Source organism: Columba livia, chromosome 1 (assembly GCF_036013475.1).
Source record: "Columba livia isolate bColLiv1 breed racing homer chromosome 1, bColLiv1.pat.W.v2, whole genome shotgun sequence".
In the NCBI taxonomy this organism is placed as follows: domain Eukaryota; kingdom Metazoa; phylum Chordata; class Aves; order Columbiformes; family Columbidae; genus Columba; species Columba livia.
This window is the reverse complement of record NC_088602.1, coordinates 44,966,207-45,187,902: the sequence shown is the minus strand read 5'-3', so window position 1 is coordinate 45,187,902 and position 221,696 is coordinate 44,966,207. Positions and strand designations below refer to the sequence as shown.

The following is a 221,696-nucleotide window of genomic DNA, read 5'->3' as shown; positions in this document are numbered from 1 at the left end:
TTACATGGCCCACAAAGGAAGATACACAATTTTTTTTTTAAGGACTACTGAGAAAAGATAACGTAAAATTTGTACTGCACACAAATTAGCTTCTACTAAGATGTACAAGAAATTAGTGTTACTGGCAGTAGGTGCAGGAAGGAAAGCCCAGTAACTGGCTGAAATAAGTTCCATAAGAGATGTTTGACATTTATTAAAGTTACAAATGCATAGAAATGATGTAGTTATCTCAAATCGTACCACTGTGAGGAACCATCTATGCTATAGAGCCAGTGATGAATGAAATTATAACCAAAACTATAATTTTGAATGTTTTTCATACTCCTTTTTTCCTGCTTCAAGCCAGATCAGCCACGAGGCCAAATACAAATGACAAATCTGCATATAACTTGAGCAGGAAGCCTGAGCATCAGAAAACAACCCTCTCATCTCACTATGTAACACTCATGACTACAAAGGCTAAAGACAAGTCTAAATAAAGCATGTGGGTGCTGCTGGTGCTGGCTGACATCAGTTTGTGTTAGCTGTCATTACTAAACATTTTTTTCTGCAGCATTCCCCAGAGTTTTAAGGTCTGCCATTTCACTTCATATAAAAACACAATGCTTGTCCCCAAGTAGGAGAAAGTAAGTATGAATACTGTAATGGTTTACATTTATTTGAGAATAAAATTCTATCACATATGTTTCAAAAGAAGTCACGTTTAAGTTTCCAAGTTCTCACTTATTTCTGGTTGTTTTATTTCACTTAATGGAAAATCAGATCACCTTTCTTATCAATCAAGTGTTTAATGTTTTAGATCAAATAATTTGAGTAATTAAGTTCTCGATTTAGTAAGCTCCATGGACCACAGCAGCTTTCAAGTCAAAGTTTTTTGCTACTTAAAAATAGTTCCAACATGCAAATTTCTTTCTCAAAGTGAATTTTAAATCAACTGTCACAGATATCTATGCAAGCCTGAACAACCAAAATAGTTTAATATTCCTTTGTGCTAACAAGGTAAGTCAGCTAGACTCCTAGATCAGAAAAAGATTACATACACCGGGACATGACTGCTAATTGTTGGTGTCAAAAGTAGCAAACATAATATTGTTCTACTTAGCAAAAATAAACCCTTTCAATGTGTGTGCTCCTGGGGATAAGTCAAGCAACAGTTTACGTCATATTCTTTTCATAGGGAGTTCTACAAACATTTGATACAACAACATTTTGTACCAAGGCAGGCTTGTTCCCTTAAGGAAAGATCATTTTTACATTCCAATTGTGGGCTGTTAAGTGTATTTATTGTCTAGGACTTACATTTCAGTGACACACATCTTTCTCCTTCTTTCCTTAACAGAATCATGCAGCCATAATTGAAAGGGCATTGTACTGGTTATTAAATTCTTACGGTTTCTTAACAAAATGCTTGTAATAACATGGGGAAACTTGCACCAATATACTTAAAAGAGCTTGAACAATCCTGAGTGCTTAATAGTACACCAGCTCCACTCAGCTAAAATTAATATAGGTGCTGAGCATGCATCATCTCTCCACTCCTACACGCACCATTTTCCGCAAGATGCTGGGTATGGCCGGCCCAGGCTGCAGGAGCTGACGAGGGATTTCCTGGCAGCCACGGGTGCTGCGTGCCCGTGGCCAAACCGCGCTCCCCACAAAGGTGGCGAGGCTCTGGCAGGAATGCACGAGTTTGGAAATAAAGAGTTATTTTCCCACGGAGCCTGAGCTAACAAGAACATATTGTACCGATCAGGCAATGCCTGCGTGGGCATCACAGAGCCGAAAGCACCGTTGTGGCTCTACAGGGCTCACCAGGCCCTGCTCAGGACCTTGCTGGACTGTTTAAGTCAGCCAAGAGTTTGTACCTCACTCCAAGTATCCAAGTGACACAGGTTCTGTCAATGCCAAAGATATTCCATCATCTTTTAGATCGCTTTGCTTCCTGTGCTCTTCAAGATGGTCCTAGACTCATAGAATGTCCTGAGCTGAAAGGGACCCACAGGGATCATTTAGTACAGCTCCTGGTTGCCAATGCTCATGCCAAAGCAGGGTCTTCCAAGCCCTGGAAGGCCGTTACACTGTACACATCAGGCCAGACACAATTTCTGCAGTTCGATCTTCCAAAATTTTGATCTAGCAAGGGAGCATGCAGTGAGCAGATACAGTTCAGTATAAAAACTGGTGCATCACTACTCCTTTGTCATCTCTAACTTTGGAGAACATTTCCAAAAGCAATGTTCACTAAAATATGCCATCTTATAGATTAATAAACTGGAAATTAACACTGAAAGTAAAACAAAATAGAAAACAGAAACAAAAAAACCTTGCCCTGCAGGACAACTGCTTTAAAGACTACATAAAAAAATAAATGCTGAGCAAAACTATACTCTTGGCAAAATAGTAAGAATTCTCATAAATAAGTTCTTACTTAAGATTCAAGATGTATTCTTCCAGTGTGAGCATGAAAAATCCCACCCCAACTCTGCTATTCTAACCTTGATTTCCTTCGACATGAATTCACTCAGTTCTAATAATTAAAGCTCCAGTTTTGATGTGATTTTGCAATAAATTGCACAAAAGCAGAGCCCCTCCATCTATTACCTAAAACCATGGAAATCCTCTGAAAACTGAAGAGCGTATATGGCGTGAATACTTCGCTAAAGCAGACAACCGATGCAGCTAGTTTAACAGCTTCGAATTGCACTTCCTTTTCTTCTCCTTCCTCATCCCTACCTTAAAAGCACCTTATCTGTATTAACCATGGTTGACTTTCTTAACTGTAATCCCCCAAGTTACCATTAGCATAAAGTATTCCAATTAAATTGTAACAACTTTTATGTGTTTTCTTCTGATATGAGCAGGAAGACAAGTGCAGCTGCTTTTTTTTTTTTCATTTAAAAGCAAGTTTCAGGGCTTTACTAAAGCGCATGGCAACATAAACCAAGTCTTAATGATACAACGTTTTATTGAAGCGAAAAAGTGTCCAAAAATAGAGGCTCATTAGTGGTGGTGTTCCCCCCTCACTTTTCCAACCAGCTCACTTATAGAAAACAGACTCTTGTTGTTAGTGGACTCTCTAGGTGACATGTTTTAGACAGATGCGCTGACTTTTTCTTTAGAGTGCAAAAGATGTTCTGAAGTGATAAGAAAGAATCCCAGGCCTCTTTATTTTCTGGAAAGGAGGAAAACACTGCCAGATTGCTTCTGGCGTAACCCCGTTCGTTTTTCCTGCAATGACAATTGATAGAGAATGAAAGCACCCTCTGGGACATGGAGGGTTCAGTTTCCTTTGGCAGCAGTCTTGACAGGAAGCAAACCTGAATTATTTCACTTCAAAGCAACAAAGCAGGAATATTTTTTCTGGAATGTCAAAAACATGCACATTAACCAAAACCAACCTTCACAAGAATCCTAAAGTATAAGATTGCATAACTAAAATAAACAAACTAAACCCCCAACAACAGCAACACACAAAAAACCCAAAACAAACAAACTAAGCCAACAAAAAATCCCCCACCCAAACAAAAAGAATCCCACAAACAAAAAAACCCCAAACAACCCCAAAAAGAAAACAAAACAAAACCCCCAACAAGTTGTTACTAATTCAAGTGTAGAAATTTGTCAACAATACCTTAAGATCCAGTGGATGGGATGGGAGTGAGGTACAGGAGAAGGGTACCTCATGGCATTCTGTAATGCCACCTGACAAACTTAAAACAGACATTCCTAAAGGGGGGAAAAAAGTATATGACCATCGTGGCTATCTTAAAATCTACAGTCTGTTTCCGTTCTTGTTACACAAAACTTCATTACAACAATCATTACTTTTCTATTATTTATTTCAGTTAGGTGAGATACTTCACATTCATGTATTCACCTGTGTGTGCCTTCCGCAGTCCCACTATTTGAACTAGAAGTAATTACTAGTGTGGCTTTTCTGAAGCAAAAATTCATGTTGTTTCTTCCACACATACAAATAGCAAACACTGGCTTAACTAAAGCTTTTTGACAATTTAGTAACATTATTAGCCTTGAGGAAAAAAAAAAAAATTACTCAAAATGTAATTATTAAGATAATTTTTAAATGTTAGTGCTCACCAACAGGAAGAAGAAACAGTCCTTTTTCTCCCTTTTTTCTTCCATATATTTATTTATAAATAATGCAGTGGAAAAAAAAGTGCCTTTGTCTTTTAAGTCACCTGCAAAAGTTCTTATAATAGTCTTGTATCATTATAACGAAAAGATGGAGATTGCCTCATATTTCAGGTTTTTACCCATTAACATACCACATACTCCAAAATGTTATCTGTGAACGATACAAATGATAATCCTGCCCTGAACTAGCTCATCATTATTATTATGAAATATCACAGACAGTAATTCCCAAAACTTTTAAGGGGGTGGAAGGGGAAACACCCACCACATAGATATCTTGCACAAAATGCATGCATTTCTATAAATACCCAAAATTGCTTTAGGAACAACCAGCAAAATATAGCAAGGAGAAATGCAAAGTTTATTCCATGTATGCTACAATTAATCAACATGTTAGGGAAGTATCAAAATTTGTACTATTAACATATGGCAACGGTTTTATTGTTACAATACATTGCAATAGATTAGCACCACTGGAAAAGGCTTTTAAGCTGCAGACAGTGCAATTGCATTAAATCTTAATTCTTCTGGGTCACGTTCCATGAATTTCTTGCAAACTTGTATTGCGTCCTAGGGAAAAAAAAAAAGTAAAAAACAAAACCAAAAAAACATTATAAATCATACTTATTATAAAACCCCCACAACTGATATATGAACATATGCTTTATACAAATTATGCTCAATTTTTTTTTTCCATAAAGGATTACTAAATAGTGTGACAAATCTACATAAACTATTATATTTCTGATGTGAATTGCCACTATTCAAGATTATTTACAGTGGTCATACAGGCAGCATAAGAGAACAAAAGTTTTAGGCAGAACCTTAGCAACAGTGATTTTTGTGACTGAATATTACTTTGTGCAACAGATGTGTTGCTTGTCTGACTATCAAAATTCATCTCTGAAGTTTGCCTTTCCTAGTACTGCTGTATTCAGAAATGTTTCCTTTGTCTCAAGATGAATCTAAGCTGTGCGGGCTAAGTAAAAGACTATAAGTAATTCCTCCATCTAGCTTTAGGGTGCAATCTGGAGAACACATGTTATCAGTAAAACTGAAAAAAGACATATGAAAGAAGGAAAGCTTTATCCAATTTCTCTCCCTGCCCAAACAAGCACAAACTGTGGGCAAACTTTACAGGCATTAGTCTATGTTACTAAACTATAAAAGACTGTTTGTTTCTTAGTTTCTCTGGTTTCTTCCTTTTGTGAAGCTAATCCAGTCTGGACATCACAAAAGTCAGATCTTTGCATTGCCTTCTCTCAGCTTCAACTTCACATCGTTCTGTGGGGATGACAGTTTGTCCTCCCAATTCACTGTATTCCTTTCCCAGTTCATTTCTCAACTAAACATCTCCTGACACAAAGAAACACCCAAAAGAAGCCACGAAACTGGAGAAGAAGGATTATTACCAAGTGTCAGAAAGCAAATCAACTTCTGTCTAGCATGGCACCTATCAAACTGTAACTAAACCAAAGGAAAGAAAATGAAAAAATATCCCAAGTTTTCAATCTGATGACTTCATTTCACATACAGTTTGAAAAGAGTATGGGTATATGAAAACATCAGCAGAGAAGAAAAGTCAGTGTGATCTTCTGTTACAGTCAATCCTTCCGACATTCCTTGTTATCACGGTATTATACTCTCATCCAGAGTCACAACATGAGCATCCTGAAATACCCATTGTAAACCTGAGTAAACCTAACTTTGTCTCACCATCCCAATTGCTTTACTCTTTGTCCAACCACATATATACAGCGAGACTTTTGCATAAATATTTTTATAAGTATTTTTAAATAAATTTTGTGGAAATATAGCAAGAATTTTCTATAACACCATTTAAGAAGGTTTTCTATTCCTACCTCTAAAAAAGAGTCGTCACTAGTTTCCCCATGGTTTATTGGAAATGGCTTGCGCCCATCTGTTGAAACACAAAGCAGGATTAAACAACAGATTTATAAAATTAGAAAAGCTTCATTTTTCCAGTTAAAGCTCTTTGAACAGATTTTTTGCTCTGCCCTTACAAAAATGCTACCTCATTTTTCATAAAATAATCCCACATGCAGTTAGCTGTTCCCTGGTCTCTCCTCCACTGCTGAATGGTTCAACAGGTGTCACTATGTATAGTCTGTTACATTTAAAAAAATTCAATCAAAATAACAAAATAATTTTTAATATTTCATTTGAAAACCTTAAGGCTAGAAGTTGTGATTGTTTTAGTGCCAGCATAGTACTTCAGTTTTTCAAGTAGAGGAGAACAATTTCAACTACACTTAATGGATTTATCCAGATAGACAGCTGTACATCTGTGGTCTTTCCCAGCTGTGATCAGGGAGTCCACGACAGAAGATACCAAACCCACCAGTTCGAAGAGTCTGGCATAACTGAAATTACTTGAATTTAAAATAAATATGCAAACAAACCAAATAACTTTAAAAGTATGAAGTACCTTCACAGCATTTCAAAATGGTTACTATAGTTAATTCTTTTCTTCTCCCATTTGCAATATAATAGTGCTATAGCTCTCAGCTTTTAAAATAATTTTATTCATACAAATATGTTTCAGGTTACTTGTGAAGAGCTCACAGTATGAGAACATATGTCAGGATATCCTAAGTATTTGCTAGACCAAATTCTCTTTTGGCTCTGTCCTCCCTTTTGAAGAGTTTCTGCTCCCCAAAGATTTCATCAAAGTTTACAATACTTCCAAACTACATTTTCCATAACTAAAAATAGATTTTATGTTAAAAAAACTTTTGGATTTGCATGAACAAGAGGGTGCTCATTATTTTAACAACCATGATTGATGATACAACAATGCAAAATCCTCAGAACATGCCAGGGAAACAGAACTAAATGCTCTGTACTGTTGCAAGCTAAGTTTGATTTGATTTTTATTTTTTTTAAACATACGTCTTGGCAGAACAGCATTTTAATTTCATGTGCCTATAAATAACATGTTTTCTATGGCAAAAAAGTGCTTAACATCCATGTGCTTCCTTAGCATTTTCTGCCTGCCAAAACCCACATGCTGGTCACAGTGACTGAAGTCAGTGGATTAATTGAAAAACCTTCTCCAATTTTTCTACTTTGAAGTATTCTTTTTTTTTTTTTTTCCTTATTCTGCTGGTACAGAGAGAAGTTATTTTAAGAACAAAGGAAATAGTGGTACTAGCATTCCACTATCCAGTTGAGCTATGTGCCTCTTTTTAGGGTTTTTTTTGGTGTGTGTAGCTTTGTTTGTTTGTTTGTTTGTTTTCTACATTTAAGCAAAAAATTCAAGAGGGTTTTCTCTTGCATCATTCTTATAGAGAATAGCTAAACAGGGTAATCATAGTCTGTAGTGTGCTTTTTAAAGAGAGCAAATTAATGCACAATGAAAAGGTAACATGGAAATCGTAGCACACAACTGGAAGACTGAGCCATCCATCAAGCCTTCAAATTTAGAGTCATAAAATATTTATATTGCATCCTACAGTAGTTGCCTCACTATTTGATCTAGTTCACTGACAGACATACAGCATCAAAAAATACAGAACTGTGTGCCTGTTGTTCGTGACTTATCACTGATAATATCCCTTAGATCACCTAAACGTAAGCACTTCTTATATACCACTTATGCCCCGGGTTATAATTAGCTGTCATCTGTTAAGGGCACTGAGTAATTACATGTTGATTTTCAAAAGATGAAAATGTTCTCACCATAAAATAGTGCAAAAATGATGTTTGGAAAGACCAGTGACCTGCAGCTTTTAAATCCTGATCTACTTGCTAGTTTTCTGAAGGGCCTGCAGCAAGATCTAGTTGCTCAGCAACATGTTTAAGATCGAAGCCATTAGAGAATGTCTGAGCAGATCTTGGTGCTACACAATCTGAAGAGGGGAAAAAATAGCTGTAATTCAGAAAATAGAGACTACTGTTTTACAGTTAACTGTCTAGTGACCGGAAAAATGTAGAAGAAAAAATAACCAGCCTATAACAAATCAGTTGCCAAGTATTACTATCTGACTAACATTCTGTCTACAGCATTTTGGTTTAAAATGTATCATACTATTTAATAATATATCTAACACTTCTAAAGTGGCATAAAATTCATATATTAATTCCACAAGCAGGGACATAAAACAGTACTTTCCTCTCTGAAGCTTTGAGGGTTTATCAGTTCTTTCTTGTTTCCTGTCCTTGTAAATAATGGAGTGAGTTTAGACACAGCCTATTGTTCAGCACCATTTTATCTTAATAGGAGAGAGTAGAAGGAAGGACAAGCCCCCCAAAAAAGGGAAGAAAGCTGCAAGTGTTTGACAGAACCCCAGACCTTACGATGCAGTTGAAAAGAACCTAAGCCTTACATTAAATCAAGGAATCTCTCTCAAACTTTGATAGCTAACAACATTACTACTTGTATTTGTTTCAAACAAATTAAGAGAACAGATAAAAAGTGTTCTTACCCAATTCATAGAGATGACCACCTACGTTAACTAATGCAATAAAGTGAAGATCTACTTTTTCATCTATACTTGGTGCCTGCAAGACAAAACGAAACGAAATTGTGTTCACCAAAACCCTTATCACAGTATGGTTAACGAGAACATACCATCATAATACGCAAATACACCTGGCTGAGAGAAATCTCAAATGAGAAGCACATTGTGGATCTATACAGAATGGCAGAAGTCACACTGCAGAACGTTTTGGAATATAAAGAAGCTTTTTGCAAATGCATGGGTCAGTAACAATCCTTTCAGTAAAGTATCTGGAAGTATTTCCAGTTATAGGTCTACATAAAAGCTTTATTTTTCATTACTGAATTAGAAGTAGTATCAGCTCAAATATACTAACATTAAAAACAAATATTTATATAAATAGCAACTCCTCCACTAATCCACCCCCCCATAACTAAATGACGCAGGGCTGAACGCTGAACCTGTACATTTTAAAACTGAAAATATTCACCTGGTCAAAATAATTTTTCCTCCTAATCCACGTATAGTACAGTTAACCTGTTCCCTCCTCCCAGGCAGTTGAAAGAAACATACTCCCAAGGTACAATTCACACATCTTAGGTGGGGAGGAAGGAAAACAGTCAGACGTGTCTAGAGCTGTTTGTCTCAGAAACTTCTGAAATTCCAAAGTGGTATCATAGGCATCATCGCTACATACCAAGAAAAGACTCAAGTGCAGTGACAGCTTCAGGTGACATGACATAAAAAATGGTTGCAGTTGGTAAAGATGCCAAATCCCACATTAGTGTCTAATTCCTGTGAAGACATATGACTTCATGGCTGTTTACTGATCAATTAAACCAATCATATGGGAAATCCAGGCTCAAGGAATTTCAGGGTTAGGGGAAAGACTACTGACAGCTTAAAAGCTTTCATCTGAACATACACCACCTGGGCTTAAACTGATTTTAACTAGAAGAGCTCGAAGTATCATTATTTCAGATTACTTTGAGATGTTCAGGATTCAGTTTTGATCAAATTTAGAACAAAATACAGTTGTGCCTTTGACCATCTTGAGGGTTGTGTTCTTTGCCAGCTCCTAATAAACACCTTTTCTATAGAGGGACACTTGGCACACTTGGAATGCTGAGCCTATATGCAGCTAGAAGACAGATATAAAAGCCATTAAAAAAAAAAAAAAAAAAAAGATTAACTTTTCATAGAGCTTACTTAAAGACAGTGCTGCTCCTATAGAATCCTTCTGAGTTTTCATAAATGCCTAATCTACGTAACCTGCTTCCATAAAGTGCTATTGTCATAACCCGGGAGAAATATTTTTCCATTTTTAATTCCCCAGCCTCATAGAAAGAAAGTGCCATGCCATTATTACATTTTCTACCACATGTTATAACTTAGACAGTCCCCTTCCTTTGTGATTTCTTTTCATCTAACGCAGATACTAGTAGATTTAGTACCAAGTAGATCCATTTCATTTCTTGAAAAATTAGCATCTCAATCATTTTTGACAGACAATTATTTGTGTAATCATAAACACAGAGAAACAATAAGGTCTGAATAGTCAAGATGACGTAAAACTTTATATTATAAAAATCTGTTGCTTATGACTTAGGCAAACAAGTAACTGGATTAAACTTTCCCAGTGTGATGAATCTGATTCAAAATCCCCCCACCCTTCCTTAGGGACAAAAGCGACATCCACGGCATATGTGCACAAGTACATGCACATAGACGTGCACACAAAAAGAAGCTTTATCAGGCCAATTTCTGCTTCACTGGGAAGCTCTAACGCTTGAACCAGAAGATTTAAGATTTCAAAGGAATGGAAAGAAGAAGGAATGTCAGCTTCAGGGAGATGTCTTCTGTGGTCTCCTTGAAAAGCTACAGCTTTGGCCAAGTTTTCAGCTTCTAATAGAACAGTCTGTGTGAATGTTTAAAAGAACAAGAGAAGAGCTTTGAGAAGTCTGCCCGCACGTTCATCACTAGGTAGTATTTCTAGAACAATTAGAGGATTTTCTCTTGATTACTCTTCTTCTCAAAGACCAGAGTAACGTGAACATCAGTCAAGTGTTGGGATGATCTATTCCTTTAGTTTTTTTTCCACTTAGAATCCCACTCAACATGCAAAAGGAGACAGCAGATTTGAACAACCGCATTTACAAACCACAAGGAAGGAGAAAGACACAGAAGTCTAAATAAGATGACTGTCTAATCAGGATTTTGAACTAACCTATGGGATTCAAGACACATTTTTCAAGTCTTCTGAAGAACTGTAGAACTCAGTGAATAAAATTTCTATTTCTTTCACATCCGTGAAAGACAGAAAGAGGACAAATAGCAGCATCTTGGACAGCTTACAGAAGCTTATCTTATGGTTTCAACCTTAGTGTAAGAAACAAGTTTCACTTGTATGGGTTAGTGGACATCACTTTTCCAATTTATCTCTTCAAAGGAAAAAAAAAAAGCCTGGAAAATCATGACAGTAGACTTGAAACTGGTTTAAAGAGGAAAAAATGCAAAGTTCGGTGTTCAAAGTGATGGCTCTAAGAACATCTTCTCGGCTATTATTTGTTTTCAAGGTACTGATATAATACTCAATTATAATAACATAGCATATCTTCATGATACCAATATCTTCATGAACACCCAGTCTCATACACTAAAGTGATAGCCAAGGTTGTCATGCCCTCCCATTTTGGATGCCACATTAAAAGCACCTAAATGACCAAGTCCCAATTTTTCAGTGGATTTGACTGCCTTCGCTGCTAAGGTGGACATTCAAATGAAGTAATAAACAACTGATGACTGCTGTCAGAAGTCAATTTTAATTGATCTGTACCAGGTCAATACCCATTAGTTCATATTCTCAAAAAAGTACTTCTACATTTCTTCCTCTGTTCTTCAGTAGCAGATTACCAATCAGTAATTTTTAAAATGGCATTTCCAGAAGATTTTACTATTAAAATGATAACTTTTCCTAGTCCCTTTTTTTGTACTGAGTAATTCCTTGATTTTACCCCTCACCACACTGTGTGCTGCCCTCTCCTCACCAACTGCAACAGTCTTCTTACTTGTTGTTGCACTAACCTTCAGAAGCTCAATGGTACACCTCTATGTCACTGTTTGCCCGATCATATCAGCTGATAAAGTATATTTCATTACCTACACAGTTTATCTTGCTAATGCACTCAGATCATGATCCCGGTCTAAAAGTCAGTGTTCAGTTTTCACGCATTTGAAATCCTTTCATCTTCAAATGTTGCTAACTTAGAACAAAACTATTCATCAAATTTGATGTGCAACTGGTTTCTTTTCCCCAAAACTGCATTTCTAGGACAAACACACAATTAGGGAAAAAGAAAAAAAACAAAACAAACCCGTCTTGCTCTCATAGACATACTGAACAAGTCCTCACCACATCCTGCTTAAATTTTATTTATGAAAGACCACATTATAAAACCAGGTTCAATGACATATTTCAGGCAACTTCTTCCAATTAAATATTTTATTTTTATTATTTCCTTACATCTGCTCTTAAAAGGAGCGAAACAAGAAGTCTCACAAACCATTTCAGTAGAATGCTTTGCGTTACAGGTAGTGACTGGGAAACAAAAAACCACCACTTGTGTTAAGTCAAGAAATTGGCATCAAGAGTCTGACAGGTTCTGGAAGGCGTGAAGACTGATAAGTAAAATACAATTTTGCAGAACCTTGATGAATAAAAGGTTTCAGATACATCCAATTGAAAGATCATGACAAAAGTAACTGAAGTCTAAGAGGAAAAAAAAAATCCTAGGGGTTTAACTAGACATTTTCACTCACGAGAAGTTACAAGAAGCCAAAGAAATACAGATTCAAAAATGAAGTTTACATAACAGAATATTAGGTATGGTTTGGATTCAATAAAGTTTGAAATAAAGGGGAAAAAGTGATGCAATTGCTATTGGGTAGACTAGGTGCCTGTAATTTCCATTTTGAAGCATGGAACATGCTTGGGCAAACATACTATGTAGGCCTGTGAAAGGCATTTGAATCCTGGTTATAATACTGCAATTAAAACAAAGACCACTGGAATGATGATCACAAGTTTCAGCAAGATTATTTCTGGCTCATTTTCACAGAACAGTGACATTTCTATTCATGCTTAATACACTGCAGTGAGTTTACAGTATTTGAAATGCTCTAGAGTTTCACAGCTGAACATACACAGCTTAATTTAGATCAAGGTATCCCTTGTCCAGAATAATGAAAAAGAATTTCTATAAGCAAGGTGCTGAGGGACTGTACTGTGTGTGGATCCAAGAATGGACAAGAAGTTCCTTTGCTAAGCATTCCCTTATGTATTCTTTTACTGTGCTGTCAAGGCAGACAAGCTGTTTCAATCTTATTAACTCTGTGTCCTTGACTATAGCTAAAATATATAGATGTCAGGTGAGGTACAATTCCCAGCTGCAGGACAGTAGCATCTGAATTTGAATGGGAGAATGTCAAGCAAGAAGGTAAAATACAGAGATTGGCTCTATCAAGGACCAGAGCACCTGGATATGGAATGTTTATACAAACATAAATCTACCTTTAGATCCATAAGCAAGAGGGATTATACAGCAGTATGCTACTCTAAATAGATATCGTGTGTTTTAAAGAACAGGAATTCTAGTCTGACACAGAAGGTAAACGGGAAGAGAAAAAAAAAAATAGAGCATGTTTTCCAAATTGAGAAGCGTAGGAAAGAAAAAAGAATTAGGACATTAGCTTGATATATACAAGGCAGCAAAATGATCCTAAGGCAAGCAGAGACACTAAACTAAAAGAACAGCTGGAAGAATGAGATCATGACAAGGACTGATAAAGAGTCAACATTAGTAAGGAAGCATGTTGTTACCTATAGCTTAAAAAATTGCCACATCTACCGCAATTGATCAGGTTTGCAGAGAACATTTCAGGACAGTATTTTCAATTTATTTTTTTTCTATTATGTGTTATTAACTTATTTGGAGACCTACTCTAAAAAGTCAATGAAAGTTTCAAAGTAGGAAAAGTGGTTTTATTTAAGGAGCATAAATACAGTCTCAGATCATTAAGACTTTTGCTCTTAATTTTGAAACAATCTGTTTTCTATCTGTCCATGTTTAAGTGGTAGAAATGTACTTAGAACTACAAGAAAGTTCAACTGTATTTTAAGCACAATATGCAGGATGTTTCCTCCCCTTAAATTTAAGTGCACAGATTTCTTAATAAAAGCAATAATTGAACATTTTCCTACAATGCTGAGACCAATTCACTGCTTTGTATATTTACCAGAATGATCAGAGCTATACTAGTAATACTTGTTGATGGGCATTGACAGGACAAAACTTGAAGGACAAGGTAGTATTTATTATCAAGCCAACTGAGAGAGGTTGAATCCCCAAAATGCTGCCTTTTTTTGCACAGTAAACTACATATACTTTGTGTGTACTTGAATCTTCTTAGAAAGGTACGTTATACAAAAGTGTAAAGGTAATGAAGATATTTTAGTTACCAATAAATATCAGACTATATTGTATTCAGTGATAAATCTTTGCATATAAGACTTCAAATTTTGACCTGTCAGATGGAGACAGGATCTTGGGGTAGTTAAGGAGTAGTATTTTTAAACTATTTTTAGTGGCAAGCTTCTATTTTGCCAGATACAGCTATACTGAAGACCACTTAGTTTTTGAATGAATTTTTTGAACATTTTCAAAGCAAATGCTTACTGCTAATGATGGAGGAGGAGGGTTTTTTTAGAAATTTTCTGAAGAAAATAAAACTCTCAACTTGCCAACAGTGGTTTTCTAGTTAAACCACAGCAGATCATGCTGTAACATCCATCCCTGGATAAGTCATGGCTTAGTTAGTGTTAAAGCAAACTCACGGTCAATTAATGTTTTTATTCTAGGCAGGCACACTCGAGCTCAAGTCTTCTTCAAAAAGTCTTTTGTCAACAACAAGCTTATATAGCTCAAATTCATAAAAGATCCCAGTTTCGAATTACAGAAATATGATGAAGAATTTTTCAGCTTTTGCTGAACCAACAAAAAAGCCCCCAGGTAAAATGTCAGAGATTTGCTAGTGGCATGAATATTAAATGAAGGGAGAAAGCGTAAGTCGGGAAGAACTTAACTCTGTGCTAAACTCCATGCCTCCTCAAATCCCAAGGTGTTTAACTAGTTCCAAATGATAGCATCAAGAATGTTCCATAGTTCTGAAGATTACAAGGGAAATAAATACTTAATAATTGCAATCATTATTCACATAAAGAAGTCTGTGGAAAGCTCTCATCTTGAGATACTCATCAGGGTAAAAATATAAAAGCTATCAAGAAATGGAAGCATTTGGAGACTAACTTTTAATAGCAATAAAATATCAAGGAGGATTTGCACATCTGGAAAGACAGATCTGTAAGAAAAAGGAAATTATTTGGACCACTGTCAGAACAGTTATTTCACGTCAGTAAAAAACTCACATACCTCAAAAAAGAATTTCCAGTAACACGGGTGAAATGTGGTCATTACCAAAAAATGAGAAAATCAAAATCACTGTCCCTATTTTGCATTAAGACCACTGATTCCAAGCATATCAAGATCTTTTTGTGTGTACTAAAAGTGCGATCACTTCTTAAAAGCAGGATGAAATACCACTAAAACCACACATTCACTTTAGTGTTTCTGATGGTGATCACAGGACAGTTTAGAAATACTGGCTATTCTGTGCATGTAATTTTTTTTCTACATTTTCAAGATTTATTTGTGCCCTGTAGGTGAAGAAAGAAAAAAAAAAAAAGTATATTTGATGACGAGCTTAATCATAGAATCATAGAATGCTAGGGATTGGAAGGGACCTCGAAAGATCATCTAGTCCAATCCCCCTGCTGGAACAGGAACACCTAGATGAGGCTACAAGCTTCTCTTATTAGCATGCCTTCACCTTCAAGTAGAATGTATGTCTACAAACTGCATAAAGAAACAGATGTCAAGTGAGAAAGTAAGCCAGCTCCTTGGGATTACAGGAAACATTTCATCTTTACTGAAATACTCAGGGACCATTAAGTAAGACTTAGAATGAAAGGAAAGGAGACTAGGTTTTGGATATGAGAACATAAACCAGGTCTCAAACACAGAAGAAATAATATAATTTAACAAAGAACTAGAAGCTCCTTGTTTTAGCACATCCAAATGAAAGATCATGAAGATGAGCTGAAAAGAAGAGGTTGGATGTGGAGCCTATGGCAAAAAAAAAAAAAAAGCTACTTCATGAAGGGCAAGCTTCATCTATGCTTTGAAAATGATTTGGCACGTGTATTGAATCAAAAATACCTGGACAGCAAAGCATGGAGTGATGTAATTTTGCTGTCCGATATGGGGGAAAGAAAAACAAATAAAAGGAAGGAAGAAAGAAATCCTAAGAATGGTTGAGAAAAGACCCCAACAAAAAATGATGCCTTGAAGATTAAAGTTTTACATGGCAGAAGGCCAGTTGTGTCAGAGTAAGAAAAGACTGAAGATGGACTACACTTACAACAGAATGAAGCCCAACAGATGGAAGGCGTATCAAGGGCCGCCAACGACGAAGACGGATTGACGGACTGGTAGCCTTTGCAGGACCTACATGATTACGTTTGGCCCAGGAGAGGGATGCAGAGTGACACAATGGTGAAGCCTTCGTTCTGCTGTGGCTAACCTGAGGCTGCGATGAGGATGGTGGTGAAGACAGCGAGGACGATGACGACTACATAAACATTAAAAAAGAACATACTTAGCCCACTTAAACTTGAAGTAACATACCTAAAATGGCAACTGCAAAGGCAGCCTCTATTTATTACACTGTCCTTTAACTGATCATATCACACAGATAACAGTCAGGAACACATTTAAATTGAATGAAAAGACAAAAGAACAATGAAAATAAGCAAAGGCATGGTCCAAATCAGAAGTTCATCACCAGATAAGCTAGAGGTTATTCACACCCAGTGAATTTCATCAAACGAACACAAGTTAACTGGCTCATTCAAGAGACAGACTGTTAGAAAGTGAGGAGGGAGGGGACTTTAGTATCTTCTCACAGAAGGAATAGGACAGAGAGTGATCAGTTTTGTCTACAGCTACAAAAACTGTAAGCAACAGTTCTCTGGTAATTTGGGAAAACTAGGTTGTGTTACTCTGGGATTTAAAAATGAATCAAGTAACTACTGTAACAGAACCCAGAGTTTCTTTACTCTTCCATGTTGAACATAAAAGGAAAGCAAAGAAAAAGGGAAGCTTACCGTGGTGAGGTATGCAACTTCCTAAGTTTTTCACCTATTCTTCTAAAATAGCAGGCCAGTGGCAGTATTGCCATTAACACTCAGGATCCCTTTAGTATCCGTGGAAGCAGTAGGACTATGTTAAACCATTCAAATTGTTACTATTAGAAGAAAGACCACAGAAGTATTAAAAATGACTCTCAGCTGCAACTGACAAAGTTACAGTAAATATATTAAGACCAGGAAGGACCATTGTGATGATTTAGTTCTGATCTTCTGTCCCACACAGGCCACAGGACCAATCAAGTTCAATTGTTGTTTGAATCAGAACATACTCACAAAATCAAAGCAAACATTCAAGCTTAAGAATTTTTTTACTACTGAAATACATCCGAACAAATCAAAATTTCAGTCAATCCTGTCTATAGCTACAGAGACAGTAAGTAACATATTCAGACGGTTTACTAAACACATTAGTGCTACTGAAAAGGCAGCCTTTCTAAGTCCTGCTTAATTATGATATGAACATGAACTATGGATTACATTAGTTCATCTGGGCACAATGTCAAACCAGGGGCTCATGTTCAGCTTATCATCCACCATGGCTTTCTCCTCTCAACACATATAAAAATCGCCAACCTCATTTTCAGTCTTTCAAAGAACCTCTCACCTTCTGTCAGGAAATAAACTTTATCTTTTGTGATAATTACACAGCTTTTATTTGGCCTCAGAAAAATGCTCCTTTAATTTGAAGCTAACCTAAAGGGCAACTTAGATTGCCCTGTGTTGGTGTCCTGTGCTTTACTATCTCTTGATCTTTTTACACTGCCTGTAGGTTTTGGAATGTATTTTTATGCCGTCTTCCATGTCACTGATAGAAGTTGATTAACAATGGAGGTCTTAGAGCCAACCCTTGCAGAGCCCCATTAGCAAATGCTCATGGATGAGACCCAGCTCATCTGCACTGAGACCTGCCGGCTGCTTGTGAACCCAAAGTTATGCAAGCAGAATAGAAACTGCAGTTCCTTAAGGTATGTCCCACGTTATGCAACCAGTGGAAGGATTCTAGTAGACTTCAAAAACTGAGCATTAGGTAACTTCTCTGAACTAATTATTTTCACTCCTTTTAATCAATGCATAAATGCCAGTTAAAAACATGTACTTTCTTTGTATTATTTTTGAAGAAATTAATCTTCTTTCCTGTTCATTTTTTTTTCCTTTTTCCTATCAAGAGTGAGACAATGAATTGGTTCTTTCTGCTCCCATATTGCTGAACTTAAAGAAAAAAGACAGGGATAAGAATTATTCATGAAGAGCAAGCATCAAGTACAGTATGAACTGCAGAGCTCAGAGATAAGCATGGAATGTTATCAAATCTCATAACCTGTCCAGAGAATAGAGTTTTCCACAGATTTTTGTCTTTCAATTAGCTTCTGGTTTTCAAGCATTCTGATTCACCCCTATATCTCAGCAGCTCCATATAAAAGAGGACAAAACCAGAAAACCTCTAGCTCAAAAATGTAACTATATGAAGATGGAGGAACTTAGCAATTACAATACTTCTGTGAGTCAGAGAAGCTTACAAGAATTTAATGGCTATTATACTTTATCTATACTACTGATCTTTTTTTTTTTTTTTTTTTTCCAATTTATCACCTTAAGAACTGGTTTAAAAATCAGACATTTTACATTTAGATAACGTATCAGATGGCTTTCAACACAACTTATTCTCAGCTTGCCTAAGAAAACTCCAAAAGGTGACTGATAAAACATTGCTCCAGGAAGTCTTCATAGTCCACAGACCTCCCTATGGAGGGAGGAACCCGTAACATTAGAACTTGCTGTGGGGCAGAAATTCAAGAGCTTTGCTGACTAGAGAGTTCCTGATAAAAGGCAAGACACACTACATTATGTTTTACAATTTTGTAAGCTGCTGCTATCAAAACAGACAAGCTTGTTAGTCTTCCTGGAATCTGTAACACAGTAATTGTTTACTTAGAAGTAGTTAAAAAAATGGAACTGAAGAACTTGTTGAGAGTAGGAATTTACTCTGGCTTTGATGCATTCCATTGACTGGAAGCTGTTAAACTGTCTAATTTTGCTCTGAAAAAACACCCCATCTTTTAGCACTCCGACTGTAATTACTATGAAACCATTAAAAAGACTTTGAACAGTACCAAATTTAAGATTTGTTTAACAGTACATGGATGACCAGAATACATCTTCTTAAAAAGCCTTTTCTACTTTTGTTACCATATTTACCAAAATTCTTCACTTTTACCTTTATTAATTATTGCACTTATTTATTTGTTTTCTGGCTAATATTGCTAAAAAAAGAGAGAATATATTAAAAATGTCTCTTGCCTGAATGAGACCAGAAAAGACTTTAATTTCCCAAACCTGAATTTATAACCTAGAATGCAGTTTAAGGCAACTAATATTTTAAATTAAAAGATAACTGTATGTCAATATTACTATTAAATTAATGTTAAATACACATCTCCAAATAAAGGATACGAAGTTGTACGTTTCACATGTAATTAAAAATGTGTAAGACAAATTGTAACTTGAGAGATTCTATTCAACCAAGTCTTACTAACAGCTAGAAACTGCAGAGCAGAGAGAATTAGACTAACTTCACAAGATGAAAAGATCACAGGAGCGTATTTCTGTGCTGAAAACTGTAGCAGGTCAAATATCTGAAGTGGTAAAACAAAAGCCCTGAAATATAATTGAATGTTATTGCCATATAAACCAGTAAGCACATTAAGTTTAAGGTTTGTAATGCAAAAAATACATTATAAACAAGTTAAAAGCTTCATGGAACAGGTCCAAAAAACGTTCAGGCAATTATCATCTGCCCAAATCCAAAAGTCATTTCTATATATAGCTGTTATTAAAACCTAGAGCCATTTAAATCTAAGATCAAAGGAAACACCTATAAAGTTGGTCAGGGACCAAGAGCTCTGCTTTTGCACATACCTAAAACCGCAGAAGTTTGATAGCGCTGAGTAGCTCATGACTTGGCTCACACCCAAATCTGTCAGGTTCTAGAAACAGGGATCTGTCTGCTCCTCTTGTTTGGGGAACCCAATCCCCCAAAGTATCTCAGTCCACATCCAATACCGGACAGGACAAATCAGCATCTGGTACTGCATGACCATTTATTTCTAAGAAGAAGTTCAAGTCCATGCCACCTTCCTCTAGAGCAGGGGTGTCAAACTTGTTTTCAGAGGGGGCACATCAGCCTCACAGTTGCCTTCAAAGGGCTGAATGTAATTTTAGGACTGTATAAATGCAGGAGTAGTTTGACACCCCTGCTCCAGAGGCTTCCCTGTCTATAAGGTGACAAACTACATTGGGACTTCTTTCCTCCATTTTAAGGTTGTGGTCAACTGTGTAAAAAGAAACATTAGTTGCACTGGGACAAAGATCAGAAACAGGAGGAGATACAATACTTTTAGTCCCGGTCTTCATTCCATATGCACAGCCCTGGGATCAGAGACCCTGCCACAGGTTGTACATCTGCTCAGCTGAGTCAGTCCATGAGCGTGCAATAACTCATCCCAACAAACTAAGTGTTTGCAGCATCACTAAAAACAGTTCTTGTACAGTAAACCCTGTAGCAGACATGGGGGAAGGTCAAAGTGACAATAATAAATACAACTTTTCCAGCCAAATGGGCAATATAAGATTTATAGCTTTAAGATTATATTCAGAGAAGATGTAGTTAATATCTATCATTTTTCCCCACCATCTTTTGAGGCTTTTTTTGGTTTGCTTCAGTAATTGCTCATTATTGAATCAAACTCAATGTTTTAAAGGGTCTGTATTACAGTTCAAAGTGTAATAGCATTTCTCTTTCTTAGAAGTCACTATCCTTAGTGGCTTTTTTTACATGCAAGTTAAATCTATGCATCACACTGAAAAGATTCTCTTCCTCCTCCTTCCGTCACAAGTGTTTTAAATTTTGTAACAGCATTTCAAGCCTGTTTTGGTGGCGGTGGTGAAATCTAGAGAGACATTAAGTTTCTTCAAGTTTTTAAAGAAGATAAGCAGCCAGACAGAGAAAAGGAGCCTAGCATAGGAAGTATTCCAGAGGCAGAAGCTGCTTCATGAGCTTGTCTTCAACAATACACCACAGAGTTCACATGAACGAGAGACATTATGAACATCTCAACAGCACGAACAGCCTTGTTCCTAACTACAACTTTTTTACATGCAATAAAAGCCTGCACAACATGCAAATTCTTACAAAGATAAGGTTCATAAACTCCGCTGTTCATAGACCTGCCTTTTTTTTTTTTTTTTTTTTTTACAGCATTACAATTATCAGCGTTAATATTAATTGAAACCAAGGCTACAGCTTTTAAAATGCATTAGGCTACATCTGCTAGCTGATCAACTTGTGCACCAATAAGTTTAATTATTTTTTCTGCAGATGGTGAAAATAAAAACTTTACAGTATTCTCCATGTCAATTCAATCCATGATTAAGGATGAACACTATCCAAATAGTATTACTTTGCTAGACATATGTGTAAAGAAGTAGCTTAAAGGTGAGAAAAATGCTGAGATGAGAGCACCCAAAAAAAACCTTTCCAAAATTAGTGATATTTCATCTCTCTCAGAAGACCTAATTTTAAGTTCTATGGCCTATGTTAGGCAAAAGTCAAGCTAGATTATCACAATGGTGACTTCTGTGATCAAAAAGTAGTGGAATTTAAAAAAATTTCCAAAGGTTAGGGAGCTCTGCAAAACCTAATTTAACTAGATTTTTCAAATAGTTTTTCCTCTACGAGTTTTTTCTTCTTAAAATAAATTTAACATCATTGTTGCACACCCAATTACAATATTTTTAGCATGCTTCCTTGAGCAAAGTCAGTTGATGCAAATTCAACTCTCTGAGTAGTATTAGCCCACTTTTTAGCATCAGCTGCATTAGTAAAATGTTAGCAGTCTTAAGGATTGTCATTCTTATTTTTTTTCCCTCCAAAGTAGTGGTTGGATTAAGAAAAAAAAAGACGGCCAAATCAGTTTCTCTTCTGCCTGAGGGAAAGCAGGTGAGTGTGAACTCAACCATCATCTGCCAGGATCAGCCTGCTTAAAATGCCAGTGAGCAAAGCCATGGCAAGAGCCTGCTGCTTACTGTCTCTTAAAATATATAGTGCAAGAACATGGATTGGAGAGATGCAAAAAACCTACAGCATTTGGTTAGTAGAGATGTTGGATGCAAAACTCGACAAACATTTTGTTATTTCCACTTGTTATTTATTTCTTATATACTTGTTATTTAAATTCATTGGCTGCTTTATGGGTGCGAATATCCTCTATAGTTCTCTTTCATCCTAAGAATCAGAGTTCCTTCATACAGATTTTATGTTTAAGCATAAGACCCAGAAAAACAATTCAGACCCATACTGTGTTAATACCTTATTAGTTATTTGCTCAGTAGCATGTAGAAATCAGACTGATGCATGTCTCTGAAATACTGACACATAAAATAACAGGACAATGCAATAAGTCAAAGACTAACCAAGTATAATTTGCAAAACATTTCACATGATTCTAGTAAGCTGATTTTTACACTTTTTGCTGCATAGGCTATAAAAGAGAAAAGGCTATAGCTAACATTTTTAGGCAACATCATTGCCTTTAAAGGAGAAATTACACGCTTATTCTGTAACGCTAAGCTAAAAAAAAATAATCGTAGAAAGAGTTATATAACTGATTTTAAATTCTCCTGGGATGCAACTATTTCTTTACAAGACTATAGATTATTAAGAAGAAACACTGAGGAATATGGGCTATTTAAGAAAAAGAAACCACCGTATGTTCTTGGCAGGAGCAAAAGGGAAGCTCCTTTATGTTTCTTCTCTAACAATAAATTGTAATGCCCCAGGGAGCCAGAGATCTTTGGAAGTTCAAGTTTTACAACAGTTGAGAACAGAGTGCATTGACTTTACTTAGTTCTTGCCAATGTTAACGACTGTTACTGTGATCAAAGTCTAACTTAGCACATTCCAAGCAAGATTATAGTTCTCAAGGCACACTAAACAAGTGCACAGACTACAGTTTGCAGTTATGGTTTGAGTTAAGGAAGAAATCAAGCTGTGGTAGCTTTTTTAGTGGCTGCCAACTTCATGTTAAAAATATTCCTGATCATACTTGTGAACAAAAAGTACATCTAAGTATACATACTGATGTGCACAAGTATTTCAGGTCTTTTGTGAACATCTGAGACCAGTTCTTACTTGTGACTTTTATACTGATAGTATCAAACACCGACTTTGAGATTCAAAGGCTAAGTTTTCCACCATCAGTATTCTTGATAGGGGTCTAATGAGGTGCAAGAATGTTGTTTTCATTTGAAGTGGCAGTTCAGATGCAGCACCTCAGTCTGCTCAGTTCTGAGCCTCATTTAACCCAACACACAGTTCTAGCAACCAAAGCTGACAGTTGGTAGATAAATGGATAAAGTGTACTAAAAAACCCTCAAAACCAAACCAAACAAATACCCACCTCCCCCCACACACAAACAGAATGAGCTACAGAACACAAGACAGTGTTTTCTGTGCTCCCAGAAATAGTCGATATATTTTATATTCCAGTTCTGGATTCTGCTCTCTTCCATAGTAATTAGTAACTGAAACACTGTTGGTTAAGCTTCATTTAAGGAAGAGGAAAGAAAAAAAACAGGAATTTGAGAGCTCCTAATTTTCTGCTATGAATTTAGGCTATGAGCAAAATCTTATCCTTTAACACAGGTATTTCAAGTAGCCATTTGATTTTCATTTATTTGCTTGATTCAAGCATTATTTTGAGCTATGCTCTAATAACATTTGAAGCAAACTTCCCAAAGACCACAAATCACATTCCGCTAAGCAGTAACGCATAAAGCATGCTAAAACTCCCCTGTCCAAAAAAATTCTGACCACAAACACAAAAGTGGTTCCATATGCTGCCAAGTAAGGCGAGACATAATAAAAAGTTCACTCTATCATTTGAACTTTATAACAAAAAGTATTATGGAAAGCTATGTGTCAGCAGTTAGTGATACTTTGATATTGCACAAGCAGCCTGCCCGTTCCTTAGCACCACAACTGTTGGAGTATTTGCGGTCCACAGCAGCAAAAGCTGATATAAGCCTAGTCAGTTAAGCCTTCTCTCTTCCCAGCAGCGTGCTTCTAACATCTCTGTGCCACCAATAGCTCCTACAAGGCCATAGGATGAGCTCTTTCAGGAGGCTGACGGAAGACAGAAGATATTGTAGGTAATCTGACAATCCAGAATGATTTCAGCCACAGACGCACACAGCACAGCTGGCTACAACCTCAGATACTATAACCAGAATGGTATTTGAACAAGAGTTAGGCATGTCAAAGCCTTTAGAAATGCAGAAATTGAATACAGATTATTCTCTAGATCTAATTCCTTGACTAAAGGTCAATTAATCTTTTCAGAAGTACTTCATATGGTTATAGTTTGCCATTTTTCTTACTGTAGAATTGAGCTGCAATGAAGCATAGTTGCAAAGTTGTGGAAAGGGATGCCAGTAATATGAGAGCAGAACAAAAATATCTCGCTAGTCACATAATTATATTCTCATATTTAAAAGGTAATTTATTTCAAGAATCAGAAAGGATAATATTTTGTACCTGGTATAACTTCCCTCAAGCTATCATGGCATATCATTGTTTAACCGAGTTAAACAATCTCTACTGGTTTATTTTTATAACAAGTATGCTTTTGCATTTTCCTCCTTTCCCACTCTCTCAGAAAACTATACAGTAACCTTTTAATACGAATGCAAAGGAGTAAGTAGGATACAAAATAGATTTCTTCTCCAGCTCCAAATTTGAAAGGGCTATCTGCTCTGCCAAAGACTTTAGACCTGGAAGTCTCTCTCATGTAATGACAAGTTTTATTGTTTTCAAAAAACTCTACCCTCAGATTTTCTGATCTGTTATTTGAAAATAGTTACTATGATTGTTTTGAAAGAAAACAACCCAAGATAGCAACACAACAAAGTTAGCTAAGAACCTAACTGCGATCATTGCTATTAATTGCTACTTTTCCTCTCTCAGATTTTGCCATAACTTATTCATTAATGACTGTAGATTAGACAGCTAATGCAAATGCTCTAGCAGCCACAAACTGAACCATACTGTCTTTAACATTTTTGAAGGGCTTTTTTGTTGTTGTTTTTGGTTGGGGGGAGTTGTTTTGTTGTTTATTTTACAAGACAGGACCAAAAACATCAAGACGTGTGGTAGTAGAGGGTTTCAGCAGGCAGCACAGGAAGAAACAAAATGAAAAAAAGACTTCAAACATTGCTCAATATGAAGCAACAATAAAAGGAAGAAGCAGGTTATATTCGCCACATTTTCAGACATCCCAGATGTTATAAACAAAAGTATATGCTCAGCAGAAGACTCATGAAAGAATAAAGAGGATCTTGAGTAGCTGGTAACTATCCTAGTTTCAGCAATAGCTGCTGAATTTCAGGAGCTATCACACAGCAAGAAGAGCAAGCTGGATCCATGAAACTGTAAAGACCTAGATCCCTTTTTTGGCAGCGCTGGATATGAAATACCTGTCACTTGAGAAAGTGCAAGCTTCAGCAGCATAAAGTTTAACAGAAAGACTGTTAAAGTTTCACATTAATTACCCTCATTATGGTACTGGAACATGGGACCAGAATCAAACCATCCTTGAAACCCCTGAAACCAACACCATGTTTCTCCTGTGGAATTATTCCCAGATCTTACTGTTTGCTACTAAAGTAATTTTAAACATTTTTCACACATAGAAGTACCCACAGGACCGCATTATCCATTTATTTGCTTTGCTGTAACAAAAAAGAGAGCCACGGAGCCACAGAATCCAGGAGTCTTAACACAGAACTTGAGTTAAACCTGGTCCAAAGCCTGACATGAGGGATAAACCTGAATTTACAGTCTTTTAAATTTGCAAACCTGAAATAAATTAGCAAAATGAAAACTGCTTAACCAATCTTAAAATTTAATCTATTTGAAAGAACAAAAAAAAACTTCTTATTTTTAAGATGTTTAAGTTGTTTAATAAAAATTCAGTAAACTTAATTAAAAACTTCACATATTTTAATACCAAAAACCTCCCAAAACACTCAGTTCTAATCCAGTCTATAGATGGCCTGTAAAAGTTTAAAATGCAATACTAAAAGTTATTTAATAAGAAATTCCAGAAGCAAACTGATCACTGTAACTCTTCTCCAGCAATCACTAACTGGAATGTAGAATCTAGCAGTCCACTAACATTAAAGTTATGCACGTAATATCTTGTCAAATAATTTTTTTCAAATAGAACTCTTCTTCAAAACATAAGAAATTATAAAAAAGTGATCTGATTACCCATTATCCTAAACCAGAAAAAAGTCCTCCCCACCAAACAAGATGAATAGAAGGAACACAGCATTTTTTTACTCCATTATTTCTGGGGGCAGAACCAAAGCCCAACAGAGTCACAGGAAGGCAAACGTGTTTCTTTCCAGTGCTCTGCAAGGAAGTATAAATTCTCAGGAAAGTAATCATAACAAGAATGGTTATAAAGGAGGAATGGGATTCTCTTCTCTTTTGCTTCAATGATGCTAGAAATTATCAACTTACTCTACAGGATAAGTCAACATCCTTGCATGACCTGCACCTGCCAACTTCAGAACCTTCAAGGGCATGCTGTTCATCAGTCCCTTCACCACTACATGAAGATATATAGCACCATTTAAATGTACCACTGGAAGGAAAACTACTATGAGATTAACTCACTCCAACCCTCAGTTACACTTCCCAGCATATTCATATTTCACATTTTGTTTTGTTTAAAAAGAATTGTACATTAAACTAAAGCAGTTCCTCCTGTACAGATGAAAGGGGAGCTGCCCATTTAACTACACTACAGAAGGACAGAATCTTCAGGCAATCAGACGTCCCAGTAAGATAATTTGTTTGTGTATTCCTTCCTTGGTTGATGGATCAGAACTACTCTGAAAAATGGTCCTAGGACATGTATTCAACCATTTCACTATTTCAACTTCAGAAACAGAGAGGCAGGAAAAAGTTTACCAGTCTTCGGAATATCCATATTGAATTACTTCCAGAGTCAGTTACGCAATATGAAATAGTAAATATTTGGCAAGGAAAGTACCTATTCAATATTTGTGTTTAGACAGGGTTGCTAAGACAATCTTGTATTTTTTTATTATGAAAACGGTGTTAATCTTTCCACACAATTATTAACTTTTTTATTGCAGTTATCTTGATCAGGAAACAAATTAATTTGTGGAAGTTCAAGAAGTTAATCACCCCTTATTAGGAGATTCCATCAGCACTTAGATGCTTCCTGAATCTTTAGAGACTCTCAGGATCTACATAGCCCTTGCATTTTCTTTCCCAGTCATTCCATAATTTCTGCCAGAAGAATGCATATACAAACCAATCCCTGGATGAATATCACAGTGCATCAAAACAACTAAAGAAGTTTTTCGCTTTCACAAGGACCTTAGGAAAAGATTGAGTCTTCAGCAGCTTGCAGGAATAATCTCCATAGTCTCTCTCTCTTACTGAGCTTGCCAAGAGTACCTACAAAAGGACTCATTTGTAAAGAAAAGTGACCAGACTTTTTGGAGTCTCTCACTTAGAGAAGGAAGAGAACTATGAATCTGTTCTGATGTTTCTTCTTGAAATATAGAACATTGATTAATTTAAAGAAAGAGATAAGAAGAAAGAGTGGTGGGTATTTTTAAAAGAAAACATCACAAATGAAGTTGAGTATCTATAATAGAAATGGTTAAAACAATTCTCTTAATTTTCATTTCCAGATGGTGGGGCAAGAAGGAGCAGAAGGGACTGCTTTGCTTTCTCCTGCACTGTTTAGAAGACACTGCATAAGCCATAAGAAGAAAGAAAACCTCAACTACTGTTCTACTGAATTAGTATTTGTATACAAATAGAACATACACAACGGCAAACCAAGTATTCTAATACTATTTTTCCTGAAGTAAAATTTTTCAGACTCTCTTAAAATGTTTGTTCCACTTGTATGATCACTATGGATCTTAAGTCTCAGCTACAGATTCTAATCACGAAAACCTCAATTTCAATTAAAAATACTATCACTTTATGTTTTATTCTTAAGTGAAGCTTGAGAAGATCATCCATGAAAACAAAAAACAAACCACAAAAAAAGTCTAAACAAGGTTCAAGTTGGTTTCTCCCCTCAACAATTCCACTTGCTTCTGTGCCCTGATTTTCAAGTAATGACACAATACTGTGAACCAAACAATAATCTCAATTTCACTATAAACCTTTAATATGTGATTGTTTTAGTTTCAGTTATATTCAATTCAAAGTAGCTATTAAAGATTTTTTTAAAAATTAATACCTCAGTCTGACCTTCATGGGCACTGGATTCATGAGTGACACGAATAGCCTAAAATTAAAACATATTTCAATCAGACTTTAAATGAGAGACTTCATTTTATCAAATGCCATAGATGTAACTATTTTTGTTCAGTGTCTGTAATAAATAAAAAGTTAATAAACAAATAATCTCCACATCCAAGGATCTCGGGAAACCAATATGTCAGTTTCATAACTTTCAGTTCAAATCAAATACATAACAGTTTGCAATGGCACTTTTACACACAGAAAACACCATGGGCAAGTGTTTTTGTTATGTATTGCTTCTTGAGCAGACAAAATACTTTAGGTAGAAGCTCTGATCATACATCTCGTGGCCAACATTTGTACAGAAAATGTCGTTGAACATTTACTGTTTCTGTTTACTGTTACCCTCAGCCATATGTTAACACCCTTGTTCCTGAAGGCTTCACAGTAAGTTTAAATTAACTCAGACTTGGAAACCATCAAGATTGTAACTTTGAGAATCATCATTACCATCATCCTCTCTACCACTAGTCAGACATTTATTCCCCATCCTTTCAAACAGCACTAAGATCTGGCAAACCACACTATCAGCTAGCTCATCTAATTGTTTGGGGTAGTGAAAGAGGGGGATTTTATTTCAGCCAGTTCAGCTCTTTGTGTGCCCTGAAGTGCCAGAGCCAAAAAGAGATGACTAGAAGGCACAAATGAAAGGAGGCAGCAGAAGGACCATCCTTTCAGCAATAGCCCCAGATCAGCTTAAATTCATCATTAAACTCAATCCTGAGCTCACCAAAAAGATTATGGACACATTTCTCAGCCATTTCAAAGTAATTTTATACTAAGCCAGCGAATTAATATGGATGAGGAACATGGATAAAATCTATTCTGCTGACTGAGCTATGGGCAGGCAGGAATACTTTAAACTACCAAAGCCATTTTTTTTTGTAGCAACTGTCTGATCACAAGCTCACGTGTAAAATCAAATTCTTTAAGCGCTTCACTGGATCAAGTCCTAAGGACAGTACCTGCTCATGCAAATAATTTTTACATCATTTTAAATAAAAGTAAGAACATATGATACTAACTTCGTAAGTTTCTAGATATTTGGCCCTCTCTTCAGGAGTCATAGATAATGAATCTTCTAGGAACTTTTTCAGTGAAGAATTAGTTTCTTAAAGAAATAAAAAAAAGACACAATTAGAGTCACACTTCCACTCCAGCATCATTAAAAGCTTACAAGATGCTTCTATCCAACTAATGATTTAAAATATATAATTACATTGTGTATTTAAGACACTGAAGGCTGACTGCAAGAAGAATTTCCACCTGATACAGTTCACAATGTTTTGAGTGCTTTAGTTTATGGATTAGTATGAAATACTGTTTTTATAATTATAGTAGAAATGCTCTTTGAATAGGGATCATCCTTTAACCAATGGTTATATCCAGAGAAAACAGTACAGAACCTAATCGTTCCCTCCATGCCTCCCCACAGTTACGGAAAAAAATGCAAAAGCCAACAAAAAACCCAACCAGCCAACCTTACCAAAGTTCATTTTATCTCTGTTGTTCGCAATAGCATGAATTAGCCCAATTGTTCCACAAGCATTGTTAATGGTCTGCTTCATGAAATATACTGATGATTTAACATCTTGTCCCTTTGCTTTTATTCTCTCTTCTTCTTCTGTTCTGAAGGTTTCATACTAGAAGAAAAGATAAAGACATTTCACAAACAGTACAAATAGACACTGGTTACATTATCCAAGCAAAAATAATTTTAAAAAGCAACAGCTATCTAAAAAAAACAAACTCAACTTCTAATTTGAAACAAATGTGATCCAACGAGTATATGTAAACCTATAATTTCTTAAACCAACGTCTTTACACTAGCCAAAAAACAGTCACACTTAAAACATAATTTTGAAATATGGGCTATCTAACATCATTTCAAAAATGTTCAAAATATTTCCTTGATCCAGGTACCTGTCACTGTCTCTCTTCAACACAAAGTTTTTGAGCACAGAGATCTCAAAGCTCTATCAAGCAAACTGTAATACTTTATATGTTTAATCAGCAAGAAGTTGCCTTAACGAGTTCCATTTTTACTTTTTATTTTTTCAGGAATGTAAAATAAGATTCATATAATGCTCACAGACTCAAAACAGGCCCTTCAAAAGCCATATTCAGAAAATGAACATTTATTTTCCATAGCAACAGAAAAAATTTAGTTTGACTGAACAATCTAAAGTACTTGTTTTGTAAAGATCATCACTGATCCAAATCTAGTATACTGTGCAACAGTGTGTAAGTTTTTTGGGGGATGTGGTTTTTGTTTTGTTCTTTGTCTAGAGCCCACAATGCAGACTAAGAAAGTCACTGACCTTTAAATTGGACGATAACCCTGAGATTATCTGTATACAAACAAGAGTAATTTTCCCTAAATGCAAGTTCAAGCCAGTTGATATATAGGAAAAATGGACAGAAGAACAAAGACAGTGTAGAAAAGTGTTTACAAAGGGAACAAAATTAAGAGGCACACTTTCATAAACACACAGCTAAGAAATATAAATAAATAATTATATAGAAGCAGAATATAACAGGCCATATTGAAAGGGAGACTGTGGAGGAGAAATGTACTCCAGAAATACAAAATAATGCTCAAGAGTCTTGTGGAGCTCACACTAATCAACACAAATCTTCATAACCCTGGGACTTCACATAGAAGAGTCAGCCTTCACACACTGAGGCAGCTGATAGAAACACATGTGTCCCTTATGTTACTGAAGGATTAACATACTGGAGAAAATCTCAAATATTTGGCTGGTGGTCAAATTTGATTGACTGACGCAACAGAGCATATGCTGCTTCTCTGGTTCTGTTTGTCATCTGCTTCTTCAGGATGAAATTGGATACAGCTTCTGGAAAAAGAGAAAGGTTGTTCTTTCCCATGAAATGATGCTCCCATCGAATGATCCAAGGAAGGAAGTTTGCACAGGCAGGGAGGCAGAAGTGACAGTCTCAGGAGCTCAGACCTGCAGCTCAGGCAGCCAGACAGAAACCACAGCACACAGAAAACTATGCCTTAAAGGTGATAGAGAGGAAATTTCTTGAAGGGAAGTGAGGACTGTTAAGAGCTTCCTTAAATTCAGGCCGAAAACAAGCCTGAAAAGGACTGCCTGTACAACTGTGTTGGAGAAACTGATAATACAAAGGTTTACAGGACCTAATGAGTAAGAAAACTGACCTAGTCACTCTTCTATTTAAAAGAGGTTTTATTATAAAAGTTAAGCCTTAACAGCTAACTGCTTTGTCCTTATAAACCACATATTCTTTTTGAGAGACACATTAAAAGGAAGTAGTTTGGGCAGATTCACCTCAAACTTTTTGGCTGACCTTACCACAATCACATAAGATCTTTATAAATTGAAAGGTCAATATCAATCACATATTTCAACCTACATAACACTGAGAGCATATATGTAAGACAGATGTCTTCTCTATGTAGACGCATAGGACACAAAATAGGCAGACTTGAGAATTTAGTAAAATTAAGTATTTCAAAGTCTAACAGAGAAAGAAGGTGGTGGGGGTGTATGGAATTCTCTTTCATCTTACAAATAGGTCCCATCTGTACAAGAAGCAAAAGCTGTTTTGGTGCTGATGACTGAACCAAAAGTAGATTGAAGTTTGATCAGTGCAACAGTATGAAAACACAACAATTAGTTGCATTTGGTGTAGTCCTACATCCTACCTCTTATTTTGCTTATGCTATTGTAGCTTTCTGCTACAAGTAGCAGAACTGAGCCATTTTGCAGTGCATATTTTTTAAAAAGTCTTAAATTGTCTGTAATAGAAAAATGTGAGGTGTATTTCTCTATGCTTCTACATTGGCTTTTCCCACTCCAACTTGAAAAGAAATTGGAACTATACATGTAACCTTATCAAAAGAAGATCCTGAAGGAAGCGTTTTGTTGTTGTTTTTAATTAAGAAGTCTCTTGAATAAGGTTTGAGTCTTATCTTGATTCTGACAGCAAAGTACAAGACTCAAACTGTTCATTCTTATTTCATTTACAACAAAAGTGATTAGCTGTCTATTAAAAAAACATTTACCTTTTCTGTTATTGGAAATAGAAGTAGCACTGCACAGACAGGTCTTGGCACCATGCTTAGCAGTTCTGGCTCCATACCATAAACATCTACAAATTGCCAGTCAGGATGTATACCTAACTGTTTGAGAAACTGGAAAAGAAAAAAAAAATAGAATAGTATTAAATGAGTATGCTCATATACATATCTTTTCAGAAGCATAACAGAGTATTTACAATGTTAAATACATTACAACAACCCTTACTTTCTAATAGTTAAGACAAATAAAGGCAAATAAATGAGATTCAAATTTTAATAAATAAGGCTGGATAAATCTTAGCACTAAGAAAGACACACAAAATCCCCATGGTTTATTTTTTTAAATAGCTTTATGAAAGGGAAGCGAAAACACTCCTAGCACTATTTTCTAAAGCATTAAAGGATTTCAGTAATTTTAAAAGTGATTTGTCACAATATAAAAGAGTACTGAATATTCACTTTAACTAGAAATCATGGGTCAGATCACACATGAATAAACTTATGCTACTATTTGACTTCATGAGTACTTCAGAATACCTGACACCAGTGCTCATGTTGAAGCTGCTGCGTTTCAGCAACTAAAAAAAAAGTGATCTTTGATGGATGGCCTTTTGAGCAAAGAAACACAAGACATATTTTAGTAGCTGTACCTTTTAACATGTTCTTTTAAATGAAAAATCCTTTCAAACTATGATGGAGTAACACATTTTGGAGTAGACAAAGATAAAGTGCCAGACAATAATCACAAATCTTCAAGTAATTCTCAGTTGCTTCTTCAGAACTTCTGAAAAGCATTTAAGCCAAAGGCTTTCTGATCATTTTCCTACACTACCGCTATACGTCACATTACAAAAAAGTGATTTTTTTTTTTTTACATAGTATTAAGCCACTTAATAAGGAAAGAGAGACTGTAGCACCTACTAAGCTTTGATAACCTTTGTCTACAACTGGGTCCTCACTTTTTTATCAGATATTCATCTTTTACTCAGATAAGTTATGTACCATAGCAGTTGCAGCATTAGTACCTATTTATGACCTAAACCAATTTGAAATATCTGTATTATCAGAGTCTGAAAGAACCTAACTGAACTCAGAAACTATTGTTATTATATACACACTGATTATTCGTAATTATAGGAAAAGGCTAATTGTACACTGCGGCAAACGTAAATCCTATTTTGAAACAATACTTCTACGTGTAAAATAAACTCATTTTGGAGAAGAACTTAAAGATGTGGGAACCCTGTGTATTTTTCAGAAAGTTAACATTTTACAACTTACTATATTTCTGCTGGAAAAAAACATATTCTATAGGAAAATCTTATCCAGTCACGGGGTGCTCTCAACTTTAAAACAAGGTAAATATGCTGATAAAAACAGTTGTAAATTTAAATGCCTGAAAAAAACATGCAGCAAGTAACATTCCTCCACTCTCTATAATGAAAAAAACAACTCCTAAAGCATTTATTTAGTCAGTTCTCAACAAAAGTCATCTCTGCAGTTCCCAATAGTGTTCCCAAAAGCGATACTGCAGAAGAGCAGAGTAATTTCCCCATTATCTTTCCTAGAGGGGAAAGACTGCTTTAAAAGCTTTGTCATACTTCCTGCCCAACCCTATTTGAAGAAATCTATTTATTGATACATTTGCAGTAAAGATGTTTAAGAATCACATTAAGATGATAAGCCTAAATTAAAAGCATAGATGACCCTTCCATAATCCACCTAGTGAGCACATTTACATATACACACAATAATTAAGACTTACGTCATGTTTTAGTAGATTCATACCTACATAGATATAACTGTAAGAAATACCCAAAATGAATATTTTATTAAAACAAAGCATGAGAACATGCAATGAAAAACAAGCGTCTTCATCTAAGGTGAGATCCCTTCAAATAGCACTTTCAACGTGTATTGGGCAAGAGGCAAGGTGGTGGGTGGTCTTTCAGGAAACAACCAAGAGGCTGACTCTCAATATTTAGAGATAAAAATGAGACAGTTTCTACAAAGGCTGAATGTATAGAAAACAGGTATTTGTAAAGCATAAGGAATATTTTTGCCAGTAGCACTTAGGAATATACTCTACAAGGGGGCAAAGCAACAGAAAATGTACAAACCCTTAAAACCCTTAAGTTTTATCAAGGGAATGAAGCTGCAGTTTACAGCCAGTGTTTTGAGGGGAAAAACAAACAAAATAAGAACACCCCACCCCCCCCCAAATCCCAACCAATCAAAAAACCCACAAACACCCCCCCCAAAAAAAAACAAAACCAAAACCAAACAAACCAAAAACTAACAAACAAAGAAAAACTTCACGAAACGCCAACCTGCACTTTACCATTTTAAATGCATTATTCTCTTTCCATTTTACACTGCAAGACTCGACATCAAAACCAATGGTGGGTAAATGCCATTTAAGTTTGAAAAAAGTTTAAAGAGTATCTTGGAAAAATTAATATGGCTTTCTGTGTATCTACAGTAATAACCTATACAGTTCAAAGAGCTAGTTCAGTATTTTGTCCCCTTCTGCACAGGTTTGTGGGACTGGGCACAAGTCATAACTAAGGCTTTGCAGAACCTTCCCTTTTGACTAGATTAAAAACCAAGATAGTTTTCAAGTGCTATAAGAAAATTCACTCAGAAAGTTGCTTATGTAATACACCAATGTCTTTTGGTTCTGTATCAACTTTAAGCCTTGCCAAGATTGGGAAGAAGGCCAAATTATTTTGTTCTAATGAAAATGGGGAAAAGGGAAAGTGTTAAGTATTTACTAGCTGATGAAACAGAAGACAGTATCTTTTGAACTCCTATTCTAATCCTCTAGGTTGTGAAGATTACTACTTTGTGAATAACAAAAAAAAAACAACTTCTGAAGGGGAAGGGAGTGCACGTACTGGCGCATTAAAATATTATTTGTACTTCTACGTACTTTTTTTATTAAACCAATGACTAATCTTTCTACCATTTTTACTGCTGTTATTCAGAATTGTGGGAAAGGTAATACAACTGAAAAAATACCATTTATTGTTTTGCAAGGTTACATGAAAGAAGGATACAAAAACCCAACAAAACAAAACCACTTACCTAGAAAAAGGCCCCACAACTAGAAGAGGCAATGCCAGAAGGATCACATTAAGCTACTGGACAAATAAGTGATGTAGGTTCTCCTGTCCTGTTCTACACCACTGAGTAAAAAAAAAAAAAACACCAAACAAACCAACCAAATAAAAACAACAACAACAACAACAAAAAAAAAAACCCACTCACACACACCAAAAAAAACCACAACAAAAACACCTCCCCGCCATGCCACAAACCCCAAATCAACAAAATGCTCCCTGTACCAAATAATAGCTACTCAAACTCCTGAATGAAATATTCAACATTACTAAAACTCCACAGATACGGAATGTCTTATTAGGTTATTGCACTGCCTAGAAACTTCACAATCTAAGAAATTATAAGTTTTAGTATACAATGAGAGTGATGACTAGAAGTGATGGTCAGCACTACAGAGAACAGCAAAAGCAAAAAGCACAGGCTTAGTATGACAGGCAGTGATTTTAACACACAAGCAGCTTAAAAAAAAAATTTGTGGAATCATAAAAAAAATAATAATTATTAAGAAAAAACCCAAAATAGGTGAATATGATATCTCTATGTATCAAGAGGGTTTCATTCATGCCTGGAAAAAAAAAATATAGAGGTATCCTTCTGAAAATTTAGTAAGTAGATGAAAAAAATTGGCAGCATAAGCCCCTGTGTAAGAGAGACTGACAGATGGGTAACAGATAAACAATAGATGGCAGGATGAGAAGAACCTTTAAACCAAATATTTGGAGCTTATTTTTAATGTGGGGACATGTAAAGAAAAAAAGGAGTTCAATCAATTACACAGTCATATAAGTAATATTCTGTAACTGTGTTCTGAATGAATAAAGGCAAGGCAAGACTGTACTCAGCAAGGTCAGGGAGAAGAAATCTTGTAGGAATAAAAACAAATTGCTAGAAACTAGGGAAAGCTCTTTAGAGGGACAAAAATCCATATTAGATGTGACACAGGCAGGTCAGAAAAGAGATCTTACAAGCAACAGTTTCAATTTTGTCAGGTTACCTGAATATCTTAGTAAGAACTAAATTAAACTTGTTCTTTTCCTCCCTCAGTCTTTTTCTAGCTCTTTCCTAGGTCAGACAAAGATGCTGGTACAAAAAATAAATCAGGCACCAAGATGTGAAGCAACCCCGTCCCCACTGACACAAGCATTCCTGTTTAGGGCAGCAGGCAGGTCTGACAGTGGCATTCAAAGGGAGGGACCTCTGATGCTTCACATTCCAATTATTCCACAATTACCCCAGCAATTTTTTTACAGACAGATACCTACTGGATGGAGCAGTTAGGGTACTTTACACCGTATCTGAGGGCTTACTCACTTTCAGCTGTTTACTTATAGCTTATTGATACTACATACTCAGGTTAACATCAAATAGTAGCTCTATATTACTCTAGACCTGCACAAGAGAGTATTAGATATTATTTTTTAGTCATTGCTTGTCACATTGCTGACTATTCTTAATTTATATGTCTTCAAGTATTTACCTTGGGGAAAAAAAAAAAGATACCTGGCTATTTTAAAAAAAATAAAAGATACCTGGCTATATTACAGAAGTCTAACAGGGCTCAGGAAAAACAACAGCAGCAACAAAAACCACCCCACATGCCTGTATCCAGTTTAATCAGCTTTTTCAGAACTTCATTTTTACTGATTGATGGCATATTTTCAGTTGTCTCTTTTCTTGTTGTATTAAAACGCCTTCCTGAAAAACACTTTGAGGTTTTACACTACTCTAGGTAAACATTAAACAAGAAGTCACTTTTGAAATTACTTTCCCCCACACACCCTATCTGTGCATCTCATGAATTTCTCCTTTTTTCCCCAGTACTCCAGAAGGCCCTTCTCACTTGATTATTACCATTTTCAACTAGATAAGGCAGCATGCAGAGAAGATGGAGACAGCCTCATCTCAGACATGCACAGTAGAATGATGAGAAACAATGGACATAGCTTGGGATACTGAAAATTTGAACCTGATAAGGAAAGCTTTAAAAATAAAATTAAAAACATAATGATCATGGTCAAACATCAGTACAGGCTGCCAGAGAAGCTGTAGAGTCTCCATCCTCTGAGGAATTCAGAACTTGACAAGTCCCTGAGCAACCTGTTTTGAACAGAATATATGGCTGGACTACAGAATTCCAGAGGTGCCTTCCAGCCTACCTGATTCTATGCTAAATCATCACAAACTGTGAATTTGTATGTCTAAATGTTAGTTAATAGCAAAAACATTACGATAAGTACATTAAGGCGTATTAGCTATGAGATTTTCACTGTTGGTACCACTACTTTAACCTACTGTTAGGCACTGAAAGAAGCACAGAGCAGTTACCTTTAATACATGATTCTGTTCTGAGGCTCACTGACTACCTTCAAGGTTCACAAAACTTATTTAATTAAAAAAAGTTCATCCTTATTTATTTTTAAAGAGGCTCAAAAGTAGAATGGAAACTCAGTGGACAAAGGCAACCTAGCAACATCTTGACCCAGGCAACTTGACTTGAGCAGTTTAAAACAGTACTTCTGCCAACACAGTTACACAGCCAGTAGGAAGATTTGATTTTGGGGGCTGATGGAGATGTGGATAGGGTAAGAAAAGGGTGCAATTTATTCTAACAGAAAACTTCCAAAGTAGTTAATTCACGATCTAATTATAGTCTGAAATAGCCACGCTCTTTTCCACTTTGTCACTTGCATGTAAAAGCTGCAAATACTGAAACAAAATGGACTTTAAAATTTAGGTGCCATTAAAGCTGCACAGTATGTGCAAGTATTTCAAGAATGCCACATTCTAACTACTAAGGCATTATACTCAAGATTCTGAGTTTTCCACATTTTGCTGTGGTACTTATATACAAGTTGGAACCATGAAAACATAAAACAGGCAAAATACACAAACATTTGGAGACACTCAGATGCAAAAGTCAAAGAGCTTTTGTAGCAGGAACCAACTGTTGTAATCCTCTTTTAAATGCAAATGCAAACTAAGACACCAACAGAATCTCCATTTTATTGTACTTCTGCTCAGTGGATTAAAGCATCGCTGTATCACAACAAAACCATAGTTAAGACTTTCTTCTGGAAAAACAAAGCATGACTATGGCTTTAGGGAACTGGAAGGACTATGTCTAAATAAACTAAGACAATTGATATTTTATCACTTTTTCATTAAAGCATAGGAAATTTTTGACACTTCGTTAAATTTGAGCTAATATCTTTCCCTAGGAAGTAGTAAGACCCTGCATAAAATATGTCTGATAGAATTATCACCAAGAAAAAAAAAACAAACACATAAACTGCAAGTATTTTTCTATAAATCCAAAAATAGATGGCTGTATTCAGCCCATTAAGCACACAGTTCTTAAACTGATCTATATTACAAAAATAAATGCATAATATTTTGCTTTCAGTTCTTCATACATCATTTCTAGAGGCGTATTACAAAAAACTGTTTGTTTCAAAATTGAAATTGCTTTATAGAAATAAAGGAACCACCCAAGCAATAGTTTATTATTTGAATAATATAAAGATATATTTCTTAATTCTTTCACTATGACATTTACACAATTAAAATGAAGGGATCATTTTTCAGTATGTTTTAGGGAAAGCGTCTTTCAGACCATTCATCAAAATGACTGACATAACAAGACAGTAGCAGCTGTAGAAACTTTAGTTCTATACAGCCAGTCAAATGGCATACCAGAAGTAAACACATGGTTATAACTCTTATGAGGTACATTATTCTTCTTTACCAACTGGTCCTCACAGTAGCCATGATATAGTCTTGCTCAAACAAGAGATGCTCCATTATAATAATTTACTTGGGAAATTCAAGACTTATTACATGACTTACAGAATATTTTCTCTATGAGAACAATCAGCCATTGGAATAATATCCCCAGGGAAGTGCTGGATTACACAACATTGGACACTTTCAAGATTCAGCTGGACAGGGTTTTGGGACATCTTGTCTAGACTGTGCTTTTGCCAAGAAAGGTCAGACCAGATGATCCTTGAGGTCCTTTCCAACCTGGTATTCTAAGATTCTCCTGATGTTCACAATGAGAAGAGGTATATGGTTTTACCATATCCATCAAGCAGTTTCAAAACTTAACACTCAGCTTGCTCAGGTACTGCTGTACATATCGAACCAGGACATCACACAGGCAGCAACGCAAAGCACACAGAAAGCTGAATAAACCACCTGACCCGGGCTTCCTCTGAAACCACCCCAGAGAGCAAGAGCTTTTGAATTCTCTGAACAGAGCTCCGAGGTGCAGCTACAGAGCAACTGGTTCAAAATGGGACACCACATTATGTTGGCAAAAATACTTACAGACCTGTTTCTATGATACAAACTATTATTCATAATGGACGCAAGTCAGATCAATCCACTCTTCCAAATTAGATGTTCTACATGTTATTTTTCCAGTGTCCTAAACCAATTGGATTCTACCAATTCTGCTGGTTCTTTAAGCCACAGGGAGGTGAGGAACAGCATCTTCAGTGCAACAAGATAACCTATGGCATGAACCACTATCACTTGTTTTCTACTCTGTAGCACCTCATTCCCATAAGCGTGTTCCAGACAGTAAGGGGTTCCTTGTTACAATTTTTGTTTTGTTTTGTTTTCCATCCATATGTTAAACTAGAAGAAGCCATTAAACAAGCGATCTCACAATGGACATCTACAATCCCTTAATATTTCTCCTTCTGCTTACACTTTGCTATACTGTGCCACAGTCTCAATACTTCCCCTTCGCTGGCTCTGTGGAAGGCTTTATGGGATATTCCCTCTACAGAAAGACACAAACTTGGTCCTCATCTCTCAGTTTCTGAGGCTACACTCATAATAGGCTGGTTTCCAAGCATGCACACTGTATCTGCTATTTCTACTTTGCTTACAACAGAAGAGTTAAAATTCCACTCCCTCACCTGAAAAAAAAAAGTCACTTCAGCTAAGCATTTTCAGAAGGATACCTCTGTTTCTTCACTTCTGATACACTTTTCAACACAGTAGCTCATCTACGAGTACTATCACCCAACACACTTTCAGGAATCTTGGGCCCTGCCTTTTCAACGCCTTTGATCAGTAGGGCCTTCTTTTGGGAAAGTTTGTGTGACAGTGTTACAGAGTTTACTATCTGTATAAGATCTTTACATTTTGTAAAGTTTGTTTCATCAAGATACTTACTTAATCTCTGTATTTGTCCAACACCCTTAAGAAATGTGTTCCATAACCGGAGAAAGACTGACTATATCCAGTTTCTGCCATTTGTTCTATGTTTCGTGATCTTTATTGTCCCTGTGACTTTAAAGCCACAGCTGTCAAGGGTGTCTGTGGACTAAAATTATTTTTTTTTATGTAGCTGACTCTCAATACCTTAATGGCTTAAAAAAACCAAAAACAACAACAAAAAAAGGTAGGATCAAAGGCCTGAAAATAATGCTGGAAGGTAACTAAGAACCAGCAAGTAAGCCCTATGTTGCAACAACAGCCCAAGCCACAGCCAACTCCCAATAGTTTAACTCTGAACTACCAGAAAGCGGCACTTGAGCTTCACAATTAGATGCAGTCAATTACTCTATGCTTATCTGGATATAACGAAGGTATGAGCTGACATAGTAACTTATCTAGGAAGTAAGGACATTTCTTACAACATGTGAGATGAAGAAGGTAAGAGAGCTCACGGGGAATCAATAAAGATACCCATCAATACTACTCTGCTGTTTATCTATTGCTAGGGAATCAGTCATGAGTGGCAAGCCAGACTGAAGCAACATGATGAACAACAAACAGCTTGTGTCTGATCTTTTCTCTCCAAAAATATGCATGCTGCCTGACTTGTTTTTTGGCTTTGGTGGTAGAAGAAATTGAAAACCAGATATACAGCCAAATATCTTCTGGTAAGCAGTGGGCAGATAAACTCCATTTTCTTGCTTTCTCTCTCATATTAGCGTGAAAGGTCTCATACGAGATTCAGGAAAAAGAGTCACGTCAAGCCCCTCAGCTAAAGGTCAAAGAAACCATTCCCTGTCATCACTGTACACAAAAGTGGAGCTTTGTAAATGCTGAATCATCAACTCTTTCTGTATCAGAGGTGGACTAACAATTCATTCTATCAGACTGTAAAAGTGGAGGAGAAAACAAAAAGAGTATTGTGACAATTCAACTAGCACTGTATGGTACATTTAACTATGCTGTCTCTTAAAAAGATCACTACAGATATGTGGTTGTGGTATTCCGAGAGAGTCACTGCCACTGAAAATCTTTAAAGCTAAGAAAGAATGTTCCTGTTTCTGAACCTTTAAATAATTCTAACACATAGGCACAAAGAGAGATCCTATATATACTAAGTATTTAGAAATTCCTCAACTTTTATTATAACATAAATGCTTTCATGCAGAGAAAAACTTCCAAGTTATTTTGCTAGGATTTCACATACCCCATAACTAAGAAATACCCGTTCTTCTCCATTATTGTCAGAATTTCTACCACAAAGACTGAAAGAGTCTCAAATTTGCAACTTACATTTCAAAACGCCAGAGCACACAGTATGGTAAGAACGTATTAAAACCAAATGAACTTTAGCAAATTTCCTTTTTAGTTACTATTAGAAAAGGGAATAAAATTATTGGCACAATAATCAAAATTGGCTAAGCATTTGTTAAACTGTAACAACAGTTCTGACTACAAACTAATATTTAAGAATTCATACTGGAATTTGAGATTTTTTAGAGTTCACTACTGCATCTAGCAATAACATTAATAACCGAAGTAGTATGTTCCAAGGATAGGCTAACACTCAAGTAAAACAAATAAAATACAATTTAAAAAATAGAAAAAAAAACAACAACAACAAAAAAAAAACAAAACAAAAAAAAACACAACAAAGCACAGACAAGAAACATATGGGTAGATGTCTGTGTAAAGAGATACACGTATTAAACTACTACTAGAGTCATACATTACAGCTCTTAGAGGCTCAACCATTCTTTTTTGTAACGCTAAGGAATTCTATAATATGTTACAAAGGACAGCATCAGAGTACCACAAAAAAGTCTGTCCTTGCAATTAACTCAAGAATTTTTCAAAATGTGTGTGCAACTTCATTTGAATCTCAAATCACTATTATTGTTGTTCAAAATGGGATATGAATAACTGGTGACTAACCACTCTGTCACATAGTTTACCAGTGTGCTAGTGAGATTAAAAGAACAATGACTAATGATGCAAGGTTTATTCATATTTGACATGGACTTTTTTTTTTTTTTTTAAGAATATACACCTCTCAGTCTAGATAATAACAACCACTGCTCACTTAAGACTGGCAAAATGTAGTGAATCAGGAAGTCTAACTAGTCTGGCTTTTTCTGTACAGAAATTTTAACAAGAAAATACTTGCAGAATAAAAGCTCCTATTATTCATGATCATCCACAATTGATAGATATCATCCATCATCAATGCAAAGCCAATGGGCAAGAGAGAGAGGTTTTGAACACACTTAGAATTGTTCATTTAACGTTCTTTTAGGGTTTTCTCCATATAATATAACCATGCAGAGATATAAGATAATTAATATATTTTGAAAAAGTCACTAGCTGTTCCTCCTCAATTTCTATTTTACAGCTGACACAACTTTACTTGTATCATGATAAACTCATCTCAACATCTGTAAAATGAGAAGAAGTCACAGAATTCGAAATTCAACTAGCCATTTATTCTCATTTATTTTCTTCCAAACTGGAATTCAGTCTCTGAATTTCAAAATTTTAAAAAATATCTAAAATAAGGAAATTATAGGAGACATTTGAGAAAAGCTCCCAGGAAATGTCAATTTTAACTCAAGACTAGGATTAAAAACTTCTCAAATTGCTCCACAGCTGCAACACTGTAAGAATCATAAAATTATTTGTCCTAGGAAACTGGAAAGGCAAGTACCAAATGACCCAGCATCAAACAACCCTTCACTCTCCTGCAGACTCAGTATATTGCAACAATACAGTCTTCACACACAGGAATTCCTAATTTCCAAAATATTTCAACAATATAGTTTTAATCATGTCATCTTACTGCTGGAAATTTCAGAGTCTTTTGGCTTAAATACCATCCTTAACATTAACAGGCCTGCTGGGATCAGCATCTGACCTCCAATGCTTGCTAAAGATACTCAAAATTACCACTGAGAATATGTGCAGGCTTAGAGTATGTGTGATTTCCTTTCTATTAATTTATCTATCACTTACATTGTTTTGTGGACTAGAATAAGCTTCCTTTCTCTAGTGTGGATTCTACTACACTAACGAAAAAGGCAACAACAAATCATGCACATGTTATCATTAATAAGCAGCAAGGTGCAAATATGGTAAGATAACACTAATTCTTATGGTCAGCCAAAGAAGAAGAAGACTGTGGCACAGTGATGTAAGCAGATCCATATAAGTGCAGAAAGCCATCATGTACAGGTCCAGGACTGGCACACATTATATATGAAAATATAAATGATCAAAAATATAAATTTTGATCACTAACTAATGAATTAAAACCCACCTTGAAACACAAAAGTTTACACTACATTAACAGCCAGACCACATCCATTTTCTTTTCCTTTACTGTTTTTTCTTTCATGCCGTGTCTTTACATGACACTATGTACTCAGAGGTTTCAGGAGACTCCAGTAAGGCCCAATATTAGCAGGCTCAGCGCAGACACCCGTGGGGGAGGAAGGAGTTACTCTCGTTGAAGAGGCAGGAGCCTTTACTACATGAAAATGAAATTAAATGGGCCTAGAGCTGCAGAGAGACTAAAGTTTACCTCAAATAAAAGCTGCTCACCTGATTCGTAACCTGAAAAGCAAACAGAAAACAGAGGGGAGTTAGGACTCTAGTCAAACCCGCAGGCTAAGAGCTCCCCCGCTCCCTGCCCCCACCAGCCATCCCTCAGCCCGCGATGCTGAACCCGGAGCGGCCCCGAGCCCTCTCCCCTCCGCCATCCTCCCTCCCTCCCTCCCCGAGCCGGGCACTCACGTCGGGGTTGGCCTCCAGAGGCAGCCAGCGATGGGGCTCCATGGCGGTGTTGGTGGGGTAGCTGCCGAAACAGGCGCTGGGCTGAACCTCACAGCACTGACAGCGCCTCACGCCGCCTCGCCTCAGACCTGACCCGGGACCGCACCACCGAGCCGCGAGGGGGAACATGGGGGAAAAAAGAACCCAACCCTCCCTCGCCCCCACGCACCGTCTCCCCGGCTCGGGAGCAGCAGGCCGAGGCGGCGCAGAAAGCGATAAACGCCTTCCCCTTGAGTGCTCCCGGGCGACGGCAGCCCCATGATTTCCCGCTTCTCACCCTCTTGACTCCCGCGGGCAATGGACTCTCCCGGCGGGGTAAGCGGCCGTGCCTCGGCCGCCCCGCCCCGCGCGTGCTCCCAACCGCCGGGGCTCCTAACCACCAGGGGGCGCCCGGGAGCCCGCTGCCGCCCGCCCCGGCGGGAACCGGGGGTGGGCGGGAAGCAGGAGCTAAGCGCTTGGGCAACCTCTGGAACAGTCTCCAGTAGCTCAACCGAGTCACAGCCGGTCACCGGCGGTGAAAACACACCCATGGAAAGGGGGGACAGGCGAGACAGGACATAGGGATTGGGGCGGAACCGTAAAGCAGCGCTGGGAGCGAGGTCCGCATAAGCCCAGAGGCAGACACGAGTAGTAAGAGCCCCGTGTGACCTGCCGACAATTATGGTAAGATGCATTAAAACCAATTGAAAATGGCATTTCTGCCCTAACGCTGGGAGTCTTCTCATGACTTCGCATCTCAGGAGCATAAACATGCTACTTCTTGGCCTTCTGGCTAAGATCAAGCAGAGTGTAATATATACATATCATGGTGTAATATATATTTTATATATATACATACCTGATTTAGCATTATGCCTTCTTTCAAGTTAATTAAAATCAGCTAAAAATGAAGGAAGGTGGCAATAAAGGCAGGCTGTTGGGGATACCACACAGTTGGAGGCCCAGGCACTGCAGAAACCCAATTCACAGTATAATTTCCCCTGAAGAGCTTTTTGAAGGACTTGGTGTAGTTCTTTAGAGAGTGTTGATGCAAATTTCACCCCATTCTGTAAATGTTAAATTTATGGAGTAAATTACCTACTGATGGTTTTATTTTCCTTTACCCCCTGTAATCACTTCTCAGGACTACGGTGATGCTACATGCCTGTGCCTGAAGCTTCTGCATTAACCTATCAACAATGCTGTAGCGTTCTGGGCTACGAAGATGGTTGGGGATCTGGAGCATTGTGTACACATACGCAGGCATGTCGCACAAGAGCCAGAGGCCACGAATGCATTGCAAAGAGCAAGTTTTATTTTAGTTACCTCTCTACTGGGGGATCTCCGAAGCCACACCTGAGCTCCCAGGCAGAGGTGACACAAGTGGGGACACAGGTGCTGGTCAGTTCAGCCCTGCTGGAAGATCCCTGGGCCTGCTGAGCTCGCCTGTATTTCAAGGCTTCAGGCAGGCGCAGCCTCCCGCTCTTTCTCACAACAAAGCAGGAATCTCAGACATAGTGATAAGGTGCCTAGGGTTTCTCACAGGCCTATGTTATCTAACACAGAGGTTCTACTCATCAAGCACACAAGGCCAGTAAAACAATTAGTGTGATGTGTGTGCTTTTTCTACAGACAGGTGCAAGTCACTTGAGCGTATTTACATTTAACTAACCTCCTCGCCAAATCTTCCACTATATCCCCATACAAGCATCTTATGAGGAGAGACTGAGAGAGCTGGGTCTGTTCAGCCTGGAGAAGAGAAGGCTGAGAGATCTCATCAATGCTTATAAATATCTCAAGGGTGGGTGTCAAGAGGTTGGGACCAGACTCTTTTCAGTGGTGTCCCATGACAGGATGAGGGGCAACGGGCACAGACTGAAGCACAGGAGGTTCCATCTGAACATGAGGAGAAACTACTTTGAGGGTTCCAGAGCACTGGAACAGGCTGCCCAGATAGTCTGTGGAGTCTCCTTCTCTGGAGACATTCAAAACCTGCCTGGACACATTCCTGTGTGATCTACTCTGGGTGACCCTGCTTTAGCAGGTGGGTTGGACTAGATGATCTCCAGAGGTCCCTTCCAACCACAACCACTCTGTGATTCTATATCTCTTCAGCAATTCAGTCTAATTGTAGCTCATGAGATTTCTCTGTTTTAGTTTCTATACCAAGTGCCTCCCCATATTAAGTTCCCAGTCCTCATCTAGCTAAAAGATGGGCCTGTACTGTCAGATCTGTGCATTGACCTTCCTCTGCCCCGAAAAGCTTCATAGAGCAGACTTGCAGAAGACAGAATTGTCTGAAGATACCTTTAACTATGTGGATGGGCAGACAAGCTGAAATCATTACATAGTACACCACATTCTGTTCCAAATTCAAAGAAATAAACACATGTTTACATGTTGATGAAAATAGCCGCCAAATATCTCCAAATTTCAGCAAATGATTCTGTAATTACGAAACCACCAGGACATTCAACTTCGCATCTATCTCCACATCTTGGACAAAGCATGGAAAGTAACATAACAAATATTAGTCATGTTGCTGGAGGCACTACTAAGAGACTTGATGAAATTGTAATAGAAAATAATATCTAAAGTTGTCTAGATAACAAATTACATCACAGAGTTACCTAAAATAAGAACAAAGAGATTATTAAGTCAAGTCCTTGATACAAGAGACAGATATTACCATTACGTATATTGCAAGTGTTTTGGTAATCATGAGGTCATAAAAATACATACTACTCAAAAACATTTGCACACTTAATTACATACTTTTAAAGGGAGAAGCCAAGATCAGACAGACCATAAATGTATAAAGCTCATAAACACACACCATGTTCCATAATAATTAGCCTTTTCCTGAAATGTATTCTAAATCCTGTCATCAACATTTATCAAAAATACATAATTTAAAAGTAGCCAGCACTACTGCCTGATAAGTTATGTTTACTACTCTGTCACGGTCTTACACTAGATCTACTGAGATTGTAACACTGCAATACAAAAAAAAAAAAAAAAAAAGAAAAAAAAAGAAAAAAGCTAAAAGCAAATTTAAAATTGATCACTAGAAAAATCCAAGAATATTTGCTATTTTTAAAAGGTGAAGGATCAATGCTGGTTTAGGGCTCCAGCCACACCCCAAACTTAATTCAGTTAGGTTCAGTATGAAACACTTACCAAAGCTTATTCTAGAAGGGGCTTTTTTTTTTTTTTTAAAAAAAGGCTATTTTCCCATAAAACTGAAAGCATAGTTTATCTATACAAATCATATACGAACCACACAATTTAGTTGCAGGTGTACAGGCCAATTCCACAACCCACCTCTACAGAGTACGGTCACTCCATGTATCTGTACTAAGTTCAATATACCGTATGTGCTGCAGGCTCACAGAAGAGCACAAGACTTATGTACCCAAAACTGTAACAAAGAACACCAGGAAAACCCTGATGCCAATTAACAACAAACCCAACTGAGTAAACAACTTGTTGTGCAAACTGGGTGTGACCTAAACTGCCATTTCCAACAGCCTCCCCCCACGATTCTCACACCAGTGCCATTTCCCAAGCCACTGCTGGCACAAGCACCAGCACAGGGGCCTGCAGGGGCAGGGACGGGTAGGCCCTGAGACACTGTCTGCAAGTGATGCTTTCCACACGCTGCCTGCAGACCCAACAAGGAGCTTAAAACATGGCCCTGGTTTTACTTGAATCTATTTAGGAAGCGATTTACTTCAAGAATCATAGGATTACAGAATATTGGGAACTGGAAGGGACATCCGAAGACCATCTAGTCCAATTCCCCCACCGGAGCAGGAATACCTAGGTGAGGTTACACAGGAAGGTGTCCAGGCATGTTTGAATGTCTCCAGAGAAGGAGACTCCACAACCTCCCTGGGCAGCCTGTTCCAGTGCTCTGCCACCCTCGCTGAGAAGACATTTCTTCTCAAATTTAAATGGAACCTCTTGTGTTCCAGTTTGAACCCATTGCCCCTTGTCCTATCATTGGTTATCACTGAGAAGAGCCTGACTCCGTCCCTGTGACGCTCACCCTTTACATATTTGTAAACATGAAGGAGGCCACCCCTTAGTCTTCTCTAAGCTAAACAGACCCAGCCCCCTCAGCCTTTCCTCATACGGGAGATGCTCCACTCCCTTAGTCATCTTTGTGTCTCTGTGTTGGACTCTCTCCAGCAGTTCCGTGTCCTTCTTGAAATGAGGGCCCAGAACAAAACAAACCCTCCCACAACAGAGAGGGACTCACACCCAACTGGCCTCGAAGCGCCATAAACGAGTCAGAGGACACAGACCCGCGGGCGAGGAAGCTCCGCCCTCCCTGGGAAGAAGAGCGCATGCTCCCTGCCAAGCAGCCAATAAGAACGAGGCCGCTCGCCCTGCCTCGGTCTAGTATCGCCCGAAGCCAATAAGAGCGGGGAGCGTTGTGTGGCGGAAGTTGGGCCTCGGCGGGAGCGTGGCGCTATGGCCGCCACACCTGGGATGGTGCGGGCGTTGGAGGCGCTGGGTGAGGGGGTAGCGAGGGGATCTCGGGGTGGGGGGACGGGGACGGGGACGCTGAGGGACCCACCCGGGCCCGCAGGGTGGGAGGCGAGGGCTGCCTGTTCCGAAGGGCTCAGCCGGCGGGCCGCCCTGCGGAGCCACCTCGTCCCGGGCGAGCTGTTCGGGGTGGGCCCTGGCGAAGGCTTGTGGTGGGTTAGTGGGGCCTTCCCGGGTGTCCGCGGGTCGCCTGAGGGATTCGCCGCTGGGCGGCGGCCTGGCTGGAGCCGTGTAGCCGTAGGGAGAGCAGCGGTGCTGTGGTGCTGGTACCGGAGGGCAGGCGCGGTTGCCCGGTACGCGGAGGGACGCGGTGCGGATGCTGCTCCGCCGGGTCGGGGGGTTATTTAGGGGTGTCAAACTGTGCAGCTGCATAGAGTCAGTCAGGGGCTCTGAGGGGCCTTATGGAGTCGCGCCTCTTAGACTTTACTTGGGATGCTGAGCAGGTTATGTTACTGCTATTCATGACATTCTTTTAAAGAAAGCTTTGCTTTTAAGGTAAACGCATGTGTGATGACTTAGGAATTCTTCAGAGAGAGACTAGATTTATTACTGTAACACCTTAAGGATTTGCTTCTGCTCACTGTTGCTTGTGTTTTTTATTTCAGATGTTGGTATTGTAGCAGATAAGATTAATTTAATACCTCAAGACTTTTTTGCAGAACTGGTAAGTAGGGCAATAAATGGGCTGTGGGAGAGCTTTTGGCACTCTGTGATTCCAGAAAAGCTTTATATTTGGCCTTTTCCGTTTTTTGTCTTTTGCAAAAGGAATCTTATGTATGTGGTAGCTTAGATTTGCATGGCTCAGAAAATGGACCAGTCCTGCTAAGAGTAATGGGGTTGCTTTAAAATTTATGTTTTTATCACAGGAGACTTTAAAAAATGTATTTTTGCCTTTCATCTAAAGGAGATATGAAGCTAGCTTGTCTAGAAAACATTCAACTTGTTTACCGTAGTGTGCACTTGAACAGGATGACTGTTCAGTTAGTGTGAAAGTGGTGTGTTAAGTGCAAATAGCTAGTGAGGTAGTAACTGAAAGTCATGACTGAGTTTGCTTTTCTGGATTTGATATAGCTTTAAAACTAGTCATTTCAATGACTTTATTCTGCACTTAAAGCAACCTCCTGTTGTCTATTTTTGCATTAACCAGTTTCTTTTTTCTTTTGTAGTCTCCCAAGTGTTCAAACTAGCTTTGTCTTGTATATTAAAATATGTATGAAGAACGTTTTCGAACTTACTTTCAAACTTCTTTACAGTGTGAACAAATAATTCAACATCTGAACCATAAGATCCCAGGTGTAAATACAGCTGAACTGTGTCAGGTATGTTTGGATAGTAGTACTTAAAAGCAATGATATTAGCTGTATATGCTCTAAATAATAGATTACTCAAGGCAATTTTTGTCTGTGCATACAGGTACAAACCACTTTTTTTATTAATGCATGGTTTATTATTATTTGTAATTGTTTGAGCATTCTGTTTCCAGAGAATTCAAACATCTGGGGTTGAGATTAATGTTGGTGACCTGGCAAAAATAGCTACCATTATTTCCCTTCTTTTTAGGTAAGCACAAAATAATTTACTTTGCCTCGTGTTTGTGTTTTGGTGTTTTGTGGTGTTTTTTTTTCCCCTCCATCCCTACTTAATAGTGGTATTAAGAAATGACATTGCAGTGGGTATAAACTAAACTGATTTGGGAAAAGGGCAAAAGTTAGTAACTTTCAATATACAAAAAACTTCTGGATTTAGTTTACATTCTTAAAAAATGTGGTTGTTTAATATAGGCTCACTTTTTGTAATTAAAAAAGCTAAAGTAATTGTTCTAAGAATCCTGTCTGCAAGCTTTAGAACTCACTGGCAAAATAGAAGAGGAAGTTAAGCTCTGTAGTGAAACCAAGTCAGCTAGGCCTCTGCCTGGAAAAAGGATGTTCTAAAAACTTCGTGTTTCTTACAGATTAGAAACCTGTCTTTGTGTCTGTTTGAAGGGCACATAGTTTCATAATGTTGAACTCTGCTGTGACAAAGATAGAGTTTTCAGGTAGTATTTTTAGCTGGTTTGCTGTAAGATTTCCTCTCTTCAGAAAGATACAATTTTCAAGATCTTGCTTTTCCTTTTAATATCTAGTATCTAAAGGTTTTGTAATGTTAATATGACTAAGGAAAATTTACCAGTGGAAATTTAACGTACTGCTTTTTCCTCTATAAAATACGAAGCTTTAAATTATATTAGACCATGCTACTTGGAGGACCAACTCTTTTTCTTTAAGAGGAGTAGACCTGCATGAACAAACCTAGGGTGGGAATTATTTACCTGTTTTGTAGAGGAAATCAAGTGGCAATTTTTCTCCACACTTGCTGCCTTTTCAGTTGGTTTATTGCATCATTTGACTCATCTTAATACCAATTATGCCATTACCTAGAGGTCCTTACTTGCCTTTTGGTGATACTGAAACTACCTCTCCTAAATGTTTAATTAAACTGCTTTGTGTAATAATATTGTTTAACTGCTTTATGCACACACCTTTCACTGAATTATGCCTTTTTCCAGTTGCAACAGCACTTCGAGGCTGCAATTATTTTGTTTTAATGTTGCGTGTTGTGCAAGTGCAGCAAAGCTTGGTCTCTGCATACTAAGATGCATGAAAAGTCATGTTGTTTTTTGCATGTGGATACAGATTAGTAAAATATTCTGGAAAAAAAAATCACAGGCTACCTTATTATTGTAAATTACATAGACACATAAAGCAGAAATTTAAAAATGCCTGTTTGGGGTGAAGTGAAAAATTTTATTCAATTGTGGAGAATTAAACTGATGTGGTGTTCTTTGGATATACCTATAGCACAGCAGCCAGAAACAACCTCTCTACGGAAGAACTTGTCACCACCTTGGGCAATGCAGTCAGCGCGCTGCCAAAACATGCGGTGCAAGTTATTCGTCACGTATGGAATGAGCAGGGTAAATCCATTAGTGTGTCAGAAGATGCAAGAAATATGGCCACAGTGGGGCAGGTAACTAAATGACAAAGTGCAGCTGAGCTATTACTTTTTCAGAGATGTCAGTGCTTTGTTATGTAAGTTGTATTGTCTAGCACATGGTGGTATCTTGACTGCTGAAAGCTTCCCTATATCAGTGTTGTTAAATGTCTACCCAGACAAAGCATATACAGTATAAGCTGTCTAAATGCTGAACAGCTTTCTGATGTTATTGTTTGGATGTTAATGTTGCGTGTCTAACTCTTTAAAATCAGTGGTTCATAGTGGTATTAGGGGAGGTGAGTGGCAGATAATTGTGTTAGCTGTTTTTGTAAATACGTTTTTAAATGTAATTTGAATTGTTCTTTAGAGTTGATAACACTAGCACTTGATTGTTTTATTTGTTGTTTCCCTAGGTTTAACTTTTTTAAAGATACTTTCTGTCAATTTTCAGCATTCCTGGTTTTTCCTTTTTGAAAAAATATCACTGAGTTTGTGTGTTAAGATTTTTTTCTTAACAACAGTTTGAGTGCAGAATTAGGAAAAACAAATCTTTGTCTGAGGCTTGATAGTAAGTGTCTAAAGGCTCTCTTTGCTTCTTTGTTCAACAGTTCTAAAATGGTTAAAAATAACTTACCTGCCTGAAATGTATTTGTGATGTACTTCGATTTATCTAAAATACAGTTAGGAAATGCCTTTTTCCCCCCATTATTACTATTATAAAATTCTTTGTCACTCTCTGAGGCTTTTCTCATGTTTCCACTTGATTTAGAAACTTAAAAAAAAAAAAAAACTAATCAAAAAACAAACAAAACCCTAAACAACAAAAAACCAATTCATGAATCGTCTACAAGCCACGTGAGCTCTGTGGTTCAAGCTTCAGTTAGTAGAACTGTAAATAGACTGTACTTGACTATTGACAGTACTTGAATAATGAAAACAGATTAAGTGAAGTAACTTATTAAATTGCTTATTTTTTCACTATTAGAATGAAGGGCAGATGACTTTTGTATTCACAATATCTGAACATGTACGTTTCCCATTTGATTACGAGCTCTAGATGTCCTATATTGTCTGTAAAACATGCACCCAATGAAACAGCTGTGGTAGGCTAGATCTCTTTAACACTGTTTCCAATTACATTCTTCTTTGCAGTTTGTAGATATTAAATGGAAACTGGGAGTTGCGATGAGCTCTGACACCTGCAGGTCTCTGAAGTATCCTTATGTCACAGTGACGCTAAAAGTGGCAGACCCTTCAGGACAAATAACAGACAGATCTTTTGAAATGACAATCCCACAGTTCAAGGTCTGTAATCAGTGTTACTTGATTCAGTCTCTTAAAAACAAAGGGACATTGTTGTGAAGGACCAACCGTATACCTCAAGGCATATGTTTGTGTTGCTTATTTACCAATACAGTCATTCAAAGATGAAGCATTAAACAATTACTTAAAGCACTGAAGATAAATACTTAATTTTGTAGCATTTAGTTCTACATCACTTATCTGAAAATGCTAATTTAGTTGTAATTGATACATCCTCATATAAATAAGCCAACAACTGAAGACATAAAGACTTTTGGGTCTTTCTTGTTAGTTATTACTCTTACCTTGTTAAAAATTGATGAAATATTAAAAATCTGTGGAACTGTTCCCCAGCCTCAAAATCTAAAACTTGGGTTAGGCTTAACATTTGTCTAATGATTGGGAATGGAGGTTGGTCTGCTTTGTCACCACTGGCTCTTAATTGCTATTCCTTCATCTGTAAACTTATGTAAGTTGGTTTAATTTTGCATAAATGTGGCACTTCTGTTGTCATTCCTGCTTAAAGGGCCAATATGTCACTCAGAATATTGCACAAGGTTACAAATGAAGTCCTGGCAGGACTTTGAGAAGGATGTTCTGAATGCTAAGGTGTTGTGAAGAATAGGATTCATTTTGGTTGAAACCTATTTTTATAATTTGCTGTTCAGCTACTATAAGAAATGGATGCTAAACTTGAGAAGCCTGGATTATTTCAAATGGGAATAGAGACATTTGCATGAGAAGGTTTTTTGGTGTTTTATTTGTTGTGGTGTGAGAGCTACTTTGTGTTTTTCTTTCATAGCATCTTCTATTAATAGGCAAACCAATACAAATAAAGCATCGCTTGTTTAGATTTAATAGCGAATGTGTCCAAATGCCAATCCACCCACAAAAAGAAAAGGAGAAACTTTCAGTTCAAGCTGCAAATTGTAACTGGAGGAAAGAGGGAATGTGAGAGGCGTGGATTGTGATTTTTGTGCTGTTAATACTTTGAACTGCAGTTTGAGCTTTTCTTTAAGCAACTGAAATTTATCTTAACTCTTGCTTTTTAGAACTTCTTCAGACAGTTCAAGGAAATGGCAGCTGTTCTTGAAACAGTTTGAAGAGAACTTTTTATTTACACTGAAATTTTGGACAGACTTAGGTCAAGTAAACTTTCCGTTCTGCACAGGGAATAAAGTGCCATTTTTCAGCAAGGTATGTATCCTTGTCTTTGACAGGTATTTGTCAGCATCATCCTTGCATTGCTGTGAAGATTTCTTTGCTTTCTGAATGCTTGAAGCCAACTCTGCAGTGTTTGGAAAATGAGTCCAGCTTTGTTCATTCTGATAGAGAAAAAAATCATGATGTGTACAGAGAAGCATCACTGTAGACTTTCTAATATTAATGAGTAAGAAACTACATGTTTAACTCTGGAGTGCAGAAAGATACCTGGAAATCTTCACTGAGAAGATACTGAGAGAAATATAAATCCCATGTTAACACTTTTGTCTGTAAAACTGAGGTGTGCATTGACTCAAGGGCAATATTAAGGAGTATATGAAGTTACACATAAGAAGCATAGCATTATTCTTGAAGAACAGCAATGTCAAGTAGTTGTAGGTATTTGCAGACCTCGCTTCCAGTCTTCTTTTAATAACTGGAGAATGTACTTGCCCAAACAGCTTCTTTATTTCAAATACTTATTTCTCTCCACCTAGGCTTATGAAAACTGAGTTAATGCATTAAGCTTTTCTGCAGATCCAAAATTTCTTCTTTGAAATAAAGCCCAGAAACTAATTTAAAATGAAGGGAAAAAGGTGAATTTAATTCAAAACCATTTAATATATTTTTGCCTTTGCATTTAATCCAACTCTTAATATGTGGCAGTCTGCTTTCTAATTAAATTGGAATATTGATGTAGCTGCCTCACTCCAAGCCCTGAACTAGAAAAGTCAAGAGGAAACTTGAAAATTCAAGCTGGAGTGTTAGCCAAGCACATCAAAAAAGGGACCACACTAAAAGTCAGCAAGATTTTTTTTTTTGCTTTTTGTATGGTGTTGCAGGAATCCACTAGACTGTTGCATATGCTTAGTCTCAGGCAATATCCTAACCAGCAGAAATTTTACTTTGATTCTGAAGAATGGGGGCACTGCCAAAGGGGGAGTGATAAATCCAGTGTGCTTGCATGCCTTCTATTTTTTTAGTATCTTGAGTTTTCCATAAACAAAATACAAATTGCAAATACAGTGGGATGTCATAAATACAATACTGTTGCATTTCAAGATGTGCTGGTGATGAAATAGAGCAAGTAAATCTGGAGAGAGAGAATTCAAACTGCTAAGCAGACTGAAGTTTATGCTGCAACTTTACGACTTCAGAATGGTAGAGGCAAGAACCAGTTTTGCTGGGACAGATCTTCAAGTGATTTCAGGCTCCCTGAAGTGAGAACATCTACCTTTTTAACCCACTTAATTTTTTATTAACTTCCGTAGAAGGTAGCAGAAAGTCATGGGTACAGGTTATGCTGTATGCATTAAAATAAACTGCAGCACATCATGCATGCTGCATACTGCAACCCTTTTAATAGAGATATACATCCCACTATTTGGGCATTATGCATGGTGCATAAAAATAGTACTTTGGAGTTGCTTAGAAGCCCAAGTAAAACAGTGTTGGCTTTAACAAGAAATAGTAAAAGTTTTGGGCTGTGGCCATTGAGCTGGATGATACTTCATTTGCGCTGCTGAAGTACAAGGTGTTTGTGGGCGGAGAGAGCAGATTGCTCCTGTCTGGGACCCTCAGTGGAATGTCACAAAACAGTCTTGGGAACAGGCTTCCTTTGCCTTTTCCCTGTTGTCTGCAAGGGCGTAGGGCTGAACACAGTGCAAAATATCCTCTCTCTGTGTAGAAAAGTGATGTGTGAGCAGCTGATTTTTTTTTTTAATTTGCAGAAGCTGGAGTGTAAGGCTCCTATAACTGGAAAAAATTGTCATGCTTTGGCCTAGCGAGTGAATTGGTTTACATCAATGCAACAGCTACAGGAAAATAATACTTTTGTTTTTAAGTAAAGCTGGAGCCTTACAAATACTTCCTGTTTGTTCTAGTGCACTTAAGTTCTTCATATCTGGAAATATTTGTGCCTTCATTGGAACTGAATAGAAAAGCAGATTTAATTAATCATGTCTTAACTTCTAGAAACAATCAATTTAGTAGATGCTGGAAGGTAATGAGTAAACTTTCAATTACTATTTTTGCTTAGTCCATCACCAAGAGGAGAAAGTTGGCACCCTTTGAAAAGTCTAACATGTTGTCAAGTCAAAAATTTTAGAAATATTAATGAATATTTTTTTACATCTCTCAGAACTCCAGCATGTTGTAACTCTGGCTGGAAGATGCCTGGACACGTGTGCTATACTAGTTTACTGTCTGAGAATTTTCAGAGGTGTTTATGGACATCTAGGAGATGTGATTAAAAGTTGGCTATGTACTCAAATTTCTGAGATGTGTCCTGATCACTATCAGTAAGAATTCCTATACTGAGTAATGGAAGAATTAAGTACTTTATTAGAAAAAAAAAACACCAAACTAATAGTTTGTAGGGTAGCACTATTAACATGTTTAAACAAGCTGTTGAATTTTGTCTATATGTGCAGAAACCAGATCACTTAAAGAGAATCAGGAGTCATTGTGTGTTCCTATGTCTTCTTGATTGATAAGAAATTGTATAACTATTTTTTAAGTCCACCACAGTCATTAAACATATAGGTAACAAAGATAAAAAGATGTCTGTGTTTTATTTTAAGCCTACTGCATCAAGGTCTGTCTTGTAAATAACTATAACTAGTAAACTTCAGGAGTAGACTCTGACTAAACTTCTTCCCTTATTAAATTAGGATGAAGTTCAGGCACATGTGGTCTGTCTCTGTGGTGGGGTACCAAGGAGATGAGGGATAACTGCAGGCTGCAAGGAATATTTGTATGAATTACTTACCACTAGACAAAACATTTTATTGAACCAGGAAGAGACAGAGGACATATGAGATTAATGAGATTTTGCAGGAAATTGCATTCAAGTGGTTTTCTTTCCTTAACTGTATTTAGGAGAGAAGTAAACAATTTTCAACATTTGCCTGGAACAGAGCAAGAGGAAGGAAGAGGGGTGTGAAAAAATGGTCTTGCAAGGTAAACAAACCCAAAGGAAGGAATAAAGAAGGAATCTCCTGGCAATGACTGTCTGTCATCACATGACATTTTTTTTTTTGCGTGTTTCAAACACACCAGACCATTTGCATAAAGCTGTTTTGTAGAAAAATGGGGAAAGGCCCACAGAATGGCTGTAGTCCTATCTGCGCACTAGTTTTTTATATACTTAGCTTCTGCACACTTTAGCCTAGTCATTGCCAAAGTAAGAGCATGTCTCCATTCCTACTTCCACAAAATTATACTGTATTTTAACCATGTTTTAAAGGTATGTCACTTCGTTTTTTCATGTGAACCTGTCCCTCTTTATTTTTTACTTTCCTGTTTCAAGCCTTTGCACTATGTTTGGACACCTTAAGATACATTAGCTTGGACCAACTAAATACAAAGGTACATTGATAAACTGGGGGAGTGGAAGAATGTTGTTTCTTCCTGTTTGCCCTGTTCCCTCTGGTGTTTGAATGTTTTATTACCCTCTTAACTGTGGGACTAATGAGAGGGTAATTTCCACTCCTTTGCAGAGGCATGCAGGGTTCTTCTGTTTAGCCCTTGCGGGTACTAGAATAACACACACAAGTTCCTGAGTCATTTAATCTATCTGCAGCAAAAAATGCCCCATCTTTGAAGAACTTCTGCAATGGGGCAGAGACTTAAAATTCTGCAGTCTCCATCCTATCCACTACCTTGTAGTTGATCACGGTAGCAGTTGTTTCCCAGATGAATTTTTAGTTAAATGTTATACACCCATTGGTTGGGCTGCTAGCTTACTGGGCTCTTGCTCAGTTCCCAAGTTTGAATTATGTATAGAATAGTCATACATGTATAGTACATGAAATAATGAGTGCCTTGACCTGGGTTGGGCTTGCACACTGTGCTGCCACTGTCCTCCCTTTCTGAGGCTGGGTCACTTCATGAACAGCTGGATTTGCTTGTCACTGTGCCATTTTGGCCAAATATTTGTTTCTACTGTACAGCACTGTCCATAAATACCCATCCAGTTCCGCTCTTGGTGCTTCAGTGTGAGAAAAAATGTGTGTTAGAGGGATGATCCTCAGCATTCTTTACACTCAGTCTGGACTCATTTGAAAGACTTCCTGACTCTCATTTCCAAGGCTTTTCTGAGAGGAAGGTGGAGGAAGGACCTACCATTTGAACTGAGTTACTGGGATATGTCTATGATTACTTATGATTCTGTGTCATTGAAAAAGGAAGCTGAGATTGCTGATCTTCTCCGTGGAAGCTAATTTTAGCATTTTTGGATTTCCTCTTCCCTGTACTACATTTTCTTCCTATGGCTAATTACAGTCTAGCTGCCCCAACCTGAGAGCTGTTTCTGTTCCATGTCTGTAGGTGCCACAGTTTCCAAATACTCTGTTAGTGTTCACATTACAAATATTTATATTTGTAAATAAAATTTGTAAAAAAAAAATTTGTGAATTTGTAAATATTTATATTTTTAAATTGGAGATTTTACTGTCAGATTTGTTCTTCTCATGCTGAGCTTTGGAACAGTAAGCTTTAATATGCATATTAAAACAGAAGGAAAATTCTATTTTTTCATACAATAAGCTTCTGTGCTAAATAGTATTTTAAGAGGAATTTGTCATAGCACCGGTCACCAGGTGGCACTGCTACACACAGGAATCCTTACAATGCATGTCTGACAATGGGATAAGGACTTCATCTTCTCCCTTGTGTAGCTTATATCTGGAACTGTGCATCTTCATGTCTCCATAACTTCCATCCTACTTACTACACTGTAGAGAAATGCTCTAACTTGTGTTAATTATTAAAAAGATGAGTGTAAAGATTTCAAGTGATGTAAACAAGACTTAGTATTTTAATAACAGACCATATACCATACATTGTTTTAAGCTACTGCAAATATACAGTAAGTTAATTATACTAACAGTAGTTAATTACACTAAGCATTATGACTTGTTCTTTAAATAGTATCACGTTACACTTCTGTTGGGGCCTATTCTCATTTTACATTTTTTTTTCCCCATTTATACATCTCTCATATTTTTCTAGATCTGTATCTTGTTCATAGAATAAGTAATTTGCATGTCTGTCTGAGGTTTTCCTGCAGTTTAACCACTCTAAAATCCTTCTTCCTATTTTATGCAGCCTTGTTTTCAGGATCTTTATGCCCCACTTAGGGATATACTTTTCTGCCACTGAAAGTGGCCCTGTTGCTTCATTTCCCTGTGAATTACCTCTGAATCCCAAAAATAATGTTTTGGTGTTCTTGGTACTACGGAGGCTGCAAAGAATTTTTCTTTTGCCTAGTATGTCATCACTAGTGTGTCTTAAACAGGTTACAGGTATTTTTAAAAAATAAACAAGACCAAAACCAAACTCATCTGAGAGCTTGGCCAAATTAAAGCAAGACCAGCTTCCTTCCTGCTGATGTTTCTGAACCAGCAAGTACTGGATGCTGCAGCCAGGCATGAAGCTTGAGAGGGGTGTTAAAGTTTATATTTAAAATGAGTAGAGGAACATAAGCGCGTGTCTCACATGAATCACAGGTGTGATGTGCAATGCTGCTTCTCACAGTTGGGAATGTGGGAAGATGAGAGATGCTTGGCAGTTGACAGAGTCAAGGCAACAGATGTCGATTTACCTTGGAGAGAGTCAAGGACGATGAGAAAGAGGATTAAGGGGTTCCCATCTGTTCTTTTTTTGGCAGCTACACTGGCACCGTTCTTGGGCTTGTGTTGGGGCTACAAGTGCTCTGTTCTTGGTAAGCTGCACCTTCTCTTACCCAACATACAGTAAAGGTGTGAACTTAGAATAACATTTTTAATAGTGAGACACTGTTGAAGTCTCAATGATATTTGTGTTTTTCCTCTTGGAACAGATATTTGTGACCTTTGAAGTCAAAGTACTCTTGCTTTCCAAAGCATCTATATTCTGTATTATTAGCAGTTCTGTAGTAGAGTGCAGAAATATTAACCTTTCTAATCTGTTGTTCATCCTTTGTAATAATGTATTTGTGGACTAATATCAAGATATCCCTTTCAGCTTTGGCAAGGACAAGAAATCCTGTCTTAGTTTCCATTGCCAGGGTGTTGGAGGGGGACCGGGATCCCTTCCAAATCACAAAATGAGATAGATGTAGTGGGTACTGTCAGGGAGAGAAGTGGACTCCAGCAGCTGCAGTGCTCTCTTCTTCTATTTTTTCTCTTCTTTGTATGTTACTGTAGTGGTTGGGGACTAGTAGGGAAGTAAATGGCTCCTTCATATAAAAGCAGAAATAATTGGGAATGTGGAAGTTCTTGTTCTAGAAGTTGCTCTGTCTCCTGTGATAACAACCTTTGCAACCGGCCTGAGCTGCTAGCAGCCACCAAACTCCATATTATCTCAACAGGGATTTTTAGTAAGCTGATCTTATATCCCTTAAAATTATTGCACACGTTCTTACCTAGAAAGATGCTCTGATCACACATAAGCACACCAGGCTCAAGATTAAAACTTAAATTTTAAACAAAAAAGTGTTTTTCACCAGATTCAAAGTGTGCTGTGCTAGAAAGTCTGATGGGGGACAACTGTTACATTAAAGAATAACAAAATAAGTATCTGCTCTACAATCAAATGCTTCTTTGAAGAGAAACATAATAATTCAATGCCTTGCCTCTCTTAATCAGTCCTACATTAAATTGAATAACGATATACTGAACACAGACACAAAATGTGGTGGGTCGCCTTAGGTTCTAGAGATGTTTATGAAATTTCTATCTAAGGATTATTCTCTTATGAACTTTGCTCATTCCAGTTCCCTTAAATCTGTTTTTGAGTGGTTCTTATTGGCAGAACAAATTATAATCTGTCATTACTATGAGAAAAGATTAGTGCTATTTGAGAAGAAAAAAAAAAACAAACCAGCAAACCACCCAACCCTGCCAGATTAATTTAGTCATTTTTACTGTGTACAAAGTGTCTCTTGCTATTGAAATATCTCTGACCTTTGTCATTGCATTTTAAACTCTATACAGGCTCCAGCATATACAATTTTCATTATCTGTAGTGATGTTATTACACACCTAATAGAGGAAGCACCAGAATTTCTCTAGCAGCTGAAGTTTAAAGCTTTGATAATAAGCACAGTCTACTGGACTTACTTTCCAAAACTTCCAATTATATTTCCGAAACTTAATTAATTAGAGTCTTCAACTATGACTGGGTAAATTAATAAAATGTTTTCTAAAGTAAAAATGTCTATATCTGAGACCTTACTAAAAGGTGAGCTTGAGAGCAAGATGAAATTTGACTAATGCAAATACGGTAGTGAACCTTGAAACCCCAGAGAGTTAAGTGACAGCATTCTTAGAAAAGCAATAGGATTAAAAGCAATTCCAGCTATGGGGCGTATTATTGACATAAAGTACTCCAGTCCGGGGTGATTGAAATTACACATAAATTATGGGATTGTAAAGGCAAGTCTACAGCTCCTCTAATAACTTAATATTTTTTTCTGCAATTAAAATTGTGGCTAGAAAGCTTAAGGGGATGGATGATTACTAGCAATTAACAGTCTGATCATGTGAGATGCTGAGATCTCTCTGCTCCTGAAGAAATTACTGTGAACTGTGGTTGCTTACCATTTTGCAGGTTTAAATCCTTTAAGACTGAAGATGAACTGATGATCTGGATGTGATACATGAAATGGCTGCTGTGGTGCCATGTTCAGGAACAGTATATGCTATCAAGGTATCATCTTAATGAACAAAATGTATTTCCTTTAATAAACAGAGGGAAAATATACTTACCCATTTTGTTTGGAAAAATAATCTTTATGTGTGGTACTTTATTGACAAGCACATTAAATCCAAAATGTTCAGAGGCATTTACGTACATTTAGCTGACCGTATCCATGTTTTGTCACTTCAGTAACATACTTTGAGAGATTTTGTATCTAATGTCTATTTAGTCAACAGCAATCAATGGCAGGTTATCAACAATTCAAAAAGTGTGACTGTGTGTGTGCTTGGTTTTATTTGACCAACTGAACATGTATGTGCAGCACATGATATGGCAGTTATTGAGCATAGTACTTTAGATCTTACAATATAGATTTTACTTTGAATTTTGCAATTTCTTCCAAGAAGCCTGACCAATAATAATAAGGGACATTTTTTAAATTGTGGACTCTCATCAGAGGCTTTGTCTGTCACATCTCTGCATGGCTGCTACATTTCCACTTCTTTCCATTTGGGATGACCTGGATAAAAACTGCTCATTCATCAAGAACAGACACGAATTTCCAAGGCTCTGTGGATAAGGGCTATGGAAAGTCGCTTTCTTTTCTATTCCACAATTTCTGATTGTCGTTAACTGAGCTATAAGGATTACATGGTTTAGGGTAATTCCTAACTATATTGTACAAAGAATTACAGGATGATGCTTTTGTTACCACTACAGTTTTAAACACTGGGGAGAATTTACATGAGCAATATGCCAGAGGTCATGAGCGAAGGAATACTGTGCTCAATATGAGAGTAATCAGAAAGTTGTAACTTAAAAGGTGCATGAAATCTTAAAACTGAAATGAGAAGAAGGGACCAACTTCAAGAAGAAAAGTTATGCAACTAAAGGACTGAGTTTCTAATGAAACCCTATTAATGAGATGGGAGGATAAAAAGTAGTAGGCAAATTAAAGGATAAGAAAGAAATGATGAAGCAAATGGATAAATGTAGTGGACAGCTAAATGGGATTATTATGAATAATCGATTCAGAGAGACATAAAAAGCTGAAGCAAGAAGAAAGCATGAAAACTTTGGATTAACATCTGAGAATTTGATTATGAAGGTAGTTAAAATATTAGTGGTAGAGTTTATGTAAATTAATCTTAAGAGGGATTTGTATAAAGAATTCAATAATAACAATAAATTAAGTCAAAATAACCACATCTCATATCATATTAAGGAAATTATCCAAAAGGAGAAACCACACATAACTGGTGCAATGGTGACAACTGAAGAGTTTCAGATTTGTCTTCCACACTTTGTTCCTCGGAGTTCTACCTGGTAAAACAATTTATCAAAACTGAAGTGCATCCTTAGCAGCTGAGAACCCAGCTCTGTAGCATCTTCAAGAGAAGGCTGCTTGTTTTGTTTGAGCAACATGAGACCATCAATAGCTCTGTGATTGCATAAGAGGATTTAAGCCTCTTTTTGCCTGTTTTATTTTGTTTGTTTTTTCCTAATGTACTGATGATTGTCTTCACATTTCTTGATTATTAAGTGTTTGTATTGCCACAGCATCTAAAAACCTCGGTGGCTGTCTGCAACCTGGTTTTGGTGGGTTATATACCGAAAGAATACAAAGGGATCTAATAGTCTCGGAGACAGTGTTTGCAGCCAACTGCAGCAATTCAGTATGGAGGAGTTTCCCCCTTAGGCTGCTTTGTTAGAGCCATTTCATTATTTAACCCATCTAAAATCATTGCAACAGACATATGAGGGGGTTTCTCCGGTGTTTCAGTGCAAGCCCAGTGCTCGGTTCACTTCCCTAGTAGTTCAAATCGCTCTTTGCGCTCAAGTGACTGAATTGTAGCTTCACGCTCCGGATGAATCACCTAACGAACCGTTCCCCAAAGGAGCCAGCAGCCTTGCTACCCCCATTGCCCCCCAGCAGCTATCCCCGCTTCCTTTGTGCCAGCAGCCGTGTCTGTGTGAGCCCTGTCACTTAAATTAGAGGCGGCTCAGGGAACTGGACTGGCAGAAAACGAGCAGTTCATTGCAGCATTAAATCAGTGCTGCCAGGAAGCGAACGGGTCTTCTTCCAGGTGCGTTGTCACAGGAGCCTGCCGGCTCCCAAACTGTCATCCTGCAGCGCTGGAGCACAAAATCTCCAATTACATTCGCAGCTAAAGGCTTAACGCTAACTGTGCAGACTGAGCAACAAGAAATTTTTTAGGTTTGTGATGCAGAAAATTTGGCCGTTATCATTTAACTACCTCCCTTGTAAAATGTAATGTACAACACCACATTTCAGATATTAATGTGTGCAAACGGTCAGCTTGGGAAAGCAATTCCATTCTGGCTTTAACTTGTACAGTTTTAGCAAATGTTAAAGCTGGTGTCCAGCCTAAGTAAGACTTTTGCATTAGCTGCCCTGTTCTAAGAAAAGCTCATTTTAGCATGTGCTATATTTGAGATCTTTCCAAGTTAGAATGTTAAAACCAAAAATTACAACTGATAATCACAATGAATTCAACCAGATTATTAAACTGGGCAAAAGAAGAGTAAAATACTTTGCTCAGGAAACGAGCAGAGTTGCTTGTAAAGCTATTAAAAATACCGCTAACACGACAGTTTTTGTGTCGCTTCTGATTGTCGTGGGTTGTGTCCTGCTGTGCTGCGTGACTCCTCTCTGCCCAAATAATCTAGCACGCAGCCTCAAATTACACGGAGCAGCTCTTCAGCTCAAGCTACAGATTTGTTATTTCTAGAGAGGGTTAAACCGGTTGCCATAATAGCATGTTACTGGGAATTATCGCTGCTGTTGCCACGGATGTAAACACAAGGGCAGTCACTAACATTGACAATTACAGAAGGGATACGGATGCTGTGAGTGGAAAAGCTTTCTTCAGCTACTTTCTCAGGTAGAGGGGACTACTAACTAACATTTACAGTAGGTGGCGGATTTTTTTTGGACCAAATAGATGTTATCGCGATAGCGAGAGGGAAAAAAAAAAAAACAACACAAACCACTCAAAAGCTCCAGCAGGAAAAAGAAACCTAGAAAAAACTATTTCAAAATCAGTCTTAATTAAACTCTGACTCGGCAGGGAGACACTGGTGTGACACAGCCGTGGCAGCACCTCAGCGTGTTTGTGACAAGGCTCGTTTTCCCTGCGTGGGGGAGAACCGGCGGAGGGAGCGGAGCCCCGGGCGGGGGATGTCCCGGCGAGGCTTCTCGCCAAAAACAAAACCAACTTTGAAAAAGCTTGAGAGCTTTTAAACGGGGCGGGGGGCGTCCCTCTATCTCCCTTCCTCCACCGTTCGGTGACCTTACTCCCCTTGCGGACGTCGTCCTCCTCCTCCCTCCGCGGCCGGTCGCGTTGCGGGGCCGCAGGGAGAGGCCAGCACCGCCCAAGAACAGCGGCGGCAGCAGCACACGGCGGAACAGCCCGCGGCGCGCAGGCCACGTTGTATTTTTGTTTGGAGCCCGGGGCGGCGCCGTCCCGCCCCTCGGCCGCGGGTGGCCGAGCCGCGGAGCCCGCTCGGGGCGTAGCTTCTCCGCTCCTCCCCGGGGCGTTGAGGAGGAGGAGGAGAAGAAGGAGAGTGACTCTGCCGTCCTTCCCTCCCCGCGGGCTGACCCCGCACGGGTAGGCAGGGAGGCGGCGCGGCTCCGCAGACGCACCCGGCGGGATGCGCGCTTAACAGCGGCTCCGGCCGAACGCAGGCCCCGCCGGCTGCACCTGGCGCCGGGGGCAAGCGGGCGCGGACCGCCGCGCCCTCCGCCGGGGGACCCGCCATGGAGAAGCGAGGAGAGGGCGGGCCGCTCTCCCACCCCCTGGAGCCGGAGCCCGAGCCGGAGCCGCAGCCGGCGCCAGCCGGGGAGAAGCGTTTCAGGCTGTGGTATGTGGGCTCGTCGTGCCTGGACCGGCGGACCACGCTGCCTATGTTGCCCTGGCTGGTGGCAGAGATCCGCCGCCGCGGGCAACGGCAGGAGCCCGGCGGCGCCCTGGGCAGCGGCGTGCCGGCCAGGGAGGTGCTGCTGCTGCTGGGCACCCCCACGCTGCGCTGTGTGCCCGCCGGCCCCGCCAGCCCCGGCCCCGCCGCCGGCCCCGGCCGCCCCGCCAGCCCCGCGCCCGCCGTCTTCATCTTCGAGCACAAGGCGCAGCACATCGCCCGCTTCATCCACAACAGCCACGACCTCACCTACTTCGCCTACCTGATCAAGGCGCAGCCCGACAACCCCGACTCCCCCATGGCCTGCCACGTCTTCCGGGCCACCGACCCCAACCAGGCGAGTGGCGGCGTGGGCAGAGGGAGGGGGCGCTGCCCGAGGTTTCCCCCCGGCTTTGCTTCCTTCTCCCCTCGCCCGAACGGGACCCCAGGCGCTGCCCTGCGCGATCGCAGAGGGGGTCGGTGTGTTTGGACGGGGCAGGGCAGCGCTTGCGAGGCGCTGCGAGACCGTAACTCCCGCAACACACCCACCCGTGGACAGAGAGGGGGGAGCGTCCCCGGGGTCGGCAGTGCCCGCTGGGCTCTCCCCGGGGCAGCCGTCCCGGGGCTGCACCTGTGCTGAACCGCGCCGAGCTGCTCGGGCAGCTGCAGCGCCCTCGGGGGCCGCAGAAAGCGGGGCGGTGGGCACAATCCCCCGTAGCCGTGGGGTGCTGTGCCACCCCCTGTCCCGAGCGCATGGTGCATCCACCTGCCAGCCTGGGGGTACCAGCCTCTGCGAAGGATGAGCTGGGAGATGGAGCCCATTTCTTCCTCCTCGGTCTCCCTTCCATAGGGAGGACTGGCATCCTGCAGTGCCTCAAGGGCGAGTGCACAGTTTGCTCTGTGAACAAAATGCGGGATTTGTACTAAGCCGTCTATACGGTGGTGTAGGTGTTGGGAAGAAATTGAGTACCGAGGGTTGTGTTTTCACACAGAACCCCGCTGGTGTGGAAACCATCGTTTGTGACCAGCGGGCCCTGTTTTGCTCGTGAGTCACGCTAAGGACACCTGGCCATGCTCAGGCACACTCGGTACTGCTGCAAACAACCAAGGTTTGGGTGGAGACATTGTTGATAAAGTGCCAACTGGAAAAAAAAAGACCCAACAGTAGGACCGTCTTTTCCTGACTCTCTAACAGGCTTTGGCTTGTGTATCAAATGTGCAGCAGACTTCTTTGTCCTCCCTGTTTAGAGTACGTGAGCGATGGTGGTTTGATGAGTAGGTTTGATTGCTGATTTTGCATGGTGACAGCAAGAAAAAGGCGTTTCGATAGCAGTCCTTTGGCTCAGTATGTTAAGACATGTTCCCCTCAGTTCACAGGTATATGGAGGAAAAATGCATGCAATTAGAAATGCTGAATTTTACTGAAACCAGTTAGCTGACTTACTAGATCTACTGAACAGTTGCTTTGGTATCTTTATTAAAAAAAAAGTGAATAGGGTAAAAAGTATTAAGAAAATGACTGAAAAGTTCTCAGTATATTAATTTTTATTGGAGCCAACATACTGCCATAGATTATGACATGTGAGGGATTTAGATTGCATACGTAGCTGTGGCTTGAGCCATCATCAAAGACAGCACAGGCAGTATCCCAAGTGGAGGTAACTACGTTTGACTTGCTGGCAACCGCTGCCGCTCTTGCGCTTTGCCAGGAGAGAGCACGCAGGAAGAGCGTGAAGTGCAGGGGATCGTGCCTGGCAAGGGAGGAGCCAAAATGTGCTTTTAGGAGCCTGACTGTATGGACTGAAGGCATCCAAGGTTCCTGCTGTTCGCAGGAGATGCTGAATCAGATTGATTTATGGGGTAGGCCTGCCTTGGTACCATGAGTTTGTAAGACAACCTCATGCTGCAGGATAACAGATTCTTATTACTCTTCTGAACATGCAAAATACTATGAACGTTTCTATTTGGGAGACTATTTCTGACTAAACTTTTTATCCGTACGTCTTCCCTTCTTTCCTTGTGAAGGAAAATGTGCTTATGCGCGTGGAATTAAATCAAATTGACGCTATAGGTAAAATCTTCCTATTGAAGGAAGTTATTAGTGAGAACAAGTTTCCTTTTATAAGCTCCAATCTTTTTCTGACAAGATTGTCTGAATTTTAGCTGTCAAGATTTTGGGTTTTTTTGATGTTCTTATCATTACTGAGTAAGCCCCTTGCCTGAGGGTTACTCAGCGCATGATTTCCAGACCAAGAACTATAGTAGGGGTAATAGACGCACAGGCAGCGATGTGAATCACAATTATCTTACTAACAAGCAGGTTTTTTTAAGGCATCAAAAGGAAAAGAACGTGGAATTATTTTCCCCCCTCCTGAGTTTTGTTACCAATCATTGAGGCTTGGTTGGCTAAGTCTGTGCAGGTCTCTAGCTGTTGTTCTATGCTTAAGGGTAGTCCTGAGTAGATGAAATCAGGCTGCAGGTTGCTAGCTCTGGAAATCTTCTTTCGAAGCTCTTAATTGTTTGTTATAAAGTAGATGCACGCTTTCAACATCTTTAAGTATGTACTTCTGTTTCATGTTGGTTATGTGAACTTTGTGGTGCGCGTTAGCTTAGAAAGTATTTTGCACGGCTGTTATTTTAAGGCGACCTCATTTTCCATCTTGGGCCTTTGTCACTTCCAGCCAACGTAAGCTGGCACCGATACTGAGAGGAGTGATCTTGTCCTCTTCAAACCTCGACCCCTCGTTCCTTCCTCTCAGCTTTGTCCTCGTGGCAGCACAACTTGTTTGTGCAGCCGCATGGCGAACAGGATCAGGGAGTTGACGGACATTAAACTTGGCTTTTCCCCCACCTTCGCTGGGTTACTTCCAAGCCGCTTCCCTCTCTTGCTTTACTGTACAACCCTAATGCCATTTACGGCAAGAGGAACAAAATAGCAATGAGTGACCAGAAAGAAGGGGGGAATAGCCTTTTCAGCAGCTATACTGTCTTCAGGCTAGCTGGAGATAATCATAAAGCCAAAGCAGTTGGTAGTACCAAAGTCTGGGTAGTTCTAAGTTCAGCAGTAGCTCTGGAACGAAGAAACAGTGCAGGAGGTGTCGTGTGGTCTTTGAGTTAGAAGGCAGCTAGCCGTAATTTTTAATGGTAAATTATCAAAGCGAGAAGATAATATTGACTTCCAAGAGATTAATGCTGGCACAGTAATTCATAAAACAGTGTAGTTGGCAATGAACATTTTGGCTTTGAGCCCATCGTTTTGCCCAGCAGTGGTATTGTGCGGGGTCTAGGCTGCATGTGCGTTCCCTGTGACCACGAAAGGGGCTGCTGTTCGCAGGAGAAAAAGCAATACTTTTTGCTATTCCCTGCAAATTTCTTTAGCAGACGACCAATAAAAAGCCAATACGATACGTGCTCTGATAACATCAGGTGGGAAGATAACATTTTTTTAATGTTATTTGCCATGACCAAAGGAAAATGAGAGAGTGTGAGGTGGTATGAAATATCTTTACATTTTATTTGAAAGCCAAGAAGTGGTAGGGAAAGCTGAAAAGCAGGAGCCAGTGGGTCGACTCCTGTTCTGGAGCAGTACTTTGGCACAGTGTCAAACCCACAGCTCAGCTGTCGGTGTGGGGGTGGATATTAAAATGCTTTTATTGGCGGGGGGGAGTCTCTTTCTTTTTGCCCTTTATTTACAAGGAGAGAGAAAAATTCTGGAGCTGCCTGACTGGTGAGTATGGGAGCAGAAGATTTTTGCTTTTTCCCTCAGTAATATTGCTGTCTTTGCCACTCCTCATAACTTCTCAAAGCAGCAGCCAGCTGAAGTGGATGAGGGTAGTTATCTGGTTTAGTGCTGGCTAGTAGCTTCTGAATAGCAGCCAGAGATCTGTTAGTTTTGTATTGTCGTCACTTGAGAATTGTCTAGGATGCGTGGAGTCTGCCTGTAGACATCAAATGATAGCATTGTCTCATTTTATATTTGGCAGATTTTCTTCACAACCCCAGGAAGAGATTATTTTTTTGAAACCAAAAGTTAGCGTTTATAAATATATCAGGCATGCCCTTCTCCCAGCCACCAAGAAAAGCCCTTTTGATTAGTGTTTTCAAGCTCTACTTCAATAGATTTTTACCACAAAATACTGATTTTATTCTATAAACTAGATTTTAGTTGTGTGAAACGAATCAATGCTGTTTGACAACTGCCTTGATTTCCCTGTTCTCTAGGGGAGAAGCTTATGGTCTGATCTCTTTCTGCTCTTTTTAATTACTATCCTGATCTAGACTGTTCATTTTCTTCTTGAAACATGAATAAGCCTGGGGTTTTTTATATCCTATATCTGGTTATACTATAATTTATTCTTATTACTGAAGAGAGTTGCCTCCTCCACTTAAACAAGAACTTACTTGATGCATTTAATGTTTCTTGTAGAAACCTTATAAGCAGTGGTCCAAATAAATTGTTATGGGGTTTCAAAACTAATCCAAGCCGGCTGTGAAAAAAATGTCATGCGAGACCTCGGTAGGGTTGAGCTTTTTGTGTAAAATCTGTAGCTGTGATATTCTGCTGTAACCATGTCTTAGGGGCACTAGGCTGTCTCAAGGCAAAGCAGAAATAATGGAGCATTTTGCTGACAAAGTGAAGCTGTGATAAGAGGTAGACAGCGAGAGAGAAGAGCCAGAGGCAGCCTGCCTGTAACCCAGATCCCTGCTCTGTCATGTTTGTCTATTCCAAGTGTGTTAATAGTCTGTATTTAATGTATTTCAGTAAAGCAAGGCTGCAAGACAGTTTATTCTGAAAAACAAGGCATCAATACAAACTCTTTCATTTCAGCTATTCAAAGGAGGCTTTTATGCTGTGATAATATCACATTCTGTAAAGCTTCTTATTGAAGAATGTAAGTTAGAAACATTTGAAAAAGAAAGTTCGTAGTTCGTGACCTTTACATTCATATTTCTTTTGTGTTTTGATTTTTATGTGACATAGGAGCACAGTCTGAATGGTAGCAAATTCTTGGAATATTAAGTACATAGGTACAGCCTTGTTGCACTTCATATTAAAATGTTGCACAGGTTGAGTCATTTGATAAGCTGTGTTTTGAAAATGTATAACAGGCTGGATAAAAAAAGATGGGCTCTGGGTTTTGAAGGATTCTGCAAGAAATAGGAGAGATGCAGAGTTTTGTTGCTAAATTGATTCAAGTGCACTTTGAATGCAGAGGACAGAGGTAACACTTTACTATAAGTAAGAAAGCTCATTCCCTTTTTATCAAGAAAACAAGTCCTAGAGAGACCAAAAAAAAATTTCTCCAACTTTGTGTGGGTCAGAATTTCATTCATGAGGTGGCAAACTGAAAAGAAATGACTCAATACAACGCATGGATGCTAAAAGCTTGCAATGAATGCAGAATTGTTTGGTGAGCGGCCTCATTGTCGCCAGTCCACATGGGCTGCACAGCCTTGGATGAAAACTCTTGCGCTCTTTAATTTCTTTTTTTTTCTGTTTAAACAGTGTCTGACTTAAGACTTGAGAAGTGGAACTGAAAGTTGGGAGCTTAATGTTTCATTTTTGTTTTACTTAATGATAGATTTTGCACTTTTTTTTCCTGAAAATGAGAGTGCTCATCACTTTAGGCTCGTTGAACTCTTTTTGAGTTCCAGTTTTGAAGATCTTCTCCATGATAATTTTCTGCCACATCACAAACAGAAGAAATAATAAAACCATTTAAATGCTTAACTGTTTCTGAATGCTGATAGGTAGCCTTTTTATCCCTCATTAATGTTTAGGAGAAGAAAGAGAGAATTGTTTTAAATACTATCATATCTGCTTTGTTTGTAGAAAGAATTAATTCTGTTTTCCTTCTGCAGTTCCTGAGAACCACCCCGTTATTTGGAGAGTAGAAGCAATCTTATGGAGGATTGTATTTTCAGAAAGGCAAAATAAAATATAGAATGATAAAGATATGAAATGATGTAAAGCTCACTGAGAGTGGCTGTAAGTGAGTGATTAGATAATAAGGTTATTTTATTTAAAGAAAGGAGCTTGGAGCATCTCTGTGTACCAGATCAAGGCTCCTCTTCTGGTTATCTGTTTGTATGTTTTTCTGTCCTGTTTTTCAAATGTAGAGGCAGTTCCTCTTAAAAAATTGTTAAAAGGAAAATTGACTTCCGAAAGGACTGACTAGCTCATGTATGTCTTGGCAACAGGGAGGGTCTGATTTTTAGGGACGGTAAAAATCTCAGACCAAAATGCTTGAAGCTAGTGCTTATGAAAGTGAATGCTAAAAAATATTCAATTTCTAGACAGTCACTGCGCAATAGTAGTGTGATTTGCTCCTAACCCACCTTGACTCTTTGCTAGAGTTTGGTGTAGCATTTGATGTGCACATCTCTTCCATCTGTCTTCCCCATTTGCCTGGAACTCCCTGAGCCTCTTGAGTTTTTCTTAGGTAAAGTAGTGAATACAGTCATGAATTTTGGGTGTTGATCATGGAGATTGCTGTCTAAGCTATAGGTCATGCATTATTTTCAGCAGTGTTGGCATGGTCCCCTCTTGGCGGCAGCTGTCCTCTGCCACTTGATTTTGTTTCCTTTGTGGTTTCATATCGTATTTGAAGTTCAGATATAAGAAAAAAAAAATATTTTATTTCCGTGTAGCTTTTATCATTTGTCCCGTATGTGAATTTTGGTATCATCTGCCTTCACATTCTGCACTGTTCTGAGACACCTTTAGAGACCACAAGGAGATGACTGGGTAGAAAGACCAGACCTACTGGAAGTCTTGTGTAGATCATTAAATAATGTGGTGTTTGAGTGCAGCTGGAAAGCAGACTTAAGGCTGCCAAGTGACTTAATTCATAAACAGGATTTGTACTTTTCTGTTCTGTATAGACTGTAATATTTGTCACCTTATGTTCTGACACAAATAGGTACATCAAGACCACATGCAATAACGTGGTTTCCATAATAAATTGGGGCATTAGTAATGGACGGTAGCGTATGATCGTGTCATGAACAACTAAATCTGCCCTGAAGATATCTTCAGAGTGCAAAAAAGCAATACAGAATGTCAGAGAGGGACAGAAAGCATGAAGTGTGGAAGTAATTGCCCCAGGGATAGATGAAGTACGTGATCTCCCGTTCATATGATCTGTTTTGGGTACCAGAGAACATGCCTCAGTTTTGGATATGCAAGTTTTTATCCGCAAACATGGTGTTGGTTGGTTGGTTTGTTTTTCCCTCCCCTCTTTCCAGGTGTATTAACAAGGTGAGGTGGGCAAACAAACAAATTTGGTTGTCCTGTAGAGGTGGTGATTGAGTCTTTTCGGCATTGGTCAGAGGTAAGCCTGTTTGTGCCATAGGGGATTAGTTCTAGTAGAATATTTAGGACTGCAGGGAAAAGGACATGAAAAACCAAACAAGCAAACAAAACCACGCGCATTCACCCCAAAGGGCTTGTTTTAGCCCATATTAGAGTCTTAACTTTTATGTCTTTGTAAGAGTTAGCTATATGTCTTGAAAAATCCAATTACTCTTCATTTGAACACAGTTGTGCTTCACCAGCGCAAAACCTGCCATCGTCTGAAGCTGCTCCCTCTGGCCTCTGCCTCTCTCTCCACAGCAGCCATAGGCCTTGAAATGAACAGCATGGTGTCCCGCTGGTCAAAGCAAAGCCTGCTTAAAGCCATCCCGCTTCTAAATGAAATTGGCTGCTTAGTCCTCCCTCTCCCTGCTGCAGGGAATTAGCATTTCCAATGAGAAGTTAATTACTCGACCCTCTCCTGGAGGGGATGGTGCTGCTGGGATTTCTGCTGCTCCCCGAGGAGACCCTCTCTGGGTAAAAAAAGGGAAAACCGTGGCAGCAGTGGGGCCTCTAGGTATCATTTTACCTTCCTGAGGTGAAACTTTGTGTGTCGGCTTCAGCTGCAGCGCTTAAACGTGGCTGTTCTGTCCTTCTATGTAGTTTTAGTTATTGGCGTCAACAGAACAAATACCTACAACGTATTCTTCGAAGGATGTTGTACCATGAAGACTGTTCAGACGAGGAACATGGCAAATAGTAAGTACATGTATCATGTGTCTTAAATTTTGTTGTTCAATTCAGAGCCTCTGAAAGTTGTCACACGCTAGTAAGAAGTTATCTAGATGTATTACAATTCCCTTCAGTTCGGATCATTTGTAAGACAGGCAAAATATTTCAGTTGAACCACTGCAAAAAAAGAAAAATTATTATTATTTTTTTTAAAGGGCTCTGCTTGGTGCTTTGGAGGAATTGTATCTACTAAATCACGGTTCCTGACTTTACAAGTTACTTGTAATAGTGAGTTGGCTTCATCTCCACTCAAATCTGATTGCTTTCTCATGGAATCCCTAATTTCCTTGTTTATTGTTTTATCTCTTCAAAATTAGATAAGCTTTTACAAATTAACTTTTCTGGAAATTTAGAAGGGCAATATGGTAAGATTGTTCTTGTTCTGCATCTCTGGAACTGCTGAAGATAGGAAGGGTTCTACAGTATTGGCCACGTGGCACTTTTCTGAAGGATTAAATAAATTTAAAATGCAAGCATGAGAGACTTCCTTGTTCAAAGCCTGTGTGAAAGACTTGCAGAAGACAGTAGATAAGATAAACCAAATACTATAGAAGTGTGGCTTTTTCCCAGCTTCACCATCCCTGGCTCTGTGGTTTTCTCCCTCTCACTACAGCTGACTTTTAAAGTATATTTCAGTTGTGAAGTTCATTTTTGCATGTTGATACACCTCACAAAGCAGCTTTCTTTGTTAAAATGACTGGGCTTATATTTTATTTCACTTCTCTTCTTGGCGAGGATGTGTAGATCTGCACAGTGCTGTTTAGAGATCCTTGATGCATTGAAAAACATGTTGTGGGAAGTCAGAATATTATCCTCTGGGGCATAGCAATGACTGCCTTCCAGACTGTTCACAATTTTACTTTTCCTAGCAAGATGAATAAATATTTGTTTTTTAGGATGCTGATGTTAAATATATTTCATGTACTCTGTGATGCCAAGATGGGTTTCCTGTTATGTTCATTTAAAAAAAAAAAAAGAGCAATGTCCCAGGAACTTTGGGAGCAGTCAGTGGTCTGTGGGTTCTTGAGTATTTCTGAACTAGATTAAATATTCAGTAACAGAGCAGTGAAAGACTATCACATGCAATGCTACCTCATTGAAACATATTTTTATATGCCTTCTCATAGTTTGTTCCTTGCTTTGGCTTGATTATTCCTAACAGCTTGATCTCGAGTTACTGTAGGATTTCTAAATAAAAATAGAAGTAGGGTAGTACATGTTTAACAGAGCCGTCTTTGCCAGAGAGGAACCAGTTCCTTTCTTTAGGACCGCTCAGCTGGAAGGGTAGAAGGAAAGCAACACATAAACTCCAGCTAAACCCTGCACTGAAAGCTGTTGTATGACCTTCAGGTTGATGTCCATGGGCGGACTGTAGTACATGTACAAAGCTCTGTGATTCCTGCTTGTCCCGGGTCTGTTGTCGCCTGCACAATTATGACTCCGGTAGTCTAAGATGGAAAAAAATAGTTATCATTTCTGCTAGCGTGCAGATTAGAAGGAGAAGGGATTGTGAGTACGACCTGCTGCCGTGCTTGGCGACGGAGATAAATACCAGACCGCCCTCAGTGCCATGGTACTTCTGTGGCAATCTAAGCAGTTTAGGATACAAATTGCAAAACAGTGTACTGTAACTATACTTAAAAACCCCAAAACAACGAAAAAAAACCCTCACCAAACAACACCAAACAAAAACAAACCAAACCCCATAATTTAATATGCTGAATTGTTGCTTATAGGTGCAAATCCCATAGCATCTGACAGGAGAGCTTTCTGTGGAAAATACTGCTTTTCCTGGAACGTTTGGTGTAGGCTTGTATACAAGAGAAAGATTTTAAATAAGTATCTATTTTGTAGAAAAAACTTCCGGCCTGACTTTGTGGTCATACTCAATGAGAGTCCCTTAATTTTCTGTGCAGCAGGACTGCAAGCTTGAACGGTGCAAAACAGCTTGCAGAGAGGAACCACTCTTTTTTTGTAAACCAACCGCATTATAAATAGAGGCAAGATGTTGGCTACTCTTCAGCAGCACTTTTTTGGGCAAACCTTGCCAAAAGAGAAAATAGAGTGGGCCTTTCAGTAGGAGCAGCACATCACACTTTTGTCTGAATTATTTATGAAGAAACACACCCAGATTATGCACGGCATATGTGTGCACGTATTCAGATTTAGCCCTGAGGAAATTCGCTGACCTAAACAGGGGAGCAGAGTGGGAGCAAGGCAATATGATTAGAGCCAGCTCAGAAGGAGTGGGTTTACATCCTGGCACTGTGCCTCGGATTCCCAGTCTGCTTAGTGCTAGGACTAAAAATAATATCTGCAGTTTAGTGGGGTGGCATGAAGTTTACAAAATAAATAAGTTTCCTCCATAGTGATCTTTTGTCTGCAAAAGCAGCACAGAAGAGGGCAATGTAAAAAAAATAGAGCACACCAATTGATCTGTATCAATGCTTTTTGGTTTTGTCTTTTTTTTTTTTTTAATCAATTTATTTTTTTTTCTTTGCTCAATGTGCAGGTTGTCCTTAAAATATACAGCATCACAGTTGGGAGTGTGAGAAATGTGGAGACTAGCCCAGACTGCTAGATTTATAAGCTTGGTGTTTCTGAATGTAACCAAGTATTATGTTTCTGTATGTTCACCCACTGTTCTGCACTTCATCTGTTTCACTTAAGATCATACACTTGCTAGTTGTTGTGTGGTAATCTGAAAGGGAACTTTCTCTGCTTAGTGAAAATTATAGGTTAAAACTTCAGCAATCCTTTTTAACAATGCCATCATTAGTAAGCTGAACAGAAGCTTAGCCTTTTTATATCTTTCCTAAGCCTAAATTTTTCAGATTTGACAGGCTATTTGATATTCTTCTGCTCAGAGTTTTCACATGACCACTATAAAATAGCTAGATTTTTAGAAGATGATTAATACTTGATTTCTGCAGCACGAGAGTGCATGATTCAGCTGAATTATGTTACTTCTGCTTAGTTTCAGCCTTAGGCAAGCCAGGGATGTATATGTATAGGTTTCTGTGTATTATCTATCATGTGATGCATCATTATCATATAAACTGGAATATCATAACTTTCCTATGATACTAAACTTGCAGTTTCATTCTGATGCTTTTCTTCAACATGGCAGTGCTAATTCATTGTTATCCAATATCACAGGCCAGGTTGGCAATTTTTTAGCTATTTAGTCCTGCTGTTAGGCTTTGCCATTGTACTATTACATTTTATACACATAATATACCACCACCTGAAAAACTCCTGCTGAGTTCCACTGGTTTTGATGCTCATTTTGCAGATCTTGAAATTCTTGCTGTAGCTCTGTGGGAGACTCAGAATGCTCTGCGGAGTCCCATGTATTGTTGCTCTCTTGTAGAAACACAGCACTCCGCTCATGTGTGCCTACACAGCCACGTACGTAATTGTTAACACCTAATAAGATAAAAACACGCTGGTAAAATTCTCAACTCTGCTGTATATTTTAGCCTTTATATAATGATTTGAAGCATGCTTGCATCTGTATTGTGCTTTTGTGGGTGGGATTACTGATTTCAGGTAATATCAGGTATGGTGTAAGGTTTAAACTTGGACATTGAGTACCTGGAGAGTGTGCAGAGGAGGGTGATGAAGCTGGTGAGGGGTCTGGAGCACAAGTGTGATGAGGAGCAGCTGAGGGAACTGGGGCTGTTTAGTCTGGAGAAAAGGAGGCTGAGGGGAGACCTTATTGCTGTCTGCAATTACCTGAAAGGAGGTTGGTGTTGGTCTCTTCTCCCAGGTAACAAGCAATAGGACAAGAGGAAATGGTCTCAAGTTATACCAGGGGAGGTTTAGATTGGATATTAGGAAAAATTTATTCATGGAGAGGGTGGTCAGACATTGAACAGGCTGCCCAGGGCAGTGGTGGAGTCACCATCCCTGGAGGTGTTTAAAAGACATGTAGACAGGTTCTTAGAGACGTGGTTTAGTGGCAGTGTTGGGTTAATGGTTGGACTTGATGATCTTGAGGGTCTTTTCCAACCAAAATGATTATATGATTTGATGATCACCTGAGTTTCTTTTCAGAAAGTACAAACTTTATTTCCGTGTGATATTCTGTCCATCAGTTATAAAGTATTTAAGTCTGTTACCTGTGTGACATACAGAAAATACTTCCTTTCAGCCCTGTACTGGGCCAGTTTGCTGGGAATGAAGAGTGGCTTCATGGTGTCCCGTTACAGAGGTCAGTTAATTCTCTTGAGCACACTGCACCACGTGGGCTCCCCAGCCGCGTTACAGGGAGCAGCATCCATAAATTGTAATGGATCACTGCTTCTGGGAGGGCTGTTGTTATGCACCCACATGAACCCTGCATGAAACTATGCAGCGTCCACTTCGTGCTTTCATCCAGGGCTTAATTGCTTTGGGTTGGTTTCAGGGGACTATTCAGTCAACAACTGAAGGCTCTGTCAAGAGAGCCCTGCTCTTAAATAGGAACCCAGTTACGCAAGTCTGCCTGCCCAGATTGCACAGTATGTTCCTATAGGATCACCAGCTGCTGGAAAGTCGTACTGCTTTACTGGTCTGTGGCACGTGTAGGTTTTTATACTGCTTGAAGTATCATCCTTCCATCAAATACAGCAGTCTCTCGGTATTACTACATCATAAAAATAATAGTCTAGAAGTTTTCAATTTCTACTTCTACTGTTCCTATTAAAATGTCAAAGTATCTTTCAGCTCAGTTGAGTAAGCAGGTGGATAAGGATCTGGCAGGTTTCTAATTCAGATTCAGTACGTGGTGCTACTGTCATTTGGAGCCCTACAGAGACATAAGAAAACATAACAATTTTTGTTGGCACGTAGATTTGCTGGCCTTGTTGTACACGCTGGGAGCGTTCATCCAGAGGAACACATTTCTTCAAGGTTGTTTTCTCTAGTTGATGCCTGTGAGTGACCATGATGAAGTCAGGGTTAGAATGGGGAGCCTGGTACAGAAATCAGAGCTGCCCACAGAACAGTAAAGAACACAGAAAACTGCGACGTCCCTTACTGCTTGTCAACAGATGCATTAGTTTTCAAATTTGCAGGCTTTTCCAGTCTTTCTACCATATGTGTATACAGGCCTACTGATTATTATTTTCTCATGTCATGTCTCTTGCTCTTCTGTTTTTTGCTGGAGTTTTGTGTACTGCATGCAGTATGGTTGACCAAAAAAAGTCATGGTTCTGACCATGGTGGGGGAAACAAAGAAAGAATCATCCCTTTCCCCCTACTGTTTCCCACAAGCCTGCTGGCCCCAAATTAAAACTTGGAAGAAAAAAAGCCATTCATTGTTTCAATTGCATGTTGCCAGGAGTTCAGCTTTTCAGAGATAGCTATCAGAATTATAAAAATTTTAACTTTATTCCTTTTCATATCGCTAGTAGCAAGTTTCATGTTTTAGAAATATCACCAAGACTAGTTTCTATGTTTTGGGCTTCTTTTGCCATTAACTTTTCTCTTTTTTTTCTTTCTATTTTCTTCCTCTTTTCTATCTCTTTTTTTCCTTTTTTTTTTCCCCCTTTTTTTAATGTATGTTCTGGTATGGCTGTTTATTGAGTAAAAACTTGAACAGAAAATTTTACATAAAAATAAGCATGCGTGACAATCGCTCCAGTTTTTAATAGAGCTTTTCTATTGTTTTCACTCGCTCAAAGTTCCTTTGCATTTAAAGTTTGCTTTCACCTTCACGTCCTTTTTTTTTAAAACACGTGGCTTGGCACATGTTTATTTTTAAGTCAAGACTGCATGTGGCCAATGAGAAGTGAAAGTTAGCTCACTTGGCGATCAAAGGGATCGCGTCATGTTTCAGAAAGAAGATAGGAGTAATTAAACAAAACCCCTAACAAACAAAAAACCCAGCCTCTGTTATGGAGGGAAATGATGCTGTGCTGTATGGGTAAAGGCTGTAATATTAGCAAAGTAGCTCCCAGAGCGTGACATGAACAGCTGAGTCACTTAGAGCCCGTACCGAGACAAATTGCTGCTGAAGGATGCTTGTTATTGCATGGCAGCTGCTACAGCTGGTAGATTGCCTGGTTAAGAGCAAAGTAAACCTGAGCCCGGTAAGGACTGCTCTGGAAAAGTACACTCCAGATAAGTGTACTTTAATCTCTGGAACACTTAATTGTTTAAGCAGCATTTTCTAGTGCCTGAATTTTTCAGATGTGCAAACATGCTCATGACATTGACATAATCACCGATTTCTAGTTTTTTCTTCTGCATGAATCCACTAGAATAGTAGCAGAGGGCACTTTCTTTTTCACTGTTAATACAGTTATAGTTCATATATCAAATTATAAAGTTAATATCTGTCCTTGAAAAATGCTTTGGCTATAACTTCTCTGCATCTTAATGCAGTGCAAGGCTGCTGTTGTAAGTCGCTGTGCTGATCTTGTATGTATCTAATGAGGTTTGGATGTCTTTAATATGAGCCTCAGAGTATGCTCTCCGTGCAACTACGTAAAATTAATCCTTTCAAAAATTTATATTCAGTTTGTGGTCATTGAAGACTACCTCTGTTGGAAGATTGTTTTGACAGATTAGTTCTTAATAATGATTTTTTTTTTAAAGCATGTTTAATTCCTTATGACAGGTATCCTGGTAACTATCAAGGAAATATTTTCGTATATAAGATTCTGTTTGAAATTTGATTTGAAGATGATGTCTACCTTCCTTAATAGTGCCTTTGCTTCCCAGCTGGCAAATGCTTTTTTTTGAGCAAGCAGGCTCAAAACTGAGCAGCAAGAATAACTCGCAGGTCCTTGCCCCGGTGCCCTGTGGCAAGGGGCAGAAGGTGAAGATTTTAACAAGCCCTTAGTTCTTTCACTGGGCTTAAAGAAGCTGGCAAGTTCATGGGGACTTGAACTGGTATATCATGGAATTTCAAAGTGCTGTTTCTGAGACAGTATGTCAGTGTAGGTTAAAATTAAGGGGAAAAGAGGGAGCTATTCTCCTTCTCCATCAGGGAATTGTGACCCTTCCATGGGAGTGCTTGCGGTCTGCTGGAGGAACAATTAGTGGCAGCTTGGAGGCAAGGGATGCTTCTGGTGTCTGTGATAATCGGGCTCCTGAGTAATTAACAAGTGACTCTGACAAATATATTCCTTCCACTTCTTGAATAGTGTTATTTCTCATACCAGGCATGGTTAGTTGCTAGTTTGCTTACAGATGTGTCATTACAACTTTACAGGCTAAATAACTATCTAAATACCTTCTTGGGTGTCGTAACCCCCCATTAGTCATGTAACCTCTTGTCTCTTTTCCTTTTGGTGCAGGTTTTCCTCCTGGCTCTATATTTTTTTTTAATCCATCTTGGATCAGGAGGGTTCAGTGTCATGGTTACTAATTTATTTTTCTGCTTTACTGAAACTTGCATAGTTTGAATATAGTAACATGAAGGAAAAAAACCTCACACCAGTAGTAATTTATTCAACTAAATTACTTCTAGGCCCTCACAGATGCAAGCACCACCAAGAGCCAGACCTTTGTCCTTGTCTCTTAACCAGGGAACTCAGAGCACTATGTTAGGTCTTCATCACCCATTTCATCCGGTGGCTTCTTTCTGTCAACTTGGATTGTTTCAGTGTCTAGCAGCAGTGTATATGACAGAGCATACTTCTTGCTCCAGCCCACGAATATAAACAGATGGCACCAGCTAAGGAAAGAGATTAACTACATTTAAAAAATCACGTATTTGGAAGGGTGCTGTTGCGTGAAAACGTGTTTGAATTCCTCAAGCATGGCAGTTTCATTCATAAAAGTATCGCTTCTCTGTGCCGCTGTGGGGTTTTTTGCAGGTTGGAAATAAACTTATCTAATTAGACTAGATAGAATCTTTTAGAGATGAGTAAATTTAAAAGAAAGTCCTGATTGTGTGTGGTGTTTTGACTTTATGTGCGGAATACTTATTAAGACTATAAAAAAGATTGGATATTTTCAAGACTAGATTGAGTCACTAGCAATGCTTAATAGTCCGGATTAATAAAAATGCCTCTTTTCAGTCTTTGGGGATCTCTAACGCTTGCGTAATTCTCCAGCTTCTCTGTGAAGGATGATTTTATCTCTGTAGAATTTTCCTGCGACTTCTAATATTATTGTATTTTTCTCAAGCATAGGTGACTTTCAGTTTGGTCTTTCAAATTCTGGATATATCTAATGTTTATATATGAGAATTGCCTCTTTTGCTGTGCACTCCAAGAATTCCCCAGTGCAATGATACAAAGCAGAAACATCCATGCCTCGCAATAAAAATTCACAAGAGCATCTAGTCCTTGTGAAATAATTGGGACGTGACCAAATGAAACTGAGTTTTTCTAGCTGGTTCTGCAGTTTCATGTAGAGGAATCTGCAAATATGGTACTGATGGCTGCTGTGAACAACATGAGTCCTGTTTGAACAAATATCAACCTCCTGTTTGTGGGACTGATCCTCTAAAAAGTCCGACTCTATATATTACATAAATAAGTTCCTTTGTTATGAGCCTTGCCTTCTAGATCACTTGTTTCTCAGCAGGGATTGTATATGTAATTTCTAATAAAGTACTTCAGGTTATTTCCCGGCTTGCAAACAACTGTTCTCTATGACCTTGCAGTCACGCTGCCTCGTCGTGAGCCGCAATTCCTGGTTGAGCTCGGGACACAATTCCGCAGCGTTATGGCTGGGCTGGCACAAAGGCACCAGTTATTGCACGGAACTACGTTATTCTACTAATATCTGTTTGCTTAAATGTTTAGAAGTGCTGATTCTTTCCAAGCTAATTTCTAAAGGCGCAGGTCTTCCAAGTGTTCTTGGACAAGTAAAGCTGGCTTCAGGGAGCTGGCTCACCTGTGTGAATTTTCCAGAAATAGGCTGTAGGCCCAAAAATCTGACTGGGTGGGTTAATCTGAAGAGCATCTTAGTTACGTCTTGTTTCTGCATGAAAGTTTTTTTTTTGTAAATTTTGATTTTTACCAAGACCTTTTCAAATGTTCTTTTACTTATTTGCTGGCTGGTTTGCAATGTGCTTTGATAAGGATATATCTCAGATGTCACCTGTCCTCTTCCAGCAGACATACTTCACTTTGCTGTGAATTATCAACCTTAAATAATTACAAAATATTATGAAAATAAGCTGTTAACTTGATTTGCCACAAACTCTAGAACTTGCTATTGGATCTCTCTTCCAAATACTTTTTTTGTTTGTTTGTTTTTAGTAAGTTGCCATTTTAATGTGACAAACTCATACTTTGGGATCTGTTGGAAAAAGTAGTTTTTTAGAGGTATACCATAGACATTAATGATGAGGGTATTGCTCTTTCACAAAATCCCTTTCTTGATTGCATGAGCCCCCGTAGATGGCAGAATGCTCAAAAAGTCTGTAGAAAGTAACCTGGCAACAGTTTCTTGTATACTCATTATTTTTACCATGTCACAAATATTTTGTCTTACACCTTGATGTCATTGTTAACTGCTTCAAAGGGTTTCCTGAGCTACTTGTTACTATAAGATCTGAATATTTTTTAAAAGCATTATTAAATTTATTTTTACATTTGTGAGAGAAGGGAAGTGTCTTAATTTGGAAGGGGGAAAAAAAAAAAAAGAGTATTTTTAAAATATCTATTACATCAATGCTCAATTTAGGGTGTTTAGGAGCTGTCTTGACAACACAGTTGATATATCCGGATATTATACTGGCTTCTGTTCCAGCTGTAACTTCCCAGCCTTCCAGCTCATTGGACACCAGGGCCTTAAATCAGTCACTCAGCCACTGAGAGGTGCACAAAGTGTCGGACACTTTAGAGATGCTTAAAACACTTTGCTTAGCACCATGGGAGACCACAGTGGTAGAAAAAGAGTACACAAATGATCTCCTTCCCTGAAGTTTATCTTCTGTGACTGCAAAGTCATCCTCCTTTCCCGATTTCTGTTCCTCAGGCCACATACAACATATTTTCTTCTAAATGGAACAAGTGGACTGTCTTCCACTGAAGTTCTGGTTTGTTCTCAGATTGTGTCCTTTTTTTTGATATGAATGAGCCAGGGATCTTGTAAATTAAAAAAAAAAAAAAAAATAATCAGTCTTCAACCACAGAAATTTTCAAGAATCTCACTATATCCACTGCAGGTCTTCCAGTTTTGAGCTAACTGGATAACTTATGGCAATAGACGAGACATCCTCCAGTGGTAATGGAAAAAAAAGCCCAAACAAACAAATGTTAATTTTTTCCAGACATTTACTGAGAGAAAGCATTTTGAATGCTGGACTGAGAATTATAGTGGGTACTAAATTCTACATCCTGATTCCAGCTCATCTTTGCAATTCTTTTGCCATTGTAACTCCTTCCCAGTTTGCAGGTTGTTGCTGCCTCTATGCTTGTTTGCACTCAGTGACTCTGACTTCTTGGGTCTTTTTCTGATCTCTGTGGTTTTGTCACTGTTTTTGTATTGACAGTCCCTGGTGTGACACAGGTCCCCATCAATCTCTCTTGCTTCCTTTTGCTTTGTTGCTTCTGTCACGTGTTTGACCACAGCCTCTGTTACTCTCTCAGCTCCCTCTGCAGTTCTCTTTCTTCTCTTAATCCTTCCTGGTCCCTGTTTTTACTTCTTACCGTTCCCTAGCTTGTTATCCAAAGTCAGTATTTCCTTCCTGCTCCTGAATTTGTGCATTTGGGCATATTGCAAATCCACTGTGAGCTGTTTTTGCAGGCAGAAATTGACAAAGGTTGGATGAAAGTACTTTCAGGATCTGATTAGCATCTGGGGCATGTGACCACTTTATATGTACAATTATTAGTGAATACCTGTTAGCCAACATTTTGCAGAGATTTATAATTTGGATAGATTTTGGTAGAGACAAGAATCTCAGAATATACACAGAGACCAAATCGAAGAGTTTGCGTGTCCAAATACCTTGGAAGAGTTTCTTGCAGTGATTGATTATTTATTTATAAGCAGGCGCTAAAACCCAAAGAAAAGTATAATATAATAGTTCAGTAACTGAACTGTTTTGAAGGTGTTAGTCCAGAAAGCTTGGCAAATTTGTGATCAGAGCCTTGTAGTGTGAGCTATTGGTTCAGCAGAGCCTCCTTTCATTCCAGGAGACGTAAGCGGTCTTTATTTTAAAAGTGGGGAAAAAAGCAATCTAAAGTGATACTCTTCCATGGAGGAATGGGCATTATTTTAAATTGCCAAATGTATCATGAGGATTTTTCATATCGATTTTCTGGGATGTATGGGAGTGTCTCTTTAAGACATTTTCAGCTCAGAAGTGATGAGAATTTTACCAAAAATGTGAGGGGGGAAAAGGGAATTAAGCTGAATATGTTATGAGTTAATCCAGGCACAGACATGGGTGTGTGGAAATGAGCGATTAGGTATGTTAAAAACATGTTCAGATTTAACATAGTGAATGTTTCCTTTTCTGTGCTGGAGGTTATAATAGAACAGACAGCGTTTTAAAAGAGATTAGGAGAAATTAAATCCCTGTTAATTCCTGTTATTCCTTTGAACTTTAGACAAAGATTTCCATTTTGGTGTTAGTAATCATTAGTAAAGGGCCACATTTTCCCTGTCTGGTGCTTGCAGGTCTATATTACAGAATGATAAATCAGTATTTGAAATCCTGCTGATCGGTAAAATCAATGGAAAGCTCAACTTCCTCACAGAAGAACATCCATCCTACAGATGCAGGTTATATAGGGTCAGAATTTTGGCTCATTCTAAAAGGTGAATGCTAAATGTGAGGCAGATCTCCAGAGAGAGTTGAAGAGACGAGAAGATGGGTGACTTGCCTTTTGGGCATCTCATTGCAGCCCAGGTTTCTCGTGCTGATTCTCTGAGAGAGAAGTACAGTAGCAGTTTAATCCAAGCCAAGATAAGGTATATTTTCTCAGATGTGGGGAAGAGGGATGTCCTCAAACTCCCTTGACTTTTGCTAGATATGGGGTGATTATTTCCTGTGTGTGAAAACAAGAAAGCTGGGAAAATCTCCCACTTGTTTGTTTGTGTGTTTCCTTTTTCCACTTAAAAGACTGAAATTCACAGATGCCTTTTGTATTTTGAAAATACAATACATAGAAATTGCTCAGCATTTTTCAGGCCACACCTAGAATACTGTGTTCAGTTTTGGTCCCTGCTGTACAAAAACATGTGGACAGGCTGGAGAGGGTCCAGAGAAGGGCCACAAAGGTGATCAAAGGGCTGAGAAGCTGCTGTATGAGGAAAGGCTGAGAGAATTGGGCTTGTTCAGCCTTGAGAAAAGAAGGCTCAGGGGAGACCTCCTCACTGTGTTCCAGTATTTAAAGGGTGGCTACAAAGAAGATGGAGACTCCCTTTTTACAAGGAGTCACATGGGAAAGAGGAGGGGTAATGGGTACAAGTTGTTCCTGGGGAGATTCCAATTGGACACAAGAGGGAAATTGTTCATGATGAGAACAATCAGCCATTGAAATAATCTCCCCAGGCAAGTGGTGGATTCCCCAACATTGGACACATTTAAGATTCAGCTGGACAGGGTGCTGGGCCATCTTGTCTAGACTGTGCTTTTGCCAAGAAAGGTTGGACCAGATGATCCTTGTGGTCTCTTCCAGCCTGGTGTTCTGTGATTCTTAAATGTAGTGGAGGGGAGGGCGTTTTCCTTTTGAACTCACCAGGGCATCAGACCTTCATTGGCCTAGCAACCGCACATTTGGTGGGTACCTGGTTTTGCTACATGAGTGTTAGTGCCTGACCTCCCAAGCATTCAGCATTCTGCAAGCAGCACAGTTCTACTGCTGCTGAAATTCATATGTTCAGAAGTGTTGTTTCCATCCATGTTTTTAAGAGAACTTTGTGCACCAGAGCACTGTTGTTTCACTCCAGGTGGGCTGACAGGCCAGCCAGAGGAACTAAGAGAGGAACCCTAGTCTTTGGGGGTAGGAGAAGCTCTAAAAGGGAGACTTCTTATTTGAGATGGTCTTCAGGAAGGATAGAAGATCGTGATGAGGTTAGCTGATTCTTTGCTCACTGTCTCCTATTCTTATTTCTGAAAAAAGGCCAGGAGACAGAGCATCTTCCTGGCACAGCAGTGTTAGGTCATCCCTTGTACCTTAAGAGTAGACAGTAAAGACAGAATACTTGGACTATATATTTTATACAGTCTGGAGAGCTGGTGAGACCCATATGTGAGGTCCAGTACTGAGCCAGCTTCTGAAATAAGAGAGCCCTGAAGAGATGCTTTTTAGGTCAGGATAAAACTAGGAGGTAATTGCATGGCTTAACCATAAGCATCTCAAGCCAGGAGCACAGTGTAAGTTTCCCTGATGTTATGGAAAAGGTAGATGAAAATCCAGTCTATTTCCATAATATTTCAAAACAGCAAAACTGGTAAATTAGAGACGCTAGGAAATACTAGAGCAGTATGCAGTTCAGTAGAAGTAATTTCATTTTAAAGAGAAAGACCTTCCAATAGCATTGAAAGTAATTTCACAGCTGAAATTAATTCAGTCATGCCTCTGTAGTAAAGAGAGCATTGCCCTTTCTATTGCCATCCGTGAAAACTGCTCTTAGCTGCATTTGAATTTGAGATGTGATGGTTAGACTGATCTGTGCATAGTTGAAAGCAGCTGATCTCAGTTTGGAGAAGATATTTCCTAATAAATCTGTTTATCAAGCAGTTTCAGAAGGAAAATTATTACTCATGTACTGAATTTAAATACAAAGGCCAGCTTTTTAAAGCCTTACTCTTACTAATCATTCTAAATATACAGCAGCTACTTTTTAGAATATGTTAACATGTATTAAGGGCAGATACGATTTGCTTTGAGAGGAAAAGTCTGTCAGCTCGTAAAATATCTCAATTTGTCTAATACTAAACATAAAATTTCCTGACAGAAAGATGTTGAATATTTTGAAACAATTTTTAATAATTTCTTCAGGTTTCCAGCGATCATAACACCCAGATTACCTGTGAAGACAGGGGTAATCTGTCTGCAGATACTTCAGTTTCTCTTTGAAGTTTCCAGCTATATTTATCAGTAATGGCTGCTTGGTCTCTCTTCATTCTCATCATAGAGCAGACAAACTGTTTTTAATCACTATCAGGTATTTCTGAATTCGAAACAACCAGTTTCAAGAGTCTGAATTTGAGGCAGAAGTAAGTTTGGCACCCCATGTCTATTCAATATTACAAATTTGTTTAATAGGTTTAAAATAAACAGATTTTGTTTTTAAATATGAGCTAAGATGCAAAGATCATAATTCTTTACCTACTGTGGGCTGAGGCAAATGGACGTAACACAGAGATCTGTTAAAATACATAACAGTTTAACTGGACAGTATTGTGGACCATACACTTTATTTTAGAATTAGACTTTACAGAAACAGCTGATTTTACTTGATGTCTGTTGTTAACACAGCTTTTATTTCAAGTGGAATTTACCATGTGCTTTTATAGGTCCAGCTGATTTGCACTTGAAAATCTAACCCAAGTAGAATTAAGCATTAAAAATTCAGAAATAAGCTGAAATGTAACTTGCTGAAAGAGAGAGAGCATCATGGAGTCTGACTTCTTTTTCACATAATGCTGGTCACTATATAGAAAACAAGCAAACAAACAACAACACAAACAAAACCAAACAACAACAACAAAGAACACCAACAGTAAACACCATACTTGATGGAAGATGGTCTTTCAGACTTCCTAACTTTTGAAACAGGTTGGAATTGTGCTGTGGAGCATGTCCCTTCATGTCAAGATGGCACAGCAGATTCAGTCGTGCATCCAGCCAGCATCCAAGACACCATATCCTCACCCTTTCAGCAAGAATCTTGCCATTTACTGGGAATGAAAATAGTAATGAGTCTAATTTCTGCAGTTTTATATACATATATATGCTCACCCCAACTACAGTATACGATGGAGACATTTCATTAATTAAGACTCTTTCACAATGTGGGGTTTTTTTGGTGTTCTTTTTGTTGGTCTGTTTTTTGTTGTTGTTTTTAAATACTGTTAATGCGCTGATGAGGTTCAGAAACCTTTGGAACAGACTATGGCATGGGAGCAGTTGAGTGTTCAATAGTTACTTGCCAGCACATCGTTTGAATTAGGATTGCAAAAGGAAGGAAATTTCCATGGGAGATTGCCTCATGTACCCAGCAGAATAATAGTCTATTTTAGTTACTCAGTGCAAGTTTTACAGACCTTTAATTTAAGTTGAGAAAAAAATGCTCTACTTTGCACAAATAGGCTGCACAAATTGCCCTGGTTTAGTTTTAAAATCCAAGGTGGGTGCCAGATTTGTCTTTACAAGGAGAAATCCATAGGGACCGTTTCTTGATGTTGGAAAGTAAACTAGGTTCTTAGTTGGTACTCGTAATATGGGAGACTGGGAAATGTTTGTTAGCTTGTGACTCTGCTTTACTCTGTCCATGGCACAAGGTCTGAGTTCACACCACCTCCTACCTTCTTTTTTTTTTTTGTTAGATATAAAGCCCTCAGAGCAGGAGGTGAGCTATGGTGCACCCTAGAAGACACCTCAGTCTGAAGACCAAGTCCACCTAATTTTTCTAAGAGCATTGTGGAACAAACCCACCTTGTGGAGTTAACACTGCCATGTCAGAGCTGTTTGCATGCTATGGAAAAGGGTCGGAATCTGCCTTTGGAAACTAGGCATACCAAAATAAATCCCTTTTCCTCACAAAGTGGAATTGCTTTCTTATCAGAAGATGTTTTTTTCTTCTGCTTTCTACCCGTTTTTGAAAGCAGATGTTTGGCAAACAAACCATTTCCAGACTCCCAGGTGGGAAGACCCAAGCTGCATACCAGATCTGTTGGTTAGCTGGAGCTGATGTTGGTCCCCCAAGCACTGGTCCTGTCTTCTGAGCACTGAGTCGGGATATGAGAATTCCTGACATGCATTTCCTTAGCCCATCACTCATATGTTAGATTTTTTTTGTTTGTTTTTTTTTTTTTTTTTTTTTTTTGTTTTTTTTAAAGTTACATATATTCTCAATTTATAGTGGTTCAGGGTTGACCACGTAGCACCTTCTGGTTTAGGGTTCCTAATATGAATACAGTACTTTAAGCCTTTATTTGAAACATCAAAATACTTCGATAGAACATAAGATGCAGGCACCATGGGCAAGTATTGTGTTATGCAAGCGCTACTTCTACTGTATTAAAGATTAACACCTATGTAGAAAGTTAATCAGGAATAAACATCCTGTGCTGATAAGGTAAAAATCACTCTCCATTTAACAACCATCCCTACTTTTTAAGGGTTCCCAAATTCTATCTAAAGCTTGGATTTTTTTAGCTGGACATTGGTCCATGGAGTAGTCACTCTCTCTCTCTTTCTCTGTCTCTCTCTCTATATATATATTTAAGAATTTAGTTGTTTGCAGTGACTGACCTTTTTTTTCCTTTGAGTTTTCATCTTCATTATTAAATAAAAAAGGTAAATCTATTCCTTCACTGTTCCGTCGTTGCACTTTGGGTTTTACGTGCAGGTAAATTCAGGCTGGTGAAAGTATTGGTTAATCTCGAAAATATGAAATTAATTGAACTTGCAAGTATTATTAAAGGAAGAAGAAGCATAAATTTGCCTCAGTTCTGTTTGATAAAAAACAGTGACTGATGCTTTTAGTTTTGAAGTCAATGCTTCAAAGTATGAGCTGTGCAGTCCTGTTTTTTTTAGTGTACCTAGCACACTTTAGGTTAAACATTTATTTTAAGTTAAAGCATGGGTTTAGATGATGATTTTCAGTACAGACACAGTTACCTTACTATAATAGTAAATGTAGTACTAAAGGCCTATAATAAAAATAAAATAATAAACGCAACATAAAGTAACATATACAGAATGGTTTGTTCTACCAGTAACATGTCAAAAAAAGAGGACACTGCTGCTTGGACTGTGAAAATTTTAAGAACATTTTTCAAAAATTAAAACTGGTTAAATGGGGAAAGATTGGACTGAGAAAAAAATAGCATATGCCTAGGGGTGAATTGAGACATTAGGGAGAAAATAACTCGAAATCTTAACGAAGCACTGAATGTAAAGGACATTCTTCAACATCTGTAACGTGTATAGGCTGAGAAAGTCATTATTCATTTTGGAATATTAATTTGCGTTTTGTGCTTCCCGTGGATTGGCTTCCCAGTCTAAGTTTACATTTGACATAAAATACCATAAAAGCACATAAACCAATAAGGAAATGATGAGAAGTAAGAATGCCAGTGATGCATTCTGAAGGGTTTTCTCTAAACACAACTTGAAAGCACAATCATAAGATTTCCAAATAGTTTTAAGTATTTTTGGAAGTGTCGAAACTCAGAGATTCCACACGGTTTGTAACTAAAATAAAAAGATCATATGTAATTGAGGAAAGCACGGTGCCAGATGACTGGAGTCCGCTGAACCTTTCCTTGGCTGCCTCTCGCAGTACCAAAGCCCTGGGTATGATTATTCCTGGAGTTTGCTCAAGCTCTCACCATCTTTGCTTTATGATTAGCTATTACAAGTTCTTTCACAGTCAAAATAAGCTGCTGACTCTCAAAAGTGGAATAGGAGATTGTGATTTGTGCTTCTGAGGTTTCTGGGAAGAGATTAAGTACTCCTTAGCATCCATTAGAGAGTCTTTAGCACTGGGCCAGGACGGTAAGACTTGCTTTCTCTCTCGTGCAGCCTCCCTTAAACACCAGAAAATTCTGATTGACTGTGTGATTTTTTTTTTTCATCCTCCTGGACACACAATCCAGGCACTTCCAGGGCCACCTTTTCCCTCTCACCATTTAGATATAGAAGAACACAACAAGAACTAGTTAGTGGAAGCAAATGTGGGTAGTAGGTACTTGGAACCAGTGGCTGTGGGGTCATTTTCCTTGTCCCATACAAGCTGGAGAAGATAAAACCACAGTGACCATGTGTTATGTTTCTTACTACCCCTACCTATATTTGAATCTTTTCCTGTCACAAGCCTTATGCTGCTTCTCCAAAGGAGAAGCGTGAAGTGTTGGTAAGGATATTATGAGAAAAATGCCTTTGGAGAGGCCCTGTGTCTTCACCTGGGGAAGGTGGATGCAAATGTAGCATCCTCAGACTTCTTCTTTTCAGGCTCTCTTCCAGTGCAAAGACAAGTCTGCAAAGCTGTCCTGTTGTTTTCAAGTTCCTAGTATTTCTAGCAGTCATCAGGCCAGAGTGTTTGATTGTGTATAATTTAAGCTGTCGTATTTCAATTGAAGGGGAAGGATGTCAGTTATTTAAGGCTTCCTCCAAAGGTTTTCAGAAATTATACACGCTTTAGCAATGGTGTTAATTACACCAATAAAACATTTGCTTCTCAGTAAAAGCTATTTCGGATATATTTCTTGGACTATTTCTCTCAGTTGCTTAACTGTCAGTTTCCTTGTTTAAGAGCTGTCAGAAAGGTTCCCAGAGTGGTTGAAGATATCAGATCCACTAGATACATTGGAAGGTGACTTGAAATTTTTAAAACCAAAATCTTGTAAAATGGAGATAAACGGTGAAGATATTTCTGCTATGGGCATTCAGTTGAAGTTATTTATACTTCATCTGCTTGTATATTTAATTATGTTGCAATTTAAGTTCTAGTTGGAATACAGCTACAAGATGACATATGATGCTTTTAAGCCATAACATTGTGCTGTTCTTTCCTGGAAAAAAAATTAGTATATTGGATAAATTATGCCATAGTTGACAGGGAGGATTAATTTTGACAGTAAGCTTTAAAGCAATGGGATTGGAAAAAAATTTAGCACATGTACATTTTTGCTGAATAACCTGGATTTGCAGATTACTGCATCTGTGATGCATTGCAAATTAAGACTACTTGAAGGCTTCTCCACCTTCTGTGCCTACAACCATGTTCTTAGTCTCCATAATATGAAAAGCTTTTCTCCTACTGGATTAGAAAATGCCAAAAGAGTAACTCTCAGCTTTGTTAACCAGTTGGTTTTGTAATGCAGTTCAATAGCTATAACTGAGCAACAGCAAACTCAAAAGCATGTGGTTTCCTAGTTACGATTAAAAAAAAAAAAAAGGCAAGAAAACATTTATTTGAGAAAGGGAGAAAATGGTAAGTTTTTATGATGTCTGTTTTAATGCTTTTATTTAAGAATAAACTTTAACGTTTCTTGAGGGGAGGCTGAGCTGTAGGGAGAAGCAGCACAAGCTGCAGAAGAGCTGAGCGGATGGCACCTGGAGCTGCCAGAAACACTGGGGGAACAGCCAAAGGAGGTAAAGCAGTTCAAGGGCTCTTCACATCGAGTTTTGGTTGTCCAGTGATAGATTTGCTGTGGCTCTCCACAAGAAAGCTACAGACTGAGAGAAATCACGACCTCTATATACAAAGGATGCAGACATTCTCTAGCCATATGCTTTTAGGGCGGTTTATAGTTTGCTGTATTTTACTACATTATTTCGCATGTTCTTGTATTTCTGTAGGGTGTGTACCATGCATATTTTTTTTAAAGCTTCTAAATGGTTAAGCACCTTCCATCCAAAGTTATATTTCTGAGTGGGACATCATCTTAATAGGTCTTTAGTGTTTTCTTTGTGTTACAATGTCAGCAGTGCTTTATCTCACCCTAAATAGAAAAGATCATATCAGACAGGTCTTGAATAGCAGGTGCAAAAGCAAAATAATCCAACAGCGTTGCTTAAATTAACTAGGGGCTTAAGCTCACAGTTGCTGAATATTTGAAAAGGCTGATTAGCATTTTCATTAGATGATGGAAACATTGGCATACGTTTTTTTCCTTGGGACACAGTGACTGAGAGAATTAACACCTTAATCAGCCGCCACGTTCCTCGTGCATGATCAAAGCCCCTGTGTGTTTTGCCATTAAGCAGGTGTGTTCATGTGTTTCTAATTGAGTTGTCCATGCAGAGCAGGTGGCCCATAGACCTCTTGTGCTTCCCAGTTCAGCGAGTTCAGCTGCATTCAGCCTGCAGGCTCTGCCCTCAGTTACCCTTCTGGAACTCCAGCAGCTATAGGAAAACATAGTGCAATTGAAGGCAGAAGTTTATTGTTACATTTTATTTGTCAACAAAAAGTACCCCCCAACCCCCAACCAACCAACCAACAAACACACACAACCCAAAACTAAACACCAAAACAAACACCCCACACAATACAGCTTTATTTTTAAATTCTAGGCTGAATTAGCAGAACTACCAGTGGAACCAAACCAAATGGTTGGATCAAAAAAGGCAGGTTGTCATTGAAGTTCTGGAAAGTAAACTCTCTCTGTCGTTTTTACACAGGTTTTATTTGGATTATCAGCGTGTTTTATTTCCTTCTTCCCTTCCTCATTTTAAGGAAAATCAGCTAAGACTTGGGGTATACAGTCTGGCAGTACAGACACCTACTCATGTAAAGATGGAAGTGTGTCCAGATCCTAAATGCAGTTGATGCAGTGGCTAAAAAGCAGCAAAATCCTTGCCAAGTAAATATCTGTAAGCTGAAATGACATAGTTGATCATTAAAAGCCCAGAGCATATTTGGAATAGCTTTTAAAGACACTGGTCAAAACAAAACATCTCATGATGGGTGAGGCATGTGTTTATAAAGGCTCAGTAAAACAGTATATAGGACAAACACCAATAATTGTAGGGTAAGGGCCTAAAATGCAAAATGTTTTGCCGTTGGATACCTTTTGATATGATGAAGCAATCAAACACAATTTTTCCTGCCTAAATGCAGCAGAGACAAATTTGGTCTAATCAAATTAGAAACAAACATTTTAAGCAATCACAGTATTTTTAATCATGTGTCCAAATCTAGACATTTGCTTTTTAGAAAATGACAAAATGAAAGTCACCTTTGCTGAACAATATTTTAAGGTAATGACATCTGAACTATCTCTCATCTGAGCTGTCTCATCAGTTGTTTGACTTTCTGTCACATCAGTACAGAAAATAATTCTTTCAGTGTAAATTTCCTTTCCCTCAACTCTCCCAGTTATTCATCCTCAATTTAAAGTCTTCCTTCGTGAATCTCTAGATAACAAAATATTGATCATCCTCAGTTAGAATTAGCCTAAGAAAAAATACGTCTGTTTTTTATAGGATTGGGAGGTTTTTTAATGTTGTAATCCATAAATTTATAATAGTTGTAAAATTTCAGAAGTTGACAATAGTTCGGGGGTTTTCTTTATGGAAACAGGTCTTGTTGAATCCATACCTATTAATTAAAAGTATACTACCTGTGTTTGAAAATTAGTCATCTTTTCCAAGCCTTAAGTGTTTCTCCAGGTCTGCTATACTTAAACCAGGATCTAGAGTGTCTATTCTACAGCAGCACAGATCAGTGGTCACAAAGTTGAGAAATAAAGAATGGGACAAGAGCCTATGAATGCAAGATTGTGTACTGCGTAGTGGGAAATCTTTAAGCACCCATCTGAGAGTATACAAGAGTCAGATTTTGTGGAGTAGAGAGAAATTAAGTTTCCCTGACAAGTATGGCACAATAATTTTTGCTGGTAATAAGATAGAAATATTCTCGCTTGATAGGCAGATTTTTAGAAAGCATTGGGATTTGGTCACTGTCATTCATGAGTTTTGCAGCATCTTAGCTACAAGCGTTGAACAGGGTGGTAGGAATAGCAGCATTTTTTAAACAAATAAACACTAGGAGTACATTTAGCAGGAAGTTCTTCAGACCGCTTCAAATATAAGTAAACTCATATTGTACTTTTTAGAAGCACTTAGAAGCTCAAAAGAATAATTAAGCAAAGGAGAACTTAGTAATACACATATACGGCATATAATATTCAAAGAATATAGGACCTGTTAAGCAAACTTCTAACCCTGGAAGAAAATTAATGTCTGTTAGCATCACGGAACAACCAAGGCACAATAATTCTTACATCTTTACTGTACTAGCAAGACGCAATTGGAAATGATGGTATAGAATAAGTCAGGAAGATCCATGAGATTATAGCATAAATATCACTATTTAGAAACATGCAAAGTGTTATTTAGATTTAAACTCTTATTCTCAAACTAGAAAGTGGTAGTATATCTAATTTCATAACAACTTAAACCAGATTCTGATTATTATGTAACTTTATTTCTACGTCAGTTTAGGAATGTAACAGCGCATTGTATATCAATAAATTTTAAGACAAACTTCAGGAGCATCTCTTTCTGGCTTGTTTAAGAGGAAACTAGTGAAATAACTTCAAGTACTACCTTAAGTAAACATCACCTGTAGTAAATATAAGCCTTTGAAAGCAGTATCAGGTGTTTTCTATGTAAAATCTAGGTCCCACCTCCTTAGTGCTCAGCTGCCTGCATTCTTGAGGAGAAACAGGATATGTAACGTGAGTGGACTTCGAGGAAAAGGAACTCATCTGTGTTAATTTTTTATGTGTTTCAGTGGAAATTTATGGTGCTCTTCGGTATGTTAATATACACATAAGAACAGGTTTTGTAAAAGTAAGTTTTTTGTATTTTTTTTTTCCTTTATGTTATAGTTAAGTATTGGTTTTATAAAACTGTGAAAGATAACAAAGGGATTTAAAGAAACAACTTGGCTTTAGTAGCTGGTTTAATCATGTAAGTGTTCTACTTTAAGGATTCTCATAGTCTATTAGAATGTTTCCGAGGCTGACTTGAATGATGTCTGGTTTCATTCACTCACTCTGCTATCCCAAAAAAAGTTGTTATCATTGGTAATGTGTCAGTGTTGTACGTCTTTCTTACTCCTTCTATCTGTGTAGTGTTTTCTTTTATACAAACTGGGTTTTTTTACCTTGTGAATAAGTAGCTCACTCTTGGATTTGTTAATTACAAAGGCTCTTGTGTGGAATAAATCCATAAGTATTAGTGCTTTTGTGCTTAGGGCTTATATGTAAATTGTTAGTGCTGTGGTGAGGGACTGAAGCTACAAAAAGTGCCTGCCCTAAAGCCATGGACATAATCTGTCTGCTGCATTGGAACTGCTGTTTTCCTATGTAAAATCTGCACTCCAGTTGTACATTTATTATTCCTTTTTTTTTTTTTTTTTCTCTGCACTTGCCTTTGTCTACTTATGTTGTTATGAGACTTTGGTGTTGCCTTGATAGTAAAACTTCAGGGTAATGATGGTAGGATGGACTCCTCAGATCAGTTTGCTGTGTGGGTTGTCCTTACGACATATTCTGGAACAGTCCCTTTGGAGAGCAATTCTAAAATACTTTCTCTTTCAATAGGAAACTCCAGCAAGAATAGCTATGTTTTTGGTGCATCCATCATTTTTGGTTGGATTTTGTGCTGGATAAAAGCTTGGATGGAAGTGAGGAAAAAACAAAGGAGGAGTGCAAAAGTCATAGCGTATATACCTTCATTTATCTACAAGTTGCTTAAATACAGAGGTGCTTGTACATAGTGTTATATTTCTATATCAGGTGGAGCTGAAACGTCAGTACTGCGGAACTAGTGCTCCAGAGGTCTATGAACATGGGGGAGATAAAGGAGAATCACTTGGGGCAGTAGGGCCTGTTCCCCAAATATTTCGGCCTAAGGTGGAGTCTCATTTTGCTGTTCTCTTAGTCATGGGAGAAGACAAAAGCTGAAGCTAGGAAAGAAAATTCTACTGTAGTGCAGAGATATCAGCTTTAGGGCACCAAGTTAATGCATCAGGCTGTTTGTTACCTCCTTCCTTCCACAGAGCAGCTACCTGGTACCTTTGGTTATTAGAGCTGGGATTTGAAATTGAGGCATCTGTGGGAGGTGATGGTGAAAAATCCTGTGATTGTGCGTTGCGTTTCACAAAACACTACCTTTTTGAAATGACACCTCCATCAGTGATACAGGGTGCATCTGTTCACCAAAACAGCATTTCGGTGTTCAGGTAGGAGCAGGGCTTAAATCTGTTACAAACAGACTCCCATTAAGCTCGGTATGTTATGGTGAAGGCCTGTCATTCTCTGAGAACCAGACTGCGGAAACAGAAAGTGTTAAACATATTGATATCGAGAAGCATATGAAGGCACGACTAGTTCTAACATCCTTGAAGTATAATGACATCGTGAACAGCATGTGCCTGGCTGGATGTTGTAATGTTTTGTGTAAAGTGCAGTTTTGAGTGGCAGATCTAATCTAATTACCGTGAAGCTGATAGCATTAGCAGTTGCAGTCTCTCTTGCACAGCTGAAGAGTCAGCGCTGTGCTGCCGTGGGAGCTGTGCAAGCTTAAATAAAGGCACAATATTGCCCTTGAAGAGCTTCCTGCTTGAATTCATATACATCCTGCTGAAGGCATCTGCTCTGGGAAGTGGTTCTTGACACTACCAGTGAACAGATGGGACTTGTGTGTTCGTGCTTGCCCAGATAGCTCCCTCCAGAGGGTACGAGCTGTGTCCACGCTGCCCAGTGTCTGCTTAGGGTTATCTGGGTCTCTCGTGGAGCGGTCACAAGGCCTCGGAGGACATCTGAAGATAGGTAGGTGCTTTGTGTGGTTCAGACTGCTTCACACATGAGGTTGGAGTTGGCAGCCACAGCGGTGACACGATGTCATGGTGTTGAAGTAATCTTACGTCCTGGGTGTAGGTTGAAGGGAGAGCAGGGGTGTGATTGTGTGTGGAGAGCAGTACATGAGTTAATATTGAAGGTCCAAGGGGAGAAAAGGTTAAATTTGATGCAATCTCACTGGCTTTCCCTTGTTGTAAGGCTGCCCTGCAACAGTTAATCCTTGGTTTAATGCTTCATGTTTGAGCAAACCAACTGGGTAAGATAATGAGAGCCAACAGGGGGCTTGGGAGCGAGTTTGGAGGCACAGCGTGGGTGAGCAGGGATGAGACTTCGGACTGGAGGTGAAGGCAAGCAGTAGGCTGTAAGGTGTGAGCACTTTCAGGGGATTTTGTTTTGATGGCCTTAAAAGCACCAGTGAAAATACTTGGCCATCTACTTATCCACAGTGAACAAGAGAAAGCTGCGAAATGACTCGATATGAAGAAGTAAACTGCTGAGGACATGTTTTTAAATGATGTATTTTTTTAAAGGAAAGTAGGTGTGAGGAGACTTTTTTGACTGACTGCTGCATTTCTCTTGAGGAACTTGAAGGCAGTTGTAGCTACTCAGACTGGTAATATGGATAGTAAATGAAAGAGCTCCTCACAGCAAAGTTTCTGGGTGTGTGGGGGCAGCTTCAGGTGAAGTTAGCTGTTGGGAAGCTGGTCACATCTAACAGCAATCATGTCTGCTTACCTATGTAAATAAAGTAGCCTTACTGATGAAGAGGCAGTTTCTCCCTTGATGAAGAGGGAGCTCCTGCAGAGAACACATGGGTAATGATGGACCATCTTCCTCAGTCTGATGAATGAGGGAGTTTCAGCATCTGTTTTTATGGCTCATTTCCATTCTATTTACGCATGAAGTAGGACATTAAAAATTGCTCATTTTATTGACGCAAAAATACAACATTTCTGAATCACTGTGTATGTTTAGCAGAACACATCTTTAGGAATAGCCAATTCGTTTTACTTAAAGAGAATTAATGTATCAATTTATTAAGTTACAAGTTATTTCCAGTATTACAGAGGAGTATGACAAAAGTTGTGCTGTAAATTACTTGGATTATTCTTTGTGTCAAATAAGGAGTTTGCCAATGCCTCTCTTAATTCATGATTGAACGCTTATATGATGGTTGGATTTCCCTGCCTTTCTATGGAATTAATGAGAAAAACTTAGACTCTGAATTTCAGAGCCAGAACTATTTCCCTAATAGTATCAGGAATTGTTTCCAGAATAGAGTTGTCAAATTGCCTGCTAATTACAAGTATCATGATGGAAAAACCATGGTAATCTTTTCTGCCAGGATCTTTCAAATTTCACATTGCAGTTTAATATTGCTAATGAAATCACTTCTGTGCCAGACTAAAAAGTCTCAAACTGTAGAATCACAACCTTTCTTTAGGTATGATTATGGGATTTGGTTGCTGACAGTGCTGATGCTCTCCTATTCTGTACAGTTGCTGAGTAGGTTTTTTTTCAACTTGATCTCTGACTTGAAAAAAAGGTCATTGTCCAACAGTAGCAATAGGCATGTGCTGTGGTCCTGTCAGGTACTTGTCTCCTGGGTTCTCTCATGCATGTTTCTCATAGCCACAAGAAGGAGTCTGTACATCACTGATTGTGAAATTACCGTAAATGCAAAATACTGATCTGAGATATTTAGAACTAAATTGTTCTGTAGTAGATGTAGCACCTATTTGGTACTTCAGATGGTTTTAAGGGATTTTCTACTGTCTTGTCTTAATACTATAACTCCTTTGGTTTATCAAAGCATGTAGGCGTGAAGCTCAATGTGTTGCAGGAATAACAAGGTCAAGTACTGAACCCAAACTGTGTCTTAAGAATCCATTGTACAAATACTGATGTAAACTACACTTGGTTATGAGCTACAGGCATGGATTGAGAAAATGTAGTAATAATGGGAATTGGGGAAAAATCAGATAAGCCATGCGTTATTTCTAACAACATTTAAATTTACCTTTGTCGTCTTTTCTTTGTTGTAGTTACAAATTGCATGTCTTGCCCTGCTACTGCTCCTCCACTTGATTGCACCAAACAGCAAAGGTGGTTTGTTCCATTTAGGTGGTTAAGAGTGCACATAATGTTTGCACAAGCACAAACTTCCTGGACATTTGCTTCTGCTATTCATAATCTGGTACACCCCAAGTACAGCCACCAGCTTCCTAAGGAGTGCGGACTTTAAGCCTGAACTGTATCTGTTTCATTGACCACATTGATGAGCTCCATTCTTCCAGCAATTTCCTTTTGAAGAAATGTAAACAGAAGCATTTCATTCACAAGGCCGGGTTTAAGAGATCCAGCAGTGGAACTCATGATAAGGTCTTGCACTGCATACACTAGAACAATGCTAGAGGAGATAAGGGGGATGGAAGGGTTGTTATTGCAGGAAGACTTGAAATAGTCTTGGGGGGGGGGGGGGGGCGGAATCAGCATCAATGTGTTTAAAGGATGATCTTTGCATTCTCCTATGTTATTTCTACAGTCTTGAAGCTATAAAACTTGACCAAGAGCCAAGTCTTATTCCCTCCTTTTTATCCTGTATCAGTTAACTTTGTTTTTCTGTTGACTTGTGACGATTGTATTTCTAGTAACACAGGAGAGGGCTTTTTAAAAAAATTTCTCTATTCCTTTGCAGTTTTCAGAGTGCCGTAAGCAGTGTGCATATGAAATGGATGCCAAACTTCCACACATTGCCCTTTTTTAAACTTTAGCATTACAAAGCACTGAAATGGTGTGTAGTCATGTACAAATAGATGCTTAAGATCTCAGTTGGCTGCTGTAACGTATTTTACAGAAGGGTAAAAACTGAAAGGTTTTATCCCCCAATTATGCTGTTACAAAAAAGTTATAAAACCCTATTTGAAACACATTCTGCGCTTGTGCACTTTGTGCTCTATCCACTTCTGAGAAGCCGCATGTATTTAGTATTTCACTCCTCAAGTGCTTGCATTTATCATTAATGCAATAAACAGCTGCATAGCTATATGCCACTTATCTAGAAAAATCTTAGTTCTTTCCTGACTTCTCCCTTCTCCCACTTTGCTCCTGAGCATCCTCCTAAAGCAGATCCTCTGTCCTCTCCTGCTGCAACATGCTCGTGCCACCGCTCCTGTAAAGTGTGTCCTGTGCACCCCATCCACCCGTGTCGAGCTGGACGTGCGAGGCTCTGGGCTCACAAGACACTTCCACGTCTTGAAAGAGGCGCCTGAAGCCGCAGCTCGCAGGGGTGAGCTGAGGCTGGGTATGTGCTTGTGGAGCTGCTTTCAAGAAGGGAAGCTTTGAAGTGCTTCAAAGAACCCAGTGGTATGTGTACCTTTTGATAAAAAAGGATGTTCAGTACAAATAGGAGAATATACTGAAATATTAAGATAAGCAAATTTTGTGGTTGTGAACAATGATTCCTAGGGGAGAGCTGATGGTGACCAAAGTGTACCTAAGCAAAACCGTACTTTCACCCAGTTCAGAATAGCTGAATAAACAAACAACCTTGATTAAAAAGAAAGTGGACCGAAGCATGGTAGTCGCTGTCGGTGTTACTGCCCTGTGCTACAACAGACAAGTTATGTGTGAAGCTAAGGTCTTCACACTACTGGATTTATTCTAAACATCAGACCAAATGTGTCTGGGTTTAGTTTTATTCATTTTGCTGCCAGTACCTAACAAATAATGGGACCAGCTCTATCTTTTTTAATGTGGATAATCTTCCTAAAAATGTTTTTACTTATGTTAAGTGCTGTTTGGTTTGGTTTTTTTTTTTCCTCTGGAAAAATGAGGTTAGGGTTTTGGCAGAAGGGAGCTGTCTGTAACATAACAGAACTTCGTTCATCTCATGCCAAACACCAGCACTTGATAACAATAATCTTCAACTCACATACTGCTCTCGGGTACATTTATCATTCCCATTGTTTCATAACACAGCAGGGAAAAACAGTCTTTAACAATTACTAGCAGAGAAAATCTGCACACAGTGGGAGCTGAACCAGCTCATGCAGTTGTGTAACAAAACCCCAAAATGTTGGCAGCACTCTGGGCCTGGAAGGGGATTTTTGTTGGTTTCAGGCTGGTGCACATCATTCTTTTCACTCTGTGTGGTATTGTATTACACCACACGTGCAAAATGTAATCCTTAAAGGATGTGTTTTTTCTCCTCCTTGTCCCAAAAGGAGAAACGTGTGGGAAACATATGACTGGTAAATTGTCACAGTATGAATTTGAAGTTCCCTGTTGAATGACAGGCAGTATAAACCTAGGTGATATATTTGTACTGCGTAGTTGGGTCAGGCTTTTCTAGTGTTCAGTGGTGCTGCTCGCTGCTTTGGAGCATGTGTATGTTTTAGGGGAAAAGAAGATACAGGCTATTTCCCTTACATTTCTTCCTGGTAAGAATGACTAAAGCACAGAATATTTTCTTCCCTCCCGTACCCCCCTCCCAATTGTTTTAACAAAAAAACAAGCTTTGAAACAGCACCATTGCTTCCTAAGACAAATAGTTTTAATTAAACTTCAGATGAAGATCCTTTGGACTTCAAAGGATGAAGAAGATAATTTGAGAAACTAAGATATTTCTGAGCAGAGATCAGAATTATGTCTCCCCTGCTCCTAGTTAGAGCAACCTCTCTACATTTGGGAAGGTAAATTGAAGCTTTTTAGGCTTAGGTACATTGTTGTTGTCTTGATGCTGGATGAAAGATGATGAGACTTTTCTGTCTTTAGGAAGATATGAAAGTGCACTTCCCTTATTTACCCCTTGGGGAGTGCTCTGTTTTCTACGGAGGAGACGTGCTGGGTGGCAACAGCCCTGTTGCTGGCCACAGGTGTGTCTGGGATCCTCAGACCTAGTAGTCAGTTGCTTCAGTGTAGCTTTTGAGTACAATCCCACTAAACCCATGCTCTATTCCCTTAGACTGCGCCACTGGTGTAGAAAACCTTCAGAGCAGCCCTGAGACTGTCAAAGGTGCAGGTCAGAGGATGAGGTGCGTTCCAGCTCTTGTTCAGACCTGTCTGCTTTGCAGCAAAGGCGCAGGGAACGCAGCTCAAGTGCTGGCAGGTAAATAGTAGCTTTGTCGTGGCTGTGCTTTACTCGGAGTAGTAACACAGCACCTTTCTCCCACCCTCAGCTCGGATGAAGGATGTCAGCCCAGCCAGCCATGGGAGATGCCACACGGTATTTAAGCACATTGTGGAGCTTTGCTTGGGTGGATCGATGCAGTTGTTTATCAGCTGCAAAGGTGGTAGTTCCCTGATAACTGTGCAGTAAAGAGCATGCTCTGATTTCTGAGTGGTCACCGAGACACTTAAAAATTTCAAGTTGCCCTTCCTTTTTGAGTCTTGTTGTCCTTCCTATTGAGTCTCTTTGGTAATACAGTTTGAACCAAAGGGGCAGAAGTCAGGATTAGAGTGGGATTTCTTTGTTAGGAATTGATACATAGTAAGACTCCTCACTCAGTAGATGCAGAATCTTTCTAATGTGATCTCTTTGAGTGTCTCAAGCATTTATCTCAGGTTAGTCATTTATTCCAGAAATTATGTCCTTTCCTCTAGTGTTTGCATGCTTTGTTTCAGATAGATTAGATATATGTGTGGGTCATTTCAGAGGATTGTAAAAGTATCCACTCAATGGTGATATATTGCTCTGACTTTATTGTTCCAAATACGAGGATTTAGGTAAGTTATTAGCCTGAGCCTTATGCCTGTGGATTAAATGCTCTACTCAGAAGAATAAACTTGCCTGGTCCATCTGAAAACACTTTTTTTTACCAGGTGCATTCAGCTAGTTTGCATTTTGTAATGGCAACAACTGCTTCAAATACCTTTATCAGCATGTCTACCTTGTGCACAAGACCACTTCTGTTTACATTGATGCTTTTGGAGAGACTGCCAGACTCAATCACGGATGCAGCAATAATATTTTATGATATTGCAAGATAGTTGTTTCCCTGACTTATTACCATTTTCAAGAACAAAGTCCAGGACGGGAATTGTGTGCTGCCAGGTAGTGTCTGCCTACATATCAGAAGCAGCAGTACCGTTCTTCTAGCAGAGCTGTAGTTTGGGCAAAAATCATGCCATCTTTTGGAATATTTAATGGCATGATAGTTGGCACTTGTGACAAAAATATACAGGGATATTCTTTTGTAGGAGGTGTAGTTGACAGGGTATATTCTTAGTCTGGTTTATTGATACTTGTAAGTAGGAGTTGTAAAGAGCAACATCTGCCCACTTAGTGTCAGAATGGGCTCTTGGTAAAGAACAGATTTTACTACTGCTTGTGCAGCTTTCCCCAAAGAACTGGGAAAATGCTGGCTGCTGCTCTCCTGCCTTCTGTTGCTGGGAACAAAATATCTTAGTAATTTTTCCAGGCTTCCTAAAAGTGTCTTTTGACTCCTGCCATAATATTTAATGAAAGGCTGTCATGTGAGAGGTCTAAATTTGTATAAGATGTAACTCCAACAGCAGTCTTCATATTAAAAGCTAAGATTAGTTCTTCACTGTTATCCAACAGTTTGTCCTTTGCAACTGAGCTGTCTCCATAGCTATAGGAATTTCTTGGGTAATATCTTTTAGTTCATTGATGGGGGCAGGAAAGAAAAAAGTGGAGGTGGGGGGGAACCGTTGAAGTGAGTACAGGTGGTGTTACACTTCATTAAATACTTCGATAATGGCAGTTATGGGCAAAGAACTGATATAGCATAGCTTGGTTTTATGAGACTTCAGCAATACCTTGTTTCTCAGATGATGGAACTGGAAGGTGTTCAGCCAGCAATCAGATTCTTTCCCAAAGGTTATTTCATTGTCATCATTTGCAGGTGACCCTCTCTGATCTCATTTGAATTATTTCTCCCCCACACACTTAATTTTTCTCTTGTCAGAAGTCAAATTGCCAAAAGTCTTCTCTCCTGCAACTCACAAAAATCGAGTCCTTTGTACAATTTGAACCTAGATACAAATTATTAAAAAAAATTTTTCTTTTCTCCTCCCAGCTTATATAAAAACCCCCAACTTTCCTGCTCAAGTAGTTCAGATGGAATCAGTTGAGAGTTTACAAACAATTGGTAAGGATTTATCTTTCATAGAACTCTTGTGTCTCAGTATTTGAGTCTCTTTTCAGATCTGACACCCTTTTCTAAAATAAGTAAAAAAAAAAAAAAACAAAAACAAAAAAAAAAACACAGAAGTGCTGAAATAATAAGGATTTTTTTTTTTTTTTTTTGCTAAGTCTTCTTCAAGCAGGGGTATGAAATTGAAGAAATTTAGTTTTGGGTGCAAAACCAGCTTGTTTGTATGCATAACTTCGTCATCACTATTAATTGATTTGAAAAGTTGACTCTACAGATTCATAGGGTGGTAGAAGAAGGCTAAATGTGGATTTACTTGTACAACTGATGAGTGTGTAGACAGATTTATTTTTTTTTCCTCCAACTTGCAAGCTAATTACTTGTGTAGTAGACTGTACAGTTTTCTGAAGGTTCATACTCTTTCACAGAAAAGTGTCAATGCAAGGCACAGTTTTGGGGAAGCTGGTCTGCTAGTGAGGATCTGCCGTGAAGAACCTTTGTCAGACTCCTTAAATTTATTTTTTTTCTTAATCAGTATTGTTGCCCAAAGTTAACCAGGATCACCTTTTGCACAAAGCGGAGCCTGTAGCCCAGGCTCATTTTACAATATGTTTAGTTGCTTTCTCTGAGCAAGGGTCATCAAGAAAACATTGATTAATGTCTAAAACTTGAGCAATATATATATATTTTTTTTTGAAGCTAGAAACTCCCTGCTATAAGGGAAGGTCTGGCAGGGCTTTCTGCAGCTCCCAGAGCTGTCAAAGTGTGATAAATTGTTCAGTAAATGCACGTGAGCTGATCCTGTAGGTATTCGCTGGAGCTTTGTGGTGGGACTCCCAAGCTTGCTAGACACGATTCAGCTCAAGCCTCCATAGGATTTATCCTGACGACCATAAACTCTTTCCAGGGATCCAGAGCTGGTAGCAGGGAGACTGCTCCCTCTGAAATCAATGCCTCTCTTCAGGCTTACACATTAACAAGGAGACCAGCTCTAAGTGGCCAAGTGAGGGTGTGGTGGAGGTGGTATGGCAAAAAACTACTGTGCTTACTGCTGTGTATTAGTAGATACGTGACCTTCTTTGCATTAGAGTGCACATTACCAGAGGCTGAAGGGGAAGCCTTTGAAATGCAGCTGTCAGGTCATGCTGAATGCTGTAGGAAATGTCCTGGTGTTTATCTTTTGACCAGTGGTACTACTTGTTATCCAATAAGCAGCTCAGGTGGCAGTTGCTCATTTAGCCGTCACAGAGAGTTAAAGAACCTTTGGGCTAACAGTGCAGTATAAGAGGAAGATGTGGGATGTGAAGGCTTTTTTTCGAGAATAGTGTGGCCAGCAGGACAAGGGAAGTGATTGTGCCACTGTACTCAGTGCTGGTGAGGCCCCACCTTGAATCCTGTGTTCAGTTTTGGGTCCCTCATCATAAGGACATTAAGGTACTATAGAGAGTGCAGAGGAGGCGACGAAGCTGGTGAGGGGCCTGGAGCACAAGTGTGATGAGGAGCAGCTGGGGGAGCTGGGGCTGTTCAGCCTGGAGAAAAGGAGGCTGAGGGGAAACCTTATCACTGTCTACAACTACCTGAAATGAGGTTGTAGCATGCAGGGTGTTGGTCTCTTCTCTCAAGTAGTAAGTGATAGGACAAGAGGAAATGGCTTCAAGTTGTACCAGGAGAGGCTTAGATTGGATATTAGGAAAAAATTATGAATGGAAAGAGTTGTGAGGCATTGGAACAGGCTGCCTAGGGAAGTGGTGGAGTCACCATCCCTGGAGATGTTGAAAAGGCATTTAGACAAGGTTCTTGGGAACATGGTTTAATGCTAGGGTTAGGTTAGGTTATGGTTGGACTCAATGATCCCAAGGGTCTCTTCCAACTCAAATGATTTGTGATTCTATTATTTTTATATATATATATTTTTTTTTAATGCAGACTATTGTCTTCCTTGAAGAAGGAGGTTAAATTCAACCCAAAATTGAAGAACATAAGTTCTCATAATTGCCCCCACTGCCTTAACTGATTTTTTTCAAATGGTATAACTGAGGAGTTGATGAAGGTTTTGCTTTAGGAGGAATAAGTTTCTTAAAAGTAGGAATTAATTTGACTTGCGTAAGGCAGTAAGAGAAAAGTAATAGGAAATAACTAGGAAGAGAATGGTAAGTAAATAAGCAAGTCAAAAAATGCTTTAATCTGTTCACTGTCCTTTGAAATAACAGATTGGGTTCAGTGAACTTGGTTCTGATGCTGCGCTCGTTAAAAATGAGTCATTCCAATGACTGCAGTGGAAGACGGGTTTTTTGAATCTTACTGTTAGATATTTAAATGAGTTGGAAAGTGGAAGGCAACAGAGGAAGATAAGCTATGTTTACTTGTCTTCAAAGAGACTCTGCCTAGTTTGGGATACTTAGGTAGTAAACTTTGACTTGGTATACAGAGACATAAAAAAAATTGAGCTCTGTGCTAGTGGATTCTCACTCTGTTGCTGTTTCATCGTCTTGAGTTTATTCCCCCATAGGCACCTAAACCTGTGCTTAACAGAGATGTTCAAGTTGCTGCTGTAGTTGGTAATGGTCTGGTAAATTCAGTCTGTGGAGTCTGGAGTGCCAGTGCAGACAGATGGAAAGCTCTCAGTGATCTGTGGTTTTGCTGTCTGCAGTAGGAATTCCAGTTCTTCAAAGGCAGGGGAAACAGAAAGCTTTTTGGAGATCAGACAGGACAGGATAGGATGGGATTCAGCTACAAGTTAAAGTTCAGTCTCCCACATCAGATGGTTACTGTGTCTCAGTCATTTGTAGTCATAAAATTCTTCTCCATCTTTTATTCACCACCCACTAAATTATTTATCTAGTCTGTTTACTCATAATAAATATCCTTATCTAAAGCATGAGGAAGTTGTGTTTTGATTGACAGGCACAGAAATATTATGTGCATTACTTGCCCCAGCTCATTTTGTGAAAAATAATCAGCATGAGACCCAGATCTAGTTCATAAGTATTACAGAGCTGTCTAGGATTTGGAGGTCCCTGACTAGCCAAACACCAGTACTTCCACATCAGTGTCTTATGTGCTGTTTTGGAGCCCATCTTTCCATTGAAAATAAGTAGTAAAGCTGACTTCTGGCATAATTTTTTAGTCTTTACCTTGCTTCTTGCTTAAGTGGCATTGTCTTACAGGATAGTAAAATCCTTGCTGTCATTGCCGAGGTTTAAGAATTATTTTTGTGCATGGGGGTTGCATAACACTCCTTGAATTCAACCACTTAATTATTCCAGTCCTTGAAGACACACAATAGATATTCCAGCTTGGTAGTATAACAGCCTTGAAAATTCTCTGTGGAAGGATGTGAGGGATAGTACGTGGAAAATGTCAAGTCTTTGTGTCTGGAAGCTGTGGACAAGCTAAAGGAGATGTGTTAGGCTCACTGCTATCCTGCTGGGGATGCGGCTCCGTCTTGTTGGTGTTGCAGAGTTCAGCTGTGAAGCCTCTGATTTGTCTGCAGGGGCAGTATCTAAGCTAGGGAAATGATACCCAATGATTTCAATATTCTTAAATCACAGAATCACAGATGGTGTTGAATGACATCCTGCAAAGTGTAAATATGAACAGGTCAGGATTAAACACACTAAATTGATATAGCATTGGTGATAATGAATAATGTAGTCTGTGTGATTTTTGTCAGCTGTTTGAATTATTTGGGTTCATGCTCTAGAGAACTGTAATTGTAACCAATGAAATACTGCAATGTGTGTGTGCCTAAGAGGGAACAGGACAGAGGTATTGATCTTTGCTGTGCCTGAAGTGACTAACACTGTGTTAGTGTCTGTGTACAACTGTAATATGGCTTCTCATTCAGTAATAGGAAAAGTCCAGATTGCTACAGAACAAACACTCCTGCCATTTCTTGGGTTATAGACTTTCTCATTTTGATCCACTTCCTTCTGCTTTAAAGAGATAAGACAGTTGTATTCTAATCTGCTACATAGCTTGGAAGATTCTGCTGAGCCTTCAGCATTTCCTGGAAAATGAACATGAAATCGTCTGGTGAGACGAAGGAGAAATAAGAGGGAAGGGAAAATACACAAATGCACAGTAAGAATTTTTTTTTCATAAGAAGCAATTTATCAAGTTTGGTTGTTTTGTTGTTTGGTTTTTGGGTTTTGTTTTGCTTTTTGTTTTTTGAGTCTTTTAATTTTCCAGCTTACCCTGTGTTCTCAGCCAGTTGCTGGGCAAGGAAGAGTGTGTTACGCCAGCTGTGGCTGGTGTTTGCTGTGCACACACTTGTGTGTGTGTTGGCCGGCTGAGCCAAGGCTGAGCGGGACAGATGCCTTTGGTACGTGCTCGACAGTTCTCCTCTGTGTGGGCGTCTCTGCTTTATGCTCACTTTCTCTTCTACCCGCTCACCCTTCCCCACTCTTCAGGTGGTCAGATTTTGGTGAAGACATGGGTCCTAGATGCTTATGAAGACAAGAAGAAACTGATGATGCAATTTCAGAAGCCTTTTTTTTTAGCCAGGAAATGAGGCTTACAAGATACCTGTGGACAGTGCCTGATGTTTCACTTAGGACCTGTGATTATTCTTTCCAGTCTCATGGCCTGCCCTTGCGACTTGTCCATTGTGAGGAGCCTGCCAGCATGCAATGATCCCTTGGGCAGATGGGGCACCTCCAAATTAGCTGTGGAGATTCCAGTAAGGTCTTTGTTTTCTAAGTAAGTAGATGTTTCCTTCTGAACATCTCTCCTTTTGCTGTCTAGGAACTGGGGAGCTCTAGTTTCCCCAAGAGGATCAAATATCTGAAGTGAGGAATGAAGTTTAAGTGCTGCACATCAGGTAATTTCCAGCAAAGGAAGGCCACTGAATGTCTGCTCTCTCTCTGTGCTTGAGGATATCATTCTTCAGCATTATCCTTCCATCCCTTGTGACACTGGGGATAGGACACAACTGCTTGTGTGTGAGCAGCATTTTGTATATTCCTGGTTGTCCCCCAGGAAAAGACTTCAGCTGCTGCCTGTCAGCAGTAATGGAGACAGACACCTCTGTGAGTGACAGGGCTTGTTGAAGACCAGAACTGAGTCAGGCAATGTGGAATTGTAGTCTGAGTGCTGTTTCTGAACACCAGTTACCAGTTTTATGGAAAAAAAAAAAATAGCATTGTTGTGTTCTCTTACACTGCACATTTATTTTAATAGTTTCATTCTGTGAAATAAATGATGATGCTTTGTAAACATAAAGCAGCCTTGCTTCCTGCCCTGGAACCTAAGGTGCATGAAAATAGGAACCTAAGGGTGTATGAAAAATAAATGTATCAAATCCTGGTTGTCAGTCCAAGCACTTGTTTGCCAGAATGTAAGCAGCTGGAACACTGCTGTAAATGGTGAAGTTGGCTGTGCTTCCAGCAGAAGTTAAGACGTGCAGATGCAGCCCATTTGTGTTGCCTGGTTTCTGAATCCTCAAAACAAGCTTTTCAGAACTCAGTCTCTTCCCCCTATTGAGTTGGACTGAAGAACCATAGTTAGGCAAATAACTTCCTTCCTAACAGCTTTTTTTAAGTTCCTTGAGAGCCTGTTATTAAATAGGAGCTGCGGAGAATTTATTTTGGCTTTGCAAAAGCATTGGAAAAGGGCTTTGTCCTGGCTTTTTGAGAGGTGAGATGAGCAGGCTTTCTCGACGTTCTGCTCTGTATTTATGAGACCATCCCATTAAGTGGTAACATACATAAATGCGCTGATAGCCTGTCAGTCGTTCGTCAGCCACCACAGATCAGATTGTGCTCTTCATGCTGCTTATGTGCTATGTAATATAAATCAACTTTACTAAGGAAGGAAGTATCCAAAATCTCATTTTTTTTAAAGTATGAAAAAACAGAGCTTGATGCCTAAAAATGAACTTGGATATAAATTGAGTCTGACTGCATAAAATTTGAGCTTTTAATTTTATTTTTTTTTTTAATGCAATTCTCACCAAAGTTTGCTGGTGCTTCCCAGTGCTTTCAAGTGTTGCCAGACAGAATTCACTGTAAAGAACTTGTATATCTTATCTCTCCAAGTTCACCTTCAAGTTGCATGGTTGCAGTGTTTTCAATTGCTTGGTGCATAAAGACTCAGTCCTATATTAAAAAAAAAATAATCATTTGACAGTGACTTTTTCCTGTTGATGAAATTTGAGGGAGTGGCATCTTCCAAACCATTTCCTTGAGTGCTTAGGAAAATGATGGTATTATGAGCGATTTCAGAAAGACTGACAGAGATACTGAGTGGACATTGCTGGTTCACCTCATGTAAACTTTTGTAGGTTGGCTAGAAATAATGTCCTAGGCTCTTCTCGGTGACAACCAATGGTAGGACAAGGGGTAATGGGTTCAGACTGGAACACAGGAGGTTCCACTTGAATTTGAGAAGAAACTTCTTCTCAGTGAGGGTGACAGAGCACTGGAACAGGCTGCCCAGGGAGGTTGTGGAGTCTCCTTCTCTGCAGACATTCAAAACCTGCCTGGACACATTTCTGTGTAACCTCATCTGGGTGTTCCTGCTCCGATGCGGATTGGACTAGATGATCTTTTGAGGTCCCTTCCAATTCCTAACATTCTGTGATTCTGTGAAACTTACTTGGGAGATCTGCCAAAGAAATGAGATTGCACTTGTAAATATAATTAACACTGTACTAAACAAATCCTTTTATCCTTTTTCTTTTTTTTTTTTTTTTTTTCCTTTCACTCTTCAGGATAAAATGAGGCATACTTTAGTAGTTTCTGCTTTTAAAATTAAAAGAACTTGCAGAGAGTCCTTACTGAACCCTGAGAATATAGCAAGACAATAACAACAAGGATGGGCATTGTAGCCTCTCAGCCACACCTCTGTTTCTTTGCCAACCTCTCTAAAGTCCACTGTGCATGTTTCAAGGTTTATTTACTGCAGCTTTGCATGTGGGTGTTTCTTGGCCTATTCCTCGATGACTTCAGGACCTTGTTTAAAAAAAAAAAGTCTCCCTGTCTGGTTTCTGGCTCTCTGAATGGGAAGCTCTTAGCTGAGACACTCAGCTGAATGAGGCTGTAAAGAATGTAAAAGTTAAGATGTAAAAATCTCAAGTTGGAATTAAAAAAAGCAGTGGTGTGCAACTTGAGGTCTGGAACTGAGATGCTGCTGTAAGCAGCAAATATGAGGACAGAATTAGTGGTTGCCGAGTGTTAATTTTCTGTGTTCGTGTTTGAAGTGTGCCCTGTTGGTGTGTCCATCGGCCACCAGTAGCAAAGGCACACGGCAGGACCTGTATTGGCATCTCGGTTCAGCAGCTGTTACTACATTGGTCGTCCGTGCTGTGCCATGTAACAGCCTGAAAAATCCAGGTGTTAAAACAGTCTGTGTTTGATGGAAGAAAAATAAAAACCCAAAAGAAGTTTATTTAGCAGCATGTAAATAGTAATGAAAATTGTGTATCTGGTTTTTAACTGTGCTGGGTTAACTTTGACCAAGCAGCCAGACACCCACCCAGCTGCTCGCTCACACTCTACCAGGATGGAAGTGAAAATAGGGTGGAAAAGCTTGTGGATTGAGGCAAAGACATGGAGGTCACTTACCAGTTACCGTCATGGGCAAAACAGATTCAACTTGGGGGAAAATCAGTTTCCTTTATTGCCAATTAAAATAGGTTTGCATGTTGAGAAAGACAAAATCTAATATTTCTCCACCTGCCCTTTCTTTTCTGGGCTTAACGTCACTCCTTCATTTGACTCCTCTACTTCTTCCCCTACTTGAGCAGTGCAGAGGGATGGCATATGGGGGCTGGGGTCAGTCCATAACTGTTCCCCTTTGCTGCTCCTTCCTCTTCTTGCTCTTCCCCTGCTCCAGCGTGAGACCCCCATGGGCTGCTGGTCTCACTGGGAAAGCCTGATCCAGCCTGGTCTCCTCCAGGGGCTGTGGGGGCATCTCTGCTCCACACTTTGACTGAAGCTGTTCCTCTTCTCACCATGGTGTCTGCAGGGCTGTTCCTCACACTTTCTTCCTCACTTTGCCTGTGGCGGTGTTTTTTTGTTGTAGTTGTTCGGGTTTTTTTGGTTTTGGGTTTTGTTTTTGTTTGTTTTGTTTTGTTTTCTCCCCTTTCTTTACACAATTTTCCTCTGGGTGCCACCACCTTGGCCGATGGGCCCAGCCATGCCCTGTCCTGTGGTGGGTGGGTTGCAACCAGCTGCGTCCAGCATGGCACAGGCTTGGCCTCATCTCACTGCTACCCAAACATTGCCACCTACATCCAATACACCATCCAGTTTTTAATTAGCTGAGGGGGGTTTGTAGGCTCCTGAACCTGTTTTTTTGGAGTGGGAGGCGTGGTTAGAAGTATCTACTTTGAAAAGCAAACTTGAGGTCTTATTTATTTTGACATGTCCCTCTTCCCTGTATGCAGGATGCAGGGTTTCTTTCAGCCCTATAAGCTAATGTTGTAGGTCTTCTAATAATTCTAGTTGACCAGAGCTGGCATGAGGTTGCAACAGTGGAGAGTATTAAAGTTGAGGAAATTTAACTATTTGGGGGAAAACATAAAGGGTTTACATTTGTTCTGCAATTTTCAGTCAGAAAAGGGAAAAACAATACAACAACAACAAAACCCCCACACAAACAAAAACCACAAAGGAACTTCAACCAAGTGCTGGATCCCTCATTTATCCTCAGGCTGTCTCTTCCATCATCACATTTGTTTCGTCCTTTTTTGTCATCTGAGTCTGTCAAAGTACATGCAGGACTTAAGCACAGTACATTATTTGATTAGTTTTGTATTAATATGCTATGCAAGCAGCATCTGTCTAAAAGTGTTTAGTCCGTCGGCTGGTGCTCTTTCAGACTTGTGGTTGTGCGGAGGCTTTACTGAGCAGCTGCTGATTAAATCCAAGCTGAGTACACGAACCTGAAATTGGCTGTTTCTGCCCTAACCTGCAGTGCCTGTAATGGGCCTCAGGATGGATGGGTGTTCATGTCCTGGTGGAAGGATAAAGCTGCCTTAGCCCGGGGTGTTTCATCACAAAAGCATGGTGTGTGTTTTGCTAAATAGCGCAGGGTGGTGTTCAGATAAGCAGTGGAATTATATAAATACAGCTTTGTTCTTAATGTGAGGAAGGGACCTGTTATATTATAAAGAGCAGCTCCCTCCCCTGTTCAGTCTGCTAGATATTTTTAAGTTATCTAGAGACTTAAGAGCTCTGAAATGCCATTTTATGAGCAGCAGAATGAGTCTTACAGTGGCAGTTCTTAGTCTGTATTTAGGGACAGGATGGCCTGCACACAAAGCCTGTGAAAGTGCTGGGTAAAGCTGGGGTGGCAAAACTTGACAATTTTTGTAAATGGGTGTGTGGAAGTACGTCCTTGCGTTCTGCGCTTGTGAGCATCCAACTGGTAGAAATGTAACTGTGTCTGCAAACATTTGTATGCAGCTATAATGATACATAATTAGGTGTAAACACTTTTGGTGTGATATCTTGAGAAAATACTGGCGAGTGGTGGTGGGTAAGCTCTTCAGCATTTCGGATTCCAGGTACATCTATCTCTTCTTTCCCAGCTGTACAGAGGAACCCTTCTAAGGACCAGCCATTTGGGGGGGCCTCCCTCCTGGTAGGAGTTTTGTCTGTCGTCTTGGCACTGCTTGAGTAATTTTTGTAAATCTGGGGCTTTCTAATCGTGCTGCCTATAATGGTGGGGTAAGAAACACTTATGCTGTTTTGTCTGCTGCAGTTTTGATAGATGCTTGGGAGTTTCAGGGTTGACAGCAAATGCAATCTGCTTTTAGCAACTGGAGTTGCTTTCTCTTTTATCTCTTCCTCAAACTAATATCATGGCTTAACATATCAATCCTTGCTCTGAAGGCAGAACTCTGCTTGGTTTGAGAGGACCAATACTGTATCAATAATAATGTGCTCTTTCTGCTTACACATATATTACTGAGCTGTTAGCTGCATGAACCGTGATTTCAGCTGCCAAGTAGGTTTCTTCCAAGAACTACAGAATCCAAAGTTCTGGTGGTGTTAATATATTCAGTTTTACTTCTATTAATGTGAATCCCTATGAACTATATCTTCCTCTACGAATTTAATTTGACTTCTCAAATGAATTATGTGTTTTTCAGATTTTGCTGCTAGCTGACTATCCATATTAATTTCTGAACTTTTATAGTTCTAATAAAAATTCTCTTGATAAACTATGAATCTGTTACATCTGCTTCATTGTATCATAACTCTGTTTTGAAGTTACTTAACATCTTGCATAAATTAGGTATTTCTGAGAGCAAAACCACAGATATGTGCCAATGTGTATCTTTTACTAGCTTCAGCTCCCTGAGAGTTCATGAACAGATACTACAGCACCTGGGACTATGCCAGATGGTTTAAAAACTCCCTAGAGAATAATAAATCTAACTAGTGTTGTGTATTTCTGTCATGTTTGGGACAGCCCTTGCAGTTGAGATTTCTTTTTTTCCTCCCTGAAGTGTACCGATATCTTTTATATAGAAATGTATGGAATTCTTTTGTAAGCAGTTCTGGGTGTCAAGGCTGAAATTAGAAGGCATGTTTGCAAATCCTACCACACAAAAGGCTGCGACTTGGTGAGTAAGACATACCTTACCTTCCTAGATACGATGCTGGGAAGCACAGAACAGATATAGTACGAAATGTACTTGCTCTTATTGATACAGCTGACATGTTTCCTCGTTGGCTTTGCAAAACACGTTTCAGCCTTGACTCCAGTGAGAACAGAACATCCAGATATGACCAAGAATAAATTCCTGATGTAGATAATTCCCAGATAGGCTAAGCTTCCCCAGGGGAAGGAGAGTTGATGGGCAGGAGGAATGAAGCTCGCTCCTTGAGGGAGCTTATTTTCCAGTTTCTGTTAATAGTTACATGATCACTGCTAACTCCAATCAGCAGACTGACTTTCTGTTGCAGAAAGAAGTATTTCATAATCTGGGCTATTTTAAGTGAAAAAAAGCACAACCCTTCAGCTGTAGCATGATGAATCTGTGGATAAATTGAGTTTTAAGTTCATCAGTCCAGATAAAACTGCCTTCTTTTATGAAAAGACTCGGATGCTTATTTGTGAAACTTTTTACTTGAAGCTATCTCTTGCTTTGATTGCGGCTAAGCATGACAAGTAATACCTTAGCTGAAGTGATTTAAGAAACTCCTGTGGTAATCTGAAGAGAATGGGATTTATATTATCCTTCAAAGTAGCATTTAAATGTCGTGAGAATGCTGTTCTGTCAGTGGCAAAACCATTCTTCCCAACCCTCTCCCTGTTAGTCCAGAAATGGGAGTTTAGTTTCAAGGCTGGACAGGAGCAACGTTATGGGGATCGCCATGTTATATCTAAGCATACTTTTGACAGGCCCTGGGTATTGGTGCTGTGCTGCCCTTCTCCTGTCCATGCAGGGAAAATACCTTAATATATAAGTACCCAAGTAAGATGTGCTAATAGTAAGATATGCTAAGAGTACTACTAAGATGAAGATGCCGTCACAGAAGGTGAAGCAGTGTGGGCTTCAGTGTGCTTTAATAATGAACGTAAATTCCAGAAATCCTGCCTATGTTTGTGATTGTATTGCTAGGACACAATAAAGCCCATGCCACTCTTCCTATGAACGTTGTTAGCAATGTTAGCGCTAGTTAATGCAACCTGCCTGTTCTGCTTATCTGCATAGACTCAGGCCAATTCCAAAAGCTGTTCCCCTAAATCTTAAGTGTGCTGTCAGGCCGTGCTCTGCAGCTGCTGGCTCAGAAACATGTCATGTACCAGGCATACTAAGTTGAGAAAATGAAGATTAGTGGTACTGAAACAAGTAGTTTCTACCAGTAGCAATTAGTGAAGCACTGCAAAATTTACTTTGCCTGACATATATGAAAATGTTGCCTAAAAAAAAGCCAGAAACTCCCCATGTATCCTCCAACACAATTCCTTCCCATCCGTTTTGATTCTCTGTGTTCATCACCTATTGTGTTTTGTTCCTCACACAGTAACTGAGTGTTTTTATTTTCCCCTTTTCCCTGCAGTTCTACAGAACCCAGATTCATAATCAAAACAAAAGTCTCTCACAAACTTTATGGGAATACATGCAAATGGCCTCATGGGTCTTTATCAGACCCTTAGGTTATTGATCATGTGCATGACTATTGGTGTAAGAGTCTTGCTTTGTGAAGCTGTTCCTCTGAAAGGACCTTTACTGTCTCTTTGACTTATCTGTCTCAAAACTTTCTGGGAAAGCATTTCCTTTTCCGTTGCCCCTGGGTCTTGTGGGTTGGGTTTTTTATCATATTATTATTATTATTATTAACTGTAACTCTGTAGTTCTTTTGGAATTCCCCTGTGTAAAAGTAAAACAACCATGCACTTAATTGCTTTCAGCTGTTAAATCTGAAACACCCATTTAGCTATCGCCATATAAATTTACTATTGAACACCAAAACTAACTGTATTTCATTCTTTTTGTAACTAACATGAGCAGCTGATGAAATCTTTGTATTTTTAAGAGTTAGTGATTGACAAGATTAAGCTACCGAGACTAGCAGTGAGACTGGCACTTGATGTTTTATGGTGTGCTAGCTCTGCCTTCAGGCACAGTATTCATTATTCCTCTGCCCCCGTCCTGCAAAGCGGTGATTCAAGTCTTGGATGCTGGAGAAAGTCCAGTGAGGTGGAAGCTCCCTGCTCTGCCAAGCAGATGGGAATTTAGCATCTGGATCAATACAGCTTTGAAATCCTCTTCCGTTGTGTTTATGCCAGGGTTTTTTGCTGGTTGTTATCTGGGAAAAGTTAATTGTACTACCAGTTACTTGCGCATTTTATACTGTCACAGGGTAATGCAATTGCTCCTGTGAACTATGAGATAACCAGACAAGCTGGAACTTGTACAGGTGCGTGTTTCCAAAGTATTTGAAAACTAATGAACATTAGTTGGCCATGGGTAGAGAAGCTGTTGAAAGGCTGTTAGGTTGCAATCCACTACTTTCTACTGTGTATACACTGATATGGTACACTGATGATACACGCACGTATTTGTTTTTCATAGTTTCTTAGTGAATGTTCTTTTGACAAAAGGAGTATTGAACCCAACAGTAACTTTCTTAACTCCTATAGGGAGTCCAGTGGAGAGCTATGAAGATGATCAGGGGACTGAAGCATCTTTCTGATGAGGAGAGACTGAGAGGTCTGTTCAGCCTGGAGAAGAGAAGGCTGAGAGGGGATCTCATCGATGTTTATAAATATCTCAAGGGTGGATGTCAAGAGGAGGGGACCAGGCTCTTTTCAGTGGTGCCCAAAAATAGGGTGAGGGGCAATGGGCACAGACTTAGTGAAGCATAGAAGGTTCCATCTGACCATGAGGAGAAACTTCTTTACTTTGGGACTGCCAGAGCACTGGAACAGACTGTTCTGAGAGGTTGTGGAGTCTCCTTCTCTGGAGACATTCAAAACCTGGCTGGACACATTCCTGTGTGATCTGCTCTGGGTGAACCTGCTTTAGCAGGTGGATTGGACTAGATGATCTCCAGAGGTCCCTTCCAACCACAGCCACTCTCTGATTGTGTGATTCTTTGTGCCTCTGCTGCGGTGTCACATGCTGCTTGACACTGGTTTTGATATTCACCCTTCTATAAGCAGAGCCATTTTTAAGGGAAGTTTGTAGTCAAAAACCTCTGAACACTGCAGGCAAGAGTTTCTGGGAAAATATCAAATAGGAGAAGACCTAACTTCTTGGTTTCACTTCATTGAGGATCTTCCAGCCTCATTAAGGGAGCTAGAAGTTATTGCGGTGCCTTACTTTTTCCAGGCCAAATACGTAGACACCTGCTGGATCTCTTAGACTGAATAGAGTCTGTAATTTTTCCTGTCTCCCAGAAAAAAAATGCCGAATTACTAACCACTTACTGTCTTCTTGTTCCATCATAGAAGAGAAGGTGGTTGTTGTAGCAAATAAGTTATAAATGTGGTGGCATCCGTGGAAATCAGATGCAAGTGGTCTTCAGCCAGATCTGGTCTGATACGTTAGGAGTCATCATTATCTGCTGTGGAAGAGTCCTGAAACCTTGATCTCTTGGCTAGGGAAAAACAGACTTTCCGAGGTGTCTTCATTCCATAGTGAATCAACATGATAGTTCACCTTTTAAGTTAAAATCTCGAGAGCTTTTGTCTGAAACCACTGAATTAAAAAACTCTCACGCTTCCTTAAACATGGTGCGTAGAACACTTATTTCAGTCTTAGCACTTGCACCTTGAATCTGCTAAAATGAACTTCACTTTCTTCTGATCTGTGTTTGAGAAGTGGATAGTGACCATAAATGGGCAAAATACTACTTCAACTCTAGCTTTTGGGTTTTTTTTTTCCCCCAGAAGGAAATGAATGCAGAGAATGTATTAATTGTTTGGGACTGTCCATGTGACAGTCTTATCTCCTCAGGGAAACCCTTTTAAAAATAGCTTATATGTTAAATATGATGGAGTTCTTAAAACATCACCTTCTTTAATAAACATCTTCCTAGAAAATCAAGCACTAAATTAAGTTAAAAATGCAGAGTTTTCAGGAGAAAATTCTTAGTTTAAATCTGAATTTGTGCTTTTATAATTTGGAAAAACTTGGTTTGAAGCAGTTGGAAAGTTCAAGATGAAATGATGTTGCAAGCAAGCTGTACTTTGCTAAATCTTTCACTGGGAGCTATGTCCTGAACTTGTAAATAAGCTTTCCATATGCTTACATATGCTCAAAGTATATAGCTGGTAGGTGAATTGAGACTTACTAGTCTACATATTCAAAGAACATAAGGATCATCATGAGAGCTCTGTACTGACACTTCCTATGGGTTGCAAACTATTCAAGCAGAGAGAGTGAGGTGTATCTGAAAGGCAGAAAAGCATCAGTCTGGCATAAACATAGGAGCAAAATACTAAATGCAAGAACCTTCCTTACTTAATGTTCCCGTTGCGCTGTGCTGTCACTGCCATCACTGAAGTTCTTTGATATACCATAAAGTCTGCTTACGTACAAGTGTTAAAAAAAACACATCTGTTGTCTGCTCAGGCATCCAAACAATCTTGTAACTCTTACACATTCTTTCCCATTAAGTAACTTGATCCACCTTCTGTCGTTATATCACTTATTTGGATACTTGGCAAAGCAGCATCTTGGGCATGTGTGTAGCACACTGAACGTGTTAGGTGATCCACAAGTTTCCAGCAGCAAATTAGGTAATGTGATGGAGTTCTCTAAGCATAAGCTATATAACTGCGGTAGACTTTTTTTTCTGCTTGTTGACTGTATTAAAACGAAACAACACAAGGAATTCCTGGGTTGATCTCAAGGAAGAATTATTTTGAGAACTGAATTTTATTTAGTTCTATTTTAGCTTGTCTGACTAAAAATCTCTCCCCGCTTAGGCTGGTCTAGTGGTAGTCTTCAGCTTTTCCTTCAGCAGGAATATGTGATCTCCCCATGTGGCATGAGGTTGAATGTCAAAGTAACGTAAGTGCCTAGTTCTGTAGTTGTTCTTGAGAAACAAACCTAGTTGGGTCCTGAGCAGTCACCTGAAAAAAAAATACAGACTCTGTCTCCTGAAAGCAAAACTTTATTATATGCAATTCTATATGCAACTCTTTAATGGGTTTTTGGCTTGTTCCTCATGTGTGTTCAGCTGCTGTAAGCATTGGCTTTCTCTACTATACCTGTAGAGAATGCCAGAATTGTGAAAGCACTGGCTGCCAGGGCTGACTATCAGATTGAAGCTGCAAAAGCTGCTTTCACTGGGTCTTTTCTTTGCCAGCCCCTGTGTTCCAGCTTTCCTGCTACTGGGCTTGTGTTGTGTTAGCCCAGACTTGCAGCAGAATGAATCAGAGTTGAGAGCAGATGCTTATTACTGCCTGCTGAGAACCTGACTTTGTGTTTTCTGAACTGTATTTTTAGAAGTACACTAAGTGCAGGTGGATTATAGAAATGTTTAGCAATTTGGCTGTAATTCTTTTCGCTTTGGCTACAAATCCCCCTTATTTCTGTAAAACTGAAGACGGTCAGCTGATGGAGACAAATTCTGGTTTCTAAATGTTTCTAGCATAGGCTAAGTCAACAAATTGTTTGTGTGACTGCATAAATTGGATCACTCTGAGCTAGTCTTTTATCTCTTTGTTGGAAAGATACATTTTTAATGGTGAAAGCTGCTAAGTGGAGTACTGTCACCAGCATGTGAAACAGCAGATTGCTGTAGATGTAGAAGCCAGGTCTGGGTGATCAATGCTGTACTAACTGCATGGCACTAAAAACATTTATAGCAGTTAAAACAGTTGTGTGTTTTTTGTCTTTTTCTTCCCTCTCCCACCCTTCTTTCTGGTGAGAAGAGTCATTGATAGCTACACTTTGGCTGGTGCTTGGGTGTGTTTTTGCGTAAGATAAGAACTTTGCCTCTGTTGAATATGTGATACATAACAGGATGTGATATGTCACTTATTTTGTCTCTGTTGCTGTTTCACTGCTGTGGCTGGGTTCTCTTGCCTTGATATGCAGCTTTATGCTGAGAGCCGCGTCTGACTGCTGTACAAAAACTCCTGGTTTTTTCCTGGTGCTGCACTTGTTTCTAATGGATAGATGTCAAACTTCTTCAGCAACTAGCAAAACACGGGGTGTTGATTTCTGGTTGGTATCCTGTTTCTCTTTTGTTGATTTTTAAATATACACAACTGGATCATGAGTGGGACTCGTTATTCAAATCCAAGGCAGCATGCGTACTTCCAGACAGAAATGTTTGGCTTTGGGAGCATCACGGTTGCTGCACAGAGCTCTTGCTGTGTCGTGGTATTGCGAACCGAGCCCTGACAGCCCTTTGTGAGGGGGGGGGACGGTCTTTGTGCTCTCGCTTATCATTGCAGTCTGCTCCTGAGTCCTCGTGTTCATGACACCGAAGTGCCGTGACAGTTTTGCTTGGACATGTCTGTGCTTCTGAAACTGGAGCTCATGCCAGAAGGTACCGACCTCTCTTAACGTGCAGGTGTGGAGTTCATTCATCTCGTGTCTCTTTGCGTGGTGGAAAGGATCTGGCACTGCATCTCCCATGGTTGTGAAGTGAGAGGGGCCAAGCTTCTTCCTTGCTTTGGAAATAATTGCTTTGCTGGAACTCCTGTCATTAAGGAGCCTAATTTGCTAGGCATGTTTGTTAGATTAGTACTTCACAGACTAATGTTTATAAGCCTTATGGTATGAAGAGAGACTCTGCTTTGTTAATAAGTTCCAGACTGAAATTTTCCATGTTGATGCTAGAGACAAACTAACAAGAGCTGCAGCTTCTCTACACAGTGAAATTCTGTCTGGCTGTGGAAATAATGAGATACAGCAAGTGAATTTTGTTCTTTGCAATATCAGTAGCATTCAAGTCCTAAGTTTGGGTTAAAATTCGGTAATTACTGTGGGGTGCATTTGAATAATATTCTTCCAGCAAAATGGGAGCTCCACCTTTGCTCACTGTAGGCTATTGTAAACTCAAAGGGAGTATATTTTTTTTTTCAAATGCTTCAACTTCTGTCACCACTATACAAGAAAGCGTGCAGTATCACCATGGAGATACTTTGCCTGTTGCAGAGTTGTTATAAACTGTGCTGGTGTTATGCTGCAGTATGCATGATTTAGTAGGCTTGATAGCCTCTCTGTTTTGCAACTTCAAGATATTGGTGATAAACACCTCATAACTGAAGTGCTTTCTGGGGGTTTTAAGGCAGGGTTGATAAAGTCAGAATTAATATTTACAAAATGCTTGTTGCATGACATGAAAGTTTTAATTTAATGTTATATATCTTCGTCTCTTTGGTTTTAATCAAGTCAGAAGAGCTTGCATTAGTTACATCAGTTAAACTGATATTTCCAACATGAAAACACCTTCCTACATTGAACATGGTGATGTTTCTTGATGTGTAAGTAGAATAGTTCTTGGCACTCTTCACATGCACTTTGAAGAGTGTGCTACTAAAGCACAAGGAAGGTATTTGTTCCCCATTATATTTTGGCCCTGTTGTAGTTCTGATCACAAGGGACAGAACTGGATGGAGCCCATGAACTGCAGAGCTGGAATTAGCAGATCTAGGGTATTAATATATCTGTCTTCTAGCCAGGGCTAAGTGCTGCAGCCTTATTCTATGCTAGCTGGCCAAGTGGGTGATACACTACAGTAGCTCTTAAGGTCTAGACCCAAGGTCACAGGGGAGGTGGGGCAAAGGGTAAGATGCAAATATAATTGACTGAGGGACCATTTGTTTGAAATTGGTGCTGTCATTAGTTTACTAAAACTCTACTGTCTGTAGTAGACAGAGTTTGTGACAGTGTAACACCTACCACACTTCTCATGTTGTATATTCGGAGCTGAATCGTACTGTAGGTGGTGCAGAACTTGACCAGTACCGTCTGTTATGATTTGAGTACAGCTACCTTTGCTTATTGAATCGCCACATATTGGATCGGGTCTAATTGGGTGAAGAGTGATTCATACAATATTGTGCTACTTGAGTCTGAATGATAAATTTAATTTGGATTCCCAAGTATTGTTTGTTTGTTTTTTCGTCCTTAATTACACTTACTAGCTTTATCCCATTTCCATGGAGTGAAATATTGCCTCTAATGTTATTATGAAACTCTTCTTACTTGCTTTTTAACTCATTCTTTTATGTTTGTTTCAGTGGTTTGTGTCTTTGTTTGTTTTGTGGGTTTTATTTTTGTTTATTGCTTTTGGGTTTGTTTTGCTCTCCTCAGCTGAGTTTTGGAGTATTCCTCACAATGAGGAACAGAACTGGTATCACAGATCTAGTCTTGTACTTCTCGTGCCCACTCCACTGTCCATCCTTGTCTTTTTGGCCTCTTGCATTTGTGGAGGTTTTGGTACAGGCCCTGAAGAAGGATCTCTGCTCATCTGAGTTCTCTTGGTTCTATTCAGAGATTTAGGAGTTACTATGAGCACTGTTTCAAGGGTCTTAAAGTTCACATGCCACTGTTGTCTCCTGACAGGCATGTGCAGCTCTTGACATGCTGGATGGAAGGAAAGCTCATCTGAAACTCTTATCTGCATTTTGTTTGGTATCAATTTATTAAAACCTGACAGAGTTCAGTGTGCCTGTAACTGTATAAGCATAAAGTAGGTCACTGCTGTACTAGAAAAAGCTTTGTGTGCTGTTCCAACGTATTTGAATACGCATGTTGGTTACTCCTCTCATCTAGATAATAAAACATATCTATCTGAAGCTTGTCAGGATTTTTGTTTGTTTTTCTGAAAACTTCTCATTTTTTTTGCCTGGTGGCATATGTGCTCCTGGGTTTTAGCTCTTAAGGACCTTGCAGATCCTATTTTAGAGCTCACCCTTTTCTTCTCTTAACCATTTAAAGTAAGAAGTTAATAGACTCCTTACATTCTGTGGTCAGTAGATACAATATGTTGGACAATTAACATTTAGAATGTCAGATTAAGGTGCTTATCAAGTTAATTTGTATAGATTGGGAATTTGTCTGTCTCTAACAAGCTTGTATTGTCCTATCACTGTACTTTTTAAAAAGTAATAGTCTGCTGCTCCTCAACAGTTTAGGGAAGCTTAATGAATAATACCTATAGGCATGGCCTTCATTACACTTTTGTTTTCTCCTTCGGGTTTGAGAACTGCTGTCCTGGTGTGGCACCATTGGCTCCTGCCTTTCTGCCTGAGGAGCCCTCTGCAGCTCCTGTCAGGACGTAGTTATCCTTTTCCTCCTTTGCCCAGCAGTACTCATAAAAGGGTGATAGGCTCCTAGACTGTGGGACTTGGGAGAGGCAAAGCACAGGAAAATCCAGGTTTCTGGCATTGTCCCGTCTGTGGCACCGCTTGCTTTCTTTGGGCTGGATGTGTTCCTCTCTTACCCTGCAAATACACTGCCTGTCCCCCTCTGCTCCAGGCTCCTTTTTTGACACAACTATCTTCAGGGCTTGACAACAAAAATTTGAGGTTGCATCTGGAGTACTGCATCCAGTTCTGGGCTCCCCAGTTTAAGAAGGACAAGGAATGACTGGAGGGAGTCCAGTGCAGAGCTACAAAGATGATTAGGGGTCTGGAGCATCCTTCTCATGAGCAGAGACTGAGAGACCTGGGTCTGTTCAGCCTGGAGAAGAGAAGGCTGAGAGGGGATCTCGTCAGTGTTTATAAATGTCTCAGGGTTGTGTGTCAAGAGGATGCGACCAGACTCTTCAGTGGTGCCCAACAGCAAAATGAGGGGCAATGGGCACAGACTGAAGCACAGGAGGTTCCATCTGAACATGAGGAGAAACTTCTTTACTTTGGGGGTGCCAGAGCACTGGAACAGGCTGCCCAGAGAGGTTGTGGAGTCGTCTTCTCTGGAGACATTTAAAACCCACCTGAACACATTCCTGTGTGATCTGCTCTGGGTGAACCTGCTTTAGCAGGTGGGTTGGACAAGATGATCTCCAGAGGTCTCTTCCAGCCCCAACCATCCTGTGATTCTGTTAGTGTGTTAAACAGATTAATTACTTAAATATTTTAAGGATTTATTTTCTTTATATACAGGTGGATGCTGAAAAACTATGCGATAACTCATTAAACTGATTTTTCTCTCCTGTAACAGCTGGTAGATATGTCCAGGAGGATCTGCAATGTCCCCGTGGGTTTCAGGAATAAGAATCCTCATTGTCATTCATGGCTGCTTAATTTCATGAGACTGCTGCAGGGTAATATTAGAACTTGGAAACATATCAATAAGTTTTGAATGTTTCAGGAGGCTGTCTTCTTAAAATTACTAAACTGATTTCTAAAGTAGTTAAGCAGTTTTATCCTGTTAATTCAGTATTTTGAAATCTCCATTCTGCTTACTATCGTATTGTCTAACTTTGCCCAGAAATTTCAACGTGAAATGGTAATAAGTTAATATCCAAATTCAAAAAGTTACACAGTGTTGATGGTGACACTTTTGTGACTGGGGCGTCTTGCTGTACAGAGGAGCAAAATGTCAAAAACCAATTCTATATGCCAAAGAAATGTGTAAAAAGCCACACTGGGGTGGTTGCTATGCTTGATAATTGTGTAACTTTTCCTGTATCTTGCATTTTGGGAAAATATAGATGCAAACTCTTGTTTAGACTCCACTTGATCCCAGTTACAGTTTTTGCCCAAAGTCAAAACATGGAATGAAAATTTTGTAATCTGATCAGGTGTGTCTCAGATGGCAGTGGCGCTTGGTTCTTGATAAGGTTGTGTCACTCTAGAAGTGAAGAGGATCAGGCCTAACAGTACAGGCTGGCACATTGTCAGTCATTGGGCACATTGTCATCATTGTACAGTTATTCCTGCACACTAAAGATCAATAAAATACATATGTATGACTAATTGCTTAGCAATGTTAGTGTCTGTCTTGCATCTTATATTTGGGGCTGTTTTTCACACCATACTATCTAGAGAATTCGTGAAACCACCAACAAGCATCTGGAACTGGTTCTGGACATTCTGACAGATATTTCTTATCGATTGCGATATCCCTGTATTACATTGTTTTCATCTATATATAAGAAAAGTATTGTTAACCATGGGAATTAAGTGGATCTCAGTTTTCCACCTTGATTTATCACTTCTGTGGATAGGTAGAAGAACAGGAAAAAAGTGGATATTGATGAGAGTGTACTCTAAAAAGTAACATAGCTTGTAAAAAAGCTTGTAAACAAAGCAGGGAATAAGGGTTAGTTGAAGCAGTATGAGCTGAAACCTCTGTTTTAATGCTGAGGTCCCTCTATGCTGAAGTGAAAATCCTGTAGCAATTCATGTGGTAGATAGGAGCTAAAGCTATACAAGGAGCAGGGATTGTGAAATAGTATTTGTCACTGGAATACTAGTGTGTGAAGAGCATGCATGAGTTGGAAAAGATGCAAATAAAACCAAGTGATAAATAGCAGGATGGTAGGGTGTGGTTTGTTTTGTTTTCAATAGAATTGCAGATACTTAAAACTCTGTGTGTATGCTTGTGGGGAAAATCTCTGAGAGAGGAGGGGATGGATGGGGGATCCTATTGTGGTAGAGTTGGTAGTGCCTTATCCTCAGCCTATCTGCACATTAACAGATCAGGGAGGGAGGCATAGGATGTGTTAGGAGGCTGTTGACTGTTATTAGAAAGACTTAGGAATTTCTTCTCCAGTCTTTCATGTTAAAAGTGATGAGCAAGTGGCAGAACCCAGTTATTGGAGTAGAAGTGGCAGTACACTTTTAAAAAAATTCAAATTGCCAATTAAGCAGCTGATGTTGTTTATTCTAGTTGACTGCATGTAGAATTTACGCATTTTTTTATAGAATTATCATTTGCCACTGTACTTTGAATAGAAATACAAGTGAATTTTCCTGTTCTGGATTCTAACAAGGGAAATGTTAATTAAAAGACAGCTAGCTTGTGAATCTTGCCAAAATAGAGAGCTAAGGGATTTAAATTCTAGAGCTCCTTTAAGCGTAGACTATAGAAAGAATACAAGAACTGATAGGTAGAAAAAGAGCTACATCTTGGAATATGAACCATCATGTATAAAGTGACAATTGTCCATGTCCAGCTGAGCTGGCATGGCCAGGAGGAAATGCACCTTGGGCAGTGGTAAAGCAGCCTGGTAGTGAGGGCTAGTGGAGGTTAAATACACTCTAGTATCTGTGTCATGTCAAGACTAACTTTTAGCCTCACTGAAAACTGAGATGATGATGACATCTATAGGGCTGAAAGCCAAACGGTCAGTAGATCTTAGGGTAATTGAACTTCATTTTGCAATAAACGAACTGGAAGCAGATTTGAGTTGAATGCCCAATGGATGAGGAGTGTGCAATGGAAGACGGGGATTAAGATGAGGTTATTTTCCACTATGACTTGCAAAAGTGTTGGCATATGAGATCATTGCCTCATTAGCAAGTTGCAACTGGTATCATTTGACTGAAAGGAAGAGATACTGTAGGGAGCGTGGATTATTTGCTAAGATGTGACTTTTAGAGGTTTTTTTTTTTTTTAATAAAAAATACTTTGAAACAGATAATCAAATATTATAGATATGGTAGGGGTAGGAAGCTGTCTGGAATACAAAAGGTATTTATAGATTGCATTGGATTAGGTAAGTGTTGAGAACCAATTTATTTTGCTAAGAAAATCAAATAGATATTTTCTCTTGGTCACTACTTCCCCAGTGCATGTAATGTGGTGCCATTACTTATCCTTCCAGAGGAGATGAGACCTGGTGAGAACGAGGTCTGGTTAAGCAGAGGCAGGTACTGTCAAAAGAACAACTAGAACTACCCTGATCTGCAGTCAGTAAAGTTGGACAAATCCTTGTTTTCTTTAGTAAAGGCAAAATGAAAAAGGAGCTTGCATATGAAATATGTCGATATCATAGCATTGTTGATTGAGGCAGACATCTTCACAAGGTGGTTGAGGTAAGATGGAAGAAGAACCAGGTGGCCTTAAAAGACTGGGTAATATAGGACTGAAATTGAGAGTTTCTGCTGGAGATGTGCAGTTTGGTGCTACAGAATATAGTGGGAATCTGTAGGTAGGAATGATGGAGGAGAAAAGCAATTTGGGTGTGTTGCTTAATCGCAAGATGACTGAGCCAGTGGGGAAGTGTGACCTTAAAGTAATCTACGCCATAGGAAGGACGGGATGAGGTTTTTGTAGTCTATCATAAACGAGAACTAATACAATTGTACATGGTATTTCAATATAATTTCTGTATGCTTGCTACCTGTATTCCAAAAATGTCAGTTGAAACTGACAGGTATTGCTGGTCTCTTTTTCACAAAGCTTTTTCTTCAACTCTCCTAAGAATGGAATATCTGTTTCTGCAAAACAAAAACAAAGAAACAGTGATAGCCCTATACAAAATACATCAGCAAGAGGCACTGATTTGGGAAAAGGGCTACAGAAAAGAGAAGGCAGTCTCAGTGTAAAAAAAAAAAAAAAAAAAAAAAATAAAAAGAATAGTGACCATTTGTCAGTAGACCTTCTGGTAATTTAAAACCTTTTGTTCTGAAACAGGTTCCAGTAAAAAAAAGAAATAGAAATTATTTGTTTTGCTTCCACTGCATGAATTGTCTATACAAATTTTAGAATTGACGATTTTTATATTGTCAGCCAAGAAGCTAGTGGCGCTCTACTGAAGAGATAACTTGTGTAAATACTTACATTAACAAATGTTTGATGTATCACTGTCTGTGCTGTCTCCTTTGTGACCTCTAAACAGACCTTTCAAACTGTCCCTCAGGTTCCCGATGTCATCAGCAGCATAAGACAGGTCTCCAAAGCAGCACTGAAAGAAGATGCCAAACCAAGTAAGGATAGTGAAGATGCCTTCTACGACTCTCAAAAATTTGAGGTCTTGTACTGTGGAAAGGTGACAGTGGCTCACAAGAAAGCACCCTCCACGCTAATTGATGACTGCATTGAGAAATTCAGCCTTCATGAGCGCCAGCGCCTGAAACTATTAAACGAGCAGCGGAATAACGAGTCAAGTTTGGACTTACCCCTGTGCGAAGGAAACGCGCCAGCTTCTCCATCAGATAGCCCATTTGAGGAGCTGGACAGCCCAAATAACAACACAGGGCATGCTGCAATGTTTACAATCGGCAGCCAGACCAACTTAACCAACCTGGCCAGCACTCGCGGCTCCTTCCCAGAACGAATTTTAGAGGACTCTGGCTTTGATGAGCAGCAAGAGTTTCGCTCCCGGTGCAGCAGCGTCACTGCAGTTATGCAAAGAAAGGTTCATGACACAAACCTAAAAGTACAGCCGCGCAGAAGACACGCAAGTGCACCCAGTCATGTTCAGCCCTCTGACTCGGAGAAGAACAGGACGATGTTGTTCCAGGTGTGTGCTAGAATGAGCAATTTCTGGTTGGTTTTGTACCATATCTTCCCCTGTGCAGTTTGAAGCTGAGACAAGTTTTACAACATAAGTAGTATGGATCCAGTGAGATTTCATGATATTTCATAAATATTCATGTATCTGTTCATAAATTATTGGAGCATAAGTAGCTGAACTTTCTTAAGGAAGTCACCTGAACTCATGAGCTCAGGTAAATTTTAAGAAAAAGGAGTTACTTATGGAGTAATTAATTACAGAAGCAGTTTCTAGGGAAATTATTATTTTATATACAGTCCTGGTTCATCTGTATTGGTGAGATCTGGGACATAGCTGAAAAAAAAATGCATATTCTTTCAAAAAGAGAATTGATGAAGACTTCCATGTGAACAAATCCTCTTTTTTTTTTGTGCAATTAAAAAGAAGCTCGCAACTTCACATAAGGCTTTCACAGCCTTATGTTTGAGCCAGCTGCTTTATGAAAACTTGTGCTGATGTTCACCTTGTCTTTCCCAGATGAGTACTCAAAGGTCTCTGCACTGAAGGCTTCTTCCTTCAGATGCCATGGTTATTTCTTCTCTTGCCCGAAGTGCATTTGAGCTTGTATTGAGAAAACAAAAGGACACTTAAAGGAGGTGACCCGTAAAAGGAAAGATCTTTGGACCTTAAAATAACACGGGGCTAAATGCCTGGGTTTTGTCTTTCCAATTGCTTTAAAGATCATTCTTGCCTTCTGTTCTTTTGGGGAAATGCTAACTGAAGTGAGAATGCATTGCCCTTTAGAAAGCCACAGCTATCACTAGTAATGAAAAGGATTTAACTGAGAAACTGCCCAAGCTCTGTGGAATAAGTTCCATATGCTTGAGCAGCAGTTTGGGAAAGCTGAAAGATAGCTTGCTGCAGAGCGTCCTCTTTCTCATCTGGAATTATGACAAAAACAAAAATATCACCTTAAGATCAACGTAGTTTCTCATCTGATCGATGGTGTAGTTTAAAAAAAAAATCCACTAATTCTGGTTTTTATTGCAGCTTTTAATTTAGCCACATTGTTTACTAAAGGTTTTAGTATTGTCTGTCAAACATGTGATCTTTGGACCAAAATAACTTGAAAAGAAAAGGGAGGGGGGCAAAAGAAGAAACAAAACCCTGTCTTCTTTCCAAGTCTTTTTCCTATTCAACCAAGTGTACTGTTCTTGCTGAAATGTTCTTACTCAACGTGGGCTGAATTATGGCACTCTTGTTCCTGCTGAGTAAGCAGTTGTGCTGAAGGTGCTCTATGTGAACAAGAAAGGGCTAGATTGTGACATTTTTGTTGCTGTTAATGTTGTGCCTCCAAGACAGTCATAAAATAGATTTATTTTTCTCCCCCCACCCTGTCCCAGGTTGGAAGGTTTGAAGTTAACCTCATCAGTCCAGACACTAAATCTGTTGTGCTTGAAAAGAATTTTAAAGATATTTCCTCATGTTCTCAGGTAAGTGTTAATAAGAAGCAACATGTAGATCACCAGAAGAAAAGGAATTTATTTGTTCTTTGGCTGGGTTACCTTGTTCATCTATAGGCAGGAGAAAAAATGTGGAATTCTTTTCGAGCATTCTGTGCTGTTTTCCCTTATTCAGTCTCAAAAGCTTTTTTTAAACAGTTTATCCGATATAAATTACCATGAATGAAAGTAAATAGCTGTTTTACCCCACTGGCTCCTTAATTACCAAAAAATCCACCAAACACAGTGGAGACAGAGTGATTTTTGAGCATTTGTAGCTAGTGTATATATAAATCCTGCACGAAGTTTGATGCATTGGCTTCTTTGGGGCATACAGCTGAAGAAATGAGATGTTAAACTGTGATTGCTTCGTGAGCACTTTCAGCAAACTTGAAGTGCAGATTTGCCCTTACAAGAGTGAGAACCGAATCAGGGCTTTTGCTTGTCTGGTAGCAGTTTCAAGTAGATACTGCACAAAAATAACGCAATGTCTTTCCCAAAGAGCTTAAGTACAGAAAGGATGAGTTCAAAATAACCATTCTGAGGTGTGGTGGTGGCAACCTTGGTCATTGGTCAGAAAACAAGGTATGAACTGTTTTGCTTTGGGAGAACATTTGGTGTAATTTTGGAAGTAGCTTACTCTCTGTTTCAGGTGCTCTGAGTGTTCTGCCTCTGAGCAGCTAAGTGCATGAAAGCCTTTGAAATCAAAGGAGAAGAGCAGCAGATCAACCCTCCAGAAAAACAGCAGTTCACCTGCGTTATTTCTTCTGGAGAATATGGCAATAGATGAACCTAGCTATGTCAAGTAATAAATAAATGTGTCTTATAAAGTTAAATGGCAGGGCTGAGTGATTTACCTTTCTATCTTGCTATTATTCAGCACCTGTTGCTTCTGGTACTTTCTGCTTTGAGGTCTTGGTTTATTATTACCTTCTTTCATTCGCTATGCACATGTATCATTTCAGGCCTCCTTAAACATTATTATTTGAGTTCAAAGTACACTTCCTGGCATGCTCTAAACCTGTATTTCACTCGCAAGTGCTTTCATTTTTATGCTAATAACAAATCTGCTCTTGCATGACTGTGCTACAAATGCTAATACAAATAAAGAACTGGTCAACGCTTGTAACTCAAGTGGAATCTTGAGCTGCCAACTGAAACTCTAGGCCCTTAAATCTGCTGTTTAACTGCAATTTATATTACTCTTGGTAGGAAAAAAGGCAAATGCAAATCTAGAATTGGACAGCATAAAACAATGATGTATTAATAGCTTTATAATAAATACAGATCAAAGAGATTCTTGAAGCAGTGGTATGGAAAGGAAAATTTGTGGACAGCTGGAGTCTTCTCCTGCTTTGTGGGTGTACCAAGCTGAATAAAAGTGACACTTCAGCTTTAAATACTGAGCTCCTGGGTTGCATGTACATACTGGTAATAGTCAAAGAAAGCAGTTCTAATCATGGACAACCTTTGTTCTGCTGACTTTAAAGGATGGTGGAGGCTAGCAAGACCATGGCAGACCTTCAAGGCCTGGCTTTTCTTCCATAAAATAACTGCATACAATAGTTAGGTAATGCTGTGTGTTGGGCTTTGGAGGGGGAGTTTTTCACCCCACCTCTTGACTTTCATTTGGAACAAAGCTTTTGCTATTTTGCATGCTTGAATAACACAAATAGTCACTAAAAATACTGTGAGGTGGTGGGTTTTTTTTTTGTTAGTTTTTAATGCAAAACTGCTACTTCAGAGAAGTCAGGGATTTTTCAATGTTCAATAGAGGTGAAACATTAATTTGTTCAAGATGAAGAATTTGGTTGCATAAACCTCACCAGTGCTTCTATTGAGAACTCTGTGCTAGCCACAGGGCTTCTCTGTTGTGGATTTATAAGGCATTGATTTACTGCGTATTGTGAGACTACAGCTTGGGAAAGTTTGTTCTTCTAAGCTTTACAAACAATGGAAAGGAGATGTTCTCTTCAGCTTGTGTTACTGATTCTTTGAGTCTGGTCTAATAAGCGTATTTTTATTCTGTAGCTTAAGTATGGTTGATCTGCTGCATTCAATTCATTATCTTCACTCCATATAATTGTTAAAGCAGCAAATACAGTTGATGATAAACCCCTGTGTAAGCTCAGGTGTTGGACAACTGCACAAGTTTTCTTGTTGCAATGTTGCTGACCTTGAAGGAACCCAGAACAACATCTTGGCTCTTTTGGCATGGCAAGCATGGCCACCCTTTTAAAGAAAAGTGGTGGAGTTCCTGTTAATTGAGGAACGTACTGTGCTATTTACACTTCACTTGTGCAAGTGCCACGTCCATCTCCCCCACAAATGTTCTCCTGTGGGGACTGAGAAATTGGACAGCGGTAAAATTGTTCAGGCACTGTCAGCAGTGAGGGAACTGGCATCTCACCAAACCACCTTAAGTAAATATGGTTTCCTTGCAAAACAGAGAACAACATTTCACTGTTCTGTAGATCAACATATGTGTATACATCTGTTTTATTATGTGGTGTCACAGGAGGATGGGTTCAATTAAGTCAGGATCAGTGTGGGCTATGTTAAACTAATGCCATTTGTGCCATCTTAGATGTCTTCTGCAGCTTTCTTAAGTTTTGTTTAAGTAGCACAAAGGTAACTTTTGGAATTTTGGTTCTAAAAACTACAGCGTGTAGTGACAGTATGTTCAGTCTGTCACGTAGTGCGTTACCGATTTTGTCTAGAGTGTTTTCTGTAGTGACAAGTTGTTTTGCCTCCTCCCCTCTCTTCCAATATAGGTGTTTTCTTTGGAGATGGATCCAAGCAACTGAGTTCTGCTTTCTGTTGTATTTGAACTTGAGGAATTAGGCCTTCTCTTGGAGAAAATTTACTTTTACCATACTCAGATGATAAAAACGTTGGCAAAAGCTGTATCAGTAGTGAGTCATGTTCCATGAATTGAGACTGAGAATATAGTGATTCTTAGGAAGCAGCTCTCTTTGATCTTCTTAGTGGTGTTTTTAACAAGGCAGCATTCTCTGTCAAGCAGTTAGACTGGGATCGTGAAAGAAAACATCAGTAATAATGTGTAGTAAGTCTTGAAACTTCTGGTATATAACTCAAAGAATTTTTTTAAGAATTTGGTTGGAATTCTGCATGTCACCGCTCACTCCCTGCTCTTTTTGCTGTACTCCAAACTTGTATTACAGGAAAGTGAAGATCTGTTGCTACTTTGATGCTAATCTAGTCCCATGTTTTAGTGTGGGCTCATTACATCATGTTTTCACAGCAAAGGCAATTTCAAATGTAACCTAGGACTCTTGTTCGCTTCCCTGAAAATCCAGTTTTTCTAATGTAAGAAATTCGGGTCCGGGTCCATTGCTGTATAACTTTTGTTTTGATTGTGTAAAGAGCTTTATATAACATTTAAATGCAAAAAAAAAAAATAAAATATAATTATTGTAGTTATAAAATAGATCATTGGAAGCATGCATTTACAGTTTCTTAGATCTTTGTGTCAGCAAGTGTTGGAGTCTGGTAACTATTTTTAGGATCATTTTGGAAACTAAACCTGTTCATAAAATAGTCCACTAATGTTGTTTCTGAACTCTTTTAGGGTATAAAACATGTTGATCACTTTGGCTTCATTTGCCGGGAATCTGTTGAACCTGGGTTAAGCCAGTATGTTTGCTATGTGTTCCAGTGTGCAAATGAGTCTCTGGTGAGTATTTATTAATGATCCTATCCTTTTCATCAGGGGATGACTGAGATGTTTCCCAAACCATGGGAGTCTCTGTTATTCTGCTGTGTCAGCTGAGCCTCAGTGGTTGTGTCTTCTCAGGTGTGAGACCTCAGCTGTGAATATGAAAACATGCAATAGGAAATGTGTACATTCTGTTCATATACAGCCATATCCCGGTATTCTACTGATGCATACATCAATAACAGATAGAAAAAATCCAGATGGATGAGTCCCCGCATGCAGACTGTGAGCGTATTTGCACTCTATATTTGATAGTAACTCTTGCATTTCTAATTGTTGAGACACTTGGTTCCCCATCAAACATGTAATTCCATGTATTGAATCAGAAACAGCTGATAGTAAAACCTCAATGTACTTTTCAGGGTAGGGTTTAAACTACTGGCCTGATTCTGTATGTGTCTTTAGCTTCCATGCAGCTTTATCATTTTCCCTGTAGTCTATTTTGCTCCTCAGGAAAAGAAAGTAGCATCTCATCAGAGAAAAACAAAAACATAATATGTGTGGATGTAACTATAAAACAGTCCATTGTATCAATCAACTGAAGTTCTAGGTGCCACTAATTTAACTGATACGGGTAGCTTAATGATGTGAGACGCATACAGGAAATAATTTTGGCTACTACATTTTTATTTTAAAGCTAAGATACTTTCGAGGAAGTTGGTTTCTGTTCCAAAACATACTTGTTCCTGATGGCTGTGCCAACAGCTACTATCTCTTTCTCAGCTAACCTTAAAAATTGCTCTACTAGCTAGCTGAAAATGTAATTTGTCAATCCACTGACTAGTTTGAGAGTGAATAGATTCACATCAATAGGAGTTCAAACAGCAGACAAACAGCCCTGGGTGTACAATGGTAGCTGAGGCTGCTCTTTGATCAAAATGGGAGCTTATTATTAAATTAGCTCTATCTTTATACTAGCAGAAAATGTTAAATCTGACCTGTCAATAAATCTGACCACGCATTAATAAAAGGCTTAAAATATGGTGTATAGAGAAACCATGTATTTATGTACCTCTTTACATATTCTAGTACTGATCCGTGTGGGTACGCCCACATTACAATATGAGATGAACATTTCTGAGCTACTTTCAGCTGCAATCACCGGGACCCCAGTGACAGTCTGACTGTGGCAGGGCAGAGCTGTAAAACCTAATGCTTTCTGGTTTCTGTGCCACCAGGCAGGCTGTGTTGGTCGTCTTGTGTAAATTTGCTTTAAACATAGCTACAGTCTGTGCTGCAGTTCTCATTATTTTAGTGTAGTCAGAATCCATATGCTTAGCGCTGTTCCGTGGGTCTTCCATTTGAGAGGCATTGCTGCCAGTTTTTAAAAATGATCATTCTATATTTCAAGTCAGATATTCACTGTTCAATACCCTGCTTTATTGCTAAAAAGACTGTCCAGAAATTGCTAGTAGTGCTTAACATTATAGATTATAAATAAATAAATAAAACTGAAACATACTGAGATGCAAACTAATTCTAATTTCCCCATTCAGGTGCCCTTCTTTTGTTTCTTTTATTTTTTTTCCTCCGAGTGACAGACCCTCAAAAAAGTCTGTATGTTTCCAGTGTTAGACAGCATGATTTTGGTGTCAAATATTTCAGCTTTCTTCTTCCTGCTTATAAAAACAAAAAGCAACAGGTAAGAGCAGGGACCTGATTCTGAAATATAATACTGATGTCTTTCCTAAGATTGTTATCAAGCTGTTGTCTCCTTTCCATGATAATGCAAAGACTGAAGTAAACAGCTTTTAGTAAGCATTGTATTCCCCTAAAATATAGAGGGAGGAACTCTTGAGTGCTTTGTATATAAGGTCTGGGAGAGCATTTGAATAAGTATAGAGAAACACTGTCACCTCTGACCTTTCTTAGATAAAATTTGAGCTTTTCCGGTGCTGGTTTGTGGCCACATAGCACTGCTGTATTTGTGGTACTGGCAGAGGAAAGGTCAGGACAGACTGCAAGGCAGGCCAGCTGTAAAGATCATTTGGTGGTTGTAATGAGGCTGGGAGCTGGTCTAGTAGGATGGAGAAAAGTGAACAGCCATGGGAATCATAGAATGTCCTGAGTTGGAAGGGACCCACGAGGATCATCGAGTCCAGCTCCTGTCCCTGCATGTGACAGCCCCACAGGTCACACCATGTGTCTGAGGGTGTTGTCCAGTCTCTTCTTGAACACCGTCAGACTTGGGGCTGTGACACCTCCCTGGGGAGCCTGTTCCAGTGCTCCACCACCCTCTGGGTGAAGAACCTTTTCCTAATGTCCAACCTAAACCTCCCCTGGCACATCTTCCTGACATTCCCTTGGGTTCTGTCATTGTTCACCAGAGAGAAAAGATCAGCACCTGCCCCTTGTGAGGAAGCTGTAGCTGCCATGAGGTCTCCCCTCAGTCTCCTCTTCTCCAGGCTGAACAAACCAAGTGACTTTAGCCCCTCCTCATGTGGCTTCCCCTCCAAAGCCTTCACCAACTTCATAGCCCTCTTCTGGACACTCTCCAGTAGCTTTATATCTTATTTTTATCCTGTGGTGCCCAGAGCTGCACACAGTGCTCCGGGTGAGGCTGCACCAGTGCAGAGCAGAGCGGGACAATCACCTCCTTTGCCAGCAGGATGAGTCTGTGGGGTTTTGTGCTGAAATGGTACATTTTTTGTTGTTGTTGTTTATATACTGTCTTTTCCCTCTCTCCCCTTTAGGTCGATGAGGTAATGCTCACCCTGAAACAAGCCTTCAGCACTGCTGCAGCTCTGCAGAATGCCAAGACGCAGATTAAACTGTGTGAGGCCTGCCCTATGCATTCATTGCACAAACTTTGTGAAAGAATTGAAGGTAGAGGCTGAGTTGATCTTCTAATTGTACTTTTTTCTGATTATTCTAGAAGAACTTCACAATATCTGTTAATTTTAATTATGTCAACCACGTGCTTTCAACTTGAACAGTGTTAAGACAAAAAAGTAATGATATTGCAGCTGAATGTAGTATCATGTGCAGGTGATAACAGTAATTATATTGCAACTGAATATAGTATAGCTTGTGTTATAAAAACATACTTTTTCATTATTGCATCTCTCTTAAACATTAAACAGCATAAAATCCCACCAGTTCATATGTTGTTGTTTTTTTTTTTCTGAAGATGCATGCTTTCAGAACGGGTCGTAAAAAGGCAGTTGTGATCAAAAAGGGTCTTGCTTTCTCATGTGTTTGTTCTTTTCTGTGTGGGGTTGTTTTTTCCTTCTTTGTGTTTATTCTCTTACACACTTCAAAACCTAGTTCTATTATGGGAAATAAACTATTAAGTTGAAAGATTAATATAGAAAGTTAAGGCAACTACATGGCTTCAAATAGGAATACACAAGCCTTTGTAGTTTCTCTGGAAGTGAGGTGTGCCAGAACACATAAAAAATATTATGAAGTAGAAATTTTTAAGAGAAGTTAGTAGCAGGATCCTGTTTTTATAGTCGCTCCACTGTGTCTCCTTGTGAAGTGTTGTATGCAAAAAACACACTCAAATATGTTACACTAGTCATTTATCTTCTGGTCGGTTGATGATGGTGCTCATAATTGCCGGTTTTCCCGTGCATTAAAAGTCACTATTGCTACTTACTTCCCTCTGGTGGATGAAAAGCAAAGTATGAAATCTTAGTGGAGTGAAATTCTGTTAGCTTGTGACTGGTATTTTCCGGGTTTACAACAGATATTCAGAAGTGATAAAGCTTACCTGGGAAAGTCTTCTGTCAGTGAAAAACTATAGGGGCTGCTGTATAAGGCAGTGTAAGTACCTTGAATACACAGGTACTTACAAGCCTGGGATAAGTATCCAGTATCAAAATAAAATTTCTTCTAGGGTAACAACTTGAGTACAGTAATAATAGTTTTATAAACTTCATACTTAGTAACTGAAGGACTTATTTTAGTGTCCCTTCCTTTTTCTTCATCTGCTTTGTTTAGAGTCTAGAAGTTTATCATAACCAAACCCAGGGCTTCATGACTTGGAAAAGCTAGACCTATTCTGATTGCGATTCTCTGCCCATTATTGGATGGAAAAAATATATATCTTGATCTGATTCTCAGGGTTGTTTTCCTCGCAGTTTCTGTAGCTTCCTAGAACAAGCCCTGTGAGCACATGTGCGCTTTATCGAACATCGGAAATTCTTTGCTTTATTTTTACGGCTTTTACGCTGCTCTTGCTATTAAAAATGTCTTCAGTTCTCTGGTACGACCTATACCCTACCCCTTCTATGTGTAGAAATTCCTCTAAACTTTTCAATTAAAAACATCTGAATACTTCTGACTATCTTGTAGATTATCTTTCCAGTTATAGCCCTGTTCTGTTCCTCTCTTTCTTCTCTCTCATACAGTTTTCAGGCTTCTGTCTTGGTGACCTCTTGGTACTAGGACAGAAGACATCAGTGGGGTAGGGAGCACAAGCTATTACACAGGAGCCAGCCACTTAGCTGCTGCTAGTTCTGTTTTTACTGCTAAAGAAAGGAGACAAAACCATGTGGTTCAGCAAAACCTCAAGTATTTTGTGTCATGGACACTGCAGTTATACTGCTGCCATACGTTAAACTTTTGTAAACTCAAATGCAGGATATACCTTCTACTATAACTTTATGAAAGTTTTTTTGAGAGATCATTTGAGAATCTGGAAGCTTTATGTTACTTTCTTTTCTCAGGGCTCTACCCACCAAGAGCCAAACTTGTTATTCAGAGGCATCTGTCGACATTAAGTGATAATGAGCAAGCGGACATTTTTGAGCGTGTTCAGGTAATACATTAGATGCTGTTGTCTCAAATTTGAGAAAGACCATGATAAAATGAACTGGACATTTTTTCTTTTGATTGTTTTGTTATGTAGTTGATCTAGAATTTATTATTGTTCCACAAAGCTTCACACTGAAATAGCGTGCTCCAACCTATCCTCATGTGTGATACACTGCTGTCAGAAGTTTTTGTTCCCAAGTCTGCTGAGATGTTCCATGTTCATACTCAGTATTTTTTTTTTCTGAGCGTAGTTCTTCACCTGTAAATGCATTTCCCTACTTGAAAGCGATGTGGGAATAAGGTGAGAGCAGGTGAGACATGTGGGTATCAAAGAGGTGGTCTGTATTTGCAGCAGCTCTCTTTTGACTTATTCTGAGGCAAGAGCTGTAAGCAGATATACTCAAGCAGATGAAGTTTACAAATAATTTAGGCTTCCAGAGGCTGCGCTTCTCTCTGGCTGCCTTGCAGAAGGGAATGCCTCTCTCATTTGTGTCTTCCTTATTCCATTTATAAGGCTATGCAGTGGTAGACAACCTTAGGAAACAAAATGTGTGGGCGTGAGGCTCCGTCCCCTCCACAGCCTGTAATATTCTCCATATGGAAAGTTATGGTCAGTTTTGCTCAGAAGCATGAGGGCACACAGACAGTGGTGCAATTTGACACACTTATAGTTTGCTCTGACATTTGGCATGTCAATATATTATATATATATTAACTTCAAAGATTAGATACATATGGAAGGGAAAATAAGCAAATCATGACTTGAAAGACAACTTTTTGTGTTTTCTTTGCTGTTACTGACAGAAAATGAAGCCTGAGAATGACCAGGAAGAAAATGAACTTGTGATCTTACATCTGCGCCAACTCTGTGAATCTAAGCAGAAAACGCACATTCACATTGGTGAAGCACCATCGGTAAAGCTTATTTTTAGCTTATTTTTGTATTATTCCTCTTCTTTCTTCCACCCTATTCAAATGCAACCTCGAATACTAGCAAGGCCACTGCTAGAGGTCATCAGGAGTAGCTGAAGCTTGATGTTGTAATTCGGAGAGGACTGTGAAAGCAAAGAAATTTGGTTTGATTTACACTGGCATGCTTGGTTTGTGGCTTTTTGTTTGGTTGTTTTTTTGTTTTATTTATTTATGTAAAGGTTGGGGGGCAGGAAGGGAGGGAAGACAGACAACCAGTTATTTTCAGGTCTAGATTTCCTTACAGCGTGAGGATACGTCTTCTGTCTTTTTCCCTCCTCCTTGATCCCTGCTCCCAAACAGTCATTTCTAGGGGAAACAGTGATGAAGAGGGGCCATTGTTTTCAGCTTAAACTACAAACTTATCTAGCGAAGGAAATGAGAAACAGTTTTGTTAAATTGATACGATTTTACAAGGTAGTCTTCAGGGATTAAATGTGCCTTTAACTGTTTTTTTTTGTGGGTTTGTTTTTTGTTGGGAGGTGGGGAGGGGGTAGGGTGCTTGGGGTTATTTGGTTTGTTTTGGGTTTCTTCTTTGTGTGGGGTTTTTTGTTTGTTTGTTTTAGATAAAGGCCAAGGTTATGTTGTTTATTACGTAACTTTGTTCAGCTCTAGTCTTTGGAGGTCTGCAATTGCAAAAAGAATTGCCAAAGCTAAATTATGTCCTTGCTCATTTCAACAGACCATTTCGAACAGTGCGATTCCAGAAAGCACTACCAGTGGTGGCAGGTTTAAACTTGATGTTCTGAAAAACAAGGCCAAGAAATCCTTGACTAGCTCTCTGGAAAATATCTTCTCAAGGGTAAGATTAACAACTGATTGTCAGCAGCTCTCCCAGATATCCCTGACAGTAAAGACGTATCAGATTTTGTTTGTTTGTTTCTGACCTCAGTCTGTTAAATACTTAATGAAATGATATCCCTGTTTTAAAATCTGACTGTTATAGCTGGGTTGATGGTGATTTAACTGTGCTAGAAAATTTATGGTAAGACCATACATACAGAGAGGACAAAAAGCAACTTTTTCTGCATAATGAATGTTCCTTGTAGGTGATGAGTTAGCTGAGCATTATCAGATGCATTACTTCAGAATAAAAGGAAATAATCAGGGTTGCTGTATGATCCCATAAAGAGACACGTTATCTTTTTTTGAAAGTGGGACTAAATGTGCCTGCATAAACTGGAAATCTTTTGGTTCTGACGAGTAATGCCATACTTCTCACAGCTAAAATTATTAATATTGGTCACTAAGAATCTTTAGAAAGTAGTAACAAGTTGTTCTTTAGCAGGAAAAAAAACCAACACAATAGATTTATTAAAAAAAATAGTGAGTTGTTCTTCATTGCTAGCCAGGTATGATGTAGAATTGCAGACAATTCCTGGAGCTCTCTTATGTTACATAAGCTTTTAAAGAAGTCTGAACTTCAAGTTTTGCTTACTGTCCCCTGCTCAGCAGGGAGAGACCTGAAAGCAGAGAAGAGGCATCTAGAGGACTATCTGAAGAAGGCTGGTGCCTGGGATCCAGAATGTTGTTACAGAGAATGTGTGATGAGCTGTGAATACTGGATGGCAAGGGCTAAATATAATTTGAGTAGTGAAATTAAGTTCCTTCTGCTACTAATTTTAAAAGTACCATGCTAAATCAAGACCTGAGTTGCACTTGGGTATGTCATAAAGTAACCTTCAAACGTAGAATGCCACACATGTTCCCTGTAAAGGATGCAAAATACTATTTGCCAGGGAGAATCCTTAGAACTGTTTGTACTTAAGGTTAGACATGAATTTGACTTAGGACTGAAGCTAGCATTAAAACTCTCCTGGTCAGATCTGGCCTGTGTAGCAAGTTTTACACACTGGGGAGTTAGTCTGAAGAGAGAGAGAGCCCGCATGAAAGAGAGCAATGACAGTCAGAAGATCTTTTAGCAGTCTGGAATATCATCAAATGGTGACAGCTACAGTCATGCCTGTGATGAGCCTGTTTTCTTTTCCACATCTAAAGGACATGTGACTGGAAAGTCATCTAGCTCTGACGGGGGGGTCACTAACCCTGCGGTGGTTGTGGAACCAGGCGTACATCACTGGAATAGCCCAGTAAAGCAGCCCTGTCATATACAGGCAACGCTAGTGCTCTGATCATGTCAAGGAAGAATAATTTGGATGAAGTGCACTGCTTAAATTGAAGAGCTTCTGAAGGAAAATTGCTTATATATTCTTATTTTTATGTAGTGTTGTTCCTTCTCACCAGGGCCACTGTGACATGCTGCGTGTTACAGTATAAGGATCTATACAGTTCATGGTTGAGTTCAGGAGACTGGATTGGGGCCGTTTTAAGTTTGCTATTTATGCAACAGACTTGCTGTTGTGAGGAAGTTTCTATCATCTTTAACTTGAAACTGCAGGAGATCAGGAACAGCAGCATGTTGTAGTGAATCATGATAACACGTAGGTGTTCGTCCCTGCAGACCCATTTAGAGGTTACACAATGCAAGACTGTGAAAAGTAATATACAGTGCACCACTTATTATTTGGTTAAAGCAGGTATATATGATAAGTGTCTCTGTGCGTGTATATGGTGGTATATGCATACCTGTGCTATACAATGACTGTTTCAATAGTTCTTATTCTTCATCTACCTAGTGGATCATGGCTAATTCCTAAAGGTATTTAGGCCCCAAATACCTAGTGGTGTGGTGGGTTTTCCCCTCCTTAAACCAGCGGCACATCACATGGTATTGATGTGATGGGATGCTAATTATTGCGTGACTTCTCATCTTTATTCTAAAGTATATTTAGAGACTGGGAAAAAAATAACTTTTTTTTTTTTTTTTCAATTGCATTCAGCATCTTTGTGTAGATAAAAAGATTTAAGTAAAAGGTAAAAATCAGTATATGTGGGGGAGAGATGTACACAGCCTCAAATCTTGGCAAAATTAGAAATAAGTAGTAACCAGATATATAGGAACACTTTAAGTGGATAACTTCTTAGCTAGATAAGTATCATCACGTGACATTTTAAGCTACTTGAAGTAGTAGCTGCTCACTGCTTGCTGTAGGAAAGATGCTGGGTTCAGTGCTCTGGCTTCCCTTAGTCCCAGAGGAATGTCACTTTTTCACTTGTTTGTTTTTGCTGGACTGAACTTATTTTTGTCAGGTTTGAATTGAAAACAGGCTGTGGCTTCCTAACGAGGTAGCTCAGAAAAATAAATATAACCTCTGTTTGACCTTATGAACAGATTGGCTTCAACCCATGCTGCACTAACCTCTTCTGTTCTTTTTTCTGAATCAAAAAGCCCTTCTTACAGTGCCAAAAGTGTATGGTTTTTAAAGCTAGTGAGAAACTTCTAAGTTATCCTTTGCTCGTGTTTTATCATGAGGGTCAGTGAAGAGATGCTTCAGGCAGAGAGTATTCATTGGTAATGAGCTTAAACAGGATAATGTACTTAAAGGGCACTCTGAGTCTTGGAAATAAACCTCACCAGGAAAAAGTGGGCTAAATAAATACTGCTGATGTTGACAAAACTTCCCCTGTAGTTGCAAGCATACTAAGAGGAGCACTACCTGTAGTTTTCCTAAAACCTAGTCTGTTTTTCCCTTGGTAAAGTACTGAAAGCAACTTAATCAGCAGTTGGAAGTGTCCAACAGTACTTATCATCCACATTTCATGGGAGTCAGTTAGGAGCGGCTCTGTCGCCTCTTCCTCTCAAACCAGGTGCCTGTTAACAATTTTAGCAAGATTCTGCTAATGCTAATTTCTCGCAAATTTGCCTCAGGGTTATCTGCATTATAAATGAAAAGTCTTATTTGTATCTGGTGCTGTTTCACTGGATTTGCAGCCAGAGTGTTTTAGTGCTTTTATTAATTATACTGAGGTGGAATTAATTTGTCTGAAATGTGTAGATACAGAGTAAACTCTTTATTTAGATTGTAGTATGTTCAAATGCATCCGTTAGCTGCAGTACTGAAGTCTGGAGCTTTTTGAACTCAGCTGTTTAAGCCAACTCAGCTATTTTACCGAAATGGATCAAGAAATACTCAGTTACTTCAGTCAACAGAGCTGCAGGTTTGATTGCCAGCTAAAGATGTCGCTCCTTGTAAAATCCCCTGCTTGCCCCACAATCTGTGGTGTTATGTCAAACGTATCACGTGCCTGAACCGTCCTGTGTTCACCTGCACAGCTGTTGCCGTCTTTGCTTAACCTTCAGAAGAAAAAAAAAGAAGAAAAAGAGACCAGATTGAGTCACTCGCCCTTTTTCTTGCAGGGAGCCAACAGAATGCGAGGCCGCCTGGGAAGTGTGGACAGCTTTGAGCGCTGCAACAGCCTTGCCTCTGACAAAGTACGTAAGGAGCTTAGTTAAAATGGGCACGTTTTCACGCGCGGGTGTTAATGAAGCGTAAACATAGCACCCCGCTTCAATTTGAAGGAAGGAGCACAAAGCACATGAATTTACAAAACTCAAATAAGAGTTTCCACTGAGAGCTGGATGGTGTAAGAAGGCTGGCATGTATGTTGACTTGAAGTTTCAGCTTCAGTGTGTTGTTGGATTGCCAGTTGTTAGGTTTTTTTTTCCTCCGTTTCCCTAGCTTTTACAAAAAGCGGGGTGAGCTTCTGGTGAGCTTCTGCTTTGTTTTGCTGAAGTAATTAAAAAAGGTCATCTCTCAACAAAAGGAAGTGCTCTGAAGGTGAAGAATAATTTCTGTAAGTAATAGTTGCTTTGGGGAAGTAAGGATTTTTGACCTAAAACCAGCTGTTGGGGATGCTGCATGGGGGCGAGGGGGCGGAACTCTGTTCACTTTCTTTTTGTTTCCTGTTTGTAATGTTTCGCCTCACATGAGGATTGGTTGCTGGCTTTCCCATGAGGTGAAGATTCTGTTATGGTTTTCCTGCTACAGTTGCTCGTAAACTAGCTGTGTAATAACAGTCTCTCTTCCAGGATATCGCTGTGACGGTACAGGAAGTATGTTCATGATATGTCGAGGAAACCAGCTAAAAGCAGTTTCCCCAGTCTTTTCAATTCCTGTGTTTTCCCGAAAGAGCCACAAGTCCAGTAGCTGGAATGCTGATTGCTGATCCCTGTGAGAGGGTACCTAGAGTAATTAGTATGTTACTTGTGTTTTGTATGTAGTTTTATTGTTTTATTTCTCCTTCCTCTTTTTTTTTTTTTTTTTTTTTTTTTTTTAAAAAAGGGCGCTGCTGGTTTGGAATACATTACATTCTCAAAGGATGTCTGGTTTTGGTGATAATTAGCATACAATAGGCCGTGACCAAGAAGGGGAGAGGCTTTGGTGCCCCGATGCACGACACGTGGGGTTAGGGTGAGCCCTGGCGGAGCGCAGGGCAGGAGGCCTCACTCAGCTGCCACTTCCTTCCAGGACGCTTCACCGGGTGATTCCCCACCAGCTACTCCTCCGGCATCCCCTGTGTCCTCAGGCTGGCAGCCTTTTCCTGAGGAAGACTCGGACTCCCCCCAGTTCAGGAGGCGAGCTCACACCTTCAGCCACCCGCCGTCCAGCGCCAGGCGGAGGATCACCTTCCAGAACGGCAGGTCCCAGAGCGTCCGGTCCCCGCTGCTGCGGCAGAGCTGCCTCGAGGTGACAAGGTGAGTCAGGATGTTGCCCACCCCACACGTCCACCATCTCCTGCCGTTTCGGTACACGAGCCTCACCCTTGTTCCTGCTTGTGGAAGCTGTTTCTGTGCTGCTCAGGGTTTTATTTATTTACTTTCAGCCTGTCTTCTCTGCCTGAGAAGTTTTGTTGCTTTGCAGTAACTCACTAATCCCTGAATTAGTGACTCGGGGGAAGTGTCAATCCAGCGAATTGATCATCAGGCTGGATGCTGGTGCCAGTCTGTTTGTTTATTTGTCACCCCTGAGCTGAACCTTTTTGGCAGTGTTGGTCAAACCCGTTGGAAAAGATGTCCTCACCACTTTTAATGGCAGAGACGATAGCCTGACGGTTTTACACCAGGCTGAAAAAGGCACTGACAGCTTCAAGTGTCAGTCGCTGTGTTAGCCACACTCCCAGAGAGCGTGACCAGAATTAAAACTAAAGTCTAAAGAAAGGACTTAAGGATTAAACAGCTCCACTGAACTGTGAAGCTTGCAGTTTCCCTGTTTGCTTTTTTCTGGAGCTTCCCTCTGTAACTTCTTTCCCCTTCCTTTTTGGAGACTCTCCAGCTATTAACATGTGGAATAACTTCAGGAGTTCCTTCACTCGGTCAGAAGAGGTCCCCACAGCTCATTGTGGGCCTCTTTGGTTGCACTTTCTTTCTCTGCCTCCATCCTGACCATCTGCACTAAGTGACCATCCAAACTCCAAAACCTTTACAAGATTCAGGTCCACATGAGCTCAGTTTTTCCTGTCGGAGGACCACTTTTTCCAAACTACTCGTCTGTTTCAGTGCTTGGTTGTAATTATGCCTTTTGCGGGCTCTTTCTAAAAATGTTTTTAAATAACAATTTATTGCCTATTTGATGTCTAGATTAAAATACCAGAGTGAATGCTGCACCAGCTTGTAGACAAAGGCAAAAATGTTTTCCCTGTTTAGGAGAATGGAAGGGGTTGAAGGGTAAGAAACTAGCCTTGAAATACCCTTGTATATTGTGTTTCTGAAGAGATAAATAATGTGTTTTTTACTGAGATAAACTTTGGTTGTTGGGTTTTTTTTCCTTTTTTTTTCCACTAAGCGTGTTGTATGCAAACAGGAAACCCTGACAGTTCAAACTGAAGGACTTGCTGACTTCACTTATTTGTAATAACTTTTAAGAAGTCACTGATTTAGTGGCATCATCAGCAGATTTTCAGTCAAAACAGTTTGTAGCAACTTGGGTCTAGGCTGAGATTTTTCCTTCTCTTCTACTGGGTATTAATCAAAAATGTTAATTAAAAAAAATTTTTATGTACCCTTGATATTTGTTACTATTATTAAGTAATATTTAACTGTGTAGTAGGACTACCTTTCTTGGCTTAAACTCTTCACAAAAATTGATCCAAAAATATTGATTTAAATAATCTTTACTTTCTAATGTGTTTTAGCAATACATGTTATTTACAAGAGCAAGAGAAAACTGAAGGGAAGAAACAAGGTGGTTCATGTTACTGGAAGTAGGTTTCTAAGGATATTTTCTGAATGTTCCAGAGATTCTTTTTCTGAATTTGCTTTAAGAAATAAAGCTAGAGAAATAAGATGGTCTCCCTGTTCTGCAGTGTCATTGAAATGTTTCTTTAAAGAAGTCAGCCGTAACAGCAAAATCAATATCAGGGAACCCGCCCAGTGGTGCACTTGGTACATTTTATCTTCTGGGAAACAGGGTTACTATAAGCCAAGATGAAGTATTTGGCCAGTATCTTTAACCTGGATGTCTTGTTGTATCCAAACCCATGCTGACCCATCTGCTATGTTCTCTTGTTGCCTGCACAGCCCTGTTGTCGGGGTTCGGCGCGCTCTCAATGAGAGTGAATCTGCGTCACCTGGTCTCCCCTCCTCTGTCTCTGCCCCTTCTTTCCTGAAAAGCTTTTACCAGGGCTCAGGAAGGTTGCTCCAGCCCCCAGAAGGTGACCTCTCCAAGAGGTGAGAGCGTTGTCTCCTGCTTAGTTCTTCAGTTCCACCAGCTTAACAACAAGATTCCTAGTGCAATGCAGCACACGGGATCTCTCCCACTCTGCTTTGTGCTCCTGCATTTCTAACACACTTCCTAAGTACTTGATGCAAAGAAAATTTAAAATTTAAAAATAGAGGCTTCTGTACTGACATCTAGTAGCTGTGACCTATTTCCATTGCAGCGTTGCAAATCTGTCCCGTTGGTTTGTCACTTGAAATGCAATGGTTTTCCAGAGTGTCACGCCGATTTAATGCTTCCCCTGCTGAATGCAAACCAGCATGTGTTGCTGTGATCATTGGCATGTGAAAGTAACAGAAGAGCGATGTGAAGAGTGTACATTACTAATGTGGGGTGCCTGTGCATGAGGAACGGGAAATGCCAAGTTGATACTAGATGTGAGATGTTTAGAGAGAACTGAAAAATAACTTGCAATTGAAGAAGAGTGAGGAAGAAATGAAGATACAAGAAGAGCTTTCTGACATCGGTGTGAAACATGAAGTATTTGGATGGAAGTCACACTTCATTTTACTGTAAGAACAGGCTCTCCTTCAGGAGGGTGCTTGAGGAAACTGCAGATGGGTTATTTTTCTGGAGTAGGACTGTAGTGTATAATGTGGAGCCATAGTTTTGAACTCCAAGAGTTTTTGCCAGTTGCTTGCCTTTTTTAGTTTCTCTTCTGTCAATGAAAGCTCCTTTTTTCTTTATCAGACTGTCCTTGTTCACTGAATTATACTTGTGTTTCTGGTACTCTTCATCTCTGAGAGTGGCTTTTCCCCAGTCATTCCCAATGGAAACCTGTGGAGTTGTGGAAGGTTCTTTTGTGACTCTTTCTCCCTTCAAAAATAACAGTAGACTGCATTCTTACCAAAAACAAGTGTTGATGAAATCTGGATTCCAGGTGTGTTAGGACTCTAGTACATGGGGATTTCAGTTTTGTGGAAGTTTTCAGGAGAGCATGAAGAAATTTTTTCACCTTGTGGGATGCAGTTTAATTAAACACAGATTAGTTTATCATCCCCATTTAGGGTAGGCTGTGGGAAATTATGTAAATATACAAACTAATGTGAGAGGCAGTTGACCTAAAGGTGGCTTTGAGGAACAGTTTAGGTTACTCATCTCTAAAAAGATATAGATTAAAATACATACAAAGTACATATCATCTCCTTAAGCACACTGTATCCTACCTCGATTTCACTGACATTTACAGTGTCTCTTTCTGACTTCTGATCTGTAATTGGTGTATAGCATGCATCCAAAAACCACTGTAAACCCAATTACAAAACACCTAGTGGGAAATTTCTACATTTTAGGTCCTCCCAGCAGAATAAACCTGTGTATAAATGGAATAAGGTAAGACATTCTTACAGGAAGGTGACTCCATAGCCTTAGTGGCAGGATCACTGCTGCCTGTTGTACCCTCCCCCATTCCCCCCAGTCCCACAGTTTTTAAGAAGTAAACATTAAGTTGTCTAGATTCACTTTATAATAGGGGAGTAATGTAAACTAATCATTACTTAAGTTTAGAATGTCTTTCCAAAAACAGTTTTAGAAATATTTCACAGTTTTGAAGAGTGAGTCAGTTTAAGCTGACCCCACCTTTCTACCCACATTGCACTGGAGAAATATTCTTTATCGTCTGACTTTCCATGTCGTGTAGCTTTGAGGTAACATGTGATGCAGCAGGCAGCTTTTCTTGGTGTTCTGGTGAACTTTGATGTGCAGAAGCAGAGCCAGTTTCAGTCTGAATTCATTTAGAAAGATGTTTGATTTGTAGCAGTCAGATGGGCCTATGCAAATACACTAAGCCAGGGTCAGCGAGGGAGCTGGGTGTTAAAAAGCAGCTCTGCTTATTATGTACGTGTCTTTATGTGTTTGCTGCTGTATTGGAGGTGATTCTGATCTATGTTTACATCATATTTGACATATGGTATCAGTTTCTGAATTTGTGACTAGGACATTGGAGATACGGTGGCTCTCACCTGATTGTAGATATCTTCATCTCATCAAAGGAGAGAAGCTGCTGTTTCTGCAGCATGGTTGCTCTCATCCTGAGGTGATTTTCTTTAATATTCTGACATTTGCAGAGCTGATCCTGCCTACTTATCCACATTCCATGTGTTATCCACATTGCCGTTTGTGCCTGTCACTGGGAACGTGTTCATTTAGAGAGCGTGAATCATGCCCTAAAAGTGTCTTGACCTTCAGTAAAAAGGAAGCCTCAGCTGACTTATTAGAATTTAAATGGCTGTGCTGGGGTTACCTAAAGCCAGGAGAAAAAAACCTGTTCTCCAGATAGGTTCACTATGGTGAAAGACATCTCTTTTTTCCCAGTGCTTGTGGAGCAGCTGATCTTTTGGGGTTTGATTCAGATGATCACTACTGTAATGCTTCATGTGGAAGGCAGAAAACACTGACACATTTTCTGCTTTAAGGAATGAAGTTGGGCATCAACACAATATTAATATGTGCCGTCAGAATGTTTTTATTGCATTGTGGATTAATTTGTGTAGAGACAAGTCTAGGGTGGAAACAGGTCACATAATCTTGACTTTTGACAGGTGGTGTACAGCATTTACTACCGAATGCAAGCACATATAAGGATTTAAAAAAAAAACCCTGTCAACATGGAGGTAAACTAACAGGAATTTGAGAGCATAATGTGGTAAACTTTCATTTCTGTAACTTGTGGAATTTCTGGCTTTTATTCAACAGGTACTTCTGAAAGGTAGGCTGTTGGAAGAATCTTTGGGTTTTTAATACAAAAATAAAATCAGCACTTTAAACAATGGGATGACCTTCTGCACAGGTTTGACTAGCATTGTTATGCAAGGATAATTTAAGCTGATTTATCACCACTTGAATTTGAACAGATCGCTTTTCTAAAACCACTTCATTTTTCGTCAAGAAAGTAAAATATTTGAGAATGTTCTTTAAACAAAATAGCAGAAAGCAATTATGCAGAATAAAAATACGTGACAGGAATGAGAACTAATAGAGAGAAACCAGTTGGTTTTTCTTCCTGCCAGAGGGGAGGCTTCATGTATGAGGCTTACGTATAGACTTTTGCCAGTGTAAGTCCTGGGAGTTTAAATACCAGCTGTGTCTCTGTACTTGATCTGGGGGGTTTTGTAGCATCACAACCTCCAAATTGCAAAGTAGGTCAAGTCGATTCAATTGCTACTTAGAGCAATCAAGAGAAGAAGTTGAAATGAAAGCAAGCTGGTTAAAAATGCAGATCTTGGCATGAGCAGCAGCAGTGTTTATTCTTGAATCAGTTGGCTTGCATGGACACAAGTGCAAAATAATTCAGATAAGTATTGTATAAAGAGTTCCCAAGAAATGGGGTAGCTTTGTCATTTTTTAATAGCAGTCTTTGGAAGCATTTTAAAGAACAGTTTTGGGAAGATATTTGGGTAGTTGAAACCAAGCAATTAGAATGTTTGTCATCTGAACAAGTTGGTGGGGTTTTTTTTTGTTTGTTTTGTGTTTTTCCTAAACTAGCTGTCTCATATTCATACTAAGCATTACCTGATAGAATAGTGAACAGAATGACACTTTTTGTGAAATTGAGTTGCAGTTATGTTGTTGTGTGTTGTCTGTTGTGTTATATTGAATTGGTAGCTTTTCACTTATCATTGCATACAAGCTGATAAATGCATCTTAGTCTCTGTGTTGGGTGAGGAGCATAGGCTAAGTAGCCTTATGGAGAACTGTTGTTCTTCAAACTGAACTGTGATGCATTTGTCTTAAATATAGAGTACTACATTGTTAGCCTCTTTTCAGAGCTGCATGGGAGGAATATTAAGTGATTAAGACAGGAACAGTAAAATAAACCAGAAATATTCAATTTTGTGAAATTTCTCTACTGAACTATTTGGCTTTGCCATTTCATATGTTTGTTTTACCAAGCTGAAATATTTTGATGTAGAAGCTGTACCATAATCTAGTTGTCGTTTTCTTAAAATAAATTTTTAAAAATGAAGTAAAGAAGACCAAACCCATCAGTTCTTACAATTATGTCCTAGTTGTCCATTCGGCTCTTCAGTATTTCTTCTGCAGTTCATTAAGATTTTATATGCTGCTGTCTCTTCATTTGCAGCACGCTGACTGTGAAGCATTTTATCTTGCTCAGTTGTTGGGAGGCTGCAGCAGGACAGGAACTTGTAGAAAGTAATTGCGCTTTTTTTCTTCTTCTTGATTGCTGTGTCACTGTACAACCCAATAAATGCTCATCCTCTGCCTTGCCCCAGTGTTTAGGCTCTATAATCCATAGTTTATAGAGCAGTTATAAATTTATTGAGTTTGAGGTAGCAACTTTTTCTTAAAGTGGAAAAACATCATTAAAAACTGGAATTAACGATGGAACTTTTTTTTGCTAGTTGACCTTGCAACATGTTTCTTGTGTAGATGTTCAAGCCTGTGTGTTGTCAGAACAGGGTCTTTTCTAAGAGTTAAGAATTTTTCCTTTGAGTGCTTGGGGTTTGGTATCAGGACCCTGGCAGGAAAGTTGTGAAACTCTCTGTTTCCCCAGGTAGTGAAAACACTGCTTTGCTTTTCAGTAGCAATGACCAAACTCCATTTAAGAAATTTTTGTTTTGGAGCTGCTTTTGCTCTTAGTCTTTCCACTCACATTAATAAACCTCTTTGTTGTGCAGGAAGCTGATAGCTAATGGCCAGATAGACTTTTTTTTTTTTCCCTTTACGCCCACCCTGTTCAGAGGAACCATATGAGGTGTTGCTGGCCTGTCTGAGCAGAGCACATGCCTGCTTGGCTGTTAAAATTCACAGCTGCCTTAAAACCTGGAGTAATCTTGCAAATATGAGCAAGAGTGAAGCCAGCCGGTTAAGTTTAGGTATGAGGAATGGTCAAGTCTAAGGAGTAAATATTGTGCAACTCCAGTTTCAAGGTGGGGAATATGTAACTGAGTTAACTCATCTGTTTTTTGCACCAACCTTCTCAACCATTTCATCACAAGATAGGAGGCACTACTGTTTTACTCTGTAGGGTATTGTTTCACACCTTCAGATTTGATGTTAAACTAGGACGTGTCTGTCTGTCTTGAACTGGGAAGGCTTTCCTTTCTCCCTTTCTAGCTTCCCTTTCCTAAATCTCAGTGTTTTCACAGGTGCCCTTCCCTTCCATTGAATATGGCAAAGTGTGCACGAGACTATCAGAAGTTTTCCTCTGATCGCTCACCAGACAGCTCTTCAAAAAAGGAGATGATTAATGTTAGTTGCTTAAAATGCCAGGGGAATTTTGGAAGGGAGGGTTTAATAACAGAAATGCAGGTCCTCAGAACTGTGTGATTTGCACGCTTCACAAGATAGCACATGTGACTAATCCATCTCGCCATAAACTCTGAGACTCAACGTAAACAGTTTTGTTTCATAGACTAAAATAGCCACCTTCTTATTCTGATTTTCCTGTAAATTTTACTACTGTAAATTGAATACGTTTCTTTGGACTGTCTGCATGTTTAGGGGCATAGTAGCTGGATGTAGAATTTTTCTTTTTATTTATTTTTTTTTTTACATAGCAATAGAAAGGAAGTTTTCATTCCTGTGTTACATAGCTCCTATTTAGTAAGCCCTGGAATGACTCAGTTTTTGTGTTCTAGCATGTGATATGTAAGACTTGAAATGGGAAGAAGTAGTTTCATCACATTATTTATAGAAACATGAGTTATAATGATGAATACAGCCAAACTCAATACCTTATTTTGAAGAGTTGAGCTGAAATACCTTTAGAAGACAGCACTTCTAGATTCAAAATCAGTTTAGTAATCTATGTTTAGCTAGCACAAGCAGTGGTTACCCCATCACCCCAAGGCTGTCTAAGAATTAGCCAAAGATTGTCACAGGGTTTTCTGTTGCTGTTTTGGTTAGTGCAGTGTGGAGCTCTGAGACCACTTACTAATAGCTTGACACATAGGAAACCTGAGGCACTGTAGAATCTAAATCAAGAGTAGAGAATAATTCAGACTATCTCTTATCCAGCACTCCCAGCCCATAGTGCTGTTCTTAGAGGAGAGCAGGGCTGGTACATAATGCTGGGTAGGTGCATGTGAATACATTATTATTTCTCTGCCAGGATATGGAAGCAGGGTCTCATACCTGTGTATGATGGTGAGTCCAGTTTGCTCACTGAGGTTTACAGATGTCAGAAAACTGTTGTAAAATGTTATCACAGGGACAGCTTCGATAATCAAAAAGGCTAATTCTGGCTCAGTGGATTGTCATTCAGCACAGAGTATTTGATATGAAATGTGCTGGTTGAGGTGGTGTAGCTGAAACTTCAATAAGTTTTAGTCTGTTTGCCTTGCAGATTTTTTGTTTTTGTGCAAGCCAAATGTGGGGAAACCAACTGCAGCTGGCAAACTGTGATCATCTGCAACTAACTTTACTGCCACAAACATAGTGAACGCTTAACATACTGGGCTTTCATCTAACTCTTTTTACAGGCTTCGTACTGTAGCATGGAAATTCTTCACAGGATGAAGGTTTGAGCATAGCTGTGTTAATATAGCAGTTTACCCCATGATGAAGATGGAGCTGCACACACAGTTCCCCAAATTTGATTTTGTCTTCCCAAGAAGCTTATGGTTGTGTGTCACGCTGTTGACATTGTGTGAGAGGATTTTTGGCAGATAATCAATGTACCCATTGCTATACGAGATCTGTGCACCTGCTTTACTATTAAATACAAAATGCTGAAACGTTTCTGAAAGTGGCTCAAGTACTTCTGAAAGCTAAATGTCCTTATCTCTGGCGGTAGTCACTACAGAGATCTGCTTGGTGTCCTTTTAAAATCACCTCCTGGCAAAGCTTCCCTATATCCTCTCCTTGCCTCTTCCAGCAATATAAGCTATTAAAGTTACTGTGTAAATATACTTATTATTATATTATTAATATATTATTTATAATTTATATTATTTTATTAGATTGCTATCACATTATTTTATTATTGTTATGGTATTATTATTATTATTATTATTATTATTATTATTATTATTAAAATATATGTGGCAACTGGGGAGTTGGTCAGCCCCTTGAGATCATCGTGCCAAGAACCGAGCCTGCCCTCTGTTTCTGAAGGCTCCGTTCCTTCAGCTGAAGATGCTGATGAAACATGAGGACGTTTGGCCTCATTTGTGCAAGTGAGGTGTCCGCTTCTTGAAGCATGATAAAGAGGCTCTGTAAGAAGTCTAGAATACTGCCTCTAATGAAATGTTCACCTGTGAGCTCATCATGCCATGTAAAATGGCATTAAGTGGAGCATTGTGCTCTGCTAAAGCAACATCTGTGCTTTTTTGCATCAGGTCACCCCTATAGGACTAATGTATGGCAAAGCAAACCCCATTGCTCTCTGTTTTAGGGGCTAAATATTACTATGTTTTTCTCTTAGCTTTTCAGAAAGTTTAGCTTTTATTCTGAGCTTCCAGCTGAGCACTTTATGAATGCTATGAATTCTTCCTGGGGGCAAGTAGTGCAAGTTGCACAGCACTGCGTTACCAGAAAACAACTGGGTACTTCTGTATTCAAGGCGAAGCTCACACACAGCACACTTTGCCTTCTAAAGCTTCTCAGCAAATGCTCCTGTGGGTTTGCTTGTGCATTAGACAGACTTAATAACGATTTAATTTTTTTTTCCTCTGAAGATGACTGAGTTTGATCATCCCATCTGCTTTTTCTTTCCTTTAGTGATGGGGAGGGAAAGAAAAGAACGTCAACTGTCTGCAGCAGTGAATCTTTAAATGCTGCGGGGGCCACACTCACACCTCGCCGCATCTCCTGGCGGCGGAGAATATTCCTGCAGGTAGCTTCACCTATGAATAAATCTCCTTCCAAGATGCAGCATCCAGGTCTGTGTGTGCTTTTAAAGAAAATAAACAAGCGGTTGTTACTGACTAGTTATTACTGTAGTGAATTGCAACATGTGAAAATATGAAAGGGAGAAGTCAACTTGATATAATTTTCTTGCTAGAACCTCACTAGAGAACAGTTGTGCTCAGTTGGCTTTAGGTCCTTGTTGCTTTGAACAGAGGATTCTGTCATCAAAATAAAATGAATTGCAATCTGCCATGGTTGCACTGGTAGCAAGGAAACGAAGAACTGCCTCCGTTCTAACATTTAGCATTTTTTTACCCTAGCCTGCTTACACAATAGCACTGTTTGCAGAAAATTGAGTTTTTTCTGGCTTGTCCATGTACTGCACATAGCACCAGTTGAGTGTGTTGACGATTCTTATAGCTTTAGGTGATTTAAGGTAGAAACCTTTGAAATATCTGTAATCCTGCTATGTTGATAAAGTCCCATTGGCAGAATTCGCAAACGTGGGTAAATGACCAACTCTAAATTTAGTGACCATAAAGTGCAGCTCAGCAGATGGGAAAAGTTGCTTTTAGTACAGAGCCTTGGTAGTAGTAAACAAGCTCAGTTATAAGAGAGTCTTTATGAATAAATGTCTCTTTGTAACTTTAGAGAAGCTAGCAGGGGAAAGTGTTTAAATACTGGGTGACCCTTAATTTAGCTTGATTTTGTTTAACTATAGCTATTTAAGTAAAACACTTTATTTAAAAATAATTCTCTGCTGTTGAACTGCATTTTTCTGTCTTTGAAATCAGCACCTCACTGCTGAATGTGGAAGGCAGCTATTTTTGTTCTGCTGTGACTTAGATTTTCGTAATATGTCAAACAATCTGAGTTTCCTATAATATCTTTCTGATTCTTTCCAGATGGTCATGATGGAAGTGAATTGTTACCATTATCCCCTCTTGCTCCACCCTTGGAGGAGGACCCTCTTGTGCTGGTATTGCAGAATGAGGATGGTTCAGATAAAACTGGAGAGAGGAAAAACTCAGAAGAACTACAAAGTCTGTGGAGAAAAGCTATCCATCAACAAATTCTGTTACTTCGAATGGAAAAAGAAAACCAGAAGCTGGAAGGTTAGCTATTTAGAAAATACACCTAAAAACTACTACATATTCTGCTGCCTGAAGCTGAAAACTGTACTGGTGTTGGGCACCTCAAACAGAGATGTGATGCTGTAACTTTCTGGTTAACAGTGCTAGAAAAAAATGTGCTCACTCAGTCACATCTCCCAGTCTGCCAGGTTCTCTGTCCACCTGCCAACTTGTGATGAGTTGCCTTAGGAAAATAAGAAAGTGATCACTTTTCCTTTCTTAGTACATGTCAGACAATAGGATGCTGCAGTTTAGGAATTCTAACGTGGTTTAGTTTAGGAATTCTAACGTGGAACTATGTTGAACGTGGAACCACAGTTGCCGTGTGAACCCTTAGGTATGGTCAACCCTCTAAATCTCCTTTCAGTCCTTCTGTCCAGGCTTCCTGTCCTTCCTTAATCACATCACAGTGATAATTTATAAGCATTTGAATCCAAATATGATTTTTGAGCAACTGGTTCTTGAGGCACGTCAGAAAGTTCTTATTTTGGAAGATGAGCAATGTACATTGAAAATTGAGGGCTCTTAGTGAGGGATCTGAAAGTCGCCATGCTGACTTGTCAGCTGCCTGAGCTTTTGGTGAAGATACTTTATTGTGGCTGGTCAAGACTCACACACAAATAAAAGATAGGATGCAATCTCTGTCCTAGCATATAGAAGTTCTTCAGTATAATATAGTAGCTTTCAGTGCAAGTTGAAAATTTCACGTCTTCTCTACAACTGCTGCCCTCATGTTCTCTGTGGTGTATAACCTCATTATATGGTAGTCTCATTCTTCAAAAAAAGCGTATTGATCTTATTAAGGTCAGTGAACTCTTTTTCCTCCTTTAGTGGTACTTACTGAGAAGGCAGGGAGAGGAAAGAAAACAGCAGGACAGAAGTCCTTCCATGTCCCTACAGCAGTACATCATTGAATGTGTTTCCTATACGTGTAGCATATTTCTCTGTGCAGTCTCTCAGTTTGTCTTGCTTTTGGCACACACTTCTGTGGAAACTCCTAGATTCATAGGGAACACCTACAGAGAAGCCTGTTTTAACTTCAGCCAAAATATTAATTTATTGTTTTAGCAAACGGTTAGTCTGCTGTTGTGGAGTGGGAGATCTGGACATCTGCTGCGCTAACCAATTTCATGTTATTCTCTCTGGTAGTATGAGCTGCTAAGGGAACAAACTCATTTCTGTATCCACTCTGTGTGGCTGGAGGTATTAGAAACTGTTAAATCAGTCCAGTTCCTTAAGATTCAGTTACAAGTTATTTCCATTCTGTAAGAGACAGGTAGAAAATAAGTTCTTCCTGCCTGATCATTTGCGGTGAAAACAGGAGCATCAGCAGTGGAGACTGCAAACTGCCGTTTGTCTGCCAGCCCACATGTAGATTTGTGCTCCAAGGAGCATGACTCCTTCTTTGTATGCAGGTTTGTAAGTACTGCTAGTGAAACTGGTGCTCTGGCTAGCTGGAATTTATCATCTTATTTTCAAAGGGTGAAAAGTAAACTGTCTTAGCACCTGTCTCTAGGCGTCCTTCCTGTGGGCTACTGTAACGTGGGCCGTTTTATGGACAGGATATGTGCAGAACTGATATATTCCAAACAAGAGCTGGTTTGGGCAGTGCTTGGCATTTTAGCCTACAATTAAATGCACATCTCGGGAATGGGAAATATAACAGAAATGCCACCTCTGCTTGAAGTCATGTTCCTACCTGTTAATTTATTCAGCTGTATATGACTGGTTTAAGACTGGAATTGCTGTGGAATTGTTTTCAGTGGTTTTCTGTTAATGTTTTGTTGATTTTTATTTACAAAATATTAATAGAACCTCTTTTCCTGTTCTTTTGCTGTCGAGGAGACTTGAAATCTATTAGCTCTTTGTTTTACAGAAGGTAAGTTCTGTCAATTGCACAAACTTCTTTTTTCTTTTTAATGAGCAGCTAGAAGCTCCTTTTTCCAGTGGATCACCTAGAAATACAAGAACTACACAAAGTAACAGGCCACATAGCAATGATTAGGAAGAACATTAGTAAGGATGTTTGCAAGGAGCCAAGGTTGGCACAGGAAGTAGGACAAGTACAGTGGACTGCTGACTTTCACTAGGGTTAACTGCAGAGCCAAAGTACCGTTCAGTGAGTAATAACCCATGCACTTAATTCTGGAGTTTGTTGCCACAGTGAAGTATGCGTTACTGTCATCTTGAATCTGTCACGTACTGTTTATGAGAATGAGCATTCTCAAATGGAATCATACAGCAAGAGAGTAGCATTTCAAATTGCCCAAGTTAGACTGCAGATTCTTGTGGTAAGATCACATCCGTGTTTTTGTGAAAGTGTACTGCACCTTGCATAATGTTGCTTCTGTAAGCCCCCCTGTAGACTTGAATAGATAACATTTCACTGGTGTAACATACAGTTTTTGGAAATGAAAAAAAAAAAGCCACCTACATTTTTGGAGTGGAATAGGCTATGATCATCTGGATTCATCCAACATTGGATGTATCCAAAGTGTGCTGATCAGACAAAGGACCTGCTTGTCTTGTTTGTATAGTAATGTGAGAGTTTTCTTTCACCTAGAGATGATGGTGGGCAGAGGCAGTACATCTGTAAGAGGAACCAGTCTCCTGCAAGGAGCAAGTACTGCACGTGGATCAAGACAAATTTGGGATAAACTCCACTGCAGTTTTCAGAGGTCATGTTGTGGAGTGTACAATTCAGTCCGATGATAATTAAACTGATCTCTGTAAATTAAGACACATGAAGGTCTTAATTCCAGGTTTTTTCCACCAGTAGTGTGGGAATCTGAGTGTTTTTCTCTATGTGTATCGTGTATGATAAAACAACGACAGTTAATTTCTCAGTAATGGAAATTAAAGCTGCTCCTCCACGGAATTCTAGAGTAATGTTGCAGCTTTATTTCAGAAATAGTGAGTCCTCTGGAATAAATTTTGTATGCTAGGTAGCCCTATACAGCTAATTCTTTAAGTATATGGCCACATGAGTTCTGTGCTTCAGCACAGATGTGCCTTTCTGGATATGGTTCATGTTAGTTCATTCTGTTTACTTCTAGTCGGCATGATGATGCCAGGTAGCAGTGCCAGGAGCTCTTATGATTCTCCTAAGGGACATATAAAAACTGGGACCAGTGGGACAGGCTTCAGTTTAGAAGACTTGCCTAGCTTGCTTGCCTAAATCTCTAATACAAGCATTCATATGTTTGGGACTTCCCATACTAAAAAAATTGTAATCTTAAATATAAACAAGAGAAAAATGATCAAAGGTGTTTTTGCAGTTGAAAGAAGCAGCAGATGTGGTGAAGTTGACTGTACCTGAGTGGTTTTTAATTCTTGCCTCAAGCCTTGAAAATACGTTTTCTTGTATTTCATGAATTACTAATGTTCATGGCCCAGTGACAGATGTTAGATTGTTACCTGCAGCATCTTACAACAAAAGACTGGCCCCATCTCAGCTATTAACTGATGAATTGTAGAAGGTATATTTATCCCTGGTCAGATTATCAGGAATATATATGTAACCTGAATGGGTTTTGGTTATTTGATGTTTCTTCTAGTTTTCTGATGTCTGGCTTTTCATCTGCTCTTCCTTTGTGCTCTAGCAAGCAGAGATGAGCTCCAATCAAGAAAAATCAAACTGGACTATGATGAAGTTGGTACATGTCAGAAAGATGTCATAAATGTCTGGGATAAGAAGCTACTGAACTGCAGAGCCAAAATCCGATGTGACATGGAAGATATTCATTCCACTTTGAAAGAAGGTATACATGTGGGATGGCTTTTAACTATGAAGTCTGAAGATTTTTTTTGGTGTGTGTGTGAGGTTGCCTTTTGATACTGAAGGAAATCTGGCAGCAGTACACTTTTTCCAGTAGCACAAAATAATGAGAAAATGGCCTTCTTTTTGCAAATGCATCCTCCTCCTGCTGTCAAACAGAAAACAGGTTCTGCTGTGTCTACAGCTTACAGTGTCAGCAAACTTCTGTAGTCATTCTTCTGAAAGAAGCATCTTGTGCCCATGTATTATTGTACTGAAGACTGAACTTGGAGCTTCTGCAGCTGACACTGTGACCTTCTGGTTTCTGGTCTGTGGCTCCTATCCAGTTGACTCAGAGCTTCAGATGCTCTGATTTCAATTACTCACTGAGAAGGCAGGACCATAACGTCTAATGTGAACTGTACCCAAAAACCTAGGGGAATCACAACCAAGCTTCAGAGAGTCAAAAGGACTACATTTTATGGGGTCTGGACTATGGTCTTTCAGTATTTTGTTTCCTCAAGTGAAAGGCTGGGGAATTTGGCTTGAAGTAAGTCTTCTGTGGCATAGCTGTAGGCCAGGAGGCCTGTGAATCTAGTCTTACTACACTGCTGTGCTCTCCTCCATAGAATCTCATGTCTGTATTACAGATGCTGAAAACAACATTTCAGTGTAATCTGCTAGTGGTACAGAAGGGAAGTTCAAATTGCTACCAAAGAAAAATTTGGTAGAAATAAGGCAGTTCCTGTTAGTGATCCTCAGAAGACAACCAACAAACAACTTGCATTGCTGCCCTATATTCTGCTGCTGGACTGAAGTTTAGACTTGGGAACAAGGATATGATTTTTTCTAACTTGTATTCTTGTTAAGCAGTTATTTGCCTGGAATGTATTAGCAGAGTTGACGGTTCATTTTGACTTCCAAAGGTCAGTTTACAGAGTCAGGGGGATGTATGTGAAATACCAAAAGTAGTATTTTAATTTAGTTTATGCTTTCACAGGTGTTAGGCTGACTAAAGAGAAATGCTGTCTTTCAGTATGAGTGGTTCTGTGTCCTTCCTTTGGTATGCAGCATTAATGCTTTTAGGTTTGAACTGAGTGTTCTGTAATCTGTACATCTTTCTGTTATACCAGCCTATGGACTGACATGAGCAGCTCTTGGGGAGGGGGAAGAGGACGTGGATCTCTGTATATTTTACACCTCTAAATTTAGTTCAGCCTTTCTAAACGGGACAGTCTGCTTTCTGCATGTAGTTGTGCATCTTTTCCTGCTGGAGACTAATAGCTCAGAGGTGGCAAAACAAGTGATGTCTGTACCTCAGTTGTCGCCCAATGTACTACTCAGTGTAATTACCATAAGTTTGTAATGAATGTCTAATTAGTGGGACAAACTGTGCTTACTGAGGGAATACACTGCAGAGTGGACAACTTCTGAAGCTCAGTGCTTATAAAGGGATCCTCCAGGGTGGTTTTGCCAAAGGCAAAGATTATGAAAAACTGAATTCTTGTGTTATAGCACTGAAAATATGCCTCTCCTTAGGCCTCTTGTGTTTTTGACTGATCTGCAGGTGTACCAAAAAGTCGTCGGGGAGAAATTTGGCAGTTTTTGGCTGTGCAGCATCGAGTCAGACACAGACTGCCAAATAAGCAGCAGCCTCCTGACATCTCCTACAAAGAACTTCTGAAACAACTGACTGCTCAACAGCACGCCATCCTTGTAGATCTAGGTATGTCTGTTCATAGCCAGGATACTTTTCTGGCTTGTTTCATGTGTCTTTGAGCAGAAACACAACAATCTTAATGGGAGCTATTGCTGGAGATAGATGCTGCTGTGTCAGCCCCACTTTCAGTGTTGTCAGGATACATTCTGTGTCTGCCACTTAGCGTCCTCTAAGTAAATGATTTCTTAGGTTATGCTGTTTGTATTTGTGCTCTTCTACATCTGTCTGAAGAGAAAAATCAAGCAAGTTGTATCTGCAAATTCTGTGCAGATGAGAATATTAAATGAGCTCAATGGATACAGCCTAAAATCAGTAAAATAAAGATCGATCTGTCTAAAATGAACCTGCACATGAAAGCAAAGAGAAAAGGTCTATGAGAAGAGAGAAGTGCCGGTTGCCAGATGGATCTGGTTGTTTTTTTTTTTTTATGAGAAGAATTGAATATCAACTACTCTTCTCTCTTCACATCAGGACGGACGTTCCCTACGCATCCTTACTTTTCTGCCCACCTGGGAGCAGGACAGCTGTCACTCTTTAATCTCCTGAAGGCATATTCTTTGCTGGACAAAGAAGTGGGTTATTGTCAAGGTATAAGCTTTGTAGCTGGAGTGCTGCTTTTACATATGAGTGAGGAACAGGCCTTTGAAATGCTGAAATTCCTCATGTATGACCTTGGCTTCCGTAAACAGTACAGGCCAGACATGATGTCACTACAGGTAAGTCCATTCTTCTCCTAAAGCAAACCAGAGTTTTAAATGAGTTTTGAGATCTCAGAGCTTGCTCTTGTTCTCCAGGGCCTTATGAAGCTTGTTGTGCTGTTTTGGAGGTCGTGACATGCATGCAAATGTTATTGTCAAACCCCTTTTCAACTCTGAATTTGCAAACAGAGAAGTTCAAAACTTGCAGGCTTTTTCTGTCACACGTCTCTATCATCTCCTGTTTGGAAACTTTCTCTTCTATTTTGCTCTTCCTTTTCCTTTCCTCACTTCTCTCTCTTCCTTATTCCAAAAAAGCCCCAATATGCTTGCATCTGTATAGACAGAGTTTAAAAATAAATTTGATTTTGTTTTTCTGCAGTCCTTTAAGCACTTAAATGTAGATTTTTCTCTAGTTACTCCTAGTCAAATCAATAGTGGCACCCAGTGGCCGGTCAGTGTACTCCACAGGCATTTGTACTTGGGGCTGCTCTGTGTCGCATCATCGTTGGCACCCCTTTTCTCTCATCGTTCTCTATTCCATCACCCTCAACACAGAAAGAAAACAGATGAATTTTTAATAATTTAGTTTACTTATGAAATGATACGTGCTCTGCACTGTTGGTTTTTAATAGCTAGCTATAGATACTTGAGCCTGTTTAGGAAGGAAACAGAAAATCTTTCAGAGCTGTATAAACTCCAAGGTTTAAAGTTTGATGAGTATTTGACCTTGAGATGCAACTGTCCACTGACTTAAATAAGTTATTGTGATTCCATAAGTCCCTAATATTATGAAGGGATATACCTCAGCTGTGTTAAAGTTTGTAATCCACAGTGAAAAAAGAGGAAATTAAGAGATTTTAAAAGTTTCTTTTTTCATGCTCTCTGCATGGCAAACACTTACAATTAAGTAAAAAGAGGGAGTTTCAGTCCACTTTTCATGGTCAGTCAGATTAGGTGGTTATTTGGCAAATGTCCAGAACAACAGAACAGATTGTAGTTAAAGAAATTGTATGTGCTAATTCTAAAAATGATAAAGAGAGATGTTTTATTCTGGATATAAGTACGCTTTAACAAGTTTGTGATGAATTAAGAGTAAACAGCCATAAAGAGCATCATTCTGCCTCTTCCCTGTCCCATTTGCCCCACCCCAAATGTGTTTTGGACCAGTGGGTGTCAAAGGATGATAGCCGTGTGATTGTGGGATATTTTTTTTCCCCCCCAAGAAGATGCTCTCTTAGTGTCTGTATGTCATACTGCAGTTGTAGGTTTTCAGTACCATCAGATGGTTTGAGAGCATTCAAATGTTCAGGTTTTGGTTTTTTGTTTAAATGAGTCTGAAACTTTCGTCATCCAAAGCTCTTAGGAAAAATGCTTTTTAAGTTTGAGAAGGTTTACCACTTGTAGTACGGTTTGCCCTTTTAAATGAGATTACCTCTTTCCACACAGATTGCTTCTAGGCAGTTATCCTGTTCTAGACAGAAGTGGAAGTGTTTTCTGCTCAAGACAAACTAGACTGTTGAAGATGACTTACAGGATCTTGCTTAAGCCTAACTCTTTTAGTTTCAGATTTTAACAGGAGTAGACCACTTGCGAATTCTTTTGCATTTACAGTACTGAAACAGACAGTAAGCTTATATGCAGAATTAGCTTCTGTCCTGTAGAAGAAATACCTGGATGTTTCTTTAGGATAATGAAAACTTATTTGACTTATATTTTTAATCGTTGTCTGTTGTAGATCTTTAGTTCATGATGAACCCATCCAATTGGTTTACTGCCTCTATGATACTCTTCTAATTTCACATGTAAATGTGTGTTTTATTGACGCTGTCCAAACTGTGTTTAATTAGTATCATTGGCAATTAAAGGAAGAACTTAAAGACACGCACAAATTTAGCTAATTTGTCTGAATGAGAAGTGATCTGTCTGCTTGTGGATTCTGCTGACTGATAAGATAGTTTAAAGTGCAGTCAGATTGTGGTAGGGAAGAAATCATGACTACCAAAAGTAGGATAGTAGCTGGTTCCACTAAGTCATTTCCTTATTGAGGAATGGATTCACCTTAGGCATAAGGCACTTTTGACAGCAAAATTGGACCTGACAGCTAATTGATGTATGTCTGCTTCTTCTGCTTTCTGAGAAACATTGCTCTGTGCTATGAGCGACTTACCGTGGAATATAAAATATCAAAATTATCAAAATTGCAAGGAAATAATTTGCCACAGAGCGCTATTTTTAGCAATGAATAGCAACTTTCAACCAGTTTGCCTTGCAACCTTTTCCAGGTTGTATAGCAGCACTTTTTTACATCAGTATCTTAAATTTCTCTGGGCCACTGGCATATGGGAGGTGTGCTGGGAAATACATATGTGGGACAGCTCTATTGACCCACTGTATCTAATATACTATGTGGTACAGCAGCTGCCTACAGTGATGACTAGCATAGGAGTTTTAAATGCAGCAATGTGTGCAAGATTCAAAGGATGAAAGCTGAAATGTGTAAGTTTAGCCAGAATTAGTTGAATTCTGTAAAGGAGAGTGTTGGCATCTTGCAAAAGCTATTTCTAGTGCTGCGAGACTTAAAGTTCTGGTTTGTTGATAGAGTTAGATCAATATATTCTCTTCTTATGCCTATGAATCTGAAATGATACATCATTAATAATCAGGTTCAAACTGTTCTTGTTATTGACCAGTCTGTTGGTTTTAATTCATTAGGGGTGGGTTGTTTATACATGAGTAGGTATCACTCTGGGCCCTAGGCAACAAGCTTCATTTACATTGCCATCTGTACTGGAGTTAATTTCCCTTGAGTGAAATGTGAATGGTTTGGAAAACTGAGTAAAGCTGAACTTCTCTTTCTCTACTTCTTTCCCTCCAACCCTATCATGCACTGTAGATTCAGATGTATCAGCTCTCAAGGCTTCTTCATGATTATCACAGAGACCTGTATAATCATCTTGAAGAAAATGAAATCAGTCCCAGTCTTTATGCTGCACCGTGGTTTCTTACACTGTTCGCGTCTCAGTTTCCATTAGGATTTGTAGCCAGAGTATTTGGTAAGAAAATTTATTCTATTGCAATAATAAACAGAGCAATGTTGTCCATTTTGATTTGAAACACTCAGGGAGTAGTTTTCTACATACTAGGGACATTTGGGGTGACTAGTGTGGGCAGCAAGTAGCAATGTTCTTTATAGTGGCATATCTGCCCCTTTTCAAAGAGGAAAATTGAAATGTTTTATTTGAAACATCAGACTTGAGCAATTAAGTGTGTCTGCTGTTATTAGCCAAGAGAATTCTGAAGTGTGAACAGCAGGAAGTTTGTTGTTGCGAATGTATTTTATGCATTAAGCATTCAGTCTACGTGTATAGAAAAGTTCATCTTGTTGAACTTGCAAATTGAAAAAAGAGAAGGCATCGTTTTTCAAGAAAGTGTTCCTGAATAACTGATTCTAATGTACTATCTAATAAAAATTAATGTAAACTGGAACTTAAAAGGCTGTTCAGGTATTTGTGTATATATATATAGAACAGTTTCCCAGTCTTATTATGGCTCTTTGTCCATTTAAAAAGTTCTTTTTGTGGTACTTTCCTCTTCAGATAACATCAAGTACAGAAGCTTAAATACTGATTGTGCCCTGTAGTGTTTACAGTATCAGCATGTCAAGTACTTGGTTTTGTTTTATTCTTATTGTCAATAAGAACTGCCAGCTTAATCAAAACTCTAGTAATGCAGCATTTTAAAAGAAATATTTATTAATGTAAAACTAATTGCATTTGATTTTTCTGTTTTCATATGGCACCTTTTGTATTTTCTTAAGAAATTCAATCTAACTTCTGTCTCACGTTTTATTACTGGAGAGTGTTGGGTTTCTAATTTGTTTGGTGTGGTAGTTTGGGGGGAAGAGGGCCTTGTTTGGTTGGGTTTTGATTTTCGGTGGGTTTTTTTTTTGTCTTAGTGATTTCTCCATTACACAATTATTTCCTTTTACAGCAAACTTGTTCTGATTGCTCTTTGGGTGAGCAAATGATTGGTGTATCTGGTTTTCAGTGATATATATGCACATGATGAGTACATCTCTTTCCCAGTGGGATTATTGAATTCCAGGATATTCAAGCTTTTTTATTATTTGGTTTTCAAAGATAAGGTGCCCCCCCCTTTTTTTTTTTTCAACCTCAGTGGGCTTTGAGCTTGGTAAACTATTTTTTAAGGGCGGGGAGAACCAGTGTTCATTTCTCTGTAAATGAGCTGAGCAAGGCACGTTCTGATTTTAAAACTGAAAAGTCACAGTGTTGTTTTACTTCCTAATGCTTTGAATTCCCGTATCCTTAAGGGCCTTTGTCACATACCAGGAACAGGTGGTTAAGTGTCTACCCATCATAAATTAGATATTTATGTGGCTTGAATGTGTGTCATAGACTTGAGAAGTAGGAGCTTGTAGGAGCTGTGTGTGAGTGAGCTGGATGCCTCACCAGTGTCCTGGTGCTACCCTGTGACACTGGGTTAGGGCCAAGAATGACCTGTCAGTGTCAAGATCAGAAATTGAGGTTATTATGCGGTGCTGCTCTTGGTGGTGTAACAGAGCCAGCAGCAGAGGAAGCTTATCTGAACTGCTTGTATGCTGCATTCATCTCAGTGACTACTGGAGAGTGTCCAGAAGAGGGCTACAGAGTTGGTGAAGAGTGGAGGAGAAGCCATATGAGGAGTGGCTAAAGTCACTTGGTTTGTCCCACCTTGAGAAGACTAAGAGGAGACCTCATTGTGGTCTACAGCTTCCTCACAAGGGGAGAAGGAGGGGCGGGCGCTGAACTCTTCTCTTTAGTGACCAGTGACAGAACCTGAGGGAATGTCAGGAAGATGTGCCAGGGGAGGTTTAGGTTGGACATTAGGAAAAGGTTCTTCCCCCAAGGGTGATGGAGCACTGGAACAGGCTCCCCAGGGAGGTGTCACAGCCCAAGCCTGACAGTGTTCAAGAAGGGATTGGACAACACCCTCAGACACACGGTGTGAACTGCGGGGTTGTCCTGTGCAGGGACAGGAGTTGGACACGATGCTCCTTGTGGGTCCCTTCCAATTCAGGACATTCTGTGATTCTATGAACTGCAAGTTTATCGGTGCTACTGAGACCAAGTTTCTAGTTACTGTGATCAAGTTTCAGGTTTCTGCGCAGTCTGTGTCTGCTGACTCCTGCAGGGCCTGTACTTGCCTCTCTTATCCACATACTTATACCTCAAAGTAAGGGTTTGGGGCTTAAATTATAGCCAGTGTGATCACTAGTGTGGATTTTGAAAATACTATGATTGGTTACGGTATCTCCATTACCGTTTTTTAAGGTCTAGCTTCTGCCTGTAGAAAACAGTAAAATGTCAGTACATTGTGTTGTGATCCACTTCCCGATTGTTTTTCAGTCATAAATGCACTTTAAAAAGACTTAGCAGTTAGTTAACAATCTACAGTAGGCAGTAATGAAATGCTTATTGCAGATAACTGTTACAGACATAACAAGCATGCAATATTGTCTTTAATGTTCTTTCACATCTGTAAGATGACAGAAAATGCTTTTATGTGCGTTTATGTCATGTTGAAATAAGACATTGCACTTCTCCTGAACTGAATACATCTGCAGTATGACTGATTAAAAACATCCCAGCAAATATAATGTTTATCCAATGACTTTAGCTCTCATTTTCAAGATATTTTCATTATTTTATTTTTTAGACATTATTTTTCTTCAAGGAACAGAAGTCATATTTAAAGTAGCACTGAGCCTCCTTAGCAGTCAAGAAACATCTATAATGGGATGTGAGAGTTTTGAGAACATTGTTGATTTTCTTAAAACCACTATTCCAGATATGACTCAGCCTCAAATGGAAAAAATTATCACCCAGGTAAGGTTGTTTTTCTCTTTACTTTTTTTTTTCCCCCCATTTGGTTTACTTTGAAAATATCATGCCTAACTTATATGTAAAAGTCTTCTCAGTATGTTTGTTTTGGTTTGAAATGCAAAGGGATTGTCTTCTCAGTAGCTTGTATGGAAATAGGATATAAGCTAATTTCAATGTGTTCTGAACTGTAATTTTAGCAAGACCATAGTTGCTGCATCAAGGTTTAGTTCAAAGGTTCTTTTTTGCCCCAGGTGTTGGGAGAACATGACTTCGCTCATAAATTCCATGTCACCATTAGGAGGATAAAAGTAGCCTATTTTCCAAACTTAAACCCAGCTATTGCTCCCTGCTAGTGGGTGAGCAGACCAGCAGTTCATGATGGGAAGCACAGCTTGCCATGGTGGGAAGAGGCAGCATCACAGCAACATCTCCTTCTGACCTTTTGAAGTTCTGGCCGCATAGGGCCAGATATCCCCATAGGAACTTTCCTGACACCTCCAACTTAAAATCCTACAAGTTAGGAGGTTGGCGATGCCCTTTTTTTCATGATCTGTATTAAAATCAAGGTCAAGCAAGCTTTTGCTGTTCTGTTCCGTGGGCAGTTTGTATCCTCATGGGGATCACTTCTAGGGTGCCCTCATGCAACTTCACCTTTTCACCTCAACCCCGTTCTTCAAGGGTTCATATCTGGCAGGTGATGCTGGAGGTAAAAGTTCCTCAGGACTGATACCTGCCTTGCCTTTTTTGGGTAAGGGAAAGGAGGACTGCAGTAGTGTTATTTCAGTGGTATCACAGCAACGTTGTGGCAATGGGCAAGAAAAGGAGGCTGAGGGAGGACCTTAACTCTTTCTACAACTACTTGAAAGGAGGTTGTAGCATGGAGAGTGTTGTTCTGTTTTCCCAAGCAACAGGTGATAGAACAAGAGGAAATGAGCTCAAGTTGCATCAGGGGAGATTTAGATTAGACATTTGAAAAAAATTTCTTCATGGGAAGGGTTGTCAGGCATTGGAACAGGCTGCTCAGGTAGATGAGGTTCTTAGGGACACAGTTTTGAGGTAGACCTGGCAGGGGTTGGTAAATGGTTGGAACTGATGATCTTAAAGGTCTTTTCCAACCTAAACGATTCTGTGGTTCTGTAATAGAAGAGAGAAAAAGAATTACTGATGCTGATACAGGAGAAGCAACAAGCTTCTTGTGAAATACTGTCAGTGGCTGGAACCTTCATCTCTCTACATCCTGTTCTTCTCAGCTGAAGCTGCAAATTGAAAATGAGTCTCAGTCTGGTACCTGAACTGTGAACATGTGAACAGTTTTCCCCCTTCAGGTGGCAGTTCAGAGATCACAGAAGATCTTTAGAAAGCCATCTCCATATGCAGGAATACAGTTAACACTGATGCATTCCAATGGTTTGGTTAACACTTGAATGTTTCAGGTGCTGTCAGTTAAGATTTCATTTTTAGATGACATCTAAATCTTAATTTCTCAATTGCACTGATTGTGATTGCCACAGTAAACCTGTCAGGCACTTTAGTGTCTGGCTTCACAACTCCCTGATTCTGATGGCGATAGAGATGATAGTTCAGTATTTTTGATACAATTAGAAATTAAGTCTTTGTCCTGTGGTCTGTGTGTGTTGCAGAGCAATCGTGCTGTAGTGAGCACATGGTAGAAGTGGCTTTGTGCGGCGCTGGGTTTGACTAAAGAAACAGGTTATGTAGCCTGAATGGAGGTGGATGTGATTGTACGCAGGTCAGCTCAGCTCTGAGAGGACAGTCACCTGCTCACCTTTAACAGCTTTCTGGATCTGTATTTATGTGTGGGCTGCCAGTATTGGATTGCTCCTACCTAGGCTGGCTGCAGGTGGAGTAATTTGGCTGTCTCAGCATTGTAATTTCCCAGGACTGTCCTCTTATAGCAGACACATTACTGTGCAATCTACGCTAGGTGTACCTGCTTTAGCAGGTGGGTTGGACTAGATGATCTCTAGGGGTCCCTTCCAACCCCAACCATTCTGTGATTATGAAAGAAAAATGTAGACATTATGTAGGACTTAGGTACAAAGATGAAGAATTGACTGGGTAGCTACATAGAGGAAAATGCCACTTGCCCAGCTTGAACACCATAGGCAATTTAAAGTTTTACCTTTTTCTTGAATTACTGAAAAACGGTGGTTGTAATGCAGAACTTGTTTAGCTGGGGTATCTTTTTGTGTCTTCTGTTGGTGTAATGCTTGATCTCTAGAACAAGGAACAGAATTAATGTCACTGTAGAGATCTTTCCCTCCCCAGCTTAAACTATTTGGCAGCTTTCAGAAGCTGAGAGGCTGTGACTGGATGAATAAACACGTAAGGGTCATATGGTCCCATCACTGCTTACATGCTCAGTTCTATAGTGTTCATAATGCTTTGTCACCAAAGCATCCCAATAAGAAAATAGTGTATCTTCACGAAGAGACAGAACACAGGGAAACTGTAACCATGAAGAGTGCTTTATAAAAGTCTATAAATGGGCACTTGGAGTCAAGAGATCCAGTTTTGAGAGCGGAGATCTGATGATTCCTGGATTATTCTTCCTCATTGTGTGATCCTGCTCCCATCACAGGTGTGTGAGACTTGAATTTAAAAGTTTATTGAGCTTCTTAATATTCCTGAGCAAGAATATTATAAAATCATGTGATTAAATAAGGCTTTTCTGCTGATACATCTCGTAGTAAGAGATGGTATTTGGTAATTGTAGAAGTGATGGTACAATTTATTGAGAAGTCTCATGATTTATTGTGGCTGCAATAAGAACTCTAGATGCTAAAATGCTCTTATTGTAGACTTCCCCTTAAAATACTTTTTTGAAAGGAACAGGAAAAAAAACATGAATCAAGCAGAGTTGCCTCTTAACCAAACATTCATGGGAATAAGTGTTCTCTATTGTAGTTAAAAACTGTTTTTTTCTCTCATGGCAGGTGTTTGAGATGGATATTTCGAAACAGCTCCATGCCTATGAAGTAGAGTACCATGTGCTTCAGGATGAGCTGCAGGAAAATGTGAATCCCTGTGATGAAGGTGAACCCCTGGAGAAGCTGGAGAGGGTGAACAGTCATCTGAAGAGACAAAACATGGATTTGTTGGAGAAGCTACAGGTAAGTGATTTAGGACTACAGACCCACAGAGAGGTCATTTCTGTGATTCAGCCAATAGAGGAGTGTCTTTTTAAAATGTCAGTGAGAGGTCTCCAAACTGCAAGATCTTATGCAGCTGAGCAGTTCTGTCAGTTATGGTGATTTACATCTGTTAGATGTATTTTTAACTCTTTTGTAATTTCTTAGACTTTTCCTTCTTTATTTTGATTTATTTTTCTCAAAATATCTCTGCCCTTATGTCCCATAAGAATTGTTGGTGGAGTTTGTGTATCTTGCTGAAGAATAAGTTCTCTGTTCCTTCATCTCTGCTTCCATATTGGAGAATTTTAAGAAATAATCCATAGCGCAGTAGGCTTGCTTTCTCCAGACTTCTGTAGGCAGTATGATTCTGTTTTCTTCTGTTGAAGCTCACAGGCCTACTTTTGAAATGTGATCTCTCCTAGCAGACTTGAATAGAACTGAGTGCCCACCAGACTTTGCCCGATAAAGTCACGCTATAAAAGTCTTCTTTTCCTCCTTCACTGTTTTGCCCTTTATACCGTAGCCTGGCCAAGACTTCTTTCAGGTTTCAATATGTATTGTCTTGCATTTTCCTGAAAGACAAGTTCTTTTTACATCACCAGGCCATTTCTTGCTATATTTGTTAATTTAAAAAAAGCACTGGGAAGAGCTCAAGAGCACCTTCAGTTTGTGAAACCTGGAAATAGAAATAAGCAAGAAAGGAAAGATCAAGTCCTCATTATTTTTGTGTTTATAGGCCGAGGGTGCTGTGCTGTGTTCTTTTGATATTGAAAACAGGGGTCGCTTGCCTTTTATAAAGTTACTATTTTTGCCTTGTTATTTATTTACTTATTTACTGGTACCCGGGCTTTTACCTCTGTTCTGAAAATGCACCAAGGGCATAGGATAATTATGAGTGACTGATTTGAAAGCCTCTGGCAAAGCTTCCAGAGTGCTGTACTTCAGTGCATCTTCCTCGGTTCCTCAACCTCTTCATCTCTTTGTTTGTAAATCTTCTTCCTTACTCTGCTTGGGCCTTTTCCAAGGAATGGTCAGAATTCCCCCCACGTCCCACAGGGAGACATTTGCTACTGATGAGGTCCAGGGCTTCTGATTACCAGTCAGTTCTTTTGCTTTCTTTTTTTTTTTTTTTCCCAGAGGAAGCTATAGGCCTTTTATTGGAAACTAGGGAAAGCAGTCTGCTTCTATCCTTAACACTGAGAATCTCTTTCCCTCTAATGTCTCAATCGTGCTGATTTACTTTATTGCATAGGGTTTCCATTGCTCCATCACTGTCAGACACGCCATCACTTCCAGTGTCAGTCCAGCTGCTGATTTCTTTTTTCTCCCTGGAGTTCCAGTTCCTTGTTACTCTCAACTGTCCCTTGCTTGCTCCAACTTGCATGTCTCCTTCCCCTTGTCAAGCTTTCACAAAGCCTTCAGATTGATCTGGCCACTAGAAGGAGATTCTGTGTATGATACACGGTAGGCGTTCTGTGTATCATCTGCCTACACAGGTGTCTTTTAGAAACATCTGTGTAATTGAGGTCTTTCCTTAACATATAGCATATTTTAATGTAAAAAAAAAAGTTATTCAGAATGTCTCAATTGATTATAAAGATAATATTATTGTTTACAGGTCGCTCATGCTAAAATTCAGAATCTGGAATCCAGCCTGGAGACTATTTTGACTCGAGAGAACAAAATGAAGACTTTAATTCAGACCCTCGAGCAGGAGAAGATAACGTATCAAAAGACTCTTGAGCAGATGATGAAGTATTTGCCAGCAGAAGCATTGTCTGACTGTGAACTGCTCCTAAAGGAAGTAAACTGTAATCCAAATAATAAAATAAAAAATAAGGAGTAAGCCATAAACCAGGGTTTTTCTAGGCAGCATTTCTTCAGAAAAAAGGGGAAAGAAAAGATAAGTATGCTGCTTTCAGAGAAATTAGCAATAGGCAATGGTATTATCCAAAACTAGTGCTGGGACACTTACGGCTACAGATGCGCCTTCAAATGTCAGTATGCAAATTCAAGCTCTTAATTTTTTTATGATTGTGTAAATAAATCAGAAGGGGAAAATAAAGAGTTCTCATATGTAATATTGATGATTCGATGTATATTTAGAGTTGACCTAAAGGAAAAGAGAAATTTCAGTAGTCAAAGCCAAGATAATGGTGATCCACAGATTCGCTCTAGATATGCTTGTCTTGCAGTGAAGTGAGGATAGCGTATCTTTATAAATATGTATGTTGAATAATACTTGAAGAAAAAAAAAAAAGAATGTAATCTTCCCTCCAAAGAGCAGCATGTTTCACATCTTCTGTGGAAAATCTGTGTGAGCTCATGCGTGCCTCTCTTTTATTTCTACTGACATTGCGTGCACAGACCAATAAGCAAATTAGCTATCACGATTTGGTTCGTACAGAAAGAGCTCTAGTGCCATCCGCTGCCTGGGCTGTACCGGTCAGCAGCAGAATTCCACCTGCATGTTGGAACTGGAAACAAAAAGCATCATGTCATAGCTCTGCCTCCGTCACTCAGAGCTAAGAAATAGCTATCTGTACACACTCGCAGCACCTGTAAACGCAAGAGTTGATGGCGACTGCTACTTCCCAGCCCGTTTGCTTCCACCTGTCCTGGGCTTGGTCGTGATGACAGGAGGAAGGAAGCGAGGCTGCAGGGTGGTATTTATTCTGACGTTAATTTTCCGCAGGAGACTCGCTGTCCTAAGAGTTATGCGTGCAAGAGATTCTCATTTAACCAAAGAAATACTGCAAGAAGCCTTGTCTTGCTGTAGCGGGAGCCAGAGAACTGTTCTTAAATTTTATTTGAAGAAAAAGTTGAGGCAGGTTATGGGAAATTGAGCATGAGGACCAAGCAGGTTTCAAGTATTATGTACCTTTCAGTTTTCACATAGACAGTGGGGTATACATTTCAAAGGGGATTCTGAAGTACAGATGCAGTTTTAATAATGCTTTCCAGGTTATTCCTGTTTTAATACTACTTTGTGGTCATCTTTTTAAAACAAAAGTCATGATTTTGTGTTCTGGGCAAAAGATGAGGTAAGCTCTGATCATTTTAAGGGAGAAAATATGTTTATAAAGGTATAAAAAGATGCATATAGATTTGAAAATGTTTGAGTGGAATTTTTAAGCAGGCTTAGACAAATGTGTAATAGACACGTGTTTCGGAGTGCATGTCTGATCTGTTGAGTGTTACAGTGGGTCATGTTATCTCTTACCATTTATACTGTATTTCAGGAAACACTTATTCTTTTTAGTAAGAAAAACAATTAAGCAAAGTGCCAAATCCAGCAGTGTCTTTATGCATAAAATTGTCCAATTTAGAAAGCAAGGACATAATATCACTGCTTTCTAAGTATTATGCTTTATGTTAACGTGAAAGTGAAGAGCAATGCTGATTTGCTGCACGCTGCTGTGGAACTTAGGGGCTTGGGGTCTCCTGGGTTTGTTGTTATTGTTTTTTACTTCCATGGTGTTTTATTTGATTAAAGATATTGATTTGCTTAAGTCTTTCTTTTTACAGTTGGGGTGAAAGGTCTTTAACACTGTGTATAAAATTAAGTGGACTCTGTCTAGATATTTCAAGAATGTTGTATTGTATTAGATGGGAAAATGCCAAGCGAAAAGGCAGTTCTTTGCAGTTTTGTACAAAATATGTTTTAGCTGGTGTGTACATACAAAACAATTCCCAGAAACTGCAGTAGTATGTATTGCAGAGAATCACGGTTATTCAGATACATCATCTTTTTTGTTGTTGTTTTGTTTTTTTGAAGATGCGCTGAATGTGCGTTACCCTCTGTTTCCTTTATAGAATTTTTCATGTAATGCCTGGAGAAATTCCAATAAATGTCTTTGCTGCATTTCCCCATGGCCTCTGGCTGGTTTTTATTTTTCTACACTTCAAGTACTAATCTCATTCTCCATAGTACTGTTTAAATGAAAGATGAAAAGGATCTTTTTAGTTGTGGGGGAAAAAAACCAACAAGGTTTGCAAAAGGACACGGGGAGGATAGAAATTCTTATTGGGGAAAATAGTCTTGCATTGTTCTTAACTGAAGACGAAATTATTATAAGGCATTTTTCTTCTGTAGCAGTTCATTTAGTACACATGCATGTTGAGAATAGTAATTTTATGAACTCTACACTGTATGTTTAGCTTGGGAGGAGGAGGAGGACACTGTGTCAACAGGCAGGAATGAACTACAGCAGTAAAACCACAAGGAGGTAAGTGCCTCGTGACATCAGATCATTTGTGACAGCAGTTGTATTCTGGACATGAGTGTGGCTTGTAATGGGGTATCTCTAGGGTGTCTGTCTTGAAGTCTACCCTCAATCAGGTATGCTCCAGACCATCTTCAGATTAATAACTAGCAAGACTATCTAGAAGACTGTGAATAGTCTGTGTGTGTTTGTGTCCGTCTGTTTGTCTCTCCCTGTCAATGGCTTTACAGCTGTTCTGTTCTGGGTGCAGTTGTGCAGCTGTGAAGGAGGAAATCTAAGGTGCAGTGGGCCAGAGACAGAGCTGCAAGGATGTTTGCTTGGGAGAAGGGCCGGTTCCTGCGTTTGGATAAGTTGCTCATTAATTCCTGTATCTTGTTTTTCTGTTTGGAAAAAAACGTTTTCAGAATAAAGTGATAGTTTTGTCTGAGCGAAGCACAGCAGCACCCACAGTTTTTGCAGTCGAATTGTGGAGAAGTAACTTGGGAGGAAAAAGTATCAGCTGTTTTCAGGAACAGCTAACTTAGACTGGTTTCTGTTGGCAGAGACATTTTTATGAAGTCTGGGAAGAGATGTGTCCTTCTAGCTAGCAAACTAGATTCTAAATGAAGAGTACTGCTTGCCAGGATGCGGCTGAAATAGGTCAGTCTGGTAAGAAGGGCTAATCTGGGGAACTCTCTTGTATTCACATCTTTCATGGATAGAAGAAGTGTCCAGAAAGTGTGTGGTGGTGGTGGTGGTGGTGTGTTTTTGTGGTTGTTTGAATTTGGTTTTGGGGGGTGTGTGTGTGGGTTTTGCTTGGTTGAGTTTTTGGAGGGGGTGGGAGGTTGTTGCTGGTGGTGTTTGTTGGTTTGGTTTGGTTTTTTTTTCCCTTTCCTGAAAAAGAGAGTATGTATTTCTCTTCTAAAAAGGGGAATATTTATTTAAGGTGCCTTTAATTCGCATTTTGTTCACTTTTTTCTAAAACAAGCATTGGATTTTACTGAAAAAACAGTCTCCTGATAAATGGCATGTTCCAATTGAAGACCTGACTTGAAATCACATATCTAGCTGATCTTGTGGTTTGATTACACCCTCTTCAACATGACACTGCTTTGCTTAATATCACTACAAGAAAACCAAACAATTTGTAATGTAGGAAAGAATTTCAGCAGTTTAGTCCAATAATTTGATATTACTAGTATGATCGAGAGAGTCTACATTTGGACACTTAATCTAAACCTAAAACCACGTAGGTATTAGTGTGAATAGCCTCTTGTGTGTGGAGGTGAATAACACCAGGCGGTGTTAATAGTGATTATCCACTCAGTATTTCTAGTCATAGATGGGTGTTGACAGGCATGTGCAGGCCATAACGTTCCAAGCTTTATGCCAGGCTACACCATCCATTTGAAAAACTGTAATTGATTCTGTATTTCTGTAGTTCAGCTTTTACTGTCAGTATTAGCCATTGAATGCATTTAAGGTATACTTTACCTTCCTCCATCTTTCTAGTGGCTAGAAAGAACAAAATTTAACTTTATTTTCCAAAAAGGCGTATTGAAGGCTTACCTGTATCCTTCCTTCAGACATCTGGTGTACAAGGGATAGAGTTTATGTGGTTAGAGTTTAATATGTTAGATCACTCTGCCTGAAAGCGTATTAAACTCGACAGTTGACAGTAAAAAGCTGAGAAATATAACTGAGATTACTGTGTGCCTTGAGCACCTAATGGGTTGTGTTCTCACTGGCTTGCAATGAATCTGGACGGATTGGTGCTTGGTGTGGTGGTTGGCTTTATTTTAATGTTGACCTTGACTCTGGACCAAAGGAAGGAGCTCCTTTACCAAAATGATGTGCTGGTGTTTCATTTGAGTTGAGAAGGTTTTCCATTCCACTTGGAATTGTTGTTCTTAGTCTTATCATCAGAAAAATTTCTCTTGGAGCTTATCCAGACTGTTCCTGTATTCAAATTGCAACTTATTCAAGTCTCCACTCTGAAATGATTGTTAGAAGGTTCTAATATACTGTGTTTATTTTCGGTTAGAGTACATGCTGAGAGATGACTTATATGGCATACATCATGTCCTGCTGGAACATACATGGAGAGAAGTATTGAGTGAGCGTGTGCTTGTAAAAGGCTGGACTATGAGATGTCACTTTTTAGTGTGGGAAATGGGTCTGTATCTGACTTCAAAACAGAAACCAAATTGCACTGGCTGTGTGTACTCTATGCTGACCACCCCCTCAGTGAAGAACCTTTTCCTATTGTCCAATCTGAACTTCTTCTGATGCGGCTTCATTCCATTTCCTTGTATCCTGTCACTGGTCACAAGAGAGAGGAGATCAGCACCTCCCTCTCTGCTGCTCACCATGAGGAAGCTGTAGACTGTGCTGAGGTCACCCCTCAGCCTTCTCTTCTCCAAACTGAATAAGACAAGTGACCTCAGCCTCTCCTGGTAAGTTTTGCCCTTGAGGCCTTTCACCATTTTGGTCTCCCTCCTCTGCATGCGCTCTAATAGTTTGATGTCCTCCTTATATTGAGGTGCCCAGAACTGCACACAGTGCTCCAGGTGAGGCCGCACCAGAGCAGAGCGGGACAATCACCTCCCTTGCCTGGCTGGCAGTGCTGTGCTGGATGCACCCAGGACACTGTTGGCCCTTTTGGCTGCCAGGGCACACTGTTGGCTCATGTTCACCTTGCCATCAAACCCAAATCTCATAACGCCTTCTGCAGGGCTGCTTTCCAGCCTTTCATCCTTGAATTTGTATGTAAACCAGGACTGCCCTGTCCCAGGTCTGGCACTTGCTCTTGCTAAATTTCATATGGTTGGTGATGGTCCAGCTCTCTGATTTATCCAGATCTCTCTGTAAGGCCTCTCTACCCTTGAGGGAGTCCACAGCTCCTCCTAGTTTATCATCAGTAGCAGTTCTGGGGGAACAGAAATACTTGGGCACACTGTGAAAAGCAGATCTGAGCTAGCCAGAGCCTGGAAGCAGCCACAATAGCGCCATGCAAAGCCTGGCTTGCTGAACATCCAGGAGTGCAGTCTGTGTATGGCTCTGGGAGGCCTGGACAATCACCACTGTGCTGCATCTCAGGGGTCCTTGATTCAGACATGGTCAAGTCTGGTCCTGTGGAGTGAATGCCCATTTGTCACGCACAGTTTGCGCTTCCAAAAGATGTCTTCCAGTTTAGTTTTAGGTGCTGAGACAGCACTACAATTCAAACCAAATCAGAGTAAATGGAGATGCATGGGAGATTTCCTGCAAGCTGGACACCTGATGCTAACCAAAACCCTGCTGTAGACCCACAAAGCCCTGTCAGCATCCATCACCACTTCTCTAGGAGGACACAAGACTAGTTTTGTATGAAGCTGGCAGCCCTGTCCTCTCCAGGCTTCAGTAAAGGGTGGGGGATTTTTATTTTTTCTCAGTGCAACAAAAAACATTCACCTTAATTTTTTAGGGCTCAATCTGCTGAAGTTGGTGCTTCAGAAGAAATCATAGTCATTAGTATTTGTACCTGAATATTGCCCACGAGGTGTCACTGTTGCTTTTGTACATGCAGCTGGTGTCTGTGACAGTGTCCTGGTTGCACGGCTCCTGTGCCATGCAGTGTGCGAGCAGCACCCTATGGCCCTTTTTTAAATGAGGAGAATTAACTTATTCTCCTGCCTGATGAAGCACGATGCTCTATTTGCACACTGTAGTAAAATGTGATGTTTGTGGTCAAAGAACTTACTGTAATGAGAAGACTTACCGAATGACAGATACGGCCTTCTCAGAAACAGACGCCTCGGTTGCAGTGTTCAGCCTCTGTTCTTGTGTGAGGGAACTACAGAAGCACTTTTGCACCTTACAACAAGCACGTTGTCCCCAGCAATCTGATCCTGGCTGTCTCCTTTTGTACCATTCTGGTTGAGCAGGATTTATTTTTGTCTCTTGAAACCAGCATTGGGCTGATCTGGTCTAACTGCGGTTCAATTCTGCACTTTTTTTAAATAAGACTTCCTTGCGATAGGCTTCTCTATGCCCATTAAGCCTGAAAGAACCAGTGCTTCCCAGGTTTTATTTTAATTAAGCTTACTGGGGTTTCAGTGATCAGTACAAAAATGAAGGATTTGTTCCTATTTTTCCCAGAGCTGCAGCAAACCCATGATTTGCTGCTTCCATTCTTTTCCCTCCAACAGCATTGCTTTCAGATGTCACGCTCGCTCTGAGATGCAGAGGACACATTCAAGATAACATGCTGTTCCTACCACCAAGACGCAGCTGTTCTCAAGTACGTGTGGACAACAAGCGCGAGGCATTTTTACCTCCCGACCAGAGCCTGATGTTCAAACCTTATTCTGGTAATTACAGCATCTGCATTTCCCTGAGGACTTCTGGGCATAAACAAAGAGACCACATCTCTTCTGCAATGTGTTTGCGTTTCTGAAAGCACCAAATTATAGATGGGCCTAATGGGTTGAAGGTGCTTAAAGCAGGGCCAGTGCACTTCATGTGCAATATACCATCATTTGAAAAGCTATCACGTTGTGGAAACATCATTCAAGTGCTAATTTAAATAATACTAACATCTAAAATGAAGGCATGCTTTGACATTTATAGGTTTAATGTCTATTTCTGCACTCCACTAAAATAGATGGGCTGTGGGTGGATCTATGATTATTGCTGTGCATTAGCAAGACAAAAATTGTGTAGGCAGCTGGTAATATGCCTGGGTAAATATAGATGAGGGAGAATCTACAGAGTAATTTTCTTAATGTTACATGTTTATTTAAGAAACTATTAGGAACAATGTTAACTTCAGCAGTGCTTAAGGCTTTGGAGAGGGAGAGAGGATCTTAAAAATGTGGTGACCAGGCACATGTCCATCCTGCGTAGCCTGCGGTCCTGGCATCAGGGATGGGATTGAGCAGCCTAGGGAGCAGAGATTCCCTGACACCCTTTGCCCATCGAGCAGTCACAGCTGTTGGAGCTGGATGTGTTGCCAATCCATCATCCCAACCAGAATTTGTGATGTTTGTGTCCTCTGCCCTTATGGTAATCCTGAAAACTTCAGAGGGCTTTGGTGGGCTGAAATGGGTATTTTTGTCACTGACTCCTGGTATTGCACATTGTGAAAGGAGCAAAGGTAGCAGACTTTTGGGAAGAATATCCATTTATCACTTTCTGGCTAAAACAATTTAAAACCATGTGGTCCTTCCTACTGCAAATGGACCAGTGAAGGGAGGTGAGGTATTGCTGAACTACTGAATTGCTCACAGTGGCCTAACTACTTTCACAGTGACCTGTGCTTGTGCATAACTATAATAATATGCTGACTGGGAGGATAACTTCTGACAGTTTTCTAATGGAGACACATAGGTAAAGTTCTCCACAAAGCTTTTGGTTCCTCTATTCTGTGTAAAAGCAAACTTCACATAGTGCTGCAGTAAACTTCTCGTTTGTAGGAAGGAGTTGGGTGATTTGGTTATGCCAATGGCTGGAGGGAGATGTAAGAGTGCAGTGGAGGGTAGCTCAGCTATGACGCTTGGTACCGGCTCTTTTTACAGCCTGGACTGGGCAGATCCCCATTGAATTTCTTCTCAGAACAAAATGTGCAAACTAGTATTAAACTGGTTGGTTTATGTCTTTATTCCTCCTATTTTTCCAACTTCTTATCCTCTGCAGGAGGACCAGATCTTGCTGCACATCTTGTTTTCCTTTCAGGCCAGCTGGTCCCCACTTGTATTAGTCTTTCCCCTCCTGCTCATATTCTTCACAAAGAGTGAGATCACTGACCATTTCTTGTCTGTGGGCAATGTTCTTACCAACCCCAGCCTGCTGGAGAAATGTAGCATCAGAGCTCTGTGGTTTTCCAAGGAATGTGTTTCTATCAGCTGGATGGGCAGTAGCACCGCTGCCCATCTTGGGAGAAGGCAGAGCACCTTGTCCGGCAGTTCCTCGGGGTTAGTTCTTGTGCTCCTGAGAGGTTACACACAAGCAATGCAGGAGGATGTGCCTGGTGCAGCTCCTGCTTCTTTTAAAGGTCTGGGATCTGGATGACTGTAACTCCCATAGCAGATGAAGATGCTGTGTTTTTTTAACTGTCTCTCAGTGGAACCTGATGTACTTAAACAGCTCTGGAAAGAAACTTTAGTTTAGTTTGGGGGATTGGGGACATGTGAAATGGTTGTGTGTGGGTAGGCAGGAAGAAATGGAATTATGGCAGGACATCATAAAATAGATTGGACAAACACTTCTGCTCTTACAGCAGCTTATTTATACCAAAACACCTGGTAACATGCCAGTTTTTCAGGATTTCTAGCTTCTTGACATTTGTCCTAGTTACTCCTTACAAAATGTTTATATTTTTCCTATAACCATCTGAAATTACCACAGCATCCTAGAGAACTAAAGCATTAAAATGATGCAAAGTTGCTAAGTGGAGGACCCTGCGCTTTGGAAACAATATTTATGGGTGATATAACAGGGCACAGAGAGATGCTACAATATAAATCTCATAAGACAGCAAAAGATGTTCAGTGTCCCAGAAATTTACCATTAAATCAAAGAGATGGGAATAAGAATGAGAGTGAGTTGATAAGAAGAGCACCATGGGCTCAGGGCAATTATGATCTGTTTAGGCAGATGTACAGTTATTTTGTAGGTGCCTGTTTATAGAAGTGGGAAGATTTGATTTTTGTCTTTATCAAGCTTTCTGGCTCAGCACTGACTTTACAGAGACACCACCAAAGATTAAATCTCCTTCATCTGATTTCGATATCCGCCTCTCTCTGGCTGTGGTGGGTCCTAAAACATTTGCCTGTTCCTTTCTTCTCTGCCACTCACCCCACATACCAGCAAGAAAAACAGAGGTATGGTACCTCCTTTCTTTCCCTTTGTATAATAACCTGATCATTAACACAATTGTTAATGAAACAAAAGGCTTTGTTTCTCATTAGAAATGCATCCTGCTAAAAAATGCAAGTGGAAATATGTAATATTGACAGCCTCCTCAGCCCGTTTGTTTATTTTTATACTTAGAGATTCAAATAAAGAGTGTGATTAGATCCTCAAAGGACCTCAATTACTGACTCTCCCATTTATGGCATGCTTTGAGGGAAATTATAATGAACATGCTATTAAACAAAACACAAACCCTCAGGCTATCTGAGCTATGGCAGATCCTCTGCTCCTTGGAGTGTGTGTAAGTCTCTCTCCCTGCTCCCCTGGGTGAGCCAGAATCCTGATAGGACTTTCTGTCCCTTCCTTGCTCCTGGACCCCAGGGTCAGGATCTCCAGCCACCACGTCAGGAGGGCAGGAAAGGAAGAAGAGGGCAGTGTGATGTTCTTGTTGTCCCTCCACACACGCCGAGACCTGAGGCACTGCTTTTCTTCAACTATGGTGTCATCCAAGCTAATAGTATTTTTTGGTTCTTTTTCCTCCTCATTCCAGGCGAGTCAGAGTCTGAAGAGAGTCTCAGTGTAAACCCCTGAACACAGAAATAAAGTGTAGTCCATCCTGTGTGCGACAGGAAAATGAATAGCAACGAAACTTTGCCTGGAGCTGCAGGGAAAGGCGAAGGAGAAAGCTTTTTCTGCTGCAGATGCCTTACGTAGATAGAGTGTACTGGAGTTTTGGGCCTGGTTTCAATATATCTATCATAAAATAAACCTGTGTTCTCCCACCATGTGTAATGTGTACACAGCAACAAACTACTCCAGACACAGTTAAAAGTGTAAGGGCCCAAAGGCAGGGAAGTAAAAGGAGAAACAGAAGGGAAGGAGGGAATGTGTATTGCAGGAGAGAACAAAGACTGGGGTTGTGTTGGGCATGTGAGAAGCCCTGCCGCTTTCTTTGCATGACGGAGGCTCATGTCACCATGAGGTCTGGAGTTACAAATCAAGTTTGTGATATCTCTCTTCTATCTGCCAGCAACCCTCTCCAAGCTGTAAACACATCAAGAGATAATGGTTACCTTCTTTTCACTGTAATGAAGTAGGGAGGAGAAAGCACGTACAACCCAATCCTTGGTAGCCCCAGAAGCACACTGACAGCCCCCACAACTACTGCCCCCCACAAACTGATCCTTTTTCCCATGTGAAATAAGCCACAGGCTGGATTTTGCCATGAAGCAAAAGGCACTTCAGCACTCAGGTGAGTAAAACTCTTCTCCCTTCCCAAAGACCAGGTTCACCACCATTTGAAGTTCGGACATTCAGGAAAGGAGGAGGTGAGCTTTTGTGTAAAGATTGAGTGCACTAAACCCCTATTGTCTTGGCCTCTGAACTGTGGGTGAAAAAACCCTCTTATTTTCAGAAAAATCGAAATACCATGCCAGACAGTAGAGCACACGACCTCCTTGGGGTTACCTTTTTGTAAGGTAACCATCTGGTCTGTTTGTTGCTTTTTTTTTTTTTTAAGGTTAAAATAGATGTTGTTCTGTGTCTGTAAGTGATAAATACAATTTCAGTGCAGAGGGCTGAAGGGTGTGTAGCATATTTCTTTGATTTGCAGGGCCAATAAAACTTGTGTACTGAGAGTGGCTTCCTTTGAGCATCTTTCTACAGAAGCTTTTAATAATTCCTTTCCATCCACGTGAAAAGCCACACACAGTCATGGTTATTATACCATGTAGGATTAACTTAAAGTACAGCACTGAGCTTGCAAAGGTTTGGGGTGTCGAGTTTTCTGTGCAGTCTGATACCTAAGTTAAGTATTTAAGCACTCTCCTCATTTACATAATGTAATTGTTACATTCGTTAACAGTTATTCTCTCTTCCAAATCCTGTGTCTGATCTCTACTAGGCGAATGTTGTCAAACCAATTAAATAGAAAAGCATCAGATGTAGAGGGGAGGAAAAAGAAAGCAAAAAGATGATCACAAGTTTCTCAGCAGGCTTTGCAGCCCTTTAACCACAGTACAGAGCTGACGTGGTTGCTGATTCTACCTCCTTATTCAATTTTGTCCCTAATAGCCATGGAAACAAAGAAGTGTCAGTAAAAGAAACCATTTCACTCAGTTCCTTTCTGACCACCGCCTGCACTAAAAGCTTTGTTATTTGCTCTCCACTCTGCGTGCTGGAGGGAAAGGAAGGAGAGAGCACGGTAGCTCACAGAGGGCAAGGATGGCTGCAGATGTGGCAGGGAGGGACAGAACAGCAGGGGACCAGGCTGAGAGGGTGGTGACCCAAGCAGTTGACAAGTGATGTAATCTTCAGAAAAGAAAACAACAAATAGGACTGTCTCAATGTGCCCTCCCCCCCCGCTCTGTTTCCTACCCCTGCTCCTTTTGCTTTGGCCCAGAAACTTAAAGTGAAGGTGCAGGTGCTGGTGGAGCAAACCAGCAGCAGCAGAGGGAGCTCCACAGAGAAGTATGGACAGCAAGGGCAAGGTGGACTCTTTAAGGACCGAAGAGTGGTCCCCGCTTTGCTTTGTTCTTTTGCCAACCTCTTAGCAAACCCCTGATGAAGACTGAGGTAGAGCTGGGAGGCAGGAGCAGGTAAGTCTAAGCAAAAGGAGCACAGGGTCTATGATGAGGGAGGAGAAGACTTGAGGAGGGAGTTGTCACCAATGTGGGAAATAGGTGGGGACATTAGGCCGTGAGAAAGGTGAACAACTTTTCTTTAAGAAAATAGGTGGAAGAGGCAAAAGAATACAAAATTGGGGAAGTGTATGTGTGAGTTGTGGAGGAAGCATCAAACAGGACATCAGCGTTTCCCAGATGAAGGCCATGCAATGCCCTGGCTGGAGCGTGAGGTTCGACAGGCTATGCTAATTATAAAAATTAAATATATATATATATATATATATATATATATATATGTATATAAAGATGGTAATATCTGAGAGCCACCAGTAGCGTCAGGCTAGGAATAGCAGTACTTGAAAGGTGGTGATTAAAATGTCTCCTGTTCTTTTTGCAAAACCTTTGACTGTGAGGGAATTGATAGAAAACAGTCAAAGCCGTTAGTGATTCTCTGTTTTGTTTCTATCACCTTAATAGAAAAACAGCAACAACAACAACAAAATCAATCTTCAGAATTTTGTTTATTCCTCTAACAAGGAGAGTTACGGGTGCTTGCTGCTAGGTTTTGGGAGACTGAAAGGACTAATTAATCTGAAACTCAGAGTTTGCGTAAGTTTGCAAAATATACACAATGATAAATATTTATGTAACTTTTTTTTTTAATCTATGAAGAATATTTTAACCACAGTGCTGTTCACTGTAGTGTCTAATTGTTATTATCTCAATTTCCAGAAAGATTATTTCCAGAGACTCTCACTGAATGGAGATACCCACATAAGCCTGGGTTTATCCTGCATAGTTGTGAGCTCTTACCTCAATAATGCCACTGAGGTTATTTATTCACCAAAAACTGATGACCGGGAGTTAACATTAATGAGGATTATTTCAGAGTATTGAGCCATGACTCACCTCTCTTAAATCCAAAGGAGACTGGGTGTATGTGAAGAATGATTGCTGCTAGAAGCAGGATTGAAACCTAAGTACTGTGTTAAACATATGCTTAAATGCTTCACAAAATACTTAATAGAATATATAGTTATACTTACTAAAGTATATATTAGAGGAAGATAGTCTCCCTCCGGAATAGTTAAGTAGGGCTAGAAATCTTGCCTGTGTCTTGGATGTTCTTCAAACCATTGCAAAAGAGAAAGTCTCATCTCGAAGCCAAAGAAAGGTGGTGGGCTGGAGGACAGTTGTCCAGATTTAGCCCACGACTTTAGTCACTTATTTGGGTGTTTCTATGTACTCTCTGCAGGAGGGGAGGATTGGGAGACCTCCAGAGGACAGGCCAGACCTTATGCTAACTTTCAAGTAATTTAATCTGGAATTACTCTCTGGAGGGACTTCTCTTGTTTCATTGATTTTTGAGGAAGCGTTAAATTAACTGGGTACACCTCAGTGGTGGTTAACTCAGTGTATGTTTCGTGTACATGTGGATGCTATCGGGTCAAATTTGGCAACGATTTTACAAGTCCCTCTCATAATCCTGGCTCTGTGTGTGATACTCCTGTGTTTAAAGCCTTCTGGAGCTCTTGGCTCTCCTCAGTTCTCCTCGCTGATGATGGGGAAATTCACAATTCTCACCAAAATTCTCTTCAGGTTTCTAAATAAAAGGATATGAGTGCAAGAAGTATCAGCAAAATACCACTGACCAGAGTTAAATCTTCACTTCTGTCACAGAATTTTGGTTGGCTCTGAATAGCAGCACTTATCTATGCTGTTCAGTGCTTCTGGAGAAAACAGGGTAAATATTGCAATAACAGTAAATTAATAAATGCCAATATGTTACACATGCATTTCAAAGGTATCTACTGTATTACTGTAGGTTATTTACTCAAGATTTTCTTGCTCTGGAGCCTGAAAACTTCTTTTTTTTTTTCTAATTTACATTTTGTGTGTAACTCTAATCATCTTTCTGTATTTCAGGGCAGGAATGTAATCATAAAAGTTAACATGGCTCTTCAGATTGTTCTTCTTTCTGTAAGCATGGCTTCATAATGGAGATTTAGTGGGCTGTAAACAGGATGTCGTATGGTGCTCTCTGTCAAAAATTAATGATGGCAATGAAGATTAAATTATTCTTCCGTGAAAACACAGCACATATACAGGGAGATGTTTGCAAGCAGGCTTAAAATAGGCCATTCCCGGAGGACAGCCTGGGGAGTTTACTGGCTGCCCCCTGTTCCTGGTGAGAGTCTGGGTTTGCCACAAAGGGGAGCTGTGTTTTAATTCCTGCAAAACCCTGGGACACAAAGGGAGGATTCTGTTTCTCTTTCTTCCAGGTGGAAGCTGTAGGCTGTGGTGCATGGATAATCTGATATTCAGCTACCTGTGTTGTGCTCCTGTTGCTCCAATTTGTATTGCTGACCTCCCCTTGCTGCCCTTCGTTGTCAGAGCGTTTCAGTCTGTGGGGATTCGGCGTGAATTTGACTGTGCGCGTTGGAGGGAGGGGGAGAAGGGATTTTCCACAAATGGAAACCGAAAACCTGCAGCGTATCTGTATGGAAAAGGCTTCCACTCCATCATCTACTTCTGATTTTTTTTCCCCTAGGTGCAGCACGAACATGTCAGTGGGAGAAAAAAATATTATGTTTCCGGAGACAGGTTTGTCCTGATGCTGGCTAGTGTGGATTGCCTAGTGTGCCAAGCAAAGCTGCTTCATGTGAATCATGTTTTTCTGTAATGCAGCTCTCAGGAAGCCTGTGTTGCTGCTTTCTGTTTCATTTTTTGGCAGTAGGTGGCTGTCTGCCTCTGCAGAGGCTCAGCCCAGGCCAGAGTATTCCCCAAGCTGCCTGCTTCTACATTCCCCAAACCTGTTTTCCATATTACCCCTCAGTGAAGATGTAAATATTAAGCAGAAGATTTCACGCCTTCCACAAGGGCACGGATTTCTTGGTGAATTCTTTCCTGGTACCAGGGAGAAAATTAGGAATCTACATCTTGAAGGGAAGACATCATCGTGACCTTTTATTCCCTTGCGGAAGAACTGCTACCAATATTCCTGTTCGATGATCTTTGTCTTCTCAGAGCTTCAACAGTTATGGGTTAGGATCCTGAAAAGCATCAGGTTTAGGGTTTTATACATTTTTGAATGCCTTCTTTTTTCTTAGTCTTGTGAGCCGCCTTGATTCTTTTTTCTTTTTATTCTCCTTATCATCTCCTGTGTGTCTTCTCATGTGCATACCCTTGTGGGTAGGTCTGTGTAGCTGTATAATCCTTTGAGCTGTCTAGACCTGGGAAAACGTATTTCCCCCTTGTTTTTGTAGCCTGTTGTTTAAGAAGACAACACATTTGTGTATACTTAGAATATACAAGCTGATAGAAGCAAAAGGGCAAAAAGAAGTGCTTCTGGTACTGACTCCATCCCCTCCCATGAGGAGCATGGTCCTTTGTTGCAGAAGGTGGCTCATTTCAAACAGGTACTGCACCAGACCTTTGGCACATGTGCATGTATAAACTGAATCACACCTGACATTTTAACTCTCCTTTGACAAGATCCGTCACAATAGTGAAGCTAAGATGTATCAGATATGTAAAAAACAACTACTCCTGTCTCTTCACAAAGACCTCTGCTCCTTCAATTACTTGCATATTACATGTGGAAAATTACTCTTTACCTGGGTAGATGGGTGACAATTTTGTTGATGCTGTTACTTGACATGGGGAATGGTGTCTTTAATGAGACAATTGGTTTTCTTCAGAAAAGTAGATTTTAGTTCATTTCATAAGCTGAGAAGTGATCCTTGGCTCTTCCAGTTGTACGGGGGAGAACTGGTAACCAGCAAGTAGCCACCCAGCATGGACTGTCTAGCAGACAGAGTGGGGACAAAATAAGCCATCGTGCCTCTGTGAGCATTGCCCAATACACTGTATACTCCTGTGTGGTGTGATGGGCAGCTGCCTGCACCAATTTTTATCCTCCAACACACACACACTTTCACATTTTCCTATTCTAGCAACTATTTTCAGATCTCTGCCATGGCTCCAAAGTATGCATTTTGCCTCTCTGGATGCAGATTAGTCCTGTGAGCGGTGTAGCCATTTCTGCCTCTATGAATGCAGGTGAGGCCTAAAACACCTTCACCTGGCACAGATCTGGGATTTGCCACCTGCTCTGTATATATCCAAGCAATTTGCAGCTTCTTTTGCAGCCCAGGGTTGAGCATCTGTGGGCCTGGGACAGAGACCAGACTTGTGGGCAGCCCGTGGAGAGAGGCTGGCAATGTGTTCCAAATGGCAGGGTGAGGTGGAGAAGTCTGCCATGGGTTTCAGCAAGGCTGCCTCCAAATGTTGCTTCATTCTGGTGTGGGAAAGGAAAAGAGATGACTGAAGTTGTCATTTGTGGATCATGCATACTGTCCAGGTGCTCTGTTTCCAGCTGTGGTATCATTAAAAACCATTAAAAACCATTAAAAACCATTAAAAACCAAACCAAAACAAAATAACAAAACAGCAAAACTTCTGTGGAGGGGTGCCTGTGGGGCTGTGGGAGGACCTTTTGGTTTAAATCCCATCCAATGGAAAGTGCCTGTCCAAGCATCACTTTACTGTAGCTGCCTACTTCTGAGTGGGATGGACCATTTGAGTAATGTATTGGCACTTTTTGTGATGTCTGTCACTCACATTAAGTGCGGATAGTGACAGCAATAGATAGGGAATACTTCTGCATTTTAGAAAACTCATCTGTATTTCTTCACCCTTCTGCTGAATTCACTCGGATTGGGGATTCTTGCCAACGAATTCCCAAATGTGGTCTTTAAGCCTCAAAGTACAAGACCAGCTGAATTATAACAAATATTTCCTAGTTTTTCTCTACCTGCAAACTGTTCAAGAAACACAATTTAAGGGGCAGCCTAACTACTGCTTGCACTGGCCTCTGGATCTGGGTGTTTACATTGCCTCCTGCATTTCTGTATCATCAATGGAGAAGTCAGTTCTGAAACATAATTAAATCAAATAATGTTTTATTTAATAAATCTTCTTCCTTCTGGCATAAGATAATTAAGTGGCCATGTCTAGACTTGTAATGAAATCCCTCTGGAATTTGGCCAAGGAAAGGTATTATCCATACTGAAAGGCAAAGATTTTGCACCTAAGCGATGTGCAGCTCAGTTGAATCTACAGAGTAAAGGTATTGTTTTCAGATAAACCATGTTCTTCTTTTTATTTCTTGGACATGGCTATCAGTGAAATAGCATCACAACCACTGCTTCAAACCTGACCTACCCTGAAGGGGGAGTAGCAGAAAATATGAAATTAATTGAGAGTAACTTAACAAAGGGGATTGTAACAGAAGCAGCTCTGGAGAGACTGCTGTCTTTTACCTACCACATGGCAAAACAGAGGTGAAAACAGTCAAGAATGAAGGGCCTTCATTAAATCTAAGCTAAAAAAATTTTAAGTGCTCTGTAATGATAGCAATGAGCATAAATGAGCAATAAGGATGTCTTACTGCAGAGTCTGCCCAGACAAGACAACAAGAATGTGTCTTGAAATTGTTGGGGGTTTTGTGTATATTTCAGGAATTTTTCAGATATAATCCTGTGTATTTCAAAAAATCCAGAAAATAATATGCGTGGTTATCTGAATAAAGCATCCAGCTTTTATCTTCATCACTAATATTTGATTCTTCTAGCCTGAAGCTGAACTTCAAGTAACCTAGTCAACATCAGAGACTATCTCAAGCCTAGGAGAAAGTAGGTGAGAGCATATACCCTCTTTCTTTTCCTATAGGTATCTCAGAGAAAAAGGCCATGAATAATTTTACAAGCTTCTAATACATTGGACTGCAAGGAAATATACAGTGGAAAACATCTTGTTGCTGATCTATATTTTCTTATTTTTTCTTAAGTTCTTAATTGAATAAAACCCAAAATCTCCGTTGCCTTAATCCAATCTCTTTCCTCAGTTGGACGAAGGAATCTTTTTCTGGGCTTCTGTGTTCAGTAGTGTAAACCTAGTCAATAAATCCAACTTCATGTATTCAGCTGCGCTATAGAGAGGCTAAGACAGCTGGGACATCACCCTAAATAACCTCTGCTCTTTGTATCTGAGGTGGTCTTAGAGAAGTACAAAGTGAGATAAAAATATCTCTTCTCATCAGTACAGGCTATATTTGGAAGATCTCATGTGATGCAAATTTCCATTGTTAAATCATTGCAAGAAAACAACAACAACAAAGCCAACCAAAAAACCTTCAAACTTTTCAATCCCTGCAACACTGATGGAAAATCGTGGTGTCCCACAGTGGTCTGTGGGTCAACGTGTCCTTCGGGAAACTTCAGGTTCCTTTGTGCAGCATTTGCAGCACAACTATGAAACTAAACGAGGGCTCCCTTTCACATTTGGGTTGCTCTTGAACCTCAGTGAAGCTGATATAATAAGGAGGTCTGCATATAGGGCAGAACAGGCTGCCAAACGAGCTAACAAGTACCTGCGGCGGTAATGGAAAATGTGTAACAGAAAACGTCAAAGGGAAATGGACTATAAGAACGGTGCCTTGAATGTACCTGGCTAGTCTTGCTTGGTCCGTTTCTCAGGTTTTACCACAGAAATGAAAGCTGTGAGCTTTTTTCAATAAAGCTGGCTCATAAAAGGGGCATCTCCTTGTAGTAGAGACTCTCTAAAATCTCCTTCTCTTTATTCTGGACATGACAGGCAGCACCACTGGTGTATCTGTGTCTTTGTTCTTTCTTTTAAATGCTGCAGTTCCATTCACTGTCTCTTCCCCTGCAAAGACCTAGATAAAGTGTGATTGATCACCTGCTTGGATCTACAGCAAATTGCCTCTTTTAAAATGTTAATTTGGACCCATTCATGCTCAGGTGAGAGAGTAAAATTTAAAAGAAATTTAAAAGGCTTTTTTTTTTTTTTTTAATAAAAGCTTCTTTCAGCTCTTGAGTTCATCATGAACATTGTGGGACTTCAATGAACTTGAGGTTTCTTTCCCCAAGTGTCATATTGTCCCACATTGCCAGGTCTGTAAGATACATCATGGGTGGCTATGACAAGGACAGTCTTCTGAAAGACACATTCATACTTGTATAAGGCCTGGTGTGGACGTGGCACTATGGTTCACCACAGACCCTATCCAAAGTCCACAGAACTCCACATCACTATTAGTCCCAAATTTGAACTTTCATTGAAGTTTGACTCAGAGAAGAAGAGCAAAGTGAGAAAAACCATCTCACTGGAGAAACAGACGTCACCGTGAGAGCTCTATGGATGGCCTTGATTTGTTTAGGGGTCACAAATAAGACTTCTATTTATTACTGAGTCAATAGCATATGGAAAATAAGCCTGGTCAAGCTGGCTACATAACATTTTTCTTTGAGGAGCCAGAGTGTTTCACTTCATGGGTTAAGATTTCAATTCCTGATAATTCAATAGTTCCTTCAAAAGGTGATTCTATGTGTGTATGATATGTAGTTCATATTCAGGATTGCATTTACCTTTGGTGATTGGTTCAAGTCCTGTAGATATTGTGCACAGACACAAGAGAGAATGCTGACATCTAAACTGACTATAAGAATGATCGTAGAGTTGGTATGAAAGGGTTAAAATATTTTAAACATCTGAATTTGAACAAATTAATCCCACCCTAGTGATGTGATTGCCAATCATTATAATAACATCCAGATTTTTGTGTACTGGGAAGCTCTTTATAGAGGAGATCAGTATTGTTAGCCCTGCTTAAGCTGAGGAAACGGGGGTATAGCAATATAACTGGCCCAGCATCACTCACTCAGTGATGGAAGTGACAAGAACAGAATCCAGATCCCCTTCATCCTAACCCAGTGAACTCTACATGGGTCACTAAACATCACTATCCTCATTTTGTGAAGAGCAAAAGCTGACCCTAAGCAGAATGGTGTGGGACCTGTGTCCTAGCTGGCATCTCAAACCTGGGTCTCTCACCTAGGGCATCACCACCCCAGCTTGGAGACTGTGAGGACTCTTCCATTCCTTGTAATGTTATTCCTCCTGATTTCTACGTTGTCTGTTCTGGCATTTGTGAAAAATAAAATAAAAATAAAAATAAAAAACCCACCACACCAAACCCACACATGGTTTTCTTTTCTGAATTCCAACCAGACCATTATGCTGAGCTGAGCATTTCTGAACTGAAGCAAACCTAACTGCAGTGGCCTTGCCATAGGCACACCCTAATTAACAGCAAAAAATTCCATATGTTCCACCCTTCATGCAGGCATGACTACTCTGTGACCTAAATCCTCTGATTTGTCTTGTGTGGAAGAATTTTCGCACTGGGGGCAACTTTCACTTGTGTCATTGGTGACATCTGCTTACTTTTCAGGTGTTTTCTTTTTCCCTTGAGCCTCTGTGGCTACTTTTCAAAGGCATTTGTTTGCTTCACCAGGTATTTTTACCCTCAGAGCCTATTTTCTCTTTCTTCATTCCACAGTAAAGTTATAACGTTGAATTTATGACACAACAATTATTTTCATGGCAACAGACTGTGGCATCATAAAACAGGATTATGATGACTTCACTGCAGGATCAAGCAGAAGCTGCCAGGTTCTGGGTAGGGAAAGCTCTTTTTTAACAAAACATTAATATCTTCAAAAACAATACAAGGAAAATTGTTGTTAAAGTCAAATTGCTAGTTGTATAACCAAACTTTGTTATCTTTCTCCCAGTGAGCAAAACCTTCCAGTGATGCACAGTAAATCTGTGAGAAACTCGCAAATCCTGGAGTCTCTTTTAGTGCTTATTTGTAGTTTACTCTGATGTATTTGGACCATTTTTTCCCTTTTATTTTTTTTTTTAACTGGGTAGGAATGGCTCTGGAAGCCTCCAAAGAGCAAACTTTCACAAGAGCTTTTTGTTGCTGCTATTATGACTATTAGTTTTTTATTGTATATATGGGGCAAGAGGTGTGCATGGTACTTTACAGATAAATAAAATGACAAGTCTTTGCCTCCAGCTGCCCTGTACCATCTAAACAAAGGAGAAAGTGAAGCTCCAGTTAGGTTGGAAATAAACTCTCCTGTGGTTGTTCTGTACTTTGAACTTCTAAACATGAGCAGTTAATGATTTTTACTATTTGTTCCAGGTTTTTAGCCAGTTTCTTGAAACACTCATGCTCTTTTTTAAGGCTTGTAAGATTTCAGGCAACTAACAACATGAATCCTACTCTTACCAGAATTGATTATTTCATCTTTTCTGCATTTCTTTTCTTTGGAAGTCATCTCTAGGCAGTTATTACAGCTTCATCAGGGCAATCGATACACTCAGATGGGTTGAGCACTCGAGCTAAGACCGCAGGCACAGGCAGGAACAAGCAGTGAAACAGTGAAGGGAATGGGGAGCCAAAATAGGGCTGAAGCAAAGTCCTTGGGCTAAGTTAGGAGGGAGCTGAAATATTATAAGGCATTTTGATTCAGTAGAAACGTTCTTTTGACCGAAGCACCGCATGCCTCACGCTGGTATGGGAACAGGTTGGGGCAAGTGCGATGGGAGCTTGGCAAAGGTCCTTTTCTCATTTTTTTTCATGCAGGAATCACAGACTCATAGAACAGTTGGAAGGGACCTTTAAAAGTCACACAGAATCACAGTCATCCAGTTCAAACCCCCTGCAATGAGCAGGGTCATCTTCAACAAGATCAGGTTGCTCAGAGCCCCGTCCAGCCTGGCCTGGAATGTCTCCAGGGACAGGGCAGCTACCAGCTCTCTGGGCAACCTGGGCCAGTGTTTCACCACCCTCAGTGTAAAAAATGTCTTCCTCATGTCTAGCCTGAATCTCCCCTCCTTTAGTTTAAAACCATTACCCCTTGTCCTATTGTAACAGGTCCTACTAAACAATCTGTCCCCATCTTTCTTACAGGCCCCTTTTAAGTACAGAGTGTCCACAATAAGGTCTCCCTGCAGCCTTCTCTTCTCCAGGCTGAATAACCCCAGCTCTCTCAGCCTGTCCTCACAGCAGAGCTGTTCCAGCCCTCTGATCATCTTGGTGGCCTCCTCTGGCCCCTCTACAACAGGTCCATGTCTTTCCTGTGCTGAGGACCCCAGAACTGGACATAATACTGCAGGTGGGCTTCGCCAGAGCAGAGTAAAGGGACAGAATCACCTCCCTCGACCTGCTGACCTGAATTGCACACAGGGCAGCCTCTGAGATGCCCAGACTTATGACAAGATGTGACATGTAGAATATCATGTAGAAATAGCCAGCAGGAAAGAACAAAGCCTGATAATGTTTGTTTTGTGAGCATATGAACATGCAGTGAACAGATCACACAAAAGTGGAGGAGTCTTGTAACTGGACTTCTAGTGCAGAAATTCATCACTTCTGTAGCCCTTGTATTGCTGACCAATGATGGCTGTTCCTGCGTAGGAGAAAATTGCTGTGATCCCTCTCTCTGTCTCTCCTTCTAGGTTCTAGTGGTAGCTGTGTTTTGTGTACTTTATTGTCCTCAAACATGGTATTGATGTATGCTGATATTGCATTCTATCTTTTTGGAGCCAGCTGGAAAAGCTGTGGACATCCAAGCCAGACTGCTCTTTTTTAATGGGGGTATATTTTACGTGCAAAGGATCTACCTTAGCTGTGGGGTGCATAATGCAAGCTGTCAGAGTTTAATGGAGTGTTTCATGGGACTCAAGCTAGCCCTCTGCATGAGGCTGAATTTCACTCTGATCCCATTTTTGTTAAACCCTATGCAAATACAACATTCAACGTTTTCCTCCTCCTGGCTCCATAGCACCTATCTTTATTTTTTGCTAACTCCCCAAAGCCCTAATTTGCAGTGCTAGTATGAAAAATCTGACAGGAACATATGACAGCTCTGGCCAATCTCTCCCCTCAGATGTAGGAAAGACAGTTAATAACCTTTTTAGAAGGATGAGGCAGAAAGCCTGTATATATCATCTCTCTGTATTAATAGGCTACATATGTGGCCCATCCGCTGCATCTGTCTGGGGAAAACACAGGTTTCTGTTGTTGCTATAGGTTGCTATTTTCACAGCACAGCTGAAGAAGATGTCGGTTCTTAGCCAGTTCTGTCAATCAGTCACCTGAAGCACATCCGTGACCCATGCCATTCACAAACTCACCTGCTACAATCGTCAGAATTTGGGATTTAAGAAGGGGATACAAAGTTCTTTGGATTGCAGATGTTCTTAATTTTCTATGTATTTTGGGGAAAAAAAAAAAAAGAAGAGCCTCAGGTTTTAATATACAAAATAGTTACGCATTTTTTTTCTTACAACTTAAATTTATCACAGATGTTTCATAGGTATATTCTAAGGCACTTTAATGGATTCTGTATTCAGTGACTAATCCTGAAAGACCTTTGTAAGACTGCAGAGTGGTACAGGGTTTTGTGTGCGCTAGCCAAAGGAAAGGCAGATTCTTGGGAATGTAGATTCAGAGGCATTTTGACACTCCATGGAAAAAATAAGGTAAGACGCCTGTCTCTCAGCCTCTCTTTAGGGCAATACAGGAGTCAGAGGCAAGCTGGATGCAACACAGAGACTTAGTCTCTGAACTGCTGCAGCCTCACTGAGGCAGGACTATGTGCTGGCGCTATGTTCCTATCAAACTCCGCTGTCTTTCCTCCTACCAAGGATCTGGCAAAGAGTACTGTGGAGCGAAACAAAAAGTGTTTCATTCGAGGAACACAAAGCCAAACTGCAACTCAGATTTAGCTGGATATCCAAAAATATTAGCTCACAAATGAGGACGGAAACACTCCCCGAACAGAGTTCAAAATTCTTTGGCAGTCCAGCTCGGTCCAGGGCTGCTGATATCACAGTTTACCAGAAATCAGTGTGAAGGCTTGCATCTGTATGTGCTTGCTGTCTGTGGACCCCGTGGTCCATGGTTTGCTGCAAATCCACCGGGGGCTCAGCTGCTGTGCCGCGGGGCCACGGTGTGCAAATTAGCTTCTGGCAAGCAGAGAGGACGTGATGTGCAAGCTCTTATCCTGTCTAAATACCTGTGGCATCAACAACCGCTTTACAATGATTACAGTTATTTGATCCCCCAATTTGATTGTGTTATTAAGAATCTATTTATTACGTGGCTGCCTGGTTTCTGAGGGCAGCACAACAAAAGCCTTGGCATAGCCAGAGCCTCTGTGTTTGTCAGTGATTTGCAAGGCTCGGCTACCAAGCACTAATTTCGGCAGGGTGCGAGAGGAGCGCTGGTGGACAGTATCTTTGTTAAGTGAACAACACCAAGAGTGTGAGGGTGCCTGTGGTTGAGACTGCCAGTGATGGCTCGAAAGAAGGGAACAAAGGGAGGCAGAAATACACATCCTGATCTGAGGGAGCTGGGGAAGCCTCTAGTCTGTCCATTTGCCATGCATGATGGAGGCAGGAGCAGAAGAGAGACTTTCAGTCCAGCTTATCTGCCTCCTTCCAGGACTGGAGAATGGTTGCCATGGATATCTGCTGATGGGAGGGCACACTGGAAGCGCTGCCACCATGTCTGGGGACTGTCTGGGGTGAAGGATGAAGTGGACGATGCCCATGGGTGGGGTGGGCAGCAGCAGGGATCTTTCCAGTGGTAGGAAAGCCAAATGGATTTTTGGGGCTGGGTGAGGCCTTCCTGAGAGTGGGGTACCCTCCACATGGCAGTGCTGGTGGGGTGACTGTTGTAGTACCAAGCCTTGGCATGAATTAGTTGTGCCCCAGGAGTTCAGAGCATTATTTCTGAGCCATACCCTCAACGTTTCTCTCTGTGTGTGCATACAAAAACTGACTGGATTGTGCTTTGAATCCTCTGGTTCTGCTCTCCAGACCCCAGGCAGATGCAGAGCTGGCACTGGCAATAAAATTGGCATTGCAGAAATATGTGTATGTGTGTGTGTGCAGTGCCATGCTGGAGGTTATGGTGTGTGGGGTAATTGTTGGCTTTTTTCCTCTCTTAAATAATCCAGTTCTACAACTTTGTTTTTGAGACCTTGGCTGCTGATCTCTACAGAGTGTATTTGGGCAGATACAGCTTTTTCTTGTACTAGTGAAAACATTGTGACTGCCCAAACCTATGTATTTCTTGCTCCGCTGCTCAAGTGCTGCAGTCCTGATCCTCTGAAACAGTAAATGCCTGTGTGAAGAATAATAAACTTCATTTATTCTTCTGTTTTGCTGAATTAGCAGGAATGAACTCTCAATATGCTCTTCTGCGAAGATATTTAACAATGATATGTGACTAATGTTTTTTACAGCCCTCATCCTTTCAAAACCGTTGGGTTGTCTGCTGCCACAGCAGTTTAATTCAAACCTCCCTGTCTGAGTTCCATCACAGTATGGCCCTATAAAAATAGGATGGTATTTACCCGAAATATATAAAACACACAGATTTGAACTTGTAATTGTATCCTCCACTAAGTAAGTCCTGATAAGGTGCTGTTAAAGGCTGTATTTTCTGTGGGTAGAAACCACCATGGGACACAGCGAGGTCTGAGGAGGCAGGTCTGGCCTTAGATGACTTGTGACTCATTTAGCTGTGATGTGCTGGTGATAAACTAGTCTTGCTGATGACACAGGCTGGATTTATTCTCATTAAAAGAAAAGAAATATATACATCATTGATTCTTTATACACTGTGCATGGAAGCACATCAATGAAAATTTATTCCCAGAGGTGTACTCATCTCTAGGCAATGTTCCTGCTTCAAGATGCTTGGGAGCTAAGGAGTGATCCTGTGGACATGAATATGCTTAACCTTAGAAACACAAGTAATAGCCACATTCATCAAAGTCAAGCATTTGCAGAATCAGGGACTTAAAGGGTGCAGTCTTGTAGAAACACTCCGTGCATTCTTCTTTTGATGTGCAGAAGTATTTGCAAATGGCAGTTATTTTATGGCTAAGGACATTTTGTGATATAAACCCCTAGTGCAGCTAATATGTAAAATACTGAAGGCAACAGCTACCCAGAATATATTTTTTTATTATTGTTTTCCACAGAGGTGATTATAGGTACTGGTGGATTTTCACTGAAAGACTTGGAGCTAGTCAAAGATGTGATTGTCAGGTTACCTTAATGGGTAACCACATATACCCTTGATAGGTGCAACATGTGCCCTAAATGTCACAAGACAAATTAATCCCTGGTGTATTGTTAATTGGTAGGGTTGTGTGAACAATTAGTCCATTATGAATCATTATAAATCCATTCTAGCAACTGGACAGATTTTCTTGTTTATAGGAATAAAACGAAGCAGCAATCCTGTTGCCAATCTGCTTTCATGGTCTAAGTAACAAGATTAGCACGGAATCCTGATTGTCTGTATTTAATAGTAAAGAAGTTTATACAAAGGCCAAGAAAAAGGGAGAAAATCCATCTAATATGCTAATTTCCTAAAACTAAGAACACCAAAGCTATTATTAAAACAATTCAAACCCACAAGTAGCAACAAGCAGATTCAACTGAATGTTAAGAGTGGGAAACTACGTATTTTGAGAGAGTAACATTTATATTGATGTAACTGAAGAGAAATTAGGTTATTAAATGTAATGTCCCTACTGCAGAGAAAATTCTATCAAAAGGTGAGTGAATACACAGCTAGACTAATTACTTTTTTAAAAAATATATGTTGCAGCTATTAGAAAGCAAGGAATTCTGGTTAACATATAAAATCAAGGAGATTTAAAGGTAAAAAGTGAGTCATTGGTAGGCACCATCCAAACATAACTTGTCAGGATTGGAAGGGGCCCGGCTTTGAGAAGAAGGGGAGGTCCACAGCTAAGATCTGCTGAACATTGGAACCCACCTCATATCTGAAGTCTCTTTCATGTGTTAAAGTGCTACCTGTCATTGCACATGGAAAAGCAGATAACGGTCATAGGGAAACTTATCTTATTACACCATAATTCACTAAAATAAACTTACCAGTGTTTTGTGAAATGTCCTTAATCTGGTCCTTAGACACTTATCTGTAGGAAAATGACATATTCATCATGACTGTTTGCAGTAAGACTTTCCTCACTGTAATTTACTTTCCAAATTGATCCACAGCCTCTTGTCCTGCTGCATTGCTCATCACTAGGTCATTATCCTGACTATCTTTGCCATATTCTAGCTCTTTGTTCTGCCCGTCTGCCATTTGCAGTGTTATTATTAATATATTTTACTGCTGACAGGCCAGCACACACAGAACAGTTCTGCAGTGATTTAAGGCATTTTACACAATTCTTAACCTGCAAGGAAATTTAATATTAAGTGTGGACAAAGTGGAGATGAAGCCATGCTAATCTTTTTGGCATTCTTCATCAGCTGAAGTGGACATTTAACTCATAAGCAGTAGTGTCCTTTCTCAACAGCAAGGACAAGTTAATGAGCCAAAGAAGAAAATAATTTTGATCTTCATTGCAGAAGCATAGCTTAAGAAGCATAACATTCCTTGTCCAAGACTTGCCTAATACAGAAATCAAGGGGGACAGTGCTAGCTGACAAGTAATCCTCCAATCTACAAAAGATATAGGACAATCAAATGCTGAAATCACATTGGTGTTTCTCTGTATTTTGACAAGATAATGTTGAAAGATGTGGAGAGCAATTGGACAGAACGACTCAATCTCTCCTCACAGTACCTTCAGAATAGACTCTGGCAGTGTTAGCTCTGTGCACTGTCCTGCCATACCCATAGATCCAACTTTGGGAGTAAAGGGAATATTAAATCATTAGTTGTGTGTTGAAACCACCAAGGGTGTCATCTGGGGTGATTTTTGAAATGGAGGCCAGTCCACTTTGGTGTGAGTCATTGCATGGGAGAATTAATTCCTCTTGAGCTTGATGAAGGGGAAAATTTTCCCTCTATCACAGTGCCGTTGCACGGGGTGACACTGAGGGTAACAAAGCTGCAGGCAGCAACAGTAGCTGTATGATGTTTGGAAGTGCACCCAAGGGCTCTTTCCTCAGTTTGGTCTCCACGATGAGGCTGGTTTTGAGAGAGTGAGTCCCATACTTTGTCAGGGAGATGTGGCTGCTATGAATTTTACAGTAGACAATGTCAGCATGACATAATAGCAGTATTTTCCTATTTTCTCAATGCGTTTCATGGCATGCTGTTGCACGCTGTGATGTGAACGTTGTGACACTCTGGTGCAGGTAGCTGCAAAGTCATACAGAGATGTGTCTCACAAGACAGCTACATGGGAGTCATTGCCTTACTAGAGACTTGCACATGAAAGGCATAGTTTTGATAAACCAAACACTCACATGCATAATTAAGCAGCTACAGGGTGTTGTGTGTCATACCAATTTCATGATCAAGATGAAGTGCAATAATTTTCAAAAGTAATAAGGAAAATATAAAGCAGCAATAATATAACCATGTACAGCAGAAACAAGGCAGGACTGGCATTAGTCTTTGTTAGAACAAGGGAATGTCTTTGTAGATCCACAAACAATATGATCTCATTAATTTCTGAACTTGGAAACAGATGTACAGTATATTCCCTCCAGCAGTAAGATTTTGATTTTCAGCTCATCTGGCAGAGAAATTACAAACAATGAGAAAGTGGGTGGGAGGGGAAGGAAATGAAGAAATCCCCATATCTCCTAGTGTCTTGCTGTGGCAGTACATTTTCAAAAGCCACATTAGCTGAGTCACTCAGCACTCTGAGACATTCTACATAAAACCAGAACAAAACAAAAATCTTTCCTTGTATCATAGCTGCTTTAACACCACAAGCTACACAGAAAATACAAGAAATTTAAGCAGAAGAGGGAATTGGGAACCTATTATATATCCACATTTAGGGAATCCTTTGTTATAACCAATAAAACAGCCTGCCACTTGCCAAGACAATCTTGTGACTCACTATGGGGTAGCTTTTCAGGACTTACTATCACTACTGAGCACTGTTAAGTATCATGGTAGGAATGGCCCATGGTGGACTTCAAACTGGTGAAGAATGACATGCCAAGTGCATAGGGAGTGTAGCACAGTGTATTACTTGTGTCACCGAAGCGGCAGAAGAGACAGAGAGAGAGAAAGAGGGAGAAAGATGTACCAGTAGGCTAGGTTCCTGCATCTTCTGAAACCGGAAGGATGGAAAGTCGCGGGAAAATAATCTGGAAATGCCTAATGTACATACAGGCACAGACGGTGCCGTTCAAAGACAAAACATCTTTTCAGAAAGACAGAGAGTCCTTCTTTATAACAACAGTTCACTGCCATCAGGAGTGAAGGAGCATCCCTGAGGCAGGGATTCTACACTCCTCTTGTCTTTAAGCTCAATCTTCGTGGCAGGCATGTATGTGCTGCAAAGTGCAGCTACTCACAGTGAGTAGGTCTGTTGCAGATGTCAGGGTCTCGGGAAAGCAAGCAAAGTGAGTGTGATGCTCTGTGTTGCAAGCCCTGGTCCTTTCCCTGGAGAAACAACCGTCCAAGGTGGGAATCGTGCAGAGAATGGCCAGTATGTCTCTGCTTCAGTCACTTGAAGTAAGTCCAAGGTCAGCTTGCTGAATACTGACTTGTGTTCCTACACAGCTCTTGCTGGTGGGTTGCTTATGTTTCCTCCTAAACCAGAGCAAGCTGCATTTATCTACCAAAACATGAAATGTGGATAAAGACTTGAAGACTGTATCACTGTGGAAACACATTTGAATATGCTGAAATACAAACTACCTTTCATATTTCCAGGCACCTAGCAGAGTAGGGACGTATCATGAAGCTCTGGTAGCCACTTTCAGCTGGCCAGCTCCTCTGCTTTGGCTTGGCCCATTTCTCCCCAGACCCTTCAGACAGAGAGGACAGACATCAGGAAGAGTGTGCTGGTACTAAAAGATTCTAGTTTATTGTCTGCTGAATGCCTTCAATGAGTCTTGCCACAGGGGAAGCTGTTCCCCATGTGGCCACCAACAGAGTTTTCCTCTGGGTGAGACTGGCAGGGACCTCTGCAGGGTGTTTTTTGACTGCAGCATGGGAACTTGGACAACTTTTTGAGAACTTCTATGAGTGTTCTTTCTAACATATATGCTTTTATTGTAAGGGTCTAGACCACTCTTGATGTTCATGAGCTCTCCTGCTTTGTCTCCATGGCTCATTATAGCTATGTTCTAAAGACTTCCACTGTAGACTTAAGTTTGGTACCAGATATTAAAGATATTCTGTGATCTGAGAGGGAACTTAGACAAGAAATTCTATGAACTCTTATGGATTCATCTGCCCTAAGATGGTCATCTAACATAGCACCAAAAGTTTGAGCTAGTCTGCCCATAGCTCCTTCAGAGGTAGGAATCCTTGGAGGATGATCCATCTCACTCTAATGCAGCTGTCTAGCTAGGTTAGATGTGATGCCTGTGCTCTCCACTATATATAAAATGACCTTATGGGACCTGGGCAAACTGGGACGGCCAGTGAATCTTATCCTGAATGCCTATGACTCAATTTTCTACGAACGTGGCTGTGGCAGCTATTTCCCTCTGGATGTTCTGCTTCAAAGCAGTTGCCAGGTTATCCTAAGTGAAGAAATTTTGGTGGACCTTTGGTTGCGCCTGCACCACAGGCAGCAGGGGAAGGACAAGAGGGCAGTGGCAGCTCAGTGAGACCACAGGATCCAGCTACAACACAGGAGGAGAGTCTCCTTTTCACTAACGCGTTACGCTGAACAGTGAAAATGTTCAAGAAGGTCTAGGTCATGAAAAGTTAAAACACCAGGAGATACTCAGAGTGGATGAAGGAAGATGATTATCTTCTTATTTAGAGATTTTTTCTTCCTGTTGCATAGTGAATATTTATCTTGTGCCTTGCAGGGCTTGCTGCTCCACCTTCCTTTGCAATAATTTCCATTACCAAGAAGGACAAAGGAAATTAATTTTACTGAGTTTGAAACACTATTTTATTTGGGTTTTCCAAATATTGCAGCTATTGTTTCTAACCAACAGTGCTCAGGAACAGGAATAAGTGAAATGAAGACATTTTTGCCCACTCATCAATCCTAGTTTTCACTTGCTCAGAAGTTTGTGGGAAGAGGCAAGCAAAGGTGTACTTTAGTTTGTAAGGAGAACAGTAACAAATAGCACAGGTGTTGACCCTTCTGTGTTTGAAAATCCATTTACCATGCACCAGCATCAACCGTCTGGTGGTTCAAGACATTGTGGATTCCTGATTCTCTGCCTGCAAATGCAGCACATCGAGTGCTGACAGTGAGCTGTACATTCAGTGGATAAACACCGAAAGCTGGCCAGAAGTGTTTCAGCCATGGGTGCCTCCCTTTCCATAGTTTCTTTCTGAATAGCATGTCAAAGCAGTTCAGGGTCTGATCAGGAGAGATGTCCACCCACATGCCTGCATGGCTTAGGCTAATAGTGTTTGTTAGCACTCTCTAACACAAGTCTAGCCTATCAAACACACTTTTCCCATTAAAAGAAAAATTACCGTGACATGCCAATAATAATAATTCATCATTTGATGGGCTAGACTAAGGCTACACTTCATGTTTAGCAGGATTTTTTTCTGTCTTTCATTTGAGTTTGGGTTCTTTTTTTTCAATTTTCTTTTCTTTTTAATATCAGGCTGGGAATATGAGGCAATTGAAAAGCACTTGGAGCTTTATGGTTTTGTCCAGTGCTTGTCTTTAATAATGCAGTCCTGTGTCCAAGGGATAGATAGATGTGTAGAGCCATAAAAGCGAAAAACCTGATTACCTAGTATTTATAGCCTTTTGCTCCTTTATAAAATAGCGTGTTAAGCTTTCTTCCATTGTGTGTATCTGTGCCCCTGACAGGTGCTTTGGCAAATCTTGTATTTACCTCAACTTCCCAGTCTTCAGCTACTACAAAAAGGTATCTTTTCCTTCACTCCACCACCTTGAAGGCAGTGCCCATGTAAGGAATTGTAAAATAATTGAAATCACAGATAAAAAACATACCTCTTACCTCAACTTGTCTGTCATACTATCTTTTTCCAGTGAATTTCCAGTCTAATTTTAAGCATCAAGAACTTCAAATACCATTTAAAATACCCCACTGATTTCTCAGACAACCAGTCTCTACTACATGGAAATAATTCTCGACCCACTTTTGATGCTGATCTACTTTTATAAAAATGGCCCCATCCTCCTGAGCACAAGGAACAGCAAGTATTGTTCTCCTGCCAGGAGACCTGTACCTAAGAAGGTAGTTCTCAGCCTTATTTAAGACATATGGAGAGTGCAGTAATAACTGAGCAAGGATTTTGTTCTATGAACTCCAAGCCAGCATCAGAAATTGTACTTCAGAGTCATGTTATTACAGCAGTAGATGATCTATTGCCAACTACCTAACTACGAAGAAAACTTGCTGCAGCTAGGAAGTGCCCACTAGAGACCAACACTTCCCTGCAGCACTTCATCTTTTTTAAACAAGGGATAAATACATTTCTTTGAGTTCTCCCTCACAGACTTTCCTTTTTATAATTCCCCCAGTGGCAGGTGGCTCATGCTAAAAAAAATTGTCTAGGGATTCAGCTCTCAGAATACTTGTGTTCTCTGAGACATGGTGAAGGTTGTAGGCAACCTTGCAGGGGCTCTGTGCATCCAAATTGCAGCTCATGTTCCTTCTGCTCCCTTCACCGGCTGTTGTTTCCAGCATAGCCCACCCTGGCGCAGGGGGTCACAATACCAGGACACAATAGGTATCGCTAAGATTGCTTCAGAGCCAGAGATGGATAGGAAGCAATTTTCCTGTCTGAAAGAGAATCTGTGAGGCTTTTCCTAACCTTAATCAGGATGAAGAGAGGGAAACCTGCAGGGGAGAGGGACCAACTTGAAAGGAAAAAGAAAAATGGGACTAGGCCATTTGGAAATTTTTGTTCCAGATTTTTAGGCTTTGTAACTATAACTGAACTTTAAAGAACAGTTATTTTGTTCCACAAAAAGCCACTATACCTACTCTAAAATAAAAGTACAAACTAGCACCTATTAATCATTAAAAATTCATCATTTCAGATCATAGAGAACAGTCCAGTACTCAGCAATATAGCAATTTAAAAAAAAAAAAAATCAGATAAATTATTGATTAGAAATACTCAGTAGTGCTGCACAGAGATTTCTGAGCCTGTCTGCATGTCTACTGGTGTAACTAGGAGAGCCCCCAGGAGAAGCCATCCCGCTCTCCCATCCTCACCTCCTCACTCTCACACTGTGCCCGTCCTTTCCTCTGGGGCCAGGTAGTGTAGGTGAGGAGGAGGATGCTCCGGAGGAAGGTTAAGGAGCTCACAGGGACACCAGAGCTTTAACTTGCTTATTGAAACAATTGTCAGGGCTCAAATGAGGCGGCAAGAGTTCCCACAGCTTTGGCTACATTAAAATCTTGCCACCAGTCAGCACCAGCTTTGTATCTGCTGAGCACTTACAACTCAGGACACAGAAGCAGCACTAGGGTGGGAATAGGTAGAGGGTATAAACCTTTGACAGATGTGGGCAGAGAGCTGAGAAGATTCCTTAGAGAGCCATATGTGCAGTGGGGAGTTTCAGGTCACTGAGAGTGGATATTTTGGGGTGGTAGAAATAAGGGGACAGAGGCATTTCTCCTGAAAAAGAAAGAAATGGGAAGACCCTCTATTACACCTGCTTCCCACTTCCTCCCACTGCCAGAACCTCCCCAGCTCTCAGGTCATAGAATCACAGAATAGCTTGAGTTGGAATGGACCTTCAAAGGTCATCTAGTCCAACCCCCCTGCAATGAGCAGGGACATCTGCAACTAGATCAGGTTGCTCAGAGCCCTGTCCAGCCTGGCCTTGAATGTCTCCAGAGATGGGGCACCTACCACCTCTCTGAGCAACCTGTGCCAGTGTTTCACCACCCTCATGTCTAACTTGAATCTCCCCTCCTTTAGTTTAAAACCATTACTTCTTGTCCTATTGTAATAGGCCCTGCTAAAAAGTCTGTCCCCATCTTTCTTATAGGTCCTGTCCTTCTAAGTACTGAAAGACCACAATAAGGTCTCCCTGCAGCCTTTTCTTCTCCAGGCTGAACAACCCCAGCTCTCTCAGCCTGTCCTCACAGCAGAGCTGTTCCATCCCTCTGATCATCTTGATGGACTCCTCTGGACCCTCTCCATCAGGTCCTGTTTGTGAGAAGATGGAGGGGAAGGAAACACCTAATACTGATCACCTGTGTCAGCTGGATGCAGTCTGTAGGATGAAAGTGTAGAGGTGTTCTTAAAATCTTTGTTGCCTAAGGTCCAGTTAAAAACATATTTTCACTCACCCTCTTAGAAGTGAGAAATACAGGAGAAACAAAGACACAGTGGAGAATAACAGTACATTCTTTAGCTTCCTGAACCAAGATGTGTGATAGCATCTTGTACTACTCTCTGTATTCATATAATACCTGGGTTTTTCCTGACTATTATAGCATGAGTAGGTATAATTCAGTGTGTCCTGTGGCCCAAAATACTGTGAGAAGCAATAGTATGAATAGCACTAGAGCAATCCATGGTTTTGTCTCATTAGTTTTCAAGGCAAATGTGTGTGTTTGGGTTTTCCAGCTGCCAAAATTACAATCTGAGCCTGAGAGCTGAAAGACAGACTGTAGTCTTTTCTATTTGCATATCAGCACTGGTCTTTTTTCTTTAAGTAACAGGCAATTTTTTTCACCAGTGACATTTGTCCAACCTGGTTGTTGTCAGTGAATTCTCACAAAACAGAGGTACTATTTCATCGATAATTTTTCAAACACTTGACAAATTAGGCTACTGGGGAGACTAAGGAATGAAGATATATGATTTGTTACACAGGCACACAGCAGATGAGTAGAAGAGGTCTCTCTTGTGTCCTACCTTGATATTCTTTCAGCTAGGCAATACTACCATATGTTTTGGGGTTTTTTTATAAGATAATGAATAATCTTTTTTATAAACAATAAAAAGCAGGTTCAACTCTTCCCCCCTCTGATAAATTCACTACAGAAGAGAAAAAAAAAGGCAGTTATCACCAGAAGGAAAAAACTCTTTCAACAGTCAGCAGATTTACTAATCTTGTGCCTTATTTACTATAACACCTTTGCAAAATGGAGCCCAACTTTATCACAGCAAAAATAAAATAAAAAATGAAATACTAGAAGACGCATGTAGCAGCACTTGCTCACTCCATGTTCTAGATTGCTTTGTATCTGTCTGCCTTAATTTGACCAATATTAATTAATAATAATAAAGATCTGAGTGTTCCTATAAGAGCTGACCCCAGTTTATATTGATTTAGAAACAGTTTATTTTAAATTATATAATCCTGAAGTGCTGAACAGCCTGCAAAATAATCGCTTTCACTTCTTCTTGGGAGGAATCACCCACCTTCTTTCACTTTTTTCTTGTCTTCTTTGTTCCCCTCCCTTCCATTAAAAGTGCATCCCCAAGCATGGAAAAAACCAAACCAAACCAAAACAACATATCTGGCAGGAATGTTACTAGCTGTTGTTAGCAGTTCTGACACTGAGTAATAATTTCAAAGGCTTCTCTGCTTCCTTGTCAGTGGCTGAACAAGGATTGGAGCAGCTGTCTCCTTCTGCAGCCCCACTGGAGAGAGGCGACATGTCAGTCCTAGGCTGCATCTACATGGGTTAGAGCAGACAGTCACCAGCTTGTTCCATCCAAACTGAAGCACAACCCCAGCTCCACTCCAGGTGCTATACATCCCAGAGTGTCGAGCACTACGCTATATGCTCCCATGCTCAGTACTAAGCCATTCGTAGGTGCTCTGGGATTGCAGGCAGTACTGCCTGCATGTTGGTGCTGCATTGCAACAGTATAGATACACTACTTGTGGCAGATGCACTCCCCCTCACCCCAAAAACAACAGAAACTTATAGGCTGATGGAACACTGTGGTCATTCACACACCCCTTAGTCGACAGACAGGGCCTTTGACCAACGAGACGCCTCAGTTGAGAGAAGTTTCTAGACCACTACAATCAATGACCACAGCGCTGATTCAACTGGGGTATGAATGGAGCCTGCAAGAGACCCCCATTGAGTTGGTCTTCCTCGGAGCACTGAGTCTGCAGTTGAAGACTCTCCTCCTTCAGCTGGACATTGAAGGAACACTCCCTGGGGACTGAGACTTTGCCTTATCGGTAAGCAGTCTACTGGGTATCCTTGAGAGTCATCACTTTGAAACAGAGTGGAAAGATATACCATTTGAGTCATCACTCTAGAGTTTTGGAGTCTCATATCCTTGAGCTTGAGTCAGTTGTGTAGTAATGAACTCCTACCTGCTATTCAAACCTGTGTTTTATGATGTTGTTGGAGTGCTCAATAATTTTAGATAAACCCCCTTTGCAGCTGGTTTTCTGCTAAACAGTTCTGGTTAGAAAAATTCCTGCTTGGAGCTTGGTGCCTGCCTAAATTGACCTTTGGTCTGCCTCTGTGACACTACTAAATTTATTAGTGCTGTGGCTAAAAGGACATACTGAGGCTGGCTGTAGCTGTGCTGCTTCCCTAAAAGCCAGGGCGGGGTGGTGATCTAAAGCCTGACAGTGTCCCTGACACTCGCATGTCCACAGGCTCTGCCACTCAGCATCTCCTGGTGCCTCCATGTCAGGCAATGCAGGTGCCCTTCTGGAAGGGGACCCGTGAGGCTGTCACCTTGTTGCCTGGTGCATAGCTGTCTGACGAGGGATGCTACGCTCAGCCCATTGCTGGTGCAAGCAGCTCCGTGTCCGAGATAGCACAAAGGTATAGAAAAAGTCTGAGTTTTCTCATGTGAGCTCAGGATTTGAAGGGAAATCTGAACTTGAGGCTGTGGGTGTGCCTACAGAGACAAAAAGAGTCAGTCACTGTGACCAAAACCCAACTCCCCAGGGGAAAATTGGCAAAAATGATGACTAGAAAGTTGTTCTAAAGAGCATAAGCTTATAAACTATGGTAAACATTGAATGTCTCCTTATTTGTAGATCAATTGTAGTATAGAAGATGATTTGTCAAAAACCATAACCTACTAGGAAGAATCTAATGAATAAAAAATATAATTTTCTATCTTACAAGGATTCAAGCTTAAACCAGACATGATGGAGTGCTATCACCCCAGTATATTCCATGTTTGACACATTTGCCACAGTCATTTTGCTCTGTAGAATCCTGTGATCAGCATTTGTGGCTTTTACATTACTCAGGGCAGTAGGAAGAAAATGACACTATAGCCTTTTGTTTTGAGACTCCAGGAAACAAAGCCTTAGGAAAGTAGAGTCATTCTAATGCTGATGATAAGGATTGGTTTACTTTAGCTGAAAAGCTGTTATACAAATAATATTTGAGTTAAATTAAATTTGCCTTCTTTCCCTCTCTCATTCCTACCATTTTTTCAACATAGGCTTTCAGTTATCTTATTACTCTGATTAAAACTTTATCAACTGTAGTGTGTAAGCTAGAAAGATAACTAGCTATGCCTGCATACAGAGACCACAAATAGAATATTATCAAACAGACTTTTCTGTGTAAAATATTTAAAATGCAGATCGTTTGTCACTTTAAGCTAGTTTGGATCAAACTAAGTCTTAAGACCATTTCTATGTATATAGTGTTCATGTGTATATGATATATACAAATTTATTAAATGAGATGTAAATTCTCCTCTGTATTCTCTGTTACCTGCGAACTTTTCTGTAATTATATTAAGCCTAGTCTCCCAAAACTGAAACAAGAAAGGTATATATTTAGGCTTATATACAATGTGAAAACCTAAAGATGCCTGTATTGTTCTACGCTTCCCTGCTTCACCTCACTTTAGCGGTGTTAATACATTTGTCTTCAGTATTTATAGACTGACTAGTGCTATGTATCACCCAAGCAGAGGTGGTAGATACTTACAGGTTTACCAGCCTCAGGTATATACCATGCATGACCCACTTCACCCCCGGCTCTTCCTTTAAGCTTAGTAGCTGAGTAGCCTGAAAGTGCTCTACCCTTAAACTAAAACAAAACAAAAGAGTCTACAGCAAGTGCATTTCATTCATCCATCCAAGTATAGACATATATTGATTCAGGGTGCAGGCTGGGCAAAATTCAGCATTTGATCAGTAGTTGATTTCCATTTGCTGTCTCAATGAAGCTAAAATAGGAGTTTTATCCCACAGGAAAGGGTAATTACTCAGCCGTCCTGTGGACTTCAGGGAGCTACAGAAGTTCTGCATAAAAGAAAGTTCTATGAATATAGAACTGTTGTGCATAAAGGCAAACAGTAAAATTTCACTAAAATGATTTAAATTACTAAAATCAAGAACCTCAAGTCTTAAAAGTCTTATCAGGTTTTATAAGGAGCAGCTGAGGGAGCTGGGGCTGTTTAGCCTGGAGAAAAGGAGGCTGAGGGGAGACCTTATCACTCTCTATAACTACCTGAAAGGAGGTTGTAGCATGGAGGGTGTTGGTAACATCCCAAGTAACAAGTGATAGGACAAGAGGAGATGGCCTCAAGTTGCACCAGGCAAGGTTTAGATTTGGTATGAGGAAAAACTTCTTCATGGAAAGGGCTGTCAGGCATTGGAACAGGCTGCCCAGGGAGGTGGTTGAGTCATCATCCCTAGAGATATTTAAAAGACATGAAGATGTGGTGCTTAGAGACATGGTTTGGTAGTGGACTTGCCAATGCCAGGTTAACAGTTGGACTTGATGATCTTAAAGGTCTTTTACAACCTAACAATTCTGTGATTCTAGGATATATATGGACAATTGAACTGGTTGAATCTGGATATGAGGGAAACTTCACAGATTTCAGCTTTGTTTACGCTAGTTGAAAGCAATTCTCTGTGGTGCATCCACAGCTTATAACTGCTCAGCTGTAAATCTGAATGAAGGCTGGAGAAACAAAAAGCTGCCTGTATAGACAAACCACTTGGCTCAATGCCCTCTTCAGTGTTTACTCAGGCTGCAGACTGTTTTAGCAAAAGAAATCAAAGAATAAATATGCTCTAAGGTCTAAAGATTCTCTCAACTATGTAAAATCCAAAATAGGGGCTGGGAAGGGCAGCTGCTCATTTGCATTCCTGGCATCTGGTGCTAATGACTGGAAGAAATGGTAAGAAATGCTGGTTCTGAGATGCATTGATATTTAAAGGAAAACCACACCTAACAGAACAGCACCTTTTTTTTTTTTTTCCAATTTTTTCTTTTTCTATGCTCTTTAGACACATAGTTGAGATACCCTCATACCATAAATTCTTCATATAGCATGTGTGTTTGTTTCTGTTACTATGCTGAGCTCTCCAGAGACTCTTCTCTAGACTGAGCTCTGCTCTCCCACTTGTCCCACCGTGTCTTCCTTGAGATGTCTCTCCTACACAGCTGGTTCTTCCTTTGGCCCAGGGTTTTCCTCTCTCAGACACGGTTGATTTGCCCTGGATGTTGCCCTGTTACTTTATTTCCCAGTTTATGATGACTGTTCCTCTCTCATTTCTTTCTTAAAACCGGAAAAAATGCATATTACTTAGGTTTCCTTGAGATGAAACATACCTGTTGAACTTTCTACCACAGCAATTTTACTTTTCAGATTTGCAAAGCTTCTGAATGAATCTGGGCTGTAAATGCCAATGCTTGGAGACCATTTGTGTTTACTAGAGGAAGTTTGGTTTGGGAACTGAGCACAGAACTAGAAGAATGAGTTGCTAAGGTTTCCCCATTTCTGTCTGCAATGATTTCGAAGCATATTTTGCCCTAATAGGACTTGCATATTTTTATAATATCTTACCAATGTCTGTAATATCTTCCATCATTCACATGGGTAGAAGACAGTGATATGCAGCTTATCTTTTTTGGAAGGGTCCCGAAATTTTTGGATGGGTCGCCAGTTAGATCACTGAAAAAAAATGGAAAGCTGAACAGGTTTTTAGACATGTTGGCAATAGAAAACCAGTGCCACATTTACTCAAATGGCTGTAGTCTAACAACTGGTCCCCACCACAAAGTACAACCCTTCCAGTATGCCTCACTAGGGCAACAAGTTGGAAATTGCCGTTCTCAGCTGCTTTAGTGGAAAGCAAGAGCATCTGGTCTTGTATTACGAAAACATTACTCTTGTATTCTATCCTGAGATGCTTTTGAGGTATAATTAAAAAATCAGAGCAAAACTGTGCTTTTATTTTCTCTCCCATTTGTGCACCTGTTGTCAGCACCTCAACCTATATAGCATAGGTGTTTGAGTGATCACCTGATGCAATTCTGCTTATGCATAACTCTCTTCCTGTGCTGTTTTTGTGGTGGTGTTTCTCTGGGCCTATTTCCTCCAGCAAGCCTCTGTCTCTGCTAGCAAAACCAAGGAGATGAAATCCCAGCCCACTTGAAGTTAATGGCAAAAAAATAATTGACTTTAACAGGGCCATAATTTCAGCGCCTAACACCATAAAGAAGCCTTCGGTACAATTGATTTCCTGCATTGCATTCACTGAATATATGGTTTATTCTAAGGTTTTCTGAATGTTGTTTGATCAGAAAGTACCCACAGCAGCTTCTGGCTTCTCTTTTCTTTCCTCTGTAGCAAAAAACATCGTTTTGATCTAACAAAACTATTTAAGGGTTTACCTGAATAAAAGATGGGATTATAATCAGTCTAAACTCACAATGGCACAAAGCCACCAGTCCCATAGGACACTCAACACATTAGCAGCTGAAATTTCACAATCATAAAAAACCCCACCCCACACCCCAAAAGCAGGGCACAGAATTGTCTTCCTCAGTAGAACTGGGTTTTAGGATCAAGGAGCTGAGTCAACACCAAGCTAAAAACTCTTACCAGCTGCTTCAGGCACTAGGACTGACCCTGAACCTGACCCTTTATCTTGAAGTTTTGTTGAACTTTAACTGGAATTGAATCAGGACAATTTCAGTATCAGATGGCTGCACATCTGAACTCAGTAACAAATTTTTGCTCTGTGAGTATCAGATGGATGCATCTGAAGTCATTTTATCTGCAACACCTCCAGCTGTAGATGCCGTGGTTAGTGTGAAGACAGGAAGCTGATTTATGGTTAGAATGAGGCAGGACAGAAAAAATTAAGATTTCTCTAGGATAAGAGTAGAAGAGAACATTTTTGCATGTAGTGAATGGGAAGGATGGTACAGGGAGGTGAGCAACATGAGGAAGAGTTGGCCTGACCATGGTGTCCAGGAGAATGTAGTTAGTGACTAGGACTAAGCTGAACCTAAATGGATTTACGGCTATGACCGTCCAGATCCTGTCCCTTACCTAAGAGCAGGGAACACTTTATCCAATAACAGTGTTTTTTTAGCAGTTTCACAATGGTACATATTTAGCACATTATTGTGTAATTACATATCACAACATGTAATTACATATTGCAATACAAAATGCTGTGTATTACATAGGAGGCAGTTATCCTGTGTAGTGTATAATTCATCTAAGTAGCAAGAAAATGTGTTTAAGAGCTGGTAGTTTCTATGTGAAATGTAAACACATCTAATACGAATCAGTAGTAAAATCAGCATTACACATATTCGGAGAAAAATGGGTTTGACAAACAAGGTCAATAAAATTTTTATCTGTAAATCACCCAGAGTATAACAAATATTGTTGTTTGGATCTGTACAGTTAAAGAAGGAATCAGAAAATGAACTGAAAATCAATTAGCATCTTGGCTGAAAGCACTAATGGAGTAAACACAATTTTTTTTTCTGAATCATAAAAAGCATGCAAAAGAGAAATATCTCACCTGATGTCCACAAAGCTGTCTAGACATGAAATGTAATGTCGCTGTTAGTAAATGCATACACCCCTTAATCAAACTACTGCAGGTAGAAACCCACTATTTTGTAAGAAAGCATCAAATAAAATTATATTGCAGTTTATCAGCAGGCGTTCTCTGTGTATCTTTGATTATATTTATTGCAGGCTTATTCTGCTGAGCTGAATCCCACTAATAGTATTAGGGGAAATACTATTTGCTTGATTTGTGGTAGTAGTTATTTTTGAGTTCCAGCTTCCCAATTGCAGTTGAAGTTTTATTCAATGAAACCTAATAAAAGCACAGAAAGGGACCTCTTCCCTACCTGATAGCACATTGTAGCTTTGTCTCACCCATATGGTGATGTACAACACAGGTTTGCAAAATGCTGGCACAGGTTGCCCAGAGAGGTGGTAGATGCCCCATCCCTGGAGACATTCCAGGCCAGGCTGGACGGGGCTCTGAGCAACCTCATCTAGTTGAAGATGTCCCTGCTCATTGCAGGGGGTTGGACTAGGTGACCTTTGAAGGCCTCTTCCAGCCCAAGCTATTCTATAATTCTATGTACAGACAGGGTGGTGGTGGATTATGTGTGTTAGAGACAAGGTTTTACCAGGTTGCGCTTTCAATTCCGGACAGCAAGCGGCTTTACAGAAAGCAGACTGGAAGTAAACTGTGCTCCAAGCCAAGCTACACAAGGTTTCATGCAAACAGGTTAGGAGCTTGTGCCAGATTTGAAGTTGCTAGCTGATTTATCTGTCTTGTTGGTAGACTGTTAGAAGAGAACATATGTTTATTAGTACCCTGGCTGAGCTAAACACAGTAGTTTCTGGAATATACAATGCAGTGATTCTTGAAAGAACCAAATGAGAGGAAACTAGCTGAGCAGCAATTAGTTTCGTTTCTTCTGGTCTTACTTCATAGCATGTAAAACAAGATAAAAAAGAGAGGCAGTTGCAGAGAGCTCATGACCTGGTCTCAGCTCTGGCAATCAGTCAAGCATTGCCATGTGATGGAAATCAAGTATTTCCTGAAGCACACCCATGACTAAGGTGACATTTACATGGAGAATCAGTGTGGCCATTAAAACCATCCCTAGACTGATACTTCTTTGAGCCAGTGTTGGCAGCAGCCTGCCCTAGCTTGGCATGAGGGCACAGGGCTCTGGTGATCTGGTGGCTGCCCTGAGCAGAGGTGGCACATCCAGCTCTTGAAATGGCCCTGGTGCAGACTGCTAAAGTGCACGGTACTTCATGAAATCATAGAATGTCCTGAGCTGGAGGGGACCCACAAGGATCATCGCGTCCAACTCCTGTCCCTGCACAGGACAACCCCACAGTTCACACCGTGTGTCTGAGGGCATTGTTTATAGTCTGGGGAAGCTTTATGATGACATGTTTGTAATTTATGAGGTAGTTTCTTCTTCTTTTTTTTTTTTAATATATATTTTTTTTTGCATTCCCTGCCCTCTGCTCCCCCACTGGTTACATTTTAAATCATTGATGTGATTCTCAGTCATTCTTGTGCCAGGATATAAATCACTCACCTCCCAACAGCTATTCATGTGTCTGCAGCAAAGTGCTTTCTGTGTAGTCATTTGAAAGGCAATGAGGGAAAACTGGTACAGATCAATAATGCAGGATTTTTTGGGGTGTTTAGTGCAGAAAATGGAATGAAGGATATTCTTTGAGGATGAAACATCTGTTACAGCCCATTACAAATAGGAGAACTGGGATTTAATGGTAAGTCTGGCACGTGGCACAGTTATTGTCCCAACCAAATAAAGAATATGTGTTTACAAGGAATACATTAATGCTTGATGAGGCATAGATAACACCATAAAATATCAGTTGCTTCATGTATTTATGAGGTGAACAGTGACTATTACTGATTTTGTAGAAAAGTCTATCTTGCATTAAAAGACTCATGATGAAGAATTTTATAGCCACAAACACCAGTGGCATTAAAGAAGACAGAGCCAGGTGCTGCTGAGCGCATAAGGAAATACGTTGCCTGAAAAAACACTCTTATCGCAGTGCTGTGCTTTGAGCTTATTTTGCCCTTACGGGGCTGGGGTGAGTGTCAGGGGCTGGCTCAAGGAGCATGGACATGAGTCCACCGAGCAACTGTACGAGCAGAGCCCATTCTAGTTAACATAAGTAGGCCTTAGTTAGCTTGTTTATTAGGCCATGGGAAAGCGGGGAATGGAAAAGTACTGACTGAGGCAGAGTTAGAATAATAAGGATTGTCCTTGAAGAGATAAGACCCAGAAGAATGTGGGATGCGCATAGCTAGCTAAACCCAAATAGGTGGAGTAAGTAAATGTAACCTTTTAGTGCTTAGCCTATTAGATAGAGACAAGTATGCATAATTATGGTATTTGGTATAAATGCACGCTATCTCGGGCAATAAAGTTGAATCATGCTTATCACTCACATTGAGTCGGCCTGCATGTTTTCTTCAGCCGTGTACTCGTAGGTGAGCAGGCATAAATTTGGCCTTCTCAGGAGAGCCGAGCAGGGCAGCAGCTCTTTCCCCTTCTCTGTAGTTGTGACCCTTTCTGTCTCTGTACCCCGTGGTCTATCCCCTTGCAACCCAAGATGTTTTACCCCTACTGCCATCGCCCTGATCAAAAACAGCCAACATCTCCCGGTTTCCTTCTGCAAGAGGTGGCTCCTTGAAGCACTATGGGGAAAGGTAGTGTGGTTTACGGGATGCTCTTAGAGGAAAACCCCCACGTTTGGAACCTCTGTGCACTAGTTCAAGACTTGTTCCTGCTTTTAGAGTGTAATGTTATTTAGACTTTAAAAAGGGCTGAAGAGAAAGCTTTTTTATGACAACATTTCTTAAAGGGGCTATCAGGCGACACCAGGTTGCATTTCCACCTGACCTGCAAAGGGGAGCCCTTTATGCAATCACCTCTATTTTTGTGATTTTGAAAGGGCAGGGGTGTGGAGGTGTTAGCAGTATAAGATGGATTTTAAAATGTGTAATTTTGGCAGTTTTGTGCTGTGCAACCTCTCAGCTTTCCACTTCCACAACAATCTAACAATGGAGTGCCTTGAGTTTGCGCTTTTTTATTTATTTATTTTTTTATTATTATTTGTGGAAGTACAATATATTAGTGTAACCCTTTTCTCACTCTAAGAAATGGGTCCCCTAAACTGGCATGGCATGTAGTTTCTAGAAGTCTGTTGAATAAGGGACACAAACTATTTTACCTGACACTTCATATTGCTCCTGATTGCCATCTTGAAAATTGCAACAGCAGTGACAAAAGCTGAAAGACCCGTTCTGCTGGCCCGATTTGTAGGGAAACAATATATTTTTGTGCAAGCTGTCACGGCGAAATCCCCTTGAAACGTTACTCAACATGACTGGATTGCAGAGTCAGGTCCTCTTTGAATAAAAGTCTTTAACTTTCAGAAGGCGTATGGTTTCATCATTATAGCAAAAATGAATGCCAATGAAGAAAAGATTAATTTTCCTGTTTCTTGCTGAATCCTTGAAGACTTTTATAAGATTCAGCGTGTTTTATGAGCTGTGTTTCCAGAAATGCTGGCAGAAAAACAGGGTAATCACTATTTCACAATCATGTCAGCTTTATTTTAACCGGCCTCCACTGACTTTTTGGAAAAAAAGAGGAGCAATAGGAGCCATCAACCAGCTCTGTTAGTGGATACCTCCGCCTGGTTACTCGACCTTGCCAGCTTTATCAAGACCTTGTCTGCTTTATCAAATTTACAGCACACACGGGCCCTGTGAAATTACTCTGTGAGGGAGGAGCAGGGCAAAGCGTGGAACAAGTTAGTCCTCAGAGCGGAGGAGGCGGGAGCCCTCCCGGCAGCCTGGCCAACTCACTGTGTTTTCTGGCAAGGTGCTGTGCGGTATCGTGGCTACACTCTGCTCACAAAGGCATCCGTCTGGATTGTGAGCAGGCAGTGAAACCCTGCTCCTTCCTCTCCCTCCCTTCCTGCACCTGCCCCCATTTATATGTTTTTATAGGAGGGTGAGGTAAAATATATGACAATTCTTTTAGGCTGGCCAAGCCAGAATCTGCTATCCAGCTCATCCCAAAGGAGTGCTGAGTATGCGTACTCTGCACATGCGTATCCCGTGTTCTTTGGGAGTGATGCAGGTGCACAAACACATATCTCTAGTGCTCTCTTAAATTCCTTATGCAGCCAAAATGTCCCCAGGGGACTGGCAGAAAGTACCAAGAGCTTAGAGAAGAGGCCTCTGCCCTCCGGAGTGGTTGCTGGGCTATTCTTCCCGCTGTGATCAGACACTTTAAAGCAAAATAGTTTTACCAGTGTTCAAGAGCTTATACATTCTGAGTCTTAAATGCTGCTCTTTAGGTCAGCCTAGAAATCTCTCCCACTGTCCCTAATCATAACTTGTGGTGGATACTGAGGAAAAGGGTGACGGGAAAAGGATGTGAACAGAGTGACCTTGAATTTGCTGTACTCCTCAGCTCACAGAAATTAGCAGCTTTGGGGCTTTGGAAATGAGAGTTGCGTGCAGATGATCATACAGAGGTGCCACCTCTCCCATGTTCACTCAGTCAATCACTTTCTAAACCCTTTTTCCTGTGGGTGACTCCCATGACAGGCCGCCAGTGAATACCGTGATACTGCTCTATGCCACATAAAAAAGGACTTCCTTCTGGTTGCTTTTAAAATTACTCTGGATAAATTCACTGGGAACTCTTTTAGCTCTTACACTGTCAGAAATAATGAGAATTATGATCCATTTCATCTGCTCCATACTACTTAGGATTTTGCAGACCTTTGTCATAAACTTCTGGATATGCTTCTCTCCAGAATAAGGAGTCGGTAGTCTACAGGGGTGACCCTCAGTACGAGAGCTACTTCATCCTTCCTATGATCCCTATTGCCCTCCCTACCTTTCACA

At 39.9% G+C, this 221,696-nt stretch overlaps 3 protein-coding genes across 13 annotated transcripts; 2 read left to right on the top strand and 1 right to left on the bottom strand.

Annotated features, from left to right (window-relative positions):
• Positions 1-4,495: 4,495 nt before the first annotated feature.
• UCHL3 (ubiquitin C-terminal hydrolase L3) lies at positions 4,496-44,971 on the bottom strand. Of its 2 annotated transcripts, none has more exons than XM_005501775.3 (9): positions 44,571-44,971; positions 44,379-44,390; positions 32,412-32,540; positions 29,847-30,003; positions 29,386-29,471; positions 28,296-28,343; positions 8,604-8,679; positions 6,018-6,076; positions 4,496-4,725 (listed from the first exon to the last, which is right to left on the bottom strand). In XM_005501775.3, exons 1-9 carry the CDS (start codon positions 44,736-44,738, stop codon positions 4,642-4,644), a joined length of 819 nt encoding a protein of 272 aa, XP_005501832.2. In that variant the 5' UTR covers positions 44,739-44,971; the 3' UTR covers positions 4,496-4,641. The 2 variants fall into 2 exon arrangements, with proteins under 2 accessions (XP_005501832.2, XP_064912066.1); XM_065055994.1 differs by having other exon boundaries at positions 44,359-44,390; positions 44,571-44,865.
• Positions 44,972-44,998: 27 nt separating this feature from the next.
• Positions 44,999-62,392, top strand: COMMD6 (COMM domain containing 6). 8 transcript variants are annotated; one of them, XR_010471144.1, is made up of 10 exons: positions 48,959-49,110; positions 49,748-49,806; positions 50,396-50,461; positions 50,626-50,702; positions 51,980-52,148; positions 53,268-53,420; positions 54,470-54,614; positions 57,501-57,581; positions 60,292-60,345; positions 62,214-62,392. XR_010471144.1 is itself a non-coding variant. In XM_065056031.1 (7 exons), the coding sequence occupies exons 5-7, from the start codon at positions 52,131-52,133 to the stop codon at positions 54,518-54,520; spliced, it is 222 nt and encodes a 73-aa protein (XP_064912103.1). In that variant the 5' UTR covers positions 44,999-45,272; positions 49,748-49,806; positions 50,396-50,461; positions 50,626-50,702; positions 51,980-52,130; the 3' UTR covers positions 54,521-57,180. The 8 variants fall into 8 exon arrangements, 4 of the variants coding, with proteins under 4 accessions (XP_064912103.1, XP_064912075.1, XP_064912095.1 ...); XR_010471146.1 differs by lacking the exon at positions 57,501-57,581; XR_010471145.1 differs by lacking the exon at positions 60,292-60,345.
• Positions 62,393-65,859: 3,467 nt separating this feature from the next.
• Positions 65,860-177,307, top strand: TBC1D4 (TBC1 domain family member 4). Of its 3 annotated transcripts, XM_065055965.1 has the most exons (20): positions 65,860-66,579; positions 130,119-130,721; positions 132,098-132,187; positions 135,789-135,893; positions 138,629-138,761; positions 140,609-140,700; positions 141,501-141,611; positions 142,348-142,467; positions 145,924-145,998; positions 147,035-147,261; positions 149,083-149,232; positions 156,965-157,125; positions 157,999-158,208; positions 161,829-161,987; positions 163,551-163,709; positions 164,175-164,419; positions 167,295-167,454; positions 170,117-170,286; positions 173,241-173,417; positions 175,057-177,307. In XM_065055965.1, the coding sequence occupies exons 1-20, from the start codon at positions 66,085-66,087 to the stop codon at positions 175,282-175,284; spliced, it is 3,870 nt and encodes a 1,289-aa protein (XP_064912037.1). In that variant the 5' UTR covers positions 65,860-66,084; the 3' UTR covers positions 175,285-177,307. The 3 variants fall into 3 exon arrangements, with proteins under 3 accessions (XP_064912037.1, XP_064912046.1, XP_064912056.1); XM_065055974.1 differs by lacking the exon at positions 149,083-149,232 and having other exon boundaries at positions 65,861-66,579; XM_065055984.1 differs by lacking the exons at positions 65,860-66,579; positions 130,119-130,721; positions 132,098-132,187; ... (5 more) ...; positions 145,924-145,998; positions 149,083-149,232 and having other exon boundaries at positions 147,050-147,261; positions 156,965-157,079.
• Positions 177,308-221,696: the final 44,389 nt, after the last annotated feature.

Bases quoted from the DNA above. Each gene is read 5' to 3' on its own strand.
- UCHL3 (XM_005501775.3), bottom strand. From the start codon at position 44,738: ATGTTCCCCCTCGCGGCTCGGTGGTGCGGTCCCGGGTCAGGTCTGAGG. The intron at 30,004-32,411 runs GTAAATGTTTTT...CTTTTCTTCTAG, and splicing joins TATTTCCAATAACAGAAAAG to TATGAAACCTTCAGAACAGA. The intron at 6,077-8,603 runs GTAAGAACACTT...GTGTTTCAACAG, and splicing joins TGGTCATCTCTATGAATTGG to ATGGGCGCAAGCCATTTCCA.
- COMMD6 (XM_065056003.1), top strand. From the start codon at position 49,068: ATGGCCGCCACACCTGGGATGGTGCGGGCGTTGGAGGCGCTGG. The intron at 50,703-51,979 runs GTAAGCACAAAA...ATATACCTATAG, and splicing joins ATTATTTCCCTTCTTTTTAG to CACAGCAGCCAGAAACAACC. The intron at 53,421-54,469 runs GTCTGTAATCAG...CTTGCTTTTTAG, and splicing joins TGACAATCCCACAGTTCAAG to AACTTCTTCAGACAGTTCAA.
- TBC1D4 (XM_065055965.1), top strand. From the start codon at position 66,085: ATGGAGAAGCGAGGAGAGGGCGGGCCGCTCTCCCACCCCCTGGAGCCG. The intron at 132,188-135,788 runs GTAAGTGTTAAT...GAACTCTTTTAG, and splicing joins ATATTTCCTCATGTTCTCAG to GGTATAAAACATGTTGATCA. The intron at 167,455-170,116 runs GTAAGAAAATTT...TTTATTTTTTAG, and splicing joins ATTTGTAGCCAGAGTATTTG to ACATTATTTTTCTTCAAGGA.